The sequence below is a fragment of the Cervus canadensis genome, chromosome 15 (assembly GCF_019320065.1).
Source record: "Cervus canadensis isolate Bull #8, Minnesota chromosome 15, ASM1932006v1, whole genome shotgun sequence".
Lineage (NCBI taxonomy): Eukaryota > Metazoa > Chordata > Mammalia > Artiodactyla > Cervidae > Cervus > Cervus canadensis.
The window spans coordinates 52,517,522-52,805,879 of record NC_057400.1 but is presented as its reverse complement, the minus strand read 5'-3'; the positions used below and the strand labels follow the sequence as shown (position 1 = coordinate 52,805,879).

Genomic DNA, 288,358 nt, shown 5'->3' with positions numbered 1-288,358 from the left:
TGAAAATGAATATATATCTCTATATATAGAGAGATAAGTATAGATAGATAAAAATTAATCACTTGGCTGTACACCAGAAGCTAACATAATGTTGTAAATCAACCATACTTTAATAAAAAATAAATTTAAAAAATAAAATCAAGAGCCATAATGATCAACCACATTGACTTTATGGCACACCTGTGAGTCTCTCTATGGATTGTTTTACTTTTCCTGGCTTTTAAAAAATGTCTTGGGTACAAGATGTACCTCAGTTTCTTTCGGGGTGGTCCTTAAATGACAAAACAGGTCATTCTGAGGAACAATCACAGTAAAGAACTAGGAGAGTTCATTCACAGAAGTCTATCAATGGTATCTATTGATTGAATAATGGCTGCAATGAAAGCTATGAAAGCAACTCAGGCTATGGGGCAGTGCATTTGTCAGTATGTATGAAAAGATCATAAAATACACATTCCACTCTAGGAGTTTATCATGAGAAAACAATGAAGGACTACAAAAATATATAACAAGGAGGTTCTTTGCCACACTGTTAATCATTATCAACACTGAAGGCAACCAAAAGTTCCAGCAATAGGGTACTAAGAAAATAAATCATAGTATGTGGTGATGGTGATAATGATTTAGTCAATAAGTCATGTCTGACTCTGCGACTCCATGGACTGTAGCCTACCTGGCTCCTCTGTCCATGGGATTTCCCAGGCAAGAATACTGGAGCAGGTTGCCATTCCCTTCTCCAGGGGATCTTCCTGACCCAGGGATGGAACCTGGGTCTCCTTCATTAGCAAGCGGATTCTTTACCACTGAGCCACCAGGGAAGCCATAGTATATTTCGACAATAAAATAATCTGCCAGTCATTAAAAATAATGTTGGAAAAACGTCTCTATTGGCAGTTGAGAGTGTTTACAATATATTCTTGGGGAAAAACAGATGCTACAAAGTGGAATAAATAGCCCAATACTATTTTTATTTATATACATATGTGGATTGAAAGTGTATATAAATTAAGGTGTTAAAGTGGTTAACTCTGGGAGGGTAGAAGAATGAATATTTTTATTTCTCTATCTTTCTGAACTTTTTCATAATGAGCATTACTTTTATAATAATGAGGGGTAAACATTTTTAACAGCAAATAATAATAATGATAAGCACCTCAAGAAGCCATTTTTTTTTTAATCTGGGAGATTCACTTGCAGTTAATATTTTTAGAGCTTAACTATACTGGCATTTTTTATTTGCCTCAATGACTGAGGCACCTGTTGGCATTTGGAAAGAGGGGTCAATATGTTGGACCATCCACAAGAGGAAGACTTGTCCCAACAAGTGCTGTTTTTTGATGGGTGTCTATCCACAGGGAATGGGGATGCACACATTGTACATAATACTGTGATATTATGCAGATTCCTTTTGCTATTCACAATGTTCATAAATGCTATTACATATAAAATGTATCTAGATGTGAAGAAATCAATGACATTATATAAATCCCTTTGGAGAAACCTGTGTAAATGATCTGAATTGAAGAAAATAGAGAAAACCTAAATGTGAGAACAGATGATCCAAAGATGAATAAAATACGGCCCTTGCTCTTAAAAAGCTCATGGTCTATGCAGAAGTCTAAAAATATCAGACAGAAAGAAAATAATGCCATAAATGAAATCTGTTGTGTGTATGTGTGTGTGAGAGAGAGAGAGAGAGAGACAGAGAGAGAAAAGACATTGAGATTAAGAAAGCAGTTTGGGGAAAACAAATTTATATCAGTAAGAACAACTCTGCTGAGAGAAAATGCTCAAGGAGAGGGAGTGTGACCATCACTGTATGGGGAATGGGACTCTCAGTCCCTTCCAGAACGTTTGAGGAGGAAAATGAAATCAACACCAGGTCAGGGAAAGCCAAGTCTCTGCTCTATCTTACCAGGGCAAGGTTGGGTATCTCTGTGGACCAGAGTGCTATGCACCATGCAGTGCCGGGTGGGAGCTCCCCAAACTGGCTTCTGTAGCCCCAAAGGAGGCGCTGCCCTCTGCCCTGAGCAAACCAAGGAAGCTCCATCACCAAGTGTCTTGGGCATCATTGAATCAACTCCAAGCTACCCTCTGGTGACTCTAAAGTAGTGCCAAGGGAACATCAATTTCCCCAAACCATCTCAAAACCTCTCCAAAATCCCAGAATTAATTTAGTGCCCAGAGAATCTCTAGATTTTGAAAGTTTGATTAAAGAATTGACATTCAGAGGTATTAATACATATTAAATGGTAGTGGTACTTATCCATCTATCCATTTATTCATTCAATCAACAAACATATACTAAGCAGCAACGTGCCAACTCTGGGGATACAAAAAAGAGAAAGACCCAATGTCTACTCTCCAAATGGGACAAATGGATAAGCCAGTCAGTACGCTAAGGATTACCAGCACCACGAGAGAAGAGAATGAAGAAATGGAGAGTTACCTAGACACAAAAAAGGAAGACAAGTCCTACGGGGAACAGTCAGAAAAAGCTCCAAGGAAGAAGTAAGGCTCTAAAGACAAGTAGGAAGGTTCACCTGAACCCTTTGGGTTTTCCCCAAGTATGACAGTCATACTCCATTGATTCCCAGTGACTGAAATCCAATCCAACTCAGCAAAGGAGAAGAGGAGTGTAATGGCTCGAGTGTCTGAAGGGCAGAAGTGTGGCTGGAGATTCTCAGAGCCAGGGACTCAGCCTAGCCAGACCCTCTTGTCTCTGCCTCCTTCTATAAATCAGCTTCTTTCTCACCTCCCACTGCTTGATTTTCTCCACCAGAACAGATATGCTTGCCACAGTGATGGGCTCACATCTCCCAGCTTTTCCTCAAAAGAAAAAAGTGCTCTGTTCCCAGGTTTAGTTACTGAAACCCCAGCAGAGTTTCTGATTGGTTTCTTGAGTCACCCACCGTGGAAGGGAGGTGACTACTGTGATCACCCCAGCTTGGCCAGGGGCCTACTTTTTGACCAGTCACTACGTACAGGTAAGAGGGATTATGTGAACGTGTGAATTCCCCATCGGATCCAGATGGGGTAGAGAAAACAGCTTCCCCAAAGAATGAGGGTGCTATTCCCAGAAGGCAGGAAGAGAAAGTATCAGGAACACAAAAGAATATTCACCCACCAGGACTCCCCCAAACCAGTTTTAGTCTCCATGTGGGGACAGAGTTCCTGTTCCAGGGTTAATGTGACAGCAGCAAGGCTGAAATCACAAACCAGCTACATGAACTGGCTTCTAACTGGATATGCATGGCGAAAATCCCTCTGGCTGGTTGAGGCACAGCCAGCTGATCAGCATTGGAGCAGGGGAGAGAGCAAAACTGCCAGCAGTGAAGACGTGTTGAGCTTCTGCCAGGGATAAACACCTAGAATGCTGGTATCTTCAGGGCCATCAGCTGTAGCTGACCTGAAGAGGCTGGCTTAGAGAGTTGTGGTGAGTGTTCATGGTCACAGAAGCAAAACGACTCTTGTGAGGCTGGGGATGGAAGTGGGGCTACGTGAGAGGGGAGTGTCAGAGGTGATGGGAGCTGGAATGAGCAGGCAGTTCTTGGGGCAAATATGAACTCCCTAGCCCCTGGTACCCAAGCAGAAGGGAGGCTCCCAGCAGGTTCCTTTCTGGAACCACTCCTCGCAAACCCTCTGTCCTTCCCCATTAAATGCTTTCTGTCAATTACTCATAACTATCCTTCCTACTATGTGTTGTCCTATTTCTGCTGTTTATGCTCTGTGTCCCCTGCTGGACTGTAACCTCCACAAGGACAGGGACTTCTGCCTATTTTGCTTACATCTGAGTCTCCCAAGACAGAGAGCACCTCTTTGTCTAAGACTGTGAGCAGGACTTCCGTTTCAGTGGTTATGATTCTGAGTTTCCACTGCAGGGGACATGGCTTTGATCTCTGGTCAGAAAACTAGGGTCCCACATGCCATGCAGACTGGTAATTTATTTGGTCCCCACTAGATGCTAAACTCCTTGAGAAAAGGACCCTGTCTTAACTGACCTGGTAGCCATGATACTTTGTGCTAAATCTGGCAGATAGGAAGTATGTAATGAATGTCTGAGGACAGAGAAAAGTTGAAGAAGAAGCAACTGGCTGACCACAGGGTCAAGATTAGATAAAGAATCTGAGACGTCCAGGAGGGGACTCATCACTGAATTAAAGAAGACTCATGGTCCAGAGGAAGAAGAAATTGCACTGGAGCCAGCTTACACTAGCTCCCAAGAATAGATTTTGTGTCTTTTCCCAACTCCATGTCAGTGAAATCACATTGTCAGCTTAAAATCATCATCAGTGGGAGTATTTACACCATGGTAATTGGCAAATGTTACATATCAGGGCTTCTTTTTTCTGGAGAGGTGGTTGTTAAAGAGCAAGCCCTGAATATTCAATGGAAGAACTGATGCTGAACCTGAAATTCCAATACTTTGGCCACCTGATGCAAAGAGCTGACTCCTTGGAAAAGACCCTGATGCTGGGAAAGATTGAGGGCAAGAGGAGAAGGAGGTGACAGAGGATGAGATGGTTGGATGGCATCACCGACCCAATGGACATGAGTTTGAGCAAACTCTGGAAGATGGTGAAGGACAGGGAAGCCTGGCATGCTGCACTCCATAGGGTTGCAAGGAGTCACATACAGCTTAGTGACTGAACAACAACAAAGCAATATAACGATGAGTTGGTTGACTTGCCCCTTTCATTCTCTGCTCAATGTCTCCTGACGGACCTCCAAGGCCTGCATGACCCACCTACACTACAAATGGATCCCCATGGAAGACAGCCATGCTGCTGACGTCAGCTCCCACTTTCAAGAAGCAATAGATTTCATTGACTGTGTCAGGGAAAAGGGAGGCAAAGTCCTGGTTTACTGTAAGGCTGGGATCTCCTGCTCGCCCACCATCTGCATGGCTTACCTCATGAAGACTAAGCAGTCCCACCTGAAGGACGCCTCTAATTACATTGAGCAGAGGAGGAGCAAGGTCTTGCCCAACTTCAGCATCATGGGCCAGCTCCTACAGTTTGAGTACAAGATTCTGTCTTCCACACCCACCCACCAGGCTCCCTCATGCCAAGAGGAGGCAGCCGGCCCTTCATTCCCTACCCATTGTCTGACACTGAGCCCTGACGCGCAGGCTTCCTACTGCATGTTCCCTACCTTGGTGCTGGCCCCAGTGCCCACCCACTCGATGGTCTCAGAGCTCAGCTGGGGCCCCCTGACCACAGCTACATCCTGCTAAAACCAGGCTAGGGCCGCCAGCCCAGCCCCAAGAACAGGTGATCTTGTATTTTGACTCATGGACATTTCATACCTGTGCAATACTGAAGACCTTGCCCCATCCTGCTGTCCTGGTGGGACAGTAAAGGGGTCACTAGGTTTGCAGACAAACTTCAGACTGACCTTGGGATGGAAGGAAGGCCAAGCCATTACGACAACATAGTGTGTGCTGACTTCTGCACTTCCCGCCCTTGGGACTGCCCAGTCTTTGCACCTCAAAATTCACCTTTTCATTTCAAGCATAAGGCAATAAATACCTGCAGCATGGGAGAAAGCAGTTGCTAGAACCAGGAGAAAAGGTAGTCATGAAGCCAATTCATTTTGAAGGAAGCACAATTTCCACCTTATTTTTTTTTAACTTTGGCAGTTTCTATATCTGTCTCTGTTGCTTCAGGGCATAAAGATCACCACCTAGTCAGGAAAATAACCCTGCAGGGTTTTAGGGACATGATGTATATGCCAATTTGAACCCTTGGATGCTTTTGAGACTCTATCTTGGGTCAGGTGGAGTCAGCTGGGTGAAGTAGTGAGACGGGAACCCTTCCCGTTTCCTTCTCACTGTGGGTTCTTCCCTGACTTTGGACTTGGGCATGATTCTTATTCATACTTGAACCTTTCTCACTGAACCTTTCTCATTGAACCTCTCCTCAAAGCAACTCTTGCATCATTTGAAAAGAGTTCTTTAGGCCACAGAACAAAAATTACCCCTTTGAGGTGGTGGAAGTGGGTGCCATGAGAGAGAAAGTGTATCCACTTCCTGGGTCAGTGACATTGAAACAACAGTCAACCCAGCTTGCTGTCTGTATATGTGCTTGTCTCATCTCTGGTGACACTTGTGTTCTTCTCTGCCCCTTGGGGTTGTCTTCAAGCTGTTGACTTCTGGGATTTGCAGATTTCTCAATGTGGTACTACTTCTTTTTTGGTCTGTAGGCTATTTCTCTAGGGGAAAAGGCAATAATTTCCTAAAATCCACATGAATGTGAAGAAAAGCAGTATATTACTGGTTGTCATCATATTTTTATAGTGCAAAATAAAAATAATAAAAAGAAAAAATGCAATAAATATTTCCAAGGAAAGTATGAAATGAGATTTTAAAAATTATACCAGAGTTAAATTTGACTGTTTAAAAATATCAGTGCATAGTTATTAAATCATGACATTTAGAGTTGAAAATTTGATTGCACGTCTGTTATTTGATGCCTAAGCAATTTATGGTATGTACAGAATGTATTATAATGCCAAAATAACACACTCAAGTTATAAATTAACATAATCCAATCTACTCAACATTCTCTACCAGAGAATTCTGTTCATTGAATTCCTAAGGAAAATAAGGAATATGTTGAAGAACAATTCATATTTCTGGATTTTAAGAGTACTTTAAGTAAATAAACATTAAATTTTGTTTGACAGATGAAAACTCTAGTTGTGATTGCTGTTGTTTAGTCACTAAGTTGTATCTGACTCTTTGTGACCTTATGGACTGTAGCCCCCCAGGCTCCTCTGTCTATGGGATTTTCCAGGCAAGAAAACTGGAGTGGGTTGCCATTTCCTTCCCCAGGGGATCTTCCTAACCCTGGAATTGAACCCACGTCTCCTACATTAGCAGGTGGATGCTTTATCATTGAACCACCAGGGAAGCCCCAGTTAAGTAATATGACCAGGCTATTTAATAGTCTGGAAAATGTTTAAATGCAATGATGAATTAGTGGTGCCCATCTTTATATTTCTAATCAAATGGTAAATTTTCTTTAAGTGGTAGAGTTTGAAGATTAAATTCAAAGTGGCACAAATTTGACTCTAATTCTACATCTCATGATGTAGTCTAAGAAAATTCTAAAAACAGAAGATGCTTTATGCTCAAACATGTTGGTCCATCATTATCTAAATGTTTTAAATGACTAAAATGTCCAGTGCTATTTGGGGATGTAATCTTGAGTATACCAGTGATATGGGATGATGACATGTGAAAGGTTTTTGCATGACAGTGTCACATAAGCAGGATATATCATGGCCCAGTGTGAAGATCAAGGGATCTGGATCCTGTTGCCAAGGATGCTTAAAAAGGTCAATGTATGGCAAAAACCACTACAATATTATAAAGCAATTAGCCTCCAATTAAAATAAATAAATAATTTTAAAAAATATGTATAGCCAAAAAAAGTCAAAGACAGTGTATGTTTTCTTTTTCTGAGATAGCAAAAGGTAATATTTTGATGTCTACAGCCACCTCTGTGATTGATTCCACTTGTTTTTGAACGTATAATCAAATAGGTCTACATATAGAAGAGAACACCTGCAAATTTTGCCAAAATGTCAGTGTATTATTGAGCTGCCTCTAGCTAACCAGAGAAGAGGTAGTAGCCCGGAAGAGATAATAAATTTCCTGTTCTCAGATGGTTTATGTTCCTGTTAGGCTAGCGCAGTAAAAAAAAATTTTAATGGAGAAAAAATCATTTCAGGATACTTTAAAACAAGGTATAAATGAACCACATGAACACTGAGAGGATGTCGCATAAAGTGGCTAATAGAAGGCAGGCCGTGTAATCCAGGCCCGAGCATCAGGGCCGCGCCCGGGTCAGGACCGCGAAGAGCTCGCTTCGCTGCTGCCGTGTTTTTGTAAAGTTTTCAGGGGCGCGAACAAAGTACAGCCCTGATCCAGCCAGCGGCATATTTGCTCACTTCATAATCTGCTTGCTATATAAGCTGTTACTGAATGGAAAACAAATGGACGGGCAGCAAGTCTGAGAACAGATGGCGCTTCTGGGTGAGGAAGAAAAACTGAGAGCAGAGGGACAGCGAGTTTTAAAAGGTGGCTCTGTCCCCCTCCCCCACGGTCGCCGGGCTTCCTCCTCGACCTCCTCCGGCAGCCGGTCCTTCTCGTCGGCACCTCCCACCTTTGTTAGGATGAAAGCCGTTACAGGTGAGAGAGAGAGAGAAGATGCTACTTAATCCTAAACCGTTTTTGTGCGTTTCGGTCGGGCTCCTGTCTCCCAAAGTGAAATAAAGAGGCCAAGGCAGCTGGAAGATGGGAGCGAGGCGGCGCACAAACAGCGGGCATATGGTCCCTTCCTTCCTCCAGGGCCGCGTGAGCCCCCCTGTTCATGCTGGGGGCTTGTTCGTAAATATCATTTGCACGCTATTGTTTGTCTTGCCTGAGTTGGAGGAAAGAAGAGTCTAACAAGGATTTATGGAAATGCCTGGAAATGTTGCCACAATGTCTGTGTACTAACTGTTGAACTACATCTGAGGCAGCTCCATCTCTATTAGAGGTCTGAAAATGTGTGCGGGCATTCTTGTTATCTTTGGTTCTTCTTGTCTTGTTTTGGATCAGGATTCTATAGCAGCATCGCAGTGAAAGTGGTGTGGTATGAGTTACAATGAGAGTGTTATTCCAGAGTGACAATGACCACACAAATCACATTTTCCAGGATAGTTCCCATTTGGAACATTTTGTTTCTGTGCCTCTATTTGGGGCTCTCCTACTTGACAGACCATATGTTGCCCAGGTTTTTTATTCCAAAAATAGATCACTGTTGGTCCCTTGTTCATTATGAAACAATTATGTATAGGCATGAATAAACATTATGGAAAGGAAGAAAGGAAGATATGAGTGAACGAATGAAAGTACTATACTAGGTGTCAAGAGACTTAACTAGTCGTGTTAACACTTGACTAAGAAAAGTAACCTCTTAAAAAAAAAAAAAAAGAAAGGTAACCTCTTGGCTCTTGGGTTCTTCATCTAAAAAATGTCTAGTCAAACCTAATGTATTTCTGAGATCCATCCAGACTCAAAAATCTATATTCTAATTAAAAAGACTTCATCTAACATATTTAAGTGCTCTTCTTCTTGGTTATTGGGCTGATGACTTAATTGTGACTAATCAGAGTTACCAGTCCTCTACATAAACATAGGCAATGACATTTAAGTTTCTTTATTGTAGGCGGCAAGCCCAAGACTAGAAGTCACTAAAAGAACAATCTATAATTGGGGGAAGGGGGGGTGTATGCAGAAACTAGATGATTTGGGCTTATTGTGTTTCTTTAAGGGGAAAACAACCATTAGCTTTAAGGCAATGGCAATACAAAGTATAGAGGCAAAAATTAAAGGAAACAGACAAGGATTTGAATAGATGATTTAAGAAGTGACTCGAAAGACATAAAAGTGAAATATGAGCAATATGGGGCTTGCATGGGACTATTCTGTAATGAAGATAAGACATCTGAACTTGTAGGCAAGGGAAGAATGCCTTGTAGTTAACTGCATGCCCTCAAAATGTGCTCAACGTTATAAAAGAAAGAATGTTGTAATTCAAATGCAGTAGTTAAGTAAAAGCTGGTAGAGATGTAAAAAATGCACTCTTTCAGAGTCCAGGGCCCCTGAGGGGCTCTCCAAGCTGGGGCAAGGTGAGAAACTCCAGGCAAAAGAACCATCAAGTGCTCCCCTCAACACACGCTTGCCTCCCGCAGGGTCGAGAAAACCCTCTGTCTATGCATGGTCAGAGGAAACACCTCTCAGAGAGGTCCCCCACAATACTAGTATATATGCAGTGGAACACCAGTACTGAGTAGTGTACACTATTTGCTACCTTGAAAGTGAAAGTCACTCAGTTGTGTCTGAGTCTTTGCGAACCGACGGACTAGATAGTCCATGGAATTCTCCAGGCCAGAATACTGGTATGGGTAGCCTATCCCTTCTCCAGCGGATCTTCCCAACCCAGGAATTGAACTGGGGTCTCCTGCATTGCAGGAGGATTCTTTACCAACTGAGCTATCAGGGAAGCCCTTTTGCTACATTAGCAATATAATTAATTTTTTAGTTAACTTACTCTGTTTTTAATTTGACACTTTTTATTGATCAGTTGGCAAGTAGATAGTTTATACAAGAGAATTTTTTTTAGAATTGATAATTTTTTAAAAGAAAGAGAATGAGAAAGAAGAAAGAAGGAAGAAAGAGAAGAAAATGTGCTGCAACCCTTCCATCCTCCTGTGTTAATTGAAAGCTTCATGTTTTCCAAGTCCAGGCTCAGAGTGTGGTTTCTCAGTTAAACCCTAGCCTGTAGCCCTGGTCTGGAGAGTAAACTGCAGGTCACCAGAACATAATTCTGAACTTGTTGTTTAGTATCTGTTGAAGTTCGCAGAGCAGCACCCAGGAACAAAAACAAAACAACTGAGTTTTGGATGTCACTGAAGCAAGGCAAGGAAATAGTCCTCTGCTCCTCTCCACCCTCCACTTCCTTGCATAACGAATGCATAAAAAAAAAAAAGAAATCTTTTTTTAAAACATAAGGTATCCACATGAGCTTCTGCATAATTTTACTAGCTCTGCCATTGATCTGAGTATCTGTTCCATCTAAAATAATAATAGTATCTCTCATGTGTTAAGCACTTAAGATGTGCCAAGTAGTGTTCTAAGTACTTTACATGTATTAATTTATTTAATCCTCATAACAATTCCGATGGGAAGTTAGCAAATACTAGTCCCATTTTGCAGGTGGAGAAATTGAGGTAAATGAGGTGAATGATTTGCCTGGGTCACATGACCAGGATCAACCGCAGGCATTCTGGCTGCACTGTCTCTTTTCTTAATCCTGACACTGCAGGGTTGAAAGCTTTTTGCAGGAAGGAGTTAACCTCCTGTTTTCACTTACCTCCTTCTGGATTAAACCATACCTAATGCTCCATTTCTTCAATGAAGTCTGGAATCAGGTGTGCGTGTGTGTGTGTGTCTGTGTATGTGTATACATAGAATATTTATATATAGAAACCAAGTAGTTCAAAGAAATTCAAGTCAGAAAACTTTGAGAGCACATATTTGTTTACTGTAGAGAACTTTCAGCAAAAAAAAAGCTGGTGCTTTTAGTCTCCCATATGTTTAAAATAAAAGGCTTTTATTAAAGCAGGTCATTCAACTAAGATGCAAATTTTGTTAAAAAGAAGAAAGAAAGTCTCTCATAAAAATGACCCAGAGCCATTGTCTTGGAAGAAAATGATAACTAGGACCACAGATATAAACCGTTTTTAAAATCTCAAGAGTTTGGGGGTTTAGTTTGGATATTTTTTACATCTACCTTTAATCAACAATGATGGTCGTTAGCATTTAGGAGCATTTCCTCCAATAAGCATTAATATTTCTAATTACAACCACATTGCTTACATAATTTAGCTCCTAGATTATGAGTGGTTTGTTTTTGTTTTGGAGGACAGTATTGGAGGATTTTTATGCCTTATAAATAGCCCTCAAAGTTTTGAGAGAAAGCAATGGTATTAATGTGCCAAAAGAAACTACTTATAACACCAAAAAGGCAAAAAGTTCCACCAAGACATTAGTTCTGATTCAACAATAAGTCCACATTTAATATGATTTAGGTTCCACTGTTTCTCATCCAGACTGAACATCTGTAGCACAAGAACAATTTGCCAGGCAAATAGCTAGATTCTAGTTTCTAAAACAAACAAAATCCAATCAAGTAAGAATTTTGAGACCATGAAAATGAAGGAAAGAAATTAACCATTAGAAAAATCCAAGTCTTAAACTTTTACCCCAGTTTTTGACCCTGTGATCAAAGATTCACTTTCATTTAATCATTTCCTTTCTTGAGTTTTCTTGAATGGGTTTGGTACAATACAACTACTACCAGAACACAGACTGATGAACTTATCTAAAGCATCTCAAGATACTTGCTGAATTGGAATAGAAAAAAAAAAAAGAGGTCAATACGGTCTGAAATCTCCCTGTGGAATGCCTAATGTGTGAGGCATTCGTAGAAAAGATTGGTAATTAACTGTGCTTGGGGCATCTGCTTCTCCTTGTCTGTCTCCCAGTATGGATGGCATGATCTTTGTCACCTGTGACCCATGTGATTCAGATAAATGTATGTGACAGTGCGGGGTTGCAACTCTATGAGTGATACGATGTAACCCAATGATTTCTAACCCTGGTTGCTTGTTAGAATAGCTGGGTAGGTTTCTTAAAAATACTGATGACCTGGCTCCAGCCCAGTCCAATTTCTTCAGGATCTCTGGGTGTGGGACAGGGGCAGAGGAAGGTATATTATAACTCCCAGAGGACAGAACTGAAGCACCCAGTTTGGGGTACACTGAGACAGAGAACACACACAGGATTCACTTGGGCCTGCTAGTGCTGGGCAGATATAGAGATGGAATCTGCCCCTCATTAACTGCAAATTTGAATCTTGTTTTCTTGTCTGGAAAAGGGGATGATAAGACCTACTTTATAAAGCCACTGTAACTATTAGATGAGAAGCTATGTGGAAAATGCTTGGTAAGTAGTAGATACTCATTAATGCCAGGTTTCTTCCCAATATAACTTCATATTTTGTCCTACTCTGAAACAAATGCAATTTTGCTCAACTATTTCAAGAAAGTAGTTCACGTAGCCAACATCTTTTCATTCTGTCCCAAGGAACTGACTTTTCAAAGCTGTGGAGTCTTCTCTTGCTCAGAAGCTTGTCTGGTGGTATTGTTCAAGAACAAGCCAAGTGTGGATGCCATGTCCATAGCCAATAAGACTGTCCCATGCCACACCACAGGAGGAACAGAAAGGGCTGCTATTGTCTGTATCTGAGCAGATATAATATGCAGATTCTTCCCCCATTTAGGAACTGACTCCTCAAAGCAGCCTGGAGGCTCCCTGTTGGATGACTTGTTGAATTGTAAGGGTTCTGGTGTCCATTTCTGGAGATACCCTACAAACATGCAGAGCAAAGGGAATCTGACCCAAGGCATATCCTTTAAACCAAAATACGTAGGGACTTCTCTGGTGCTCCAGTGGTTAAGAATCCGCCTTCCAATGCAAATGACATGGGTTCGATCCCTGATCAGGGAGCCAAGATCGCACATGCTGAGGGGCAACTAAGCCAGCATGCCACAACTAGAGAAGCCCGTGCGCTTCAACAGAGATCCACATGATGCAACAAAGATGTTGCATGCTGCAACTAAGACCCAATGCAGCCAAAGAATTAAATAAAGTGAGATACATAATGTGGTCTTCAGACTACAATAGACCACGTCTTGCGGACCTTGAAATGCCCCCTTGAGCTCTGTAAGGAGGCACAGAGGGAGTGAAGGTTTGCAAGAGGGTGCTACTGGATAAGTCTGTGGCTGTCTTTACAGGCTGTGGGCCTGTGGCGGCAGCAGCTTCATTCTCTTGGCAGCCTGACCTAGGGCTGTGTGAGGAGGAAAGAAGTGATGAGCGCTTCTCCTTAGCACTGCTCTTTTTCCATCTTCAAGTCTTCAACAGATGTTGGCCCATTCAACACTCCAGAAAGGACCAGGAATTATGTTGACTTCTGTGTTCACTTCAGAGAGAGAGGAAGAATTATTTCCATTTTTATTATCATATTTCATTGGTCTAAATTAAATACTCTTCCTTGAAAGTCAAAGTGTTCATCACTCAGTCATGTCCAACTCTTTGCGGCCCCATGGACTGCAGCCCACCAGGCTCCTCTGTCCATGGAATTCTCCAGGCAAGAATACTGGAGTGGGTTGCTATTTCCTCCTTCAGGGCATCTTGCCAACCCAGGGACTGAACCTGCATCTCCTGCGTTGCAGGCAGATTCTTTACCACTGAGCCACCAGGGAAGCCCATTTCTTCCTTAGTGTTCATTATTTTGCCATAAAACAGCATACATGTTTGGGGATTGAAGTCTGGATTTTCACCAGTTAGAAAAAGCTCAGAATGTATCCTTGAAGCAAAGACAGGAAACTTCAGCACAGTCATGGCAACTGCATCAAAAGAAGACCACTGGATTCTATTTCAAATAAGTCCGCGTTTCTCATTACATCTGTGGTGCATTGCAGGACTGAAATCTGTAGCTTTTCAACATAATATGTGTCTAGATCCAACAGTATTAAATAATCATTAAAATCTGCTTTGTCCTTCTTGAAGAGCTGCTCATAGCCTCACATCGTGCTATGTGTATTAATGGAACATTGGATATAATATAAAATGTGAATTGCAACTGTCTTGTGTGGTAGACAGTTTACTAAAGTATTATCCAGAACACATGCTATCTGATTTACTAACTTATTATCCATTAAAAAAATCCCTGGGTAAATAAATGTGTAACTAAAAGAATTGTTACTCTGTATAATCAGATGAATAGATACAAACAGGGAAGATTGCTGTCATTATGTTGTATATTGTGCTAAACAGATGCACATGGTTTTTTCAAATAGTGTGCTATATCAAACCACTTCCTTCCGTCTAGGCTTTGCTTTTATCAATAAGAGGTTTCATATTTCAAATCAATCTCTGCTTTCTGAGGAGGCCATTCCTTCCCCCTCCTCCTCCTCTCACCCTCCTGCCTTTCCACCCTGCCCCGGCCAACAGGCTTGGCACAGACAGGAAATGACTGGAAACAGCGGATCTATAATGTGCTGTTAATGTTGGGTCTGCCCTCACCCACAAGGGGCGAATCATGCCCCAGAACATGTCAGACACTCAACACAAATCAGAATGAGTGGAAACCGAGTCCCTGCAAGTTTGCCAGTTGCCCCAGATAACTGCTCTGACAGTAATGAGCTAAGCTGCATCAACACTATCTGTGTTTTGGATTCTTCGGTAGATGACAGTGGTGGAGAGCACATACCTACCCATCCCGTTGCCCTTCTCCCAAGGCACACGTATCTTAGGTGATTGGTAGGATTTGGTAAGGCAGCGATCCTGGGCAGAGACAGTAACTGGCACTTTCCCTCATTCCATCCCATCCATCCATCACATCCATACAAGAAACCTTCTCAGGTACCTAGTGCATCAGGCAACATGCTAGGAGTGGAGGTGAAAGACCCTCAGGGACTTCCTAGCAAGTCTACTTGTACCAAGTAGAATATGGATTAATAAACGAGATGCCCAATTATGAGATGCCTCTGGAGCACCGAGAAGGAGCACTTGACCCAAACTGAGGCCCAACTCCTGTCCTAAGAGTTGGGATCAGAGAAGGAGGGAACCCCTGAACTGAAAGAGGTGGAGATGTCAGGATAAATTCCAGGGCTTGATTTGGCAAAATGGGTAAAGAGTGGTGGGGCCTCCCTGGTGGTTCAGCGGTAAAGAATCTGCCTGTGATGCAGAAGACGCAGGAGACCCAAGTTCAATCCCTGGGTGGGGAAGATCCCCTAGAGGAGGGCATGGCAACCCACTCCAGTATTCCTGCCTGGAGAATCCCATGGACAGAGGAGTTTGGCAGGCTACAGGCCATAGCGTCGCAAGGAGTCAGACATGACTGAAGCGACTGAGCATACACGCATGTAAAGAGCAGTGGCATTTATTAAGGTAAACGATTAAGGAGGATATGGTATCTGCTGTGTTTTCAGCTCTTCCTACAGAAAGCTGTCCTACCAAACACTCTATTTCAAACCACCTTTATTCAGATATAATTCGCTTACCTTGCAGTTTACCCATTTGAAGTGTGCATGTCAAACGATGGCTAGATTTATCATTTTTGAAATGTACAGAAATATTGAATCACTATTTTGTGTACCAGGAACACTATAACATAGTGTTATAGGTAAATTACAATTAAAATACAAACTCTGAGAAAAAGAGATCAGATTTGGCTACCAGAGGAAGAGGATAGGGAGAAGGGTGAATTGGATGAAGGCAGTCAAAATGTACAAACTTCCAGTTATAAGATAAACAAGTAATAAGTATGAGGGATGTAATATACAATATGCTAAATATAATTAACACTGCTGTATGCTATATATAAAAGTCATTGAGTATATCATGAGTTCTCATCATAAGGAAAAAAATTTTTTTCTATTTATATCAACATGAGATGATGAATGTTCACCAAAAAAAAAAAAAAAAAAGACACATGGACTTCCTTGGTGGTCCAGTGGTTAAGAATCTGCCTGCCAATGAAGGGGACACAGGTTCGATCCCTGGTCCAGGAAGATTCCACAGGCTATGGGGCAACTAAGCACATGTGCCAGAACTACTGAAGCTGGGGCTTCCTAGAGCCTGTGCTCCATAATAAGAGAAGCCCACACACCACAACTAGAGAGTAGCCCCCATGCAGCAACCCAGCACAGCCAAAAATAAGTCAATAAAAAATGTTTTAAAAGGATTCATAAACAACTACCATAAAGGTATTAAATGAAATCTTTGAGCTAAAAAGAAGTAATATATATATAAACAAAGTGTACACTTCAATGGCTTTTAGTACATTCACAGAATTTTGTAATCATCACCACAATCTCTTTTAAAACATTTCCATCACCCCAGAAGAAACACCACACCCCTTAGCTGTCATCTTCCCTTTCCCTAACCACCCCCAGCGCTAGGCAAACACTCATCTGCCTTCTGTCTCTACAGATTTGTCTGTTTTTGGACATTGCATATAAGTGCAATCATACAACAGGTGATCCTTTATGACTGCCCTTTTCACTTAGCATAGGAGATTTGGGTTGTAGAAACATACTTGAAGAAAGGCAGCCCAGGAGTCCTACCCTTGACCACAGCTGATGGATCAGACCTGACCCAAGGGTCTCCTGCATTGCAGGCAGATTCTTAACCAGCTGAGCAATCAAAGAAGCCCCATGCATATATGCTGGGACTCTTTATGTGCTTGGCAATCAGATTCTCTCCAACCTGAACTGCAAAAATACTGAGACAATGATTCAGTGGTGGCAACACTCAGGGGGAGGAACTTCCCCGGTGGTCCGTGGTTAAGAATCTGCCTAGCAACGCAGGAGATGCAGGTTTGATATCTGGATGGGAAACTAAGACACCATGCACTGCAAAGACTCCATGCAGCTAAAGATGCAGAATGCACAGTGATTCCATGAGCCAGAACTGGGCCATGAGGGATCAAGGCAAGGTGAGAAAAATGAAAGTGAACACTGTTAATCGTTCAGTCGTATCCAACTCTTTGTGACCCCATGGACTGTAGCCTGCCAGGCTCCTCTGTCCATGAGATTTTCCAGGCAAGAATACAGGAGTGGGTAACCATTCCCTTCTTCAGGCGATCTTCCTGACCCAGGGATCAAACCCGGGTCTCCTGCATTGCAGGCAGATTCTTTACCCTCTGAACCACCAAGGAAACCACAAGGTTGAGAAACTGGAAAGTAAACTGAAGCAGTGAGGTACAAAGAAAAAGATGCACAGCCTGCAGGGTGGACCAGCCACTCAGTAACAAGTACCAAGTCCAAGAGACCCTGAAGGAAAGCTGAGTAAGGTTAGCAATGGGGCCCAGACTAAAAGCATCCCAGCTCCCGCTGTTTACCTCCAAGAGCTGCTCTGGGAGTCTGCTTCTCCTGATCCACTGTGCTTTCTCTTCCCCCCAAGCCTGGCTTTGGCTTTGATTTTTTTTCAGCTTTAACAGGTTCTCTCACATATGTATTTTTTTTTCCAGTAAAACCTTCATTACCTGAAATGATACCAATAAGATTAAAATGAAAAGCAGCTAAGTGGGATGAGGGAATAATTAACTCAGTAGAAGATGTTTGAGGTGTGGGGCTCCAAGCTAAGTAGGTGCTGGGGATATAACCGCCTGCAGGAAGGGAGTCAGAGCTATGAAAGGAGATTGGGAGTTAACAGTGTAGAGGGGATTCTGAGATACAGAATCCTGAAGGTGAACAGAGAAAGAGAAGCCTAAAAAGCAAATAAGGAGCAGCTGGAGAGATCAGTGAAGGACCAGAGATGGTGTTTAGGGAACAAAGTCACAACTCTGGGGTCATTATCCTCCAACACAGATGCCAGCAACCTTTGCAATATAGTTACTTGGGTCTGCGTATATTTCCTCCACTTGCTTAGAAAAGCAAAATGACTTCCTCATTCTTAGCTTTGATTTCCATTTAACTCAATAAACCTTTACTGAGAATCACCTTATACAAAGGACTATACCGCAGGGACCGGGCACATGACAGGTGTGGGTGGGGGTGATTAGGCCCCTAGACTCAAGGGAAAGGAGAGAAAGACCTAGTGCTTATTTTGAGTTTTCTGTGGGTCAGGCTGCCACCATGCAATTTATCAGATTTAAACTTCTCAGCAACCAATGCAGAAACTGATCATGGGCTAAAAACAGACAAAACATTGCTTTTGATCCTAGCAGCATCAGTTAGTGACTGTGAACCCTTGCTCTAAGCTCCACTGTAGAACAGGATAAGAATATATTCGTCAGGAATTCCCTGGTGGTCCAGTGGTTGGGAGTCTGTGCTTTCACTGCCAAGGGGCCAGGTTCAAAAGTCAGGATCCTGCAGGCCCAGGCATGGCCAAAAAACAAACAAAAAAAGAATATATGCTTCTCAAGCTATCATAAGTATTAAATGAATGCTCTAGACTGAATGTTTACTGAAAGTATTAGTTGCTCAGTCATGTCTGACTCTTTGCAACGCCATGGGCTGAAGCTGCCAGGCTTTGTCCATGGAATTCTCCAGGCAAGAATACTGAAGTGGGTTGCCATTCCCTTCTCCTGGGGAATTTCCCAACCCAGTGAAGAAACCAGGTCTCCAGCATTGCAGGCAGATTCTTTACCATCTGAGTCACCAGGGAAGCCTAGACTGAAAGTTTGTTTCCCCTCTAAATTCACATGTTAAACCCTAACTTCCAATATGATGGTATTTGGAAGTGGGGCCTTTGATGGTATTAGGTCATGAGGGTGAAGCCTCATGAATGGGCTTTTTGTTGTTGTCATTAAAATGCTAAGTCGTGTCCGACTCTTGAGAACCCATGGACTATAGCCACCAGGCTCCTCTGACCATGGCATTTCCCATGGACAAGAATACTGGAGTGGGTTGCCGTTTCCTTCTCTAGGGGATCTTACCAACCCACGGATCGAACCTAAGTCTCCTGCACTGGCAGGTGGATTCTTTACCACTGAGCCACCAGGGAAGCCCCATACATGAGATTAGCGCCTTTAAAAGGGATCCCAGACAGCTCCCTTCCCCCTCGTGCCATGTGAGCGCACAGCGAGAAGGCAGCCTTTACGAACCAGGAAACATTCTCTCGCCAGACACAGAATCTGCGAGTGCCTTGATCCTGGACTTCCCAGCCTCCAGAACTGAGGAGTGAACGTTTGTTGTTGACACACCAACCTGGTATTAGCAGAGTGTCAGCAAGTCTCTGGCATTAGCAGCCCAAGCGGACTAAGACAACAGGGGAAATTGTGTACAGCTCACCGCACACAGTGAGCACCGAAGCCCGGGAGCTGCTGTCACCATCATCACTACTGTCCACTTGCATGTGATGGGCAAACTGACTTTCAGTCCCAGGTTTTCAGACTGAATACTTGCCCTCTACCTCTTACTACAGGTTCTGGCGATAAGGGACATACCTGCCAATAACCACAATACAAGGCAAAACACAGGGCAAGGGGGGTCAGAGGGACACGGTTCCAGGCCTGCCACCTCCTCCTCCCTCTTGATGCCAGTCACCTGCCCTCAGCCTCTCTACCACGGCCCTCACTTCACCGGGATGTTCCACAGCTCGACTGACACTGTGCATGGAAGCATTCTGCGGACGCTAAAACCGTGGTGCGTGGACTCTCCTCGAGATCCAGCAGTTAAGACTCTGCCTTCTCAGTGCCGGGGGCCCAGGTTCGATTCCTGGTCTGGGAACTAGATCCCACATGCTGCAACTAAGAATTCTCATCACACCACTGGAAGATCCTGCATGCCACAATGAAGACCTGGAGCAGCCAAATAAAGAAAATAAAATGACGTAAAAATATACAAATAAAACTTTTGTGCAAAAAAAAAAAAAAAACTTTTGTGCAAAGGTTACAAATTGGGATATATGGGAAAGACCAGACATGTTAGGCTTTGTGAAGGACTGCAGGATATTCCAGACCTATTTTTCATGCAAGGACACACTTGGAAGGGAGCCCACTGTAAAGGCTCATCAGCTCCCACCCTAATTAGGCAATAACTTTGCAGCCGGGAACACCTAAATTGCGTTCCAGAATAGCAGGGGGTAGCGGCTCCAGAAGGTGGGCAACGATGCCAGGAGGAGAGCCATGAAAAAGGCAGAGACAAGCACCCACGACCACATCACTAATTTCCTTGAGGATCTCTCTGAAGAGGCCCAGACCCCACAGCTCCACAAATCCTCTTCTGGCCACCTGGGGTGGTGGTGCCATGTGTGGCTTCATCAAACTGACTGAAACCCTCATAATTAGCCACAAACTAGTAAAACAGAAAGCCAGGGAAAAGACCACATCAGTGGAAGTTGCCTTAGGAGAGTGAATTCAGACCACCCAGAAAGGCACTTGATTCTTTGGAGTTCAACAAGTCTTAGTGCACATTATCAACAACCAATAGTGAGAAGCAAACCCCAAATCAGACTCTCTAATTCTGAAACTAACAAAAACCCACTGAAACAAAGACAGTAGACATACCAGATAGTCATGAGCACTAATATACAACATATACCATTGGCTCAAAAACATTCTTTAATACTCTGAGGGGCAGAGACCTGCTGTCTGAAGGATTCCCCAGATTCTGCTGGGATGTGCTGTGATTGGGTGAGTTGTATTTATAGAGGTACCACAGGCAAGGAAAAGAGTGTTAGGGTGTAGCCCCTGCTCTCATGAGGCTTACATCCTACTTAGGAATTCACTGAAAACCACAGCAACAAGGCAGGATATAATAAGCGCCAAGTTGTGTGACCCAACTCTAACAGTTGGGCAACTGGCAGCTATCAGTGAAGGCTGCAAGTATCAGCAAAGTCTCCAGAGAACAGCCTGAACTCGAGCCAGAGCTTAGAAGAGACTTTCCACTTGGTACGAATCAGCGCCTGGCACAGAGTAGGTGCTAAATCAATACCTGCTGGATTTGTTCAACGTTGCTGATTAAGGATTTGTAGATGGGCATGTGCAAGATGGATGTCCAATAACATACCACAAACCCCAAGTTTCCCTACCTTCCTTCTGATACACCTCATCTACATTCCCAAGGAAAGGAATCCAAGCTAATACCATTTCTACTTCTAAGTGGAGAGGCAGGGACTAGGGGAAAGAGTAGAAATGCACTTTTAGCCCAGAGACCCTGATACTCTAACCACTGTTCCTTCCCAGCTCTTTTAGCAAAACCTTCAGTTGTATGTTTTCCAACTTACACTGTTTCACTAACACCAGTCCCTAACCACCATCAGCAGGCATTCAAGTTCTTGCTATTGCTCGGAGGAACCTGTATGTCCTTGCAACCTGTGGAATCCCTGCTAAGATTCCAGATAAATGTCCTAAACAATTAAAATTCATTCATTATGTGAATTAAATCAAAATATAACCCTTGCAGTTTTGCACATGGAAAGTAAAGAGAACAACGCATGCAAGCTATTTCACAGGTTAAGCAAAGCAGATAAACACACAGAAGTAGCCACAGGACTAGTGTGGCTTATAAACCAAATACAAAGAGAAAGGAGTATTGCCTCTTACTGTTGTATGACTTTTGTCAATTTTGTCTGTTCACAGACAAAAAAAGTTCATAACTCTTTCCACATAAACATGTAAACAGTTTCCACAGGTTTTAGGAGCTCTGAATGTATCTGAACGTCTAGGATTCACGTTGCCACCGGGACCATGTGCATGTGTAGAAATGAAGAAATCATCACTTTACAAGACGAAACTGAGACCCAGAGAGGCTAGATGACTCATCGAAAAGCACAACAGGTTCAAAACCAACCTGCAGAAACACACGTTTCTTCACCCCTAGCACGTGGCTCTTTTATCCATACTCAGCATTCCTCAAAGTAGCTCCACAGAACACAAGGGCCTGGGTTATAGGTACTCTCTGGAGCAGGGAAAAAATGGTCAGATCATGGTCAGATCAATTAAGTGGGGCTAAAGAAAATTAAGTGGATTTTTTCACTTGTCCATCTGAACTTGTAACAAACTGTCTTGCCAGGAGAGGTCCTGCAGAGGGGAATGCATGGATGGTGGTACAGCCTTTCTCATATTCATACACAGGCAGAAGATTTTTGCCCCCCTAAGTCCCAGAAACTCCCTAGGGACAGCAGTGTTCCACACCACACCGCTTGGAACAAGGCGCTGGAGTCGGGCTGCTTCTCAGATATTTCCTGGGCTGGAATGGTTTTTATGTTATGTGTCTGCGTTTAGTGGGGCTGCCTTCCTCTCTCTGCAGAACCTTCTACAACAAGCACAGAAGACATGACACCGGGAGACTTTTGCACAGCTGAAGGCTTTTCTGTGTCTTCTGCCTAAAAAAAGCGAGAGCACCAGGGTCCCAGCGGTGACCCAAAGCTGATGGATGGCCTCGAGAAATCCAGTTCACCCCAACCACTGGCAGCCTGCCCAACCCGGAAGACTACACCTGCAAAATGTGTCCTGTCAGACCGCGGTCCTGGCCCCGAGAAACAGTTGTGCCCAGGGGCAGAGGAAGAGAAAGACGTGGGAAGAAGAGGCTTTTTCTCTGCTGTCTTGGGAAGGCTTTGGTCACTTGCTCTTAAAATGCCTGTTTTAGCTCTGTTGCTAGAAAGGCATTAACTGCGTTCCTCATCCAGGGACCATGCGAGGGTAGACCCCTGTTTCTGGTTAAGGGACGTCACCCGCGGGTCTTGTTACCGACCTCTGCGGTCACACAGGCTCAACTCCGAGGAAAGATCTCGGCAGACTCGCTGAGGAGCTGTCCCGGAACACAGACGGGTTTCCGGAGCTAGAGCTCCCCCTGCTGGCAGCCAGGGCGTTTCGTAGCGCCGCTCGGAATTCTTTCATTCCTGAGTGCTGAAGCCCTGATTGAGGGAGCGTTCAGCCAGCCACTTCTCTTCTGTAGGGGCTTTTCCGAAGGACTTGAGCTGACGTTTGTGACTCTTCCTTCCCCTCGGCTATCTCCCTTTTACTGAAAATGCTGCAGTTTGCCCAGCCCGGATCGAATTGGGCTCTTCCGAAATGGGAATTTAGGTTTGGAGAATTTCTCGAATTGAAACAAGGTCCTTGTAGGACACATTTCTCACTAATAAGATTACATTCTCGAATATCAGACGCTTTGCATTGACCATCTAGATGGAAGAAGGAAAGAGAAAGGGAGGGAGGGAGGGAGGCAAGAAAGAAAAAAAACAGGCCTGCTTTACTGTCATGGGGAAAAGACATGTCTCAAAAAAATGTTTCCCTTAATTGGGATCCAGGGGATGAAGGGTGAAAAAAATACCTCAAAAAGTTGCCCTTAGGAGTGAGGTCTACTGTACCAACATTGGGAATCTGGTTTCACTCTGCTCTGATTGCTAAGCCTTTGCTTGCTATAGGACCCCGTGGTTTCTGTCGAGTTAGAAGAATGAACCTTCCCTCATTTCTAACTTCATCTTCAGACATCAGGCTCTCCAGGATCCCTGGTGGCTGAGAAACTTGAGGTCCCTATTTGGGGAATGCATCCTAGATAAAGCTTTCATAGATGCCATCCTATTTTAAATTGAGAACTATTTTTATTTTTCAGATAGAAAGATGAAGGGAAGGAATAGAACTGAGACAGTCTGAAATGGATCTCTGGTTTTATGATGCAGGATAGGGGTAAGGGTTTCTGCTGGCTCTTTTTTTCACTCAGACAATGGCTCATTACGATCCACTGGCACAGAATTTGGGAGGCTCCTTACAACCTAAGAATTAGAGAGGATATATGCTGTTTCCTTCCTCTAAAAGTAGAATGATGCCCATTTGCAAGCTCACTGAAAATAAGAAATGGAAAGACACCAAATGCAAAAATCTAAATAAAGGCATACCTCCTTCAACCCACTGAATAATTATTCAGATTTATAAAAAATGAATAATAAGGGAGCAGATCTTCATTTTACAGAAGGATGCACCATGGAATTTCTTTACATTTCAAGTTCCCCTGATGCATAAAACATATGATTAGATTTACAAAACTTGATTTACACAGTTTTTTAGGAAAACATCTTTGCGGAAAGATTAGGTGTGGTTAGATGCAAGAGCTCTTCTCTCAGGAGGGAAAACAAATGAGCTTAGCTAACAGGAGATGGCAGAGTTAACGACCAAAAACTCTTCATGCCATTTGGGAGGGTTGATTTCAATTCTGTGGCATTCTTAGAGATTTCTTAGGCAACTCCAAATGACTGCTCACAGAGATGAGAAGAGAGCTACTCTACTGGCCTGCCCCACACACTGGGTGGGGCTCACTCTTTTCTGAACTCATGTGTTCTAGAAAAGTCTGAACACGGCAGGTGGGAAATCGTGGTGTGGGGCCCCCTGTGAGGCAAAACACTGTGCGGAAAGAGAGACACAGAGAAACAGACTGAAGACCCATGTGCTCCTGAGAGCATTTGGCTGAAGCGAAAAGAAGAAATGCGTTTTATTCTAAATGAATCGGTTTGTTCCAGGGACGTCCTAGAAGACTCTCAGAGCCTGCAGAATACAGCTGGATTTTCCAGTTTCAATTTCCATTATTTCCAAAGACCTGTCTTCCCACGAAGTTCAGCCATGTACCGGGCACACAGTATGGCCAGATAGTGACGTGCAGGCTAAGGTCTCATCTAGTTTCCTGGATGGTCAGAACTGACTTCATTTTTAGATTCAGGAAAATTGGCCATTCTAACCTCAAAGGGAAACCAAGATTCAATTCACATACTCTCTTTTCTGATAAAGAAATACTACCGTGATCCATGGTGAACCATGGTGAACTATCTAGGAATTTCTGATCTGCCTTTAGCCTTCTGATCTGAGGAGCCATGAGAATCAATATCCGAGTTCCTCTCAACAGCTGCACTTTAGGATGGTTAGGAAAGGGAACATTCTTTCTCTCTTCTCTCTTGGACTCAAAACCAGAATAACACTGAAAACCGGTGCAGACGTCCACTTCGTTAGCTTCCATCATGCTACAGTATTTGCTTATGATTTTATCCCTGTTCTGGTGATGTAGCACATTTACTGCTCATGAATATTTGATACTGAATTAAACCATTTGTCACTCGTTATATAAAGAACACAATTCAGTTCACAGCAAACCATTTGAAAAAGAACTCGTTATTATGATATCACAATTTTATTTTATTTTATTGGAGTGTTTTGATTGTTAAATAGACAATACATGTCTTTCTCTCTCTTTTAATTTTTCTTGTCTAAAAGATGAAACCCTGCCTTTTACTTTGCAAACTACATTGATGATTTCCTTTAAATAGAGAAAAGTCATTTTCTATAATATTAAATTGTTTAATTTAGGGACAAATGGAATAATAATGTTTTGTTACGAGACAGAGTTTCAAAAAAGAGAGGGAACGTTTGCCTCTCCCCACTTTAAAAAAAAAAAAAAAAGGCCATGTTAGTATTTCATAACAATTCAGCTAAAAGAACCAGCAACAGCCTGGTTAGAATGAAGAATTTGTAACTGTGTTCTGTGCACATTGTTTTAATGGTACAGGTTCATTTAGGCGTGCACAGACACATTATAAATCTTGGGTCATTATCAATATGACTGCCACGACAGGATCACTGGCTTGTGCATCTGATCAGGGCACCTACTGGGAGCAATGATGACAACTAGGGGTTTGCTAGGCGAGCCAGACAGGCAGCGAATTCTTGCCTGCCCCACCCTGTTTGGTAGCAGCTTCTCACCAGAGTTCCAGAGCTGACCTAGATGCACGGATGAAAGACTACCTCAGAGGGGACTGACCCTGCATGCCTGTTCCCTCAGGTAGACGTTGCTCCTGAGGGTGACTAGGCAGCCCATTCAACAGTCTGAGAGCCCATCATTGTGAGGGGACAGCATCAGCAATTAGTAAATACACAGAGATACTCAGAGGAAGAGGTCCATAAACACACAGAGATGGGAAATTGTTCATGAAAGTGGCAAAGTGTTTATGTTCTATATGGTCATTGATTTCACTTAACATGGCTATTTTCTTGTTTGATTTTTTTTCTTTTCCCTTTAATTTGACCAAAGCAAACCAGGAAATGGCTCTACAGCTTAAAAAAAATAGCCAATAAAACAAATTAAACTTCATAAGCCACTCTTTGAAATCATAAAGATCTTCTATTTTTAATAATTGATCAAATCTAGCCATGTAAGAAATTTGTTTTAGAGAAACAGGTTTCAATATACCATATCAGTTGCAACAATCCACAAATATTTTCCTTTTTATATTTTCCTCCCTATATTTTTTCAGCTTTTTTTCCCAAAAAGCAAATTGCTTTTTAATGGTCCAGGGTAATTCTACATGCCCAATATTTGCTGATTCAAGTTCTAATATCAAACTTTTCTTTTCATCCAAATGCTTCATTGGGTGTATAATTTAGATAAAACCATAGTCAGATACAACTAGGACAAATAGACCCCTGCATGCTAACTGACTCTTAGCATGACAGTCAGACATGACACCAAAAATATTTAGAATTCCTCTGTTTTTTATTACATTTGATGAGTCTACTGTATGATATTCTTGAAAAACTTCTAAAAACTCACAAGCTACATCTGATATTACTTCTAGAATAGCAAGTTGCTCTCTGTAACTTTCTAAAGATACAGTCAGTCCTCTGTATCCTTGGGTTTCACATCCAGGGATCCAAGCAACAGAAGACTGACAATATTTTGGGGAAAAAATTCCAGAAAGTTCCCAAAAGCAACATTGGAGTTTGCTATATACCAGCAACTATTGAAATGGCACTTACACTGTATTTACAAGTATTTACATAGCATTTACATTGTATTAGCTATTACAAGTAATCTAGAGATGATTTAAAGTATATGGGAGGATGTGCATGGGTTATATGCAAATACTACAGCATTTTATATGAGACTTGTGCATCCAAGGATTTTGGTGTCCATAGGGGTTCTGGAAACGATCCCCTGCGGGTACAGAGCACTGACTATAAAGGAAAGACAATACTAGTCAAATTATGCTCCCCCTTCAATAATCTGTTTTATGTCAAATGTTACTGCACATGTGTTTGTGATGATTTTTCCTCTTGATTAACTTTCTTCAGCAATCTCCTTTGTGCATCTGCATTGATCAGATATAATGCCCAGACCATCACAATTTATGTTTTCATATTAGTTTCCCATTTTTGACCAAAAGGCAGTGAAATCTAGGGTAGATTTTATTTTTTTAAAAGATGAACAACAAAAGCTAAAGTCGTATAGCTGGTTAAATGAAGTGCAATGTTGGCACAATGGATTGCATTTTTCGTTTGGTTGGTTGGTCATCCTTGATTATCTGAGGACCCAGTGTCCTTGGCTGTAAACTGAGGACACTGGATCACATGGTATCTAGATTTCTTAAAATTCTGTTTCAACTTAGGGGCTGGTTTAGAGAACAAAGCTTGGCTTTTTAGGGTAAAATCATTTAGGCTAATTCACGTGCAGTCTCGTCAGCCACCTGGTGTCACGGTCAAATTACCTGGTGTGTACTGCTGACCTTAGAAAACCTGGGGGCAGGACTCCATTCTCTGGGTTTTGATGTTGTTATTGTTGCTTGGTTTTGGTTATTGCCTTTTTTTTTTTGGCAGCAGGGGAGGGATTCACTCAAGTAACTTGATGTATTTCCTTGGCCATAGTATTTGTTCTCTTTCTCTGTTTCTCTAACACACAGTTTCCTTCCAGTTCCCTGATTCTCCTTTCTAGTTTGCTTGCCTCCCTTCTTCTCCCCAGCCCTCACAAGAGTTTCCTTTTCTGACTTTCTGCTTATTCACCATTTCTCTCAACTATTGTTTCTAAATCACTTTAGATCCAGGGCCTCCTGAAAGTTTCCAGCTTTGCCTTGGTACTGCTCGGGGTTAAAGGTCCCCACAACCTGTCATGGGAGCAGAAGGCTGCCTAGGGTAGAAAAGGGAAAGTTAGATTTTATTTTTAAAATGTGGTCATGAAGAGGAAGAAGATCAAGAATAGACAACAAGATTTAGTGGTGATGTGGGTTCTCTAGGGGCTCAGACAGGGCCAAGGGGGGCCTTCACAAGATAAAGATCAACCCAAGGAGAAGGAGTCATTCTATCTCCCACTTGAGTTGAGTTGAGTTACTCACTCGGGTCCGACTCTTTGCAACCCCATAGACTGCAGCACACCAGGCTTCCCTGTCCATCACCAACTCCCGGAGCTTGCTCAAACTCATGTCCATTGAGCTGATGATGCCATCCAACCATCTCCTCCTCTGTTGTCCCCTTCTCCTCCTGCCTTCAATCTTTCTCAGCATCAGGGTCTTTTCCAATGAGTCAATTCTTCCCATCAGGTGGCCAAAGTATTGGAGCTTCAGTTTCAGCATCAGTCCTTCCAATGAACATTTAGGACTGATTTCCTTTAGGATTGACTGGTTTGATCTCCTTGTGGTCCAAGAGACTCTCAAGAGTCTTCTCCAACACCACAGTTCAAAAGCATCAATTCTTCGGCACTCAGTTCTCTAGGCCAGAATACTGGAGTGGGTAGCCTTTCCCTTCTCCAGGGGATCTTCCCAACCCAGGGATCAAACCCAGGTCTCCCACATTGCAGGCGGATTCTTTACCAGCTGAGCCACAAGGGAAGCCCAAGAATACTGAGTGGGTAGCCTATCCCTTCTCCAGTGGATCTTCCCGACTCAGGAATTGAACCAGGGTCTCCTGCATTGCAGGCGGATTCTTTACCAATTGAGATATCAGGGAAGCCCCTCTCTCCCAGAAGTCTCCTAAATGTGGCAAGATGCAGACCTGTATCTGGCCTCCTCTGTGGGCAGGTGAGGGATTTTCCCAATGCTCTCACCAAATTAGTGGTAAGAAGTCACCAAATTAGTGACTGGCATAACCTGAGCACGTCATTCCCACTGACCAACAAAGATGCATCTTATCATTCATTGCAGCCCCTCCAAGCTGTAAGAAAACACACCACCGCAGCCACTCACCCAGTCATTCCTGGAAAGAACAGTTTTCAGTGAAATGTAAACCACTCAGGAACCAAAGGCTAATCACATCAAAATTCAAGTTGCTTTAAGTCTCAGGACAAAGTATGACATTTAAAAAATATAGTGAAGTTGGTTATCAAAGTGAAGTGAAAGTCACTCAGAGTACTGGAGTGGGTAGCCTATCCCTTCTCCAGTGGAACTTCCCGACTCAGGAATCAAACAAGGGTCTCCTGCATTGCAGGCTACCCACTCCAGTACTCTTGGGCTTCCCCTGTGGCTCAGCTGGTAAAGAATCTGCCTGTAATGTGGGAGACCCGGGTTTGATCCCTGGGTTGGGAAGATCCCCTGGAGAAGGAAGTGGGTAGCCTTTCCCTTGGTCATCAAAGGAAGGATATAATAGTAGAGAGCGGTACCCGCAGAGCAGAAGGAAGCTTTTTCCAAAAAAACAGAAAGCTCTCCACTCCCATTGTTATTACTGGTATTTGATATTGACCATGTTTTCTACTCACACCCAAATGTGGACAGAAAGTGCTATTTTCTACCCTGTCAGTGCTTACATGGCTGACAGTGTGCAGAGCCCAGCCTTTCCCTCCACCCCTGGTGGCACCTGGCCTTTCAGAGGCATATAGAAGAGCCTGTCTTGATTCACTGGATAGCCTCTATCATGAACTCCCAAAGCCAGAGCTTACGTATGTAGGAAGCTTGAGTGGGAAAAATCGGTGGCAGAGATCCTTGTGCCAGAGATCCTTCGGTGGCCAGAACACTCTTCTTGAGATTCATGCTAAAAGAAAACTTGCCAGAGCTCTCAGCAACTCTTGATCAAGCAAATGCAGAAAGTATTATTTAAGGACCCACTCCAGTCCCAGACCCTGAGGATACGCAGAGGGACAAGCCTGGCCCAAGCTCAGCTCCTACAGCAAGCCCATGAGATCCAGAACCACCTCCGCTCCCACCTGCCTGGTTTGCCATGAGACGGGAGACTCCCCCAGGAGAACCCTGGGTGCCTTGGAATGTTGCAAGAATGCTGGGTCAGTGAGGAGAAAAGTAACTCTTCCTGCAGGCGCCATGTGGACTTTAGCTGCCTTTCAAGGCATTTTCATCTCCAAGTGCAACTTGTTCATTGAGTAGCAACTCCTGCATATTAGCTTGGGAAGCAGGTCTGCCAAGATGACCGGACAACACTTGAAATCGGTGCCATCCCTGCAATTAATGAGGGGTGGAGCATCTCTAGAGGTCAGTTTCCTATTTGGATACACTCAAGTTCATTCAGTTTGTTTCAGAATCATAATAAAGGCCCTCAGTGAATCCAATATACAAACCTCTGTTCCTGGGGCTATGCCCGATGTAGATTCCACTCTGGGTTTCATAGATGGAGGAGATCTACCTAATTCCTTTTTGCTTCACGGGACACTGTGTCTTCTCATGCAGGCTATCAATGGTCCAGGGCTTCCCTAGTGGTTCAGCTGGTAAAGAATCTGCCCTCAATGAGGGAGACCTGGGTTCGATCCCTGGGTTGGGAGGATCCCCCAGAGAAGGGAACAGCTACCCACTCCAGCATTCTGGCCTGGAGAATTCCCTGGACTGTATAGTCCCTGGGGTAGCAAAGAGTCAGACGCGATTTTCACTTTCACTCTCATCAATGGTCCTAGTGAAGCAACTGGAGAAAACGTACAAAGGGGAAGGCACATAATATTTAAGATTTCTCTTAAGAGTTCTCTTAAAGCTGTTGGCAACACTGGTTAGAGAACTTACGCTAAAATTTTTGCAGACACTTCTGGAGTTCAGACGAGCTCACCTGAAAATAAACAAGCCTCCTCAATTGTGCCAGTTGAGATTTTCTTTGCAATTTAGCTACCATGTGTGTTTTTATGGCAACCTCCCTCCCACCCCCACCCCACCATTTATCACGTCATCTTATCACAGTCTCTTTCTCAGAGACGCAAATAGCACACTAATGTTTCCTTTTGTGAGGGTGAGTTGTCAATCTCTTCAGAAAGGGAACAACTACAGACAGCTCTTTCTTTTGATAATCTTCCTGACACTTGCCTGAGCCCGACTGATCCATCACAGAGAGCCTGGCTCCTTGGAGAGGCGCATGCTGACAGTCAATCAGTATGGATGTCACTTCGTGTCCGTCAAGAAAATATGTAAAGTGAACCATCGTGTACTTTGCGCTAGTAAATAGCCTTTCTTTTCTCCTAAATCTTGTCTGTTTTTCATTGGCTGACAGTATAAATACAACACACAGAACTCTGCCCTTTTTAACATGCAAGTCTGAAAGCCATCCTCTTCATGCAGTTTTCAGCTTAGTGGTGTACTGTTATTTTCCGTGACGAAGGAGGGGGAGCATGAACATGAAGACTCAAAATGCCATACATCGGGCTCAAGAGCACTTTGTTAGAATCAGGAATGCGGGACTTGGTGTGAAATTGCTATTGCATTGCATCACCAACCATAAACCTTCCAGTCACCAGAAACCCTCTCAGAGACCACAGTCGTCAGCTCGTAAATGTAGAGCAATTTAGAGAACTTGTAGGAGGAGGCGAGGAATATGGAACTATAAAAATATTATGCAGTCATTTCTCTGAAGGAGTTTGATACATCAGGTGAAGCCCAAAACTTTCTCTTGGAAACTTTTTTCCCCATCTGATGTGGGGTTGAGGGGCAAAAGGTATAGTGGGAGGAAGGAGTTGGGGAGAGGCTGGGATGGAAAAAGGAAAAATAGGTTTTATATTTACATTGGTGTACTGGGTAGGCAGGTCAGTCACTGGCCATAGGTGGCCCTATTCCTTCCTTTCTGGGAATAAAAATGGATAAAAACCACCACCAGCCGACCGCCAACTGGAACTGGCTAAGATCTGTGGCTAGAATTATAACTGGACCTGTGAGATGTTTAGATTCATTATATACAGTCTTTTAAATAGAAAAATCTGTAGAAACCTAAATGTCCATTGATCAAAAATGATTAAAAAATTATAGGGACTCACACTATGGAATCTTCTACTGCCATTCTAATGAGGTAGATCTTTTTGTTCTGCTATAGAGATGTGTCCAGTATGTGTGGAGTGAAAACAGCATTTTGCATTACGATATGAATAGTGCAATCCCATATTTTGTTTCTAAAGCTTGATACAAATGCCAACAATTAACAATGGCTAATCCTGAGGTAGTGGGACTACGAGAGACCATATTTTATTTTTTACATTTCAGATGTTTGCTTGAATTCTTTTCAAACAAGTGTTTATTTACTTGGCTATTTCTCTTAAGCCTATAAGAAAATTTTACTTTCATTCATACATAATCTCCAAGGCACAAAGGGGTTTAAGAGAGAAATTTCATATGCCCTCATTACCTTGGAGAAAAGGATATCTGTACTTTATATATATGTATTATGTATAAAAGTGTATATTATATGTAAAATATTTATATAGTAAATATTTATATATTTATATTTCACCCTGGGGTAAAAATTAGGATGAAAAATCCATGTTTAGAAAATTCCCAGGCAGACTTTCCTCTCGTTGGCTGAGAAAAATAAGATTTTGGTGTGCTCTGCCAATGCAGTTGAATTGAATTGAATTTGTTTAAAGGAAGAGAAACTGGTTGTTCTAGGCCTCCCACAAAGATCTAGGGATTCCATGACAAAGAAATAATAATCCCTGTGGCTTCTATACTAAAAAGAATTCTGTAGCATCGACATAAACAAACATCCTAATAAAACCCCCTTTAACTTTAAACACGTATCTCTGCAAATTACTTTTCCTTGTCTTTTTGACTGAAAATAAAAGATGTCTTCAAAAATAAATTAAATAACTGACCAGGAAAATGAACCCCTGACTTGAAAATTCAGGGAGCGTGCCAACCCACATCACTGGAATTTTGTACGAGACTGTAACTCCTAATAAAAAACATGAAGTATTACACAAAAACCCTGAGGTGGAAACTGAGAGACCAGGGCAGTGATACTCGTGGATTAGAGCAGAAAGAAATGCACTGTGCGTATTCATGAAGGTGCTTTCTAGTCAAGAGGAAAGGGTGATGTTTCATTAAGGATGGGATCAGAGGACTTGAGTCAGATACCTTTTTTTTTTTGCCCCTGTCAATAGAATAATCTGTAAAGAAATGAAGTGAAATTTGATGAGAATTTTTAAATGACTTTTAAAACCTCATGACATGATGTGTGGATCCAAACACACTTTTTGTCTTCTGCTCCAAGAGTGGGCTAGACTGGGACTACTGCATGAACAATAACAGAATACACATGCACACAGACTCCTTCAGCATGTCCACGCAAGAGAAAGAACAAGAGACGGGTAATATAAAAATGTAGAAGCATTTAAGAAATACTCACACTTCATGGGAAAATAGGATTACAAAACCTCTGGAGTAAGTTTGCTTATAAATGTTAACTTAATGGCAATTCTTAAATGTAATCAAAAGGGAACAATACTATATGTCCATCAGTGGGAACGTTAGTTTACAAATTATGCTACATCTAATAATGGGATGCAGCCATGACAAATGATGGTTTAGTTTTAGATATAATGACAAAGATAGGAAAGTGATAATTATGTAAATTATATATTTGTATATTACATAATGTGATATTTTATTGATATTATATAAAGTGATGCTATATATTTTATTATATACAGAATTTTAAATTTTTTGTTACATAAAATGAGAAGATCTGATTGCAATACCATATGAAGTGGTGGGTTCCTTTTTGTAAAAACACCTGCTATACATAAGCAAAGCATAAAAAGTGTAATACAGAGAAAACAGAGTCTAAAAATGGGATATGTATATATGTATGTCCTCAGGAAGGGACTGTTGGAGGGATATGGACGATGAGAGGACATGATAGTTTGCTATGGTGCAAGGAATGTTTTAACGATATGGATGTATACTATTTAAAAAAAATTTTTTTTGGTGTTGAGTCACACATTTATGATTTGTGTACCTTTCTATGTGTATTTCATATCTCAATGAAAAAAGAACAACATAGGACAAAGGTATTAATGATACGATCTTCGGAAAATATGTTTGATGCTGATTTTTCTTAGTCTATTTTTCTATTACTTAATTCTTTTTACAACAATCCCATATGTCTTTTATAATCTGAAAATAATAATAAGGCACTTATCTCAAAAACAAAGCCACAGAGAGCAGGGACGGTAGGGATTTTTCAGAACCCAGGCAGAGCGTGCCTCAGTCAAGCTCATTTCTTTATTTGTGGAAGATACATATTATCCATATCATGTTTTCCATACATTGTACACATTTTCCCCCCATCCCAACTAAATCGAGTTTTCACTTCGTGGTTAAAAGGTGCAAGTAACATGGAGACCTCATCCTCCTGCCTCATTAGGAAAATATCCAACCAAAAGAGGTCAGCAAGCAGAGCAGTGTCCAGCCCGGGAGGGAAGTGAATGAGAGAGGAGATGAAGGAAGGCCCGTCTCAGATTCCCGCAGCTCTGCCCTACAACTTGAAGGGCTCCGTTGAGGTGTGTGGCTGTGTACGTGCCAGGTTATGTTTATTTCATGTTCTGAATGATTCCTTTTTAACCTACCAAGTATTTATAGCCCATAGAAACTCAGAGATGAAAGTTCTTCCAATGTGCAAAAGCCACAAATGACAAAATCTTGTTAGAGTGGCCGAAGCCAGGAGGGCTCTCAAGCCCGCGTGTGTGTCTGTCCGTCTGAAGCCCCGTTCATTACGACTGAGCTTTTCTGGGCTGGTCCTCAGTGGAGAATGGGTGACCCTAGGAGACCATTGCGACCACTGTGTTGTGAGCTGAAGGAGAGCCATTGAACACAACAAAAAGGATGCTTCAAGGACACACGGCAACACAATCAGAACCATGCCACAGGCTCTGATGGCTAGGAGGTGACAGCAGGAGTGACACAATTAGGGACAGGAGTGGTTCAATTTAGGGGGAAAAAAAAGCCCACAGAAGTACGCTGTTTTCGGGACAAAGAGGCTGAGTTCTAAAGTACCCCCAATAAGCAGCTTCCACAAAGGGCTGACCATGTGCCTGTAGCAGATGGCCCTTTCAGCCACACTCAGACCTGGCGCTCTAAAAAGAGTTCGGGGCAGCAGGCTTGCAGGCGAGGGAGAGCTGAGCTGCGTGAGGATGTGCGGGTGCCCCGGGTACCAGAGACAGGCCGGGCCAAACAAAGCCGCCCCTGGCAGGACTGGTGAGTCTCCAGCCTGTGTCTGTTCTCCTCCTGCCTCTTTCCTGTGCCCCCCTCCTCCCCACAGCTCCCCGCTTTATGCATTTTGAAGCCAGTTGAGGATGCCCACGACTCGTTTGTTCAGCCATTTGGGTTATAAAGCACAGTCAACCCAGCAGTGAACACTTTTCCTCTAGACAAAAATTCTCAGAAAATAAGAGCTTTATCACCTTCTGGATGTCCAGGTTGGAAAAAGCTACATCTTCCCTAGCAGGACTACTAGGATGCATATAATCCCATCAATGACAATAACTCGTTACGAAGAAGTAGGGAAAGACATAGATGAAGAAGACAAAATGAAATAAAATATTTTAACCATATCATTTTCCAGGACTGTCAGGCCCAGGTTAATCCTTTATAAATATCTTTATAACCCAGTCATGAAAAGTGAATCTCAGCCAGTCTTTGATGGGCTCTTGGAATAGGAGCAATGGGGAAACCCCAGCACTTCATCTTTCCCAGGCTACTCTTGAGTCTGGGGACATGGAGTTCAGAAGTGCAAAGATCCAATTCAACATACTCTAAACACTGACATCCTTGACTTCTGGGAGAGCTCCAGGTACATATTTTTCATTTCTCTTGCAGTTCTTACGGGTAAGTTTCCTTCTTCAAATATGACTGTTGTGTATAGTAACATTAGTGTGGGGAGGAATCTGTGCATATTTTAGAAAAGATAAACCCTGAAAATCCTATCAGTTTTAGGAAACAGACTTTCTCTACTAGTAGGCACAAGAGCAGTCTGCCTTGGGAAAAAAACACATGCTTGAAATTGACTACTCTATAGGTACTCAAGAGAATGGCATGTGGGACTCAGGGTTTCTGAGTACAGTTGTGCAGTTTGTACACTGAACAAATAATCTCAAATGATGATGTGCAAGCTCATTTACCATATGTGGAGGCATTGCTTGATGCTAACAAGTAGATGAATGTTTTCTTTGGGATACTGTTGTCCTGTATCAACATAACTACTACTCTCGTGTTCTCCTCTATGCCCTGACTCAGGGATGATGGCAGCACCATGCCTGCACATGCCTTACTTTTGTCTGTCCAACGCCCTGACTGTCCAACCACCATGGAACAAGCACTTGGGTTATCTGCACTCCACCACGTGGCGATAAGCTCACCAACCTGCTCCTCAGTGACGATAATGATTATTTCCACATACTGAATTTCTACTACATGCCAGGACCCGTGCTGGCTGAGGGCTTTCCAGATGATGTTATTTAGGCTCTTTCAAATAACGCAGAGAGGTTGACGGGCCCAAATTCAACCTCAGGTCTGTCTGACCCCGAGGTCATGTTCTTCAAATGGTAACTGTGGGGTCACCTCTTCCCTCCATCCCTCTGACCCTCCGTCAGCTCGCACAGGATGGACGTGATCTCCTGCACAGGAATGCTGCTCCCTGACCCACCATTCCCCTCCTCATGCCTCATCTGTTGAGTTCTCAGCTTCAGAACTGCTTTCTCTAAACAAATTAGGCCTTCCCCCCACCCAGCACTTATAGCCCACAGACAATTCATGTTAGTTTGTACTTATACTTATTCACTGTCTGCACTGCAGACCTCGCCAGGCAGGCCTGTGCCCGGTATCTATACCACTGGGCGCCTGATGCCCAGGGCTGGGCATGCAGGAGGGCTTATGGAACTCTGATGAAGGAATGAATGGCAAAGAAGGGTGTAAGTAAGGCAGATAACACTCCTCTTTAAATTGCTTCTAGTTTAGCCACATGATTCGAATTGTGAGGAAAACTCACAGTTGACACTGACGCCTTCCTTCAATAATCATTTTCTATTGGTGCCTCACTCAGCCTTCCTGAGGAGCCCCCAACTCCCTTCTGCTCGGGTCTCCCCAAATATCCCTCGTCTTGACCCCACGACTCCTCCCTCTCCAAGGAGGGCTCTCGACCTTCCCTGGATGATGAAATTCTGGCCTCACGTCCTGCAGGATAACATCTTTCCTAGGTTCTCTGGTAAGACGCAAGGCTGCTCACCATTTTTAATGCTAACGTGACTCAGTCCCACCACTAACTACAATATTACTCATTAGTTTCGTGTACCATGATCATATTATGGTGATATAATACACCGTGACAATCTTGATACTGTCGTCTGACGAGCCAACAAACCTGACAATCTCATTTTAAGGCATCTGCAATTTAAAGAAAAAAAAGTACGCTCTAATGTCACCGCATCCTCCCCATGAGAGGAGGGGCTGGACCCACTCGGAGGATGACATTCTGAGATGCTGTCAGAATCCTGAAAGTTAAACAAAAATCCTCGTGGTGTTACAAGTGAGAAGACAAAAGCAGCCGCCACCTGAATAGATAGCTGTCACTCCAGACGACAGCCTGCCTGCTATTCAGAGCCATTGCTTTGGAGGGGGATGCTGTGCTGAGGCTTCGGCGGGTGTTTCCGCCAGGTACCTGACTCCAGCAGTTGGTGGTGGGAGGTCCTCACCCGGTATGGGTGTCCCTCATGGTAAGGCCATGGCTCTGTGTCTGGGGAACAAAGGCTATCGTAAGGCCCCAACATAGTAGCCCTGTTGTGAGGTGCAGCAGTATCCACCGTTTATATTAATCCAGAGAACTACAGTTCAAAGCTGTGTCGAACCATACCTCATTCAGGTTTAATGTGCCCATTTAACTCCGTTGCTGTATTTTTTTTTAATTGTACCTGACCTCAGATCAATATGTTTTCTGACTTTTCCATGTATAGATCGCCTATCAAAATTAATGACTTGCATCTTTAAAGAAAAAAAAATTGGCTCCAAATAGAAGAACAAAAATTCTAGGCAGTTCTGAGCCTTCCGAGGAGGGAAGAAACCCCCAGGAGCTTGTAAGAAACTAGCAACTGTGTTTGCTTAGAGCAGAGGCTCAGCGGCTGGTTTTGAAAGTGCCAGGCAGAACCTTTACCTCCGCGGTCAGAGTCGAGCCCCCAGACTTAAAGGGGGCGGTGTGTGTCTGGAATTATTTCCCAGCCTTAATAAGAAACTCTGTCCTTCCCAGGCATCAGATTAGTGCTCCTCTGTGACCCCAGCACGCCAGTAACTCCAAGCCGCTGAGATGATGCTCACCTTTGGGAAAAGAATGCTCTAATCTTCATCGTGTTCCGACGGCTGCAAGAAATCCTCTCCCCTTGCCGCCCCGGCTGCATGTCCTTGGCCTTTTTTCTTGTTTGCTTTTGTGGTCTGGGTACACTGCTCCTCTCCTGCCTGGGTGAGGGAGCAGCACGGAGACTGTGGGGCTCCCCCCCTCATATCCTCATCTGGAGAGCGGGCTTTTTCAACCCCCAGTCCTTCACAGGTAGGAAGCACATCACAACTCATTAGTAATTTACTGCTACAGTAATTTTTATAATTACTGCCAGGAGGCCTCATTAAATTTGATCTAATGAATAAATATTGTATTTTTCAACGTGATTACCAGAACAGCTTAAGCTGAGTGCCATAAACAATTATTTTCCTCACTACTCAGGATGTCGGTGACTATTGATTTTTATTTCATAAAGAATTTACTGTAGTAATACTAATATAAATTTATGACTTCGAGAATAGGCAACATCCCCTGTGTCAATTCACAAGCAACAAACAGTCCCAGAAAACAGCCAAAGCAGGAGGCTGGGAGTCAGAAGGAAAGAATGGAATAGACGTCTGCTGAGTGTGGCTGACTGGGGAAGGACAAGGTAGAAATGGTTTGATGCTGCTGACTTCCGATTGTGAACCGAGATCAAGGAACCCACATGTCATCAATTCCTGACATGTGAGTCTGGAGCTCCCAGGCTGAACAATATTGCCCGCAGCTGATTTTCACATAAGATCGAGTCAATAAATTCTGCTCAGTTATATATTTCCAAAGTAAGACATGAAACCCAGGAAAGATTCACACCAAACCCTTTGTTCACTTATGCTACCTTAGTGCCATTGAATATCTTGTGCTCCCCTCTTTTATTCAGGTTTCTAATGTCATGTAATGGAATTTCACATCTTAACTGGTGAGATGGATATTCCCCTCCATCTTCTGCTTTTTATCCCCCTGGATACCCCAGCCTCTTTGTACCTAAGCTACTGTAAAGCACTTGGATTCTCTGTCAGTTTTATTTCTTTTCCAGTAACGGAAGCACCAGCTAGCTGCCCCAGGGGACCCTCACTTGTCCTGGCTGACTCAATGCTTTGACCAGACCTCTCTTCCACCTCAGAGCGGTCATCCTCAACCCTGGCTGCACATTAGAATCAGAGAGGAACTTTAAAAACATGCTGGTACCCAGGTCTTGCCCCAGAGATTCTGACCGAATTAGTCTGGGGTAGGGCATGGCTATAACTCGTCTTGTTTGAACTCACCAAATGGTTCTAATGCACGGCCAGGTTCTAAAACCACTGCTCTGGAAGGTAAGTAGATGAAGGCGGGGACAGAGTGAGCTAGGAGCCAGAGCTCCTTGCCCTATGGCTTGTTGACATAGGTGAACTGTGTCTTCCCCAAATTCACATGCTGACATTCTAACCCCCAGTACCTCAGAATATGACTGTAATTGAACAGAGGATTTTCAAGAGGTAATTAAGATAAAATGAGGTCATATGTGTGGGTTCTGCCCTTCTAAGAAGGCGAGATTATGACACAAGTGAGCAGAAAGGGGAAGACCATGTGAAGATACAGGGAGAAGATGGCACCTACAAGCCAAGGCAAGAGGCTTCAGAAGGAACCCACGCTGCCAACACCTTGATCTTGGACTCCTAGTCTCCCACATTGTGAGAAAATACACTTCTACTGTTTAAACCACCCAGTCTGTGATGCTTTGTTATGGCAGCCCCAGCCAACTAATACAGCAACCTTCACAGATCAAGGAGCCTAGTGGCTACAGGCAAAGACTCTGGAGGAGAAACGGGTCTCAAACCCAAGGTCTGTCACTTACCAGATGTACAGTGTCTTAATGTTCTGGTTATCTATTGCTGTGTATCAAATGACCTCAAAGCTTAGTGGCATAAACAACTCTCTTCTGTCACATTCACCAACTCTGTGGGTCAGGAATTTAGACGGGCATTAAGGGGCAATTTGTCTCTGTTCTACACCGTCCAGGGCCCCAGCTAGAAGGATGAGAGTGACTCATGGGCTGGAGTCGAGCATCATCTGAGGGCTTGTTTTCTCACATGTCTGGATATAGTGCCAACTCTTGTACTGGCTGGGCCCTTCAGTTGATGCTGTTAGCCGGATAACCTACATGTGGCTTCTTCATGGAGCGTGGGCTTCCTTACAACATCGTGGCAAGAATCCACGGGGATCTGTAGATTGCATTTACAGATCATTTACAAAATGATTTGTTGTAGTCATTTTGGACACGGGGCCGGGGGGAGGGGAGGAGATGGTGAGATGTATGGAAAGAGTAACATGGAAATCTACATTACCATATGTAAAATAGAGAGCCAATGGGAATTTGCTATATGACTCAGGCAAGTCAAACAGGAGCTCTCGGAGGCAAGTTTGGGAGGGAGGGGACAAGGGTGTACCTATGGCTGATTCTTGCTGACGTAAGACAGAAAACCACAAAATACTGTAAAGTAATTATCCTTCAATTTAAAAAAATGAAAGGAAAAAAAAAAAAAGAATCCATAGGGAGAAAGACAGTAAGAAGCATTCTACCTTTATAAAGCCAGGCTTGAAATAAATAAATAAATAAAGCCAGGCTTGTAAGTCATGCAGCAGCAGTGTTTCCACAGCATTCTACTCATTAAGTCAGCCACAGAGGCTTACCCTGGCTTAAGGAGTGAGGAAATACTCCAAGGCAATGGGCAAATGGCAGGGTTCTGGAAAAGCAGGTGGGAACAGAACAGTGACCATGTTTTGGAAAATGCAATCTGCCACACTTGGACAAGATTCTTCCCTCTCTGAATATCTGATTCCTTACCTTTAAACTAGAATGATGTAAACTAACTCATTTGGCTGTGGTAAGGATTAAAATGGCAACATTACAGCAGAGTGCCTGGCACATGTAAGTGCTTACAAAATTCTAGTTGCTTCTAACATCTGGGGCCAATATGCTTATTCTGGTCAGGCCTTGAGGGGTGATGAGGATGTGGGGAAAATGAGGTCAAGAGATCAACAGATAGTGTAACAGGGCACAGAGAAAAGGGCTGGTGAGGACACAGGGGGAAGGCACCTTCTGCCACCCAAGGAGAGAAGCCTCAGACCTTGCTAGCACACTAGCCTTGGACTTCCAGCTTTCAGAACTTCAAGAAATAAGTCTACTGTTTAAGCAAAAAAAAAAAAAAGAGAGAGAAATATCGGGAAAATATTACTTGAAATATGGAGGTTACCCCTAAAAGTTGTAAAAATTGGAGTTAAAATAGTACTGGGGTTCTGGAGAAGTGGAGAAAGATATTGTTGCTTTTCATTAGGAATCCTTCAGAAATATTTGATTTTTTTTAAAATACGCATCTCTAATGCTTTAATTAAAAAAAAAAAAACAGTATGTGTGGAGGTACTTCCCTGGAAGTCCAGTGCTTAAGACTCTGTGCTGCCATTGGAGGGGTCACAGGTTCTATTCCTGGTCAGGGATCTAAGATCCTGCATGCCTTCTGGCATGGCAAAAAAAAAAAAACCATGAAGACATGCCCAAAGTGGTTGTCCCTATTATAAATAAATGTAAAGAAATTATTCTTTTTTATAGTGATTAAATTGATGTTTCCTAACAGTGAGTTGCTAATACAGACTTAAGATTTTTTTTAAATGGAAGGACAAAAATTATATGCAGAGTATGATCTTAGCAACATTAAAAATACTTAAGTTCAACACCCATGTAATCCAATTCTTAACTGTGGTTACCTGTGAGTGGCAGGATGTGGATGATTTAAATTATGAAAATTCAATTTTATATAAAAATAATTTAAAAATAAATTTAAAAATATGATGAATATAAGCTTATTGCCCGTGTCTCCCTTTTTTCTCCACCTCAACATATCAGTCAGCATTTTAAAATGTGTATTATCCATGGTTAACATTTATACAATATTCATTTATTTGGCTGCTCTGGGTCTTAGTTGTGGCACATGGGATCTTTAGATGCAGCAATGTGGGATCTATTTCCCTGACCAGTGATCCACATGAGCCCCCTAATGGGGAGCATGAGTCTTAGCCACTAGACCATAAGGGAAGTCCCTCCATGGTTAATTAAAGAGCAAAACTTCTTGGTAACAAGACAGTATTGAAATTCTTATATCAAGATGGATGAGACTAAGGAGGTATTAATATCCTTCAGCAGGTATTAATATTCTTAGAGGTATTAATATCCTCTAAGTCTTTCTATTCTTAGAAAGACTGCAGGTCTGTTAAACCCAAAGAACAAGCTAAGTTCCAAGGATGCATGGGGGAGAAAAGTTCCCTTAAAAACCATAGTAAGCTTCAATATACAAAATTGAGTTGTATTTCTATATGTAAGTGATAATTTAAATTTCAATAGCATCAAAAAGAATAAATTACTTGGGAATAAATTTAACCAAGGAGATGCAAGACTCAGAAACTATACTAGAAACTACAAAACACTGTGGAAAGAAATTAAAGTATACCTAAATAAATGGAAAGACATCCCATGTTCATGGATTGGAAGACTTAATTTTGTTAACATGGCAATACTCCCTAAATCAGCTTACAGACTCAATGTAATTCTTATAAAAATTCCAACTTCCAATTTTGCAGACATGGATAAACTGATACTAAAACTCACATGAAATTGCAAAGTGTCCAAAATAATCAAAACAATCTTGAAAAAGAAGAAAGTTGGAGGAAAATGTTCCAATTTCACAACTTACAGCAAAACTGTAGTAATTGAACAGTTGTTGTCGTGGCATAAGGACAGACATAAAGATCATGGGAATAGAACTAACAGTCCAGAAATAAACCCATTCATAACTGGTTAACTGATTTTCAACAAGGGTGCTGAAATCATCTAATGGGGAAAATCTGTCTTTTCAACAAGTGGTGCTTGAACAATTGGATATCCATATGCAACAGAATGAAACTGGACCCTTACCTCACACACATACAAAAATTAACTCAAAATGGATCACAGACATAAAAATGTAAAAATTAAAAAACGTCAAACTCCTAGAAGAAAAACATAGCTATAGATCTTTATGATGCTGAATTTAGCAACGGATTCCTTTTTTTAAATTTTATTTTTGGCAGTGGCGGTTTTTGTTGCTATGCAGGCTTTTCTCTAGTTGAAGACAGGGGGCTACTCTCTAGATGCAGTGTGCAGGCTTCTCATTGCAGTGGTTTCTCTTGTTGCAGAACACAGGCTTCAACAGTTGTGGCACACGGGATCTTCCTGGATCAGGGACAGAACCCGTGTCTCCTGCATTGCCAGGCAGATTCTTTACCACTGAGCCATCAGGAAAGCCCAGCAATGGATTCTTAGATATAACAACACAAGCAACAAAAGGAAAAAATCAATACACCGGACCCCTTGAAAATGAGAACTTTAGTGCACCAAAGAGTACAATCAAGCAAGTGAAAAAGATAGTCTGGCAGTTACTTAATCAAAGAATTATTACTCTTACGGCCTAGCAATTCCACTCCTAGGTTGAAATTGAATGTTGAAACAAAATCTTGCAAATGAATGTTCTATGCAGCACTATTCACAAGAGACAAAATTGACACAATCAAAATACTCATCCACTGATGGGGAAAATTGTGGCATAACCATAAAATGGAATATAATTAGGCCACAAAAAGAAATAAAAGTACTGATAACTACTATAAGGATGAGCCTTGAAAATATGCTAAGTGAAAAAAAATTAGACACAAAAAGTCACATATTGTATATTCCCAAATATCCAAAACAGGCAAATCCAGGAGACAGAAAGCAGAGTTCCTAAGGACTGAGGAGGATAGAGAAAAAGGGGAGTGACTGTTTTAGTGATTGGTTTCTTTTGGGGGAGTTGATGAAAACATTCTGGTAATGGTTGTACACCATGAATGTGCTGGAAGCCACAGAATTGTACATTTTTTTAAATTAATTAATCTTATTTTTGGCTATGCAGTGTCTTCCTTGCTGCTTGTGGGCTTTTCCGGTTTCCGCCAAGTGGGGGCTGCTCTCTCGTCGCTATGCGTGGACCCCTGATTACGGTGGTCTCTCTTGTTGCGGAGTACAGGCTCTAGCGCGCACAGGCCTCGGTGGTTATCACACACAGGCTCAGCGGTTGTGCCGCACAGGCTTAGCTGTTCCGTGGCATCTCTGCAGATCAGGGAGGGAGCCCATGTCCCTGCACCAGCTGGTGGATTCTTGACCACTGGACCACCAGGGAAATCCAGAACCGTACATTTTTCAATCTTTTTAAATTAAGGAAAAAAATAACAAAAAGCAAACATGAAGCCTTGAGGGCATGCAGCTCAGACCATCCTCCAGCTTCTAGTCCATTTATCCTGTTTCATTAGTTTTCTAAAACACCAGTTGACTTCCCTTCCCTGCTCTTGAAGAATTACTTGGAGGGAGGTTCGAGGCATGGGGGCTCGGGCGCCAGCTTCTGCAGTCCCCCAAGTCCCGGAGGTTGTCGACCCCAGGCGTAGGGAGGCCACCCACCCCCACCACCATTTCCTCTCCTTTTAGTGATCCCACATTTCAAAACTGGAGATTCTGCCTTTTTGGAAAAAGAAACAAATGGATTCTCACCCGCTGAAAGACACCATGGCCATTTTACTCGGGAAAGCTGAGTTATTTTCTTTTTTTCCAAAGGTGGAACAGTACTTCCTCCCCCATGTCACAGGGTGCAGCCAGGAAGGAGTGGTAAGAACCATTGCTATGAATGGGCAGCCTGGCTTCCAGGCTGTTCCCATGCTGGGGAAAGGGGTCTCAGCATAGTTTCAATGTTAAGATGTGTAAAAAAGACAAAAAAAAAACTCAAATTTTTTTTGAAGTAGGAAGAAAATATCCAAGCTTTTTAATGCCACTATATTAGGCAAACTGATACAGCTCAGAAATTTTCCTTTACAATATCAATGTCAGAATTTTGTATTCTGTTTTGTAAGAATTTCATAAAAGTCATAAAAACTAAAAAAAAATTAAAATGCTAAACACCAGGCAAACTTGACATTAGATTGTTTCCAAAACCTAGTTTTCTGGTAAAGCAAACTAAGTTGAAATCAAACCTCTCTCTTACCAGGGACTGTCTGTCAGCTCTCTCCAATACTTTAGAAATCCCACATGTCACTTTGCTGAAATCAATTAATAGAGTTCTTGGTGTCTGCCCTGATCATCCTTTTCTCCCCCTCCCCAACACTGAAAAAGAAGATAAATAGAATCTATCTCCATAATTTTACTTAGTCATTTAGTTCAGTAGCATCTGTTTATCATGATTTACAAAAATCTGACTGGCAATGAGAATTGCAAGAATCATTTGCATAAAGGAATTTTATTTACATATTTTTCCTCCTAAAGCACTAGGTTACTCAAAATGGTCATGTCTTAAAACTTAGGCAAGCTCCTGGGGTAATTATTACTTTTTAAAAAGCTATACTGGATAGTCTTCAACAAGTGACAAACATTTTTTGTTTAGTTGCTAAGTCAGGTCTGACTCTTTTGCAATCACCTTGCTCCTCTGTCCATGGGATTTCCCAGGCAAGAATATTGGAGTCAGTTGCCATTTCCTTCTCCAGGGTATCTTCTCCATCCAGGGATTGAACCCATGTCTCCTGCATTGGCAGGCGGATTCTTTACTGTCTGAGCCACCAGGGAAACCCCTGAGAAGCATTTACAGCTATTCATTTTAGAAGACAAACTTGAGGACTAATCTATTAAAGAATGTATAATCAAATAAAAATAAAAATGAAATATTGGTTCCTGCTGATATGACTTGCCTACTAAGCTCAATGTGAGAAGAGAGAATTTTAATATCTTAGCACAAGCTCACAGAACAGTATGTCCTTCAATGTTGGAGTAGTAGAGGAAACCACTTTCTGCAACATCTTTTTCTCTGAAACTTTATGGCTTACATTCCATGTTCATCTATGTGAGCATATTTCAGAATTCTCTGTATAATAAAATTAAATTATGACTCTCTCCCATACATATTAAGTAAAAAAGATTTTTTAAAAGTATATAGTGAGTTGGATACTGTAATTTATCTGAGAAAGCAAAAAGAGTACAGATACATATACATATTTGTTTATAGTTCTAAAAATCTGAGTGTAAGTCATAAAAAAGTGTAAGATGTTCATTTGGAGAGGAAGAGAAGGATCAGGGTGGAAGGACAGAAATAAAACCTAGACTTCACTAAAAACATCTTATTTTGTAAGCTTGACTTTGGAAATATGTAACTGTTTTACATCATTAGAAGACAAAATTAAATCCTAATTTTTAAAAAAGCTGTCTTTAAAAACAAAAGCAAAATAACACAAGTAAACTTAATAACCATATGAAGAGTTTAAAATGACTTTAAAAACAGTAGTATGTACCAAAGGACTTACAATAAGGATGAAAAGAGAAAAATCTTTAACTGTTTTCAGTAATAATAGCTAAGTAGTAATATTGGTACTATTGTTCTGAAACCATGTTTATGTATAGTGATGCTAATATATTTACATATAATTGCTATGATTTGTTTATATGTGAGCTCATTTACGTAAGTTGTGTGTATATGTAATATACAGATAGATACAAAAGAAACGTGTTATGAAAACAAAATACAATGGCTGGCTGTAGGTTTGAGGTAGAAAATGTACAGGGTGAGCCTGGAACATTCCATCTTACTAGAAAACAAATGGAATTATAAAGACCCCTGGGGTCACATCACAAGGACGCAGGGGCCTATGTGACAGCTCTCAATGAGCCAAAACTAGGCATCAATAAGAATAACTGCTATGAACTGAAACACATCAAATATTTGAAAACTCCAACAGTTCAAATGATACTTAAACAAGTAAACAAGAAAACCCTTGTTAGGCACCATTAGAAGATACCTGAGAGCTTATTTTTGGTTCTGAAAACTGGTTAAAAAAAAAAATCAAGTCCTTAATACATCTGTTATGTAAAAACTCTACCAAGTATAACTAAACAGTTAAGGGGAAATTCCCAGTTGATTAATGAAGACAGAATTTACAGAAATTTTCGTCAGTGGCTACTAACAGTACAAAAAGGGAGCGAACAGGATAGTAAGTCTTCTGATGTCAGTTCACAAAAGTACTGTTGCTGCATCCGAAGCTGATCAAGCTTCTGGATATAGCAGAGAAGACAGAGGAACACGTTACATGACACCATGGGGTTGCAGTTAGTAAAATGTGGAAACTCTCCAGCAAAAGACGACTTTTATCAACAAATAAACAGCAACGGGAATAAAGGGAGGGAAAACCTAATAATTAAAAGACTTTAAAATAAGCAAGCATTAGGAGTCCTGAATGCAAATAGATCAACTGTATAAATGGAAGGTGAGGCGTGGGATAGTGAAAATTTGAAAACTGATTGGATATTTGACATTAAAGGAACTCTAACTTTATATAGGTGTGATAAATTTTATTATGGCTCTACAAATCTTTTAGAAAAACTTTTAGAAATACTGAAGTATGTATGAATGTCACATGTCTGGGTTTTACTTCACAATAATTCAGTGGACTGGGGGGAGCAAGAGTATAGACGAAACAGGGTGGACCACTGCTGGTTAGTGATGGGCACACACAGTAGGGGAGCGTATTTTCTCTCTTACAGTAAGTTTTTAACTTCCATGAACTCAATTTCTGCCACCCCAAATTCTCCCCAAATGGATACCATTTAGAGCTACTATGTGTAAAATTATCTTTTTGTAGCTCATTAACAGCTCAATACAAATTCTTTAGTTGAATAGCAGTATTTTTTCAAGTTAGTACAATGAACTAAATTGTGTTTTCCCATAGAAAAACACTATTTGAAATGCATGATTTTTAATGAACTGACCACTGTAGCCTCATAGACAGCTAAGCATTCTATCACAAACAAAGGTTACACCTCATAGGGGTTAATGTTGGGATTAACAAATGTTGGGACCTATCCATTATTTCTCCTCCACCATGACTTTAGTTCTTTCTGCTCAAATCTCAGGAACTTTCCTGTCCAGGAACCTCAACTCATCTGATAAATATTTAGTAAGCTTTTCTTTTTCTTGGCTGTGTGGCTTTTGGGATTTCAGTTCCCCGACCAGCAATTGTACCCAGGCCATGGCAGTAAAAACCCAGAATCTTAACCACCAGGGAACTCCCCTTAGTAACCACTTGCTGAATCCAGAGTACATGAGTATTTGGATCAAAGTGGTCTTGCTCCCAATGACTTCATTCTTATGAGAGAAAGTGAAATAAACATGTAACTATGGGTGGCTGGTATTACCTGTTACGATCAATGTATGTAGCCTTATCTATCACATATGTAACCCAGTCTATCAGAAGCCCTCAGAACAGTGTTTGATTCTATTATCTACCTTCTCAGGCTGCAAGAGCAGGCACGGCTCTTGCGTTTTCTTAAGTTACAATACTTAACCTTGCTGAGTCTCATCTCCAAAATGCCTAACACACATCCTGTGCTGAGCGCTGTGTCTGTCACTTAGGAAGTGCTGAACAAACTCTAGTATCCCTTCTTTGGCAAATATTTATAATGTTGGATTGGGCACTGCTGCAATCATGGGTTACCAGCAGGTACTTTCATCTGATAATAAGCACTTCCAACAAACTTTCAAGGCACAGAATTATGTTTCAAAAAGTTTCCTATATGGCCAGCTATGCCCATTTGCAATCCTACAGGCTGCCAGCCCATTTTGGCATCTAACAAAGTAGCTTGCCTCTTCTCTCCCCACCCTTGAGCTACACACCCAAGTTCACCCAGAACTATGTGCTACAGTATAGGTCGACAGACTAGCCCCACACGCTCCAGAATTCTCAATTTCCTAGCTTTCTTTGTCTTTGTAACTTAGGAGGCTGTAGTATGCCAACCCTAATGTGAAGAATGGGGTACTAGGACTTCCCTGGCGGTCCAGTGGTTAAGACTTCTTTCGTACTTCCAATGCAGGAGACCTGGGTTTGACCTCTGGTCGGGGAACTAAGATCCCACATGTCGCTCGGCATGGCCCCCAAAATTTTAATTTTTTAAATTAAAAAATAAAATGGGATATGAGAACTTTTGAACCATGTTTTTTCTGTCTTTTGATTCTCTCAGTCCTAAAACATGCCTCAAGGTACAGGGAGTCTAAAATAAATATCCAGGTATTGTGAAATTGCTGTTGGTTCTTGTGTTGGCAAATGGCCAAGGGAAAGAAAACAACATTGTAAAACGTCATGGGTCCCTACTTTCTATCTGTCAATGTAGCCATCTTAGCCGATTCTAATTCACAGCTATTAATCATACTTGATTCATAGCTATTAGTCACATCACCAAATCATCACCTGTTCAAAAGAGCTAGCCCTTGGTCATCAGAAACTTAAGCCAAAATCGGGGAGGTGGGTCCTGAAAAGGTAGAAACGGTCTTTTGTTTAAATAGCAAAGAAACATTAGGACTCGGTGCAGTAAGATTGAGTATCAAAGATTTTAAAAAAGTAGACAAAACAAAATGTTTTATTATTAAAATACAAAAACTTTGTATAAAAGCATAACAGATCAAAAGCTCTATTTACATTTATTGATTCAAGGTCCAATTATGCACCAAATACTGAACTGAACCAGCACAGCTACAGGCTGCAGATGCAAAGCAAAATGAACACACACACACTTTGACTCTACCTCTACAGAGATTTGATTCATGCCAAAACAGGGCAAGGGAGAGACAACACACAACTCTGCCAAGAAACTAAACTGGCAGAGATGGCAAGTTCGCAAACTGTTAAAAGTCACCCTCCTCCAAAAAAGGCACTTCTCAGTTATAAAAGTGCTTCAAACCTGAACATGAATCCTCTATGCCTGGCTTGTAATTTCTTCAAGAAAGCAAAAACTGCAAAGGATTGTAGCTGAGTTTACGTATCAAATTTCCATGCAAAATAACCAAGAATTTATTTGAAACACCTTATGTTATGAGCTGAAATAAACTTGGCAAATTCAATTATCCTGAGGTTTGATTCCATGAATTCAGAGGCTGGCCTACTCCTGAAGCCTCCCCATCTCAATTTCCTAGGATGGCTTTTCTACAATGATTTCAAGCTTAGTACTCTCCTCGAACCTTCATATTGTGACCAGTGGGCCGGATGCACGTGGCAGAGGAAATCAGCAGCAACTAAGTCTCAACTGTGACAACTTGAATCACAAGCAAAATACACGAAATATTCTCCTCAGAAGCCTCCAAAGTCATATACTCCACTTGCCAACAATCACCTAATTTTTCCACATGGTCTAATGACTTTTGTGCCTTGATTCTGCTAAAAATGTTAACAAACACTACATCAGACCCAATGTTTACAAGTGAGCAAGTTACAGGGATAGTCTCTGAAACTGGGTAGAGGTAGTTAATACTACCACTGTTTTTCTAAGTGCTTGGTTTTATGTGTGGATTCCAGGGCTATTTCAACGCCAATTAAATCCAACATGCTTTCATGAAACTGTAGTTTAAAAAGGATTCCGAATCTAAATGATGGAGGAGAATCACTGGAAGTAGGAGGACAGCACGGGGCGAGGGTGGGCAGAAAAGCAAAGGAGACACTGCAAGAGGGCAGAGGACAGCTGGCACTACACTTCCGGGATGCCCGGACACACGTGCGCATTTAATGACAACAACTTGATCTGCCTATATGGCAGAATGAGCCTCAGAATTCTTAACCCGGGTTTCAATCACATGACAAAACTGGAAACTTTAACAAGGAAGAGTTGCAAAGTGGAAGGCAGGTAGAGGATCTTCCAATTATTATCCTTGCATTTCAAACTCCTGTTTTAGACTGAAAGAGAAGAGGGAACATGTCAGGATATGGTTTTTGGCCTAAGAATTCTCTTATGAAAACTCTTAATTTCAAAGGATACATGCATCCCAATGTTCACAGAAGCACTATTTACAATAGCCAAGACACAGGAACAACCTAAGTGTCCCCTGACAGATGAACGGATAAAGAAAATGTGGTGCATATATACAGTGAAATACTACTCAGTCATTAAAAAAAAAAAAAAGAATGAAATAATGCAATTTGGATGGACCAGTTGGATAGACCTAGAGATTATCATACTAAATTAGACAAAAACAAGTATCATATGACATCACTTATATGTGGAATCAAAAATATGACACAAATAAAAACTTATTGATAAAAAAGAAACAGACTCACAAATCTAGAAAACAAACATGGTTACTAGAGGGGAAGGGAGTTGAGGGGAGGATAAATCAGAAGTTTGGGATTAGCAGTTACAAACTACTATATATAAAATAAATAACCAACAAGGTCCACTGTATAGCACAGCAAACTATAGTCAATAGTTGTAATAAACTGTAATGGAAAAAATATAAAAAAGAATATATTAACATGTAACTGAATCACTTTGCTGTATACATGAAACTAAAACAACGTTGTAAATTAACCATACTTCTATTTTTAAAGTTAAAAAAATACTAATATCTTCTGAGAGCCTAATTCACTCCTTTAAAAATGTTTCTATTGAGTTATAACACGCATCTTAAGTGCACAGCTTAAATTTTACACACGAGGGCCCACAAGGGTCACCACCACCCAGAAGAAGGTTTGCAAGGCTCCCTGACGCCCCACGTGCCCCTCCTGCTTTCCATGTGATTGCTATCCTGACTTCCACCTTCTCTTTATAAAGATAACAAAAATGAATAGGGGCGGGGTGTTTGGGAGAGAACAGACACATGTCTATGTACGGCTTAGTCCCTTCACTGTTCACCTAACACAACCACAACGCTGTTAATCAGCTATACCCCAATACAAAATAGAGTTTAAAGTTTGAGGGAAAAAAAATATGAATAGTGCTTAAAAAAAAGTTTTTCAGATAACTTGAAAAAAAAAAATGAATGTAAGAAAAAAAAAAAAAGCCAAATTAAGATTGGGGTGCAGAAGAGAGAAAAACCAGCCCTACCTTTTCAAGTAAGCATGCACGTTCCCAAAGCCGTGGTACTTGGCTAAGTACACGAGCACCCCAGTCGCACACCGCCCATCTCGCTGCCGACAGAAGCTGCAGTTACAGATCCCGCGACATGGTGGGCAGTGCCAGTTCTGAAGGAGAAGCGTGAGAAGGCACCATTAAGTCAAACCTTACCACCCCTTACTTATCTACTCTTGTTTAACCTCTAAGGTGGGTGTCATCAATTGCATTCAGATCTTCTTTATTACTATTAAAAAAACAAAAACATAATGTGGTTAATGCATCACGTTCCTGTGGGAAATCCCGCAGAAAAGTCACACAACCACTTCAAATAGGAGGACTAGAGAACAGACTTCCCCTGAATGGCCAGGTCCCGAGCACTCTGCAAGTGCTCACAGCTATGCAGTACTGACACTATGAATTCATCTGCCTTTCAACACCAAGAGCTCAATCTCTTTCTGCCCCTATCAGCTCAAGGAACAGCTGACCTTGGAGCCTACAGGACCACCTATTCAAGGCACTTACTGGGTCTAGCAGAGCATCCCTGACTTCTTCACCATAACGGTTTCGAAGGCAGGGACCACAGAATTGGCCTCGAACGCCCCAGCACTCTGGGTTTCTGCAGTTTGTCTTGGTATCGAGAGTTTTCTGGCGGCACTGATGACAAGTTGACCCCTGCAAATAAGAAGAAAAACATAAACACTACTCTTTGTAGAAAAAATCTTAAAAGAATGCCATTCTCTGGGAATCCCCTGGCAGCCTGGTGGTTAGGATTTTGCTTTTACTGCCGAGGACAAGCCTCACAAGCAAGAAAAAAAAAGAAAGATAAATTTGACTACAAAAAAAAAAATTAAAAGAAAAAAAAAAGAATGTCCTTTTTTGTGGGCATTCTGATCTTTTCTCTTTGAATCCTACCTCACATCTATACACACACGTATATACCAGGCCATGAAAAGTATTGAGCAGGGTGATTCCATTCAACTGGCAGATGCAACAGTTAATGTTTTCAAAACTACCTCAAGAAGAGATCTTACGCAAAAGAAAGCTTGCCCAAATCTTGTTTGTCTTTAGCACACCACCACATCCTCAGCACCTATCTATGTAGGCACATGTTAACAGTTACTTATGTTGAATGAAATGAATTTCTAAATTGTGAAAAGATTTAATGCTACTGAAGATTTACCTAAGCAACTACTACTAATGCAAACCTACTAACCAGGCTAAATCCCAAGGATGCTACAAAATTCTCTTTTCTTACATGAACAAAATACCCACCCATGCACACATTCCACATGCTAAGACCATTAGAACATGAGCAAAATGTCTCTCACAGACGGGGACATCTACAGACATTATTTAGAGGTTCTGACCAGTGAACGGTTATAGATCTTCTCTCGGGAGTTGTTGCAGATGTTCTCCAACTCTTCTTCCGTGATTTCATCCACCGGGCGAACCACATGAGGAAGGGTCATGGGTCCGGGGCGACGACTTCGGGGCATGTCATCTTCCTGCATAACGAGAAGCAAGGAACAGAGTCCTTCCTGGCTCGCTTTCCCCAGCTCTGACTCTTAGATCCTCGCTTTGTCACTCCTTCACAGAGAACTCAACCTGGAAATCGTTCTTGGAACTTACGGAGAAAGGGGCTTTATTTACAAAGGATCACAGAACAACATCATTGAAACAACTCCTACAATGAAGAAGAGCCCAAGAAAACTTTTTAATTCTCTTGCCTGCTACCAAGAGCCATCAAAACAAGTTGATGTAACCTTAACCATTGTGGACGGTTTGAGAAGGCCATTTAATACAGATCCTTAGGGACTTCCCTGGTGGTCCAGTGGCTGAGACTCCACGTTCCCAATGCAGGTGTCCCAGGTTCAATCCCTGGTCAGGGAACTAGATCCCACATGCTGCAACTCGGAGTTTGCATGCCACAGCCAAATTAATTAAATTTTTTTTTTAAGTTAAAAATATATATGGATCACTGGTGTTGAGGTTGTGTATGCTCCCATCCTGTGTCCATGATCCCTGGACCCACAGAAGATGACAAACAGAAGAGCAGGCACAAAAGCAGAGAACTCACATTCATGTAACCGACCATGGGCTTCCTCTTCCTCACCAACATGTACTTGTCCTCCTCTTCGTCCTCCTCCTCTGTGGGCAGGGCCCTGAGTGACCCAAGGACCCGGGACCTGGACCTGGTGAGCGGACGAGCTCTCCGCTCAGGGTTTCTCCTGCAGGCGACACCTGGAAACGTGCGCCTCCTGGGTGTCTTTGGACGCTGAAGAAAACACAGAAGACGGATCCACTTACTCCAAATGCCAAGTGGCAGCTTCTCCTGAGACAGGTTTTCCCGTAAGTAAAAGGAATGCTCCACCTGCCATTTTCCTTCGTCCTTTCTGTAATGCATGGGAAATGAGCCCAGAAATAACATAGCCATTGACATTCAGCTTCTCTAACACCAAGCCCAGTTTCTCTTAAACTCAGGGATGACCTATTTATTCTTGACTTGATAAAGATGTAAGAAAAAAATCTAGTTTTCTAAAAAAAACCTTTTCTACAATATCTCTTAAGCTCTGAAACATACTCACTGCCCAAGAGAGAAATATATGTATGGTTTTCCGTGTTCTGTTCTTGCTCAGGCAGAGGTGGGAAAGGAAGTCTTTTTTTTTTGTCCCAGAGCCGATTGGCCAGATCCCGAGTAGCACAGGCTTAGCTCCTCAGAATATAATCACATATATTAGGCCATGACTGGGTTAAGAAATTGTTTTTTCTTTCTTTCTCATTCTCAGATTTTAAAAAGATTGATTACCATGCCAAGTAGAAATGTTCCAAAGGGCTGGAGTTACAGAAAAAAACAACTGTCAATTTTTCTTCCCTATTCCTGAGGGGCTTAGTTTATTTTAAGGGTGGGAGGGAGAGAAATAACCAATCAAAAGGCATTTGAGGAACTACTCTGACAGTTCAGTGCTTAAGACTCCATGTTTCCACTGCAGGAAGTGTGGGTTCAATCCCTTGTGGGAGAACTAGGATCTCACATGACACGCAGCACAGCCAAAAAAAAAAAAAAAAAGAGGGGTGATCTGAGCCCTGTAGGTGCTTGGCATGGGTGGAGGGTCCACACCTGGCCTGGGGTGCAAGGAAGAGGTCCCAGAGATCTTTTAGAAGACTTTCTCTATCACCTCTGTCTATAAAATCACACAAAATAACAATATCGAACTTTAAACTATCACAACACCTCAGACCTAGCCCAAACACCATTCCACGAACAAATATTTGTACTTACCGAATTGGGGCCCGGCAGGGAACGCCTCCCGGGGAAGGAGCCAGGGAAGCTTTCTAATTCTGACATTAGTTTTGCAAGCTAGAAAGGGAGGAAATTAAACAGAAATTATTGGTTTACAGTAACTGCTGTAAGCAAGCAAATTCTAGAAATCACAGCGGCACGACTCACAGTTTGTTTCCCCTGTACATTTCCCAAAACTTTCACAGATTGAAAAAAAGAAAAGTTAGAAAAGGGAAAGAAATACATGCTAAAGCATATGTGACGACGTTCTCAGAGCTACGTGGAAAATAGTTCTTAGGACACGGACATAAGCAACAAGTGGCTTAGAGAAATGCTGGGAAGGGTCATCAGTTTTGACACCTTCAAAGTCAGATACCTACCATTGCTTTGTTTTGCTTTATATTTAAAGCCCTTTTCTCCAAGAAATTCATGCCACTTTCATCTTCCGAGTCAGAATTGGAGTCGGTCACAGAATTCTCCGGGGGCTCAGGGGGCACGGCTCTTTTGCTGGCTGCTCCCCTGGTGCGTCGTGTGGGAAACTTCATGGCCACGCGGAGGGGTCCAGACCGTGTGCCCTGACTGCGGGTCCGACAGCCCTCACGGTCCGCCTGCAGCCTCTGGTCAATCGGAACAAGTGGGGCGTTAATGACTTGCTGACGGTCACACAGTCTGCAAGAGTGTGACGACACAATGCCTTTGGAACAGAAGATACTTGCAAATACATTTGCATTGAACACTTTCATTGTCAAGTTTAACTGACGGCTCTGAGCAACAAAACAGGAATTACTAACAAACACAACAACCGAGGGCCGATTAACTCAGGAGCTCTCCTGGGACACTCCGTAATAAGCCACAGTCACAGCCCCTAGGACAGTGGTTTGCAGTCATTTTTTAAACTATGAAAAATCCCGGCTTCTTTTTTCACTTCCTTAAAAAATAGAATATGTATTTTAAAAGAATTCCCCTAGGGACAAATATATGTTCTCTCATAAACATGATTTCCATACTTATGGTAGTATTAAACTATATTAAAGATGTCTCAATGCTCTAATTTACTTTTTTAAAAACTGTAGCAAAATATACACAACATAAAATCTACCCCTTTAATCATTTGTTTTAATTTTTATTGGAGTATAGTTAATTTATAGTGTTGTTAATTACTCTTCAACCATTCTTAAGCGTCCAGTTGAGTGACATTAAATACATTCAGCGTTTTGCAACTATCACCACCATCCATCTCCAGAAATTTTTCATCTTCATAAACTAAAACTCTATACTCATTAAACAATTACTCCCCATTCACCTCCCCTGGAACTCCTGGCAAGCATCATTCTACTTTCTGTCTCTATGAATCTGACTACCTCTCTTGAAGTCTCAAGGACAGAGAGCCTGGCAGGCTACAGGCCATGGGGTCACAAGAGTCAGACATGACTTAGCAACTAAACAACATTAACAACAACTCTCTAATCCATTTTGTGTAAGCATAAAATTTTTTAAATTTCAGATTCCAAAAGTTAATGTTTCCATCATTTAAAATGTATTAAAGTTGGCCACCGGGGAAAATCAGAATCATGAGCTATCACTTCCCACCTACTAGCAGAGCCAAATAAACAAGTATGGCAGGGATGTGGAAAAATCAGATCCTGCTAACACTGGGAGGAGTGTAAAATGGGGCAGCCACTTTGGAACAGTCTGACAGTTTCTCAAAAGGTTAAACATAGAGACTATATGACTCAACAATTCTACTCTTTCAGGTATATACTCAGGTGTGTATATCCACACAAATACTTGCACATGAATGTTCACAACAGCATCATTCATAACAGCCAAAAGGTGCCAACAACTGAAACATCCATCAACTGATGAACAGATAAACAAAACATGATATAGTCTGAATATTTATAGCTGAGTACTATTCAGCAATAAAAAGATACGAAGTAATGGCACATGAAAGAACCTCGAAAACATATTGCTAAGTGAAAGAAGCCAGTCACAAAAGACCACATATTGTTTGGTTCCATTTATATGAAATGCCTGGAATAGGCAAACCTAGGAGAGAAAATAGACTGGTGTTTGCCAAGAACTGAGGGTGTTGGGAAAGGATGCAAAGTGACTGCTGATGGGAACAGGGTTTCTTTTGGGGGTGATGAAAACATTCTGAAATTGACTGTGGTGATTGTTGAAAACAAACAAAAAAGAGAACAGTAAAAAATACCACCCATAAAGTCCCAAAATGGAAGACCCATTTTTTTTAACATTTCAACAACCTCACTGCTTTTTATAACTTTGATGTTATTTTTAGTGTGCGGATTGAGAGAACATAAAAAGACAAAAAAAACTTTTACACATTCTTAAGCCTTTTAATCGATTGGCATTTTCTCAGTCGCAACAAACAGCATCTACAAAGAACTGAAACACTGCCCAGAAATGATTCAGGCTATAGACAATGTTTGACTCATACCCAGATTCGCAGAGCAATGCTGCCAATAACTCCAATATGCACTGATTCAGATCAACATCACGTCTTAAGAGAAAATATTATACTATCATGAAGTTAGGTCATGATAAAACACTCCCTAGCCAGATGTTCTCACTTATGTCAGCGCCGCGCAACTGTGGTCCCAGGCAGTGGACCCATGGCAGACCACAATGAGCAGGAAAGCATGCACCTGAAACACATTTCCTTTGTCGAGAAAGTGTTGCTAAGAAGAAAACATGTGCAGAAGTAAACAGCATGCTCAGATAAGAGTGGAACTGAGGCGCATCCTTGGCAGCAGTGTCCTGAGCAGGACAATAGAGGTTAAAGGTAAGACAGCAGGCATGAGAAAAGCCAAAGAAGGAGCAACAGTGGAAGCAGGCAGGGCCCTAATTGTCATTACCTGCACTCAGCTCCTGCATGAGTTATCACAGGCTTTCCAGATGCAGGTATAGATCCACTATGGGAATCAACATTTACTGAAGGCCTACTCCATGTCAGGCCCTGGGCTGGGCACTTAAAATGTGACTAGAGCTCATCTTGAGGACATATCTGCTTCCTCTGATTGGGCTTGATTTCTGTGGCCACAGAAATCTGCACACTGGCCAATCGTTTCTTACAAGTTTCTAAGATTTTCAGAGACTACAAAAATCCTCAAACCTTACTATTAGAAATGTATCAGCAAAAAACTGCTTTAAGACATGAAGAAGATACTCTTAAAACTTTCTTAAAAGATCAACAAAACATTCTGGCATGACTAAAATGAAAATCATAAGGAAAAAAGATTTTTAAGCAAGTATGTCATGCCTCTAAATATACCTTGTTGCTTGATATTGGTGAAATTCTCAAACTCACCATTCCATCCTGTATCTCACTCTCTGAGAAACCGCAAAACGATTCATCATCAGAGTCGGCATGAAAAATACTGGCCAGTTCGTTAGTGACATCTGGCCTTGGTTTCTGTAAAAATCCACAATGGTCTAACACATCTTGCACCTCACTTTCTGAAAAGCCGCAGAAAGATTCATTATCAGAGTCCTCATAAAAAACATTTGCCAGTTCTTCACTGATATCTGACCTGAATTTAGGTTTCTGTAAAATAAATAAATAAATGTGGTTGTGCATTTTTTTTTCCTTTTTCAAGAACCAATTTTCCGTAAACCGTGCAGAGAGCAAATCACATTTACAAGTGCACTACAAGAGAATAGCTTTTGTTACAAAGAAAAATGGTTCAGAGGTTTACAAATGATTTCTGAGTTGTTATGGCAAATCATCAGGCATGTTAGGTTAGGCGACATTTCAAAAGGATAGAATAAGTAGCTAATCTACCTCCAACAATTACTACCTAGAACCACAGCAAAAAGTGAAATGAAATTACAGTGCATACTGTATTTTCGTAACAGCTGTATAGAAATGTAGGCAAAAAGCAAGCAGTTTTAATCATGCACAAAGCATTTGGGGCATTTTGAGCACTGCAGACTCCATTCTGTTTATTCTCAGGCAGCACTTACTGTGTTTGCAAAATTATCAGAAGCAAAGCTGTCACAACTGTCATCAGAGGATGACGGGGTTTCCATGGAAATCAACTTCACATATCTGAATTTCTTGAAGTTCTTCTTTGCTCTGCAATCCTTTTGCTGCAAATGGAAATGGCGATACTATTAAATGGGATGCTTGCTGCAGAATCTAAAGGTATCATTTTTGAGTTGAGTGGATTCAAAAAGCGCAGAGGAGGTATGTCCATTTCTTATACCCTACAAAGAAAAAGGAGGGGTTGCAATTGCTACAAAATTTTCCAAAATCAGGTAAAATCCTAAAGAGAGATCCCTTTGCGGGAACATTAGTATCAATTTATTCAAATACCTGTGGAACTACCCTTTAACCCACCTTAAAAACTCCCAAACTCTTAACATTATACTGAGCTCCCAAGGCATTAAATGCTAACCTGCTAAAATCTGCCCTTAAAAAAAAAAAAATTAGACTGTACTTCAAAATTACAAAATGGTAGAGTGATTTCTTTCCCTCAGCCAAAATCAAGCTAATGAGGTCTTTCTAAGTAAGCTTTGGTCTGTACTGGGATGCTAATTTCTCAAACCAGGAAACCTGGGCAGCACCTCTATTTCAAGATGGCAGACTTTCAAACAGGCCTTGTGCCAATCAGGAGGGGAACAGTGATTTCTGCACAAGTCTTTACAAATCAAACATATGAACCCAGTCAACAAATGTACAAGAACCACGTTAAAGGTCAAACAGTCCTCCAAACCCAGGTAGAATGCCCGATTCCACTTCAGGGCACTATTAGGCTGGCCATTCAGCTCTTTCTATAGTTCCACTGCTGCACAAGTCTTAAGTTTTTACAAGTCCTTTTATTAGACACATATGACCTATGGATATGAAAATGTTTCTTTCCTTCATAAACAATGAAAGCCTGGCACCAATCATCAGAATATGCACCTGACATCTACTTCATGTAAAAAAGATAGTAGCTTCTACCATTTCTTCATATTTAATAATAAGAGATTTCTTAAATGTTGCACAGTCACTAAGTCATGTCCAACTCTTTGCAACCCCATCAAATGCAGCACCCCAGGCTTCCCAGTCCTTCACTACCTCCCAGAGTTTGCTCAAACTCATGTCCATTGAGTCAGTGATGCTATCTGCACCCTTCTCCTCCTCTTGCCCTGAATCTTTCCCACCATCAGAGTCTTTTCCAGTGAGTTGGCTCTTTGCACCAAGTGGCCAAAGTACTGGAGCTTCAGTAGCAGTCTTTCAAATGAATATTCATTACTGTTATATTACTTCCTCTATTTTTGATATCTGAAATATGGCCATGGAATAACAGAAGTGACTCCATACACTGAAAATTTTAAGAAGGCAAGTTCTGCTACGTGTCCCACAAAATAATGCCAAGATGTGAGGAGTCGGGGGAATAGAACTTTTTGATCTTCTTTGTACACCTGTTACACATTTCTCTTGCAAATAAAATTATTTTCATGATGGTGGAACCCAACCACCCAGTCAGTGCTTCTCAACAGACTACATTCAATCAATCATCTTAGAAAGTTTTAGTCTTGTCCTTTTAAAAATCATGCAAATGTGATAACAGGTAGAGGTACTACCTACTAAGGAAGTCTCAGAAACTCCCTTCCAGATGAACAAATTAAAAGTACCAGGTAGGTGAAATAAGATTGCCCAAGATCACAGGGCTGGAAGGAGGCTGCAGTCTCCTAAAATAGCTGTGCTCCTCACACTGCTGCAGGAATTACCACCATTTCCGGTGGCTCAGTGGAAAAGAATCCTCCTGCAATGCAGGAGCAGCAGGTGGGGGTTCAATCCCTGGGGCGGAAAGATCTCCTAGAGGAGGGCATGGCAATCCATTCCAGTATTCTTGCCTGGAGAAGCCATGGACAGAGGAGCCTGGTGGACTACAGTCTATAGGGTCGAAGAGTCAGACAGGACTGAAGCGACTTAGCCCTCACGCCTGCAACCATCAATCTACCTGCCTGCAGTCAGAGGCACAAAACTGCCTCAAGAGAGGTATTCTATTGGAAGCTCTCAGGGAAATACTTGCTGGGCGTTAACAAGTCAGCGCATGCGAAGTTAGTTAACAGGCAAATGTATGTTTGGAGGATAAGACAGAAAGAAGCAACACAAATGGTCATGGACTTTCCTGGCAGGTAGGTAATAACAAATACCATTCAACAGTTTTTTTGTGCCAGGCACTAAGCATGCTTTCACACATTCCTTGCAACAAAAGTGGAAACTGAGGCTTAGAGTGGTGAAACATTATTCAAGTCCCATGATGGCTCAAATTTGAACCCAGGGATGTCAGATTCCAGGTCCTGCTACATGTAGTTTTCTTCCTCCTGAAAGCCAACTGTCCATTCGGGAAGAGCTATCTCTGAAACTACGCCCCCAACACGCCCTCCCCAACCAACCCACTCCCGGAGAACCCCAGCCCCCTCACGTGGGCCCCTTACCCCTGCTATTTATTTTAAGCTTGTCACTTTCTTCCTCTTCACCCAACCCCCCACTCTCTAACCTCTCCTGGGGCAGACCCTCCGTTCCGGTTTCCGTTAGAGTAAACAGTAACGTTCCATGTTCCATTCAGGGCTGCGTCCTGTTGCTGCAAGAAAGGCTGGGGGGTAGGGAAGGGAATGGGAAACGAGCAAATGGTCGGCGAACCGATCAGATCATCATTGCACTAATCACCTCCTGTGTAGTGCCCCTTCAAGTGTGCGCAACCCAAGTTCTACAGAGAGCGGTTTTCAAGACCTTTAAACTCCAAACCCATCAACTCTCAGCAGTTAGATGCGCTTGCCGGCACTGCCAAGGCAAAAACAAGCAGGAAGCTAGCGCAAGGGTCCCCAGTGCGCGCGGGAGGGTGCGTGACTAGACACTCATCCTCCCCGGGCTGCGCGCGGGAAAGGGCCAGGAGGCTGCAGGGCAGCACCCTCCTCCACGTCCCCCTCCACTCCGCGCCCCGCGGGCAGGGCTCAGACCAGCAGACACAATGGGGGACTGGTCCGCCCCTGCTGCTCGCAGCACACGTGTGCCTGGGACGCACGTGGCCTTCAGCTCCCCAGGCTGCCAAGCATCCTGCAAACCTCACAACTCTCTGACCGCCCGCGCGCCGGGTGTCACGCCCGCCGGGCACAGTCTCTAAAATACCCGCAAATGCACAAAATCTGGGGCTTGCTAAACGGGTGCCGCCCAGGACTGCCAACCCTCGATAAGGGCACTCCGCCGGCAGAGTTGGAGGGGGGCGGCCCGCCCCCAGCACCCACCGCGCCCATCCCGCGCCTGAGCTCGTCCAGCCTCACCCGCACGCGGCGAGCGTCCATGCTGGCGGCCGGCGCTGGAGCGGGGAGAGCTGAGCAGCCGCGCGCGCCGCCGTCCCTCCACGTAGGAGCCGGAGCCCTTGCCGCGCGGGCCGGCGAGGGGGTGTGCAGAGCCGGGGCCGGAGGGGCGGGGCGCGGCCGACTTTCCCGCGTTGCGGCGCAGGTCCTGCCAGCTTTGGTAACGGCCCACCCGCCTGAGACCCACTCGGCCCTGAGAAAAAAAGCAGCCCTTCCAGATACGGTAAAGTCCAGTAGTAGTCTTGCAGCCCCCTAAGATCCGCCTTGGAAAAGTAGTGCCTTGGAAGCTCCAGGACCTCCCTCTTTACACAGCTGCACGGTCCCGAGAGAATGGCGCGAAAATGGGTCGTATTGCCCTGGGGACAGCAGCCTAATTTGCATGAATTCTGGGGCTGGGAGGGGAAAGCTGGAAATTGGGGGTAATGGAGAGCGGTGCCGGCCTCCGCACTTAGCACTTTCCCTGAGGCTTGCGGTTTACGTTATTTAAAATAAAAATCAGAGACTGGAGATGAACTCCCAACAGACCAGGCACTGTCCCGCGATATATCTAGCACCTCTTATCTGGTAACACCATTATCTAAAGCAATAAAATGAGCTAAATCCCTTATCTTTCTTTCCAGAAAGCACGGGAAGTTCTTTTACATAAGACTTGTGATTTTTAAATAAGAAAGGTCTGATGTTAGTTAAGACTTAACTATGGAATAATAAAGTCTAGAGATTATAGAAGAATAGAAGCTAAAGACTGTAATAATGTGATTTGGGGCTCCTTTCTTCTGTCAAAATTTGTAATCACTTAAGTCAGAAAGAACGCGAGATTTTTCATTGCCCTTTGAATCGAACCTGACATTACGACGGGATCAAGTGTGAAGCTTTAAAACAAATGTTTGCAGAGAGTAGGAAAAAAAGTTGCTTTTAGAAGAAAAAGTTAAATAAATTGGATTGCTTTAAAAGACGCTAATTATAATCTTACATTTTAAAACAAATGCTTGAAATGAAACATCAGTTTTCTCCTTCACAACTTCTCTTGGGAATACTTCTTTGCAGGAAGAGAATGCATGAACATACTGCTTCCTCTCTGGGTGTACTAAAGACAAAAACTTGTGAACAAGCAACACACGAGAATGTGGATTGGAAAAATTGGAGGGGACTTGGTCGGAGTCTTCGAGCCTTTCTAATACACGCCGGCTTCATGGTCACTCTGCCACAGTGCTAGGGACAAAGAACTCCGGGTCTGGAAGGTAGGCGCGCCAGGAGAGGTTGTTGGTCTGTCCTTCGAAATTCCTTGGCAGTAGAGGGCCCTCAATAAATATTTGTTGAGTAAATAAATGACTGCATGAATGGTGAGTGAACTAAAATTGTCCTTACTGCTGTGCCCTTGGAAATGCAATCTTGTGCCACTAAAATTAAACATATGAGAATTTGGAATTGCTAAACTACTAAGAAAGGGGAAGATTAAGTCACTTTGCCTACTGGTTCTGATAAGAAGGGCTTTTCTTGTGGGTTAGTCAGTAAAGAATCCACTTAGTCCTCCTGGGGCACCATAATATAGTTTACATTATCTTTTAAGGTTAACAGCACTGGGCTCTTCTTTTTAGTAATCAGGAAAATGCAAATTAAGACAGATAGTTTCACTCAAACTGGCAAAAAAATTTAAAGCCTGTTAAGACCATGTGTTGGTAAAGATATGAAGAAATCCCTGCAGCGATGTTATTAGTGTAAATGTTTCACTTTGGAGAGCAATTCAGGAATGTTCAGCAAAACCACTTACAGGTATATACTCTAAAACAAAGTTTTTCACACTGTAAATTAGAACCCACTGGCAAATTGTGAAAACAATTTAGTGGGTTGCAACTAGCATATTTTCTTCTTTCTTTTTGAAATAGAATTTAAAAAATAACAGTAGTGTATTGTTTCCTGAAACTCTTGTGCCTGTCTGTGTGTATGCTGTATAAAATGTGTACTTCTTATTGTGCTTCAGCATCAACAAGTTTCCAAGACACTGTCCCAGAGAAGGTGCTCTGAGGCTTGTGCTGGTAACACCAGGCACTAATCTGAGAACTAGGACATAAAGCCCAGGGAGTTTACATTCTAGTGGAGGAGCAGAAGTAAACAATAAGATAATTTCAGACGTGATCACTTCTCAGAAGAAACTGTTAGTTGTTTAGTGGTGTCTGACTCTTTATGACCTCATGGACTATAGCCCACCAGGTTCCTCTGTCCATGGAATTCTCCAGGCAAACCTACTGGAGTGGGTTGCCATTTCCTCCTTTAGGAGATCTTCCCAACCCAGGGATCGAACCCAAGTCTTCTGCATTGCTGGCAGATTCATTACCATCTGAGCCACCAGGGAAGCAAAAAGCAGAATAAAGGGATACGAAATGAAAGAGGTACCAATTTAGAGAATAGAAACAGGAAAGGAGGTGTTATCTGATCAAAAACCCAAATAAAGACAAGGGAGGGGAACTTCCAGTGGCTGAGACTCACTCCACGCTTGCAAAGCAGAGGGCCCGGGTCCAATCCCTGGTCAGGGAACTAGATCACACATACCACAACTAAAGATCCCATATGCCACAACTTAGACTTGGTGCAGCCAAATAAATAAATACATTAAAAAAAAAAAAGAAAAAGGAATCCATAGGAAGATGAAGGAAGTGCTGGCATGAGACAGTGAACAGCTAGTTCACAGGCTCTAAGGCGGTGAGTAGAAGCTCAGTGGCAGACCATACTGGACTACAGAAAGCTAGGGAAAGAGAGGGCATGGGAGAGATCACATGGGGGCTCCCCGGCCATGGAAGAAGCTTGGACTTTACATCAGGTATGAGGGGAAGGATTCGGATGAAGAAAAGACCCAATCAGACTCCATGAGCTGTGTGAACTATAAACTAAACAGGGACGGGGGAGCAAGAGTGAGATACCTAGGAGCCCCTAAAGGAGAAAATGATGTTTTGGACTAGGGTGACTGTGGGACGAGGGAGAAGTGGTCAGATTTCAGGATATATCATTTTGAAGGTAGAGCTAACTGGACCAGAGGAATGGATTGTTCATTTATAGTAGCATCACTCCAAATCTTTGTTGTGTATCATAGTAAGATATTACAAACAATCTAAATGGCCCTCAGAAAGGAAATGGAGACAGGAACAGTGGTATATTCATACAACAGAATTTGAACAGTGTTCAAAGGAATGGCATAGCTTACGTGCATCAGTGTAGGTAAATCTTAATGTTGAATGGAAAAGCAAATTGCAAACATTTTGGTAAAGGATACCCCTTATGCAAATTTTAAAAACACAAAACATACATAAACTGTGAAAGTATATAAAGACATGAGCAATTAGAATAGGTAGAGGTGGAGAAGGCAATGGCACCCGACTCCAGTACTCTTGCCTGGAAAATCCCATGGACTGGGGAGCCTGGTAGGCTGCAGTCCATGGGGTCGTTAAGTGTCGGACATGACTGAGCGACTTCACTTTCACTTTTCACTTTCATGCATTGGAGAAGGAAATGGCAATCCACTCCAGTGTTCTTGCCTGGAGAATCCCAGGAACGGGGGAGCCTGGTGGGCTGCCGTCTATGGGGTTGCACAGAGTCAGACAAAAAAAAAGAAACAAACAAACAAAAAAAAAAAAGAATAGGTAGAGGTTAACTCTACGGAGGGAAAGATGGAGGACAGAGGGGAGGATGAGGTTTTCCACTCTATCACTAATGCTTTCTTTAAAAATAAACGGTATGGGGACTTCCCAGGTGATCCAGTGGCTAAGACTGCGTGCTCAGGGGTTCGATCCTTGGTCACGGAGCTTATTCCATGTGCCACAAGTAAAGATCCCATGTGCCACAACTAAGACCTGGGAAAGCCAAATAATTAAATAAATATATTAAAAAATAATAAATGGTACTAAGAAAAAATGGCAACGTGTTCAGTGTGAGTAGTAGATACATGAGTGTCTTATAATTTCACTTTTTGTGGGCTTTTCTGTGTCTGAAACATGATAAAAAATTTTTTTTAAATTTGAGACAGTTGTCCTGTCAATCAAGACATATATTGTAGTGTTAAATATGCAGTCCTGGGATTTCCTTGATGGTCCAGTAGTTAGGAATCCACCTTCCAAGGCAGAGGACCTGGGGGGAGGGGTGGTTTTGACCCGTTGTGGGGTAGGGGAAACAAAGTTCCCACAGGGTAACTAACCCAATGCACCACAACTGGAGAAGCCTGCCCACAGCAAAGACCCAACACAGCCCAAAATATATGTGTGTATATATATACACGCAGTGTCCTATAAAAGGGAATGCCAGCTAGTGTTGTAATTTTAGCTACTTCATAAAGGTTTTAAGTCACTATGTTAATCATATACTGGTAAAATGTTCATTTTGAATGAAAGACACAAATGAGTAAGAATGGAAATTCAATGAGCAGAGATGACGAGGCCACTGGCCAGAGCAACAGATAGTAGGCACATACCTGACATTGCATAAGCACATGACATATACAGACAGTATCTGATCTAAGGGCTGTAAATACAGCAGGTCCTCAGTAACTGCTTATTACCAACTAGAATGATTGTGGGAGGAATTTTAAATCTGTGAAACATTCTAAAATACCAATCTCCTGTAACAGAGCTTTGAACTCCTCAGGCTGTTATGAACTTTCGGGATGGTTGTATGCTGTCTCATAGCTTTTATTCACTTTGCACAAAGAATTTCATTTCCTATTAAGTTGGGTACTTGACCCTGAGGACCTGAGCACTCAGCACCTGTAGAATAACGAGATGAATTAAGTCAATCTCAACCTTGAGATGCTTGGTTTTAGGACAGAGTGCAAAAATTAATAAGAGGTATCCCTTTTAGATGGATTTCAAAACAAAGCTAATGTCCCAGTAGGCCTGCTGCTCTAGTCCCACCCACCTTTCCTCCTTTCAAGCAAGGTAACTTGAACCCAAGCTGCTCTGTAAATGAGAATCCCTCAATAGCCACCACACACGTGGGGACAAAGGGCTGGGAGAGTTGTCACTGTGTTTGTGGATATAGACAGGTTGCAGTCTGTCAGCTGACAAATCTCTATTTTAAATAACCCCCAATTATTGATTTACTTGCCCAGTGCCTGCTTTCAGGATGCACAAAGGCAAGAAACCAAAAAGCTCTAAAGTTACCCTTCTGTTGCCAGAAAACACTGTGCATGAGGGCCTAGCCCATGACCACCCTGGCTCAGTCAAATTCATAAATCCTACACCTCCAAACTGTATTGGTATGTTTGCTTTTAATCATATGTCAACACCATTTTAAATAGGTCAGTTTACTGACATCTGATGCCTGATGCGAGAATGGAAGATGGAAACGTGAATGCAAATCTCGCCATTTTTCGCAAGAGGAAATATTTTGGTTTTTCATGGATAAGCATTATCTATTGTGAAATACTTGATTGCTAGTGTTAAGGCACCATTAAACACTGAATGAGATAAAGTCAAGTTTTAATTACTGAATCAGTCAGTTTCAACATTACAGAAGCTGAATTATAACTATAACTCTGCCTACATTTTTATGATCCAAACTTCCTTCTAACTTGTTCTCCTTCCAGAACTTTTAAAAAAATGTGTACTTAGCAAGGTTTCTGTTGTTTTTACTCAAGAGTTTTTGGTTTGTTTTTAATTTTGATCATCCCACCACCACCACTGGAGGGCTTCCATGGTGGCTCAGACGGTAAGGAACATGCTTGCAGTGTGTGAGACCAGGGTTCGATTCCTGGTTTGGGAAGATCCCCTGGAGAAAGGAGTGGCTACCTACTCCAATGTTCTTGCCTGGAAAATTCAATGGACAAAGGAGCCTCGTGGGCTGCAGTCCATTGGGTTGCAAAGAGTCAGACACAGCTGAGTGACTAACACTTTAGCACTTTCCCACCACCGGAAACAACTAGGGAGTACCCAAAAAAAAGGCGTGAAAAGTTTCTTTTCTCTGTTCGCTGCATAGACAGCTTATTGTAAACTGTCCTACTTGTGAATTTTCCAGGGCATTGATTTCTTCTTCAGATCGGTTCCTCTTAAGCAACTCTGTGGAAAGAGAATTGTAGAGAGAGGAAGTTTGACTATTAGCTAAAAGGAGACTTGAGGATTGACTATAGATTGGTTCAAAGCTCAAGATACCGGTCAGGACCCCAGGGAAGAGCCTAATCTGCACATTAATCTATACAACTCAAAACCAGTCCACCAGCAGACCTCGAAAAGTTAAACATAGAATTACCACATGATCCATCAATTCCATTCCTAGGTATATGCCCAAAGAATTGAAGCAGGAACTCAAAGATAAACTTGTACACCCACGCTTGCAGCAGTGTTATTAACAATAGCCAGAAGGTGTTAAGCACACAATGTCCATCAACAGATGAATGGATAGAAAAAAAAAATGTGCATATACATACAATGGAATGTTAATTAGCCTTAAAATGAATGAAATTCTGATACATAGATGAACCTAAAAAGCACTGTTAACTGAAATAAGCCAGATACACAAAATGACAAATATTACAAAAAATGTAGAATAGAAAAATTCAGAAAGTAGAATAGAGGTTACCAGGGACTGAAGGGAAGGAGGAAAATGACTCCTTAACACATAGAGTTTCTGTTTGGGACAATGAAAAAGTTCTGGAAATGAATAGTGCTAATGGTCGCGCAACATTTTAAGTGCACTTAACACCACTGAATTGCACACTTTCAAATGGTTAAAATGATAAATTTCATGTACATTTGACCACATTTTTTAAAAATAACAACAACAAACAGCTCACCAAAAATCTGGATTCCATAAGGACTCATGGGGTCAGGTTAAAGGTGTTCGAAGTGAGAAGGAAAACCACATTCCCACCCTATCCTCTCCCAGATTTCTAGAGAAGAAATTACTGCGGAAAATGTGATGGAACTATTAATAATCCAAAAAGTCATTGTAGTTCACAGTTCTTTTTTGCTGTAATATTAATAGATTCGTTTGGGGAAAATTCCCAGGTGGTTCAGTTGTTAGGACTCAGAGCTAACACTGCAGGGGGCACAGGTTCCATTCTTGGTTGGGGAATTAAGATCCTATAGGGTGTGTGACAGTAAAAAAAAGTTGCAATTTTTTAAAATAAAAAGAGTTTTCACGATCATGACTCATAATATCCATAATTCACAAACATGTCCTCCCTTCATGGGCCACCAGGAGTAAACAAGGAAAAAACAATCAGCATTGTCAGTCTGGCTCAGGTATACAGAGATCCAGCCTTGAGAGAACCAGCTTGGTGTGAAAGGAAATGACTGACAGATACTCAAGCTAGGCTGGGAATCTCCTGGACCACTTAGATTTTTGGTTCAAAGAGACGTTTTGGAGTGGGACACAGTAATTCCATTTAATGGTCTTTAAACAGGCTGATGAAACTTGTGCCTCCTGAGGGTGTAACTCAGAATGGACTGCTCCCTTTGACGTTTAATGAAAGAATTTTCTAAAGGGAGGAAGGGGTGTCTTTTCCTGTTTCAGCAAGACCAGCATCTGCAAGTACAAGTGCCATCAAACGTCCACATTAATGACTAAGGGGATGATGAGGTGGTGTTAGTAGGACTAGGAAGGAGCCTTACTACATAGGACTGCCAGGCAATGCAGCAGAAAACAGGTACCAACAGGTGCAATATAGACCATCAACCACAGGAACCCACTGGGCTAGAATTTGGAAAGGCCTAAGGAGTTTAGGTTGTATCCTGAAAGCAATAGAGTTTTGAGCAAAAGAACAAACAAAACAGTAAAATTTGAACTTTAGAAAAATCACTCTGGTTCCAGAATAAAGAATGCACAAGAGGGACTTCCTGGTGGTCCAGTGGCTAAAACTCCACACTCCCAATGCAGGGGACCCCAGTTTGATCCCTGGTTAGGGAACTATATCCCACATGCCACAACTAAGACCCAGCACAGTCAAATAAATAATCAATTAAAATATATGTATAAAAAAATAATGCACAGGAAGGGGGCAAGGAAGCTGGATGCTGGGGAAACAGGAAACTATCCCAGCTATCCAGGACACAAAATGAGGGCTAAATTAATATTGTTCTGGTGAGACAGAGGGAGGGATGAGTATAAAACAGAATGTTAAGAGATATTTAGAAGGTCAGAGAGAACAAGAATGTAACCAGCGGGAGAGAAGCATAAAATGGTAGGATTAAAAAAGAGATTTTGAGTGCTGTCATCAAAAGAGAGTAAATCCCATTGGGGTCCTCAAAAAAAAACAAGTCAATAAGCTACACCCATAATGCTCTGTAAATTTGGAGATATATTTTGAAAGCTACGTAAAAAGTTAAAAACCATGATTATAATACCAGTAATCAAATAGCAGGTAAATGTAAAAGTGCAGGGACTTCTGTGATGGTCCAGTGGCTAAGACTCTGTGCTCCTAATGCAGGGGGCCCAGGTTTGACCTCTGGTCAGGGCACTAGATCCCACATGCCTAACCTTAAGAATTTGCATGCTGAAACTAAGACCCAGTACCACCAAATAAATCATTTTTTTAAAAAGTAAAAATGCAACATTGTTCTCCATTGGAATTACATGGTTCCTAGGCTTATAAAAAAATATAAGAAAGATCACACATTAGCGTCCTCACTCTGTCTATAGGTATCCAGTATGTACCCAGCACTGTACTCATCAGTATTAACTTTAAGGCAGGAAACTGGGGGTCTGGTTTTCTTGGAGCAAGGGTCATGGTTAACTGAACTTGTCTCTGTAGTTACTTTATTTCTTAGAAATCTATTTTTTTAATTTCCTCATTAATTAATAGATATGTATATACTTAATATAATTGCATTAATACATTCATATACTTTAATATGTATGATCAAATTGCCAACATCCATTGGATCATAGAAAAAGCAAGAGAATTCCAGAAAAACATCTACTTCTGCTTCCTTGACAACACTAAAGCCTTTGACTGTGTGAATCACAACGAACTGTGGAAAATTCTTTTTTTTTTGGAAAATTCTTAACAAGATGGGAATACTAGACCACCTTATCTACCTCCTAAGAAATCTGTATGCAGGTCAAGAAGCAATAGTTAGAAATGGACATGGAACAAGAGACTGGTTCCAAATTGGGAAAGGAGTACATCAAGGCTGTATACTGTTACCCTGTTTATTTAACTTATATGCAGAGTACATCATGAGAAATGTCGGGCTGGATGAAGCACAAGCTGGAATCAAGACTGCCGGGAGAAATATCAATAACCTCAGATATGCAGATGACACCACCCTTATGGCAGAAAGCGAGGAAGAACTAAAGAGCCTCTTGATGAAGGTGAAAGAGGAGAGTGAAAAAGCTGGCTTAAAACTCAACATTCAAAAAACTAAGATCATGGTGTCCAGTCCCATCTGCTGCTGCTGCTACTGCAAAGTCACTTCAGAGTGTCCAACTCTGTGCGACCCCATAGATGGCAGCCCACCAGGCTCCTCTATCCCTGGGATTCTCTAGGCAAGAATACTGGTGTGGGTTGCCATTTCCTTCTCCAGTGCATGCATTCATGCTAAGTCGCTTCATGGCTGACTTTGTGCAACCCCATGGAAACAGCCCACTAGGCTCCTCCGTCCACAGGATTCTCTAGGAAAGAACACTGGAGTGGGTTGCCATTTCCTTTTCCAATCCAGTCCCATCACTTCATGGCAAATAGATGGGGAAACAATGGAAACAGTGAAAGACTTTATTTTCTTGGGCTCCAAAATCAATGCAGATGGTGACTACAGCCATGAAATTAAAAGATGCTTGTTCCTGGGAAGAAAAGCTATGACCAACCTAGAGAGCATATCGAAAAGCAGAGACATAACTTTGTTGACAAAGGTCCATCTAGTCAAAACTTTGGTTTTTCCTGTAGTCATGTATGGATGTGAGAGTTGGACTATAAAGAAAGCTGAACGCCGAAGAACTGATGCTTTTGAACTGTGGTGTTGGAGAAGACTCTTGAGAGTCCCTTGGACAGCAAGGAGATCAAACCAGTCAATCCTAAAGGAAATCAGTCCTCAATGTTCATTGGAAGGACTGATGCTGAAGCTGGATCTCCGATACTTTGGTCACCTGATGTGAAGAACTGACTCATAGGAAAATACCCTGATGCTGGGAAAGATTGAAGACAGGAGGAGAAGGGGACGACAGAAGATGAGATGGTTGGATGGCATCACCGACTCAATGGACATGAGTTTGAGCAAGCTCTGGGAGTTAGTGTTGGACAGGGAAGCCTGGCATGCTTCAGTCCATGGGGTCACAAAGAATTGGACTCGATTGAGCAAGTGAACTGAACTGATACTTTAATAAGTAGTTAAATAGGATCTAAATAGTATCAGCGACGCTGATGGTGGTAAAAGGTACCATTCATTCCATGTGCTAATGTGCTACGTGCTCGGTCACTTTGTGGTGTCTGACCCTTTGTGATCCTGTGGATTGTAGCCCACCAGGCTCCTCTGTCCATGGGATTTTTTAAGTCAAGAATACTGGAGTGGATTGCCATGCCCTCCTCCAGGGGATCTTCCTAACCCAGGGTTGAACCTGCGTCTCCTGCGCCTCATGCATTGCAGGCAGATTCTTTACCTTTGAGACACAGGGGGCTGTATTTAATAAAATGGCAGGAAGGGATTGCAGCAGAACTAGAGATAGGATGCTTAGTGCCAGGAGGTTGTGCACGCTTACGACTGAGAAGCAGCTTTGATACTGCCCCATATTTTCTCTAGATACAATAGTTAGGTATGATTTTAGGAGCTTTATTTTAGCAATGGAAATGTGATTTTAACTAGAAAAGTATTATCTGAATCATGTTGGCCTGGGCATCTTTGGAACTATAGAGTGGGAAAAGTTATGCACTTGGCAGGAACTCAGTAATAATAAAGAAAATGTATTGTGCACTGATTATATGCCAGATGTGTACTCATTTAATCCTCACACCAATCCTGTAAGGCAGGCTTGGTTCATTTTCTCTATTTTATAGACAAAATACAAAAACTGAGAGAGATTAACTTGCACAAGGACATAGAATACGTGGAGAGTGGCAGAGCTATTTCAATTTAGACTGAGTTCACACTCTTTCCTGTTGTATTGTACCAAACATCACCTGAATAACCAGCCCCATGTGGCTAAGCACCACATTTGATACCAGGTGATAATGTTCCCCTGCTCCCAATCAGATTAGACACTTGAGATAGGGGCCACTGATCTCTTACTACCTTAGTGGTCCAATGGTCACTTTCTTTCTCTTAACTTAGTCACTCCTTGTTAATACCAGAAGATAACACTGGCTAGTGGTGAAATAGAAAGCAAATAAATGATGCTCTGAATCCAAGGCAGACTAAGGACTACTGTAAGCTAATGTCACAAGGAAGCAGAAGAGACCAAATGGCCAGTAAGAAAACGGGGTTGCAGACTTCCCTCGTGGTCCAATGGTTGAGAATCCACCTGCCATTGCAAGGGGCATGGGTTCGATCCCTGGTCTGGGAGGATTTCACATGCCATGGGGCAACTGAACCCATGTGCCACAGCTACTTCACTTATGCTCTGCAGCAAGAGAAGCCAGCACAATGAGAAGTCTGAGCACCTCAACTGCACAGCAGGCCCCACTTGCCACAACTAGAGAAAGCCTGTGCAGCAAGGAAGACCTACTGTACCCAGAAAATTTAAAAAAAATTTTTTTAATAAAATAAAATTTAAAGAAAAGAAAAGAAGATTGCTTAGGGCAGCATGAAGAATTATCCAAACTTCCAAATTTTAGAAACTATAAAAACTGGCTGCTATTAGTTCAGTCTGCTACAACAAAGATACCATAGACTGGATGACTTTAACAACAAATATTTACTTCTCATAGTTCTGGAGACTGGGAAATGCACAATCAAGGTGCCTGGCAAGAGCATGCTTTCTGATTTGAGATGGACTTCTTCTTGCTATCCTAACAGGGGAGAGCAGAGATAGAGAAGCAATTTCTCTCATTATCTCTTCTTCTAAGGGCACTAAGCCTATTCATGAGGGCTCTACCCCCATGACCTCATTCCTTCCAGAAGGCCCCACCTCCACATACTGTTTCACTGGAGATTGAACATCAACACATGAATTTCCCAACATATGGGACACAAACATTCAGTCCATAACATTGGCTTTATAAGTTCCTAAGTGGAAACTGGTAAAGAATGGTTATTCTAGTTACTGTCTTTGATGAGTCTGAAAGATCTAGTCTAGTTTGTCACCAGAGTTGTAATGGTAGTCTAATCTCTAGGGTAAGAGTTTGGTCAAGCTGTGTCTCTCTGGACTCCTCTTTTTCAGATTAGAGCCTGGAATGCTAGGTATGCTGCTGTATGGTTATCCTGCGGCTGCTGTAAAAAATGATCACAAACTGTGGCTTAAAACAATAGAAATGTATTCTCTCAGCTTTGGAGGCCAGAAGTCTGAAATCAAGGTATCAAGAGGACTGTGCTCCCTCCAGAAGTTCTAGGAGCGAGTCTGTGTTCCTTGCCTCTTGCAGTTTTGGGCTGCTGTCCTCACTCTTTGGCTTACGGTTGCTCACCTCCATCTTTGCATGACCTTCTCCCCTGTGTCTATGACTCCTCCTCTCGTGTCTCTTATAAGGACAGTTGTCATTGGGATCAGGGCCTATTTGGGTAATCCAGGATGGTCTCATCTCAAGATCCTTAATTTAGATTACATCTGTAATTTCCAAATAAGGTAACATTTACAGGGCTTGGGTATCAGGAAAAGGACAGAATTATAGTTGGGAGATTTCAGTGCTCCTCACTCAGTGAGTGATAAAATTAACCAGAAAATCAGCAAGGGTACAGAAGAACTCAACACCACCGACCAACAGAACCTAGTCAACATTCATATAACACTCCATCCAGCAACAGCATGATACACATTCTTTTAAAGTGTCCAGAGAAACCAAACCATATCCTGGGTCATAAAACAAACTTTGAAATGAAAAAGAATGTGAATTATAGAAAGTGTATTATATAACTATGATGGAGTCAAACTAGAAACAAATAACAGAACTCTGGGCTTCGCTGGTGGCTCAGTGGTAAAGAATCTGCCTGCCAATGCAGGAGACGTGGGTTCCATCCCTGATCCGGGAAGATCCCACATGGCCAGCCGCTAAGCCCATGCACCACAACTATCGAGCCTTGGATTCTAGCTGCAACTGCTGAGCCCAAGTGCTGCAACTGCTGAAACACACACGCCCTAGAGCCCAGAGAAGCTACTGCAATGAGAAGCCTGTGCACCACAATAGACAGTAGCCCCTGGAGAAAAGCCCATGCAGCAACAGAGACCCGCAGGGCCAAAAATAAATAAATAAAATTATTTTTTTTTAAAAAGAGTCATAAAGAGGTAGCCTCAAATTCTGCGCGTAAGTTCTGCCCAAGTCTTTGGCTAATTCCTAAACTACATGTGCATGAGAGATCCAAGAAGTTCATCTATGGCTTTAAAAACTAAACTGAGATTTCAGCTGCTACCAACTGCAGGGGAGTCTTGAGTGTGGAGTTTGCAGTAGGCCTAGTTAAGTGAAGTCACTCAGTTGTGTCCAACTCTTTGCGACCCCATGGACTGTATGTAGCCTACCAGGCTTCTCCGTCCATGGGATTTTCCAGGCAAGAATACTGGAGTGGGTTACCATTTCCTTCTCCAGGAGATCTTCCTGACCCAGGGATTGAACCCAGGTCTCCCGCAGTGTAGGCAGACGCTTTACCATCTGAGCCACCAGGGAAGTCCAGACCTAGTTAACCTCCCGTCAAAACAAATAAGACTCTTTGGAAAAACAGAACAGAATCCAGAGTTTCTACAGTGATTATTTATGTTTTGAATAAAACCCCAATCGCTTCTTGGCCTTTTGGCTAAGATCAAATGAATAAAACCCCAAATCACTAGACAAAGGGGGACGCTCTCCTGACTCATACGTAATCAATGCAGACTAACTTCAAGATTCTGCAGATACTGAAGTTAGCAAAGAAAGATTACAAAACAGTTATTAGGACTAAGCTTACTTTCCTTTATGTCCTTAAACAAATAAGAGCTATCAGTAAAGAAAGCAAAAGTATAAAAATAGAACCAAATGGAAGTTCTAGATTTGAAATATAACATAAATAAAATATCTAATGGATAGACTTAAAAGAATATAGGTTATGATGTCATAATAAGTGAACATAAAGAGAGATAATTAGAAATTATCCAGTCTAAAGAACACAGAGGATAAAAGATTGGGGCGGGGGAGAAAAGAACAGAAAAGGGACTTAGTGACTTATGGGAATAATATAAAAAGTTCTAATATATGAGTAATTGGAGTCCTAGAAGGAAAGCACAGAGAATGAGGCAGGAAAAAAAATAGTTGAAGGAATAATAGCTGAAATTTTCCCAAATTTATAGATTCAAGAAGCTCGGCAAATCCTAAGCAGAACAAATACAAAGAAAACCACACCTGTGATATCCTTTGTAAATTTTCAGAAAACCAAAGATGAAGAGAAAAACAGTTAAAAAATATATATTATATACAAGAAAATACAAATGACCACTGACTTCTCTTCAAAAGTATTTGTGTTTCCAAACACAGCATAATTGTGTTTTAGCATAATTCAATTTTAGCACAGTACCAACTAGAAAAGACAGAGTAAAGATGTCCATGACACAAGGCCCTTAACAGAATTATCAGGAATTTTTTCTTCAGTCCATCCTTCAAAGTAGATCAAAGAACCAGTTACTCCACAGTGAAATGACTAAAAGCCTAGTTAAGAAAATAAAATTTTGCCTTCATTGTATAAATACAAATAAGCACTAGGTAGTCATACCAATCCTTAAAAAGCCAGGGTAGAAAACTGGTAGCAGAGTTTAGAAAAAGGAGAGCTGATTAAATTAGATCATCATCCTGACAGCCCCTTTTTCTAATCTCTAATCAATGCTGCCTCCCTGGGGGTTTATTTTCTTCATATTCTTTGGATAACAAAGGTATTACTTTTCAGGTACTATGGACCTGATCTAGGACTAGAGTTAGATGACTTAAAAATGAAAATTTTGTAACTCTCCTCAGGATCAAGATCAACATAGGAAAAAAAAAAAGAAAGGAAATAACAGACATTTCTGAAATTGAAATTTCATCAGAGACATTCAAACAAATCAACTTATAGATGTATTTTAAAACTACCTTCAAAATGTTTGGAAATAGAAAGCAAAAATCAAATAAAAAACTTTTATCAAAAGTGGAATTGAAGAGGTTATACTGATTCTTACAGAATTTAATAACGTATTAGGATAAAAACATCTTAGAGAACCAAAGATAGAACTTCTTAGAATGGCTGTATTCTCAACAAGCTTTTACATTAAAGTTACAAAAACTAGTTCTAACAATGGCACTGGATGAAGGTCTTAAGCCTTTGAATTCTCTAATCTCTATTCCCTGTCCTGACTTCTCTTCCTCACTCTTGATTTACATTCACCACTGTCTCAGGGTCAGAGGAAGTATGTTACTGAAAAGCATCTTTCTAACTTCAATATTCCCAGCACTGTTATTTCATGTTTTGCCATAACTGTATAACCCTGCTACTATTAGTGCTAATTAGTTTTCTTTACATGGACTCACACTTATTTTACTTGTATAGAACTTAAAATTATAGCTATAATTGGAAAAGCAGTATAATTGGCTGTCAATAAAATGATAGATGGATAAAGTATGAAACATGATTACTAAGTTCTAAATAGATTTTATTGTCTCCTAAAGTCTGAGACATGATCTCTTGGACAGAACAAAAAGTGATGTTAAAAACAGTATTAAACTGAGGTGTTCTCATTGATAATAAGAAAGACTTTTAAAGGATTAAGAGAACTGATAGTTATAGTGTTGATAATGGCAGAGTAACCACCACCGGAATAACTCACACTGCTAACAGTTATAAACTGTGGACAAAATGTAATCAACTATTTGAAGATACTGGAGAGGGGCCACAGCAGGCGAAAACTGGAGGGGCCTTCAAGCCTTAAAAAGGAGAACTACATTCACTAGATGAAATATACTCATACAGGATGTTCCCATGTCTAGGCTGCATGGGGCAGCTAGACCTGAAGCAGATATCTGCAGTTTTATTGGCTTGTGGTGTCAGGGCTAAAAAGCTAACAGAGGAACTAAAATTGAATAATAAAAAACATGATCTCCCAAACAGAAGGATAGAAAGGAGAAATAAAGGAATAAAAAATAGTTGAGACACAGAGAAAATAGCAAAAACAGTGGAACTGAATTGAACACACCAGGAATTACAGCAAATGTAAATGAATCTAACAAACCAATTGAAAGACTGGAATTGTCTGACTAAGTAAAAAAAGGAAGACCTAACTACGTGCTATCAACAAGAGATGCAAACTGCCCTGGTGGCACAGTGGATGCAAATCTGCCTGTCAGTGCGGGGGACGTGGGTTCGATCCCTGGTCTGGGAGGATTCCATGTGCTGTGGAGCAACTCGGCCCAAGAGCCACAACAGCCAAGGCTGAGTGCTGCAGCTGCTGAAGCCCATGCATGAAGCCTGTGCTTCAGGAGAGAGGCCACCACAGTGAGCGGCCCCTGCACCACAATGAAAAGTGGGCTGCACACACCACAGCTGGAGGAAGCCCGAGTGCAGGGGTGAAGACCCAGGACACCAAAAATAAACAAGTATCAAAAAAAAAAAGACCCACCTTAATACAGGACAAATTAGATTTCAAAACAACATGTATTACCAAAGATACAGAGGAATATTTTATAATGATAAAGGGATTGTTTCACCAGGAAGACATGTAATTCTGAAATGTATGAACCCTAATAGCAGGACTTCAAAACATTAAAGAAAAATCTGACAGAGCTAAAGAGAGAAATAGAGAAACTCACAATCATAGTCAGAGATTGTAATATCCCCATCTCAGAAATGGATAGAATTAGACCAACACACAACCACACTCAAAAAACTAGGATGTGAAGAATATGAAAAAACATCATCAAGTAACTTCACCTAATTACATAATTAACATTTATAAAACATGTTATCCAGCAACTATGGAGTAGCGGAATACATGTTCTTTTCAAGTGAAAATGGAATGTTTATCACGATACACATTATTTTAGGTCATGAATTCATAATTCCCAATGAACTTCAAAAGAAATTGCCATTTTACCTAATCTATTCCCTGACCACAAATAATTCAGTTAGAAATCAACAACATTGAGATAACTAGAGAAGTCTCAGATATTTGGAAATTGAACTGCGCACATATAAATAATCCATGAGTCAAAGAAATCACAAAGGAAAAAATACTTTGGACAATGATGAAGAAAGTACAATGCTTATTGTACTTATCCCCTTATTGTATTGTTATCCCCTGCTTTTCAAAAGTTTGCTTTATAACCACTTTGCTTTTACCTGTTTATCACACTAGAAAGAAAGCCAAAGAGGATTTTCACTTTTTACCAAAAAAAGATGAAAAATGACAATAACATTCAGCACGTACTTTGCAGCCAGCCACCAACCACCATTATAAAGGTGGCGAGCAACTGGAAGCAGCTAAAGTGACCCTACCCACCTTCTTCCCCGGGAACAACAGTCAGCACCTCAGCAACAAACCGCCAAATTTGAACTCTGTGCTGTATCTCAGCTTATTTTGTGCATCTTAGCAAGATGTGTCCTAAGGTAATTGCTTCTTCACACCATTTCAGGTTGTGAAACATTTCATAGGAATGCTCTACTTTCAGATAGTGAAGGGAAAACCTATATTAGAACAGGTAAAATGAAACAATGGCAATAGAAATTAGAATGAATGGTGATTGCCTGTGAAACGCGGGGATTACCTGAAACATGGCACTCAGGCATGACATGTTCTTAAGTTAGGAAAGGTTTGACTTTATCCGAATGTTTTTCAGGAACAGATCATCTGAGCCCATGGTCAGTAGTGCCATCATCTCCTGTGACTCCCAGTATTATATGGCCAAAACTTTTCCTCTGAACTTGAAACTCGTATGTCATTTTGAATATAACATATCATAATAGATCTCTGATTCCCTCTTCAAAAGCCACTCATCTCCAAATCTTTCCACTTCAGTAAACAGCATCATCTACTCCGTTGCCCAAGCTAAAAATAAAGTGTTATTCCTGATTTCTCTGTATCCCTTATTTCTCACATCTACTGTGTCACCAAATACTGTTGCTTCTACTTCCACACAAACATCACAAGCCCATCCACTTCTATGCACTGCCACTGCGACTGTTTCTTGTCTAAACTCTTGTCTAAAATCCCTCTGGATACTCCAGTGACTTCCTCAATTATATGTCTACATAGAATCAGAGCAGTTTTTTAGAAAATAACTTGGATCATTCTCCAGTTTAAAAATCCTTCCAGGGACTTGCCTGGTGGTTCAGTGGCTAAGATGCTGAGATCCCAAAACAGGGAGTCTGGGCTTGATCCCTGGTAAGGGAAAGTGTTAGTTGCTCAGTCTGACTCTTTGAGTCCACAACTGAGCAACTAACACTTTCCCTGACCAAGGATCAAACCCAGACCCCCTGCACTGGGAGCTCAGAGTCTTGGGGAACTAGATCCCAAATGCCGAAACTAAGAGCTGGTGTTAGCCAAGAAAAAAAGAAAAAGAAAATCCTTCATTAGCTTTCCCTTCCTCCAGTCCTGCCTACCTCCTCCATCTCATCCTAAACCAGTGACCGCTGTGCTCAAACGTGATCCAGCTACAGGAAACTCAGATTCATAACCATCTCAAAGTCTTTGCACAGGCTATTTTGTCTGCTTAAAAGGATCTTTGTACTCTAATTCCTTTTCTGTCTTCAAGTCTAAATTCAAATGTCACCTCCCTTGAGCCTGTATTACATTCAGAGGACTGTCCTCCACCCTATTATATTCTCAGGACCCTTTTGTCTTCACAGCCCCTCTCAGAATCTCAAGTTTTCACGGTTACTTGTTTACAGTCTGTCTCACTCACTGCTCCCAACATACACACGCACGCACTCATGAACACATGCATGTGCCCACCCAAATCCAAAACCTACCTAGAATGTAAAGTCTGGGAGAACAAAGATCCCATCTGTCTTATTCATGGTCCTCATCTTAGTACCATGGCTGGTACAGCGGTTCAGAATGTATCTCCCACTTTGGCAGTTATTTTGAATTAAAGGCACTGGAGAAACAGCCAGTTCAAGAAGGGCACTCTCACCTTCCTTTGTCCCCCTACTAAGCAGGAGATAAATCTCCCATGTGATAAACAACAGGAATGAAATAATGCCATTTGCAGCAACATAGATATACCTAGATCTAGATCATCATACTAAGCGGAGTCAGAAAGAGAAAGACAAATACCAAATATCATTTATATGTGGAATCTAAAATAAGACACAAATGAACATATCTATAAAACGGAAACAGACTCAGACATGGAGAATAGACTTGTGGTTGCCCAAGGGGGTGGGGGAGAGAAGGACTGGGAGCTTGAAATTTGCAGATGCAAACTAGTATAGAGAATGGATAAACAAGAGCCTACAGTATAGAACAGGGAACTATATTTAATATCCTGTGATAAACCAGAATGCAAGAGAATATGAAAAAGAATGTAAATATAACTGAGTCACTTTGCTCTACAGCAGAAATTAAAAAAAAAAAAACTCCCTTGTGAAAGGTGCCCGCAGTGTACCTGGAATAGACATCCTCACCACCAGATACAGGGAATTTAGGGCTGAAAAGCCTGGATAAACAAATCTTGTTACTTCCTCACCATTTATTGCTTCCAGCCCAAACCCCTTTGTCTTATCAATTCTTCACAAATTTATTGTTTCTTTGTCTAAAACTTATAAAAGCATCCTGCTCTGGTCATGTCTTTCTATCTCTTATCTTTGTGGGGCTTTTGTACAGGAATGGAATGAAATTTTCCTCTTGTTAATCTTTTAATTACAGGGGTTGGGAAGACCCCCTGGAGGATTCCAGTATTCGTGGGCTTCCCTGGTGGCTGAGACAGTAAAGGATCCTCCTGCAAGGTGGAAGACCTGGACCTTCCTGGGGCTGGGAAGATCCTGGAGTGAGGGCACGGCAACCCACCCCAGTATTCTTGCCTAGAGAATCCCCTATGGACAGAGGAGCCTGGTGGGCTAGTCCATGAGATTGCAGAAGTTGGACACAACTGAACGACTGACCACAGCACTCATTCAGGAACCTAGAAGGGTAGAGGCAAAATTGTTTTTCCTCCTCTACAGTGACATAAAGTGAATATTGAATGAAATAAGATAATGCCTGGGGATGCCAGGACAGCCAACTGAGAAGTTTCTTGGTTAAAGTACATAGAACATCTCTATTCTGACAGTCTCCTTTTTCTTAACACCTAGCAAGGCTTCTTTTCTTTCAGTGAGAAAGAGGCTACATTTGTCACTTTCATTTCTGACAAGTGTAAAAAAGAAGAATCACCCCACACAGCCTGGGAGGAAAAAATAAGTCTCCGGACTATTTTTTTAGGCTATGTTTAGGCTTTTTTAGGCTCCTATAGATAGGGAGGTGGGCTTCCCAGGTGGCTTAGTGGTAAAGAATGCCAGTGCAGGAGATGCATCCATGGCTTCGATCCCTGGGTTGGGAAGATCCCCTGGAGGAGGAAATGGTAACCCACTCCAGTATTCTTGCTTGGAGAATCCCATGGACAGAGGAGTCTGATGGGCTACCGCCTGTGGAGTGGCAGAGTCGGACACAACTCAGCGACTGAGCACACACATGGCAGATAGGGAGAAGAAAGTAAATGATGAGTACAGAATGAAGGAGACTATGGAGTGGCTGAATCCTCTCCCTGCCTCTTATCCCACTGCCACCAACCCCCCACCCAACGACCCACACAGCTTCTTTCTGGTCAGCGGGTGACTTGAACACACACACACACAGCCATGTCGTTCCCCTACTTGCAATTCCTTAATGGCTTTCAATCTACCACTGAATAAATATTCAAGAATTTCACCCCGACTCAGTTACTGATTGGTTTTTATCTGCTTGTCCTTTCATGTGACAGCCTGTTTTTCACTTCTTAAAACTCCAGCATCCACCATGTACTCTTATCTCTTGGCCCAAGACTGGCTACGGAATGTGGCATATTTCCTAAGGAACCTACATAGCCCCCTTTACAGGCAGTCTTTCTCACTTCCTCTGCCCACACTGAAGATGCCAGTGTTCCTGGGGCTCGTTCGAGGTGCCCCACATACTCTGAGATCACATCCAACAGGCTTGTCTCTTTTCTCTCCTTTCCTCCTCTACTCACCCCTCTTTGGGCCAAGTCTTTAGAGTTATAAGAAAGACTTCCCTGGTGGTCCAGTGGTTAGGACTCTGCAGTCTCAATACAGGGGGACCAGGTTCAATCCCTAGTCAGGGAACTAGATCCCACACGCCACAAAGAACAGTTCTCCTGCTGCAACTAAAGATGCCATGTGCTGCGACTAAGACACAGCACAAAGAAATAAATGCGTTTTTTTAAAGGCAAATCATTTCAGAGGCAGAGTAAAGGTAAATGTCACCTGAGAGCAATGTATTTGTTTATCCCCTTTCTCCCTACAAGCTGGGACACCCTAGAATTGGCCGAGGCTTCTGTCATTGCAGGGCAGCCCAGCTATAAACATCTCCCTCTGCCCCTAGTTTTCTCACTTGGCCCCAAGCTAATTCCTGTTCTCAGAAAGTGTGCCAGAAATAGCAGACAGTGGGAAACAATAGGTACTCTTGGTCTTAAGTGGTTTATTTGCATTTTGAAAAAGCTTCCTTCCTAGGAAATACCTGCCTCAAAGAGCTTTTGTTTTACAAAGAAATATCCTCAGAAAGGTCATTTTCTATCCAGCTTTCTAGACTTTTTTCTGAGCCCCCATCAAGACTCGTTTCATTTCCCACTCCCCTCCCCCCCGAGTCATTAAGATCCTTGAGAATGGGGATTTAGTGTTGCCAATGCCTAGAGTGAGAAAGGCACGGAGTTTCATTTTTTTTGTGCAAACTCTAAAGGGATTGGTAGAGGTTGCCTGGAGCTCAGAGAAGGACCATGATCCTGGGGAGATGGAGAACGTCAGCCCCCTAGTTTCAGAGCCTCCTAAGAATTATTGGGGCCCAGGGTAGGCTGCCCTCAAATGTGCCTCAAAGGCATATTGATGATTTTGGATTAAAGTTGCTTAAGAAATGGCCAACACAAGAGGGACACTCTGACCCTCCTCTCTTTCTCCCTGAAAGCAGGAAATAAATCTCTCCGGTGAAAGGTAGATTTCCTGCATCTGGAGGTAAAACACCCTTACCGCCAAAGATAGGGAATTCAGGCCTAGATGCCTGTTTACACAAACCTTGTTACCTCTTTAAGTTTCTACCCCAAGCCCAAATTCTGTGTTGATTCTTCACTAATTGGGCGCCTAAGTTTCTTTGTCCTGCCAGTTCCTCACAAGTTTGTTTCTTTCTCTAAAAGGTATAAAAGCTGCCCACTTTGGCCACTCCTTAGGTTCCATGAGCACTTCATGCACCTGGATTAAAATATGCTCCTTTTTCTCCTAACCTGTTTTGTGTTAATTTGATTATTAGCCCAGTTATAAGAACCAAGAGGAGTAGAGGGGGAAATTTCCCCCTCCCCACAGAATGAAATGAATTAATGGTCACAATGGTTCCACTAACATCCTTCATCCTGGAGGGGAGATGTCTGGGTTTCTTGGGGACCAACAATCACTCTGTAGACCTCAGGCTTTTCTGGGGGAACTCTCGCTTCCCTCCATCCTCTACAGGAATGACTTAGTGAAGCTCTCAGCTCTCAGGCCTGGCCCCTCATCACGACCACCTGGCCAACTCCGGTGTTGGCAGATGACACCCACCCGCTTCCCACACCCCACCTACCATAATTGAGGAGTTATGTGAATTTTCCTACCTCTCCGTGGCTGATTTCAGCTCATTTGTCTCCAACTTTGATGCAAAAGCCTTTCAGACTCCCCCCACCTCAGCCTTCAATTTTACTGTCCCTTTGGGCTACTTATTTCAACTTCCAGGTGACCCAGGGTTTGCCATTATTCCCAGGAATTTTAACGCCCTTGCAAATGACAGACTTCCTCAATCAAATTCTCCCAATCTCCAAACTCTTCTCACACCTCAGCACAGCTCCATTTGCAGAATGGTCAGCTTTAATAATTTGACTCACCACTCTCCTGTCCTGTCCCATCTTTCCAGCTTTCTCACTTGTTTATTTCCACAAGGCCTACCACATATTTTATCAAGCCTGCCCTCTGGCACATTGGTCACGCAGAGATCTCATCTCTAGCCCAGATCTTCAGTTCATTGCTTTCACTCTTTCACCACTAGTCTCAGCGCTTCACCCCCTGGGGCAGCTGCCCTATACTCTTTAGGCCTCCTCTGGCAGCTGAACAACGTTGTGAAAGATTATAGGATCATGAAGACTATAATTTTAAATGTATGATGTCTAGTTTAAGCTGGGTTTTCAATGCCCTTGTTGTTCAGTCGCTAAGTCGTGTCTGACTCTTTGCAACCCCATAGACTGCGGCACACCAGGCTTCCCTGTCCTCCACTATCAACGCGCTTACGTTAATGCTTTTTTAGGATTCCAAGTCTGTGCCTTCGTTAAATCCCACCATGGCTTAAAGCTGAATCACTCACTCTTCTCATCACACCTTTTGCTCTACACTTACCTTTTTTGGCCAAGGATTCCACCTCCTACTTCAGTCAGAAAAAAGAAGCAGTTTCTTGCCTAGGTCCCACCAACAAACACCTCTGCAGTTTCATCTGTTCTCAATTTACCTCCCTTTCTTCTCTTGTTCAAGATTATTTTTCCCTGTCTCTGGTTTTGATCAGTGTTCTCAGAGTGTGGTTCCCAACCCTTAGCTTTAGCCAAGGTCTGGGAACAAGTTAAAAATGCAAATAATTGTTGGCCCCACCCCAGACTTGCCAAATCATTCACTCTAGGGATGGGCCCAGCAGCCTGTTTTAACCAGCCCTCCAGGCTAGTCTGAGGCAACTGAAGGATCTGCTCTTCCTATTGTTTGCATTCTCTTGTTTGCATTAATATTTCCTCTGGGAATTTATTCTGTTAAAAAAGATGCTACAGGCCCCAAAAGGAGTTGCTTGAGCAAACCAAGACTCGGCAACTAACCTGATAGCAGTTTTAGCTCTCCCAGGAATGTAATCTTTAACCAGTCTAGAATTGCCTGGTCAGCACTAATGGTGTAATCCACCCAGTAGACCCCTACCATCCCCTCTCAGAAGGTAACCTTGCCTGAAACAATGCACTCTTTCTTTATCTCTCTCCCTTTTCTACCCTTTTGTGCAGTCTTCCATTCTGTACAGCCCCTCAGAGCTCCTCTGAGGGAGGATGCTGCCCGATTCATGAACTGTGAAATAAAGCCAATTAGGTCTTTATATTTACTCAGTTGAATTTTGTTTCTTAACAGTTCCAAGGAAATAATCTAAAATCAGGCCATGATTTTATACTCAGAGGTGTTCATTACAGTATTATTTATAACTGGGAAATAGTAGAAACACCCAAAGTCCATGATGGGGGCTTCGCTTGTGGCTCAGCTGGTTAAAAATCTGCCTGCAATGCGGGAGACCTGGGTTTGATCCTTTGGTTGGGAAGATCCCCTGGAGAAGGGAATGGCCAAAGTCCATGATGGAATAGTTATTAAGGAAAGACAATGTCATATAAGCAACAACTAAAGGATATTTATCAAGTTATTTTTTATTATATAGGGAAATAATTATGTTCTAATATTAAATTTAAAAATTTTAAAGGAAATACGAAGTTGTTTAAAGGCTGGTTTACATCCTGACTTCAAATACCAGCAATTAGCCACTTCCCCTTCCCCCCACTCCACTAAACCCACAGTAACAAGGGTTTAAAGTGTTTGGTTGGTTTTTCTTTCTTTTTTTTTTTCTGATTGAAGGATAATTGCTTTACAATGTGGTGTTGGTTTCTGCCATGCAACAATCAGCCAGAAGTATATGTACATTCCCTCCCTCCTGAGCCTCCCTCCTACCCCACCCTCATCCCGCCCCTCTAGGTCACCACAGAGCGCTGGCTGGAGCCCCTGTGTTAGATAGCAGCTTCCCACTCACTATATATTTTACACACAGTGGTGTATATATGTCAATGCTGCTTTCTCAGTTTGTCCCATCTTCCCCTGCTCTGTCCACAAGTCTGTTCTCTATATCTGCATCTTTATTCCTGCCCTGCAAATAGGTTCATCAGTACCATTTTTCTGGATTCCATATATATGCATTAATATATGATACTTGTTTTTCTCTGTCTAACTTACCCATTCTTTATAGCAGGTTCTAGGTTCATCCACCTCAGTTCAACTGATTCACATTCATTCCCTTTTATGACTGAGTAATATTTCATTGTATATTTGTACCACAACTTCTTTATCCATGTCTATCAATGGCATCTAAGTTGCTTCCATGTCCTGGCTATTGTACATAGTGCTGCAATGAACATTGGGATACATGTGTCTTTTTAAATTAAAACAGAAAGCCACAAGATCAAAGAAATTAGGGAGGAAAGAAAAGGGACAACATTTTAGAAGCTGGTAAAGAAAGGGTAGGATGATCTTAAGAAAAGGGTTCCTCTTACAGGGAAGGATTCCCCAAAGACTCAGAAACTGGCAACATTGTAATATCTTCCTGAAAAGCGCTACAAGTGAGCTACAAACAGAAGGAAAGGTTGCAATTCAGTGTAAGAAGCAGTTGAAGCCCCAGGCTCCTCCCCAACTGGTACCCCCAAATGGCTACCTCTCCCCTGAGACAAAGGTTTATCATTTGCAGAGATTAATATAAAGGGCCACTGAAGTAAGGGACTCTACCCTGAAAACTGGTGATTAATAACCATTCACATGTTGAAGATCAAAGCCCCCCACTTCTATCTCAAATTGGTTCCCAGACCAGGTAGTCAGAACATCAAAAGATTACTGTTAATTAAGGAAAACCACTTATCTCAAGGAATTTACTGCTTTTCTGTATATGGGAAAATGCAAAGTCTGGGTTCTTTGGGATTCTTCCTTTGATATGCACCTCAGCTATCTGGGGCAGCATCCTGTATTTTCTCACCCTGAGACTCCACCTGGTGCACTGTGAGGGATGGTTGCAGTGCCTGACTGTTAGGGGGGCATCCTGCCTCCATTCTGAGTTCCCTCAGAGCTTACCTTCCCAGCAGCTGTACTATGATGACTTGATGGCTGCAACATCCTCTGTTTACTGATATGGCAGGCAGTGTTTTTCACTCACAGTCACTTAATACAGACTCATGCATGTAGGCAGTTTCCATTCTGATGGACTGATGGAATTGCAAATGTCCGTGGAGTGTATTTCACGTCTACAGTATTGATCACATATTAATAGCTACTTACTCCATGCCAGGCTCTCACTGTTTAACTTATGGGATAGGATAGGTGTTATTATTCTCTAATTAAACTGTTGAGGAGTCTGAAACACAGTGAGGTTAAGTAGCTTGTCACACAGCTTGAAGACGGTGAGTTGGAATTTGAGCTGAAACAGTCTAATTTGAGAGGCCTCTGGCTTTAGCCTTAAAAGTTTTAGACATACAGACTTAGAAGATAACTGTGTTTTTTTTTTTTTTTTAAAGACTTAGAAGTCTTGAGGAACCTGAAAATGAAAACTACCCAAGAAGTATTTTATCAACTTAATTATTTGGAGAGGGAGAAAATCTTTAGGTGGTTAGATGGTTAATAAATTATAAGAGTAAGCAGAGCAAAAGCTATTCAAGAATTAGCAGTAACATTTATGATTCAGCAGTCACTATAAGCAGCTGAATTAAATACAGATTTTAGATACCTAAATATCTATCTTATGTAAATCATATAGATGTATAAAATAGTATAGTCTTAAGAGGTATTAATACATGCATCTTTATCATTTCAACACCAAAGGAATGCAGGCTGGTTCCCTTTCACTGGTGAGGCTATGTAGAAGGAGCTGCCTTTTGGAGATATTCAAACTTAGGAAAGTGAAAGACTTAGGAGATAGTGGATAGGACAGGGACCATGTGCTGTTTTGTCTACAGAGAATTATAAGAATGGCTTCCAGGTGTTGAATGCTAGCTCTTGCGAGGCACTGTTTGGAATTTTACATTCATTCCTAACCATCGTGATATTCTTGTGAACATAGTGATTCACAAGAACTACATTCTTGTGAAATTATGATCCTTGTATCCATCTTATATATTGGGGATGTGTATCCAACATTGTACAGCTCCTAAACTAAAACTGAGGGCTACCTCTGTTCCAGAGATGGACTCATCAGCTCACATCTGATGGAACAAGGGCCCAGAGACCATCTTCGGTAGCAGTGGAATCAATTTGTACTGTTTTGTTGATTGCCTGTTAAAAATGCTTATCTGGAATTAAGGGTGCAGACAGCAAATTGGTCTCATCATGGATAATTCGTGTGATTCCTTCAGAGCCCAGTGAGATACAGAAAGATCCCACTGGGCTGAGAAGATAGAAAACTCTCTCTGGTAGGCTTATCTAAAGATATTAGATTATTTATTTATTTTTAACCCATATCTTCATTTTTAGAAAGGATTGTATTATTCATTTCTGTTTATTTTTGACTGTGCTGGGTCTCCGCCGCTGCATGTGGGCTTTCTCTAGTTGTGGCAAGTGAGGGCTACTGTCTAGCTGCGGTGCTCAGGCTTCTCATCGAGATGGCTTTTCTTGTCGTAGAGCACAGGCTCCAGGCGCGCAGACTCAGTAGTTGTGGGTCACGGGCCTAGTTGCTCCATAGCCTGGGGATCCTCCTAGACCAGGGATTGAACTTATGTCTCCTGCACTAGCTGGCAGATTCTTAATCACGAGACCACCAAGGAAACCCCATATCTTCCCTTTTTCGATCAATTATTTTTTAAAATTGAAGTATAGTTGATTTACAATGTTGTGTTAGTTTCAGGTGTATGGCAGAGTGATTTAGTTATTTATATATATATATATATATATATACTTCCCATGGGGGGGCTTCCCTGGTGGCTCAGTGGTAAAGAACTCGCTTGCCAACATATACTTCCCAGGTGGTCTGTGTAGTGGTAAAGAACCTGCTTGCCAATGGAGGAAGCATAAGGGACATGGGTTCGATCCCTGAGTCCAGAAGATCCCCTGGAGGAGGGCATGGCAACCCACTCCAGTATTCTTGCCTGGAGAATCCCATGGACAGAGGAGCCTGGCAGGCTACAGCTCATAGTGTCCAACAGAGTTGGACACGACTGAAGCGACTTAGCACATACATATGTATGTGTGTATGTGTATGTGTGTGTGTGTTTTCTTTTTCAGGTTCTTTTTCTGTATGGGTTATTACAAAATATTAAGTACAGTTCCCTGTGCTATACAGTAAGTAGTCCTTCTTCATGTTTTATATTTAGTAATGTGCATATGCTAAAGATACTAGATTATAATAAGTACATTTTCAACTAAAAAAGTACAAGTAATTTTTGAAGTATTGTATAAATAAGCAAAACGAAGATAAAATATAAAGCACCTGCTATTGGGGAGGGAGGTGGGAGGGAGGTTCAGGATGGGGAACACATGTATACCCATGGCTGATTCATGTCCATGTATGGCAGAAACCACTACAATATTGTAAAGTAATTAGCCTCCAATTAAATAAATTAATTTAAAATAAAAAAAGCACCTGCTATCTAAAATCACCCAGTGACAAAGTTAATATTTTATTATATATCATTCCAAACATCTTTTCTCTCTTTTTTTCTCTCTCTGTCTCTCACACACATGTTTGTTTGTTTGTTTTGCACCAGGTCTTAGTTGCTGCATGTAGGACCTACCTCCCTGACCAGGGATCAAATCAGGGCTCCCTGCATTGGAAGAGCAGAGTCTTAGCCACTGCACCACCAGGGAACTCCCATGTGGCTTTTTTTTAGTTGACTTTTTTTAGGTAATAATATCAATTTGGAATATTGGAGATCTATTAAAAATTTATACAGTTTTGTTCAATGTACTGTAGACTAAAAAAAATACACAACCTAAAAGTTAAGAGTTGTGTTTTATTTAGCAGGAATTTTTAGGACTTTAAGCCTGGGAGGCAGCATCTCAAATAACCCTGAGATAATTGCTCCAAGGATGTGAGGGAAGAGCCAGGATATATATAATTTCTGCAACAAAGGGCAGTAGTCTGCACAACAAAAGATTATTGTTAATTTAAAAAACTCAGATATGTGAAGTTAAGTAATTTAGTGCTTTTCTATGTATGGAAAGATTCAAGTCTGGGCTCAGTGAAGTCATCCCTTTGATATGCACCTTAGCTATCTGGGGCCAGTAGACTGTGTATTCATATCCTGAGGTTAAGTAGGGCTCACCTTGGGGAGTTGCTGCAGTCTGATAGCTGTTCAGTTCAGTTCAGTTGCTCAGTCATGTCCAACTCTTTGCGACCCCATGAACCGCAGCACACCAGGCCTCCCTGTCTATCACCAACTCCCAGAGGTTACTCAAACTCATATCCATTGAGTCAGTGATGCCATCTAACCATCTCATCCTCTGTCGTCCCCTTCTCCCGCCTTCAATCTTTCCCAGCATCAGGGTCTTTTCCAATGAGTCAGCTCTTCATATCAGGTGGCCAAAGTATTGAAGTTTCAGCTTCAACATCAGTCCTTCCAATGAATATTCAGGACTGATTTCCTTCAGGATTGACTGGTTTGATCTCCTTGCAGTCCAAGGGACTCTCAAGAGTCTTCTCCAACACCACAGTTCAAAAGCATCAATTCTTCAGTGCTCAGCTTTCTTTTGGAGAAGGAAATGGCAACCCTCTCCAGTATTCTTGCCTAGAGATTCCTGTGGACAGAGGAGCCTGGTGGGTTGCTGTCCATAGGGTTGCACTGAGTTGGACACAACTGAAGCAACTTAGCTTGCATGCATGCATTGGAGAAAGAAATGGCAACCCACTCCAGTATTCTTGCCTGGAGAATCCCAGGGACAGAGGAGCCTGATGGGCTGCTGTCTATGGCACGTTGCACAGAGTCGGACACGCCGGAAGTGACTTAGCAGCAGCAGCAGCAGCTTTCTTTATAATCCAACTCTCACATCCATACACGACTACTGGAAAAACCATAGCCTTGACTAGACGTACCTTTGTTAGCAAAGTAACGTCTCTGCTTTTTAATATGCTATCTAGGTTGCTCACAGCTTTTCTTCCAAGGAGCACGCGTCATTTAATTTGTTGGCTGCAGTCACCATCTGCAGTGACTTTGGAGCCCAAGAAAATAAAGTCTGTCACTGTTTCCATTGTTTCGCCATCTATTTGCCATGAAGGGATGGGACTGGATGCTAGCTGTTAGCTGGCAGGTATTCTTTCCTTCCTGAGTCCCCTCAGGACTCACCCATTCACCATTGACTGTAGCTGCAACCTCTGAAAAATGGAGACATCCTTTGTTTACTGATATGGCAGGCAATATTCCATTTACCAGTACTAAGACATCGTGGTATGCAGTATCTCTGAACATGAAAACTTGTGCAACCCAATCACAGCTATATAGCCCTTTTAAAATAACCAAGGCCTGGAGGCAGTAAGTATGTTTATTTTGAGGGGGAAGCTCACTAGATTATAAAATTTTAAGGAATTGAAAAATTGGTCCACTATTAACCCAGTCTCCTTAAAGCAACGTAAAAATAAAACACAGAAAAAGGCTAGGGAGAGTTATTTATACAAAGACAATTAACAGAAAGAGTAAACCAAGGATGTAAGCACTTACCTGGGAAGTAGCTGGAATATATTAATACTTTCAGTGCTTCTTTCTCAGACCTGGGCATCTTAATTTGAGTATTAAGATATAATGCAATACTAATAACAACAATGGTAATAGTTATAATCTATTGAGCCCATGGCAGGAGTCATCTATGAAGTGAGCACTTTACGTACAGGCTGTTTTATGTTTTAAAATCTTACTCTTATTGTGGAGTAATCTAGTGAAATAAGGGCTAAGCATTCTGCTTTCTGAAGTAATGTAGGGGAGGTAAAATAATTTCCCCTCTATTCTTCCAAGTTCTTGGCTAAGACCGCTCACCCTCATAATAAAGACAGGTTAACAGGAGAAAAATAAAACAATTTTAATTACATGCATTCATACTGGAGCCTGGGCTTTCCCAGGTGGCACTAGTGGTAAAGAACCTAGCAGGAAGCCAATGCAGGAGACATTGGGATGCGGATTCAATTCCTGAGTCAGGAAGATCCCCTGGAGGAGGGCATGGCAATCCACTCCAGTATTCTTGTCTGGAGAATCTCATGGACAGAAGAACCTGGCAGGCTACAGTCCACGGGGCTGCAAAGAGTCAGACATGACTGGGCGACTGAGCAGCTGCGGCAGCATACTGGAGCCTGAGACTTGAGACTCAAAAGGGAGCCAGACATGGACTTCCCTGGCGGTTCCCTGGTAGCTTAGATGGTAAAGAATTTGCCGGCAGTGTGGGAGAGCAGGGCTCCATCCCTGGGTTTGGAAGGTCCCCCAGAGAAGGGCATGGCAACCCACTCCAGTATTCTCGTCTGGAGAATTCCATGGACAGAGGAGCTTGGTGGGCTACAGTCTATGGGGTTACAAAGAGTCGGACGTGACTGAATGACTACATTTTAACTTTTGTGCACTTCCGATGCAGTGGGTGCGGGTTCAATCCCTGGTGGGAGAACTAAGATCCCACATTCCTTGCAGTGTAATTTAAAAAAAAAAGAGGCAGCCAGACAGTTGAGACTTAAGTACCACCCCAATCTAAGGACAGAGATGGGGGCTGGGATTTCAGAGGGGTAAGCCATTTAGAGGTAGGTGAAAAGAGGAATATTTGGTAAACTAAGGTTGCCAGCCACTGCAGGTGAGTCCCTCCAGTGAAAAAGTTAAAAAGTTATTTCCAGTACAGGCTCCTTTCTAATGTAAATTTCTTTATAAACATAGATTTCCTTTACCAAAGGGTAACTGCTGTTGTTTTCAGAGCCTCTTTTGCACCTGCAGTTTCTTAAAAATAATCCCCTCAAAATAATTCTTATACCAAAGAGACATATTTTAGGGTGGCACATTGACCAACCCTTCAGGAAGGAGAAGAAAAAATATTCCAGAATGACCTCTTAAACAAAATCAGGGATCTTCATTTTGTTTGGTTTCAGTCTACAGTTCAATTTACTTTCCTAAATGAGCCAGTACTTTCAGTGGTGGATCCAACAACCAGCTGAGCTAAGGTGAACAAATGTGAATGTGAAAGTCTCTCAGTCATGTTGTAACGGGAGGGAAAGGGGCAGTGCATAACTTTTGAAAGAAAGACATAGCCCAAGGACACAACATAAACTGATTAGAATCAAATGGGACAAAGACGTCAGACAAGACTAGACCTTGATCCTCAATCAGCAAGTGAAATGACACACCCAGAAGCGCCATGACAGTTCCAAGGCACTGTCAAAAGACCAAGGAGTGGGCCGTGGCCCACTTCCTGGAAATTTCCATCCCCTTCTCCAGAATAGATGGAATAATCCTCCCACTCATTAGCATATGAAACTACCCAGGCTATAAACACTAACCACACATTTCACTCTGCACTCACCCTCTGCGCTGGCCCATACTCTGCGTGTGGAGAGTGCCTCTCTCTGAATCTGAATAAATCCACAAGTTACCTATCACTTTGTCTCTCACTGAATTATTTCTGTGATGAGACGTGAAGAACCTGAGCTTCATTAGGTCCTGAAACCAGCTACGGTAGGTTTTGGCTGGATTCTAGTCCCAGCCATGTGGGTTCGAGTCCCAAGCAGGGCTTTGACTGGGTTTGAGTCCCAGCCACATGGGTTCAAGTCCCAAGTGGGTTTTGGCTGGGTTCAAGTCCCAGCCACGTGGGTTCAAGTTCCAATCTGAGGTAAATGATTTCAGTGTCTGACTCTTTGTGACCCCATGGACTGGGGCTTGCCAGGCTCCTCTATTCATGGAATTCTCCAGGCAAGAATACTGGAGTGGGTAGCTGTTCTCTCCTCCAGGGGATCTTCCCAACCTAGGGATTGAACCAAGGCTATCCCCCTGGCTAAGTTGGGCTTAGCTAAACCCCTAGCAGAGGAACCAGAGATCAAATTGCCAACATCTGCTGGATCATTGAAAAATCAAGAGAGTTCCAGAAAAACATCTATTCCTGCTTTATTGACTACACCAAAGCCTTTGACTGTGTGGATCACAATAAACTATGGAAAATTCTGAAAGAGATGGGAATACCAGACCACTTGACCTGCCTCTTGAGAAACCTATATGCAGGTCAGGAAGCAACAGTTAGAATTGGACATGGAACAACAGACTGGTTCCAAATAGGAAAAGGAGTATGTCAAGCCTGTATATTGTCACTTTGCTTATTTAACTTATATGCAGAGTACAGCATGAGAAACACTGGGCTGGAAGAAGCACAAGCTGGAATCAAGATTGCAGGGAGAAATATCAATAACCTCAGATATGCAGATGACACCACCCTTATGGCAGAAAGTGAAGAGGAACTAAAAAGTCTCTTGATGAAAGTCAAAGAGGAGAGTGAAAAAGTTGGCTTAAAGCTCAATATTCAGAAAACTAAGATTATGGCATCTGGTCCCATCACTTCATGGCAAATAGATGGGGAAACAGTGGAAATAGTGTCAGACTTTATTTTTCTGGGCTCCAAAATCACTGCAGATGGTGATTGCAGCCATGAAATTAAAAGACGCTTACTCCTTAGAAGGAAAGTTATGACCAACCTAGATAGCATATTAAAAAGCAGAGACATTACTTTGCCAACAAAGGTCTGTCTAGTCAAGGCTATGGTTTTTCCAGTGGTCATGTATGGATGTGAGAGTTGATCTGTGAAGAAAGCTGAGCGCCGAAAAATTGATGCTTTTGAACTGTGGTGTTGGAGAAGACTCCTGAGAGTCCCTTGGACAGCAAGGAGTTCCAACCAGTCCATCCGAAAGGATATCAGTCCTGGGTGTTCATTGGAAGGACTGATGCTGAAGCTGAAACTCCAGTACTTTGGCCACCTGATGTGAAGAGCTGACTCATTGGTAAAGACCCTGATGCTGGGAGGGATTGGGGGCAGGAGGGGAAGGGCACGACAGAGGATGAGATGGCTGGATGGCATTACCGACTTGATGGACATGAGTTTGGGTAGACTCTGGGAGTTGGTGATGGACAGGGAGGCCTGGGGTGCTGCGATTCATGGGGTTGCAAAGAGTCGGACACGACTGAGCAACTGAATTGAACTGAAACCCCTAGCTAAGTTGGGCTCCTCCTTAACCTCAATCCAGTTTGACTGCGGCAAATTTACAAGTTTGCCCAAATGTTTTTTTTTTTTTTTTCTGGGTTGCGCCTGATTTTTATTTTTTTCTTTTTTATTGTAGTGGTTTTTGCCATACATTTACATGAATCAGCCAAGTTTGCCCAAATGTTAAACGTCAAATCCTGGAAATGCAGAAAGTGATGGAATCTATTCTCCTGTTCATGGTCATGGTTTTGGTTACCAGTTTTGGTTTTCAGATGTTGGAATTATCAAATTCAGGAATGATGATTTGGAAAAGAGTGTATTGATAATCATTGCTTTATTTTTTATGTTTTTGTGTTCTTAAATCATTTGTTTTTTCACTAGAATCATTGTAAAGTCACTCTTCAGTCTTGATATAACATCAGTGCTAAGGAGCTACGGAACAAATATATATTTTAGATATGCTTAGATTTTTTTTTTTTTTTTAGTAAAATAACTTGTTAACCAATTTTGAGATATCCATCCCATGTTGTTATATGCGTGATCAACAGGTGGATGTGGGAGAAACAGCTCTCTTCTGAGAAATTCTCTCGAGATATGCATAAAATTAAAGACGGGGCTTGCCATTATTATGAACTGCTTTTCTCCTGTTAATTTGTATTTATTGGTTTAATTTTCAGACCCATCCAGGGACCCTACGAGGGTCCAGGGAAGTTTTTTCCTCTCCTGCAGTGCTCATTCTTTTTGTCCTGTAGTTATGATGGCAATCAGTCTTGCAATGATAGTGTTGTGAATGGGAGGAACCACAGTGATCTGAGGTAAAGACTAAACTTAAGGTCTTCTGCATTCTAATTTGGACAGCACTCTAGATTTTTCTAATTTCTAGGGAAATGTTTTCACTTTGTATGACAGAGATAAGGGTGTTTATTAGCACAGTGGTTTCACCAACTCTGGGGCGGGTATTTGTGGCTTGGCTGTGAAGCATTGCATAAAGTCAAGTCATTGTTACATTAGATACTTTTCCTGCCTGTGTTTGAGAAACTTGTCTATGTAAAAATGATGGATTGAGAAGGGGAAGAGAAAGGGTGTTTTCTTTTAAGGAATCTAAGGAAGGCAGCTCATGGCAGAATAATCTAAAATACAAAGGTTTCCACCAGCATGGAAGCTGTCTTTTATTGAGAACCATATGACCAAAATCATATCTCAAGCCAGATGAACTGTTCCTCTTTAAGGACAACAAAAAGCTCTCAAGAAAATTACTGGATAAGTGTCATTAATTCATGATTCCCTTACTAGGCACAGTAGCCTGATTGAGGTTGAAAGCAGTCACCTTTCAGGAACACTCAGCAGACTTTCACCCTGAAAAGCTTCCCAGCTAAAGAAACTTATACAAGAAGAAGACATGGAAGAACAAAATGGTAAACGAAACAAAACTAAAGACAACTCCAGATTTGAGGAGTGTAATCAAACATGGAAGAAGATAATATTTGTTAAGCACTGTGCACATACCAAGCTATAGTTAAATTGTGGTTATAATTATTGCTACTACTGAGAACATGAGAGAGAAAAAAAAACAGGAAAAAGACGTTGGGAAACTAAGGAAAACAATATGGAGGTTTCTCAAAACATTAGTAATAGCCCCACCATGTAATCTAGCATATAACCCATATAATCTATTGAGTATATACCCAGAAGAAATGGAAACAGGCTATTGAAGAGATACACGCATTCCCATGTTTATCACTGCACTATTCTCATAACGTGGCTGATAGGGGTAGAGTAAAGGGACAAAGTAGATGATTAAATAGTAATCCCACTAGGGGATTATAAATAGAAAAAATATGGGAGACCCCTGTAAATTAATGATTACCAAGAGAGCCGGTTTACGTAATCACAAAATCAAGCAGGCTCGCTTAGCAACAAAACCATGCAATAGAAGCATGCGACATGTCCCAAAACAATGAAACAATGGTGGAATGAGACCCACGTCCTGCACAGTGAGGTCAGCAAGTTAATGATCCCTAGGACATGCTCTCTGCACGCATGAAAAACCAATAATCTGTGGACATAACTTGACCAGGTAGGGACAAGAAAACTCCCCTGCTCAATCTGGAGGAGAAACTGATGATGGAAGCATGACATCTAGTCAAGAAAGCTAAAGACGTTCTTCTCCCTTGCCTCACTTTTCCTTTGATGATAAGCCTGTAGCCTAGTAAGTCCTCAGGGTGCAACACGCCCCTTGCTCGCTGACTTGTAAGCCTCACATGCATCCTATTCTAATAAATCATTTCTTATGTATCACTGTGCCTCTTGCTGAATTCTTTTCTGTGCTGAGACACAAAGGACTAGAAATGACACCCAGTTTCACAGCTATGGACACAACCCAAGTGTCCATCAACAGATGAAAGGATAAAGAAGCTGTGGTATATATACGTGTATATACACACACACAGAGACATTGGGATATTATTCAGACATGAGGAAGGAGGAAATGCTGCCATTTGCAATGACCTTGGATGGACCTTAAGGACATCATGCTAAGTGAGGTTAAGTCAGACAGAGAAAGACAAATGTTGTATATCCCTTATACGTGGATTCTAAAGAGCCAAATTTGTAAAAACAAAAAATAAAATAGTAGTTATCATGGGCTGAGGGATGGGGAGATAGGAGAGATGTTGTTTTAAGCATATAAACTTGTAACAAGTAGTCAATAAGTCTTACAGATCTAATGCACAGTACAGTGAATATAGACAACAATAATTCTACTCTGTTCTAGCTTACTAAGAAACTAGATCTCAATTACTTCAACTACTAAGGAGAAATGATAATTATGTAGCATGATAAAGGTACTAATTATTATCACAATGGCAATCATATGATAATATATAAATGTATCAAATCAACATGTTAGACACCTTACATCTACAGTGTTATGTATCAGATATATTTCAGTTAAAAAAAGAAAGTCACAGTTGGGTGATCCACTTAAGCAAGGAACTAAAAGCCTCCGAGGGTGGGGAATGGGAAAGAATACAAGTGTAAAAACCTTGTCCTGGCTCTGTCACCAACTTGCTCTGGTCTTTTTTTTTTTTTCTTTTTTTTAAATTCAGTTACAAGTAACTAGGGATCTAAGTTCTGTGCCCTTGGGATAAATAAGTCACTTCCTGTCTTAAGTAGCTCACAGGTTTCTTTATATTTCAGGACCTTATACCTACCATCTGAAAATTAGGTTGATCTAAATCAGTTTACCTCAATACATACATGAGTAATGTATGGTATCCTTTTAAACAAAAAGAATTATTAAATTCTGCCAGTACCACTAAATTATTTAGGTTATAATGTTACTTAAAAATAAACACTACCAAAAACAAACTCCTTACCTCATAGTTGTCATTCAACTAACTGTACAGCCCAAATTTGCAAACTAAATATAAATAAAATCAAGATCCACAGACTTAGGAAACAATCTTAGGGTTACCAAAGGGGAAAGGTCAGTGGAAGGGACAAATTAGGAGGTTGCAATTAACCTACACATGCACTATATATGAAATAGATAACTACTAAGGACCTACTGTGGATCACAGGGAACGCTACTCAATACTCTGTAATGACCTATGTGGGAAAAGAACCTAAAAAAGAGCAGATATACATATGTGTATAACCGAGTCACTTTGCTCTACACCTGAAACTAATACAACATTGTAAAGCAACTATACTCCAATATAAACAAAAACTTAAAAAAAAAAAAAGACATTGTGGTGAATTCCCTGGTAGTCCAGTAGTTGGGATGCTACACTTTAATGCCAAGGACACAGATTTGATTCCTGGTTGAGGAACTAAGATCCTGCAAGCCACACAGAGCAGCCAAAGTAAACAACAACAAAAAAAGACATCCTATAAAAATAAATAAACAAAATCAAACTTGGGAACATTTAGTTAGATATGAAGAATAATGGTTTTTGTTTTTGGCCACATGGCTTATGGGATGTTAGTTCTCCAACCGGGCATCAAACCTGTGCCCTTGGCAGTGAAAGCATGAAGTCCTAACCACTGGACCACCAGTGAATTCCCAAGAATGATGTTTTATTAAAGTGACGCTTCTGTCTCCCTCACAAGTGCAGTGCCCTCAGCTACACAAATTCTGTCATTCTCCTTCTCTGCTCAAACCACACTGCTAGGGGAACCACTGACTGAAACTACCTGCCTTAGCCAGGAAAGATATTAATAGTAGCCAACTGCATGAGTTATCTTACAACAGGAGGACACTTGCTCCTTGGAAGAAAGGCTATGACGGGCCTAGACAGCCTATTAGGAAGCAAAGACATTACCTTGCTGACAAAGGTCTGTTTAGTCAAAGCTATGGTTTTTCCAGTAATCATGTACAGATGTGAAGAGTTGGACCATAAAGAAAGATGAGCGCTGAAGAATTGATGCTTTTGAACTGTGGTGTTGGAGAAGACTCTTGAGAGTCCCTTGGACTGCAAGGAGATCAAACCAGTCAATCCTAAGGGAAATCAGTCCTGAATATTTATTGGGAGGACTGATGCTGAAGCTGAAGCTCCAATACTTTGGCCACCTGATGCAAAGAACTGACTCATTGGAAAAGACCGTGATGCTGAGAAAGATTGAAGGCAGGAGAAGGGGATGACAGAGGATGAGATGGTTGGATGGTATCACCAACTTGATGGACATGAGTTTGAGCAAGCTCTGGGAGTTGGTGATGGACAGGGAAGCCTGGTGTGCTGCAGTCCATGGGGTGGCAAAGAGTTGGACATGACTAAACTGAAGTGAACTGAACTGAACCTGGAAACTAACCCCATTACCATAAAATCCAAGACTATGAGCCAAATGGCAGAGCAGAAAGACAAAGTCAAGATTGGAAGGTTTGGTATTTTCAGCCCCATCACAGATTCTCCAGAGGGGAGAAGGGCTGGAAAAGGAGTTAATATAATAATTGATCATGTCTGTGTGATGAAGTCTCCATAAAAATCCTGATAATATGGAATTTGGAGAACTTCTGTGTTGATGAACCCATGGAGGTGCTGGGAGAGTGGCACTCCATGAAAGGACATGGAAGCTCAGAGCCCCTTCCCACATACCACATACATCTCTCCCACCTGGATGTTCATCTGTGTCACTTGTCATATCTTTTTGTAGTTAACTGGTAAACAATGAGTAGACTGTTTTCCTGAGTTCTGTGAGCCACTCTAGCAAATGAATCAAGGCCTGGGAGAGGGTCATGGGCACCTCTGATATACAGCCCATTGGTCAGAAGCACAGGTGACAACCTGGACTTGAAATTGCCATTCAAAGTTGAGGAGTGTGTAGCAGTCTCATGAGACTGAACCCTTCACCAGGTGTCTGATACAATCTCCAGGCAGATAGTGTCAGAATCGAGTTAAATTGTAGGGCACCCCGGCTGGTGTGGCAGGATTGCATGGTGTGGAGGGAGAAAGCCTACCTATGTCATGTCAGAAGTGTTATGGATGTGATAGTGATGTGAGAACAAAGGAGAAACACTGGAGTCGTGTAGGTTTCCTACTCACTAGCCCATCTTTTTAATTTTGTATAATTTTCTTGGTACAGTTCTTACAAATGACACATTAAAAAATGTATTAAATTCAGCCAATTTGTTTGACTGTGCCCTTCTAGCAAACAGTGTAGATTGGACATTAGGGGATAAAAACGTGCTGGAAGAGTGTGCCTATCTCTGTTCTGAGAGATACGATGGCAGCTATAGGGCCTTGCAGCCTAGATGGCTGTGTTTTCTGTTACTTGCCATCCTTGTATTTCTCTCTCCCCAGGTGGTGGGAGGGTGCCCGTCCAACCTGGGGTCAGCTGAGCCACCTGGGCTTTCTCGTCTGTCTCAAAAATATGAGCTAGGCCAAGGCAATTCTCTGTCTTTTGGGACTTTGAGACAAGGAACAGAGAAGGATTTAGGGTTGGGAAGATCCTTTGGAGTAGGAAATGGCAACCCACTCCAGTATTCTTGCCTGGAAAATTCCATGGACAGAGGAGCCTGGTGGGCTACAGTCCATGGGGTTACAAGAGTTGGACATGACTGAGCACACACGCTTACTTAACAGTTACAGGTAGGGGGACTTCCCTGGTGGTCCAGTGGTTAAGACTTCACCATCCAAGGCAGGGGATGCGGGTTCTATCCCTGGTCCGGGAACTAAATCCCACCTGCCGAGGGACAGCTCAACCCGTGTGCTACAATTAGAGAAGCTCTTCACACGCCACAAATAGAGAAAGCTCGTGCACCACAAAGACGACCCAGGACAGACACCCTCCCTTCCAAAATAAAGATAAATAAATAAATAACAATTCCAGGCAGGATTTGCAGCTAAAGTTCATGAAGCAGCATGGCGACTGGGAGTCCAGTCTGAAATGTGGAAGAAGATCAGACATCAGATGCTGGTGACTAGGACAGCAGATACTGTATGGGGGCAGCTGATGGGGGAGGGTGAGGCAAGGACCCAGCAACACCACCCAGGCCCTTAGAGGCACTCCCCCTTCAGCACCAGTCTTTGTGGGGTCCTACACAATGCCACCTCTTCAGTTACCTTAATCAAATAACTAACTTCTATGTCCCAGTTTTCTCAACTGTAAAATGGACATGGACATAGTAACAGAATCAACCTCATTGGAAGTGGGAAGGACTTACAACAGGGCTTGGTACATCACGATCTGTCCATAATTAACTCTAATCAAAATTTACTTCTTCTGTGACATATTTTATATTACATTATATCCAATTTGTATTTGAATCGGCTAGCATGGGACTGTTTCCTTATAGTTAAAACTCAGCAAAACAAGCAGGTGGTGTTGTTATCCTTTGAGTCTCCTTGGAACTTCCTCTGTGTGGGTAAGAAGTAGGGGATTTCTGAAAATTGACCATTTAGCATTGGCTCTCTCATTTTCAGTAAGCTCATTTTGATTCTTTGATAAAGTAAGACAGTGATTTACAATAATGGCTCGAATTTAAGGAATGGTCATTGTTGAGTGTGTTACATCACATGGAGGAACCAGTAGTTTTTAGACTCTTTTTAGACAAAGATAAATAATTGGGTAGGCTGAGTCCTGAGAAATTCAAGTTCAAAGTCATGGGTTCCTCAGGCAAGGATGAAATGCATACAGTCAGAGGAAAGTGTGGTATGCAGTAGGAGCCAAGAGAACTGACAAAGGAGAGGGAAAAGAATTATTCCTGTCTCACAAAAGAATTGTTTCTCTTTTTCTACTTTATGTTTTTAGCTCTTCTTTCCAAGTTTTAAATTTAGTCAATAGGGAAATAATGCCCCCTGCCTTTGAGACTTGTTTCTGAATTGCCAGAGAAAATGAGAGAGAATGCAGGGTCAGTGCCTAACACACAAGGACCCCAGCAAACATTTGCCTGACCAAACTAAGCATTCAAATGTACTCTGCAACTTTATTAGACATACTTATTCCATAAAACAAATACTCTCTCTAAACTACCACAAAATCTAGAGGAAATCAACAGAGGACTGATGAAAGAAAGAGAAAATGTTAATTGCCGGAATGTTTTGTTTTTAGAAGCATTTAGTCACACCTACTAAACCACAGTGACTCTCCCTGTCTCTACAGAGACCAGAGAGGTTCAGCTACACCAAAATAAAATAAGTGTTAATTTTACAGCTGCTGGACCTCACAAACACCAGTTTCATACGTGATGAACCATTTCACAAAGCACGGCTTCCATGAGAACAGGGTAGGGAAGAGCCTGGGGGGGGGGGGGGGGGGGGGCGTGCTGCCCTGCCTATAACTGGCTAAGTGACAGAGCAGGAACTTCAGTTCCAAGCTTTGGGTTCTTCATCTGTGCAGTGAGGACACTGAACTTTGGGAGATGGTCTTCAAGATGCCTTCTGGCTCTGACACTCCATTGAAGTCTGCTCAGGTTCAAATTTTAGATTGTGAGAAAATATTAAGCAGGCAGAAAAGGCAAAGCTCAGAAGAGACATCCGTTTCCAATAGCGGGGGTACAGAGATTTTGGTGATGTCTGAGGTAGCCAGCCTCGCAGGCAGCCCTGTGATCTCACCTTCTGGTATTTGCACCCTTGTGTCATTCCTCCCGTATGGAATAGGGCTGACCTGTATAAACAACAGGATGTTATGGGATGTGCTAGACTTCTTTTTCATTTTTATTTTTTAGTATTTATTTACTCATTTGGCTGTGCTGGGTCTTAGTTGTGGCATGCAGGATCTTTAGTTGTGGCATGTAGGATCTAGCTCCCTGACTAGGGATTGAACGTGGACCCGCTGCATTGGGGGTGTGGCGTCTCAGCCACTGGACCACCAAGGAAGTCTTGGGTGTGACTTCAGAAAAGACACTATGGCTTTCACCATACTCTCTTGGATCTCTCTCAGCGGGGGAATCCAAGCATCACGTCATAAAGATACCTAAGCATACAGAGAGGTCCACATGAGGAGCAACTGGGGTCCCATGCCAGCAACCCGCTCTATGTGGGAGAACTGTCTTGGAAGCAGAACCTCCAGCCACAGTCAAGCCTTCAGATAAATGCAGCTCCTGTGACCATCTTGACAGAAACTTCATCAGAAATCCATGCCAGAACCAGTCAGCTAAGCTATTCCTAAATTCCTGAACTACAGGAATTAACATGAGATAATGAATGTTTATTCTTATTTTTAGCCACTACGTTTTGGGGTGATTTATTTTATGTGCTGTGCTGTGCTTAGTCACATCTGACTCTTTGCAACCCCATGGACTGCAGCATGCCAGGCTTCTCTGTCCCTGGGATTCTCTAGGCAAGGGTACTAGAGTGGGTTGCCCATGCCCTCCTCCAGGGGATCTTCCAGACCCAGGGATCAAACCCAGGTGTCCCACATTGCAGGTGGATTCTTTAACCAGTTGAGCTACCAGGGAAGCCCAATTTGTTAAATAGCAATACACAACTATTAGAACATCTGTAAGAAAATTAGTTGTTCTTATAGAGTATTTGTATAACATGTAGTGGTTATGTACATCTCATCTTTATTCCTTAACTTATTCACTTATCAGAAAATTTATCCAGATCTTACTCTCTGCCAGACACTGTGCCAGGTGGTAGAAATTCAGGAAAAAAATGAAGTTTCCTATCTTCAAGAAGCTCATAATCTGAAAAGCTGGGGTGGCGGGGGATAGTGGCAAATCATAAATGCGTGTAACAGATGCCACTTTGATTTCTCTGCTTTATTATCACATTTTCTGTTTCTGCCAGAGTTTCGAGTACATAAACTTTGGCTGTGACTTCAGCGGTCGAAGAGAATGCTCATCAGTTACTGCTGCGTGATTGTTTTTGGTTTTAATAAGAGTGATCAATACCATCAGCTCCCCCTTTAAATGCTAATGAATCTTTAAACACAGCAGATGTAGACATACAGTACACTGCAGATTAAAATTAGGCACAAAATTAAATTGCTTACACATAGCGAAGGAGCCGGTTTGGACATCTTGATAATCAGCCACAACCAGCTGACAAATCTTGAATTGTCCCTGCACCGAGGCTAAGCCGTCCCCTGTCTCAGCCGGAACAGGCACCATCAGGCATCAGGAGCGCACGTGGTGCCCATGGCTGAGAGAAAGGAAAACTGCCAGGTCAGACTTTCAGGAAAACTTTATACAGAAGGAGAGTAGAGAGCACCATTAAAACAAAAAGAACTTTGGGAGGAGTTCCCTGGTGGTCTAGTGGTTAGGATTTGGCGCTTTCATTGCCCTGGCCTGAGGTTCAATCCCCGGTTGGGGAACTGAGATCCTACAAAGCTCGAAGCACAGGCAAAACAAAAATACAACAACACACTTTGGGTCTCTGCAAAGAAAAGACATATAATGAGATTCTATCAATGTCTAAAAGGACAATGTCTCTGTGTGAAATTCTTGAACATACATGATATTTTTATTCTTTTTCTATTCCTGTGACAAGCATTTCTTGAGAATCCGGTGTTTATTGTGCTATGCAAGATACAAAAACTCAAAATGGAAAATGAGCATAGTTCGCTATGATATAAGGGGTTGCTTCTTGGGAAAAACAGGTTGGCCTTTCCTTGGGGGCCTTGGCACACCCAGAATCTACTCTCACTGACCAGCACCCCCCCCATTCCCCTTTTTGTTTTTTGGCAGCACCACACTGCTTGCAGGATCTTAGTTCCCCAATCTGGGACTGAACCTGGGCCACAGCAGTGAAACTGCTGAGTCCTAACCACTGGATCACCAAGGAATTCTCAATAAGCCCCCAAATCTAGTCAATGCCTCAGAGTTGTTCTCAGGGGCCAATTCACATTGGCAAAACTCATGAGACACTGATGTATAAAATCAGAATGGTAATTTTTTTTTTCAATACTAGAAATGTAACTCTAAAGTGAATTGGAGAATCCTGTTAAAGTCACTTAATGAGCAAGAGATTAGAACAAGAATTTAGATGATTTGATGGTTTATTAGTCTGATCAATATATTTGCTAATTAATTATGCATTCAGTAAACAGATTGAGTACCAACTGTGTGTTGGAAATAACACTGATGATCTATCTATGGAGTACAGAGGAGCAGATTTGGGGATGATTTTAACAAAGGGAGATACATCTGATTAACCACAAGGTCCTGTGTGAACACATGAGGATGAGCCTGACCTAGGCCTGGGGATCAGAGAGGGCTTCCTGGAGGAAGCAAGGTCTTAGCAGAGAGCTAAAGGCTGACTCAGCCAGACAGTGCAGAGGAAGCAGGATGGAGGGAGTTTTGAAGACAAGGGCGAACATAGCAGCGTTTTAGTTTGATTGCTGTGGGGAGAGGCAGACAGTGATGCAGAAAAAAGTAAGCAGGAGCCCGATCAAATGACCATCTCTGCCGGGAGCCGTTATGGGAGGTCCCGCCCGTGATGAGGTCATGAAGAAAATACCGGGCAGGCAAGGCCGTCCGGGACCGCATCCATGACGAGGTCACGAGGAAAAAACCTGACAGGCAAGGCCGTCTAGGATAAGGGACCCTCCAGGTTGGCCTCAGCCTCTACCCCACCCTGTATCCTCCCCACTTTTCTGCTGTTGTTCTTGTTTGCCCTGCTGTGGATTCTTGTGTTGCCTGCCGAGAGCTCTCCTGCTCCTCTTTCACTGAATGAGGACCAACTTAAAACCCTAATTAATAAATCTCCTGGATGCTGGTACCCTATGAAGGGGCCAGGGATGAAGGAAATGCTTCAATTCAAACCCTTTTGCTGGCATTCTGGCTTGTTTGATAAATGTGTGCTCTCATTGCACAAAATGCTCATGATTGTTCTAAACATCCTAAGCACAGTACGCTAACAAAAGAAACTATTAAGCATAGGCCCCTTCACGGGGTGAGAAAAGCTTCTCAAATATGATAGCCACAAATGTGCCTAATAGAAAATAGTTTAGATAGAGATTAGCTGGTGACTTCTTGCAGGTAATTAACTTTTGGACTAAGAGCCTGTTTTGTGCCATATCTGCTGTTTTTGCAATCCTTTACATTCCTGTTCTGTGAAAATGTAATCCTATCTAATTCCCTTGGAGATGACACCTAATAGAAAGAAAATAGATTAACCACAAAAAAGACAGGGTCGGCTACTGAAGTTGCTTAAAGTTGCACCAGGTGCAAACCATAAATTGTCAACAGGCCTGAAAGCCAAAAGATATTATACATAGAGATTAACCATTAAAAAAGACCCTAATAGGCACAGAGCCCTTTGGGGGGTGAGAAAACCCTATTAGAAAATACAAAAGCATTGTTTTAAAAGTGGTTATTAGATCAACATTTGATTGATGTTAATGTGCTGAGGTTGTGCAGTGGACACTATTGTTAATATAGTTAAAGATCTAGTAAAATAAGAGTTTAGCCCTAGTGTAAAAACAATAAGATAATTGTTAATTTTAACCAGGAGTGCTAAACAGGGGCTGCCTCACCAGAGCCACAGAGTCTTTGTGTGTTAAACTTTTTGATAAATTTAGCTGAGAATTTCTGCAAAAAGACTGACTTTCATGTTAACAGGATTGTATTTCTATTATGTTACAACTTGCTGTACCATGAGACTGCCGGTTTTCTGTTTTCTGCTAACCTCAAGGCCAGAAGATAATGTACAAAAAATCTATGGGAAAAGACTCTCATAAACAAAAAATATACAGAGCACACCTGGTTTCGTGAAGGACAAGCTGATATAATGTTAAACTAAGTCTGTGTGCTTATCTGCCCCTTAGAAATGTACCAACTTAGGGTATAAAGGCTACGGTGAAAAATAAAGCAACTGCCAGACTCTGCTGCACACTCTGGTCTGGTCTCTCTCTCTCTCTCTCTCTCTCTCATTCGCCGACGCCGTTCATCCTGAGGGTTCCCCTGGATCCTGCTGGGGCTGGACCCTGGCACATCTCCATAAAAGATTTATATTTCCCTAACCAAGTAGACTCTCACATCAGTCTGGGAAAGGCTCTGCTGGACAGTGTTGTGATGCTTACTGGTCTCTAGGAGTGATTGGGCACATTACGCCCTGTGTGAAGGCCTGGAGTGGATAGTATGGCTAACCCTTTCCTTTGTGGACTGCCTTATTCTGGGCTTCTAAGGCTGACCACCTCTCTCTGTCCCCAAACCCACCTCCTAACCCTTCCACCACCTCTAGAAGACTCATCATTTCATGTCTCTGGTCTGATATATATGCATGTTTTTCAGGCCTGGGAGGTATTGTGGTGTTTGTGGTCACTCCATTGATGAATCCTTGGTGGTTAGTTGTATTTCCCTGTTGCCAAGTTCTTGGGCATCATTGTATTGTCCTCCCAGAGCACCTTCAGAGGAGTGGGAACATAGGCTTAAGCAATGGTGCAAGGGACTAAGTGATAAGGTGCCCCCAAGAGGAGCTCAGAATGGGCAAAGTGACTAGAACTGTGGACAGAGGCCTTCCAGGATGACAGTTGGCACTTGAGGGCTGAGTGAGACTCACCTAGGTGGTAGGGAAGCAATTTCTTTGGGACAGTTGAGTAAATAGAACATTGATTATGGAGGATAAACTTTTATTTTAGTTTTGAATGAGCTTCTGCTGCTGCTGCTAAGTCACTTCAGTCGTGTCCAACTCTATGTGACCCCATAGACGGCAGCCCACCAGGCTCCCCCGTCCCTGGGATTCTCCAGGCAAGAACACTGGAGTGAGTTGCCATTTCCTTCTCCAATGCATGAAAGTGGACAGTGAAAGTGAAGTTGCTCAGTCGTGTCCTACTCTTAGCGACCCCATGGACTGCAGCCTACCAGGCTCCTCCATCCATGAAATTTTCCAGGCAAGAGTACTGGAGTGGGTTGCCATTGCCTCCTCCATTGAATGAGCTACAAGGTCACAAGTCCACTTCATTTTTTCACTCTCTTAATTTGCTCATGCATTGCTTGACCAGCCAGCAAGTCAAAGGGAAAGTCAATAGAGTGAAGAGTCACTGGTGCCTGCTACCCTAAAGCCTTGACAAGGTTGACCACAGATCTAGTGCTTTTTTCCACCTCCACAATCTCATATACTAGTTCCAGGAGTAGCCGATAGAGCTGGGTCCAGGTCTTATGGTCTGACTTCCCCAGGCCATCCTGGCTTAACTGCAGCTTCTCAAACCTGAGTGATGGCAAGAGATTTTATAAGCCTCCTCACTACAGTGTCTCTAATTTAGAGTTTCCATAAGTTTGCACAACCGAATCACAACATCTTATAGCTGAGCCAGAGTTTCAGAAGCATGCCATGTCTGTACCAACGTGTTGTGGTGAAATGATAAATTATAAGGAGACTTGGGAGACATAAAATATTTGGTATTTCTCAACTGGAACAGTTGCAATTGAGTCAGAATGCTCTGAGCTGTGTGCAGGCTGTTCCATTTTGAACCACTGGACATTCTGACCTTGATGTGTTGACCCTTGGACTTTTATTTTTTTTTTCTTTTTTTTTTTTTTCCTCCCCCCCCGACCCTTGGACTTTTAAACACTTATTTATGGATAAAAGGTGATCAGAACTATATATAAATACTGAGAAATGTTTGTGTCAAGGAAGAATGTCATTATGCCAATTTAGTTCCCTGATATTCCATCTAATGCTTTCCTGGTGAAGAATCCACTTACCAATGCAGGAGACTGAGGTTTGATCCCTGATTTGGGAAGACCCCCTTGAGAAGGAAATGGCAACCTGCTCCAGTATTCTTGCTTGGAAAATCCCATGGACAGAGGAGCCAGGTGGGCTGCAGTCCATGGGGTCGCAAAGAGTTGGACACGACTGAGCAACTGAGCACACACGCATGCATTCTATCCAGCATAATAAAATTATTTCCCATTTTTATATTAATTTTTATTGTACTGATTTCCCCCATGGGATTAGTTCTTTTCAATGTAAGTTTTACAATGAAGATTTTATATATCATTTTTTCTGTTGTTAATACCAAGTTTTACCCATTATCACTTCTGCCACTGTGAGTCTTCTTTTGTGTCTTCATCCAGTTATCCCAGATTTTACTGTTTTAAATTTTACTGTGAATTTGTTTTTACTGTGAATATTTTTAAATATTGCAGTTTAATTTTTATGAACAATATTCAGGAATTGGTTGAAAACAATGACCAGGTTATATTTATTTCAAATGTATCTTTGCTAAGTAATCTCCAGTTCTCCTGTACATATGTGGAATTATTCAATTATTCAGGTCAGTGCTGTAGAATTGCTATCTAGTGACTATGCAGAGAGCAAAACATCATGCTTTGCCTGGGCAATGCCTGGAGTAATGCCTGCCTCTTTGGTAGCAACCAGGACAGGTTCAGGTGTTTCAGACTTGATCTGAAGCTTACTGAAGGTCTGCCACACCCCCACACTTACAGGTGCCTAACTCAAGATATAGTTTCTTAATTTGTTCCTACTATGATTTTTTCCTCTTAAAATATCCCTGGTGGTTTTTCGTTGTTGTTGTGTTTTGTTTTTTTTTGCTGTTGATTGTTGTTGCTATTAACGTCAGCCTCTTGCAACTGATTTAACTTGATGGGGAAAAAAATCCTCTTAATCCTTGTTCTGTTCTTCACTTACATTCATCTTGCAACATGGCAAGCAATTTTTGATGAATAAGCATCATTAGGAAAAAAATAACATCCACCCTTATTATTTCTTTAATAATAAGAATAATTTCTTTCAACCAAGAAGCAGACCACAGATGTTCTTATTTTGGTTTTGACCAGGAGCATTGAGGTGACAGGAGTTTTTTCATGAGATCTTTTGAGGCGGTCAGTTTTGTAGTGTTGGAATAACCTCTTTGTGATCAGCTACTGCACTAACTAGGAATGAGGTCATTGAGTCATTTTACTATCAGGTTGGATTCTCCAATGAATAGCCCAAGAAAGCAAGAAGGGAAAAAGCATGAAACAAGCAATTATTGCCATAACACCTTTTAAACTAGAGTCTTAAATTATTCCCCAGAATGAACCTTTTGTTTAATAATTAAATCCATACTCCATGTTCCATCAGAGTGACCCAGTTAAGACTGCATTTAGCTACTTATCCAAAAATCCTAATCAAAGAAAGTTATTTTATTGCTTATTTGGAAGTAGCATGCTATGAAGATAGCATACTTTGAATTAGCCCTCTTAAAAAAATTAAACATGAACAAAGGACAAAGGGAAAAATAATTGAAAACAGATGTGGTTGATTTAAGCTTCATGAGAAAGGATCACAGTGGAACTTAAATCCTTGGAGAAGTTGGTCATCCACAGTGGAAAAGAGGACCTCAGTGCCTAATGTCACTATTTCCCATCACTTTTGCTTGTAAATGCAGGTGTTAAACAATAAGAGTTATACAGTTGAGTTGTTGGATTGATGATTAGGTCACAACTTTACACACAAGTAAAGTTGTTTCCTATAACCTAGATTTTGTGGTGTTGGTGGTTTAGTTGCTAAGTTGTGTCCAACTCTTGCGACCCCATGGACTGTAACCTGCCAGGCTCCTCTATCCATGGGATTCTTTAATGCTGCCCAAACCAACCCCAGGCCCCAAGGACCATATTAGAGCAGGGCAGTTACTCTGGGAATATATGCATGTACTTGATGGCTGGTTTCTATTAAAAGAGAACCACCCCCAACACTGGCAATTCCCCAGAATCGGATTTAGGCAGAGCACTGAGAATTCTATGCATGGCAAAGAACGGTTGATATTCAGAGCTAGTGAATGTTGAGCAGAAACCCAGAATGTACTGAAAGTAACATTTATTCATTTGACATATAATACGTTTGTTGCCACCAGGCTTTTTTGATTTGTAAAAATATGAAGGATTTCCCAAGCCAGATCCCACAATGCCTGTCCTAAACTGTAGTCAGCTTCCTCCCACCCATACCACTCACCTCTTTACCCCCAGCTGCTTACAGCTTTCTTGCTTCAAGGATGGTATTTACTGTCTTGCTCTAACAAGGATCATAGTAATTTTAAATTTCTCTGACTTTTAGCTTGTGATGTTATCATCCTGTTCTGTGTCTGTTTTCTTTTAGATTTTAAAGTTCTGACATCCCAAGAGGACTTTACAGACCTCTGTTTTCCCCTCTTGGCTCCTCCTTTGGCAAAATGTAGAAAATAATATTTGATTGCAGTCCCTGGGAGATTTGGGAAAGAAATAACCACAAATCTCCTAAGCAGTTTAGATTTCTGGTTTCTGATGAGTCTCATGGAATAATATGTGGCAATATGATCAACATTAAATCCAGTAACCTTTTTTATTGCCTAAAAATGACAAGCCAAGTCAATTCAGCTCTGACTAAGATAAAAACCCAAATGTCTTACTAAAATAAATACTAACCGGCTGTGTGGAGATTGGGTAAGGCAAGTGAGGTACTTGCCTTGGGCACACAATTTAAGGAAGCATTAAAGAAGCCCCACCTGAGTAATCAAAATAAATGATATTTTAATGCAATATTTTTGAAAGAGAAAATTAATGCAAAGAATACATGATGAACAAAATATTAATATAAGATTTTTAAATAAAGACAGGATCAGTAACAGTGTTTTGCCAAGCCATACTGGAGCCTTAGACAAAAGGAAAAACACAGTAATACTGATCTGTCTTTCTCCAGAATCTCGATTTTTTTATCACAATTTTTTGCATTAATTTTCACTTATTTAAATATGGCACTAGAATATTATTTAAATATTGCACTAGAATATTATTAATCTTGATTATTGAGCTTTTCGATTCCTCCTTAAATTTTCACCCAAGATGAGTGCCCTATTTAAGCTAAGTTTCTGCATTTAAGTTCACCCTAGTCCAGGCCCTGCTAACCAAAAAAGCAGCGGCTAGGGTAATACAGTGGTATATTCCCTTCTCTAAAGATGTTAATTCAGGGGAATAAAATACATATAGTTATGTTTTAAGTCCAGTTACTTACAATGGACAACCAACATCCACAATTTTGGCCTTGTTTTGGTTATAGGCTCTCTTAGAAGGTATTTTCTAAACCCCCAGAAGGGAAACATTGTCTTTTGTTAATTTTATCTGAAGGCAGCACATTATCAAAATCCATTACATTAAAAAAAAAAAATACTAAGAAAAGCTCAACTAGTTCAATTCATCAAAAGTTTCTCCTTCCTCGGAAGTTTCCTCTGGGTCTTTCTCTGTTGGTCTTGGCAGGGGAGGGCCTGTGGGGTTTCTTGCGGTATTCCACCTTTGTCCATCCCCCTTCACTGACTTTGCTCTCCTCCTCATTGGCTCGTGAGTCCGTGTCAGTGCACAAAGGCATCCCTGGGATGGTCCTGGGTTGATGGGAGGCATCTGGGCTTCTCTTGAAGTCAGGTGACTGGTGAGCATTGAGTGCTGACTGAGAAACCCTGTAGAATTTTCCAGAATATCTTTCTCTTGAAGGAGTGGAATGCTGACTTTTCCCACTGTGTCTTCCTCTCGGAGAAGAATTGAGTGAGTGGCTAACTCGATCATATTTGTTCCTGCTTCTACCAGAGTATCGCCCCCTCTCTAAAGAGCTGTCGGTATTAACACTGGAAAAGCCACTATCCCTGGAGTTAAGATGCAGAGAAGAGAAGTTTTTGGTCAATCCGTACTGAGTAGGAGAGGAGCTTCTGGACTGGTTTATAGGTGTAATCTGTTGATACTTCATGGGCACCTGGGTCCGCCTCACCGCAGCTGCATAGGAGTCCTGGTCATTGAAATAGGGGAAGAACTGGGACCCCAGGATGGGGTTGCTCTGGGAGCGCTGTAGGGAAGTGCTGGATGCAATCTGCCGCATCCTCAGAGTATCCAGCCACTGGCAATCAGCGCCTGTGGAAGAAATGGAAATGGGCATCTTTTAAGCCACAGTAAAGCTGCATGCCTAATTCATAAGCTGTCTCACAAAATTTCAAACCTCTTTGGGAACCTCTAAGCCTTACCATTCATAATTCTAGGCTAGGTATCAGAACATTTCCTTTATTATAAATATTTATTAAAAAAAATAAGGGCATTTATACTTACCAAATGTATGCTATATGCTGGCACTGTTCCAAAGGCTTTTCTTATAATATATCACTTAACCTCCCTGGCATCTTCTTAGAAACCGTGATCAGACACTCAATCGTGTCTGACTCTTTGTGACCCCATGGACTGTGGCCTGCCAAACTCCCCAGTCCATGGGATTCTCCAGGCAAGACTACTGGAAGCGGGTTGCCATTTCCTCCTCCAAGGGATCTTCCCCACGCAGGGATCGAACTCGAGTCTCCTGCGGCTCCTGCATTGGCAGGCAGATTCTTTACCACTGAGCCATCTTCTCAGGTCAATACTAATAACATCATTCTATAATGGAGGAGACTGACACTTGAGAGGTGAAATCACCAGACCCATGGTCACTCAGCTAATACTCCTGTGTCTAAATTCTATCTTCTCCCCATCTTAGCCATGTTGTCACTTCTAGAAATGACTGTTTAAGTGTCTTTGGATGGCAGGGTCATGTTTAGTCAACAAAAGGCTTTTTGCTAACCAGCACTTTTAAATCCTCAAGAACCCTAAATGCAGATAAAGGAGATTAGGTTCTAATGGTTGAGACAGTTAGAGATTGGAAGAAAGTTTATATCTCCGGAGGAGAGATTCCTGAGGTTCAGGAATAAGAAATGTTTTCTGCCTGAAAAATGAAGCTTTGTGGCAAACAGGAAGAAGTTACAGTAAAAGAAAATGCTTAATTAACAGCCACTTAGTAAACTATATTTCAGTGAATAAGCAAGTTCCTTCCACCTTGGATCTTCTCTGTCTTCCCTGGGGCCTGCATTGCCCACATCCCTGAGTTCCCTGGTATCCTCCCTGAGCTACTCTGGCCCTGCTTGTGTCAGTGGGGCTCCTGGAGAGGAACAGAGCATGCCCACTCCCTCTGCCAGCACGATGCCTCACGCCTCTCAGGTGAGGGATGCATCCAGACACAGGCAACCTCCTGTGTTCAGGCTCACAGGCTTCAGTCAGCCATCACATGCTTCTTTCGCTTCACTCGGACCTTCCCGAAATCTTAGCTTCCAACAGAATGCTAATTTTGCTCAGTGTCCAGCCCCCTACATGGAGCCATGAGCACTGGGGAAGCTGATCACATCCAGCTCTAAGGCAGACTTTGATTAGTCCAAGCCAGACACATGATGCCATGGTTAAGAATGAACAAGGTGCTCAGCTCTGGCCAAAAAGGTGACCTGAAAGGTAGTCTGCAAAGGGGTCTCTAAGCAAGTCTTCCTCCCAAGCATGAGAATGAGAATAGGGAAGGGATTGACCTCTTATTTCCTGTGGGCGTTACCATATCTTTATGTGATGACTGTGAATATGAGAGGAGCTAGGCCGAGGACCAAGGCAACCTGTTAAGGATGACAGAGTAGAAAGCAGGCAAGGCTCATTGAGCTCCTTATCTTACTGTACCTGGAGCCCGGCCTACCTCTGGACTTCTTGTGATGGGAGATGGTAAATTTTAGTACAGTTAAAACCCATGGTTTAAGAACTTTAGAATGAGAAAGAAAAATAACCCAATCAACCATGCTGACAAAGCAAGGCAGGTCTAGCATGCTGTGACAGAATTTGTTGCTGGGTTTAGAATACCATCCAGGATCCTGGGGCCCCCGGCCCGTGAGCATTTAAAACACCTGATGTGCTTGGTAAGCCAGTCCTCACCGTGGAGGACACACTCATAACTCAGTGACAGTAGCCATCAGGGCGCTTTGTTTCCATGCCACCAAAGAACCTTCTGTTATGACTTCTCAGGGATATTTTCTTTTCTTTTTTTTTAAAGAGTTTATTTCTATTACAGTGTAGCAAGTGAGGGATTTAAACTGCTGTGTTGGTTGGATCATGGAAGCACACGCATTTGAACCCTGATTAATTGTTGTTTAGTTGCTAAATCGAGTCGGACTCTTTTGCAACCCCATGGTCCATAGCCGACTAGGCCCCTCTGTTCATGGGATTTCCTAGGCAAGAACACTGGAGTGGGTTGCCATCTCCTTCTCCATCAAAGGTATTTTCTTATTGGGAAAAAGAGGCATTGGTCAGAAAACAGGTGTTGTTTGGTTTGTTGGTTTGGTTGGTTGTTGGTATGTTTCTCATGGCAAAAGGTGATTTGCACAGGGGTTTATGTATCCAGCTCCTGAGTGTTTGTTAGCCTGAGTCTGGGTTCTATTAGAATTTCTGGGTCTGCCAAGGTGAAGGTCAGAACTTTTCCCCTGAAGCTAGCAAATAATGACCAGTTCATCAGCAAGGCAGCCTGTCTTACTCTAAGTCATGTCTAAATGGCTTCTTTATAGCATCTGTAATTATTATCATCACTACCCAGCATATGTATTTCATGTTTCTCTTTCTCCATCCTCCTTTCCTTCCTCCCTCCCTTACTTTTATCACCCCCCCCTCCCATGCCCAGCCCTCTCTCTTGCCTGCCCTGTCATTCTTTTGCTTTGATGGATCTATGGTGTTAAGGATGCAAGAGGTTGCCCCAGTGACAGCAGTAACTTCATAGGAATGTGTGCTGGACATGGAAGAGGATTCTTATCTTTATCTACAGTCTTGGAAACTAAATATATATGTGTATAAATATACATACGTATTTTTCAATAGGACTTAATCATTGATTTGTATCTTCTATGATAGTTACTTGAATATGGAACTTTATTATAATACGTTCTTATTTCCAAGCCCATAATTTCTACCTTCCATATAATCTGTGTATAAAGCCAATATTCTAAAAGTAGGAGGAAGTATGATATTAGAGGGCTTCCCCAGTGGCTCAGTGGTAAAGAATCTGCCTGTAATGCAGGACCTGCAGGAGACACAGGTTCGATCCCTGGGTCAAGAAGATACCCTGAAGGAGGGCATGGCAGCCCACTCCAGTACTCTTGCCTGGAGAATTGCATGGACAGAGCAGCCTGGCAGGCTGTATATAGTCCATAAAGTCACAAAGAATCGGGCACAGCTGAATTGACTTTGCATGCATGCATGCATGATATTAGAAATCTCTATGGGGGGAACTTCCCTGGTGGTCCAGTGGCTAAGACTCTGTTCCCAATGCAGGGTGCTCAGGTTTGATCCCTGGCCGGAAAGCTAGATCTCACATGCTGCAACTAGGACTTCAAATGCCTGAACTAAAAGATCCCACATGCCATAACTAAGACCCAACACAGCTAAATAAGTAAATAAGGATTCCCTAACCCAGTGGTTAGGATTCTACTCTTCCACAGTAGGGGACATAGGTTTGATCCCTGGTTGGGGAACTAAGATCCTGCAAGCTGTACACACAGCAAAAAAAAAAAAAAGAAAGAAAGAAATCTATATGAACTTACAGACTGGTCCTTATTCCTGATGTGAGACTTTTGACATTTCCATTTTGGAACCTGTCTAGAGCACAGCTAACTTACTTGAGTCAGACCTGCTTCCAGGGGTGCCCTCTGAGTTGGGGAATGACGTCTGAATGGCAAGCTGGACAGCCTTCACTTCATCCTGAGGTTTCGTTCTACTCCATTGAATCAAATGGATGTGTTTAGTGCTTTTTGGAGCTCTAACATCGCTCTGTGAAAAAAAAAATAGGGAGAGAAACCCACAACCGGATATATGCATGCTTATAAAACAGGAAAGAAAATCAGGTTCTCATTATCCGTTCAAGGTAACTCTTTAGAACACTATCATAATGCACCGGGTAAAATATTTGCACTGTTTGCGTCAATATGGTAATATGGTTAAAATAAAAAAATTTAACCACTTTATTCCTTAGTGGACTACAGTAATTTAAAAAGGTGGTTGTCTTCTCTGAGAATCTGTTGGTAAATCTCAACTTACCTCTTTGTTTAATGAGTAATGAAAAACAATGTCTTTCATTTATAGTAGTTGAAAACAGATATTTTGCTGAATAAATAAAATCTGACCACTATTTTGCTCAGGACTGCCTGTGGTCATCTGGGTAACTGTATGGGTAGGTTGGTGGGACCAATTACCCCTTCATCACCAGGTGCCACAAATCAGACTGGATTGAAGAACCGCTCAGGATGTGATAAGGTTATGAAAATACATATTTTTTAAAAAGCCCTGAAGTGACTGTTACTGACACAATTATCACATCATCCTAGAGTCTGAGAAGGAGAGGAGGAGGAGGCAGGGGAAAGAGAAAGAGAAGAGAATAATTTGGTGAGGCGTGTCTCCAGAGCTAAGGTAGGCAGAGATGAAAACTGGCTGTTATTATTGTCCAGTTACTAAAAAGAGGGCTTTTCCTTGGTACTGGAGACTGGTCAACAGGCTATAGAATAGTCCAGATTCCCAGTTTCTCAAGACCAGTTGACTTTTATTTAGGTCTGTGCCCTGTAAGCCACACTTTGACAATTAAGGCTATTTCTCAGGTGCCTCATTCCTACAGGCAGTGTACCCTGGCTGGGGAGGATAAATCATTGCTGTCATCCTAATTGGCTTCCAATATCGGGTCACCCTGAATAAGTGGACTGGCCAGACTTTGGACTTTTTATGTTAAAACGCTAATCCGTGGCAGCTCAGAAAACCATCCCTATGCAGCAGCATATAAAGTCCTTTCAAGGCTGATTTCCCTCATCTTACTGTTGGGAAGGGAATGGCTACAACAGCCAAGGACGGCTGGAAACTGTATTCACACTCGGAGGAACTTGGTGACCCCATGGATTCTCATTGACCACCCCAGACTTTGGGACCACCTTTCATCTCTCTGAGCCGGTTTTCCCTAGCTGCCATGAAGGTAGTGCTCCTTACCTTTGAGTATTTGTACAAGGTTACTGAAATAACACAGGTTTAAGTTCCTCTTACAGTATCTGCTGCTGCTGCTGCTGCTAAGTCGTTTCAGTCGTGTCCGACTCTGTGCAACCCCATAGACGGCAGCTCACCAGACTTCCCCGTCCCTGGGATTCTCCAGGCAAGAACACTGGAGTGGGTTGCCATTTCCTTCTCCAATGCATGAAAGTGAAAAGTGAAAGTGAAGTCGCTCAGTCGTGTCTGACTCTTTGCGACCCGATGGACTGCAGCCTACCAGCCTCCTCCATTCATGGGAGTTTCCAGGCAAGAGTACTGGAGTGGGGTGCCATTGCCTTCTCCGCTTACAGTATCTAGGTCATGGTAAAAGGTGAAGGTGAAGTCACTCAATCGTGTCCGACTCTTCGTGACCCCATGGACTGTAGCCCACCAGGCTCTTCAGTCCATGGGATTTTCCAGGCAAGAGTACTGGAGTGGGTTGCCATTTCCTTCTCCAGGGGATCTTCCTGACCCTGGGACTGAACCCAGGTCTCCCGCATTGCGGACAGACGCTTTACTGTCTGAGCCCGTAAATCCTTGCTAAATGTTTCTTAGATGAATAAGAGAGTGAATGAATGAAAGGCATGTCCTATTGAGGGTAGCTGCATACTAACTACATGCTATATACATACTGCTGAGGGTAGCCGCATACTAACTACATACTACATATATGCTACTAACGGTAGCTGGATACTAACTACATTCATACTAACCACATCTCCATATGTGCCTAGACTGCTATAACTATTTCCCTCTATCCCATCCCCAGGTAGAGAAAACCAGGGTTTCTCTACCTTGTGAAGCAGATTGTTCTACCACGTGAAGATCTTGCTCTTTTCAAAAACATGATTAGATCATTTAAAGCAGCAGAATCCTTAAAACAGCCACGTGGTGTTACAGTGAATCCAAACTCCTCACCTCGGCCCCAGGAGGCTCTGTGCTCGGCTCCGCCCGCCTCTCTAGTCTTCTCATGTCCTCTGTGCTCCAGACTTGTGCTTGCCCTTCCTCTGCTGTTCCTTGCTGCCTCACACTGAGAAGAAGGGTTTTCCCTGACCACTGAATCTAATGCCCCGAGTCTCACTGTTTTCTGGTTCTCACTTATCACTCTGACATTACTAATTTATTTATCTATTTATTATCTATCACCCTCCACTGGAGTATATATAAACCTTCAGAAAGTACAGGTTTAGATTTATTCTACCCTAATCACAGAATGGGCTTCCCTGGTGGCTCAGAGGGTAAAGCGTCTGCCTGCAATGCAGGAGACCCAGGTTCGATCCCTTGGTCAGGAAGATTCCCTGGAGAAGGAAATGGCAACCCACTCCAGTATTCTTGCCTGGAGGATCCCATGAACAGAGGAGCCTGGTAGGCTACAGTCCAAGGGGTTGCAAAGAATCGGACATGACTGAGCGACTTCACTTAATCACAGAATGATAGCATTACCTATTCAATGGACATGAATTTGAGCAAACTCTGTGAGACAGTAGAGGACAGAGGAGCCTGGTGTGCTGCAGTCCATGGGGTCACAAAGAGTCAGACATGATTTGGCGACTGAACAAACAAATCACAGAATGGTACCTGTTGGTAGGTAATGCTAAATATATGAATTTTAGTTTTAATAGCACCTATTTCTAAAATATTTGTTTATCTAAAACAAATATATTGTTTATCTAAAACAAATATATTGTTTTTCTAAACATTTTTCAATTTTTTTCATATACTAAATATATGGAATCTGGTTTTGATGGTAGTAGTAGAAGTTGTACCCTGTCCTTGTGAAGAATCACTCACTGAGCTACCCTCACCCTTCAACTCGAAGCACCAAGAAGGCAGAGCTTTTTTTAGGTCACTGTTCCATATCCCCAGTATGTCACACATGCATACATTTGTATTCAGAAGGTGCTTAATCATTAACTGATGAATGAATTACTACTTCAATCTCTAGGTAAGTACCCTGTATTCATTCCTTTCATTACTTTGTTAGAATAATTATATTGATCTTCCTATATTCGTGTTGGTTAAATAGCTTCTCTTCCAATAAACGCTAAACACCCTGAGGCAGCAAATCAACCCCTTTGGAGAAACTGATGGTGAAGCCAACAGCCTTGCCCCCTCTCCCCTGCCCTTTACCCAGGCTTACCTCATATGTGACGGTGCATTCTACAGTCTGATTTTCCGTTATTCCTACGATCCACTTCTCCATTACAAACGGGGGCTGAAAAATAGAAAGGTGCTGTAGTGTGGGTTTCCCTGATGGCGCAGCAGTAAAGAATCAGCCTGCAGTGCAGGAGACACAGGTTCAACCCCCGGGTCAGGAAGATCCCCTGGAGAAGGGAATGGCTCCTCACTCCAGTCTTCTTGCCTAGGAAATCCCGTGGACAGAGGAGCCTGGCGGGCTACCGTCATGGGGTCACAGAGGTCAGACATGTCTTAGAGACTAAACAGCAACAACTGCCTTAATACAGCCTGCCCTGCTACCGTGTAGGTTTCTTGGAGGCCAGTCGGGCAGTACACAATTGGCAAATAGGGTGTGATGTCAGGCTGTCATGAACGCCATGATGTCAGATTATTAGAAAAGCCCTGTTGGTTCCCATGTGATTACTCACAACATGCTAATGTCTGATCTTTGGGCGTTTGGTTTTCATGAGACATCCTTTTATATGTTTGTAAACAGCTAATCTTGTCTCCCACAATCTTCTCTTTTCTCATGCATCTCTCAGTTGTATCATTAGATCATTAACTCATGCTAATATCTGGAAGACTTCTCAGAAAGCTTTTCGCAATTAAGAGAAATCCTTAACAATCTAAGAAGATCCTAAAGTGCTTTTTCTGAGTGCAAGCAGTGGCTGGTTTAGAGGTTTCATAACCACTCTGCTTTCTGGTTATATCAGGATACCCAGCAACATTGTGGGTGCAAATGAAACTGGGGTTGGGTGGGTCATTTCCCTGCTACATTAAGATAAATGAGTAATGAACAAGCCTATGCTTTGGGTCCTATTTTAAGTGAGATGAAAGTGGTCTTTATTAGAGGTGAATCTCCACTCTCTTCCCACCCCCCAGCCTGTCATTCCAGATTTAAGGTTGCAAATGACTGGCTGATCCTGAGATGGGTACAAAGCAAATTTGGTAGAGATTTAACTGAGCTTTTTTTTTTTTTTTAAAACATGAGAAAACAAAGAGAAGTTTATTAGCATTTATATCTCCTGTATACACGGGAGATACCCAGGGGAAGATGAGTAATTCCAAGAATTCAGGATTAAATGCCATGTTTACAGAGGAAAGGGAAGAGGGAGACATAGGCCTCTTGGGGGAGAGAAATTGATTTTTAGGAAAGACTATGGGCCCTTAGAGGTACAGATGGGAGGCAGGAGAGTTAGTGACCAAGTTTGTCTAGGTGTGGAGCCAACCTCTAGTCTCTCCTGGGACAAGAATCAATCTTGGTATTTTTTTCTTTCCTTAATTAGGACTTTTTATTGTTTCTGTTGATGTTGAAAAGTCCTGCAGATTTTGAATGGTCCAGCCCAGTCCTATTTTTTCCCATAAGCCTTGTTAATGTTGGTGCGTGATTTTGCGGAAGATATGGTTCCTCTGGAATGTATATATTAGCCTTAGAGCAGAAACACCTATGTTCAGTTTTATAACTCCACCCTGCTATTTTTGCTTTGAGTGACTTCCTTCCGTTAGCAGGCAGTGACTTCTTCTCAGCGACACTGAAGCCACAAACTGGTGGCAACCAGAGACAGAACAGGTGGGGAGGAAAGAGAAAGTATGTGTGTGTCCAGGCTCCCAGACACCAAAACACAGTCTGTCCCAACAGAATAAGGGAAAGGCAAAAGCAGATCATAACCTTTACAGATAAATAACATAACTTCCAGTACACAGGGGCAATCCAACAAGGAATATCACGTCAATCTACTTGATGCATATGCTTGTAAATTAAAAGTGAAAGTCTTAGTTGCTCAGTCATGTTTGACTCTTTTGCCACTCCATGGATTATAGCCTGCCAGGCTCCTCTATTCATGGAATTCTTCAGGCAAGGATACTGGAGTGGGTTGCCATTTCCTTCTCCAGGGGATCTTCCCGACCCGGGGATTGAACCCTGGTCTCCTTCATTGCAGGTGGATTCTTTACACTTGGGTGGTTAGCAGTCTCGTGCCTGGGAAGGGAACACATTTGCAAGTCTAATGCTGGGGATTTGAAGGCTCTTTTCACTTCCTCACTTGTGTCTGCACCCTGGCTTGTTGCTGCCAGCCTCATTTTCTTCACTGAAACCAAATATGCAGTCGATCATGTAGTAGAGTTCATGCCTTTTGTGACATTTAGGGTAACTGTCCTGTTGACATTGTGGCTATTTACCTGAGTGGTTGACCTTCTACAATTGAAGTCTTATATGTATGTTTTCAGTATGATTATTTTGAAGAGAAGCTAACCATTTCTTTAGGTCTGTCTTCAGCGTTTTAATGGTTGTGCTTCTACTATTGACCCCAGAGTAGTAAGATACTGTCTGGTCACTCCAGGAATTCACAGGGGTGAATTCAAGAAAACCATGAAGACTGCAATATGTGCCTTTTGGATAATCTCATCCCAGTTCTTCCAGAAATTCAAGAAATCTTTCTCCTGACAAGTTTTTGAAAGTTTAAAATGACCCAAAATTCAAGGTAAATATTTTCATCATTAGCATTTTCTTTTCTTTAATAAATGACAGAATATGCCTAAAGAAATGTAGAAGAAAGTTAAAAAAAATTAAACAGCACTTTTCTGTAGTACTTTTTAGTTCACACAGCATAAGTGAAATTTTAACAAAAAACTATTATGATCTCAATCTGCTAAATAAAATGTGCCTTTCAACAGCCAGCTTGAAGCTGAGCTGGTATGAACATCATGAGCACAAAAGCACACCACTGGGGTATTTTAATGTCTTTGTTTGATATCTGTGAATTCAAAAAAGCTTTTAAGCTGTAAATAGAACCCTACCTTTGTCATCTTTAAAATCTCTGCATCAGGTAGGTTAGTGTTGAATGTCACATCTTTGATGTAGGTTATTGCAATTTCATCCCCATCCATCTCCATATACATTTTCCACTTACAGTCCTGGAATTAAAAGAAAAATTATAGAATTTGAGAAAGTAAAGCAATTTTTTTTTATATGTTTTATATATATAAAACTTTTTTATATATATAAAAAAGGACTTTTCAACATCAACAGAAACAATAAAAAGTCCTAATTAAGGAAAGAAAAAAATACCAAGATTGATTCTTGTCCCAGGAGAGACTAGAGGTTGGCTCCACACCTAGACAAACTTGGTCACTAACTCTCCTGCCTCCCATCTGTACCTCTAAGGGCCCATAGTCTTTCCTAAAAATCAATGTTTTATAACACATGAAGTATTCTCAATGAAGTATTATTGTAATTTTTTTTTCCCTTTATCAATAAGAGGACATGAAATTAGATCTCTTTCTATATCTAAATAACCCCCAGGCGGGGCAGTCTTGAGACACCATTTATCAATCTAAGTGTTCTATAATAGAAGTTGCAAACTCCACACCTTAAAGGGGCCAGGCAGATAAAAATGAGTAAAGGCAGGCAGTTAAGAGCTTTAAATTGTAACCTTTCAAAATAGACCCATTTAATTTACATGTTGAACATTGTAGGGATATTTCCCCATTGACACAAAGAAATGTGGTCTTCCCACTATTTTGAAATATAAGACTCTCTTGATCTACCTTTCACTTTCCCAGTATTAATAATGACACAGATTCAAGAAATAGCTTCATTTCTTCTTAACAGGAAATGTGAGGCTATATGGCAATGGATAACTGGCCCAACCATTGGGGGAGGCATCAGGGAAGGGTTAGATTCTCTGGGGACCTAAAGGGCAACTGCCCTAAAGGGGCAGCCACTACTCATCTTCTGTTGATTGTTCCCATGTGGGAATATGAGCCTAGTCTTGCTAGGTCCTTAAGCGTTTCATAAAAAGCTGGATATCTGGTTCTTATAAGAAACCTCTTCGTTTTTTAAATGATAGTACGTTAATTAAATTTTCAGTAAAACGATAATGTAATGAAAAAGTGCTCTACAACATTAGTCATCAGGGGAATGTAAATTAAAATCACAATGAAATCCCACTATACACCTGCTACTGCTACTGCTGCTAAGTCACTTCAGTCATGTCTGACTCTGTGCGACCCCATCCCTGGGATTCTCCAGGCAAGAACCCTGGAGTGGGTTGCCATTTCCTTCTCCAATGCATAAAAGTGAAAAGTGAAAGTGAAGTCGTTCAGTCATGTCTGCCTCTTCGTGACCCCCTGGACTGCAGCCTACCAGGCTCCTCTGTCCATGGGATTTTCCAGGCAAGAGTACTGGAGTGGGGTGCCACTGCCTTCTCCACACTATACACCTACCAGGTGGCTAAGACTGAGAACATCAAATGTTGATTGTGAGTTGGAGCTATTGGATTGTCGGTGGGAGTAAATGGTAAAATCACTATTGGAAAAGTTTTGGCAATTTATTACAAAACTAACCATATATGTACTCTATGACCCACAAATTCTACTCCTAAGTATTTACCCAAGTGAAATGAAAAAAGATATGTATGGTATTGTTCTGAGCAGCTTTATCATAATAGCTAAAGAAAACTGGAAACAGGCCAAGTGTTGATCAATTGGAGAATGGATGGACTGTGATATTTTTATAGAGTGGGATATTACTTAGCGATGTAAAGGAATGAATTATTGATACATGCAACAACATGGATAAATCGCAAAAGCATTACAGTGAGTGAAATCTTGTACAAGAAAAAGAACAAACTAAGGCTTCAATTTACATGAATTTCTAGAATAGACAAAACCAACCTACAGTGGAAAATATTCAGAAAAGTGGCTGCTTCTGCAGATGGCAACTGACTTGGAAGACACATGAAGGGAATTTCCGAGGATGCTAATGCTCTACTGATAGAAGTTTGGATTATATTGTCGCTGTTGTTTAGTCGCTAAGTTGTGTCCTACTCTTTGTGACCCCATGGTCTGTAGCCCACCAGGCTCCTCTGTCCATGGGATTTCCCAGACAAGAATACTAGAGTGGGTTGCCATTTCCTTCTCCAGGGGATCTTCATGACCCAGGCTTAGAACCCACATCTCCTGCATTAGCAGGCGAATTCTTTACCACTGAGCCACCAGGGAAGCTGAGCTGGGTTATAAAGGTGTATGCATTTGTTAAAATTTAAGTGTGTATACTTAACATGTGTGCATTTCTTATCAAATTCTAGCCTACTGAAGTATTTAGGAGAAAGTATCCTGATATCTCCATACTACTTTAAAATGCATCAAAAAATAAGGATTGATAGATGGCTAAAAGGATAGAGAGATGTAACAAGTAGAATTAAATACTTCTGTTTTAATCTAGGAGGTGAGTATGCAAGAATTGCTATAACATTTTTTCAACTTTGCTCTTAGAAAAACGCATCAATAAAAATGTTTGGGGGTAAACACTGTGTATGCAATTAAAAAGAAAAAGAAGCCCATGTCTGTGCACCAAATTTGACCCCTGGATCATAAATTCATTTTCTGTCTTATATTATTAGATAATAAAGGATTCTGAGAGATTAAGGATAATGCACTAAGTACCTTACACCCCGAAACCAAAACATGCTTTCACACCAGCAGACTTGGAATGTTCCTTGAGCAAGCTCAGACACAATTATTAACGGAAGAACAGGAACAAAGAGACTGTTGAAAGCCTGTTGGCTTCAGCAGGAAGCTGGAGGGGCCCTACGTTTTAGGAAAGCTTCTAGGGGAATGGCAGAACCAAGAAGGGCCCAGGCCTGAGGCGATGGTCCCTCTTTGCCCGGCCACGTTCACAAGGTGGAGAGGCAATTAGTGAAGGAAAAGTTCTATTCAATAACATGAAAACCTTGCTCTTGGCTAACACAAGTCAAATTAGTCGCTCAGAATTGACAAATCTCTCAGTATTTCTTTATTTTGGAGCCACTGCTACCCTTGGCAACGTGAGCCCTGAGATAACTGGGCAGGATAATGACTCTTTGGTGTCATGATTGCTCTTCTCTGAAATAGCAAGAGCCTCCTCAAGGCAGTGGCTAGAATAAAAAGCCTTAGAAAAGACGAGTTTACTTAGTTCTGTTTTTTCTGCCTTCCAAGTTTTGAAATGAAGTTAGTCAAAAGCACAGTTAAAAGACCTTGAATTGTGGTGCAAATGCCTGACACCCTCTGTTTCACCTCTGTGACCGCAGGTCCCTGCCAATCAGAGGCCGAGGGGAGCTCTGCATAGAGAAGGGGCTTCAGAGGGAGCCCAGGCTGGGGGTGCTTACTATGCTCTCGGCATCTTGCTGGGTACTGACACTGTGCTGTTTTATTTGATACCTATAATGACCCTGCAAGTTAGCTTTATTTTCCCGTCAGGCAAGTGAGAAAAATGAGGCTTAGACAGATTAAGGAATTTTTCTGGGGGAGCTGCCTGGGTCTGAAGTTGAAGGAGAAAGCAATAGGGAGGGCAACTGGGAGGTATAGGATGGACTCACTGGCTGGTTGTCAGAGCTCCAGAGTGGGACCAGCTATTGACCACAGGCCAGAAGGAGCAGGGCCAGTGAAGACTTTGCCAATACAACCAAAATAACAAGTGGTCACAGGTCCTCCCCTGCAGCCCCAGCTTCTTGTTCCCCAAAATCCAATGTGGAGAAACAGGATCAACATGTAGGGTTACAGACCTTTAATTTTTTAATTTCTTTTTCTCTTATCTTAAAGCAAGCCTTTTACCTGAACCATAAAAGAAGATAGCGAGAGAAGTAATAAAACTATAATCAGAGAAGTTATAAGACAAGAGGGGCATTATCCATTCATTAAAAAGTAGGTACTGGTGGTTACAAAGCTGGGAGAGAAAGAAAGGAAATATGAAGTGTGCACCCAAATGATTAACTTAATGTGTCAAGGTAGTGGTGGTTTAGTTGCTAAGTCGTGTCCAATTCCTATAACTCCATGGACTGCAGCCCACAAGGCTCCTCTGCCCATGGGATTTCCCAGGCAAGGATACTGGAGTGGCTTGGCATTTCCTTCTCCAGAGGATCTTCCCAACCCAGGGATCGAACCTACGTCTCCTGCACTGGTAGAAGGGTTCTTTACCACTGAGCCACCTGATATAAGCCCTAGGTATCTTCAGGGTATCTATGATTTCATTGTTCCTTAGTTAAGAAAAGTAATCTACAAATGAAGTAATGAAATTCTTTAAATTTTACTCAGTTTTAAATTACCCATTTTAATTTTTAAAAATGAAAATCTACTGATTTTAAATTTTAAAAATGAAGGTATTCCTGGCATTTTTGTCATTTGGTGAGCCAGAGGTGTCCAAGAGCATTCTCCACGACTCCCAGGATTTAAACAAATTATTGATTTCCACAGGACCCAACCATGGACGGAATGCTGGGGAAGAAGTTGTCTTAACTAATAGATCACTGGAAAGGACCTCATATGAATGAGGTGAATTAAATCACCAACAGTATCACTAAAAATAAAAATTCTACATATTTATGAGCCTAACATAGAATTTTAAAGGCCCAGTTGCTAGCTTTTCAGTTTCTTGCTAGTGATAGGAACCAGATAGTGGGAATATTGGCTCTGATTTAAAAACCACTCAATTTGCTAGGGAGAGCTATTGATTTTGGTTTGATGTGAATGACAGAAATGTGGGTATTGATATTTGAATCGGAAACATTCAAGAGTCATTTTGGATGTCCGTGAACAACTCTCCATCCCAACAGGCAGAAATCAAAAGCAGACAACTCTATTCTCTGAGAGCCCATGGGGGCCTTGAAGGACTCCTTTTTGAAACTCATTTCACCCCTGGCAGTCTGCAATGGTTCTATTATTCACTCATCTGGTTTAAGGTGTTGAGGATTCCTATTAAAATGGAAACAACATAGAAAAGGGTCATACATTGAGCCATCACTAGGGGAGATGAAAGATCACAAGTTTAAAGTCCAACTACCTGAGCTGTCAGCCAAATTATGTAACCTGTCTGGATCTTAGTGTTCTTTTAACTACAAGTGGGTTGTTGTATTTTGACTAAATGAGATAATGTAAACAAAGTACTCAGCACTGTGCCAGAGCCAAATTAGGAGTTCCCAAAGACGTAATTACTTGCGGAAGGGATGGATTGGGAATTTTGGATTAGCAGATGCAAAGTACTATATATAGATTGGATAAACAGGGTCAGCCATATAGCACAGAGAACTATATTCAATATCCTATAATAAACCATAATGGAAAAATATGAAAAAGAATATATATGCATATATATAGGACTTTACAGGAGGCACTAGTGGTAAAGAACCCACTTGCCAATGCAGGAGACGTAAGAGGTGTGGATTGCAGGTTCGATCCCTGGGTTGGGAAGACTCCCTGAAGGAGGGCATGGCAACCCACTCCAGTATTCTTTCCTGGAGAATCCCAGGGACAGAAGAGCCTGGCGGGCTATAGTCCATAGGGTTGCACAGAGACAGACACTACTGAAGTGTCTGAACACACAGACACATATATATTTCCTGTATGGTAGAAATTAATACAACATTATAAATCAACTATACTTCAATAAAATAAAAAAATTCAATATAAAAAAAGAAATAATTACTATTGTTGCCAATATTGGTCACCAACAGAGCTCCAATTTGTTATTACATTAGCCAACCTGTCATCTAGCAGCCATCTAAGGGAGCGGGCCAGAAGGTGAGTGAGGCAGGAAGGTCTAAAGAGCGTCTAGAATAGAAACCTGGCCAGAATGGACAGGCTGTGTCAAAGCAGCTTCCTTGGGCAGGAGTTTGGCCCAGAGGACACTGACTAACTCTGTTGCCAGGGACTTTGTTGGAAAAAAGAAGGTGCAGCCAAGTGGCAACATAACCACAACTGCTTTTATAAAGTAAATAGAAGTAAAAAAAACTCACATCTTCTTACATAGATGGATTAGACAGCACCAATTCTGCCCTTTCCAGTTTCAACAGATCTGATGTGGCCCTCCAAACAGAAACCAGCAGATTACTGGAGGGACAATGGCTATGAAATCTGATGGGCAGCCGGAGAGCCTTATCTTGGATGAGGAAGCTGAAGTACAGGAGGATAAGTTAACTCGACCAAGATCACACAGAGAGCATGTAGTGGAGTTCAGAACTAAACCAAGGAGACCTATTGTGCTATGAAGAGTAGCTTTCCCCTCAGACTTTTCTGAATCCTGAGCTTGCCTTGTTATGGGTTAACAAAAGTAAGAATTACAGTCCAGAGGAGTTCCACCTTCCAAAGTCAACAAGTAGTCCAAATTATCTTGCGAGTTCTTTTGTGGGACTCCCTGGCAGAGACGGAAATACTGAGTCTCCAATAAGTCCAACAGAGCCAGTTTCCCTCTCCTTTGTTGAAAAAGACCATTGTTAAACGTGAATATGGTGCCATTTCACTGTCTGTAAGCTCCTTTTCTTGACTGATTAGGCCAGAATCTGGAATCACAAACACTTCCCTCCAGCCCTGGCTTAGGCTTCAAGACTGGGGAGGCCTGCCACTTTCCAAATCAGAAACAGCCTTCTCCCTTCTGTTTGCAAAATCACGGGGCAGGTCCTGACTACCACAGAGTTTCTTTTCACAACTAGACCCCCACCCGAGAGGATCCCCAGTGTTCAGATTTGTACCCTGCACATCTCTGCTGCTGTCACTTCAGTCGTGTCCGACTCTGTGAGACCCCATAGACGGCAGCCCACCAGGGTGCCCGGTCCCTGGGACTCTCCAGGCAAGAACACTGGAGTGGGTTGCCATTGCCTTCTCCAATGCATGAAAGTGAAAAGTGAAAGTGAAGTCACTCAGTCATGTCCGACTCTTCACGACCCCATGAACTGTGCAGCCCACCAGGCTCCTCCGTTCATGGGATTTTCCAGGCAAGAGTATTGGAGTGGGGTGCCATTGCCTTCTCCACTGCACATCTCTAGGGAGTGCTAATTACTAGTCCATAGGGGAAAGGCAGTGGACCAGGAGCAGAAGCCCTGGGAAGTTCTTCACTGGGGCTGAATTGCAAAACCTTTCTACTAGCTAGATAATCTGCCCCTCAGGGCAAACCTACAAGACGTGGGTGAGATTCTGTTGGGGAGAGGGGAGTTTTTGCATTGGAAACTGATGAAAAAACTAATTCTGTTGAGCGCCCAGGATATGTACCACTTATCTTGGCAGCTGCTGAAATACCTGGATAATTTTGGAGCAAGTATGTGGTTAATGGAGGATGAGAAAGCATTCCATTTGAACTGCTTTTGCATTGCCAATTATATGAAAAATTTTTCTGAATTAAGATTACTGGCCAAGTAAAACAGAAACTCTTACACTGGGAAGATAACATTCTAAACAACACTCAGTTAATGCTAAATTAAGTATCTCTTTGTGAGAAATCACTATTACATTCTCTGCAAGCTGTTTAAAATTCTTTGGAGTCCTAGGCTAATACATGTGATTCTAAACATAGACATCCCTTCTCCCTCTCACAAAAAAAAAAAAAAAAAGGAAAGAAAGAAGGAAGGAAAGAAAAAGAACTCATCAGGATAGAGGTAAAGTTTCTAAATAGAAAAAGTGATTGAAGTTAGCACAAAAGTTATACTTAAATATTATATTAAGTTCTGGGCAATTCAGAAACAACAATCTATTTTTTTTTCCTACCAAAATCTTATCGCAAACATGAACATTACAGGTAAATCTTTAAAAATCTAGGAGCAAGATTATTCAGGCCATTTGAGGAGGAAATAGACCTCCACATTGAGCTTTCAGGCTCCTATAGATGATCTTTATCTGAAGGTTACAGACATAAAAAAAAATTTTAATGTATTTTTTATTGAGGTATCAGAGGATGAGATGGTTGGATGGCATCACCGATGCAATGGACATGACCTTGGGCAAACTTCGGGAGATGGTGAGGGACAGAGAGGCCTGGTGTGCTGCAGTCCATGGGGTAGCAAAGAGTCCAACACAACTGGGTGACTGAACAACATAATTTGCATACAGTAAAATGTACAGGTTTTTAAGTGTATAGTTCAATGAATTTTAACAACTGTATACACCCATGTAATTACGCAAATGGGCTTCCCAAGTGACTCAGTGGTAAAGAATCTGCCTGCCAATGCAGGAGACTTGGATTCCATTCCTGGGTTGGGAAGATCCCCTGGAGAAGGAAATGGCAACCCAATCCAGTATTCTTGCCTCAGAAATCCCATGGGCAGAGGAGCCTGGCGGGCTACAGTCCATGGGGTTGCAAGAGCCGGACATGATTTAGAGACTAAACGACAACAAATTACTTAAACAGGTAAGATATTCCACTGCCATAGAAAATTCCCTCATGCTCTTTCCCAGTTGACATCTCCATAACCAGAGGCACCCAGTGTCCTGATTTCTACCACCATAGATTAATTTTGCCTGCTACAGAACTTCACAAAATTGGGATTTTATAGTGTGGTGATTTGTAGCAAGTTCACTTAGCTACACCTGGCATGCCCAGTCAAATGGAAGAGATACAGGTTTTTAAAATCCCCATCTCTACCCTGCCCCCTTCTCCATGACCAGAGAAAAAGTAAAATCCCACTGGAGAATGCCCAAGATTCTAGCAAAGAGGCCCTTCCACCTTAAAAAAAAAAAAAGGCCTCTACTGAGGACATATTTTAAAATCTAAGATACAGAGGTCGAAATAAACTTTTTAAGATTCAAGAGGGGGGAAAAAGGGAAAGAGTCTCATAGCAGGCGACTGACTATTTTGAAATGTAAGAAGTCATACAAGATGAAATAAAAACATGATAGAAATGTTGGTCATGCTGGTATTAAAAGTAGTAAGATGTTGATGATTTAGGCCTCCGAAGGCTCCTTTACATGCATTGCTATTATCTCGCTCAGCTGCTGGAACCTGCTGTTCTAAAGGCAGGAGAGAGGAACATCCCATGATAGCACCTGGGTTATTTATCATTATGTATAACCCTGCTACACTCTATTTTATTATGCTGCCTTTAAAAGGAAGATAATGCAAGTATGGTTAATTTGCCTCTCTTCTTTATCTGTACGGTGTCATGACCCATCACAGCTTTGTCCCACGAGATTTGTTTTTCAACCCCAAAGAAATCCACAAGAAACTCTCCCTAAAAATTCCATTAATAACCTCTTTCAGCGCATATAGGTTGCAGGGTCTGGAACTAAGAATGTTTTAATCTCTCCAGCAAAACAATGTCTCATAATGATGTACAGGACTATTGCTGTACTGATGAAGAATCATACATAATTCAGCACCTTTCACTTGGCACCACTGTGATGTCCTCATTAGCCGTGGCTCACAGTGTCTGTCAGATGGTGTCCATGCGAACGCAGGCATTATATTGTCTTTGAGATGTGCAGCTGCTTCCATGACACTGCCAGTATATAAAAACATGACGCCAGTTTGTTTTATTTAGTGCTAAACCTTCCAGTTTGTAAAAACAAGGCTGACACAGAGCCTGACATGAGGCAGTGAAAATAATTAGCTCTCATTTTCTCAGCCTCCTATTTCCTTCTCCCTGCTGTGTTCTCTTTCCACTAAACCACCACATGTCAGTCGAAATGGGAGGCAATTAGTGGGCTCATTTCAGTCCCCACAACTGTGCTGAAAAGAAAGTATTTATGATGGCACAATGAACAGCTGAAAGATTAAATAACATTTGCCTTTTGAAAAGAAAATGACTTCTAGCTAAATGGGCAATTTTTGATTATTCTCAAACAAGCTTAGAGTAGTTGGTTTTTAAAATACAAGAAAGGAAAATGAGTCATTTTTAGGTGAAAGAATCAAATAAAACTTGACACAGTAATGCAAATAACTGATGTTTTATTGCAAAATATGTAAATGCGTTATACCCTTAACAATGGCTTGTGTCTAAGGTCAGGGCAGACCGGTGCCAACTAGACACCACTGGAGATAAGGTTGTTCTGTTGCCTTTTGGGGGGTTTTTATTTGAGTTATGGATGGAAAAAAGACTTTAGGGATGGTGCTAAAATAAAGTGAGAAGTCAAGTGAGGTATACTTTCATATGATGCATTATATACTTGACTACCTAAAATGGCTCAGATGTTAGTTGACATATTTGGAAAAGGCTTTTTTATTTACTTATTTTTAAACTGTATTTGAAATTGGAAGGTACTAAGAATTCATCCTAGAGAAAAAGAATGGTAAATCTTCTTATTGATTTTTTAATAATTAAGAATCTATTCTGTCTCCAACTAGGTTTCTTAACCAATACAGAAAGTGGTCTGGCTTACCTAATTACTGCTTAAACTGTTAATACTACAGAATGGGCTGCAAATAAACTTTTACCCAGGACTTTTACTCAAAATACAAAAGTATTTTACTCAAAATACAAAAACAGCTCTTTTACCTACTTACTTCTCCTGCCTCCTCCCATGTCTCTAGAGATGACTCCAAGAAATACATTTTTTTCTTTTTTCTTTTAGAATACAATTTTTTGAAAAAAGAAATAACAAGATTGTCCCAGTTAGTAGGCATCACTTATTCTCAGTTCACATCTTAATGTTGATGTGGTTGTCATATATCTTTGCTTTTCCAACATAGTGCTTTTAATTTTAGTTCAAATAATCTGTCCTTTTACAGTTGATTATTTCCAAGATCTAAATTTTGGTTCAGGAAACACAAATCACTGTGAGTTATGGAGGCCTTCTCTCTGCAGATCCACAGAGACTTTTCCAAACCTGCTTCTAAAAGCAAAGATCTCTGTTATTATCAACAACTGTGCCTGTCATCATGGAGTTGCCAACGGTGGCTGTTAGAGGCATTTTAAAAGACAGTCACAAATTTAAGTTTTGTTTCTTTGTTTCTATAATTACATTCTTACTTTTTACAAACTCAAATCCTAAGGTATGATTCACACACTATGGGCAGTGTAGCTATACGAGCCAACAGCCATCCGAGGGGATCTAAGCCAACAGTGGGTTCCTGGGGAGCTTGGAGCTCTCTGAGCTAACTACACATTTTAATATAGCTGGAAACCAGCAATAACACGTTTGTGATTTATTTAAGCCTATGTTTCATCATGCATGCTTCCTTGCTACTCATGATTTTGAAAGGACCACATAATCTTGATCAAGAAGACTAAGAGTGATTCAGTCTGTGCTGGGGCCAGCCCTCATGAGCTGATTACTTTCGTCTCTTTCCAACTTCGAGTTCGGTGATGTCAGACTGGCAATTTGAAATTGGCCATAGAAGGAGTACTGACACCATGGAAAACTGCAGACACTACAAGTCAGGGATGTTTTCCCTGTTTACTAGACATATTCTGGCACACCATTTCTACACATGACTATCTGTCCATCAGCAATGATGTACTGGACACCTCTCCAGTTTTATTTTAGTTCTATAGGAGGCTGTCTGGCCTGTTTGACAAAGCATATAACCAATGCTAATTAGAAATCAGCAGCAAGTCATGTGGTCAAATTCTGAACTGTACTTGTTCCTTTGCTGTCCATTAAAACTTGTATTTCTTACAGAACCCTACCACTGCAAGCTTATATACTGAGGAGTACAAACACGTACTTGTGTATATGTATCTTTATCCTCAAAAATAGTTGGTCATGGAAAATCAACTTTCCTACACTGAATTTTTCGTAAATGCTAGACATATCAAAGTAAGGCAAAGCACCGCCTTTCAGTTCTGAAATTACAAAAGGTGTTGGCTTTTTACTTCCTCACAAAATCCTTTCCTTTGTGCTCTGTTTTATTCATGTTTATCTATCCATTTATAAAAACTATATAAAAGGGGGGAAAAAAGCCCTATTTGACAGTTTTTGATATTTATAGTGCTTTGAGAAAGGGCCTGGAGATTCAATTAAGTTTATTAAATGCCACATTTTATAAGCAATCTAATAAAGATGTAAAAGCACGATAGTGAGTGGGAAGTATTTGTAAAAAGCAGCATTTTTAACCTATAGATGAAACAACCAGAGAAGCAAAACTATTGACTGAATTTCCTGGGTTGGGGAGTGGGAGAAAGGGGCGGGTTGCTTACAGGGACGGGTGGAAGGAGGGAGGGGGAGGGGACACAAATGTCTTCTACTCTGAAGCGGGCAGTTGGTCCCGCTTCCACCTTTTCCAAATGTCCCTCTTGTTTTCTCTTTCTGGTTTGCTTGCCTCTTCAAATGCTGCTGGAAGCCTGTCTAATTAAGGGTCCACTGGAGCCAAGGTGTCCTTCCCCAGGCTTCTCCCCTAAGCCCATCTCTTCTCTACTGCAGGGATCCACTTAGACTCATGGAATCCCAGCTTCAATCAGGTTTCCTTGCCCCATGGGGGAGAAAACGGACTAAGGACTCAGGAGCGAAGTCTACAACTGTCCAGCACTCACAAGGAATGGATGGCTCCTCGGAGACTCCCCTCCTAACTCTGCTTTTGAATTTTTATGACACAGAGTCTCAAAAGGAGCTTGGTGAGAAAACTGCTGGGTAATTTGATAGTTTATTCCTTGGCAATTTGAGAATCAATGCTCCTGACTGTCGAGTTGATAAGAGATATAATAAGAAATTCTATGCACCTGAATATTCCAATAAAACGGGTGGTTGCCACCCTGGGGAGTGCATGAAGCTGCCTGAGATTCTGTAAGCCACTTTCCTTCTGTAGCAAGTCAAAGGCCTTAGGTTACAAAACACAAGGCACCTTCTACATGAAACAAAAATAGTGGTGGTTTAGTATTAAATGTCCAAAAAAGTGTTTGCCTTTTTACTGCCAATGCACCTATTTTGGGGACTGAATCTGATATTTTTCAAGGGCTTTCCTGGTGCCTCAGTGGTAAAGAATCTGCCTGCAGTGCAGGACCTGCAGGAGATCAGGGTTCAATACCTTAGTCGGGAAGATCCCCTGGAGGGGGGCGTGGCACCCCACTCCAGTATTCTTGCCTGGAGCATTCCATGGACAAAGGAGCCTGGTGGGTTGCAGTCCATGGGGTCGCAAAGAGTTGGACATGACTAAAGTGACTTAGCACGCATGCACGCATGATACTTCTCAAAAAGAAGCAGTATGACATGGTGCCTGAGGCCTTGGGCTGGACCTGCCCCTAACTAGGTAGGGACTCTGGGGGAGGAGCTCTTCCTCTCCCCTCCTTGGTTTCCTCCTGGTCTAATACAGGGATACTGCTTCCTGTGAGGGTGAGCTATAATGATCACACCAGAAAAATGTTTGCAGAGTACTTGCCACAGTGTCTGGGTGAGGTATGAAATAATAATAATTATCATAAGCATTTTAAGCACTCGCCCAGGAAACCTGAGCTGAGAAAGACCCAATTTCTGCCAATACCACTGTCAACTTCGAGGCTGCCTCAATGCACAATGTTCTTTAAATTGATAATTAATTTTACTCTGTAGAAATGGGTAAATGGGTGAAACTCATTCTCAACTTCTTATTAATTTAAATTGTCAGGAAAGCCTTTGGTCCACTTATTTCCCCTGCCAGGTTGTCTCAGAAAAGGAAAGGGAAAAGGATGTTGGTTTCACTGGTGGACAAATTCTTAAATCACTCACGGTGCTAGAGTCTGATGAGGGCCTGGTCATCTTGAGAGGTGGGGTCACAGTCAGGGGCTGTGATCACAAAGACTGAGATCACAGTCAGGGGCTGACCACTGGAGCTGGTAGAGGCTCCCAGACGTGAAAGGCTTTCCTTGGTTTGGCCTCACTTATTATACCATAATCCATCTGGTTGTAAAATGAAGCTTAAAAAAAGGAATTTAGCCTGAGTTCTTTGACCATAAAAGTTGACAGGTCTTACAAGGAAAGCCTTTGTTTTCTACATATATTTGTATATTTGTGGATAAGGCCATATTTCCATTGTTTCCTCTCAGTAGGCCAGTTACTGCACAACAAACCAGTTTTAAGTGGTAGCTAGCTGGTGGTCCTTTTCAGAGGCAGTGGGGAAACACAGCTACTATTTTCATGATAAAGTCATTGTCATACATTATTTCCAATAGCTGCCTTTAGAACACATCTTTCATTTTAATTGTTTGGAGAGAAGTTCCAAAGCCTCAATGTTCTCATTTAACTTATTCCAGTCATGAAGATGGGGGTAAAGGCTGCACCTTTTCCATAAAGATGGGCTTATGGGAACTCAGTTAATTGGAATTTTGAGGATGTCTTTTTCTCTTGGGTTCCACCTTGAAGGGTCAATGTAACAAGGTTTTCATGTGGGGAATTGAAATCGCAATTTAAAGCACATTTGTGAGAAGATATTTCATAATGTTAGGATATAGCCTAGCACATAATTGGGTAATTTAGATCTGGACACTAATTTACTCGAGGATTATTTTGTGAACGTCTCCAGATGGCTTAAATATCTTGGCCAGGAATGACAGCAAGTACATGTTTAATATAAAGGTTATGATGAAGATGTAATTTCTGGTCTCAGCTCTATCCTCTCCTCACCCTAGGCTGGTAACACACTTTCTCTAATCAAAAATGACAATACCATGTGCCTTATGCATCTCACAGAAATGCCAAGGAGGGTAAATGAGGTGACAAGGATGAAATAACTTGAGCTCTTTGGAAAGAAGGACTCTCTAAGCCTAAGTTTTAAACATTATATTCAGAAAATTATTTGCAAAGGACCATGAGCCTCTTCGAGCTCATATTCAAAACATCCCTTCCAAAAAAGCTTTTCCTGGAAATTCCCTGGAGGTCAGGACTCCACGCTTTCATTACTGATTGAACCCCTGGTCGGGGACCTAAGATCCTGCAAGCCACAGGTACAGCCGAAAAATTGGGGGTGGGGGGGAGCTTTTCTTTTCTTAATTAACCTCACCCATTCCAGTTACTTCTTTATACTTTTAGCGCCTTGGTGTTACATTTGCACTGTATATTTCACTTTTCATCTATTGCATTATGATGTCATCTAGCCAGTCGCTCACCCTAGAAACCTGGGCAGCATCCTGGCTCCTCCCTCAGACCCCAGCTCCAGCTAGAGATGTGGTCTCATCAGTTCTTTGGATGCAGGCACTTCCATGGCACTGTCACAGCCTCAGCTCCTGGCCGTTTTCACCTGGTTGTCTCTCTGCCATACACAGGCCTTTCTCACCCTGTCCTGAGTGCTTTACAATTCATCCAGCTCACCTGTGCTTTTCAGAGATCATTTAAAAACATAAATAGCATCCTCTCTTGCTGTTCAGTTGCAAAGTCATGTCCAACTCTTTTGTGACCCCATGGATGATTTCCCAGGCAAGAATTACTGGAGTGGGTTGCCATTTCCTTCTCCAGGGGATTTTCCTGACCCAGGGATTGAACCTGCGTCTCCTACATTGCAGGATCCTTTACCACTGAGCCACCAGGGAAGCTTCTATACGCCATGCTTAGAACTCTTCAAACTCCTTAGCTTAGCACACAAGACAGCTCTTTTTCTGGTCTCCGGTCACCCTTGTGGCCTAAACTCTCACCGTTCTATTCCACCTACGCTATGCTAAGTTGCTCCAGAGGCAGCGAGGTTTGAGTTGTGAGGTCTCATAGAAATTAGCCCAAAGAAGAGCTGCCTGTGTTTTCCTAGCTTCTGAACTTTTGTATATGCTGGCTAGATGACATCATAATGCTGTCCCTTTTGCCTTCAATGTCTTCTCCCTAACCTAACAGTTTTTGATAGTTTTGAAATTTTAGTTCAAGCATCACCTCTACCATGAAGACGTCAAGATCCTCCTTTGACTCCTTTCTGCACCCCTTTCAGTGCTCATCCACTGTGCTTTCACTGAATGATGTGCATGATATTGTAAAAATGCATCATTCTGTATTAAAACCATTCATTGATCTTGTCTATTTCTTCCCATAGACTGTGGGCTTCTTGCAAGGCAGTGCTATACCTTTAAACTTTATATTCTGAGCATCTAGCAGAAAGCCAGGCACACAGTAGGTCCTTGGTAAATTTCTGCTGAGTTGATGGATGAAATTATTATTCTGCATGGGTGACCAAGGATCAGCAAATAATTAAAAGTTCCAGTGACTTGAGGCCTTGTGGGTAAGCAATGACTCAAGAAGTCTATATACTATCATGGTCAAAACCAGACTACTGTATTTGGTCTCCAATATTATTTATAGCTTCTGATTTTTACTGTGTATTAACAAGTCATTTCTTTGTGAATTGAAAATAATTTTCTTGGCTGAAACTACTCTTGACAAGTCTTTTTCAAGAAAATTCTTGCCCCTTCTTTTACCTCCTACAAGCCATAAAAATGTTTAAACACAGAATACTCATAAATTAAGTTCCATAGAGCATTCCATAGATGCCAAAGAAGGCAAATTACAATGTGCAACTTATTTATCACCAGATGGACCTGGGGTATCCCCAGGCACAGACTCTCAGGATTGGAAGGGCCCTTGGTTATTGTTGGAGAGGAGCTTACTCTCCTATGCCCCCTTCTATAGCTGCTTCTATCCACAGGAATGATAGACAGGGATCCAATCACAGAGGAAGAAGAAAAGCGATCCTACACCAGACACCTGGAGTCAGAGCAGCTTTCACTCATCCAAGTTCTGTGGCCCAAACAAGGAGCCTAAGATTTCCATTCAGCGAGAGCATCAATATACCTGCAGTGGTACAGGTAAAACACTCTGTGAGGTGTCTAGAAAGAGCATCTTTTGAAGCCCCAGGTAAAACTAACCCCTTGCAACAATTTCCTATCATTCCCAAGCGCTGGTTCCAGGAATGGCCTGGGGTAAGCAAGGTTTAATTAGTGAGGGCTAGTGGGCCAGCTGAGCCCCACCAGCTCTCCCAAAGCAACGGGCTCAGGTAGTGAGGAGTTGTATTTACAAGGTCTCTCTGCGGCATCAAAGCAAAGGTACCAATAGTGCAGTAGTTAAGAGCTTGGTTCTGGGGTCAGAGAGGCTTGCATTCAGATCCTTCTTCTGCTACTTGCTAGTCATGTAACCCTTGGACAAATTATTTAGCTTTTCAGAGCCTTAGTCTCCTTATGTGTAAAACGAGGAGAAATAGCACTACACCTGAGTCCCGCATGCCTGGAACACAAAGAGTGGCCCCTATTAGTAGACGTGATCACTATTACTAGCTATTTATAGTCATCCAAAGTAACACAAACCTATTATGATTCCAATTCACATGCCATCTAGCCCACACCATTTGCCCAGATTCTAAAAATAACATCGAGTAGCACTCCAACTGGATGAGAATTGGTCAAAAGTCCTGCCACCCCATTTACAGCTAATAATTTGGGTTTCCATTTTGCCTACAGTTCCATTCTCAGTATTCTTCTACTCTCAATATTATAAAATGTGATTTTCCTTAAAAGACAAAGAAACTGGCAGGACTTTCCTGGCAGTCCAGTGGTGAAGACTCCATGATTGAAAGGCAGTGGCCCCGGGTTTGACCCTGGTCAGGGAGCTAAGACCTCACATGTCATGAGGCATGGCCAAAAAATTAAACAACAACAAAGACCCAAAGAAAATGGAATCAGGAAGCTGTGATACCAGGAAGCATAAACGATTACTCTAGTGTCTGTGCCCCCAACCTTAACCCCCTCCCCTCATCCTCCATGGTTTGCAGTGAGTTTCCTTGAGGGTTTGGGTGGCCTCACACAGGACTCTTCAGCTAGATGAGAAAGATTCCTAGATTGGCTTACAGAGGCAGTTGGCAGCCTTTCAACTAAATTCTATTTTATAAAGTCTATAAATGTTACCAGCTGGTAGGGGGTATATAAAATCACTGAATTACAGGAGAGAAAAAGAGTAAATTAGACTGAAATTTATCCAAAGGACTTAAAATGTGATTTACCTGTAGGCCAGTCCCTGGTTTCAAGTGAAAACCAAAAACGAGTTCAAGATTCACTATTTTTTCCTCATTTTCTTCTGGTTCACCTGCTGAGCCCTGAAACAGAAAACCAAGCACTGTTTATTTCATATAGTGTTTTTACTTTTACTTCTCATGTAAAGGAGATGATTTCCCAGCACTTCTTTTCTCATTCTAATCTACTGTTTAACTTCTTATTTTTTTTTTATTATGCCACACATTCCAATTGCTTAAAGCAAGAGAAACGACATATTAAGCCTTTGGAAACTTTATCAAATGATTTGTCTCATGCACTACAAACTGAATGCCACCATCTTACATTTTTCACAATGCATCTTGTGTTGTGCAGTTTTTCCCTAGAAATGTATCTTTGTCCCTTCACCTTGAAAGTTTCACAACACTCGAGATATTTACACCCTATTCCCAAAGAAGAATGCAGTTCCTAGAGTATCTGCAGATGGAGGGCCAAGCAGAGGAACAAAATGAACATCTGAGGGCTCAGAGATGGAAAACTAGAATGGTTAGTGAATGAGAAGAATTCTGTGTACTTCCTGCAAGTATCTATTAGTTTTATAACAAACTATGCCAATACCTTTAGACTATATTTAAATATGGGGCTTCCCAGGTGATGCTAGTGGTAAAGAACCCGCCTACTAACGCAGGAGACATAAGAGATGCAGGTTCGATCCCTGGGTTGGGAAGATCCCCTGGAGAAGGGCACGGCAACCCACTCCAGTATTCTTGTCTGGAGAATCCCAAGGACAGAGGAGCCTGGTGGGTTACAGTCCATGGGGTCGCAAAGAGTCAGACACAACTGAAGTGACTTAGCACACATGCATGTTAAATATATTATTTAACATATGTTATTTAATGTTATTTGTTATTCAAACAATAAAACTCCTACCCCTCAATGCAAGAAGTCATCCAGGGCTTAGTGTGTGAATTCCTTTAGCAGCTTCCATGTTGGACAAAGTTCTGCAGAGCCAGGTGGGAGGCCAGAAGTCCTCACCTGCAATGTTAGCCCTTATGTCCCCAAGCTACTAAGGTGACATGTGTTGTTCTTATCATGACTGTGATGTTAATATTTCAACTTGCAAGGAACAAGGGTATTCAATATATGCACATCCTAAGGTTTGCTCAAAGGGCCTTTTGTTGGACAGATATGATTGAATTTCACTTCAAACAACAGTTCCCGACATTGGCAAATTTAGGTGTGGATGTGGCAGGTGCATATGTCAATAAAAGGTGCATATTCTCAGCAAGAAAAAACCTTACTTACCTTAATCAGTGGTGGGAAGTGAAACAAATTTAGGTAATCGTGGGTTAATTTCTCAATGGCTGACTGTAAAAAAAAAAAAAAAATTATTAATGACCTGATAATGCCAAGAAAGGATTAAAATTATTGTGCACATATAAAGGCATTCTTTATTTATGTATTCCACAAAATGTCTTGGGGATGTTACTATCCAACGTCTATTGAGAATAAACCTGATTGTTCAAAGTATTATAGGTAGTTTTATAATTATTGAATGGAACAGGAAGATATTTTAAAGATGTTACATCTCAGAGTAAAAAAAAAAAAGTAAAAGTTTTCTTCAAACTCTGGTAGAGTACAGTAGTAACAAGTTAATATTCTAGGGTAGAGAATGCAGTCATCACCTCGAGTAACTGTGGGAAAAACAACAAAGAACACGAATATATCACCAGACGCTCCCATTAGGGCTGAAACCTCAATGAAGGGTTTACTGCACTGTGTGGGCTTCCCCAAGGATTTGTGTCCAAATCTGTCCCCCAGTGGAGCACAAAGAACTCTTAAAGGAAAGGAGGACAATTTAAACTATGATTCTTTTTCATGCTCATCAGGTATAATCCAGCTTTTCTGCGAACCAAACATATTGCATAGAGAGTAAAAAAAGTACCAATGTGAGAAAAATGAGATGCATTTGTTTAAAAAGTGAAGTGAAAGCCATTGACACCTGACAATGTAATCAGCCCTTATTGGATATTTGGCTTTATTCTTCTGACATGGGCTTCCAGGCTCAACAAGGCGGGAGCCAAGACAGGCTGAACAGGATAGTCAAATAGCAAAAGGGGAGGTGGGCAGACCGTCCACTTTCCAATATTATGACCTACCATCTGTGGGCTGAGAGGCTCACTCACCTAGAAGTTTTACAAAAATGCCCTGCCTGCCTCAGTGGGAAAGCAGAGCATGGAGGGCACTTTCTCACCCTCAGGATTGGAGGGGTGGTGTGTGTGTGTGTGTGTGTGTAGACCACTCTGACAAGGACCAGGTGTGTGTGTGTGTGTGTGTGTGACCCTCAGGATTGGAGGGGTGGTGTGTGTGTGTGTGTGTGTGTGTGTGTAGACCACTCTGACAAGGACCAGGTGTGTGTGTGTGTGTGTGTGTGTGTGTGTGTAGACCACTCTGACAGGACCAGGTGTGTGTGTGTGTGTGTGTGTGTGTGTGTGTGTGTGTGACCACTCTGACAAGGACCAGGTGTGTTGTGTGTGTGTGGTGTACCACGTTGACTGACTCGGTAGTGTGTGTGTGTGTGTGTGTGTGTGTGTTGTGTGTGTGTGTAGACCACTCTGACAAGGACCAGGCTGTGTGTGTGTGGTTGTGTGTGTGTGGTGTGTGTTGTAGACCTCTGACAAGGACCCAGGTGTTGTGTGTGTGTTGTGTGTGTAGACCACTCTGACAAGGACCAGGTGTGTGTGTGTGTGTGTGTGTGTGTGTGTAGACGACTCTGACAAGGACCAGGTGTGTGTGTGTGTGTAGACCACTCTGACAAGGACCAGATGTGTGTGTGTGTGTGTGTGTGTAGACCACTCTGACAAGGACCAGGTGTGTGTGTGTGTGTGTGTGTGTGTGTGTGTGTGTGTGTGTGTAGACCACTCTGACAAGGACCAGGTGTGTGTGTGTGTGTGTGTGTGTGTGTGTGTGTAGACCACTCTGACAAGGACCAGGTGTGTGTGTGTGTGTGTGTGTGTAGACCACTCTGACAAGGACCAGGTGGGCTCCTCCAGGCTGGAGGTCCCTTTGTGGTGTCCCATTCCGAATGGCCCAGCTTGAAGGATCCTTTCTTTATCTTCATTGCCTTAAGAGTATATGCAATATATCCCTTTCTGCATTGGCTTGGCCAAAAAGTTCATTCAGTTTTAAGTAAAACTAAAAGACATATTTCATTTTCACCAAGACTTTATTGAACAATGTATTCACTAACCAAACGAACTTTTTGGCCAAGCCAACATATGTGGAATCTAAAATATGACACCAACGAACCTATCTATGAAAACAGAAACAGAATCATGGACATAGGGAACAGACAGGTGGTTGCCAAGGGGGTGGAGGTTGGGTGTGAGGTTGGAGTTAGCAGATATATGCTATTGTACATAGAATGGATAAACAATAAGGTCTGACTGTATAGCACAGAGAACTATATTCAATATCCTATGATAAGCCGTAACGGAAAAGAATCTTTCCTTTTTTTTTTTTTTAAAGAATATATGCAGGATGCTCCCAGACCTCCCATGGAAAGGTCTGTTTCCATGATCCTTTCCCCTTATTCTTTCCCTCTCATATATGTTTATTTGTCAGAAGTGCCTGGGACCCTAGCTGAGATTAAGAGAGTGTCACCTGTGGGCTGAGCACCCCCAACCCTTCCCCACCCCTGGGACAGCCACTGTTAACATGGCCCTGGCTTTGGCAGAGGTGGAGGGTCTGCAAAGCTGACTTTTGAGACCCCCACCTCTGGGGACTCACTGTCTTTCTGTGCACAAGCAGACTCTTCCAGGAGCTTGAGGGGTGTCTCCAGTCCCCGCAGATGCTGGTCACACCCTTCCTTTGAAACTCAGGACAGCCACTCTATTCCCAACTGCCAAGACTTTGAATTAAGAGAAGCTGTATGTACGTTTTATCTCTTTTCTGGGATGTAAATTCCTTAAGGGCAGGATTCTTTGTTTATTCACAGGCCCAGGACTCTGATTAGCAGGTATCCACTGTATTTGTTGAACAATAATTAGTAAGTCTGGACATTGCTTGCTTTAATGATACCAACCAGCATGGAGAGAAACTTAAGACTGTCCTAGGCTGGGTCTGGGAATATTGAAATCACTGTGACTGTGGGAGAGGCGAAGGGGAGTTGGGAGCTTCTTTTTGGCATCTGCTAAATAGGACATGATTTACCAGATCTTTCTTTGAATCCTGAAACTCCTCTCTCTGTACCAGAGAAAAGAATATTTCCTACTGTGGGCCATCTAAGCCAACATTGCTTTTCAAGATGGATTTGCCCACAGTCATAGGTTGAGATTAAATTATTTACCAGCATTTGAGGTGTATGTGTGTGCATGAGTTTTCCTGTCCATCTTCTGAGAGGGAGCAGATGATAGGTTAAGGCTAAGCCATCAGCCAAAGGGTGCTGAGGGGTTGTAAGGATGTCTTTGTACGGATCCAGGGCCCACAGAATAGGAGTGGATGTGTTCTCTCTGAACCTCAGGGAAGATTTCCCTGGAAAGCCTGGTATCAGTAGCCCCAACTGAGGAAAAGGGAACAGTTATTGGCATGTTGGTAGAACCTTTGTCACAATGTGGATCTGGATAAGAAGTTGCTTTTTCTACATTTCCTTCTTTATTCTATCTTTCTTCTTTCTAACTCATGCCTACCCCTCCATCCACTGACACTGGGGTTGAGGTGGTTTAGAGAGCAAATTTGATTTTCTCATAAGATTGCTCTTGAAACACACCTCTGATTAATAACAAGGTGCACACAGATGCAAGCAAGTGCGGTTTGGTTTGAGTAACTAAAAAGCAAAACATAACAAAGAAACAAAATATCAGATCTGGTGGTTAAACTACAAAAAAAAAAAGAAAGCAACAACAAGAACAGAGGTTTAGCCTTGAAAGGGTTCAAGACTGAAGTTTTGGGGGGAAATGTTAGGATTTCCCGAGAAGATGAGGGATAAGAATATACATATAGTGGTGTCTGTCTGGGTCAAAATTTGGAAGATCGCAGACTGAACTCACAATTCCTATGGCTTTAGATGCTGTGGTGGTTCAAGCTTCAGTCAGTCTACAGACGTGCTCTGGCATTGTTGGGGTCCCTAATGGATATCCAGTCTGGCCTCAAAGGAAGTCACCTCCTACTATTGCCTGGGGGCTGGCAGCTCTGCATGCACATGCAGCCTTAGCGTACAGGACGCTTTCTTTCACTCCGAGGCCTCTCCACAGGTGGTGCCTTGTTCCCAGGACACCTCCTCCCCGTGTCCTTCACCTGCTCCTGGTTCTTCAGCTCTCAATTCCTTCCTAACCCCTTCACATAAGCCATTCCTCCGCCCAACCTCACCTCTCCTTTGTGGCCTTTCTTAAAGCTGTTGTGTTAATCATTTTTGCATGATCAATACCTGTCTTCTCCACTACACCAGAGACATCCTGAGGACACGGGGTGCTATGCAGGTGTATCCAGGTGACTTCTGCTGGACCCAAAGGCCAACTCTTTCGTTTGGGGATTATGTGGAGGAAGTAGGCATCCCATGGGGGTAGCAGCTAATGCGCAACTGGTATGAAGTATGGCACTATGACCATCAGCTCAGCCTCTAACATGACACATGACCCACTCCATAGTAAGCGCTCAACAGACATCTGCTGATGGAATGGTCTCCCTTTCTGAGGTACCTTTAAATGGATGATGTGCCCCTTGGAGATGATGCCCATGTCTTTCAAGTCTTCTTCCTCGAGAAGAAGCAGTCGCTTTCCAGTAATATTGTTTTCCTTAAACAAGCTTGCATACACACTCATCTCTGCTGAAGAGTCACCTGAAGGGAGAGATTAGAAGGCAGAATAAAATTAGACTCAGTCACATCCCAAGCAAAGTTAATTCCATGAATTAAGAAGGTAAGTTGTTCCACTTGCCTTTTCTGACGAGCTGCTGAACCCAAAAATACTGTGGAAGAGAGGACACACATGGTTTTGAAGATTCATTCATGGTCAGTGGCCAGACTTAACAGTAAGACACATAGTTGTTCAATGGGTAAAATATGTTTAATTCTTGCTCAACCACAAAGGGAAAACTGAAGATTTTCTCTTCATTGTTTTAAAGCTTCAAGTTTTCAAATTGGAGATACCCCTCCCTTTGGGGATCTTGGGCCCTTAGAGGACTACTGGTTTTACTTCTTATTTGAAACACATTTAAAAATCCTCTTGAGAAGATTCTTACTTATAATGCCTTTTCCATTCATGTGCCAGTGGTCCGCTGGGGTGTTCAAGGGCACTGGTTTACCCAGGAATTATAGAAAAACAGGGACCACAGGGCAGTGGGCAGAAAAATGGATAATATGCATCCTCTGTTCTAGGCCTGGTCGTGACGTAGCTCTGTGGCCCAAGACAAGTTAAAGCATGGAGCTTTCTACACAGAATGAGGTTGGGCCTAGCGACCTCTATCCTTGACTCACTTGGCACGTGTTTACCGTAGCCCCTCACACTACCCAGGCAAAGGGAGACAGAATGGTGGGGCCAGACCCAGTTCTCTAGGGAGCCCTTGACCCTGGAATTTTATTTAAATGGTTTGAAAACCACTCAGCCTCAGAGCAAAGACTAAAAATAGCTGTTGGAGTTCAGTGCCTTTGAAAATATTTCTTCTCAAATGAAACAGGCCAACTTTGCAGCAGGGGATGAAGGCATTATATCCAGGTCTGTGAACAGAGAAGATCCTAAGTCCTCTCTCCTTGTTAAGCAGGGCTGGCAGGAAATTTAGAATCCCTGGGGGCTCAGGGAATGGGAAGTAGAGGCAGCGGGTGCCAGTGTCCTCCCCCCATGGAAGCCACAGAGATGTCATCTGAAAGCAGCATCACTTCAGCAGAAGACCAAGGGCAGGAAGGGATGTGCCCCGGTCCAAAAACCAGACCAAGTCTGGTAAACCTTCCAGAGACCTTCCCAAGAGTTTCTAGTAACAAGTTGGATCTTGGGGTACCAAGTCTGTTTCCTGGGGTGTGGGCCTGCTAAGGTTGGCATACAAGCTTTTCCCCCACTTTTCATTTAACAAAACCCTGAACTTATTTTTTTTTTTTTGAAACCCTGAACTTGTAAGTTGGACCTGGACAGACATAAACCCCTGAGGTCTCTGATCAAGAATTCTTAGCCCTGTTTTTCACCAAGGAAACAAGCTGCAGAGATACAACAGGCTAAGGAGGCTTGTTCCTCAGGGTGTCTACCCAGAGTGTAGGGTGTGGGATTTCCTTTGGATTTAAACATTCTCTTCACATTCTCCACCAAACACTGGGCTTGCTGGCTCCAGCTGTGGAGAAATGTCTGGGAACTCAGGTCTCTTCCTTCTTGGGAAGGTCAGAGTAAAGATGGCAAAATGAACAGGGCTAAGGCACTACCTTTACCAAATCTTTCCCCACCGTGGTTCAAGTTCAACCCTGATCTTCTGGGAAAACTTAAGATCACTTTTTTCCCTGGTATGTTCATTTGGTATCCTGGGAAGTCCCTTTAACTGGGATTCATTGCTGCATTCTGGAATACATTTCAGAGCAAATAGGGAGGTAGAATCCTCTTGTCAGATTTGATGAAATACTTGCTTTGCTCAAGGCCTTACTTTAAATCATTACTGCCTTAAAAATAGAAAAACATGGAATTTGTCAACTTCTCCTACTTAGACTTTCCTAAGGCCCAGACCCGCCTACCTGCATTTTTAACTTGCAGACCTAGTTATAAACTCCCTGCCCAGGTTGAAGGAGGCATTAACAGAAGCAGCTTACCACATCATCTTCTGTCCAAGCACCAATCTCAAAGGAAGGCAGCAGCTGCATGGGAAATATGAATGAAATGGAAAAAAAAAAAGAGGAATATTATCATTGTCTTTTTAGCTTATCCCCTCTTTTCAATATTTTAGCTCTGGGCCGATGTTCTGGCTTGGTTCTTTCTGCAGGTTATGTTGAATGGAAACCAATTTTCCTGCCTGTTAAGAGGAATTTCTCAGATTTCTAAGGATGGTGCCCACAGAAGCCAATCGAGTGTATCAACCTCTCAGTAACAAGTCACTGCACCTGGTGAACTGTTGCAGTGGGACTGCACATCGTGGGATTTTCCTCTCTTGGTAGTTGGCACATTGAGAGTAGTTTTATCTCCCACAAGAAGGCCTTGGAAGTCGAGGAATTTCTGACATTTGTCAGACACCAGAGCCTTCTTCGGGATTCTGTCAACATGGAGATCATTTGATTTTATTAATGAAAATTCCAAAGCAACCACTTGGTAACTAGATATTGTAGATGCTTATTTTTAGAGGGGAATTTCCAAGTTTTAACTAAATGTCTTACTTGCACTATATTTTTAAAACCAAATATTAGAAGGACATGTGAAATCGGAGCTGCCTGAAGGAACTCAGGTGGCGGAATTGCTCTAACTAAAATTAAAGTAACCACCCTCCGTGGCAAGTGTACAAACACAAAAGACAACTTTTCAGGAGGACTCTTACCTGGCCGTTTTCAGAGTCAAAGGGCTACTTGCTTCAATATATGTTCCATGGCCACAGATTAAGTAATAAATATTGAGGTGGCCAAAAAGTTTGTTTGGGTTTTTCCATAACTTCTTACGAGTATTTTGACTAACCCAATACCTACATAATGGGGGGGTGGGGGTGGGGAGAAAATCTGTGTCTTGTGACCTGAATTAGTTTCCTTTAGCCATTATCATCCCTGGTGGCTCAGTGGTAAAGAATCCACCTGCCAGTGGAGGAGATATGGATTAAATCTCTGGGTTGGGAAGATCCCTGGAGAAGGAAGTGGCAACTCACTCCAGTATTCTTGCCTGGTAAATCCCATGGACAGAGAAGCCTGGCAGGCCATAATCCATGGGGTCAGAGAAGAGTCGGACACAACCTAGCAACTGAACAACAACAGCCATTACTTGTAACTAACTCTAACTTGCCAGAATGGTTGGACTGCTCATGAGATAATGTGGCAAAGTGTCTTTCAACCCCTGTTACAAATAATATATTTTCTGGGTGTGGGTGAGTTGAAAAAAAAAGTTGGATTTGGTTACTTTTATGAATTTGTAAAAATCAGAGGGTGGGTGACTAACGCTTCTAATCTGCAGGTGTTTTTAATTCACATGCTCAAAACCTTGCTGGGGAAGTCATACCCCTACTTTCAGGGAGCTTTTAATTTAAGGGGGTGAAGCAGGCATGGATTTTACTTTTGGAGGAATCCACCTTCATCTTAGTTTCCTCAGTGCCCAGCAGAATGCCTGGCACATAATACCTGGTAAATCTTTGTTGAACAATTTGTTGAATGAGTAAAATTGGAGGCTGCATTTACTACAAAGCTAAATTCTCTGGTATAGACTTCAGCGTCTATGGCTATACCATGGAAAAAGGATGTTTCACAGACTAACACGGGGATGGAAGGGACAGTGGCTTGAGCTGGCACAGCAGGGTAAGGAGAAGAGAGGTGATTCCTGGATAGGAGAAGCAACAAGGCAGGAAACTGACAGTGGGGAGGAAGAAGAAGGAAGGATAGGCATGTCACATTTGCTGACTGGAGCTCCAGGTACAGTGTATGCATGTCTCAAGATAAAGGGGAAATGTAGCCAACTCTAGCAGGCTACACAGAATTATTTTAAAAGCCCACTAGTTACAGTGAATCTGAATGCATAGAGTTATAGATGTAGAGATAAGTTGCAAGGGTACAAACTGCTACCACTGCATATATATTCCACTACCCCTATGTGCTTCCTACAGGGCTGCCCCTTCCTCCTCTGAAATACTTAGTGTTTGTAGTCACAGGCGCTCATCTGCTTGAATAATGCAGGAAGGAGAGTGACTTGAGAAATAGGATCAAAAACAGAACTTGATCAAAGAAAACACATGACAAGTTTTATTTCTTCATGGGGCAGTTGTATATAGCTGCAGAAACATGTCATTCCGCTTTCCCATCACGGGATCAAATGTGAAAAACGGAAATTATTTGATTAGTTCAAGAAACAACAGACTGCATCTCAGAGATGCTCCCTGTGTCAAGGCTGGCCTTACAAGGAGTGGGTATGTATGCAATGTTTTAATTTTTTATACAATCCCCAAATGTTGCACTCAACAAAACTGATAAATATTTCTTGAGTAAAGGTTGTAAGTGATACAAGTAATCAAAACCAACATCTCTGGTTTTCATGTCAGAAGGAGAGGGGAAGACTTCTCTTGAGCTCTGAGACAGGCTTATCAAGATGACGCCAAGGGAAGGCACTGAATGCAGGGTGAGCCCTCACTCTGGTAGGATTCTTGCACGCTGCTTGCAAAGATCAGTGAGAGGAAGGCTGTGGAGCCAGGCACAGCTTCAAGATGGTTTGAGTTTGGCAGGATAGGGAAGAAGAGTTAATGATCTCCAGCCACAGAGTGGCTTTCCCTTTCCTTTATGTCTGCTGTAGCTTGTTAACATATCAGTGTTTCTGCTGGAGGGTGAGTTCTAAGTCTTTCTGTCTCTCTTTGGGGATTGGAAAAAAAAAAACAAAACCATTTACCTCGTGACTGCCCCATCACTTTACAGTTTCATTATTTACACTCCAATTGATTTCGGGAGAGAAGAGCTCACACTCATGGGCATGTGTGTGACAATGATTCCTTCAAAGTATGTTGGGAATCCAATCTAACAAGTCTCTGATATACACAGCCACACATAACAAAGGGATTTACTGTCAAAACGTTTATTGCAAAATGGAGTCTTGAAACAAAGGAAAGCAAAGAAAAGTTCACATCAAAATGAAATGTATGACACCAACTTGGATTTCTGAATACATAGTGGGCTTTCTGTTGGAATATCAAATTCCAACAATGAACTCAGTAACTGAGTAGTCTTACCACACAAGAGTAAAATTTAATCTTCCATACAAACATGATACAAGATTTTGGCGTACGACTTGCTCAGAATAACATTGCGATAGAATATTTGAGAAAAACGTTTTGTTTAAAAAAAAAAAACAATAAAGTGATCATACCATCTATTCAAAGCTCACACTCAAAGAATATAAATATTTTCTATCATTTAGTACAAAAATTTTAAAACAGTGCAAAAGCAATATGTGCAGTGTATTGTATCTGACATTAAAAGATCTATTATTCTGCACACCATATAAGACAGTCAATGTAGGTGCCTGAAATTCTAATTCTGAAGTAAATAATCACATGCCAGAAAGCTCCTCACAGGCAGTGAATGGAGCGCCAACTAAGCTGGAGTCCGAGGAAACATAGCTAGTTGCCCAGATGTCCTGAAAGCCTCATCAGAGAGGCTGCAGTTAGAGCTATCAGGCTGTGCTACAATCAAAAGAACAGAACAGATTCTTCTCTCTGGCAATGCCTAAAATCTAAACAGGAAAACAGTCTTATCCCAAAGCAGCAAAAGGTACCTGATTATAGAAAAAGCATGCTCTATTATGTATACGGAATAGTAGATTCTGCTAGTCTCAAGAGGCAGAGTGTCAAAAGTCTAGTATATCCAAAAACAAAAAAAACAAAAAAACACAAAAAGGATCAAGGTTTAACTCAAATAAGTTTTAAAATGATCTTTCATGAAATTCTTATCACTCCAATGAAACCTCTGGAAAACAAAGTTGTGTTCTTCATAGTGCCATGAGAAATCATTTTAGATCTCTCCCAAACCTTCCCCCCACCCCCAATTCCTTGATTTTCATGGGGATCAAGTTTGAATTCCCCAGCTGGTGTTAAAGTCTAACAAATCTACTGCGTATTAAAAATCACTGGCTATAAAATGGCCCTCAACATTTCCAGAGCATCAAAAACAAGTGTATCTTCAACCTCTTCCCATTGGTTATTTATGTAAAATATTAAAATGTGATTTCTCTTTAAAAAAAGAAGACTGTTAAAGAAACATGTCCTTTTAAGTTAACCTGACTACTTTGCAGAACTGTAGCTACCTCAGTGATATTTTTCTTTTTTATTTATTGTGAAAACAGTGTAACAGGAGACTGACACCTTGCCCCTCTCTCTTAGTAAATTTAGCTGTTTCATAAACTTTCTACCAGCATTCTTAAGGGGAAAGAAATGATTCCCACAAGTAAGGATTTAAGGTAAATGACATGAATCGACAAAATTAGATTGTATAAGTAGTTGTAATTCTGAAAATGCATCTTTTGACTTGGATAATTACGTTTATGGGGAAAAAAATGAGATGTGGAACTCTACAACCGCCAGGTTTAGCTAAGTTTCTCGGTGAAGGAAGGGACAATGCCATGGGCTTTCTGTATTTAATTGTTTTATTGGGTGGGACTGGCACATAAGATTTGGGGCATTGGGCACTAAATATACTCTCAGACAACCAAAAATATGCCCCGGCATCACCAAACACCATTTGGTGACAGTGCTATCGTGGTTGAGAACCACTGAGAGGGTTTCATCAAATTCTGCATGATCAGCTTTATGAGTAAAGGAAAAAAGATAAAACAGTAGTTTATATTTTCAGTTGTATGGCTCTGATAATTATTACCACAATTTGGAGTTTCAACTGTAATTGTGAGTCTTCATATTTCTCTTTTTTTTTCTAGTTGATTTTTATTGGAGTACAGTTGATTTACAATGTGTTAGTTTCTGCTGTACAGTAAAGTGAATCAGTTATACATGTAGCCATTCTTTTTCTAGAGTCTTTCCTTGTATAGAGGTCATTACAGAGTGTTGAGCAGAGTTCCCTGTGCTATACAGTAGGTTTTTATTAGTTACCTATTTTATATTCTGTTTCTTTAACTCAGATTCTCTTTATAAATGTACATTTTTGTAAGTCAGGTATTTGGAAATAATTCTAACACCAATAATTTACCATTTAAAAAACTGATCCGAAAGGTAAATTAAAAGCTGTATAATTAACATCTTCATTCGAAATGAAGATGACTAATGACTAATAAACATTTCTTTTTAAAATTAATAGGGCCAATAATAGAGTCTAAAGTCTTCTAAATCATCTTCATAGATTGGATGAGACCACTTTAAGATTCTGTTTATATGATACAGATTGAAGGAATGTTCAAAACCCTAGAAAGGACACTGATTTGGAACAAAAGTAAAATAGCCAGTGCCATACAGTAATTATCTATAGCTCAATGTTAGGTTAGAAGATTTCAAGCTTATCACCGAGGTTATCAATTCTGCTATATCTGGAATCTTTGTAGTTTCTTGATGGTAGATTATTGAGCTTTGACCATCTCTGGAATATTGGTCAGGAAAATGGCACAGTTGAAGAGATTAGAGAAATATTACCTGATTGATGGTAAACCTATGGCTGTGTGATTACCCTTCTCTTTTGGCCCTATTTGGCTGCTTTTATTAATGCAAGAAAATCTTATGTAAAATCACAATACATCTAATTGCTATAAATTTTAAAAAATGTAAATTTAAAAACCATCCCATTCATTTCATACATTCTAAATTTGTTGCTGGTTAGTCTCAAATGAGAAGCAAGGTTTACATTCCTACAGAGGTACACAGATCCCCAAATCCGCCCACAGAGATTCCATGATCAGTGAGGCCCTTCCTGACCACACTGGCAAGTCCACAAAACTCTCCTATGAGCCACCTCCTCCTTCTCTCCTGTGTGTCCCAGTGCCCACTTAAATGTTTACTATACGATGCATTTGTTCTGTTTGTTGTCAATCTCCACTCACTAGCATGTGAGCTGTGTGAGGGCAAAGATTTTCATCAAGCCGTTCCCTAGAATGGCATGGGGCACAGAGGAGGGGGCTCGAGAACATTGGTGGGATGCATGCCTTTACCTTGGCCTGGAAGACGTGCAACGAGAGGCTTTGAACTACCTGGTCTCTGGCCCTCCTTCAGATTACAGGGTCACAGAGCCCCAGGGCATGCTGGGAAGGCAAGAGCTGAAAACCATCCCCTCTGCTCCACTCCAAGATCTGCCTGAGTGGCTTGGCTTGAATCAGGGAGGACTCCTGTATGTCTGAATGCAGACAGGACGCCTATTTATGTTTGCACCTGTTTGTCACCAGCACTGTATTGTGCTCTTATGGGTATATGGGTCTAAGTTTGCATAGACACAGGAAGTGCATTAGATTGGCTATGTGGGGAGCCCATCTTCTAGAGAAAACATTTATGGCTTCTTTCTGTGTTTGCCTGGTCTATGGGTGGTACAGGGCCTGCAAACACCTCAGACGAGGCACACCTTGCCACGTGCATGGTCTTCAAAGGGCGTCAGTGGATCACTCACATAGCTTACATTCTAAAGATGTTTGCTTTATCTTTCCTGAAAGTTGTTCACTTTAACTTTCATCTTATCCTACTCAACAAACACTACTTGAAATTGAGAGTTTCATTTTCCAGGTTAAAGAGACCACTTATTTTTCAGTGTCTTTTCACTGACACAGTTAACAGTAGCTAACATTAACTGACCACTTACCATGGGCTTGGTATTGTGTTAAATGCTTTATGTCTATCATTTCATTTAACCCTCACAACAATCCTTTGAAGTAGGTACTATTATCATTCTCATGTTAAAGATGAGCAAACAGACACACAAGTTAAATAATTTGCCCAAGATTGCACAGCAATTTTTGAATCACAAGCTGATTCCAGATCCTTCTCTTTATCACTGTTCTGTACTGAGTGGTCTACATTTCATACCCAGAACATTTCATTAGTAATTCTTCTCCAAGTAAAGCAAACATAGCACATTGATCATTTTATGATATTTTCCTACCCTCAATGGGGATTAGAAACATGTCATGCTTCAAATTCCAGGAGGCTTTTTATGATCAAATATACTTAGAAACAGTGTTAGATAATATCTATGATAATATCCTTAAATCTCCTATAAAAAGAACCACGCAAAGTTCCTTGGGTTGATAGTCAAATGAATGTCACTACTTTCAAACTTAGACTGAAGAAAAGTCTTTGTTCTTTTGCCTTTCTGTATATATATGTATAACTACAAATTTTTTTAGTTTTTTTTAAGTGTTTCATAGTTTAAACAAGCTTTGACAAATCTGTGACAACATTTTGAAAATATCTCTCTGGCTAGCTAGGTTTTCAGAGCAGCATCAACATTTACTTCTCTTTAACACCAGCATAGCCGAGTCAGGGTTTTTTGTTTTTTTTTTTTTAAAGACAAATCTGGAAAGTTTTATCTGCTATAAAAGGATCCTTCATTCTGCACTTTTGCCTAAGTAAGGACAGCTTTTTATAATATTTAGTTCCCTCTTTAAAATATCTCTACATGCATTTAGAATCCAGGATTCTCATACCCTTCTGGAAAACAGACACAGGTATACACCCCTATGGCACCATATTAACACTCACACTGTCTGGAAGTATCCCTTATCCTCTCTTTCTCTTTGTATAAAATACTTTGTATAAAGTGTAAGCTAAGCCTTAGATGACAGTGTGCTGTTAAGAAGCTTCTAGGGTGAGTACTGGCATGAAAGTACCGCATCTGATGCTGGTTTCAAACTAGAGTATTTCTCCTGCAAACATACTATTGAGAGCATCTCTTGGGTCTCACTCTCAGTATTCTTAGCACTTAGGTATTTCTGTAGAAGTATTTGTTACAATTTCCTTTCATCTCAATTTTTTTACTGTTGGATTTTGCAATCACTATCAATTATTTCTGACGGTACTGTATATTTACATAAGGGAAAAAAATGTAGTATGTTACAAGAAAGTCAAGTGTCAGAGAAGAATTAGGAGTTAAGAGTGATTGTCCAAAATGTAAGTTTTTTGAAGCAATTGGATAAATCAAATCAAATTATAAAGTATTCATTAAAAAAAAGCCAGAATGTCATTAGTTAAAAAAAATGCTATATTGCATATAAAATCACAAGTTTCTATAATCAGGCACCACATATGCTGATTCATTGAACAGACCTTTTTGGCTTAATTCCGCACCCCCTTTTCCTGTAAGCAAAGACAAATCAAAAGTAAAATTGTAAAGAAATGACAGTTATCTAAATGTGATTGGCCTAAAAATGCAGTGCTCGGTTTTCTACCTCATCACTGGTTTTTGTACAGACTGAGATAACAAGCTTCTTTTGTTTTCCCGGACATTTTCCATTTTATTACTTTGCTTTCTGCTTTCATTCACTATTATTATCCATGTCATTATCCTCCTCATCACCGTCATCGTCATCATCATCGTCACCTTCTGATAAGTCAAAATCACTGAACCCCAGGGCCATGTTGACCTTCTTCCCCCTTCTCTTAGATGTGGTTTTGGAAGAATTCTGCTTGGCTTGCATGTTTATCTGCATCCCAGAATGCAGCACAGCTCCTGCTTTGTTCATTGAGAAGATATCCCCAAAGCCCATCAGCATCATGGCCTGCAGACTTTGGTTCATGCCATGGCCCTCCCCGTTACTTGTTGCTGTGATCTGACATGACATCTCTGCACTGTTTGACTCCTCTGTCTTAGATTCAAAGTAAGACTCCTCAGACATTCTTGCAGCAAGAGGCAAGAGAAGCTATCATGAGGGAAGAAAGGACAGAAGTAAAAAGAGAAATTAGGACCAATTTATATCAAGGGAACAGATACCACAAAATTAATGGGTGCTGCATGGAAAGTAAATGATTAGTGAAATGAATGTAGAGGATTTTATGTGAGAATTTATTAATGGCAGGTTTGGCTCCAGCGTGTTTATCATGATTTATAAATGACAGAGTAGATCACATCAAAGTTTGCAAAGCACTACAGCAAGCCAAATTTTCAAATAGGAAGGAACTTGTAAGTTTTAAACCCTCATTTTGCAAAAACAAAGTAGTTTTTAGAATTTCTCAATTTTCCCCAAATTCATATGGAAAAAGTTAACTATTATATTAATGAAGACATTAAGTAGAGATTAATCTTAAGTAATAAAAAACAAAACAAACAAGAAACCCTGTACCAAAGAAGAAAAGCTTAGAGGAAGCATAAAAACAGTTCAGTAGTCAACATAGTTCTAGGGAGATTTGGGTCGTTACCTATCTTTTTAGCTAGATTAAGTATCTGACTACTAAAAAGGAGTCTAGAATTCACTTGTGTCTATTATTTAATACAGGCAGATATATAATACTAGTTATCCAATTCATGAAGTAATTCACTTATAAACAAATTTTAGATCATCTCTGACATCTAAGTATAAACAAGTATGTAAATATCTGAAAATTGGGAGGACAGGAAACTAGTATTAATTTAGATGGTCACCTTGGTCTCTATCTCTACAAGTTTCCTTCTTTTTTTTCAGAATTTTTTTCTAGGAATTCTTCTCATAATGGATACAGATATTTTCAATCTTACATAATTATTTTAAACAGCCAACATATTTCCATAAATGTTGTTCATACACATTTCAGTGGTAGAACTGTTAGGCTCGGAAAGAGTGATGGCCTCTTCTTTTGAGAAAGAAGCAAATTAAGACATATTTTTGATGCTGTGTAAATAAGGGTAAATTTATGATAAAGTACAAATAATATAACTCTGGGATGATCTTAACATTCTGTAAGTAAAGGTATTTTTTAGGGTCAATTTCCTAATTTTTAAATTAAAGTTGGAATTGAATTCTATTAAAAAATCATCTTAACTTCATTAGGAAAAGACCTCTATAGTTATTAGTTCAATAAGAACTTCACATAATTCAGCTAAAAATCAGCAGCTACATAGAAGAAACTGTTTTAAATCCTTTAAGACCAGAAACAAGCTATTCCTTTCCTTGCAGTCAAATTTCCCAGCCTCTCAAAGTTTTTTTCAATTGTTACACACTCTCAGGATCTCTCTGTTGCTTATCTACTTTATTATTTCATAGGTCTTTCCTCACATTATGTTAAGATCTCAAAAAATGCCTCTCAAATAAGCTTTATTTTTAAAAGAAGTAAAATTTCTATATCAAGCTACAAGAATTGTTAAAAATAAACATTGTTCATATTTGTATATGGAGAATCCATCTTCCCAAATATCTTTAACTAGTGTTTTAATTTCAGGAAAGAAAACACTGTTCTTCCTTGAAATAAATATAATAGTACATTTTTTTATGATGTTACTTAAATATCAAGTTATAAGATGAGGCTACACAGTCTCAGCTACTGAGTCTCCAGCCACTTTCTTTTAAAAAGGTTTATTTTATCCATCTCTCAGAAACCTCATTTAAAGTCAACTAGAAACTGACGTGAGGATAAAAGAAAAAACCTACTTATAAAATACCTGAGCACAAACCTTCTTTCCTTCAGAAATATCAGCTCTAAGCAAAAGAGATGTTAAAAGCAAGTACTGTACAGAAAGAAAACTTAGCCTCATAGGTTAAAAAAAAAAAAGGAAGAAAATCTCATTGAGATTGTGCTGCATGCTGTCCATTGTTAGACGGTAGCCCTCAGAGCAGCTCCTTCACAGAAAGTTTTCTGCAGCTAAAACACAAGCATAACACCTACCGTGCACTCAGCTTTTCATGATTTATTACACAGCTGCGTTACTAATAGCAATAATGTGTGCAAGGCAGCCCATAATTTCTTAGCAAAACTGATGCCGGTAAACCAAAGAAAGGTTCTAAAGCATACTTTAATGGGTCCTTTAAAGTTTTTTTTTTTTCTTACAACGCTACATTTAGAAAGAGTCAAGCCATGCAGTGCTTTATAGCTTAAGATTTCAATGTACTTAAAAGCCCCCACAACTCTCTTCAGAAGGTGGCCATATTTTTGCTTCTCATCAGTTCTGGGAGAAGCAATGTTCCCTTGCAGATCCTTAGCGTAATGCTTTCTGAGTCTGCCAGTTCAACCATAACAGGAAGCTTTCCTTAAATTTCTTTCTTGAAAGCCAAGATACAACTCACAGAATTTACAAAATGTGGTACTGTTTTAATACCACAAGACAGTCTTATGCATAACAAGTAAGTTTACTTGTTACTCAGTTCCTTACTTTGGGATTCCTTGGATAACCAAAGTCATTTTTTAAAAAGTTAAATCTGATAATAAACATTTAATTTCACTGTAGTTTCCTTTTTTGGATATCAGGTTCTTTCTCCACATAAATCAGAAAAAGAGGCAAACTATTTTATTCTTTCGACACTGTTAAATACTTAGTAGTTGGGCACTGGCTGCTTAATGGAGATTAAGACTTTTAAAAATAGGAAAGTTTTTTGAAGATCACAAATTAAAGAACATTTAAGTATTTGGGAGGTACAATCACCAAAGTAACTATCAAACATGAATTTAAAATATATAACAAGTGTACTTTTAATCATTATTTCTTGTGCATCTTAAGGTGGGTATATATCACCCATTTAAAACCCTGGAAAAGCCAATGATAAATTTATACTTAATTCTTTAAATAATAAATTATTTAAAATAGGGAAGAATGTTCTCCTTGTTTTCTAGAGTAACTTTTCTTATGTTTATTAGTTATTTGTACCTCTTCTTTTGTGAATTATGTACCTATAGTCTTTCCCCATGCTTCTGTTGGTGTCCTAGTTTTTTTTTAAGTTATTTCTGTGAGCTCTCTATATTTCTGTCTTAAGTATTTAATTTTATGAATTTGTAGTTTGTTTTTATTTGAATGTCATATTTTTTCAATATAGAATTTTTATTTTTCAGTAGTGAAAAAAACAGGAAAGAATGGTGAAATTTGACTAGACTTTAATATATCATGTCAACATATAAGCTCGAGTTAAGTGTATAAACAATGAAGTTTTTAAGAAGAATTTTTATCTTAATCCAAATACAAGATTTGGAGAAAACCAAGATATTTCTTGGCAGAGTAAATACTTGAAGCTTGTCCTGAGAGAACTATTTTCCCACTTTTTTGCTGCCCATGATCATGACCCTACATTGAGTAAGGAATATTAATACTCGTCATTTATAGATCATTAAGTTAGCTTTTAGAAGGAAAACTGGTTACGTTCTGACACATCAATGACTCTCAGACAGCTAACTGCCTTGGTGTAGTGTTTATGAATTACTGATAGACTCACTCTAAAGAGTTCATCTGCCTCAAGGCACAGGCTCTGGGGACCTGATGGTGCAAAGTACACTGCAGATGGTGCAAAAATACACTGAATTTTATTTTTGTAATTCTAACATACACACACACTGACAGAGTAACAGTTCTCAGGGACAGAGCCAGAAACAGGATAAGCTTTTCTTCTAAATTTCTGGAAGTTTGTTAATCGAAAAGAGATAGGAAGCGCTGCTCAAGTATAAACGCAGGTCCTCTCATCACAGCGCCAGGCGGCAAATGAGGCGGCGGCAGGGGAGGAGGCGCCATGCTGCCATGCTCAGCCAGTCTCCCGAGTGGGGGTCAGCGAGCCCCGCGGGGAGCACTCACCGGGGTGTTGGACTGCTCTGTCAGCTTTTGCTCCCACATCTTTAGCCGTCTTTCTCGTTCTTTGAGCTCCTGCTCTTTAAAGCTGAGGTCACGTTCTAGTTTCTTCAGTCTCTCAAGAGTTGCTTCAATTTCACACCTGCAGGAGGACATAACTGGCTTAAATCGCAACTTTGCTCAAGAGGTGTTATGTGCTGAGGGGTCCATCATGATGCTTAATCAAAGGAAAAGGCTAAAACCTGTGCTTTGAAACCAAACAGTAAACAGCGAGGGGAGCAAACCAGTCCATCCTAAAGGAAATCAACCCTGAATATTCACGGGAAGGACTGATGCTGAAGCTGAGTTCCAATACTTGGTCCACCTGATGCAAAAAGCCGACTCATTGGAAAAGACCCTGATGCTGGGAAAGACTGAGGGCAAGAGGAGAACGGGACGACAGAGGATGAGATGGTTGGATGGCATGACTGACTAAATGCACATGAGTTTGAGCAAACTTTGGGAGATAGTGAAGGACAGGGAAGCCTGGAGTGCTACGGTTCATGGGGTCACAAAGAGTAGGACACGACTTAGTGACTAAAAAACAACAACAACAACAAACTAGCAAAGAACAGGACATCTTTCATATCCTTCAAAATCAACATATAAACTAGCTTGGAAACAAGTTTGGAATACTTTCTCAAAGCAGTGAAGAACCACTGTCTAGGGCCTGAGCCATGGAACTGGTGTCCTGGTTTAGTCATTTAATAAATGCTCATAGTCCTCTGGCTCTATTGTATATCAGCTTATCTTATATTCATTACAGTCCCAAGAAACAGGTATTGATCTTGCATAGAGAGAGATGGGAAAATGACACTCTGGTTAGATGATTACTGTCCCTCCACTCAGAAATTCACCTTAGCCTATTCACTGGCTGAGTAACTCCAGCAATCTACGGATTAACCTGACTCAGTTTTGTCAGCTGTATGGGGTGGTGGTTACCTTTTATCGGGACCCTGCAAACTGCCTGATCCTAATAATTGTCTGGGCAAAACATACCACACAACATAGATTCCTAAGACCCTTCCTCCGAGCTCATGATTGAGTAGGGCTGGGTAGGGCCTAGGAATTTCCATTATTTGATATGAGTTTGTTTTTACAATCAGGCAAGTGTGAGAAACCCTGGATCAGATGAACTCTAAGGTTCATTTTAACTCTAATAATTTTAAAAGCAAGTTAGTTCCTTCCCAGACTCTATGCGCTGACCCGCCTCACCACCTGGAACAATATGTCCAGTTACAGAAACCTGTCCTTGACGGAAATTAAAGCTGGTAAGATGGCTCAGTGTAAGTTTTTTTCTCCTTCAGGGCTACTGTTAATGCTTAGGTCTAAACTTATGCTCCGAGAGTTGGAAGTTCTTTCCCGTGAGTTTCTGCAGACCTTCTGAGGAAAGCAACAGTAATGAGACTGCGAGCAAGGAGAGACAGGGAAGAAGAGAGGATGGGGGAGAGGAGGACGCAGAAGGAGGAAGGGACTGGGGAGACGGGAGCTGCTGAGCCAAAAGCTGCTTCCAGGTGCCCTGAGACACACCTACCTACATGTCAGACTGTGCGATTCGGTTCGAGGTCTTGACTACGGAAGTTTGAAGCCCCCAGATCTAAGTTAATAGATGTATGCAGCCCAAGTCTGCCTTTTTTAGGGAAAATCAGAATAGATGGTAAGTAAATACATGAAAACAAAAAGGTGTGGGTATCACTTGACCAAATCCAACTCAGGGAACAGCTGCTGAGGTGGATCTGGACTTGGGTCACACATTTTACTTCCCAGGCTGTCTGCAGAGCAAGGGAGGCCAGGAAAGTAAGTGTAAAAGCATCTGTTGTCAACCCTCTGTCCCATTGAGTGGTGCCATTTGAAAGTTACAAAACCATGTAAGTCATACTAGAGTCCTTAAAGAAAGGCAGCAAATTGATCATCTTTTAGAATTATGACTGTATCATAAAATCCAAATTTTATATTTCAGACATAATATTATGCCCATTCACAAATAAGTGTTTTTATTTTTCAAATGGAGGACTGAGGGGAAAAAAGAAAAACTCAGTGTAGATCTTAGGTTAAACTTAAGCAACAGAAAGGAAAGAAAGAATGAGTCATCTTCAGTAAATAAGAGGGTGAGAAAGGAGGCGCAGAGCTGGGCACACGGGGCTCTGGGAGGTGGCAGGGGCCTGGCTGCTGTCAAGCCCTGTCCCAACTCTCCTGCCAGGGGGGCTGAGCTCACTGATGTCCTTTCTGATCAGGGTAAAATGGCCAGCACATTTGATTTCACTTGTAATTTAAGCCTAGGATTCATCTCGAGTTACAGCTCTGGGGGTGCACTCTGATTCTGAGCCCTTCTGGAAAACAGATCAACAGTTAAGTAAGCTAGGTAAGCTGAGAGCTGCTGCAGAAAAACACCGAATGAGCAGGCTTCCTCAGTCTGTGTCTTCAGGGTCAGCTCCCATACACGACTTTCCCAGAAGCCCTAGGATCCTGACAGCAACGATCTTATGCCGTAAGAGATGTAACCCCAATCCGGCTGCTGCTGCTGCTGCTAAGTCACTTCAGTCGTGTCTGACTCTGTGCGACCCCACAGATGGCAGCCCACCAGGCTCCTCCATCCCTGGGATTCTCCAGGCAAGAACAGTGGAGTGGGTTGCCATTGCCTTCTCCTACCCCAATCCAGAGGGCAACACAAAACAGCTGCTCCTCTGGCTGTCCCCTCTGTTTTTCTTGATGCATTTTTTGCATCAAATGCATTGGTTGATGCACTTATGTAATCTTCCTGTTCTGAAAATAAAGTTTGTATGTTTTCAGTTGATAGAAATTATGGTTTTTCTCTTAAACCAAATCCACTAAGATTGACTTCAACCAGTATCAGTTTTCCCTGTCAGAAACAGGCAATGAACTATAATTATCTTCTTTTAATAGAAACTTACTTTGAAATAAAAGATCAATTCATAAAAGCAGCCATATTATATACACTACAAGATAAATAGATAATATATTATGATATTACACTTAGTGTTATATATTTATTAAATGACTTGTGCTAAATCCAACTCTCAAAGATTAATTTTTAAAAAATCTTTATGTTTTTTAAGAAAATATTTGGCTGTGCCAGATCTTAGCTGGGGCATGTGGGATCTAGTTCCCTCACCAGGGATGGAACCCAGGCCCCCTGCATTGGGAGCTCGGAGTCTTAGCAATGGGACCGCCAAGGAAGTCCGTGTATTTTGTTTTTAAGAAGGTGTGCTAGAGTGAGTATTTTGATCACCGAGGAAGAGTGCAACCAGCAGAGTGTTTTGCCAAGAGACAGGGACCTGGACAGTCTCCACAGTACCACGGAGCTCATTCAGTGCAGGTGACCACAGGCCTGCAGACAGTCACATGGGGCAATGAGAGCTGAAAACGTGACCAAGAGGACCACACTTTCTGTTCTTAATGTTCGTGGCCACTATTGCTAATCATAGGAAGAGAAATAAGATGAACATGTGATGAACAGGAAAGGCTCACTAGACACTAGTAGATTTCTTTCCTGTCATTTATTAGGTTAAAGGAAAGGGCATAGTTGATGTGGTTTTTAATAATCTAGTCTTAAAAAGAATTTTCAGAATAGTCATTTAATTTTCTAAGACTAGATGCTTCATCTGGTTTACGTGTAGAGGAAGCTCCATCAGCAAACAAGCATTTGCCAGAAATGCCAGAGCAGGACAGGAGTCCAACTTCACTGAGACTTGTAACTTCCTACACATACTTTGGACCCTAGAAGCACGGTTTCAGGCACCAAATAAAAGTCAGCGGAAGGAGAGGAGCAGTCTGTTGAAATGTCCAGGTGACCTGAAAAAACATTTTCCTCTTTTCAACCGTTGGCACACAGAGTGGGGTCATTGTTTTCCCTAAGTCATCACCTAAAACCATCACGCCCTGTGATGCTTCTCGTTGTTACACGGGAATCAATCGAGTCAAGTGAACACTGCACGCTAATGAGCAGGTGGCCTGACAATGGCCACAAGGGCAAGGGCAGCACCACCAGTGTGTACCATGGCGGGCCCCCGGGGTCAGGCCCCCTGGTTTCCGGCACTGGTTCTGTCTCACAGGTATGATCTCAGGCAGGTTGTCCAACCTGTCACTGTCCTGGGTCTTGTACCTGTGATGTAAGTTAGGGTTGCTGTGTGGATTTAAAAAGATAATCCAAATAAAGTACAAGCATCTGGTTAAGAATGTAATAACAATAGCTGTGTTCATTATTGTTACTCATTAGTATTATTATTCCCCACAGTTTTAATCAATTGCCAAATTCAATGAAAACAGCTCTGCTGCCTCTTAAAGTATAGTTTAGTGTTTCTGGTAAAGATACATATCCTTTCTCCAACTCTCAGGATTAACTAGCTCCTGAAACAGAGTCAATGAGGAAGCACTCTGGGCAACTGTTTGCCTTTTATTAAAATACATTAATGTATTACCAATTTTATTTCTCTCATCTTTTTAGCTTGAAGCATTAAAAAATATTTGTTATTCAACTAATCCAAGGTTATTGTAGAAAAAAAGATAATATTGAACTTTTTCTACTTTTTTCTATGTGCACATATATGTACATGTAAATATGTTTTTTATTTTAGAACAAATGAAATCATTCTGAACATACTGGACTGTAGCATTGATTTTAAAACCATTTATCAGATCTGTATATAAGACTCAACACTGTTTTGTGTATGGAGCTATCATAATTTTTTAAGTCATAAAAACCACACACACAAAAAACCAAATCAATCTTGTTTCACTTGAAGCTCACTTCCAGTTTTATAGTTCTAAAGGTTGTGATAAACAAATGTCCATACATTCTCACACAACATTCTCATTTATTTTCTTAGGGATGAAATGGCAGTGGGAGAGGTGTCTGATCTATACAGTCAAACTCCTCCAGAAAGGTATTTCTCCCCCAGAAAAGTGTGAGGAAGTTTACAACACTAGATATTTTCCTGATATAAATTTGTGCCAATCTGATGAATAAATTGTGTTCCCTTTTATTTGGCTGCTACATGAGGTTGAATACTTTTCACATGTTTATTGACCCTTTGACTTCTTTTTTTGTGAAATACCATTTCAGGTCCTTTAGTATGACATTTTAATTGTTACTTTAAAGACAGAAGTGGTAGTTTTCCAAGTGTAATCTGGGGGCTTATGAGAGCTTTTCAAAAGTTAGACTGGTTTTCAGAATAACATTAAGGCATGATTTACCTTTCTACTCTCATTCTCACAAGTATTGACTTTTCCACATGCTTCCTGACATGGGACAGCACCACAAGCTGAATGCAGAAGCAGGATTAATTATTGTTTTTCAAATGAATCAATAAGTACCTATTTAAACTTTTTTCTCAGTTCTGATTTTGAATGTAGTAAATACTGACAGATGTAACTCATTTAAACAAAAGCCCTTTGGAGTCCTCAATGATTTTTTCAGAGTGTAATGGAGTCCTGAGACTAGAAACTTTCAGAAGAACTGACACATCAACTAGGAAAAAAGCTGTAACAATATGGCATTTGTCTAGGAAATTTATTGATGGTGGGTATTGCTTTTGGTCTTATGGAGGTTTTGCATCTTAATACAGAAAACTTAGCAACTTCCCCCTATTTTCTGGTTGTATTGACATACTTTGAAGGCTCCCTAGCTCATTGATATTAATAGTAGTATTAAAATCCTACTAATCCTTTGGCTAACAGATCAAACAGCAGTTCCTCAGGGAATCCCTTTATTAAGCCCTCAGACTAGATTAGATTTCACGGTTTTATAGTCTCAGACCTCCAGCACTGTCCTGTCATAATACTTATCAAAATAGTCATGAAAAAGTTATTTGTATATTTGTATTTAGTAATCTAATATTAAACTCCAAGTGCACTGTTACTGTTCTGTTCATCACCAGAGCCCATACCTAAAGAACATCTTTTCCCAGCAAAGGTTTAATGAATATCTGAATGAATGAATATAAGAAGCACATCTATTAAAGCAAACAAGTCAACTTACATGTTTCTATCCTCTTGTGTAATATGGCGATGTCTTTTAAGATTATTACTACTATGGTATTTCCTTCTCCAAGTATTTGTTGAGCAACCACAGTGTTCAAGACATGTTCTAGATACTGCAGTTACAGTGATGAACAGAAGAGATGATCTGACCCTCTTGCATGTTAGCTAGCAAGACACGCCGTTATTAAACAACAGACTGCAGAACAACTTATTAATTTCAATAGAGGGTATGAAGGAGATGCTCTCAGGGCACATAAACTGGAACTTCAGTGGGTCTGGGGTCAGGACACACTTGCTTGAAGGAGAGCTGTTTTCAGCCACTATCTGAAGTAATATGAATCAGAGCCAAGTTGGGTTTGGGCATCACGGCTGGTATGCTGCTGAAATTGGATGAATTTTATACAGAAGAAACTGCATTTGAAAGGATTCTGTATGAGGGAGAAATAGACACATGTTGAAGGACCAAAGCCAAAAATTAAGGGGTAGAATGATACTCAAGATAAAGTAAGAGCACAGAGGGTGTCGTGAATCTTGTTTTTTGGCCTTTGTCCTTGGGTTATGGGAGCTCCTTATACTGATTTAAGGGAAGTGATCTGATTAGATGTGTGCTGATCTCTTACTGTAGGAAACAAATATTACTAACATGTTTTGTTAATTTTTTGAGCCCAGAACAAAGTCCTTCATACCTAGACTCTAGCAAACAGTATTACTTTTGTATTACTAAGTAAAAATTCATTTTAACTCACTGGTCCTAGAGATTCTCCAAGAATAAAAAATAAAGAAGGTTAGTGTAAAACACCAAACAGAAAGCCCAAAAAAACGTGCAACAGGACTAAACAACTCCGTCATTTTTAACTGCCTGTAGTATTCATTTGCTATCGGCAGGTGGCGTGAGGCGTCATGTTACTACCCATAGCTATCAAGAGCGGGGTGAGTTACTTAAATCTCTGCTGAGTCAGGGAGAAATAATGTCAGAGCCCAAACATGCTATTTATATTCGTACATCACGTGACCTGGCTCAAATGTCTCATCTCTGGCTTACTTCTTCCCGTCACACAATACAATTCTCTCATTACTAAGTTTGTTTACATTTGACAAAATGTAATAGGATTTATAACATTGAAAGTTTTATTTTAAAAGTGTTTTTACAGTCTCCCTACCTCTCCCATCAACAGAAAAAGTGCTCTGCCTATTTCCAAGCAGACAGTATTTTTATTTCTCACGGGACAGAGGCCAAAGTTTCCTAACAGGGAGTGTATACAGAAGGAATGTCTGGTAACTGCCTTTTGTTTCAGAAGATACTGTTTCAATATTCTTCCTAAATACTTAGATATATGATAAACCAACAAGCTTAGAGGAACACTGTTTGCTTACATATGAGATGGAGAGCTTATTCAATCTCCAAAATTTTTTAACATAAAAAACACACAAAAAAGCCCCAATTTCTAAGAAATTGGGACTGTCATCAAGTTCCCAGGTTCTCTTCCTGTCCGAAGCTAGTCACCCACAATCCCGTGCAGCCAGATGACGTAAACTGGGGTGAGAGGCACCTACCTCCATTCTGCTTTGTTGTGCAGGAATGAGTTACACTGGTCAGAAAGCTTCGAATCGAGTGACATGGACTCCAGGATTGAAATGATTTGCTTGAAAGAAGGCCGTTTCTGAAGAAGAAAAAAATAATCACTTGTTGGGACTTAGGAAAGTAGATCTTTAAGAGAAAATCCACAAGCATAGTAATAAGGTCAAATCACCATAACAAAATAAGATATGATGTAATATCCTGATTTTGTTCTTTCACAACTGTCAGACTGCATAGGAACCATACTTATTTTCAATCAATTATTCATAATAGGCTCAGATGTAATTTTTCTATTGTGTTATCTAAGGTTGGAATGCTTACAGTATTTTTCCAGGTAAGGAAAGTACTAATTAGTTCTCTTTGGGGTATGATTAAAGACTCCTGAAAGGAAAGAGTTAAGTCTTTTAGAAATCTATCTATGTGATAAAGCAAGCATAGTAAAAGTTAACAGTAGGGTCTGGGTGATAGGGGTCTTCCTAGCGGTGCTAGTGGTAAAGAACATGTCTGCCAATGCAGGAGACATAGAGACATGGGTTGATCCCTGGGTCAGGAAGATCCCCTGGAGGAGGGCATGGCAGCCCACTCCAGTATTCTTGCCTGGAGAATCCCATGGACAGAGGAGCCTGGTGGCCTATAGTCCATAGGGATGCAAAGAGTCGGACAAGAATGAAACGACTTAGCATGCACTCATGCCAACACTGGGTGATAGGTATACCAGTCCTCACTGAAAAATTCTTTCAACTTTTTTATAATAAACTGTTGGAGGAAAATTACTTATCAATCTATCAGAATTTATACAATTTCCTAAACCAGTTGCTCAGAGAAAAAATTCCCCAATTTTAAAGCCATCATAACTTCACTGTTCTCAATGTTTATTCCACAATATAACTAGCTTTGGTGCTAGGAAACTCTCAGGTACTGTTTACCAGAAATTGAAAAAGCAGTGGTTAGGTGTATTTCTTTAGCTAGCAAAAACTACCCTAGTCTATCTCTTTAGACTCTAGCCAAGGTGGAGACAAAAGGTTAAAACAAAAACGGAGAAAGATAATAAAAGGGTGATGCACATTCTCTCTTCATCACGCCTCATAATTATACCATTTCTGAACAAATTACAGTTGCAGCAATTAAAACACGCATTTTAATTTAGGAGCACAAAAACAAGAAGAAAGAATGTTGAGGTGGCTTGCTCTCAGGACTTGAGTGTTTCCTACATTAACAAAGGTAATTTTTTCTTAGGAATATAAAACTGGAATATTTATTCTGAGTTCTGCCATTATTGTCCTCTTTCAAGGGGTGTGTGTGTGTGTGTGTGTGTGTGTGTGTTTAAAAAAAGGGCGTAGGTAGTTAAATGTCACTGATGGTACATTAAATCTTGTAATAAGCAAAAAGTGCCTTAAGTTGGAAATTTGAAAAAATTATATTTGTCTTTGAATGTATTCCCATTTTAATTTCTCCATCAATGTGTTAGGTAGCAACAGGAAAAATGTTTTGTTTGTATAGGAGCTAATTATATAATACATATAGGATTTTCATTTTTCATGGAAAAGAAGCAGGAGGAGCTGACAAATTTTCAAAGAGTAATATTTTTCCCTACACTTAATCATTCTTGAGATAAGGTAAAACTTTTTTTGTAATTGGATGGCAAGTATCCCTGGAAAAATCTTTATTTCATATTTAGAATATGCTCCCAGATGGAAATTATCAAAGTGAACATTCAGAACATAGCAGCAATGTAGAATCATATGTTAATATTTCATGAGTATTTTGATCACAGAATACAACATGTGGTCTAGGATCTTCCTCCAAAGGGGCTTAGCTTCCTTTTATGTATTATGTAGGCTCTGCCTACTTAAAAAGGCACAACCAGAACCATTTATTAAGCATCTGTATACATTATTTGTTATCTTCATATTATAGGTAAGGAAGATCAGTCTGAGAAAAATATGAATTGCCCGTTATCACACAGGTAGCAAGTTACAGAACCAGGGTCTATTCTCTTAAATCCTTCAAAATATTTTATCACATAAGGGTAAGATATTACTTCCTATCAAACTTGGAGCTTTAACTATTGCTTTGTCCTTTTTTAGAAATGTCATTTTAGAACTTGAACTAATACCCACCTTTACTTCCTTCTTTTCTTAAAAAAAAAAAAAAAAAAGGTTTTCTTTTGAGTACCTGATCAAACCCATTGGAATGACCCAACATTTATCTAATAGCAGTTTTTTCTCTTGTACACATTTCTACCTCCTCGTTGCAAAAGAACATATTTCTACAGGTGAGCTGAACATTTTAATCTATGTGTTAATACTCTATAGACTCTAAGGACTGAAAATTAAAATAATTAAAATATGTTTTAACCAACTACTGCTGTATCTATGTGCATAGGGCTGGCACCAACTTCTGTTTGAACTGCTATATACTTCTAGCCAGAGAAGAACGCCCTGGTGGCTCAGATGGTAGAGTCTGCCTGCAGTGCAGGAGACCTGAGATAAATCCCTGGGTTGGGAAGATCTCCTGGAAAAGGAAATGGCAACCCACTCCAGTATTCTTGCCTGGAGAATCCCATGGACAGAAAAGCCTGGCAAGCCCGAGTCCATGGGGTCGCAAAGAGTCAGACACGATTGAATGACTAATCCTTCCTTCCTTCTAGCCAGAAAACTAAAACATGCCTCTCAGGAAATAAACCTTGGTCTGGCCACTTTAGTCAACAACAAATTGTACATCTACTTGCTAAATTTACAGAAGATGCTATAGGCAAACAAAGAAAAACTAACTCTCTTCCCTCATGGAGCCTGTAATCCATTTAGGAAGAAAAGATATTTTAAAAATTGCAACAGCACAAAATGAGGCAGTAGCCCAGATTGTGGTTCAGGAAAAGGAGTACTGAGTACGGGCAGGGGAGACAGGATAACTGGGGAAGGCTTGATGAGGTCATCAGGAGGGGAAAGCAAAGAAGGAAAAGAACATCTTTCTGGAATAAAGAAGGTGTGTAAGGTATGTCTAGAGGAGAGAGCAATGACTTAGAAATGTGAGCTGGAGGCATAATCAAATTGAATATAAAAGGGCATAATTAGTTGTATTAGAATAAAATGCCATGAATTTAGGAGACAAAAAAAACTGATCTAAACTTTCTTCATACTTCACAGTGCTAGAAGACAAGATTTCTCTGGTATTAAAGAAGCATCAGCTTACTACCTGTTAAAAAGATATGCCAGCTTCATGGCATCAGCTCTGGATCTAATGTCCTTATTGTGTAGGTGTTTACACTATCATTTAATTAATATACCATAAATGTATATTCTTAGAATTTTAATTAATGTAGTACAGAGTTACAGATTAAGAAATTAAAAACCTGCTTTGCATACTGAAATATAATTACAATTACAGTGATCTAGTTGCATTCATCTAATTTAGCACTAATAATTTCAGGTGAAATTTCTATTTGAGTATCAGAGAGAAAGGGCTTCCCTGATAGCTCAGCTGCTAAAGAATCCACCTGCAATGCAGGAGACCCCAGTTTGATTCCTGGGTCAGGAAGATTCCCTGGAGAAGAGATAAGCTACCCACTCCAGTATTCTTGGGCTTCCCTGGTGGCTCAGCTGGTAAAGAATCCACCTGCAATGCAGGAGACCTGTGTTTGGTCCCTGGGTTGGGAAGATCCCCTGGAGAAGGAAAAGGCTACCCACTCCAGTATTCTGGCCTGGAGAATTCCATGGACTATGTAGTCCATGGGGTTGCAAAGAGTCAGATACAACTGATCGACTTCCACTTTCACATCAGAGAGAAAAATACTACCCAAATGACCAAATATGCCACAATGGATATATAAGTGGTAGCATATGAAAAGACTGTATTTTAATCGTATAAAATAAATATTCTACAGAAAGCTTGCAAATAGCCACTTATAATTTCCACCGGATTAGTTGCAAAGTGCAGGCATTTCTCTTCATGCTTAAGAAGCCCCAGATTCTGCCAAATCACACATGAAAGTAGGGCCCACAGAGGGGCAAGACAGACCATTCAAAACCTATCAACTTTGTCAAAAAAATTCATAAAACAATAGTAATCCTAAACAAAAATACTAAACAATTTAAAAATTGTTAAATTCTTTAATAAAAAAAAATAGTAAATGCAGGACTCTAAAAAGGGTGAAGGTCGTTTGACGAACAGGAGTGAGAGCGGATTGAGCCTGCTGGTTTATTGGGGCCAGGGTGAAACGCACAAGGCTGGGGAGAGGCGGTGTCTTGGTTCTGTGTCCGTTGCTGCACTACTGGCCACAATGATGTGCTTGGAGTTCAGCTGTTCTCACTTGTGGAATGGAACAGTGTGCTTTACTTACGATTCACCCTGAATTGTGTGATATTAACACGATTCCCATACTCACCAAGTGTTTCTGAGTTACTTCGTCTAGACAAACCACAGCTTTCTGTATCCATGGATTCAACCAACCAGAGTTCAAGTTGGCTGTTGAATGCGAGGAAGTGTAACCCCAGTTAGGGTGAAGGGAAGGGTCGTGACTGAATCACCCCATTATATATAAGGGACTTGAGCATCCATGGATTCTACTGGGGTCCGGAGACCTCCCCTGAGGCGATGAAGGGAATGGCTGTGTGCGTTATTACCATTCATTCTTCTTGAAGGTCATATAGGGACTGGGTTTAAATTAAGGAGGAAATTCCATTCTCAAGTCTTTTTTTTTTTTTCTTTCTTTCTTTCTAGATCTATCTTTTAAAAGGTCAGTTTGTGATACACTTATTTCCATGAAAGACTGCAGAAATTTGAACTTTAAAATTTTAGTTCTTTTCTTGAGTCTATCTCTCTTATTCTAATATTTCATCTGTGAAGACCCTTTTTATTTTTAAACTTTTTATTACAGCAAATTCCAAACATACCCCAAAGTAGAGAGAACACCCTCCATATAGTTATCACTCCAAAAATCATCACGGCCCATCCTACTTAATCTATACCATTGTTCATTTCCCTTCACTGTATTTTGAAGCAAATCCAAGACTCGCCTATCATTTTATCTATAAACACTTCTGTACGTATGTGACAGTCTTTTAAACCAATCTTTGCAGGGAAGGGAAATGGGCCATTTATGCTTGAATGTGATAACCACATGAGAGCCTCAATTTTGGAATTTTTCCAACTCTATTGTGATAGCTTAAAAAACATCACCGAAACTCCACAGGGAGTGCATATCGAGCTTCTCTAGAGTGCTACTTTTGCATGGTCTTTGGTTAGAAAGGCAATGTGGTGGTCGGGCTCTGTAGCGCAATGGATAGCGCATTGGACTTCTGGTGTAGAGAGGCAATGTGGGGTGGAGGGTTAAGTGCAGGGACTCACGTCACTCAGCTTGGGTTCCACCTCCAGCTCCACCACTTACAAGCTGCGTGGCCTTGACCTCACTACTTAACCGTGCCTTGGTTCTTCACGTGTAAAATGAGGATACTAACAATACCCAGTTCATAGAGATATTCTGAGAAATAAAGGAGTTGATATACTTAAAGTGTTCAGAACAGTGCCTGGTTTATAATAAGCATGGTCTGCTAGTATTTATATAATGTGAATGTGCAAGAGTTATTATTGAAGATTAAAAACAAGGAACAAAATTCTTTTTTACTGACTCAAGAATGCCAGAGTGCTGTAAGAAAGAGCCAGTAATGAGATTGTAGGTCTAATGCCAAGCAAATGTCAGCAGAAAGCCTTCACAGTCAATCTGGGGCTCAAAGGAGCAGCAACCCTGTTTTGCTCTGTAATGAATTTGATTAACCCACATTTTAAAAACTCAAAGCCAGACAATCAAGTGAGATTTCAGAACAACAACAACAACAAATATATATATATATATATATATATACCTTGGCATCAGCTTCCCAACACTGATGTAACAGTTCAGCAAAACTCCTGGGGCAACTGCTTGGAATGGTTAATCTCTATAAGAGAGAAAGAAAAAATAAGCCAAAACAAAACAAAATACAGGCATTTTCTCATTAAAGGAAGGAAATACTAATTGGAAGATATGAAAGAACTAATTTAGTAGCATACACAAGACATGAAATTTAAAACATCCTTTGATTAATATGTGACTGGAGAGAATTTATGTTTAGATTCATAGTGTCTAATCTCTAATGACACTTTACCTTTTCCTCCAAAGAGGAATCATAGTGGATGAAGAAATCAGGTTCAGAACAACAAATGCAACAAAATATAGAATCTGGTCAAAAGAAACTACAGTAGGAGAGGGGCAAGTTAGAACTTACATAAATCTAAACCATGAACCTATCACTGTATTTTTATAGGTAACTATGAAAATTGCAAATAGGCCAGGTAACTAGGAAACCAGTTAAACTTTGGCAATAGGTGTACAACTTCTGAAAACATCTTGAGCACACAGATAATTTACAGAAGTATTTTCTCAGTGGCAAATGAGACATTTTGAATGGATGACTCATCATGGCTTAGTTTTAGCCAAACCCATAAAACATAAGGACTTGATAGAACAAAGAATATAATGTGAAGACTAGTCTTGTTCTAACATTCTAGAGCAGTGCTTCTCATAGAACATGTAATTCTCCCAGAGGCAGTTTACAAATCTACAGAGACATTTTTGTTTTAAAGTCTGGAGGGTTGTACCTAGAGCAGGTCAAGAATGCTGACCATCTTTCAATATATCATAAAGCCTGATTAAAAATTCTCCTGCATTCCACCACATTTCAAATGCCCCATATGCATTCATGTAAGTAAGACAAGAAAACAATGAGCTTTATACTTTTCTGAACCTAGACTCTAACTTTGATTTATAAGTAGAGTATTTTTTGAATATTTTAAAAATACTCTGAACTTTCTATGAATGCAAATACTAAATGAAATAAATCAAGGGTATATTGATTTTTGCATTATTCATAACCTTACCATAATATTGGGAAAATCTTGCCTACAATATAGTGTTGCTCATGGTACTGGAATCATTAATACTCACAATAAACCATCTTTATTCTGCATTTGTAGCTGTTGAATTCTATTTATTTATGTGTAAGCATCTAAAAATGTTCCATTATCATCTCTACTGTCATCATGCCTGAGCATTTATACAGTGCAATACATATTTATTTCTTCCTTATATTACATTTAAAGCATGATGTTGACTTAAAATACAATGTGTGTAGTAGGCTGTATTACCACTGAATTTCCTTTCAGGGAAAAAGAGGGAGCATTAAATAGTTGTTATAAACAGAGTATTGAGTATGAAGGGGACTTCTCAGATCACTCAGTGGTAAAGAATCTGCCTGCCAATGCAGGAGACATGGGAGACTGGGGTTCGATCCCTGGGTCGGGAAGAACCCCTGGAGGAAATGGCAACCCACTCCAGTATTCTTGCTTGGAGAATCCATGGATGGTGGAGCCTGGTGGGCTACAGTCATGGGCTCACAAAGCGTTGAACACGACTAAGCGACTGAGCAGGCACTCACAGGTGTGACAGAGCTGAGAACCTCTGTAGTAGGAAGATCTTTTCTACAATGTTATTTGCCAAGGCGTTTTGCAGATAAAAAACTTAAAACAATTTCACTGGATTTGGAGGAGGCTACATATAAAACTAGAAAAATAGTTGTCTTGGCAAGATAACAGACAATCTGTATTTGGAATTAAAATCAGAAAACCAAAATAAATAAAACTTTAAAGCAAAGCTAAAAAAAAAAAAAAAGGCAACTCTGCAAGTTAGAGACTACACTAAACATTTTTAAACCTCTGGTTTGGTGATTTCATAGACTACAGTAGGATGTAGTAAAGGGCACTATTATTTTACTGTAATGAGAACTGGAAACCTTTTCATGAGAGTAAAGAAAATCAAGAGTTTACTAAAAAAAAAAGTAAGATCGTTTGGGGTGGCAACTAATATAAACAGTGACTGCAATTATGTGACTGAACACACATCATGTGTATTGAAAGACAAGTTTTCCTAACTGGTAACATTTTCAATGTAACTTCAGCACATTTTCAAAGAACTGAAATGTGAACTGGCTGAATATAGGTGTGGATCTTTTCATACTGACAAACTTTTTAGATACCACAAGTGAGACATTAAAAAGGAGACATAATTATTTTAAATTATCTGACATGTTCAAATATCAGTTAAATCGAGACTCAGACACTATGTAAGGGATTATTTTGTTGCACTAAAAAGTACGTTAAAAGAGAATCTAAAATATTTAAGTGTGATTATATAACTGTGGGTATTCTATTAAAACATTGTGAAACAATCAGATATTAGCACCAGGTTTGCAACACTACTTAAAACTTAAATATTTAAAAATAAAAGTTTCAAATTGAAAATTAAAATAATTCCCAATCACTAAATTAGGCATGACATTTTTTTTAAAGATTATATCCTTTTTTTTGCACTATTTTCTACATAAGATGCAATAATTATTTTTTAAGTCAAGTTTATTATCTTTTTCTAAAGTGTAGTCAAGAAAAATGGATTAAGTTCTTGAGGATTTCCATGTTAGTAAAGAATAGTTGTTTTGCTACTTAGAATAAAACACATTTATGTACTTGAAAAGATGGAGTTATACTGCCAGGACATTCTGAATGACTACTAATTGAGTTTTATGGAAAGTCCAATGGCATACAGACATACCTGTAAGATTTAAAAATTAGTAATACTCTCTTAACTTCCTGTCTTCTATAATGGTTCATTGTTTGCTTTGTAAAGTTTAACAGCATTTTGTGGATTATAGCTTCAATAGAATTTAATAATAGAAAAAGTTATTGTTTGAAGACCTTATTTCATTATTAGGGGTTTGGAATCAAAGGCCTTCAGATATAATTTTTAGAAAGTATTGATCTTCCTATAGATGCAAAAAGCAATCCTAAATGGTGAAAACAAATAAGCTCTAGAGTCTAGTTAAGAGTAATGTATCAGTGTCAAGTTTCTGGTTCTGATATTTTATATATATATATATATATATATATGTCTCACGAGTGGGGGAAGCAGAGCAAAGGGTACACAGAATTCTTTGTAATATTTTTGCAACTTCCAATGAGTCTAGGATGACTAGCTCACATTTAAAATATCTCCCTGAAAGTTTAAACATGTCATTCTTTATTTAAATGAGGCCTTTGAAAAACAGTTACAGCTTTCTCTTTTCAACTCAATAGCCCAAGCTATTCCAGAGCAAAAATAAATAAAATAAAATAATTACAAGTTGAAGGGATTTTTATAAATTATATTTAAGTCAAAGTCTCAATTTTATTATAAAATAAATCCTTGGGAATTATTTTAATGCTATCTCAACAGAATTTGTTTTGATAATAAGGGCCACTATTTATGAGGTGAAATGAAGACATCTTCTTGAATGATGACAATGGAAACTACATTTGAACTTAATTTCCATATTTCTGATAAATGAAACAAATGTGCAGAATGAGAATGGATAAATACCCTTGTAGCACCCAATCTGCATTTGGTTCACTAGAAAGTTGAGAAAATATATTTCACCATGTGGGTTTCTTTCAACTGACTATTATATTTAATAAATACAATAGGGGAGGCATTTGAATAGTCTCCATCTGTTATTAGCTGATTATCAGATCACCCCATGGATAAAACAGTACACTCCAGGGGATTCCCTAGAGAGAAACAGGGAGATGGCCTCCTCATGCACCCATTGAGGAGGTCCTGAAGGCTATTTATGGGGGATTCTCAAGCCTCAAGTCAACTACTCAAAGGCAGCTTCTAAATTCATTTTTTTCTTCAGCTTTAAAAGTCCTTGATGGATGCTCCAATATTTTCAAAGTGCTTTAGATTCACAGCTATTCTGCCCTCCTTTAGATGAAATATTATTTAAAAATATTAATTACTCTGTCTTATACATATTTGGAGAGTTCAGTCAGCTTTAAAATAAAATTTCCTCCTACTTTATTCTGAAATGATACAGAGGAAAAAAATGACATTGAATATTCTGCTCCAAAGTCAACAGAAGGTCAATAACCTTCTTTACTCTATTTGTCAACCCAGAACTAAATGTCTAATCATCTCACTGGCAAAAGAAACTGAACAGAAACAAGTGGGTTCTCATACCATGAAAATAATCAGTTACACTGTGTGTGAGGTCTGATTGAATAGCACACTAGGAAAAACCACCACATTTAATTAAAACAGAACAGCCTCTGTGAAACAATGAGTAATACACATTCTTAAATATTACCCCTTTTCATTTTTCTTTAAATTGGCAGCTCTCTCCCATCAACTTCAGCTATCATGAACACTTCGTCCAATCTCAATGGCTCAGGAGGACAAATTAATAAGGTAACTGTGGATTATGTGATATAAATATGAAAACTTGGCTTCTCTCAGTCAATAGCAGCTTTTTGATTGATCTAGTTTGTTCCTGCACTCACCATGGAGAGCAGATCAATCTAATTCTTTTAAGGCATTAAAAAGGGAATATTACTACATATTCACCTTTTTGCAAATTATTTTATCCTAAGGCTGCACCCTTCCCTTTTGTGGCGGGCACAGATAAGATGTGGAAATGAAGTTTTGTGAAATAAAGTTGTTTTGCAGTGTTGCAAAGACAACTGCGTGCTTCCATCACTTGATCTAAGTTCTCATAATACCTTGATATTGGATGCTTCATCTTTATGCTGAGAATTTCCATGGCTGTGCGTTTCAGTCACAATTTTAAACCTTTCAAAATGTAGTTGCTCTCTTTGATATGAATGTACCATGTTCTCTGATGTAGGCTCATAGGTCCAACTAACTGAAAGCCTCAATTTGTGGGAAGAAGAAAAGCGAGGCTGGGGACACAGCACAAACGCTGTTTACGCCACTGAAGTTCTTTTGAAATGGAAAGGCTCTGCATGAAGAAGGGAACAGTTATGCCACTGCCTCGCCAATTCCAGTGAGGAGCTCATCTTCAATGTAGTGTTCAACGTAGGTGGCAAAACTGTAATTTTTCCCTTTTTTGAAACTATTTTTTCTTCTTTTATTTTTGAAATTCTCATCTAAGCGACAGTTTCTTGTACTATAGTGACTCCTGCTGGGAGAGGTAAGTTGAAGTAGCTGAAGGTCTCTTACAGATATATCAACTCCCGGACAGTAAAAAAGATGTCCTAAACGCAGGAGATGGAGTTAAACTGTTCCCCTACCTTGGACGCAATGGCTTCTTTCATCACTAAGAACAAACCCCTAGGTTTTACAATTGAGACTGAGAAACTAGTACAGTACTTGTACAATTTTTGATCTACAGCATCACGACGTGAAGCTGCAACAATTAGATGTAAAGGGTCCATTCATGAGGAATAACATCACTTTGACCCTTTGTGTTAGCTCCTACTGCTAATCTTTCCATAAGCGTGAACTTACTTTCAATTTGAAGAAGATGAAAAAGTCTTTTGCAAAACCCCAATACTGTTTTCTGATCTATGTACCTGAATGGGGAATCGTAGTCTTACCTCGTTTTTTTCCACTACAAGCCAAGCTACTTGTAATCCTTCCAAACCTTTAAAGGGGACCTCCCTTGTTAGCATCTCCCAGAGAACCTGGAACAAAAAGGAAATGGAATTTTATTCTTGTACTTTATATTTTTGGTATATTACTGAAACTTTAACATTTAACTGTATCCAATTACCAGACACAGCCAACTCCATCTATAGAAACTTGGGCAAAACATATATATTCATGCATAGGGCTTCTTCCATATATTTCATACATGTACATATATTTTGTTGTTGCTGCTGTTCTTTTTTATTTTAAAAAATCCACTTTAGGAAGTAGAATATATAGATCCGGGCTTAAAATTTTATGAAACCGATGTGCTTAAGTGATTTAACTGTATTTTGTAAATTAACAGAATTCTCATGGATCACCATAAACTAGATTTTACACTTTGTTAGTCAAAACTCTTTGCACCTTCAATCTCTGATAAATTTCTCTATAAGAAAATAACTGGAAAAAAAAAAAAAAAAAGAAAATAACTGGGAATTCAAACATATTTTCAAAGCTTCAATAACAGTCTCATTAAAAAGAAAATTGAGCCCCAAATGCAAATCACTGGCTAAACCACTTAGTCCACAATGGTAGATACTTGCAAAACTAACATTTAGATTTTGTGTTTTGGAGAAATCTTTCTCAAAATGAGTCAGTCTAAGGGATTTATTTTCATCCACCTATGATATAATTTATTATATTATATTCTAAAATGTAATAAACACCTATGTACATATATAGGCTGTATGCATGTGCATGTGTGTGCAAATGTATGTATATGTTATCTCTGCAATCCTTGAGATTAGCATGATTAATAAATTCCCACTGGAATGCTGAAACAAAGCAAATTGATGTGGGAAATGCTGAAAAAAGCCAATGATTTTGTATTCTCTTTAAACTCTGAGTCATGGAGATTTTTGCTGCCAAGGTAGGTCAATGGTAAAGAATCTGCCTGTCAATGCAGGAGACATGGGTTCAATCCCCGGGTTGGGAAGATCCCCTGCAGCAGAAAATGGCAACCCATTCCAGTATTCTTTTCTGGAAAAACCCATGGACAGAGAAGCCTGTCCAGCTATAGTCCATGGGGTCAAAGAGTCAGACACAAGTTAGCAAGTAAACAACAACCACAATGGAGATTATTACATTCTGTCACTTTATTTATACAAATGAGTATCCAGATTTGAGTCTACGGATACTTTTGTGAAGTGCAAAAACAATTACAATTTTATCAATAATAGCATAATAATAACAGCCACTATCATTTATTGAGTGATTCTATTCCAGGTACTCTGTTAAGCCTTTAGGTATGCTATCATGATGAATCTCAGTCCCATCAGATAGATATCTTTCTCATTGTATAGATGAGGAAACTAAAGCTTAAGGAAGTTAAATAAACTTGCCCTAAGGCATTCAGTTATCAGGTGACAGAGCTAGAATATGAACTTGCTGTCTTACCCTGAAAGTCAAGGCCGCAACAATAGATAACTATAGAGATGGAAGAAACAAGAGTGCAACAGGCCCTAGTTGAGGTAGGTTTGGAGCCAAGGCAGAAGCAAAGACACACGGCACCTATGCTTGACATTTCTGTTGTTCTGAAAACAAAAACTCATTTCTAAATAAGAATGCAGACTGAGAATATACACTCCACTCACGCCAATCCGATATCCACTCTTTCCTCACCCAGTGCTCAGTCTTACTCGAGCCATAACATGTTAAATGAGTTCTGGCTAATATACTAAGATAATTAGCAGGAAAATCAGGGAAATTGGCAGATGCTGCTCAAGCAGGAGAAAAATAATTCCCTGAAGCTTCTTTGGGCTTTTAATCAAGTGTGTAAGGTACTTCTTTAGAAGAGCTACTGCATAATTCTGTTCGAGTCACAGAAGTGATTAGGAAAAGGTAAGGGGCACCCCAGAAGGGGCTGATTCGCGCAAATGCTGGAAGTACATACAGGAAAGGTGGGAGCCAGAGCTGGTACGTGGTCGCCTGACACGGGGCAGTGGGTGGGGATGGTGGTGGTGGAGATAGGCAGGAACAAGAGGGCTGAGCAGGAAATGAAGCCCCTCGATGTACTGCCGTCACTACTTCCTGGTGTTGGGGTTGGGAGGGGCAGGGGTACAAAGAGCAAGAAAATGAAGGGGGTTGGCATTCTCTGGAAAGAATGACTCTGCCTCAAATGCCCAGGACACCAAAATGTTTAGATGAGCAGCCTGGTGCCTCTCCTTTCAGAGTCTGGCCTTCTGACCTGTCTGCACAATACACCCCTCCCCAACCCCCCCGCCAACACACACACAAAAGCTGCTTGGGTTTTTTGTGGGGCAAGATGCAGAACTAAGAGCCTGGGGAATGACACCAGAGAAAGATTTATGCCATTCTTTATCCCAAAATATTCCACTGGGAAGTGTCCAAAAATCTAATAGGATCAGAGTTATATTTCTCCAAGGGTTCCAACCCTGGAAAAAATAAGATGGTTTCAATCTATTCCCTCCTGTGTCTCTAAAGACCTACCCCAGGGAGTAGCCACCTAATGGATGTGAAACTGGCAAGAGTGGCGTCCTGAACTGCTGGATCCTGAAGCCCAAATGAGATCTTGAGTTGAATTCCAGGGTCAGCGCATCTCATGATTCCCTATTATTTATTTGCCAGCTTCAGAAATGTATCAAAAAGTAGGTAATGTGAGATAGGGCAACAGCTTTTCTTACTGAGCAAAATCACATTTGGCACAAAAAAAGTAACTTAGTTGAGGAAATCACTTAGAGGTCTAAAAATATATTAAACTATGCCTGAAAATATCAGTTATGGGGATGCAGGCCAAACATTATTGTGATCTTTCACCTTAAAAATATTTTCCAACTCATGTTATATTGAGACATCCCTACATTTAAACTGGGCTTGCAAGGAAAATTTCTATTTTCAGCTTACAGAAGAGAAACTTGGACAAGGCTGTGTACTTTTCCTGCCTTTTCTTTTACAAACAATGGAAAGCCATTACCTGAGCTGGGTGGTTCTGGAACAGGGCTCACAGACAAGCGAAGCCGTGATGCTCACTCTGAAGCTGCTCTATTTTCAAAACTGGTTTTGGCTGAGAAGCTTTGGAGCAGGTAATCCTTTCTGCATTGCCATTGGGAAAGCTTTGTTTTTAAAGAGTGGTTAGGCCTTGGGTTCTCAGAACGCTTATTCTTCAATGATTCTGGCTTTCCTGAACTCTTCTTTTTTGTGGATAATATCCTAAACACTCCTTCAAGAGAAGTCATCAGAAGAGGACAGAAAAAAATCTACTTCCTTATAAAATACAAACAATGGCCTGCCTAGTGAAGTTTACCAGTGTAGAAGCAAGGATCACAAGATCCATTTCTGGCATTTCACCAGCATGTTTATTTTAAGGCTGTACAAGGCTGGCTAGTCTCACAATGTGTTAAGAAGAGCCAAAGGTTAATTAAGCTGCAGAGGGCCAGGGACTTTAAGTCTATGAAGGGGTAAATTCTTACAGCAAGTCTGAGAAAGAAAAATAAAAAGCAAAAATACATTGGGGTTTTATGGGTGGGTTTCAAAAATGACAACTGTTTTTTATGGTCTTATTCATCTGCATGTGACTGCTATGTGAGTAGGGGGGCTCAATGAATGGAACTGACTTCTAATGAACTATGGGATGTCTTATGCAACCAAATATACCTATTGACAAAGAAGTCCTGCTTACTCACCTGTTTTGAAAGGACACGAAAAACTCTCAATATCTGCATTGCTTCCTTAGATAGATATCATTTTCAAAGTTTATGGACTATAAACTTCTAAAACTAACATGGTCCCTACCTTAACAACTATCCTCTCCTGGACTACTACCTCGGGCATGGGATGCTTTCTTGATTTAAAAAAAATTGTGGTTGTTTAAACAAACAGGATCCATAAAGCACGCTCTGTACTTTTCCTTTCACTAATGTTGTTGAGAGTAAAACGGGAAGGAGTCATGATTAAATAAAATCCTGATTTGTTTTTTATAGCTAAATTAGCATATGTGTACTTTTCTGAATGGAATTCGGCTGATGCAGCCACGGGGTAAGAATAACCAGCATTCTGAGTAAACCTCTCTCTTTCAGACAGTGAAAGAGCAGCCGCTATTTTAAAACTAACCGATTTACTGAAAAGGCTTACCCTCCCCCGCCCCACCCAGTTAAAAGAAGACTCTAACAGGAATACAGAATTAATATTCAAAAGCATGTGACTGAAGCAAACAAGTTCTGAAGAGCAACACAGATCTGTAAATATAGAGCAACCCTGGAAAGGTTCAGTGACTGGCTCTAAGGTTTGCTGTAAGATTGATTACTTGATAGAAAGAGCTGTTAAGCGTTTGATAATCTCTCAAGGCTTCCCTGGTAGCTCAGACAGTAACAAATCAGCCTGCAATGCAAGAGACCTGGGTTTGATCCCTGGATCAGGAAGATCCCCTGGACAAGGAAATGGCAACCCACTCCAGCCTTCTGGCCTGGAGAATCCCATGGACAGAGGAGCCTGATGGGGTCACAAAGAGTCAGATACGAATGAGCAAATAACACTTTCACTTTTCAATCTCTCAAAACAAAAGTAGAATCAGTAAATATTGAAAACCTAATTCATAAAGAGAAAAGTTCAAGGCCCATCTACTGAGTAGTGGTGAGCAGTTCGTTGAAGGGAAAGCTTTTTAATAAAATAAGCTGAACATTTGCAGGTTCAGAAGTCTTGATTTAAACTACATTTAATATGGTGGGGGGTGTTTAATGAGTGAAATGAGTGGAATGAGTGAAATGGATTATAGAAAGATACAGCAAAGACCAAAAGCTCCACAAAGTCATTTCTTCATATCTTTTGTAATTTCTATGTGGAAGGGAATTTGTTCCTCGTCACTGGAACCAAAACTCCATTTCAGCTAAGGAAAAGCAGGTGGGTACATTTAAACAAAGTCCTGGGCAATTGTAAAGCTTTGGGAAAAGGCAGTGTGAACTGAGCTTTCATAAATGAGATAATACTGAACCCCAAAATTCACTCTATACAGAACTCACAGTTGTGTCCTTCCAGTCAAAGATTTCAGAGGCAGGGAAATTCCAAGATGTGGGGAGACTTTTAAAAGTAAAAACACTGCCTGAGAACTTGTAGAGTGCTAAAATGAGCCTTAAAAGTCTTCTAAATCACATAAATGTGCAATGGAACTTAAAAACACTAACCATCTAAATATATTTATACATGTTTACATCCATAGGCAAGGGGAAAGAGTGAGAACTATGGTCCCTACAGATAGCTGAGTGCCTTTAACAGTTTTTAATGGTTGTATAAAACAAAAGAATATACAATAGAGACACTGTAAGTGGCCCTTACTATCTGGTCCTTTACAGAAAAAGTTTGCTGGCTCCTGATTCCACAGGATAAAATGAAACGCTGGACCCAAGAAGCAGGCAAAGTCAAATTTAAATTGCCCTAAGTTGGTGTCTAGCACAGTGCCTGACACAATAAATAAGTTTTTACTTTAAAATGAAGGAACATAACTTCATTAGGAGGAAATAATCTCATAAAAAGTCTTAAATTGCAACAAATTTCTCCATTTTCATACTTCCCAGCAGTTGATTTGCAGGATGGTTAGAATGTAGTAATTTAAAAAGTATATTTATTTATTTATTTTTGGCTGAGCTGGGTCTTTTTTGCTGCACACAGACTTCTCTTGTTGTAGAGCCTGGACTCTAGGTGCTCAGGCTTCAGTAGTTGCTGTGTGTGGGCTCAGTAGTTGTGATCTGTGAGCTTAGGTCCCCATAGAATTAGTTGTATGTGGAATCTTCCCAGAGCAGGGATTGAACCTGTGTCCCCTGCACTGAACGAACCACCAGGGAAGCCCAGAATGTAGTAACTTCTGACATACGGGATCAGCTTTAGAATATATTTCTTCACGAACTTCCGGGCTTTTCCCCTTCTTTTGATAAGAACTATTTGATTACTGTCTAAAATAGGTTATAACTATATCCCAGTATAAAATAATAATAATTTAAAATGAAAAGGATGTTAATTTTTTAAAGAAGTGATAGCCTTCATTCTTAGAAACACACAGAATTAAGGAAAATTAGGTATTTAGTCTGATGCTACTACTGTCTTCCAAGCTTTACAATTCCAGCCTTTCACCAAAAACATGTATTTCATTTATGATATGATTTTTTTCAATAGCAATAAAATTGATATTATATACATCTGGTATTCATAAGATGTAGTATGACAGAAAAAGCTAGCGAACTGAAACCAGCCCAGAACTTACTGAGGCCAGCAGAAAGTACCTAGAGTCCGACTGACTCTAAAGAAACAGGAATGGGTTTGACAATGTTGGAATGCTCCTGTACCATCAGCTATCACCTTAGTTGAAAACACAGAAAGTCAGGAGGAAGAGGCATGTTGGTCTGATCTAAAGTTAGACAGCTTTCTCCCCCATTACTGTGAAAATGTCCTTCAAAGAAGTAACAATATAGAGAGGCAGTATGATCGAGAGATGAGAGGTGAAGACTGGGGTTCCAAATACTATTTTCTTTTTTTTTTTTAAGCCTTGCTGGCTGTGAGAGGCATGTGGGCTCTTAGTTCCATGACCAGGGATGGAAGCTGTGCCCCTTGCATTGCGAGTGCAGAATCTTAACCACTGAACTGCCTGGGAATTCCCTCCAAATGCTATTTTGGGCTTTTTGTAAAGGATATATATATATACACACACATATATACACACACATCGGTTTTAGGGATAAAAATCTTATCCTCAAAAAAAGGCTCCAATGAATTCCTTCCTCCACAAAGAGCTGCCCTGCCCACTCTTCCCTCCCACCCCTCCACTCCCCTGTTGCCCCACTTCTTCCTCTCTGCTAACTCAGATACAACTTATTCCTCAAGAATGATTGGTCTCAAAACTCCTCCTCTAGCAACTCCTCCTTCTGCTTCTTCACTGATTGGCTCCTGTGGTCTCTATTCCTTGAGCTTCCCACCCCCAATGCCCACAGTATTCTATTCTTATAACTAAGTTGCTGGGCCAGTCTTCTTCTGTGAAACCTTAGATTCAGGTTTCAGACAGCCACGCTATGAGACCTGCAGCAGACATGGGCAAGGCCATGCACCAAATAAGTACATTTTCTTCTGCACTCTCTGGAAACTCACTCATCACTTTAATGGCTGACACTCAAAAATTTCCTGTTAATTAACTCATTTAGTGTATCTATGGGTGGTTTTTGAGCAATACACTACAGTGAAGTCCCATTCTAAAGGATTTACATTTCCACTGACTTATAGAGATATTCTATAGTCATATGTCCACCCAGGAAAGCAGAAGGGCATCAGATCTAATACTGTTTGAGGATCCATCTAATTTGCTTCTTGCAAATGGCACTGGTTTCTTCTCAACACTGGACAAAATAACTCAAAAATGATCAGAGTAAACCTTCTAATAAAAAATATTCTCTCTGTTGCCACCACTCTGGATATTCTACCAGGAACAGTATCATTGCTTTAAAACCATGTTAAACTGTTACACACTGCTTCTGTACATTGTTTGCTTTTTAATGCCCTTTAGTAACAAAAAATGACAAATGAACTCACCACACCATAGGAATATGTGTCACAAGTTTCAGACACAGGGAGACTTTGGATAACTTCAGGAGCCATCCACGGGAAAGTTCCAACCAAGGACATATGTGTTGTATGGTTGTGGAACCGTGAGGCACCAAAATCGCAGATCTGAGAAAAGAGAAAGGAGTATCAACTTTCTTTTTACTGACTAATAAAACAATCATCAATCATAAAACCTACATCTGAAATTAACCAAATTTCTTCAAATTAAAAAAATTAATAGTCCTACCTTCAACACCCCATCAGCTGCTATAACAACTAAAAGGGAAAAAAAGATAAATTACGAAAATCATCCAGTTTGAGTTATACTGAAAAAAATCATAAACTTCTATTTTTATCCTCCATGTGGCATTCTGAACGGTAAAATCAAAGTATTTACCACACTGAAGATTTTACAAAAAGGAGCTGACATTAAAATAAAAATACAAAACTAATTCTATGAGGTGCTGATTAAAAGGGCTTTAAGACCCTGTTTTAAATTAAATGTAGCATTGTCTAGTAAAAAAGGCATAGATCAGCTGCAGTCAAGGGAACCAAATTTTCACTTGGATTCTGACGCCAGACTGTCAACATTCTACTGAGCAAGTCATTAGCATTATTGCTTCATGGTAAATATGGTTTTTCCCTCTGGTTTAAGAGTAATTTTTTTGAAGGCGCAGATAATGCTCATCTATTTACATTATACATTCATTCACTTAACAGATATTTGTTGAGTATACGCTGTGGGCAAAGCCATTTACTATGTTCTAGCAGAGGAAGGTGAGCAAGACTGGCATTGTCTGTGCTCTGGTGGAGCTTACAGTCTAATGGTAAACAGAGTTAAGCAGACACCTATAATAAAGTGGGATAAGTTCTGTGATGAGAGGTATGGAGATTGCCATAGGACCAAACAGCAGTCTAAGAAGTCAAATTGTAAGGAGGTCGAAGTTCCCTGGAAGAAATGATGCTATGCTGAGACCTGAAGAACAAATTAGAGCTAACCAGAAGGAGAAGTGGGGGAGGAAAGCAGTTTTCCACGCAGAAGAGTGAGCTTGTGAAAAAGGTCAGGAGCAGAGGAAGAGGTATGCAGTTTTGGAAAGTAGGGGCCAGGTCTGGAAGAGCCTTCGATAGAAATGGAAAGCCAGCGAACAATTTTAAGCAGAGGAACGGAATGGTCAAATGTGCACAGAGGAACAGAACATGAGGAAGGAGATCACTGTGCAGGCAGGGTTGTATGTAGCCCAAGAGATGTGATGATGCCTGCACTAAGTCTCGGAAAAGGACAGGAGAGAAGTGGACCAAGTCAAGAAACAGGTTGGAAGCAGAATCAACTGGGCTTGGATAACTGGCTATGGGGGAGGAAGAGGACTCAAAGAGGAAATAAAACACAGGCAATATGGCATAATGGTTATAACAGGAACTCAGCAATCAAACTGTAACTCCTTTTTAAAAATCTGATTATGGATTAGGCAATTGGTATTGTCACTCACTGAGACAGGGAATGCAGGAATAATTTGTTAGGGGATAGGGAGAAGATGAAAAGATCAACTTGGACACCACACATTTTAGGGTCATACAAAGTACCTATGTGAATATGTTCAATAAGCAGAGACATAGTTTTGAAGTTGAGATCTATTTGACAGCGCGAAGATCAATTAGGGCTTTTATGGGAGTGGGTGAATAAAATGTAAGAAGGGAGAAGGTCAAGGACAGAATCCTAAAGGAATGTTTCTAGCATTTCCTTTGTAAGCCACACAGTGCCTTGAACACGGTATATTATCAGTACTTATTAGGTATTAGTTGACCTTGACAAGTGGGGAAAATAATCTTTTCATGATCCAATACACAGAAATAGCCTAAGGTTAAATCTAATACTATATATAATAAGCTATACATTTTTCAAATATTGTTAATATTATATTCAGTTATTTTAAAAATACTTCTATCTTTTCATAAGATCAGTGTTTATTTAAAAATCTAAGATCATAAAACTATATAACTTAGAAAATGAAAAAAAAAAAAAACTTAGAAAATGAAAGTCCTACTGTTCTCTCTTCCCTCCCCAAATTGTTAAAAGTTAGCTCTATATTGTTTCAATGTGTGTGTGTTTTACCATCAAGTAACTACACAACTATAATTTCTAAAAAACACAAACATTCTCCACTGTTAGTTTCATAAAGACAGTTTGAATAATTTAACCATTATCTCATGGGATATTTAAGATATACTGATAAACTATATTAAAAGGAGAGACATTGAACACTTATTTAGATTGAAATTCTGAGCAAGAATTGAAAATATAAAGTCATAAACTCTGATACTTTCTACTAGATTCTAGATTATTTCCCAAAGACTTCCTGTTGTGCATGCGTGCTCAGTGACTCAGTTGTATCTGACTCTTTGCAATCCCATGGATTGTAGCCCACCAGGCTCCTCTGTCCATGGGATTATCCAGGCAAAAATACTACAGTGGGTTGCCATTTCCTCCTCCAGGGGAACTTCCCAACCTAGGGATCAAGCCCATGTCTCCTGTGTCTCCTGTAATGGCAGGCAGATTTTTTTTTTTTATCACTGAGCCACCTGGGAAGCCCAACGACTTCTGTTAACCCATGTATGTATATTAAAAGTTTTTAGCTCTAAGAAACTTACATCTAAGGAAAGCTAAAGGATAAGTGATAAAACCTAGAAAAGGGCAAGAACAGTGAGCCAGAGTCAACTTCAGGGTTGGGGTGGTGGTCCAACCTGAACTGCTGAGGCGTGGCAGCTGCCAACAACTCCCCCGTCTCCACCCCTACAAACGTCACGGTCCTGGGCAGCTGGTCAAACTCCTGAGTTCTCTTTCTCTACTGACCATGACTACCCATTCCAAGGATCACACTATTAGTATGTACCCATTTTAACTGCAATGATTTAAAGATTTTCTAAAAAGAAATTGTTTTTAGAAGAATCACTTAGAAAACAAGTAAATAATTAAAGCATGCAAATGAATCGATATCAAGATTTTTTTTCTTTTTTTTAAGTAGCAAACTCTGATGCAAGCCCTCAGTGCTGGCTAGTTAAATAACACCACTGCTTTTCTCCATTAATTTTCAAGTGACGTAATGGAAGAAGCATTCAATTACCACTCCTACTTGAAGGTAACATCTAATCCTGCAAGTCATTTAAAAATGTTCAGTCTACAAATTATAAAATACAGGATCATAAATAAACTTTAAGAAGCAGAGAAGAAGAGAAAGAAGAAAAAGAAAGCTTTTACTTTCCAAACCCCGCTGATCATTTTTGGGCACTCCTCCAGGTAATATGAGTGACATAAAAAATTTACACCAAATAATTCAGGAGTAACAAGAACAAAACTCAAACCTGCTAGTACAGGGAGTCATCTAAAAATAGAAGTTAGAAATACACGACCACTATGTGCTTGGATCCAGCAATACCTCTTTTAGAAAATGATTCTAGATAAATAATTAGGGATGTGTTGAAAATTTTTGCTGAAAACTATTAAGCTTAACTTTTTTTTTTAATCATAGAAAAAAAATGTAAACCCAAATGTCCATATTCTGTGCTATTTATATATTGGAATATTATGCAGCCCCTTGAAATAATGGGGAGGATTTTTAATTTATTAATAATGGAAAGATTTTCATGGTATTAGGTGTGAGTCAAACAGCAGGTTACAAAAGATATGGGAAGCATGATGCTTATTTCTATACAAAGGTGCATGTATTTTATAATAAAATAGGTGAGATAAAAACATATGATTACGTTACCGTTTCTTGACTTGAGATCTCTGTGAATCACTTTGACAGGAGCCTCCATATGTAAATAGTGCATTCCTTTTCATACAAAAAGAAATATAATTAATATAGTTATATTATATTATAATAGAAATATAGTTAATATAATTTTCCACATTACATCAGTATTACCTATCTATTTTAAACATCAGTATTACTTTCCATATTTTCACAAAGGATTTAATAGCAAAAACTAAATCCATGTGCTCTATTCTCCCATGATAGATAAAATAGGGACAGGACATGCCTACACTAGGAAAATTTAAATACTATGGAAAGTGTATGTGCTTTAATGTCATATAAGTTTTAATTTGTGGATAAAGCTAGCTTCTCACAGTATCCAATAGGACACCTTGATTTTCTGGAGTCTGCACAAAATGGCCCTCTCACCTCAATCAAAACCATTCCTTTGGCTAATGAACTATCTGCTGAACACAGTTTAATAATGAGGCCTTGGTTCTTTTTTCAGTATATAGAAAATTTCAGTTTTATAAGGGCAAATTTTAAAAAATCTATTATTTTCTACTTTCTAGTTATTATATATTGAAGAATCATGAAAGAAAAAAAAATTTCAAAAAACTTAAACTCTTGCCATTTAAAGTTATTACTGAAGAGTCAACAAAAGTATTAGCAATTCAAATATCTTAAATAAAATGTAACTGGAATAAAGGAAATCTTTCTTCTAATATTAAGTTCTACATATTCCAAGCTGTGAAAATTCAATAGCTACAACTTGGGTAACTTTTAATAATTTTTATGACAGAATTTCATAGTTATTTCTCTCTTGCTTTAAGAATCCAATTCCTGAATAATTTTTCAGGTAGAAACTGTTTAATTACTATTAGAGGTAGAGCTCATTTCTACATTTGCTGACAATAAAGAATTTAAAAAAACACTCAAGCACAAAAGCTTTTAATACAGGGACTTTTCTTCTTCACTGCAGATATTATGAGAAGTATCATATTGTATTGAGCAAGCTGGTATCTGTGTATAACATATAGTATACATTTATAGAATATTTAGTGTACATAAACAGTTGTAATCACAATCATATAAAATTCTATTTAGTGTGTTTTGATAGTGCTATCTACAATTCTGCCATATTTTTGTTGCAAGAAAACAGGAGGCCTGAAAAATATCTCCATCAATTTTAAAATTCAGGGTTTCCTAAAAAAGACTTCACAGGTGTCATTTTGGGGAGATTTGGAATCAATGATGACCCTTCGGAGACTGGATCCAGGTTTGTTAGCTTTAATTGTTCCTTTTACCCATTGCTGGCTGACTTGCAGCAATTTCAGATATACTGGTCTGCCCTCCTTCCCTCTTCCCACCCAGAAAGAAGAGAGTCTGTTTTGCCTTTGAGAAGGTTTTCTCTTTCCAGTGATGTTAAGCAATGCCTATTTCAAAACTGCATGAATCAACTCTTATTTGAAATGAATTATTCATCCTCTGATTTCTCAACATCTTGTTGCTTCAGTGGCTTCAATCATGGTCAAACTGAAGGGCACAGCTGAATTCAAAACTGAATCAACAAAATCAAGGCTTCCTATGTCATCTCCAAGTTCCACACATAGCTTTATCAGAGAGGGTGGAAGTCATTCTGAAAGCATTGATTTCTTTTTCCTTTTGTAGGCCATTTTAACTATTAAGAACTACCTGTATAATTGTAAACAACTGTCTTCTCTGCTTCACACTTCTCACCTGAGGCTGAACACATTAGAACTTGCCTTTCAAATTAATTCATCAGCCACCAAAAAGTAATTTCTATTACTGTGTAGTTTTGGACACTCCCATCTTCTTCATCCCAGTTTTTCACCTCTAGTTCCAGTTTGCTGTTTAGTCCTACTCCTTCTCTTCCTTTCTTTCTGATACCGCCAGGACTCTTGAGAAACCCCAGGAATGACGGAGCTGATGTGGAGCCAAAGGACTTGCCCCACAGACAGGGACTGTTGCAGCGGAAGGGATCAGGAGGGATGAGGTTTACAGGCGAGGGGCCAGGGAAGCCAGACAGTGCGCACAGCAAGGCGCCGAGTGACACTGTTTGCTATCCATCTTAAGTGTCATTAAGTAACAAGATGGGTGTAATTGACTGAGCACCCTAAAGGCAAATGTCTGTAAGGTGAAGTGCTTTAAGTCAAGGACTGCTTGTATATGTATTTACATTTCTCTAAGAGTATTTCCACAATGCTTCAGGCAGTTTCCAATAACAGCACATTACCCAGCTTACAAACAGGTGGCCCCTGATATGCAGAGAAGTGGCTATGATGTTCCATGAAAATGTCTTGAAGAATGAGAAATTTTAAGACTGATTTGAGATGTCTCATGCATGAATACACAATTAAGTTAATTAACACAGCCAAAGCCTTAAGTACATCATCCTAAACATAGAGCTTATTATTCTTATAAGGTAATGAAGTATCACTCAAGCTGCAGCATTTTGCATGAAACTTTTTTTTTTTAAATTTCCACTTTCTCTATTTGAAGAATTTGGCAGGTGTTGATGAAACTTAAAACAGACAGGATGATTCCCCAAAGGAAAGACTATTACTTTTGGAAGTCTCTGTGTAACTTTCCAGTGAAAGCGAAGTATGAGTTGCTTTCCTTATTGAGCACTAAATATCCTTTTATTTGCTTTGTGAAGAAATACTTGTAGAGATTGGAGCAGCAGAATGCAAAGGAGCTAATTGCCCCGGTAAAATTTGGACACACTTGCTTTCCAGGGGTTGCTAGAATACAAATGTAACCATCAGCATTCATTATTTAGATTAAGTTGTTTCCAAAGCAACTTTGACAGTTATAAATAAAACTCAGAAACATTCAGTTAGGAAAATGGAAAAAAGATAAAAATAAATGGAGTTTAAATTGCTTTAGAGAGCATTTGTCTATGAAGGAATTTATGAGGGAAAAAGAACTAGGCACCTTGTTTAGGGATTTTGTGTATTAAAAAATATTCCATTTCCAAGGGTGATTTTCAAGTTTACATTAAATATAAAATAAAATCTGAATTGCTTTTGCATTGAAGGCCAAATAAAACTTTTTTGCAAGTGGTTTCTATTTTTAGCATATTATTATGTATACAAAAGAAGTAGAACTAATCCTATAATAAGTCACGTTTCTGGATACTGCAGTCTGAGACTTACAGAACAATAACAGAAATATGATCTTTCCATTTAATGTACTGAGCAAGCTGGTCAATTACAGTGTCACAAAATGGGGCAAAAATATCTGCCTTGGAGCCACTGATTTTGTTGAAACTTGGTTTGTGGTAAAGAAGTAAAGAAAAGAAAGGAAAGAGAAAAAAGGAATGCAGCAGTGGAAAGGCAATGGCCTAAAATATTATGTGCACAGTAAGCTGCAGAATTCTTGCTACTTTTGGTCTGAAAAAAGAACATCTTAAGACAGAATAAGAAATCTTCCGACTTAAGTCACCATGTCCAGATCTCTCCAACTATGCTGTAAGAATACACGAAACATTACCTTTGGCTACATCGGTGGCCCAGGTCATAATGTGATCCATGTCCATTTCTTCACTTCTGTTACTGTTAATGTAATCATAGAGTGATCCCAGAGAAGCGTATTCTGTTTCAAAGGAAAGATTAAGCATAGAATTAAAACCAAGGCACAAATCACAAATAAGACTGCATGGTTTCATTGAGAAAATGTGTTAAAGAATTTAACAAAAATACATTAAAACATTAAAAAAAAAAACTGTTCTATGCTGTGGTTTCTCAAAATTAATATCATCCTGGAAAGAAATCTGTCAAAGACGAGACCACTAACAGAATGGATAATAAAACTTCAGCTGGTGATGAAATCAAAAGCCATTTGGACAGAATTCAGAAACACAAAGGTGTTGCAAGAATGCATTTGAAACAAAGGCAGGCATGTATATAGGTATTTCAAAAAATTGTTATTCTTAGGAGATAAATAAGGTTAAACACATAAGTCAGAGGGTTTATGTGACCATGTAAACAAATCAATATTTGTTGCATCAGGATTTAGATGAGTCCTCAAATTTTAAGCTTTACAAAAGGTCAAGAAAGTGAGAAAACTCCTTTTAAAATGGTTTTGAGATATGAATTACATATCATAAAATTCACCCACCATATGTGTACAATTTGATTTTTAGGAAACTTACAGAGTTGTGCAATAACCACTACAATCCAGTTTTAGAACCTTTCCACGGTCCCAAACAAGTCCCTTCTGCCCACTTACAGTTAATCACCACTGTCAGCCCCAGTCCTGTGACTTATCTTTTCTCACTCTCAAGAGTGCCTTTTCTAGACATTTCACATAATGGAATGAAACAATATATGGCCTTTATGTCTGACTGCTTTCTCTTCATATAATGTTTGCAAGACTCTTTTGTGTGTGGCATGTGTCAGTACTTCATTCCTTTTTATTCCTGAATAGTATTTCACTGTATTGATCTATCACATTCACCTTTTTCATTCACTGGGTTGATAGACATTTGCATGGTTCCTTTTCTAGATGTTATTTATCAAGTGCAGAAAATTTCCTTCTATTTTTAGCCTGTTGAGATTTCTTATTATAAATGGGTGTTGTAGTATGTCAAGTTGGTTTTTGTCTTTTATTCTGTTACGGTGTTTTACATTAATTGATTTCAGATGTTAAATCAACCTTGCATTTCTGGGATAGATCCCATTTGGTTGTAATGTATAATCCTTTTTATTGGTGGATGGATTCAGTTTGCTAATATGTAGTGAAGGATTTTTTTTTTTTTTAGTCAAGGATTTTTGCATCTATATTCAGGAGAGATGGTGGTCTGCAGTTTTCTTATTATGGTTCTGTCTGGTTTTGCTATGAGGATAATGCTGGCTGTATAGAATGAACTGGATGTGTTCCTTCTATTTTCAGAAACAGTATGGGAAGGACTGGTGTTATATTTCCTATAGAACTCGTCAGTGAAATCGCCTGGTTTTGGAAATTCATTATGGAAATATTTTAAATTATGAATTCAAATTTCTTTATAGTTTTGGTCAGATTTTTTGTTTCTTCTTGAGTCAGTTTTGAAAATTTTTATATTTTTAGGGATTTTTTTCATTGCATCTAAATTGTCTAATTTGTTGCCATAAGGTTGATCATAATATTCCCTTATAATCCTTTTAAATTTCTGTAGGGACCATAATGCTATCTTCTCCTTCATTTCTGATTTTGCTAATTTGTATTTTCTTTTTTGTTGGTCAGTCCAGCTAAAGGTTTGTCAGTTTTACTGAGCTTTACAAGGACCAAAATTTTAGTTTCATGGATTGTCTCTAGTATTTTTCTGTTTTCTACGTTATTCTATTCTGCTCTAATCCTTATTATTTCCCTTCATTACCTTGCTTTGGGCTTATTTTGTTCTTTTTGTAGTTTGTTAAGGTTAAAGCTTAATGACCAATTTCAGACCTTCTTTTTAAATGAAACATAGATGTGTTGTTGGTCAGTTGCTCAGTTGTGTCCAACTCTTTGCAACTCCATGGACTATAGCACGCCAGGCTTCCCTGGCCTTCATCGTTTCCCAGAGTTTGCTCAAACTCCTGTCCATTGAGTTGATGATGCCATCCAACCATCTCGTTCTCTGTCGTCCCCTTTTCCTCCTGCTCTCAATCTTCTTCAGCATCAGGGTCTTTTCTAGTGAGTCAGCTCTTCGCATCTGGCAGCCAAAGTATTGGAGGCTCAGCTTCAGCATCATTCTTTCCAAAGAATATTTAGGGTTGATTTCCTTTAGGGTACTGGTTTGATCTTGTTGTCCGAGGGACTCTCAAGAGTCTTCTCCAACACCACAGTTCAAGAGCATCAATTCTTCGGCGCTCAGTCTTCCTTATGGTCAAACTCTCACATCTGTATGTGACTGCTGGAAAAACCATAGCTTTGACTATACAGACCTTTGTAGGCAAAGTGATGTCTCTGCTTTTTAATGTGCTTATAAATTCCCTCCTAAGTATTACTTTGTCTTCCACCTATAATATTGATATGCTGCACTTTCATTTCCTCTCTGTCGAAAATATTTAAAAATCCATTGTGGTTTCTTGACTCACTGACTGTTTAGAAATGTGTCGTGTAATTTCCAAACATTTGGGAATTTTCCGGGTTTCTTTCTTGCACTGATTTTTTAATTCTATTGTGATTAAAGAACTCTTCAATCCTTTATTTTAATTGGAGGATAACTACTTTACAATATTGTGATGGCTTTTGCCATACGCTAAAATGAATCGGCCATAGGTATACATGTGTCCCCCCCATCCTGAACCTGTCTCCCACCTCCCTCCCCACCCCATCCCTCCAGGTTGTCACAGAGCACTGGCATTGGGTGCCCTGCTTCATGCATTAAACTTGAACTGGTCTTCTGTTTTATTCACTTCTTTTTGACGTAATAAGATTTACTTCATGATTTAACTTACCATGCATGCTAAAGAATATGCCCTTGAGAAGAACATGCATTCTTTGTTGGGTGGTGTGTAGAGCTGGTTGAGAGTGTTTGTCAAGTCTTCTATATCCTTACTGATTTTCTATCTAGTTGTTCTATCAATTACTGAAAATGGGGATACTGAAACCCCTTTGTTGAACTGACTGATTCTCCTTTACAGTCAGTTTTTGCTTCATGTACTTTGAGGACCTATTGTTAACTGTGTATATATTTACAATTGCTATATCTTCCTGATCTATTGATCCTTTTTATCATTATGAATGACCCAATTTATTTCTAGTAATATTTCTTAAGTTTATTTTGTTTGAAATTACTATAGTTACTCCAGTTCATGCTTACTGCTTGATCGGTAGTACAGAATGAAGACATTTCCAAAAATCAAAGAAAAGATGATTCTCTATTGTACCTTTTCTTTTGACTTTGGAGATTCTAGTCATCCCATTATTTTGCAGATCTGGGAAAAAGATGTTCACGTCCCTTCCAAGGGAAATAAAATGGCAGCTACCTCTTAGACTCTGTTCTAAGTCTTATAAGCAGGTTTTAGAAAATCGTCTCTGTGATGAGAAGTTTCGGCAAACACACATGCATGGGTGCACGTATACACACCCTTACCCAGAAATAATCAATTCTGGTCCCTTCACTCACAAAGAGAAAACTGAGACAGATCATCAGGGACCCATCCATGGAGCTTTGGCAGAATCAAGACAAGATTTCATCGCTCAGTTCCTATTCCAGTGTCCATTCCATTCCATCACTCTGATAAGTTATTCTTTCAAGTCCTCAGTATGAGTGACAACAGCTGCCTGATGCAACAACCTTTTTTATTAACAAGTACACTCAAGATGGAATAGATTCAAGCTATTCAAGGTTTCCCCGCCAGGGCTCCAACATATGAGAAAGACAATGAGGTTCCAAAGAGAGGGAGCTCGCTGGGTTGGGTGATCAAGGTTTTTGTGCCTGCCTGTGTCTCTCTCTACCTTACTTACTTACAAGTCTGCCATACTAGTGTTCATTTCAAGAAGCAAGGCAAGTGCTATCATTCCCAACCCATTTGATCTTCCACACTTGACTCATACGTTCTATCATCCCTCAGTTATCTGTGGGGGGGTTGGTTGAGGATACTCAAGTCTCTTACATAAAACGGAGCAGTACATTCAGTCTTCCACATCTATTGGATCTAAAGTATGCTCATAGCCTTCCAGAACCTAGCTTACATATAAGAAGAGAAGATTCTGTATAAAATCAATTGAGAAATTTATACCACTGTGGTTCTACCATTAGTTGGGTAAGCTTGAAAAAGTACTTAAGTTAGAGTTTCAGTTTCTTACGTGAAATAGGTTATTCTAAGTATTAGATAACATAATTTATAAGGAAGTACCTAATCCAGTCCTTTTTATTGAGGGTATTTTGTTATTTTAAGACAATATATAAAGACAATCCAAGTTCTTACCACTACAATAGAAGAAAAGAGGGCTGGCTGATTTTTTAAGGTTTTCTTGTTTGTTTTATTTTGGTCAAAGAACTGCCATGATAAAGAACTTGGTCAAAGTTATGTATTGTAAAATTGAACACTATATTTATCATAGACCTGAAGCTGTTAATTGGATTATACAACTATGAGTATAAAGTAATATAAATAGGTGCCTTTCTGTATTTTCATATGGCAAAATTTTCTGTGTGCTCCATTTTGGAAAGGGTATTTCCATCAGTTATAAATTGCTGTTCTATATTATGCTGTAATTTAGATCAAGGTCATTACCAACTCAGATGACCAAACCTGAAAAATATTATTCTCACGTCAGAGACCTTGAAGAAAGAATGCTGTAATGGGATTAAAACGCCTTGCAAAGAATTACAACACGAGTAGCTCAAGAGATCTTAATTTGTAAAAGGTCACAGAGTTACAAAGAACATCGCTCATTTCAACTAATTAAATGAAATTTTAGTTAAACGGCACCTTTAAATATTGGTGTTGCAGCTGCGAGTGCATTTAAATAGCATTTACACAGATATAATTAGCACAATTAAACATGGGTAGAAGTGGAAACACCATTCTTAATTATATTGATATAATCAGTTTTATTAATGCTTTATAGCAACAAAAGTGACATCTGACAGTAGCACACAATTCATGACAGAACCTAATATTAAGCATTTGAGCATATTAAGGAATCTAAAGCTAGGTAAATGGGGAAAGAAAAAAGTCAAATAGAGTTCCTACCTGTGACAATACCATAGTTGGGAGGTTCGAGAATTACTCCATAAAACTGGATGATGTTTCTGTGACTGAGGACGCTGAGTATTTCTGCCTATACAAAAATCAAATACAAAATTGCATAAAATTTCACATTTATAAAAGTCTCATAAACTAGCTTTTGTGTTCAATTTTCTTTTACATACTTTAGAAAGATGTGTATGTGCTCAATAAGCATGTGATACTAATAAAACAGTGTCTTTGGCAGTTTTCTTGATAGATTAAGAATTTATACTGAAGGTTTCTGAAAAATTTTAAAAAGAAATGGGGTTGAACTGGCAGCAGCAGAAGTGCTTACTAGCAAGTCAGCATGACTGACAGTAGAGGGGTATGATTAAAGAGGGGAGATGCCATATTTATTTAAGTAAAAGCCTTCTTTCTTAAAGTCAAACAGATTTTTTTTTTTCTGAATAATATCCCCTTCTGGCAGACTTCAACATGACTAAATTTCTATCAGTTGGATGAACAGTTATGACAAAATTGGCTCAGACAGTAAAGAGTCTGCTTGCAATTCAGGAGACCTGGGTTCGATCCCTAGGCCAGGAAGATCCCCTGGAAAAAGGAATGACTACCCATTCCAGTATTCTTACCCCTCTGTCCATGGGATTCCTCAGGCAAGAATACTGGACTTGGTTGCCATGCCCTCCTCCAGGGGATCTTCCCAACACAGGAATTGAACCCATGTCTTTTATGTCTCCCGCACTGGCAGACAGGTTCTTTACTACTAGCACCACCTGGGACACCCCAGTAGGATATGATTTTTCATTAAAAACATGTGAAACTTGCTTTGAAGGTGGTTTGACTAGACAGAAAACAGAGGTTATGGGTTGACATGGGGTCAATGTGGGAACAGGAGAAAGGAGCATTGTTAGTGATTGGATGAGACATTCATTTTATCAAGGTTGATTTGACAATTTGTTTTAGTAAGTGTTGAAGTGGGCTATAGAAATAATTCCTTAACAATCACTGAGTGTTCACTGTGTATAGAGGTTCTGTATTCATCAAACAACCTTCCCATAATTTAGTTTTCCAAGTGGAAAGAAAAGACACTAATTGGACAATAAATACAATTATTCATCCATATGGCAACTCTCTTTCTAAATCAGCATAAAAAACCTTTGTTGTAAAAATACAGTTCATGTGAAGTTTGGAAATCATAAGGCCTCTGTTTTTCAGTGGCAGATCAACTCTTTGTGAGTAAAGCATGAGAGTTCAATGTGAGGACGCATTAATGTTGGAACCAGTATTGGTCAAAATCAAGGAGTGTTATTCTTTGGCACATTTTGATATATTCTTCAGAATACCTAAATCTCGAAGCCATTAAAGATGTTTTCATCAATAAAAAATAAATACAAGAATATTCTGAATCCTTGGACAATGATTTTATAATTCAGCATGACATGGAGTTTTCAGTGTTTCAGCTAGCTTTCATGCTTACATTTAAGATACTGACAAATTATATCGTGGAGATAGAATTTATCTTTTCAGGTATTGGTAAGCATGTCTAGATGGCCTTGAGTAGGTATATGCTAATGACAGAACAACTATTATCTTGTGTTCCTTTGTTGTGCTCATTTTAATTTCTTACAGTTATGAAAAACTCTGGCAGTATGATTTGCAAACAAAAGATATTTTTATGGAATAAGGCTTTATGTTCCAATTTAATAAACTAAGAATTTGATTTAACATCTCAAAAATAACATGCTACTTTAGAATGTTGTAAGAGTTTCATGGAAATGGGCTAATAATAAGTAGAGATAGATTAAATAAATAAGTGATATTTGCAATAAATGGAAATCATGATACCTGTTAGCAATTCAAACAAGCTCCAACAGAAAAACGCTGGGATTAATTGAATTATTAAAACCTGTGCTTATAGTAGCCAGCACCTGAATACAAGTGGATGTATTATAGAAATTTGCCTCTATGGACACCTGCTTGTCAATAGTTCATCAATGGAAATTGCTGAAGTATGCAGCAAATAATTTTTCCTTCAGTTGTTGTTTTCCCATTGTTTTCCAGATTTAAATTCTGGGATACTCTATCAAATGGCTTACACATCAAAATAATGGATTAGTGGCTTGAAAAAGTTCAGTTTTATGTTAAAAAGGAAACATAATAACAATGAAGGCTAAAATAATACTCTATTGTGCCAAAAAAATTTAAATATTTTTAATACTATTAAAACTAAGATGATTTGGTACATATCTACAATGGAATATTACTCAGCCATAAAAAGAACAAAATATTGTCATTTGCAGAAACATGGATGTACTTAGAGAATACTGAAAGTATTAGTCACTCAGTCATGTCTGACCCTTTGCGACTCTATGGACTATGTAGCCGGCCAGGCTCCTCTGTCCATGGGATTCTCCAGGCAAGAATACTGGAGTGGGCAGCCATTCCCCAATAGTTTAAAGGGGAATAGTCATTCCCCCAAACTTAAGAAGATAAGAGCCGACTTTAAAAAAAAAAAATTAAAATTACACATAAAAGAAAGGAGATGGGGAGGAAATAAAATATATTATTTGTGTTTATCTCTAGGTAGCAAAGGGCTTCCCAGGTGGTTCAATGGGTAAAGAATCTGCCTGCAATGCAGGAGACGTGGGTTCAGTCCCTGGGTGGGGAAGATCCCCTGCAGAGGGGCATGGCAACCCACTCCAGTATTCTTGCCTAGAGAATTCCATGGACAGAGGAGCCTGGTGGGCTACAGTCCATATGGTTGCAAAGAATCAGACATGACTGAAGAAATTGAGCATGGACTAGGTAGTAAAAAGAATCATAACTGATTTAAAATTTCCACTATTTCCCAAATTCTTTACAATAGCCTCTATAATTTTTAATCAGAAAAAACAGTACAAGCATGTTATCCATAATATGTATGACTAGAGCATATAAACATAACATTTAAAATATTGATTTGCATGGAAATTTTGATTTTCCCTAGGACTGGATCAGAAAGAGGTAAAATTCTTTCCTTACCTCCCCAGAACTACTCTAGGTATATAAGGACTAGTTTAGTTAATCTCTGAGCTATGAGTTTCTCCAGACATGCATCCAGAACAGACATCTCCTGGGTTATTCCTGAAGAAGTCCATAAACTCTGAGAGGCCGTGAGGCATAAGTCTGGACACTGAGCACACCTACTCAGACTCAGGTTCAGTGTTTTATTAAATGGTCTTCCTCTCCCTTCTGACATTTGTTCTCGTAGCCCACTGCTCTTCAAAGAAGCCTTACTTGTCTTGCACCATGCCTAGTATAAAACCACATGAGGGAGAAAGGTCATATGCTTTATACAGCCGAAGCTCAATAATATTTGAAGGGTGGATGAACAAATAGTATTTGACAATAATGATATTAAGTGTGTTTAAATAACTGCCACGGTAAGAGTTCATGTAAGGTAAATGTTTACTCTGAAGAGGCAGTGAGAAGAGTAAAATGCCTGTGGGTGTGGATTTGCTTCACTATTCATTCTGTTCTTTTACATGCATAAGGGTTACTTCAGCCTATTATTTCGTAAGAATGCCAGTCAATCAATTATACAACTACAGTAGAAGCTACATTGAAATTTGTGTTCATGAGCCCTTTGTTGATTTGAACTTTCAGGATAAAGTTGGACAGCTACAAGTTGCCTCTTGCAGTCCATGACAATCAAATAAGCAAAATTTCTTGAGTGCTCTTCCTTGCTTGGCTATTCTCCAAGCAGGCCCTCATTGAACTTTTTCAGATATAGAATGGAGAAGCTTGCTTAATCTTAAACCTTCTGCTTCCAGTTTTCTACCCAATGCATTGTACCATTTATATTTCCAAAATCACCTCTGCAAGTAAGCCATCTTCTTATGAAGTCCACACCTTCCCCACACCATACCCACTATAGCAGACCTCCTGAATAATGGAGCCCTGCTTCTCAGTAGGGGGGCTACATTTCACACACGATTTCTGCATAGGCTGAATGTGTTCCCCTAAAATCCATATGTTGAAACCTGACCCCCAAAGTGATGGTATAAGGAGGTGGGACCTGTAAAAGGTGATGAGGGTAGAGCCTCATGAATGGAATCAGCGCCCTTATAAAGGAGCTCCCTCACCCCTTCCTTCTGCCACGTGAGGACACCACATGAAGATGGCCAACTGTGAACCAGGAAGTAGGTTCTCACCAGAAATCAACTCTGCTAACAACTGGGTCTCGGACTTCCCAACCTCCAGAACTTATGAGTGTGTTTGTTGTTTATAAGTCATCCCATCTTCAGTATTCTGTTACAGCATCCTGAACGGACTAAGGCAGCTCTCTTCCTAGGCTTGGGCCAACATCACAAAACTCTACAACTGAACCAGGCTTCTAAAGAACAGGATGGGTTCGAAAAGACAATGCCCTTGGTCTTCTCAGTACAGCATACTTCTTATCATTATCCCCACAGAGCCCAGAGCTATTGTACTTAGCAGCAGAATGTAAGGCACGAGGGGAAATACTTGATTTAAAAACTCCAAAAACAGGGACTTCTCTGGTGGACCAGTGAGTGGTTAAGAAATCTCCAGCCAATGCAGGGGACCTGGGTTCGATCCCTGCTCTGGGAAGATCCCACAAGCCGTGAAGCAACTAAGTCTGTGAGCCACAATTACTGAACTGAGCTCTAAATAAAGCTTGTGCTCTGCAACAAGAAAAACCACCACAGCAAGAAGCCCCCACACCACAACTGGAGAAAGCCCATGGCACAAGGAAGACTCAGTGCAGCCAAAAAAACAAACAAACCCTAAAACAGTAGGGTATAAAGTCAAAACATCCTGCTTTTTCAGGCAAGAAGTAGGCAGACATTCTCTTCTGTTTCAGGCTCTGATTATAAAGATAATTGAGGCAGAATGCACTCTCTAAGTAATCAGAAGATTTACATGTGTCAGATCACAAGAACCAGTGTCAAAAACAAAAACAAAAAGTTGTTTACTTCATTGCATTTTTACTCCAAGAATACTATTTTAGGGTCATTTTCCTAAAGTAAAAACTTGATTTCTCGTAAAATGGAAAACCAACTCCCACTTCTAAAAACTCAGTGCTATAGAACAACATTAAAAATAGGCTAGGATGATTTTCAATTCTGTATTTAATCACCAGAGTCATACCCAGGTCATGCTCTGAATCACTTTTAGGCTTAATGAGACCCATTCAATAACACAGGCACACGACAAGCAGCAAATCTCTCAGTTCTGTAGGTTCTCTTTCAAATGCTGCCCTTTAGGCATTCAGGGAAATAAAGGATAAACAAACTGAATTCAGGTTCCATAATATAATACAGCCTATATTCCTCAGTGTCATGAAGATGTTTCTTTGGAAGAAAAATGGCTAGAAATACTAAGAAGGAAAAATAAACTAGTCATTCTGCTCACTCTTCGTGAACAGCCGAGATGGAGTCATGCGGAACAAATGTCACTGGTGCTGGGAAGTCTTTATTGCTCAGTGGTCTTCCTGGTGGGTTGCAGGAGACTTACCACGTGCAGCTACTGGGACAGCTGCCTGGGCTCCGTTCCAGGGATCAGGCTGCTCTCCAGTTAAGTATATACCCAACTAAGGACAGACTAACCTGGCAGGATGGAAGGCTGACTAAAACTGAATGAAATAAATACTGAAGATTTAAGGACAGGAATGTAAGAGATATCCCAAGGTATAAAAGACTGAAAGATTTTAGATTCTTCATGCTCAACAACAAAGATCACTGTGATGACATGAAAAAGTCAGATATATTGTAAACTTGTATTCAGTCTGGATAACAAAAGCACATTCAAGCACTCAACTTTCCACTAAACAACTTATGTAACTTGGTCAAAGAGATCACTTGGGGCTAAACTTACACAGAAAACCTCCCCAAAGAAAGCCGTTGAATAAGACTTGAAGTATGAATTAATGAAGGATTAGGCTTTTAAAAAAATAATAAAACACAATATAATGTAATCAAAACTAGGTCAGTGGAAATTTAAATTCTAATTCCAAAATGGATGGCCCTGGAGCCACCTGGTTACTCTGAACCTTGTTTCTTCCTAGAAAATTATTTTGCTGGACAAAATTATCTTCCAGATTCCTTCATGCTTTAAATTTCTATTAAAAAAAAAAAAACCTAACTTGATGTATTTCTAACAGTTGCTTTATTCAGAGTGGGTCCTCGATAGATATGTGGTACACGGAACTGAGGTCATTAACTCTGGTGTATTAAGATACCCTCTGGAGTCAAACAGGCTCGAGGCAGGAATCTTGGCTGTGCCTCCTATAAGCTGGGTGACTTAGGGAAAGCCTCTCTAGGCTCCAATCTCCTTAAGGGAGAACAGAAATCCTACCCTAGTGTCTAGAAATTCCAGGTATTTAACCAATGATAATTCCTTTCTCTGAAGGTCTTCCCTTTCCTTTTTAACCGGTTTATCATTCAGAGTCAAGTCAAGCTTACGAGCAAAGATGAGCTTTCTCCCACACTGGATCCCACTTCCATAATTGGCGTGTATTAGTCAGCTTCATGTATTTACCATATTTGACTTCCCATGTTTATGTGTGCTGTGTTGTGCTCAGTTGTGTCTGACTTTTTGTGCAACCCTATGGACTGTACGCCCCCAGGCTCTTCTGTCCATGGGATTCTCCAGGCAAGAATGCTGGATCTCCCGCACCCAGGTATGGAACCCACATCTCCTGCATTTCCTGTATTGTAGATGGAGTCTTTACCCACCCCCTTTAAAAAAAATACAATAAAAATGAGTCCTTTCATCTAAATATTTATCAAAAGCTGCCTTTGCTCAAAGAGATTCCAGTTTGCAGACTTCTGTACAAAAACAGCTTGTATGCACTGTCTACTGTGCCAAGCAATTCATATAGACAGCTTTTAAAAATAATATTTTATATTAGTCTTATAATATTTTATATTATTTTATACAAATATTTTGTTTATTTGGCTGCTCCCGGTCTTAGTTGTGGCATGTGGGGACCTCATTCCCTGACCAGGGGTCAAAATTGGGCCCTCTGCACTGGGAATCTTAGCCACTCAACCACTACAGAAGCTCCTCTGTTTTTTCTTTTTGTTTTTTTGGCTGTACTGGGTCTTCATTGCTGTGTGTGGGCTTCTCCATTGCGGTGAACAGCGGCTACTCCTTAGTTGTGCTGCACGGACTTTCCATTGGCGCTTCTCTTGTTGCGGAGCACAGGCTCTAGGCTCATGGGGTCACTAGTTGTGGCTCATGGGCTTAGCTGCTCTGCGGCATGTGGGATTCTTCCTGGACCAGGGATCAAACCCATGTCCCCTGCACTGGCAGGAGAATTCCTAATCTCTGGACCAACAGGGAAGTCACCATCCACTTGTTTTTATTTCAGTTTGTGATCTTGCTCTTTTATTCTGAAGTGTTTTATATTTGCTGTGAATACATTTGCTAATGTTATTTAATGGCTTAGATTAATCCAAGCCCACCAGGCTCTTCGGTCCATGGAATTCTCCAGGCCAGAATACTGGGGTCGGTTGCCATGCCCTCCTCCAGAGGATCTTCCCAATCCAGGGATCAAACCCAGGTCTCCCGCATTGTAGGCGAATTCTTTATTGTCTGAACCACCAGGGAAGCCCAGATTAATCCAGAGAACCAAAACATTATATAAATATATTTCTAAACCATTTGCATGCTTTTTTTGAGCAGAGGTATTTATTTATCTGTATTTTAAATATATGTGGTATGAAGAAATTAAAGGAAGAAATGGAAGGGGTAGTTAAAGAACCTGATAAAAATAATCAAATTTCAGAAAGGAGAGTAATGCAAACATTATTCTGTCTGGTGATGATATATGCAATTGGTAGACTGACCTTTTAAAGCCTCAAAGCAAATCACCAGTGAGGGCCTTCTACTATCGCAGAGAAATTTAAAAACTTGCCTAAGGGCACAAAAAACGGCAAAGCCAATGTTTTTAACACAGACTGTCTTATGTCAAAGCTCTGTTTATAATCACTAAACCCTCCCGCTTTACTTTACAAACCTAACTTGAATACAGAATGGGATGTTAGTTTATAGAACATCTGAAAATTATAATAGACCTAAAAAAATGCCAAAACTCTCTAGTTAGTTACAGACATGTGAGAAACAACTCTTCATCAACTCCCCTTAGGGCCTCAGCCACTGCCTCCACTGTAAGATTTCCAAGCCTTCCTGACACTTAACTGGGCAAGATCAAGTCAAGAACCAAGATGTAATTCTCACTAGGCCATCAGGCCAGCGAGCAATGACCAAATTTATAGTTAATAAAACCAGTTAATTGCACAGCATGAAGCACCCTCTCTCTATGCAAAAATTACATGGTTAGGAATTTTGAGCAACTCTCACAATCTGATTAGTTAAGTGCTTTATAATATTACTCTACAGTGCAACAGAGTTTGATTATTTATATCCCATAAGAGAAATGTTTGCTACATTTATTATGGAAATCTGCAAAATCATTTAGAAGAATTCAGGCAAATTTAATTTTTTTTTTTTTCAGGCAAATTTAATTTTTAAATAGTCTGAAAAGTCCTTTCACATCTTATAGACTCCAATTAGACAGCATCTTGAATACCTGGATTCTTCCATTTAATGATTTCACTATTTCTGGGTTCTGTCAGCATACTCAAACAATAACTAATGACAAAGGCACATATGTGATATCTGCCAGACTACAGAGTGACAAAAAAGTGCCAAACTTCAACAAGTATATGGTAAAAAATAACCTCGAATCATAGACTCTTAAGATGATTTCTCCCCTAAAGATTTAAAGAAGAGATAGCCTCCATTTAAGTAAACTCTCCCATATTAATAACCATCACCACCACCACCACCACAATCTTTCTTTTCACTAACCTTCATGCTGAAATCTAAGTCCTTCTTTGTGTTCAGCAGAGATAGTAAGTAAAAGATAACATCTGAAGGCTAATTTTCATATTACACTACATTATAGGTTTTTCTAAGCCTAGACTCCGGCAGTTGGTGATGGACAGAGAGGCCTGGCATGCTGCAGTTCATGGGGTCACAAAGAGTCAGACATGACTGAGCAACTGAACTGAACTGAACTGAAGCCTAAAGCTGGATGAATCACAAGCTGGAATCAAGACTGCCAGGAGAAATATCAACAGCCTCAGACATGCAGATGATACCATTCTAATAGCAAAAAGTGAAGAACTAAAGAGCCTCTTGATGGTGAAAAAAGAAAATGAAAAGGCTGGCTTAAAATGCAACATTCAGAAAACGAAGATCATGGCATCTGGTCTCATCACTTCATTGTAAACAGAAGGGGGAAAAGTGGAAGAAGTGACAGATTTTATTTTTCTTGGGCTCCAAAATCACCACAGATGGGACTGTGGCCATGAAACTAAAATACCCTTGATCCTTGGAAGGAAAGCAATGACAAACTAGACAGCATATTAAAAAGCAGAGACATCACTTTGCCAACAAGGGTCCCTATAGTCAAAGCTATGGTTTTGCCAGTAGTCATGTACAGATGCAAGTGTTGGACCATCAAAAAGGCTGAGTGCGGAAGAATTGATGCCTTTGAACTGTGTTGGTGGAGAAGACTCTGGACAGCTGGACAGTTCCTTGGACAGCAAGGAGATCAAACCAGTCAATCCTAAAGGAAATCAATCCTGAATATTCATTCTAAGGACTCATGCTGAAGCTGAAGCTCCAATACTGTGGCCCTGATGCAAAGAGCTGACTCACTGGAAAAGACCCTGATGCTGGGGAAAAATTGAAGGCAAAGGCAGAAGAGGGTGGCAGAGCATGAGATGGTTAGATAGCATCACCAACTCAATGGACATGAATTAGAAAAAACTCTGGGAGATAGTGGAGGACAGAGGAGACTGGCATGCTGCAGTCCATGGGGTTGCAAAGAGTTGGATATGACTTAGCAACTAAACAAGTCTAAAAATTCTGCTGCTGCTGCTAAGTCACTTCAGTCATGTCCGACTCTGTGCAACCCCATAGACGTCAGCCCACCAGCCTCCCCTGTTCCTGGGATTCTTCAGGCAAGAACACTGGAGTGGGTTGCCATTTCCTTCGCCATTTTCACTAAAACTCTAATTCTTACCAATTTTCTTGACATGTCTTATTTTTCAATTTTTAGGGGTTATTTTACCTAAATTTATGCAAAAGTATCAATCATTCTAAAAATATATTCAAGTAACTGGTAGAGCCACCTGACTGAATGTATTCACTTTTCAGCCCAATATTGGGGTATGGTGTAAACTTGGTTACTATGGCTCTCCTCAAGACCATCTTTATATTCCTCTGATCCAAAAGAAAATTTTTTATGTTTTTAGGTTCAATCATATAAAGTTATAATTTAAGTATAATCATCTTCAGTTCAGTTAAGTCACTCAGTTGTGTCTGACTCTTTGCGACCCCATGGACTGCAGCACTCCAGGCTTCCTTGTCTATCTCCAACTCCCAGAGCTTGCTCAAATTCATGTCAATCAGGTCGGTGATGCCATCCAACCATCTCATCCTCTGTTGTCCCCTTCTCCCACCTTCAATCTTTCCCAGCATCAGGGTCTTTTCTAATGAGTCAGCCCTTAGCATCAGGTGGCCAAAGTATTAAAGCTTCAGCATCAGCATCAGTCCTTCCAATGGATATTCAGGATTGATTTCCTTCAGGATTGACTGACTTGATCTCCTTGCAGTCCAAGAGACTCTCAAGAGTCTTCTCCAACACCACAGTTCAAAAGCATCAATTCTTCAGCACTCAGTTTTCTTTATGGTCCAGCTCTCACATCCATACATGACTACTAGAAAAACCATAGCTTTGACTAGACAGACCTTTGTTGGCAAAGTAACATCTCTGCTTTCTAATATGCTGTCTAGGTTGGTCATAGCTTTCCTTCCAAGGAACAAGCGTCTTTTAATTTCATGGCTGCTGTCACCATCTGCAGTGATTTTGGAGCCCAAGAAAATAAAGTGTCTCACTGTTTCCATTGTTTCCCCATCTATTTGCCATGAAGTGATGGGACCAGATGCCATGACCTTCGTTTTTTGAACGTTGAGTTTTAAGCCAGTTTTTTTCACTGTCCTCTTTCACTTTCATCAGGAGGCTCTTTAGTTCCTCTTTGCTTTCTGCCATAAGGGTGGTGTTATCTCCATATCTGAGGTTACTGATATTTCTCCCGGCAATCTTGATTCCAGCTAGGGCTTCATCCAGCCCAGCATTTTGCATGATGTACTTTGCATATAAGTTAAATAAGCAGGGTGATGATATACAGCCTTGACGTACTCCTTTCCCAATTTGGAACCAGTCTGTTGAAGCCTGGCTTGGAGAATTTTGAGCATTACTTTGCTAGCGTCTGAGATGACTGCAATTGTGCAATAGTTTGAGCACTCTTTGGCATTGCCTTTCTTAGGGATTGGAATGAAAACTGACCTTTTCCAGTCCTGTGGCCACTGCTGAGTTTTCCAAATTTGCTTGCATGTTGAGTGCAGCACTTTCACAGCATCATCTTTGAGGATTTGAAATAGCTCAACTGGGACTCCATCACTTTCACTAGTTTTGTCTGTAGTGATGCTTCCTAAGGCCCAGTTGACTTTACATTCCAGGATGTCTGTCTCTAGGTGAGTAATCACACCATCATGGTTATCTGGGTCATGAAGATCTTTTTTGTATAGTTCTTCTGTGTATTCTTGCCACCTCTTCTTAATTTCTTCTGCTTCTGTTAGGTCCATACCATTTCTGTCGTTTATTGTGCCCATCTTTGCATGAAATGTTCCCTCGGTATCTCTAATTTTCTTGAAGAGATCTCTAGTCTTTCCCATTCTATTGTTTTCCTCTGTTTCTTTGCATTGATCACTGAGGAAGACTTTCTTATCTCTCCTTGCTATTCTTTGGAACTCTGCATTCAGATGGGTATATCTTTCCTTTTCTCCTTTGCCTTTCATGTCTCTTCTTTTCTCAGCTATTTGTAAGGCCTCCTCAGATGACCATTTTGTCTTTTTGCATTTCATTTTCTTGGGGATGATTCTGACTACCACCTCCTGTACAATGTTATGAACCTCCATCCATAGTTCTTCAGGCACTCTATCAGATATAATCCCTTGAATCTATCTGGTCTTAGTAAAAGGAATATTTGTGATTTTCCTGAACTGGTTGGTTTTTAATTCCCATTGCTCAACAACCTCTCATGTTACATTTTTCAAGTTGATTGCTAGAAAGCTTAGCCACAAATTTGTTGCCTATATCTAGAAAGAATAAAGAACCTCATGAGTGTGTTTTTATCATACTATTTTCATTTCTGTCCATTTTGTCTTTTTACCATATTTTCCCTTTGCCCCATTTTCCGATTTTAATTTTTAAATCTCACAATTTGTATTTTTATTAGCTACCTTAAATCATTTTAACAATGAAGCCATACAATAAAATAGTATTTTGTATTGTATCTCAAGTTGGACTCTTCAAGATAAGACTCCAGGGTCCACAGATAGACCCCTGGTGGCCCACCAGAAAACTCAAAGAAACACTGGTCTATTAGAAGGGTTACCTCTTGGTTACTTCTCTGTGCACAAAGATACTCTCTCCTTCACTTTTTCTCCTCCAGCAGTCTTCACTAGCATTCTGCTTTAGCAATTTATGACCATCCCTTAGATCTTTCTATTACCCACCCATCTCAAACTTAGAAGGCCCTTTTTTACCTTAACCTTTTAGCCTATTTCCCTTAAACCTGCTCTTAAGTTGATCTTATTGAGGTCTCTAGTCCCTTAATTCCTTTCAGTTTTCCCTCTCTAATCAACTGGTTCTATGGAAAGAAAGTGAAAGTTGCTCAGTCACGTTCGACTCTTTGTGACCCCATGGACTATACAGTCCGTGGACTTCTCCAGGCCAGAATACTGGAATGGGTGGCCTTTCCCTTCTCCAGGGGCTCTTCCCAACCCAGGGATGGAACCCAGGTCTCCTACATTGTAGGTGGATTCTTTACCAGCTGAGCCACAAGAGAAGCCCCATTGTGGCTTCTTTCTATTGAAAGAAACAGAGATCCAAAATAACAGTAGTTAAACAAGTAGCTCACATTGTCTCAGAACATGAAGGCTGCGGGGAGCCCAGCATGGCAGCTCCACAATGATTGGTCCCGTCTGCCTCACCGTCCTTCACACTAGTTTCCATCCTCAAGGTTACCAGATGGCCACAACACAACGCCTGAGGTTCTAAGCCTTATATTCACACTGGAGGCAGGAGGAAAGAGGAAAGGGTATAAGGGCATTCTCTTAGGTCAGCTTTCTTTAAAGAGCGCTCTCAGCAATCTTATCCAAAGAGTTCTGTTTACATCTCCATTTACTGAACACTAGAAGGCTGTAGCAGTAATTTCGAGTATCTCCGATTTCCTCCCTTCTTCATTCTCTGTTCACTCAACAAATATTTACTGAGTATTTATGTGCCAGGCACTATTTTTTCAGGGCTGAGGATAGTGATGGACAAGATAGCAAAGCCCTTGCCTTCACAGAGCTTACAATTTAGAGAGGAAGACAGACAATGATGATATCAAGTAATAAACAAGATAATCTTTATGAGTTATCTACAATAAACCTTGACTCTACTCATGGCCTTTAGCTACTCTTGCCTTTTTGTCTCAGATCACTATGGATGCTCTACACCCGAGAAACAGGCATAACTGCCCTCAGTATTCCTTCCTTACAGTTCCTGCCTTTCTGTCTCCGAGAAAAAGGTATCCTTCCTTCCCAGATCTCACACAGACGCCCGTGCTCTTTCTTTTTTTTTCCCACCTGTGCTTTTTATATCTCCCCTTTTCACTCAGGACATATAATCCATCAATTATATCCTTTCTGGAACAATCTCTTTCTAGTTCTATCCTCTAGGCCTAAAAAATGCTTGAGTTTCACCTCTCCAAGAAACAAACAACTTTTCTTGACCCTCTTCTCAAACTACTTTTCTAAACATCAAAAAGTCTTGAAATAATACTTTTCACTGAGTTCTGTTTCTTTGCTTTTTATTTATTTCTTAATTCCATTATACTTGGCTGGATTTTTATTCTATTGTTAAAGTTTCCCTAGCTAATTCTGAATTCTGATCTTTTCTATTAAATGCCCTTTATAGGTTCTATTCTGAGTTTTTCAGTTAAATATAACCTCCCCTGAACATTCTGATAAAGTCCCTTAGATCTATACCTGTGCTATTTCCTGGTATGAATGAAATCAAGCAAGAGACACAGGCATCCTAAGTTATATAAAAATAAAATAAACCCCTACTATCAAGGCTCACACAATAGCAGGGGAAAAATAAAAGTGCATAATAACAATATGCAACACAATGATTATAAGAAATAGAAAGTGTTGTGGAGGACCCATATAGAGATTAGGTGAAGCTGGGGGTAATGGAAAGCTTCAATTAGGCAATGGAAAATGAACTAGGCTTTAATTTATAGCTAGAGAAGGCTTGGCATTCCAAGAAAGGGAATAGCAAGAACTTGGGTAGAGACAGCATGGGGCAGCATGTTTGAGAGACAGTAGCACTTCTGTTTGCTTGGAAAGTGCAGTATACATAGGAGAACACAGACAGGTAAAGGAATTACAAGCCTAGCTAAGAAGCAGTGAAGGCAAGATTCAAACCAGGTAGCCTGGTTGTAAAGCCTATGATTTCCACCATGACATAGAACAGCCTCTCTCACAAATGAATGTCAATTTTCAAAATCACATAGATGTACATGTTCTATACATGCACACAGATGTACATGCACACACATTTCTGTATGTTACAAAAGGATAAACAAACTCACCTGTGACTATATATATACATAACAGAGTAAATACTTTTACATATTTATTTGATCTGAGTATAGAAAGAACTCTAGAATCAGAATCAAGAGACCTAATTTAGCCTTGGTTCTGACACTCAAAGGCTATGTGATTCACGGCCTCAGCTCACCTACTGATAAAATCTCAAAATTTGGAGGTAAAAAGGACCAAATGAATGATCTGCTGCTGCTGCTGCTGCTAAGTCACTTAAATCGTGTCCGACTCTGTGCGACCCCATAGACGGCAGCCCACCAGGCTCCCTCATCCCTGGGATTCTCCAGGTAAGAACACTGGAGTGGGTTGCCATTTCCTCCTCCAATGCATGAAAGTGAAAAGTGAAAGTGAAGTTGTTCAGTCGTGTCCAACTCGTAGCGACCCCATGGACTGCAGCCCACCAGGCTCCTCCGTCCATGGGATTTTCCAGGCAAGAGTACTGGAGTGGGGTGCCATTGTCTTCTCCGAAATGAATGATCTAAAGTCCCTTAAATTCTAGCTTCCTGACTTAAACCAGACTAAATTGATACGGGGTGGGCCCCAGGCACAGGTGTGCCTTAGAAGCTTCCCCGGTGAGTCTAATGTGCACTGGCCTCGACAGTGGTTCTGTGGCAGCTAAACTGTGGCCTCATTACTTAGGAGCTGGAAACACTGGGGCTGAATTTCAACTTTATCATGTCTAAACTGTGTGGCCTTGCAAGTCCCTCAATATCACCGAACTTGCTGTCATCTCTAAAATAAGAAAATCAGTATCTATTTAAGCAGCTGTGAGGGCCAAATATACCTGGAAAGTACATGCTGGGCACCTGGTTTACCTCAATAAATCATTCCTAGAGTGAACAAAGAAAAGTTGTTTAGAAGATACACAGAACTGACCACGGACACAGAGAACACCTGCTAGAACTATGAACTTCTGGAAAACAGATCCAAAGATTGACAGCGAGAGCACAGTGAAACTCACAAAGGAGACAAGAGGCCAAAACACAGGTCTGGGCAGAACAGTGACCGAAGACCAGAGAGAGTCTAGTGAATACCGCACTGGGAGACAGTGACGGCATCTGTCATCCTACAAACTCAGGTAACACCACAGCTGCCGGAAGACTCTAAATCCAAAGACCAAAATATACCAAAGATGACCACAAGTTGTTAAGCCTGGTTCTTCTCATCTCTAAACAAATCTTACAGTTCCCTACTCTTTTAAAAATAAAGTGCCAAGCTGAAAGAAAGTGAACATTACTTCTTTTTTCCACACTCAGGGTAAGGAATCCAGCTTAACCATCATCAGCCTCACAATCACCACGTTTGCAGAAAGAATGAGAACTTGGTGGGGCTGTTCTTGTGTTTCTATTTCCTGCCCATGCTCAGATCTCCGGGTCAGGGTCACAGAGGAGCACGCTACACCATTATTCTTTTTCAGAACAGCTGCCTCTGGCCCTGGCTGTCATTCATCGTAATGAGATTTCTGTTGTGTTAGTGTAATCAAATGAGCCCAATGTATGTATGAGACCCTCCATTCAAATATGGAAGGACTACTGGCTCAAAGTCAATCAGAAAAATATCTCTGAGTTATTTTTCCAGGAGTGAACATCCATCACAATGATCCATCATCTGTAAAGTAAGGGTATTACCTCCCAGCACTAAAGACTGTTGGGAGAATAGTGGCATGGAGCCAAATACAGGCATGGGCGGCACCAGAAAGGCAAGGACTAGGGTTTTAGGTTCTGGTTTTCCACTAACTCCCCTATGTGCCACTCAGCAAGTCACTTGGCCTTTCAAACACTAGGAATCTGTGGAATTGGGGATAATAAAAACTTTCAAAATTTTTATTTTGGAATAATTTTTAGATTCAGAGAAAAGCTGTTTAGAGTATTTAGAGTCACAGAAAAAAATAGAGGCCTTGTAGAGCCCTAGTCCAGTTAATATAACATCTTATATTACTGTAGTACATCACTATTAACCAAACTCCAGACTTTGTTTGGATTTCACCTGTTGCTCCGTGAATGTCCTCTTTGTGGTCTAGGACCCTCTCCAGAGGGTTCATATCACATTTAGTTGTTATACCTCCCTAGTCTTCTCTAGTTTCATATCACAGGGTTTTAATACAAGTCAAATAAATGTGAAAACACTTTGTAAAATGAAAAGGAATATTAGAATATGATTTACTATTGTTAGGCATTAATTGAGTCCAGGCATATAAAGCACCAAGAAAACTGGACTTTATTAAGCCCCCAATATAGGTTATTAGCATTATTATTATAAATTTTTATACCCATTTCCTTCTCCAGGGGATCTTCCTGACCCAGGGATAGAATCTGTGTCTCCTGCATTGGCAGGTGGATTCTTTACCACAGAGCCAGCTGGGAAGTAGGAAGAGTACTAGTACTGTTATAAATGCAGAGGGGAAAAAAATCAATCTGTTAAGTCATTCATAAGCTGAGGTTTTTTTATAAAATAAGATTGTAGGGAGGAGAAATTTTTTGCTTTTTTACTTTTTACACAGTATAATGTTTGATTTTTTAAAAATAAACATTTATCACCTTTTTAATATAAAAAGTAAAATATAGAAAATAAATATAACATGGAAATGTCTGGTTTTTAAGTATAGCAGGGTCATAGTGAGCAAGTGGACAAAAGTATAAACATTAAAAAGAGGTATGATACTGAAGTGTATAGAATATAATATCTAGGGCTCTATTTTTCTATTATTAGTATATTATATCCAATTGGGTTCTTCACTTAAGTAAGAACTAGTCACTTTAAAACTAGGATGAGATTCCAAAAATGAAGAAAAAACTTTAAAAAACTGACAGACAACTAAAAAACTACAATAAATGACACTCTATTACTTATAATTACAAGTTAGGGGACAATTAAATGCTTAATAAATGCCATTTGGTAGGAGTTTTCTGATGAGTATAATTTTAATGATGTTTTAAAAAAATCACATTCTTATATAGTGTTACTTTATTCTTTTTATGACTGACCAAAGATGTACTGTTAGCATGTGGTACAGAATCAGAAAAACTCAGAGAAGAACTCTGTGATGGTCACAGTTTTCCAAAGGTGAAGGTTCCAGGAGCATTGAGAATGTTCCGGTGAGTTCTCTAGCAGTGATAATCAGAATTCAAACAGATGCCCAATGCCCATCTGTGGCAGGAATTTTGCAGAGGAGATCCAGGCATCTAGAATATTGTCAATTAAGGTCTTTTCCAAAGCTGAGATTCTATGTCTGGTAAAGAGTACTGGATCCAGAGCCAAAAACCCTAAGATTCAGCTCTGGATTCTAAGGTATAATTTTGGGAATCATACTGAACCTGTTTCATCACTTTGTATACGGAATGACATAATCAACAGTGCTGCATAAATGGTGAAAGCGCTGTCTGAATAATATTATTTATAATCATTTGAGGATAATGCAAGGGATCTAAGATAAAACCTTAACAGAAGTTATTTAAGCCAGCCATGAAGCTGACTTCTGAATGGTAAGGATTACAGAACCCGTTTTCCAGAGAGGCTGCAGAATTTTACATAACATATACAATTCTCAGTCTCCGGGATGGCATAGATACAGTCTTGATCATGAACAAGAAGTTGAATTGTGATTAATGTGGTACTATTTCTTAGTTGATAGAAATACTATGAAGAAGAAAACCAAAATGACCTTTTACCACTAATGTTAAAGTGTTATCACATGCCTATCATTTAAGCATGTTTAACCTCCTCTTTTGTAACAAGCATAGGGTAGGCAATTTAACGTCATTCAAAAAGAATAACAGAAGCAGTAGGAACTTGACGGTGTGCTCCTGACAAGAGCTCCAAACTGGCAAACCAAAGGCCTGGACCCTGCAACTGAATTTACTGCTACCCAATGTAACAGTTCTGAACTTCAAATTACTGATTTTTAAAATGGGGGTTTAGGATTGTTGGACTGAAATAGCTATTAAACTTTCAGTTTGAGTATTATAGTAGATTTCTCAGATAACAGACCTTTTCACAATTATGTGCAAACCTACCTATTAAGCAAAATACCTCCCACAGTATCAATCCTTCATCACCTTTCAAATCTCCTTTCTCTTATTATATTGATGAGACTATGTACAAAATAGCCAAATCTTTATCCACCCATAATTAGGAGTTCACAACACACCACAGTTCATAGTCATGCACACTTCTGGATTTTAAATATTCTAAGATGACAAATCCTTATCAACCTATGTATCTTTTCAAATAAGCTATTTCTCTGAAATAAATGAGGACTGTTAAAGTACAAAGAAACTGCTATGTAATTGTTTAAATAGATTTTTATAGGTTGGTTCGTTGAAGAGCACTCTTATTTTCTTTTACTTAAATCTCACTGCCCAAGAGCCAACAGTCCTAGTGTTAGGATATTTTATGTGGATTACAATTTAGTCAGTACTTTAAAATAAAATTTCCTGCTGTTTCTGTTCCTGGATTCCCATTTCGTTCTTCGGACCCACAAATTTTCAACAGAATATAAGATACAATAGTAAAATACTTATTCATTGGAAGAAAGAAAAGAAAGGCAAAAGGAAACACACATATGCCTTTTTTTATTGTTACTTAAACTTACTAGACAATTTCCCTTATATATAAAATTACTTCTCCAGGGGGAAAAAAAAATCTTCTGAAGTTGATATTTTAATTAAGATGGATGCTTCTGTCTTCTGGTGGCTTCAAACTGATACCCACCTTCTCAAACAAGAGAACTCAGGATATCTGTAATTCTCTTCTCTACACACCTGCACCATCCTACATGCCTTGATAACAAAGTGACTGGCAAAATACAAAAGATTTAATACCACCATAATTGCTATTATTCTTCAGGCCAAGTGTTTTGGCAGATTCCTAGTCTAGATTCTGAGAGTACATGGGGGAAATCTGCATGTAAATTTTATGGTAAATGATTATATTTAAAATATTAAAATCTACTGAAGAGCTTAATAAAATCTAACACTTGAACACAACCCAGCGACCAACCCAGGAAATCATGTTTTCCCATGCAAAGTTCACAAACATAGCTATGGATCCATTTCAGGTTGAGAGAGAAAATGGGAAGACGAATCTTCTGAATATTTTCATAGCTACTGCTCCTGAAGAGTGGTGCTCCTTGCAAGAAAAGGATAGAACAAAGATCTTAATGTTGCAGGTCTGAGAGACAGCTACATGAAAACCAGGTATAGTGGTCCCAACCCGAGCAGCTGGCGAACTGCAGGATGGATGTGGGCACTCTTCTGCCTAATAAAATCTGAATCAAACACTTTGCATCTCATTCTCCATGTGAGCTTTTTATGCAAACTTCTAAAGTGCAAGGAATCCTGGGGTGGAAGAGCTATTCTGAGAGATTTCACATAGTTCATGTAATTAGGGAAACCACTTCCTTTGATTGTAAGTGTTCAAAACAGCTGAATTTCTCCTATCAAAGGCACTCTGTGATTTGGGTCACCTCTTTTACTTTCTCTTTCATGTGTCTCAGGATGAGAGGTGAAGCTGGAGAGCACATTATTTAGCGGAAAAAAAGATCGTGCTTTTTGTTTTAGGGATTGAACTTACACTATTCAAAAGACTGTCATTTAGACTCTCCCTTTCTTCCTCACCCTCTGTCTCTTTCCTTCTCTAGCCAGGCTCTTCCGTAGCTACAGAGAACACAAGAAAAATGTCAGTGTAGGGCTGGCGGGAAACTGTCATATTATATGTGAAAGGATTCTAATGCTCATGTTTGGCTTTAAAAGATAATTAGAAAGAACTGCAATCTGCAGGCTCTTGATCTTCATATTATGAATTTTTGTTGTTATAACAGTTGAGAGAGGAAGAGGATGCAGAAAAGGAGTCTCTTACCGCCTCCCAAAAAAGCACAAGCCACCAGCAGCAAAGAGTGTAAAAGAAACTATCAATCTGTTCTTTCCATATATTCCTGCAGTATCCTTTTCCACTAAAAGTAGAACACAAGCTTTTCAACAAGGTAGTTTATACTGCTTTTGCTATAGCTAACCTTAGCGCTGGATGCTCTCGAGGTTTTCACTTATTCTAAAATACCTCCGTCACTTTAATGCACAGTTAGGTTTGCCAGTGAATATACAAACTAAAAGAGGTAAAAAATAATTCGCCATTCACTAACTACTTTAATGTCCATATTTCTACTGAAGGTAAAGCAAAATGAACAATAATGTCTATGCCACAATCTCTAAGATTTCAGTTAAATTTCAGCTAATTAAAATTCCAGATGTTTAATAAAACTACTAATATTATCAGTCATATCAAGGAAAAGGGGTTTTGAATCATATGAATAGAATGTGACAAAATTCTCTATAGTGACAACAATCTCACTTATATTCATTATAATTGATCTTTATAATTCAAAGTAAATATGACTAAGCAGGAATTATCCCTATTTTATAGGTGAAAAAACTTTGTTTCAGTGATGTTAGCTGACTTGCCTGACCTCCCAATCAGTAAGAAAAAGGTAAGAACAGATCTAGGACTTTAAAGAGAGCAGGGCACAATCTTTAATCATTCAGGATCCTAAATTTTTCTTATCATGGCTTGAAAAAAATCACATTAACTTTTCTGGCAGATATGTCACATATTAACTCATAATAAACCAAATCTAAAACATCCTTCCCTTAAGCTGTATCTTCCCCATCTTCTACCGACACTTAGCTTTCCAGGGGGGTCAAGGTATAAAATGTTTCATTTCCATCTACTGGCTCAATTTGCTCATTGATTGAAATCTTTTCAGGTTCTTATTCTTACCAAGTCTTTTAACACATCAACTACTTTTCCTATTACTATATTAACTGAATTAGATGCCACCTAAATTATTAAAGTAAGTGCTAAGAAGGACATGAGTAAATATATTTAATTTAATTTCACAAGGATTAAGTGGGTTTTATGTACTTGGGAAAGCATGTACAAATTCACCTAACTTGTACATGGAAACTTTATTTCAATATTTTTATTTCAGGGACTTCCTTGGTAGCCCAGAGGCTAAGATTCCATGCTCCCAATGTTGGGTTCGATCCCTGGTCAGGGAACTAGATCCCACACACTGAAACTAAGCCTGGCACAGCCATGTAAATACCTAAATAAATAAAATATTTATAAATATATATTTCAGTACCATATAAACTTTGCCTTCCAATTCATAATACATCTTCTTTGCTCTTAGCTTATATTTTTAGCCAAAATGTAGTGAACACTTACTGTATGCCAAGCATTGTACTGAAAACCTCTAATTCCCTCAAAAGTACTCTGCAGTAGGTCATATTAGTATTCTCATCCCATTAATAGAAATGAGGAATCAGGGTACAAAGAGCTTGCAGAAAGAGGAAGCTAGTCAAGTGGCTGAGCTAGGGATCCCACACAGATCTGACTACAGAGCCCACACTTTACACTACTGCCTCTGTACTGAAGGCATTTATTTACAAGTTCATCTCCTTCCAGTTCACCTGTAAGATCCCCATGGGTTCTTCAACTTGCAACACAGTTCTGGCATCTACTAAGACCTTTATATATAGTGACATGGCTTCTGAATTAAGTTGCAACACTAAGGATAGACAGGGTTCTACATCCTAAATAAAAGAAGGTTTTAAAAGGCATCATATGTATGACAAAACCCACTGCAATGTTGCGAGGTAATTAGCCTCCAACTAATAAAAATAATTGAAAAAAATAAATAAATAAAATAAAAGGCATCATAACTGTCTCCAAATATCTGAAGGCTGCAGTGGAGGCAATGCTAAACAATTTATATGGCTCCAGCAGACAGTACTAGAACCAATGGGCAGAGTTAAAAGGTAGCAAATTCTAACTAAAACCAATGAAGGCCTATAAAAGAGAGCAATGCAAAAGAAGAAAGGGTGTCTTTTATAAATTCCAATCACCATAGGTATTCAAAGTGTCCAGATAACCAGAGGATGAAGAAAATCATCTTGTAATGAGAATCTCTGATTAGGGGAGATGAAGGCTCCCTAAATGCCAGTGTCAGTCTACTGATATGCTACATCAGGGGATAAATATTTGAATACACACACACACACACCTAGATTCTAATCTGGAACTACTAAATCAGAATCCTTGGAAGTAGGGTCAAGCTATATGGATTCTGATTTAGTAGTTCCAGATTAGAATCTAGGTGTGTGTGTGTGTGTATTCAAATATTTATATATATATATAAATATTAACTAGAGATGTATTACTACATCTTCTGTTACCTGAAAAGTTATTGACTGCAAATGTTTTAGTATTCACTTACATAACAAATCGCTGGCCACAGGCATTAGTTTTTGCAAAAATCCCCCAGTCAGTAATGCCCACCAGGTCATTCTGATATGCAGCCAAAATTAGGAAAATTGGGCTTGTGAGATCTTTGTCAACTTTTAAATTTCTGTAACTTTACGAAGGTATGCTCTCAACTGTCTCTTAATTTTATCACACGACTAAGCACAGCACAGCACAAGGGCTCCATAGAGGTGTAAACAGTCTTCTAGGAAAACAGAGGGACATTTTAACTCCCCTGGGAGGAGTGGAGGCAGGGAAGAAGAGCGTTTATGGTGGGGTATTTTAAGGACAAGAGGCTTCTGATAGCCTGGGAGCAGGTAGAGATGCATTTCAGCTGGAGGCAGGAAAGCACATTGCCCATTTGGAGAACATCCTGTCCTCTTATGAAGCTGATATACAGTTTGCGTGAATGGAAAGCAGAAGAGGTTAAAGAGCTTTATTGAGGGTGAACTTTCTTAGAGGGGGCTATTGTATTTTTTTTTTTTAATGTGCACTAAAAAAAACCCCTTATTTCTTGTATTCTTTACTTTTTGTAAATTTACTTATTTATGTAGACCGAGGGGCTTGTGAGGGCTTAGTTTCCCACCAGGGATGGAACCTGGGCCCCCTGCAGTGGAAGTGCAGAGTTCTTATCTCTAGACCACCCATCAGGGAATTCTCTGATGTCATATCAAGGAGTTAGAATTTACTCTGTAAGTAAGAGGAACCATCAAAAGTGTCTGGAGCAGAAAGGACATCATCTGATCTGGTGGGGTTTTTGTTTGTTTGCTTTGGTATCCACGTGGCCAGTGTATCAGAAAGGGAAAACAAATACTGGAAGGTGAGAGAAGAATGACTTGTATTAAGGGAAGCAGAGATGGAATAAGGAAACATCAATTCCAAAAAAATCTTCCTGTTTTCAACAAAATGTACACGGTTGAGAACACATCTAGATGAACACCGGAGCCCTGTCTTTCCATTCCAGGGAACTTGTTTGGGAATCTGCTTGATTAGAGATGAGAATTCCTCTGGGTAATGTTGGGACAAGTCATGGATACCTCCAGGAAATCCAAGAACTGGAATCAGTCCTGCTTGCAAACTGCTCTTAGATACGGGGAGGACATGAAATCATATCACACTAGTTAGCTGCCTTCCTTACTACCTCTTCTGTTGTATCTTATTAATTCTTAAAACTTGTTCCTTTTCCAAATCTTTGCTTTGTAATCAATCCAAAGGTTACCTGAGGGTTCACAGTACTGAGTGCATCTGAGCAAACCCTTGGAGAACTTACTTCCTACTAGCCTCCTGCCATTTCTGTAATGCTACTCTTGATTTTTTTTGTTTGTTTTATTCATCTTTGATTAAAATATGTTCTCTTATCTATATGCCACATAGTTTCCTCGCTGAAATGAAGAATTCTGCCCAGCCTTTTGGCTTACAAAACAACAGACAATAAAAATTAAGTCATTAATTGATACTCATTTTGAAAGACTGATGATTTTGAAAAGAGCTATTTGTATATAACAACTACTTTAATGGTTCCTATCTCTAAACAGTTTATTTTTTCACTTCACCTCAAAATGAAATCACTGAATTCCTAAGCAACTCTTTCCCCACCTCCATCACACTGGGTATCCATGGCAACACGTCCGGAAGAACTGGTACACTGTGACATTTCATTGTTTAATGGAGCACCTAATGTCAATTACCATACATGCAACTTTATATGTGTATGCATTATTCAATCTCCTTTAGACTATGTAAGATATATAAGATAGTCTCTGAATTCCCTGGAGAAAATGCATTATCCCCTCTAGTGGGTAAAAGCCAGGCTAGAAAAACAAAATGAGTGTATGCACAAAGAATATTTAAGACCTCTGGGCTGCCGCTGGTTCTGCTGTTTCCACCAAGTTAGGATACACAGCCAATGGTTTGATTGAGGCAGACAAAAACTCTGCACAAATGCCACTACATGTAGAGTAACTATCATCCCTAAGAAATTGCTTTTTGTTTTTGAGGTGCTCACAGATAAGTCAAATTCTGTCTCTGAAAGTATCTTAGTTATTTTAGTCATAGCCACATGTTTCAGCAGAGTATTGATAGGTTCTAAAATCTTGTCAAACTCTGAATCCTAGTTTTTGTTTAACTCTGATGTGATGATCCTCCAGTAGCAGTAACAATCACCAGCCTGACTTTCCCTCTCTCTTATTGATGATTTCATTTTATCTCCTAGATAGCAGCAGTGAAAAGAAATGCAAAGCCCATTCCACAAGGGCACTTGCCTAGCAAGGCACTTGGTACCTTGCTGAACCACTGAACTTGGTAACTCAGTTAACTAGCATGCTCTGGATGAAGTCCAACACATGCTTGTGTCATATTTAAATCTGCTCTTTAGTGAATGTGTATTTAAGTTTTAGAACTAGAAAGATTCTAATCATTCTATTTTTTTTAACCTCCTCTTTTACAGAGGAGGGAATCAGAAAGGTGAGGCACTCATTTCAGAGTCAGGGATAAAAATGTGAATTCCACTCTCTCCTCGACAGCATAAAAGTACTGATATAGTCTCATAACCGCCTCCCCCCGTTTTGGTAATAGTGATGGAAATTCAGTGGATATCATCTCCTTAAGCAAATATATATTGTCTATAAGCTGCTTTACTTTTCCATGTCAGTAATTATGGATCAAGATCATTGTTTTCCAAAGCAGTTTAATTTTCATTGAATGGGAATACTAGAATTCGTGTACCCAGTTCTCTATTGTTGAACATTCAAGTTGTTTCTAGTTTTTCATGATTATAAAAAAAAAAATCACTGTATACTCATCAGATGCACTTCTTTTATTTTCTTTTTAAATTATTTTATTTATTTATTTGGCAGCACCAGGTCCAGTACTTGGCATTTTGAATCTTCACAGCAGCATGAGAACTCTCAGTTGCAGCATATGGGATCTACTTCCCTGACCAGGGATCGAACCAGGACCCCCTGCATTGGGAACATGGAGTCTAAGCCACTGGACCACAGGGAAGTCCTCAGATACACTTCTTTGCCCATGAACTCAGCTTATATTCTTAGCTGGGAAATGCCTGGGTCAAAAAGTATGCCTGTTTTGATACAGAATACACAGATGCACTTTAGAAGTATGTCAGCTCAAGCTCCTTCCTATAATTTAAGAGAGTATCCATTTTCCCAGCCTTCACAGAAGTGAAAATTTGCATATATTTTTATCAGTATCCACAATAGCCTATTTTTGGTGAAATGTCTCTTGGTGTCCTTTTTATGTCAGTGTGTTTGGTCCTGCGTTAGTTCTTTACCATGTTAGGTAAGTGGGTTCCAATTCTAATATCTCAATATGTGAAATTTTGAAAAGGCAGTTTCAACTTAATTTTAATAAGTCAAATATAGATAAATCATGCAGTTAAGTTTCTCTTCTAAATACTCCCAGATCAAAAGCATTTGTGAGAGCATAAGTGTTAACAGCTTGAACACAAAACATAGTCAGAGCCCTGGGCTGATCTCAGCAGACTATCTGGTCTTAACAAGTTATTTGATTCTCTTAGTTTCCTCATATGTGAAACTGATAATAACGTTGTATTTCATGGTTTCTAAGATGTACGTTTATTTCTTCAAGTATCACTGCAATCAAGGTTGTGTTACAACTGTTATCATCTTAGGATTTTCATCAGTAGCATTTTTTTTCTTTCATTGTTGTTTAGTCTGATTCTTTTGCAATCCCATGGACTGTAGCCTGCTAGGCTCCTCTGTCCCTGGGATTTTCCAGGCAAGAATACTGGAGTGGGTTGCCATTTCCTTCTCCGGGGGATCTTCCCTCCCAACCCAGGGATCGAGTGGTGCATAAAACAATGACTTCTTTTAAACTGAAGGCATCTTAGATTTGATGAGATATGGTAGTACCTACCTTACAGAGTTGTGTTGAGAATGAAAGGAGCTTACCCTCCCTGGCAAACCCTGTAGGAATGTTACTAATTATTGATACAGTGTTACATATTTCTATAACCTTGTTTTCAATGTTTAAGACTTCTAAAATTGAGTTGAAGAATGTTTATAGTACCCTGAAGCATATTTTATTACAAAACAGTTGAAAATCTTTCATTTGAAAATTATCACAGATAAAACAGACTCTTGTTTAATGGAATTTAAAGGAAATTCTATTTGAGCAGAAAATGATCTATCATTTTGCACTTTCAGGAAAGAATCAGCTCACTAACATCCTAAAATCATGATCTTAAAGTCTCCAAATAGCTGTAGGAGAAATAATGCAAAGAACAGCACAGAAACTTTTAATTAAAGTCAATGTGGCCATAATGTTTTCCATCTGTTACCCTGTCAAAAGATCGTTTGCAGATGCATAAACCCAAACCAAGCTGCTTCTTGGGAGTTGCAATTAGAAAACTACCATGAGAAACACTGGAGACGCCATCAAGGTGGCATGTGAGACAAACCCAGTGTTAGAGAAAAAAATAAAACTTTCTTTCTCTTGTTATTTCAATAGTTTTCATAAATTTTTTGCCTCTAAATTAATTCATTGTATTCCTCTTGCTAAGGTCAAAAAGAAATTTACGACTAGGTGTGAGAGGTCTTCAACTAGGTATGCTTTAGTTAAAAGAGGTACAGTTGAAAGAATGGTATGGTGGGAGCCAGGAAGGTCTGGATTCAAATTCTAGTTCTACCACTTACTATGTGTCTTTGGGCATATAAATCCACTTCTCTCTATTGCTTCGCCTGTGTATTGGTAGTAACTCCTAACTCATAGGGGTGTTACTTATGCACACAGAGTGTAGATATAAGGGAAGAGTTCAATAAGGGATTGCATATGTTATTTTTAGTTGATCTATACAAATTATGGGGCCTCTGACTTCATCTCTTAATGCCTTTGCCCTAATCTAAGATAAATTTTACTAGCATTATATTCCAAACTAACATATACATTTCTGTATCCCTGTCTCCATACTCATCTCATTTAGAAATTAGGCAATTGTTTTTTAAAGCTTCCCCAAGAAAGAAGGTTTGGTCTGTTTACTAAAGATGAATTACATTTTAGCTTATTCTCATATTTATACCAGTTCCCATCATCTTTCTTCCTTACCAGTCTCTAAAATGTAAACATGCTTTTTTTTTTTTTTGCAGAGATTCTTGATTTGAAAGATGCTGCTAATTCTTTTTTACAGGTGATCTTTTTAACAGAATCCTCAGAAAAGCAAAATTTCTGTTTCTAAATAAATCAGTTATCAAAGTATCTTTCCACCATTGTGAAGAGCAGAGCAAGTCTAAAGAAAAGGAGTGAGAGTAGTAAGTCATTATTAGACTTATTTAAATAGGAACAAATTGTTTAAATGAGGTAGAAACTGAAATGAGGAAAAGGGAATCCAACTTCCTGCAAGTTTACCATCAATGTAGATTGATCCATCCATCCATCTTTTCTTTCTTAGGCTCGCTGAGGTAATTAGAAGGAAATGACCACTGGGTGGTCCTCTGCAGTGGAAATTTGCTTTCTCGTTTCATTCATTTTGTGATCAAAATACTGATGTTTACTGAGTGATCTGACTGCTAATCCCTACTTCCTGTTGCATGTCCCAAGAAAACCACAAAACCAGCCCAAGTAGGATTGCGGTTTGATGAGAAAACAAACGTCCATTCCGAAACCACAGGGCTGCCACATAAGCGAACAACACTTGCAGGCTCTATTTCATTTTCTAAAATCCAGAAAACACAAACCTCCTGCTTGTTGCAGTGGCCACCACAAGAATTGAACATGTGGATGCTGCCTATCTGAATATTTATCATATTTTTCTAAGCAAACCTTACTGCCCAAAATAGTCTGTGAGTTTCTGCAGTCTGAGCATTTCTCACTCTCCTTCCTTCTGGACTGACAGTGAGAAGAGGAAATGAATACTCTCTTTGTATAGAAGCTTGCTTTGTCACTTTGGACACCACCCTCCCCTCCATATCACTACTGGAATATTACATCATCTCTTTTTTGCCCATGATGGTCATTTTTTTCCTTGCCCCAACGATAAACTATGAAAACCTGAATTTGATACCCTAATTTATATAAACCCTATGTAAGTGCCACAGGCAAGAGCATCACACAAAACACTTTTGAACAATATATATTTAGAGACAATGCCTCATTCTTTGAATTAAACATATTAAAGTTCTATAAGGAAATGTAATTATATTGCTTCCCAAGCACTTATTTTAATTATTCTTCAACGTATAATTTTCTGTTCATTTATAATGTACAGATGACTGCAAAACAAAAGTGGCAAGCATACATCCCTCAATCTAGAAAATTAAAAGGAAATAAAGAAAAGAAAGTTTTCTGAGAAAACTCCTGTCTGGAATGAAATGCATCTTCTCTTCCACTCCCCAGTGGACTGACATTTTTAGTGTTAGGCAAGAAATACTAGTATGTAAGATAAAGCTCTGTTTCCAAAGACCATGTCTGAAATTTAACTTTGTTCTCTATCTTCAAACAATAAGGTAAAGGCTTCTAAGCAGAAGAACACAAGTGAGTGAGGCTGCATGTGTAAGTCACTTCAGTCGTGCCCGACTCTGTGACCCTATGGACTGTAGCCCGCCAGGCTCCTCTGTCCATGGGGATTCTCCAGGCAAGAACACTGGAGTGAGTTGCCATGCCCTCCTCTAGGGGATCTTCCTGACCCAGGGATCGAACCCGCGTCTCTGGTCTCCTGCATTGGCAGGCAGGTTCTTTACCACGAGCGCCACCTGGGAAGCCATGTAAGTGAGGTTGCTATAAAAATAATCTGAAAAAAAAAAAAAAAAAGATAATCTGAGATTCTTGTATTGCTGTAATGAGAGCTCTCATCAAGCTAAAACGTCACAAAATAATATACGTTCTTTAGTTGTGGTCTCAGGACTCATGCGTGGAAAGTTGACATACACAGGCAATAAATTATTGCACTGAGAACATTCTTTGTTGTTGTTTAGTCACTAAGTTGTGTGAGACTCTTTGCGACCCCATGAACTGCAGCATGCCAGGCTTCCCTGTCCTTCACTATCTCTCTGAGTTTGCTCAAACTCATGTCCATTGAGTCAGTAATGCCATCAAACCATCTCATTCTCTGTCACTCCCTTCTCTTCCTGCCCTCAATCTTTCACAGCATCAGGGTCTTTTCCAAAGAAGTGGTTAGGAGGTAATATATGAGAGATTCTGGGGCTTCCCAGGTGGTGCTAGTGGTAAAGAACCTGCCTGCCAGTGCAGGAGATGCAAGTTCAGTCCCTAGGTGGGGAAGATCTCCTGGAGGAAGGCATGGCAACCCACTCCAGTATTCTTGCCTAGAGAATCCCATGGACAGAGAAGCCTGGAGGGCTACAGTCCATAGGGTCGCAGAGTTGAACATGACTGAAGCAACTCAGCACGCATGCATACAATTTTGCAGGGGATACAATCAAATGTGGATTAAAATGCACATCTTCCACAAAACATGTCAACTAATGACTAGGCAGTTGATTTTCAGTATAGGAAGGAAAAAAATGGTATATTCATTTCTTCTTCTTATCGCCTAGTACTTATTTTTTAAAATATTTATTTGGGTGCACTGGGTCTTAGTTGTAGCATGTGAGCTCTTAGTTGTGGCAGGTGGGATCTAGTTCCCTAACCAAGGATCAAACCTGGACCCCCTGCACTGGAAGCAGAGTCTTAGTCACTGGAGCACCAAGGAAGTCCCGTCTCAGTACTTTAAAAATAGGTGCCAGTTACCAGTTAATTGCCTCTCAAGAGCTGCACCCCACTTTGCTCTCCTTTGTAATGTTAATACTTGAGCTGGCTCCCATAACCACTTCTCCTTAGTTAGTGGGTGTGGTTTCAGGCCTTGTGAATAGAGACACTGGAGGGTCAGCCCAGGCACAGTAGAGGAAGCGGTGTCTCTCCCTTGCTCCTCGGTGTCTCCCTCTTAGAGCATGACTCCAGGGCGCTTACCCTTCAGCAGGTCTCTCTGGCGCCAGAGGAGCTGGCTTCTTGTAACAAGCTCTGGATGCCACACCCTAATGGGCAGCTTTCTGCCTGCCAGTTCTGGCCCACTGGTACCCAAGTAGGTGGCTTTATGTTCCCCAGCTCTTGCCCACATGTAACCCACAGCAGGGATGTGTGTGGAACCACTCCAACCTAGGGCACTATATGCAACATTACCAGCATCCTCAAAAGTGGCTTCTGGTGAACCAACCCTGGGCCATGGGAATGGCACCAAACTCCTGTGTTACCCATTCACAGCTACAGCCTCTGCAACGGGTCTCAACTAAACAGTGTGGGCAATGGGCCCTCTTCCAAGTTTGTTCCTTCCTTGCATATGCTCCCTCAGCTCCAGGGCTAGTGGCTGCTCCTTGTATTTGTTATTTCTGTACTCCTGAGTCTCTTTTATTCAGTTTGGAGGTTAACTACCTTTTACTAGTTAATAATTCTCTACATTAATTTTTATGTCTGATACAGAGCTGGTACTGGGTGTGGTCCTAGGTTACAAGCCCTGAAAAATAAGATTTTAGGGTTAGTTTGGTCAAGAACTGCAGTACAGTGGTAAATTCCCCCATAAGGGGAAAGAGGATGTTATAACCCATGGCAATAAAGAGGCAGCAACATGAATCATTTTGTCATCGGTCGTTAATTGAGGTGAAGCCCCAAGTGAAACAAGGCCTGGAAGCCAAAGCGGCTGCTGTCCTTGACCATCATGGCAGAGATGATGAATGTAAGGACAGAAGGGCAGGATGGGTTCTTTTCAGTGCAGTGAGGTAGTTACCAAGAGAAAATGATGAGTCAGGTCCTTTAAACCCCAGCCCAAGCTCTAAGAACAAAAAAGCTTCAACAGCAGCTCTAAAAGGCTTTTTTTTTCCCCCGCAGTAGCCACAGGACTACTTCTTCCAGAAGTTGAAACCTAAGTTTATTCTGTGTGTTGCTGAATTACAACATCAGTTGATTTCCTAACCTCATCAAGCTCCGCTTGTGCAGTTAGTGCACAGATTGGGATAGAACGGGACCTGAAGCCTGGAAACGGGTATTGGATTCGATTCAGGATGCCTCAAACCCCAAAGTGTCTCGGAGGCTCCCTTGCCTGTGGAAGTATCTTGCCCTCCTGTCTTAAGAGACAAGCCTTCTTTTGCTGGAAAACTTTCCCTGGAGAGCCTCATCTACGTACATGACTTGCAAGGGGATGCTCATTGTTCTCAAGATTGGCCATAACCACTCACTGTCCCCAAATTCAAAAAGCTTCAGGGGGTCAGGTACATGGTATAATCCTGAAGTAAATACATGTTATAGGCCATAAAGATTAAAAAAAATGCAAGATTGTGTTTATATTGGAAAAAACTCAGGTAATATGTGTAGGAATAAATATCAAAGGTATTAGACCAAGGAGGGTGGCAGATCAGGCTGATTACAGAGATATGGATGCACTTACCAGATTCCAGATTTAATGTGTTAGCCCACGAAGCCGGAAGTGTCTCTAATAGCTTATTTGATTGACTGACTAAAACATGAACCCAATGGCAGCCGACATGCAATGAATGAGGCTGAGATGCTAGAAGTTCCCTGGTACGATATGGAGGAAGGAACGAAGGGCTCAAGAAGAAAAGAATATTGGAGTGGAGTTATGATGGGCAAAGTGCAAATACAGCCACCCAACTACATCTCCTGAGGAGGACCAGACACACTCCCTTCACTAATACATTGCCAAAGGCATTAGAGAGAAGAGCGCTGTATCTCTGAAAAACTCTGTGGCTCTTCTCCTTTATAGACCAGGTATCACCAAAAAGGATGCCACTATTGGGACAGGCTTTCTGATTTCCCTGGGGATGAAGAAATACAGGAGTAGCAGAGGCCAAGGAGCAGTATTTTTTTTTTTTTAAGTGAAGATCTTTTTAATGTTTTTAGACACAGGTTACTTAAGATGGGGGGCAGGGGGTTGGGGGAGAACAGTACTTAAAATTTCAAGGAACTAAGGTTAAGCAGAGACCACAACCAAATACTTAACAGGGACACCCTATACTGATGCTGTTTTTCTGAGTTAGGAAAACATCCAAAGACAGGCAATTCATCCCAGCTTGCTTCCTTGATGATCACTGCTGCTGCTGCTAAGTCGCTTCAGTTGTGTCCGACTCTGTGCCACCCCATCGACGGCAGCCCACCAGGCTCCCCTGTCCCTGGGATTCTCCAGGCAAGAACGCTGGAGTGGGTTGCCATGTCCTTCTCCTTTTTTTTTTTTAAGATGAGACTTATTCTGACTAGCGAGGGCATTGTCCACCTGGGCATTATTTATGTATTTATTAAAAAAACATTCTATTTCTTTATTTGTGCCATGTCTTGGTTGCAACATGTGGGATCTTCGATGCAGTGTGCAGGCTTCTCTAGGTTGCTGTGTGCGGGCTTCTCTCTAGTTGCAGCATGTGGACTCCAGAGAGAACAGGCTCAGTAGCCCTGTGGCATGTGCTCTTAGTTCCCTGACTGGGGGGGTGGGGTGGTCAAACCCACATCCCTGGTATTGGAAGGCAGATTCTTAACCACTGGACCACCAGGAGAGTCCCTAAGCAGCAGCACTTAATGTCAAAGACAAGACTGGTGCATTTACCATAAAAGACAGCAGGGATGTATTGATAACCAAAATGCTAAGGGATATTATGTGTCCTTAGGGATGAAATCAGTGTGGAATCTACTAGAATATGATATCATCTATTAAACAGAAAAATCTCTAGTTCTGGCAGCCACTAAGTCACCACCGGGGAGTCAAACATCACACCCGTTTTCTTGATCCAGGCCAGTTTACAGACCAGAGTCCTTTGATTGGAGGGAAGGCCAGGTATCTTTGAGGAAGGGCCCTGCTGTATTGTCACAGGCACAGAAAATCCTACTCTGAGCATTCGGCAAAGGACCCGCTATTAATTACTGGATGGACAGGGTACTGGGGAGAAGGAAATGCCCAGTAGTTTTAGGAGTTATGAAACACTAGCTCTGAATCAATACTAAGTTCCCTGTATAACAGGCTCACTGAGAAAGAAAATGTGTGCGTGTGCGTGTGTTTGCACATGCATGCATGCTCACTCAGTTGTGTCCAACTCTTTGCAACCCCATAGACCATTAGCCCGCCAGGCTCTTCTGTCCATGAAATTTTCCAAGAGAAAGAAAATACATGAACTCAATTTATAAATGATACGTTAGTACCAACTAAAAGTAGACATCTGCAGCCCCAAGCAGGGGTCACACCCAAGGAACAGCCTTTTAAGAAAAAAATTTATTTGTGGGTTGCTCTGGGTCTTTGTTGCAGCATGAGGGGCTCTCTTGTTGCAGAGCACAGGCTCTAGAGAGGGTGGGCTCAGTAGCTGTGGCATGCAGGCTTGGCTGCCCTGTGGTATATAGGATCTTAGTTCCCTGACCAAGGATGGAACCCACGTCCCTGGCATGGGAAGGTAGATTCTCAACCACTGAACTACCAAGGAAGCCCCTGAAACAGCTTTTAGGGAAAATCCTCCCAGTGGGCAGAACCTGGGTAGCACATCTAGTGACCCACTTTGTCTGGAATGAGAGATGGCCTGAGGTAGTATGTATTTATACTAACTCACAGGTTATTACTTACAATTTTTCTGAATGATCAAGGATTTGAACAGGATTAGAAGACAGATGATGAAGAATCTGGGGGAAGAGGTACGTGGATAAACGTCTAAGATCGGGCATAGACTGTGTCCCATGTGAACGCTCACTAAAGAGCATCCACCACAGATGAGGTACTCAATAATCAGATGAACAGATTATATATTCTGTAGACATCGTTCAGCCTCTTTCCCAGCCACTGCAATGCTAACTTGATGGGTCCATGAGCCAAGTGACGATGGTGGTGGGGGTGGAGACTTAGCCACACGGACTTCTGCTTATCAAGGCGGAGCAGTCTGTTGCTCCTGCAAGGAACAGTGATGACTGTAATGTTTCTGCCAGCATCTCCATCAGCTGCCTCACGGCACACCTTATTCACCACGATTTCATTCCCCTTACTACATCGCACTGCTTCTGATGAAGGAAACCACAGCAAAGGAAGTGCAGCAATGGGCTCATCCCCATGGCATTAACTAGTCTCACCACATACCCCTTCTCTCAGAAGCAGCGATTCCAACCGGAAGGTGGAATGACTTACTGAAGTCTCAGCAATGTCACCAGTTGAGAGACAATATCCTAAAAGCATTTCTGACTTACAGGATGAAGTATACGTTTTGAATCAGAGACTACTGTCTCCCATATAATAGGATACACAGACCTGGAATAGAGAGAGAGAAGTAGGAGCGACTCCTGTCACTATTATACCTAATAATCCCCTCAGAGGATTTTTTTTTTTTATTACATGTTTTTATTTATTTTTCTCCATGCCCAGAAGCATGTGGCCTCTTAGTTCCCTGACCAGGGGGCAAACGGGCACCTCCTACATTGGAAGTGCAGAGCCTTAACCACTGGACTACCAGGGAAGTCCCCACTCAGAGAGTTTGTGCTCCCCATCCCAAATTTGAGCTCTGCTGGTTTGGAAGTCTTAGTCCCAGAGGATGAAATATTCCCACTAGGGGGCACATAATAAAGGTTCTACTGAATTGGCTATTTGCCACTTCGCTATTTTAGGTTTTTTTAATGCCACTGAATCAACAAGTATAGAAACAGGTTCCTCTGCTGATGGGAGTAATTGATCCCAATTACCAAAAAAAGATTTAGGTTGTTGCTAAACAGTAGGAGCAAAGAACTCTGTTTAAAACTCAGGGGTTTCTATGAGATGACTCCTAACACTTCCATGCTCAAAAATAAAAGTTAATGAAACATCATGACAGCCAATAACAGGTAGGACTACTGAGGACACAAAACCTTCAGAAATGAAAGTTCAGGTCACCCCACCACGTGAAGACCTCTGACCAGCTGAGGTTTTGGCTGAGGGAAAAAGGAAATACGGAATGAGCAGTGGAAAAAGGAAAATGGAAATCATGACTAGTTACAGAAATGAGGACTATAAATGAGGATAGGAGCTTTGTGTATTTTCCCCTTTGTTTGATATCTATATATTTATATCTGTATAATATACGTACACTTACTTGTGTATATTAACCATTTCTTTTTTTCTTTATTTTTCCCTAGCTTTATGGAGGTGTGATTGACAAATAAAAATTGCATATATTTAAGGTGTACAACATTTTTTGATTTATGTATACATTATAAAATGATTACCACAATCACGCTAATTAATACATTTAACAACTCATGTAGTTACCTTTTTGTGTTGTTTGATGAGAACACTTGAGATCTACTCTCTTAGCAAATTTTACAGTATTATTAATGTCACCATGTGTTACTTTAGGTCTCCAGGACTTAATTCATCTTATGACTAAAAGTATGTACCTTACACACAACTTCTTTATCCACTCATCCATCAATTGACACTTGGGTTGCTTCTATATCTTAGCTACTATAAATAATGCTGCAATGAACATGTGAGTGCATATATCTCTTCAAGACAGTGATTTTCTTTCTTTTGGATATATATCCAGAGGTGGGATTGCTGGATCATATGGTAGTTCTGTTTTTAATCTTTTGAGGATCCCTCCCCCATAACTGTTTTCCATAGAGGTTGCACCCATTTACATTCTCACCATCAGTGTACGAGGGTTCCCTTTTCTCCACATCCTTGTCAGCACTTGTTATCTTTTGACTTTTTGATTTCAGCCATCCTAACAGGTGTGAGATGATATCTCACTGTGGTTTTGATTTGGATTTCCCTGAGGATTAGTGATGGTGAGCATCTTTTCATATACCTGCTGGGTATTTGTATGTCTTCTTAGAAAAATGTCTATTTCCCCCATGTTTTATATACAAGTTGTTAGGGGTTAAGCTTATGATTTTGTTTTTTGGTAAAAGAGTATTCAGAGAGATTACAATGGAATCTAAGGAGAAATTAATAGTCAGCAATGGATGACTTTGGGGATGATATGTCTCCTTATTTTGGGGAAAGGGTGAAAACTTCTTCATTTGTAAAAAGGACACATGTTCTTGAATGGTAAAAGCATAGCTGTTTCATTATTATGAAAAAAGTGAAAGTGAAAGTCGCTCAGTCGTGTCCAACTCTTTGTGACCCCATGGACTATACAATCCAAGGAATTCTCCAGGCCAGAATACTGGAGTGAGTAGCTATTCCCTTCTCCAGGGGATCTTTCCAACCCAGGGATCGAACCCAGGTCTCCCACATTGCAGGTGGATTCTCTACCAGCTAAGCCACAAGGGAAGCCCATGAATCTTGGAGTGGGTAGCCTATTGCTTCTCCAGCAGATCTTCCCGACCCAGGGATCGAATTGGGGTTTCCTGCATTGCAGGCGGATTCTTTACTAACTGAATTATATAGAAGTTAAAATGTGCATGGAGGGTGTACATAAAAGCTGAGTAGCCAAAGGGGCAAACTGTGCCAGTTACTGATCAGGTGCCTCTCAGAACCATATCTGTTGCTTTGTCCTGCCTTAGGATGCTGGAGATTGACCCTATAAACATTTTTATTTTGCCAGCTGGCAGAGTGCTAGGCAGTCAGTAAAGGGCACTAGAGCTAGGACACTGTAAGTCATGGCAGAGGAGAGGACTCCCCTTCCTCTTCACTGTGTGATTTTTTTCCCCCAGGGCTACCGTTGCCAGCAGTATATGTGACACCCAATGTTACTCACCCTCAAGGGCTTTATTGGCACCTCAGTGGACCAGCTTCAACCTGCCACTCCCAAGCAGGTGGCTTCTGACATGCTAGCCATGGTACTCCTGAGAACCTCACTGGAACCCCAGCAAATGGCTTCCTGTGAACCAGCTCCAGACTGCGGCACCGTAGCAAACCCTCCACCAGCCACATGCAGCTACACGCTCTCCACTGAGGTCTACATTTCTCTCCCAAGCCTGTTCCTTCCTTTGGTATTCTCCTTAGGTTCAGAGGGGACGGCTGCTCCCTACCTTGGCTACTCCCATATTCTTTAGAGACTTTTACTAGTTAATAGTGTTGACCTTGCTAGTTAGTAATTTTAACGTTGAGTCTTCACTGTTCAAATTACTGGTGTGGTTTTTGTTTCCTGGTTGGACCCTGACTGATAATCTACTATTTTGTACTGAGGCATCTCTTATATCATGGTATTACTCATTGGGCAGGACTTACTAACCTTACAAATGGTATGCTTTTCAAACTTAATTACCATTATTTTGATAATATTTTAAGTAAATAACAGGAAGCAGTTGGCAATTTCTTGAATTAAAGAAGAGTTTGAAATCAAGCCTTATATACATGATGATGTATATGCAAAAAATGATGGTGAATGGACACAACTACTACCAACTTCTCAGTCAAGCCTTGCCATTAAGGACTTCCTCCCCTTTAAAGATTCTGGTCTCTGTCAAATACAATCTTCATTCCTTGCTTTATACTGTAAAATCACTGATTTCACAAGAACAAGGTCTTGTGAAAACTAAGGGGGAAAGTGTGTGGGTGTATTTGTGTGTATGTGTATATGCTTATGGCTCCTACGTATTCACAGAGATCAGAATAATACAGTCAAGCCAAGGAACCAACACATACAATATTTATAGGTTACTTTTTTCCTTTCTGCTTTTCTAATTTGCTTCCCTGCCACAAACTCATAACATGGAGCCAAGAATCTGGAAATAATTTCAAAAAATTAACAAGTCCATAAAACTCTGTGGTCTCCCCCAACCAGATTTGATAATGTTACTGACTAATATCAGATCTTACTCTTTTGGGCACATGTATTTAAAGAAAGATTTTTATCTCCTTAAACACAAATAATACGATTAACTAAGAAATATTATGACTTGATTAGAAGAAAATGGAGTTATAAGAAAAAAGAGATGAAATATAATTAATCTTAAGGTCAAATACATGGCTAGATTTCTCCATTTGTAAAACAATGGGAACAAAAATAGTTGGCTTCAGATAATATGCTTTCAGGTCCGAAATTTTCTGAGTCTAACTGTAGAAGCACAGAAAACCCCTTGGGGTGGGTCCCCTGCCGTACCAGAGATTGAGATAGCATACTCTTGTCACATCTTTCCACTGACCACTCCCCCAAGCACCTGCCACCCCCTTCTCACCCTCTTAACCTTGACAAATGGTAGGTATTTTGCTCTAACTGAACAGAGAAGGCCTTTATATACAACTTAGATGTTTTTCTAATATACCTCAGGGGAGAGGGTCTCTGGACGATAAAGGAGATTGACAAAAATTCCCATAGCCAAAAGTGATTTATGTCTGTTTGTTTCACTCAAAGGCATTTCCTAGAAGAGCACTCCTTCAAGCTATCCTAACATTTGTTCTATCCTGTATTGTGTAACCTTGGAAATTACTAACCAGTTCTTGTGCAATTAAGGATTGTGAGGCTACACTGCCATCTGTAAAAGAGACAGCTAGTGGGAAGCTGCTGTGTATCACAGGGGGCTCAGCTCGGTGCGCTGTGATGCCCTGGGGGTGGGATGGGGGGAGGTGGGACGGCAGGGAGCTCAGGAGGGAGCGGATATGAGTGTGTGTATATAGCTGATTCACTGCCACACAGCAGAAATTAACACAACATTGTAAAGCAATTAGACTCCAATCAAGAAAAGGATACTGAAGTTATCACTTCATTGTAAAAAATAAAATTTTGTTAAGTAAAAACTTTATTAAGAAAATAAATAGCAAAATAGTTCAAGCATATAAGAACCCTGGTATTATTTTCATTTATGGGTAAATCATCAAGGAGCCAATTCATATAAAATTTTATCTTTTTATTGTTACAAACCATCATTTTTTAAAAACTTTCTTATCAATCAAACAAAAAAATTAAATACATCAATGCATTCAACACTTCTTATATTTTGGGGGAAACTTCCAAAAGACATGGGAGAAGCCTTTAAATGGAATGGAAATGTCTGCAAATATAATATGTTTGTTACGTGTTTTATTTCTTTTGTTATCATAAAAGCAAAGAAGTAAAAACAAGAGGAGTATGCACTGTCTGATTGTTCCAGAATCTCCAAAGGAAAAAAAAAATTTTTTTTCAGAGTAGTCTTAGAGACACAGAGACAATTGAGGACAAGAGAGAGAACTTCATGTGGAAAAACAAAATGGAAAAGAAACAGAGAGTGATCTTTTCATTATCACTGTTCTTGGGTTGTCTCATTCTTTTAGTGCCACATAGGACAGAAACAAAAGAGCCATTCCATTAACACTTTGTCACATTAAAATAATCATCTATGTCTATAGTTCAGGTAAATGAATGGAGTTAAGGAAATATTGCTATCAAGTCAGAAATAATTCAGGAAATATGATATTTGTACTTTGCAAAGCTACTTCTTGCTTAAACATATATTTTAGCTCATGTCTTTTACATTTTGTGGTTCTTAAAAAAGGATTTATTTTTACTTATTTATTTGGCTGCACCTGGTCTCAGCTGCAGGGTGTGGAAACTTGAGACACTTCTTTGGGGTATGTGGGATCTTTAGTTGCAGGATGTGGAATCTAGATCCCTGACCAGGGATTGAATCTGAGCCCCCCCTTCACTGGGAACCCAGAGTCTTAGTTGCTGGACCACTAGGGAAGTTCCTACATTTTGCGTTTCTGTATTGGTGCTTTCCATTTCTGTGTTAAAAGTCCATTCCAAGAACACAGTTCAGTATGTTTTATTAGGAAAAAAATCAATGAGGAAGTTTAAAAATTTACGAGAACATATCCCTTCTCCGTAAGAGGAACTCTTTGCATTCTTAAGAGATTCAGCTTAACATTCCTTAGTCCTTCAAGATACACTTCACAGGGACTTCCTTCCCTGATGGCCCAGTGGCTGGGACTCCATGCTCCCAATGCCGAGGGGCCCAGGTTCAATCCCTGTCAGGGAACTAGATCCCAGATGCCACAACTAAAGATCCTATGAGCTGCAACTAAATAAATAAATAAGTATTAAATAAAAAAAAAAGAGATACACTTCACAGATAAATTTTTTAAAAGACCAATTCCTTATTTTATTGATTGCATTGTTAAATACTATTGAAAATTGCACCTTACTGAATGAGACATAATTATAAAATTATAATACTGATCTTTACTAAATCTTCTAGAATTAGTACTCCCATATGAACCTTGCCATCATCAAGGAAGTCATCAGTGTCACGACTCAACAACAGGGACCCAGCTTGCTTCTTTTTCAAGGAAGCTAAAATCTGGATTTTCACATAAAATCAATTAAGTTTTAAATGTTGACAATAAACTTTTTAAAATTAAAGTACTGTGTGTATCAAACACAGAATATCTGCAGCACAGAAACAGCCATGAACTACCAGTTGGTAACACGTTTAATAATGATAACCCTGATGGACGAGCACACAGCTGTACACAGTGGAGCCACCCTCTCCACCTCCCTAGCTCCTTCCACTTCCTACTGTGTGATGCCTGGCTCACTTCCCTCCTTCAAATTAGATTACCATATGCAGATTCTGCAGTTTGCAGCCCTGATTTAAAACTACAGGCCTTCCTTGCAATTCCCATTACTTGGGTTCCTCCATGTTGTAAACATTCGTCCCCTGATGGAAGGTTTAATTTTTGACACAGTCAAATTATTAAAACTAAACCTGCAAATACATATGTTAATATCATTTGCCCATTAAGGAAATAGTGAGCACAGAGCAAGGTGATGCACAGATGCACAAAGCCATTGTCTTGAAGGAATAGGTCAAGGAGATAAGAACAAAGGGATTTAACAGGATTAAAGAGGTGAACACTGAAATAAATGCAATGGGAAACCTGCAGGCCAGGAGGCAAACGAATCCAAAGCGGGGTGCTGAGTTTGGAGAATAAAGGCTAGATGCCGTGATAAGGATGAAGAAAAGCAGAGCAGCTGGAAGACTGGGTTAAATAAATTATGGGCAGAGAAGGGAAACTCAGGCTTGCTGTTTTGAAGGTAGAGAAGTTCTTAGCTATGAGGTTTTACCCATAAGTAGCTGAAGGGAAGTAGAGCTAAAAGTCATGTAAGTGGTAGTGACAGAAGTCTGCAGTTGGCTCAGGGGTCCTTAAAGTGGATGTCAAATTCACTCAGGATGGTTGACGGTCGAAGTCAGGACAGAAAACAGTAAGTGAGGCAGGCACTGAAATCAAGGAAGACAGGGATGTGTGCAAGATGAAGTGGCTTAAGTAAGTTGTATGGAGAGCGAGTCAGTGACGGTGGTGATAGCAAACGCAAAAGCAGGCTGATTTTCTTACATGGCTTAGAGACCAATTCAGTCAGAGAGGACACCACTTACTTTGATTTATAAGTTGTATAAAAAAAGGACTTTGTTTCTTTTTAAAGTTAAAAGGTTATTAATTTCCTTCTCATGCCTTACTTATTACTGAATCAAACTAATATCTTAAAAGGAAGCAGATTACCAAACATTCCTTTAGAGGAGACAAATATATCACATCACACCCCACCCCACCTATCTCCATGACTATATTTCCTAATACAAGAGGATAAGAGAGATATTTACCAGATCAAATGACTAAAACTGAAAGGTAGTTTTCATTAAGGAAAAAAATTCTAAAGTGTGCTTCTGAAAATATATTATAGAAGCATCTTATGAGCACAGACTATTCCTAGGTGCGTTGAAAGAACTGTACGGATGGACCTGAAAAGAGAGGAAAGGTTTTTGTCTGTAGACACCAACAGCGGCACGCTCCCCACACGTCTGGCTCTGAGTGCCCTTATCTGAGGCTGACAGGGTCACAGGATAGTCTGTCTCTAAACTCTTCTCTGAATGGAAGAGTTAATGGAGAATCAGCCTCCCTTCCTTGCAGGCCCTGCTAAGATAAACAGGTGTGAAATGTTTTTCTCTGTTTATATACAGTTCTTAAAAAGGAAAATTTCATCCTCACTCATTCTGACAAATGGCTGTGGGTAAACATTCCAGAACCTTTATGCGTTTGCTAAAACTTTAAAAAAAATAAAATAAAACACCGTAATAAAGGAAAAGACACATTGCAAATGCCACCCAAGTACTGGTTCTGTGTTCTTTACACGCTTTTACCTACAGAACTCATACAGATTTCTTCCCCTTATAATTACCAACTCTGGAGCAAGCTAGAAACAAAGGAAAAATTCTAAAGCCCTATTGGTTAGTAACCACGTGTTCTATTTGTCTTCCTAAAGAATACTAAAAGATTAAGATGGCAAGTCCAGATAAACGTACATTTAACTTAAAATGTCTGCAGTGTTTCTTCGTCTACCAACTAAGAGCTGGAGAGACTTTTAAGTAGAATTCATGTTTAGTTTATACCACGTGCATGCAGAACTTCATGACAGCAAAGAAATCAAGGGAAAAAGGTTAATATAAACAGAAAGATTAAAATTGGGGGCCATCGGGAATTCCCTGGCAGTCCAGGGATTAAGACTCTGTGGTTTCACTGCCAAGGGCCTAGTTTGATCCCTGGTCTGGGAACAAAGGGGGCTTCCCAGGTGGCACAATGTTAAAGAACCCTCCTGCCAAAGCAGGAGAAGCAAGATACACAGGTTCAATCCCTGGGTCGGGAAGATCCGCTGGAGAAGGGAATGGCAACCTGCTCTAGTATTCCTGCCTGACCAATCCTATGGACAGGGAAGCTTGGCAGGCTACAGTTCATGGGGTCACAAAGAGTTGGACACAACTGGGCATCTGAGCCCAGCACAGGACAACACTGGGAGCTAAGATCCCACAAACCATGGAGCACAGGAGAAAAACCTTCCATGTACCATCAGTGATACTCTAGGGGAGCTGAAGCGGAAAACATCAAAAGTATATGAGTATACTTTCAAGGTACTCCACATGATCTAAAACTAAACAGCGGGTGAATCACCCATGTGTACAAAGCTGCCAAATCACAGAGATGTTTTCCCTGTCTCCATGCTTTTAGTTAGCTCTGTTTGTTTGGGTTTTTTTTCTGATTATAAAAGTAGCATATCCTCACTGTTTCCCATTTTTTGTGGCCATATACAATGTTAACACATATGGTCATAGTTTAGTTGCTAAGTCATGTCTGACTCTTGCCCAATGGACTGTAGCTCACCAGCCTCCTCTGTCCATGGAATTCTCCAGGCAAGAATACTGGAGTGGTTGCTATTTTCTTCTCCAGGGGATTTTCCTGACCCAGGGGTCAAACTCTGGTCTCCTGCATTGTAGGTGGTCTCTTGCATTGCAGGCCAATTCTTTACCAAAGCCCTTAACATGTGCCCTTTTCCAATCATTTCCTTAGAACAAATTCTTAAAAGTGATGGATCAAATGGCATTTTATTTGAAGCCCTTAACACATATGCATGTGCCCTTTTCCAACCATTTCTTTAGAACAAATTCTTAAAAGAGATAGATCAAATGGCATTTCATTTAAAGACTTTTGTCAGTCTCCTAAACTGCCCTCCAGCAGGTGATGCCATCTCAGACTTCCATGGAAAGTCGAAGCTTCCCTTAACTCTCCCTCACCTTCTGACAGGAGCTGGCTCTCTTCTGCATCCCTCCCCATGGTAGCTAGTCTGTCTCATTCAGCACTTGCTCCTTGGGGCCTGGAGGGGAGCAAGGCGTCCTCCCGGCTTCTCATGACTGCTTCCAGACAGCTCTCCCTCCCATCCCTAAAAGCTGAATCTGTCATTAGATTGCATCATCCATTATCCTTTACAGTTGTCAGCATACACTAACTCCAGACAGTGCCCCTTCATTGCCTGATGATTTCAGCTCCTAGCTCACTGCCATTTTCTCCAATTACAATTCCTGTCTCATACTGTAGGAATGCTTACACGCACATAAACGAGCCTCGGACACTTGTCCTCTCAAGTCCTTGAACTCAGCTGCAACAATCTAATCCTTCATCACACCTCAGTGGTGCATTCCTTTGGTCACACCCTAGACCCTGCATGACCAGTAACTTCATCCTCCGTAATCTGATATCGACCCATCCCACTCTTAGATTTCCCTCTCCTTCTTTCCAGTAGCTGGACTCCAACAATCTCCTGGCCTATACCTTTTCATGCCACTCCCTTCCCAGAGGGGCTTCCCAGGTGGCACAAGTGGTAAAGAACCCATCTCCCGATGCCGGAGACACAAGAGATGTGCGTTTGAACCCTGGGTTGGGAAGATCCCCTGGAGGAGGGCATGGCAACCCACTCCAGTATTCTCGCCTGGAAAATCCTGTGGACAAAGGAGCCTGGCGGGCTGCAGTCCATAGGGTTGCAAAGAGTCAGATATGACTGAAGCGACTTAGCACGCATGCCCTTGCCAGAAGTCTTCCTTCTTCTCTTCCCCTCACTTAAAAGACAATTCACAGAATCCTTCCCTTAAATCCATCCTCAACTCCTCTATCCTGTTTTCACTTCACTGTACTCAGGGAAACTGCAACCCTGAATAATTCCCATGCTTTATCTACTCCACTCCTGTACCTGCAGAGCTGAATATGGCTGCAGAAAACACACATCCTTATCGCTGCTCAGTAACCAACAATATTTCTCCAGTTTAGTGGTTCTCAAATTTTGGGCATAGAGACACTTAACTGTTCCAGCACCATCTATTGAAAATATGATCCTTTCATCTTCTCATCCTCATCTGAATTGCCTTGGGACCTCTGTCAAAAAGCCACTGACCAAATATGTATGGGTCCATGTCTAGACTCTCTGTTCTGCCTTGATGATCCATCCATACATCTTGACACCATATAATGTGGCTAACTGTAGCCTTATAATAAGTACTGACATAAAGAAGTAGTATAAGTCCTCCAACACTGTCCTCTTTTCCAAAATTGTTTTGGCTCTTCCAGGCCCTTCACATTTCCATATATGTTTTACAAGCTGCTTATCAATTTCTAAAAAAAGCTGGTTGGTGTTATGATTGGGGTTGTACTGAATATACAAATCAATTTCAGGAGAACTGACATCTTATAACATATATTCTAACCTATAAACATAGCATATCTCTCCATTTATTACATCTTCTCTCATTCTTCTCAGCAATGTTTTATCGTTTTCAGCATAAAGACACTGCACAATTCTTTTGTTAAATGTATCCCTTAGCATTTCATTTATTTTTTTATAAATAAAACTTCGTATTTTAGTTGGGGTACATAATATAAAACTTACTATTTTAATCATTTTAAGTGTATGATGCATTAAGTGCATTCACACTGTTGTGCAATCATCACCATTAATCAATCTCCAGAATTTATTATCGTCCTAAATAGAAACTCTGTATCAATTAAACAATTCCCCATTCTCCACAGCTGCTATTAACAGTAACCGCTATTCTACTTTCTGTATCTGAGTTTGCCTAGTTTAAGTATCTCATGTAAGTAAAAATCACACAATATCTGTCCTTTTGTGTTTGGCTTATTTCACTTAGCATACTGTTTTCACAGTTCATCCATGTTGTAGCATGTATCAGACTCACACTCCTCTTAAAGGAATGAGGAGTGTAATTTCAGTTAATTATACACCGTATTTTGTTTACCTAGTCACCTGTCAATGGACATTTGGGTTATTTCCAACTGTTTCATATTTTTGTTGCATTGTAAATGGTAGTTTTTAGATGGTTAATTCCTTCCCTAGTTCACTGCCTGTATCAAAAAGGTTCTCTTGATCTGCTCTCACAAACCTGCTCCACCCATGATCTTGCCCATCTCCCAAGATGGCAAATACATCTTTCCATCACCTCGGTGCAAAACCTGTGAGACTTCCTTGAGTCTGCTTTCACATAGCATGTCCAATGAGTGAGCAAATCTGGCTAGAACTACCTTTAAAATACCCCACAAATGCAACTTCTTTCTGCCTCCAATGCAACCTTCCTGGGCCCAGCCACAAACATCTCTTGTCTGTATTATAATCCCAACTGGTCCTTCTGTCCCTGCCTCTGCCCCCTGTAGTCTTATCTCAACAAAGTATCCAGAGTGGTCATATCAAAACATGAGTCATTTCACTTCTCTACTCCAAAGCACTGGTTGCTCACCAATTCCTCCTAATTGGATCAGAAGCTCTTACAGTTGCCTGCAGGCCCTATCTTGTTTGGCCTTTTTACCTCTCTGGCCCCATTTCCTGTTTCTTCCCTCTCACTCACTCCACTCCAGGCACCGTGGCCTCCCTGCTATCCCCCAACACACCAGGCACGCTCCCACCTGGCATCTGCGTGTTCCCTCTGCCCGGACTGTTTTACTTCCATGTAAGTATATGGCTCCCCTTCTTACTTCAAGCGTTTACTCAAAGACCACCTTCCCAAGTAGGCCTACCCAGATCAGCCCCTATAAACTGGCAACACTGGCCCCCTGCTGGCCCTCCTGAGTCCCCTTAGTCTGCTCTATGTTATTCTTTACTTTTTTGATATAAATTTTTTACTTTGGAACAATTTTAGATTTATAGGAAACTTAAGAAGATAATGCAGATCATTCTTCTCACCCTGTCTCCCCTAATTTCAACATGCTGGATTACCAGGGAACATTAATCAGAACTAAGAAACCATTACTGTATTAAGTTACTATTAACTAAACTCCAGACTTCATCTGGATTTCACCATTTTTTACACTGATGTCTTTTTTTCTTTCCTGTTCTAGAATCCATTTCAGGATATAACATCATGTTTGGTCATCATGCCTCAATCTCTTTTGGACTGTGACAGTTTCACGGTCTTTGTTTCTCAAGATCTTAGTAACGTTGAAGAGTAATGGCCAGGTATTTTATAGAATGTCCATCAATTTGGGTTTATCTGTTATTTCCCTCATGACTAGACTGGGGTTATGGGTTTGAAGGGACGAGGAGCAGAGAGATGAAGTGGTTTTCTCATCATATCTTTTTGGAGACAGGTTACCATGTGACTTAACACTAGTGCTATTAACCCTGATCACATGGCTAAGGTGATGTTTTCAAGATTTGTCCATTATAAAGTTACTGACTTTTCTTTTTCTATACTCTAGTCTTTGGAAGTGAGTCACCAAGTTCAGCCCATATTTAAGAAAGATAAAGATCTTTATAATGTTTTAATATACTCTTTAGTTGGGGCTTCCCAGGTGGTGCTAGTAAAGAACCTGCCTGCCAAGGCAGGAGACGAAATAGACACAGGTTCGATCCCTGGGTCAGGAAGATCCCCTGGAGGAGGGCAGGGCAACCCATTCCAGTATTCTTACCTGGAGAATCCGATGGACAGAAGAGACTGGTGGGCTACAGTCCACGGGGTCACAAACAGTCAGGCACAACTGAAGCGACTAACCATGCACATACATCCTAAGACAGACTCTACAACTATAGTTAGAATAACAAAAGCAATTGTTTCCCCACTAAAGGAAGCACTGTTCTATACGTTTTTAAAATACAGCAAGTTAAACTGATTTTATTCATTAATTGCTTAATATAATCTGTCTTCCAAAGCAGACCGGCTGTGTAGTCCCCTTCTTGAGCAGAGCCTACAAAACACTCACCAGACATTTCCATCCTTATCAGTGTAACTGCTGTCATGTAGCTAATTTTACCAAGCGCTATTCTCCTGAAGAATAGTATCAGGGATAGGAGTCATACTGTCAAGTAACGCTTAAGATTCCGATGGCCTCATTTCATTTAGGACACCTTGATTTTTCTCAGGTCATGAATCATGAACATCTGATATTAACACAGCTAAGAAAAAGCATCTTGGATTCCTTTCTTGGAAAACATGTTAAAAACAACAAACCAGATAAGAACCATGGCCAGGAAAATCCTGCCTAACTGCCACAGAGCAGAACCTTTCATTCAAAGACAAACTAATTCATTAAGAACTCAAAAAATCAGCCAAACATGGAGAAGAAGAGGCAAGGGATGAAGTAGAGGAGGAATGCAGGCTGTTCTTTTCTGTAGATTCAGGAAGAGCAAAACTTTTCTGAAAATCTTGCACAAGAAGAGAAAGCTGAGATGTGATCACAAGGTTTATTTCTTTATTTATTCCCTAAGCATGTCTTAATTATTTATGGTGGGCTGGGTACAATGCAGAGTTTAAAAAAAAAAATCAATCAGATACAGATCCTGTGCTCAAGAATTAGACACATGAAAGGAAGAGGGTAAGATTTGTTCTGTATGGCCCCAGAGAAAGAGACCACTATCTATGGCTGGAAGTTACATTAGAAAGAATAAGAATTAAACTGCTCCAAAATTGAAAAGCCTGCATCGCACATGTCATCAGTGGCAGCAATCAGACAGAAACCAGTTGTCCTAACGAGGAGCAGGAATCAAGCATAAATGAAAAAAAGCTGATATGATGATCTCTGTCTTAGGGACTTTCCTGTGAGTGACTTCTCGCCTTCACTAGAAAGCAGAGAAGAAAATTCTAGGCATCTTTCTAACACCCAAGTGCTACAATTCTATTCTGAAGACTCAGATCCAATCATATTGGTTTAAAAACTATCTGAAATAGTCACAAGTATTTCAGATAGTTTTGTAAATATTTGTGAATATTCACTTGTGAATATTTCAGATAGTTTTAAAATCTCCAATTTTTCAGTTTTTAAATTGTTCTCTCTATATTAGGCTTTGTGTTTCTCAAAAATTAAATTTGTTCTTCATACTCTTTTTCTTCTAGCAGCAAGGGCCAAGGTTTGTATAGCACTAGTCAGTCAGGATCTAACAGCTTTACTGGAACACATTCACTGGTTTGATTTCAGCTCAATACTTAGAACATGGCTGGAGAAAAATTATTAACTGAAATGTTTATTGCCTAGTATGCTGAGATCAACAATAACTTTAAGGAAAAGCCGAAATAACTGTTATAACAATGATACATATGGCAAATCAAAAATAACCTCCACGTGCAAGTAAATATGTAATCTGACAAAATTCTGAAAGCATTTTTAAAAATTTAAATGACTCAGAAGCAAAAAGAAAAAGAATGGGGGCTTTTGATTGCAAAAAGACTTTTATAGTCAAATCAATGATCTGAAATATCATAGAGTGATGTCTGTCTTAATGTAACTGCATTTCACATAACACAGTAAGAAAGTCATTTGTAATTCAGGTAACTTTCTAAAGTCCTCTTGGTCCCAGGAGAAGCCATTCTTGTAGCTTTTCCTCACTGTAAGTTTACCTCTCCAAAAGGTTTGTGTTAGGTTGTGACATATCAGTAGTGCCATGCTTACTCATTTAAGTTACATATTTGTTCAACATGTGTCCAATTTTCTGTATCTCTTCATAGTGAGAGTTGGACTGTGAAGAAAGCTGAGCGCCGAAAAATTGATGCTTTTGAACTATGGTGTTGGAGAAGACTCTCAAGAGTACCTTAGACTGCAAGGAGATCCAACCAGTCCATCCTAAAGGAGATCAGTCCTGGGTGTTCATTGGAAGGACTGATGCTGAAGCTGAAACTCCAATATTTTGGCCACCTCATGCGAAGAGTTGACTCGTTGGAAAAGACCCTGATGCTGGGAGGGATTGGGGCCAGGAGGAGAAGGGGATGACAGAGGATGAGATGGCTAGATGGCGTCACAGCCTCAATGGGCATGAGTTTGAGTAAACTCCAGGAGTTTGTGATAGACAGGGAGGCCTGGCGTGCCGCGATTCATAGGGTCGCAAAGAGTCGGACATGACTGAGCGACTGAACTGAACTGAATAGCAGTTCACTTTGGGGTGTCTTATATTATAAGCTCCCACTAACAGAAACATCTCATAGAAAACAGCTGAGTGATGGATAGTTGTTTTATATATACCTCTGGAGTGGTGATTGCATAATGATCAAATACAGTAATTCATTATTCCATTATTTAAAATTGCTTATTCTTTAATTCAAAGTGATGACTTATGTATGTAGTACAAAGTCAAAGCATGGCACAGTGAAATGTTTAAAATTCCCTGAGCGAAAATGGCATGCATGCCAGTCTAAAAAAGGTACCAAAGCAAAGGCATTTATAAAAACAAGCTAATAGCTAAGAGTACTGTTACTATGTAGCTAAATGAGAGTGGTACAGTTGATACAGTGAAAACAGATGTGCTCTATCTTCTTCACAGCTCAAGGAGTAAAGGAGGAAAATGTAGACATATCCATACAGGATGAATGAGAGGGATGTCTACAGTGATATGATTTGATCCCAATACAAAGGAACAGATGCTTGGCTCTGAGCAAGGCACAGTGCCAGGTGCTGTGAGACAGGCAAGGGTGCTGTCTATATTAGCCAGGTTACTCAACCTCTCTGAGTCTTGATTTCTGATCCATCAAATGGAGGTTATAATCTTGTAATGCAACTGTGCAGAGAAGAGGGAGTGATGGAAAGCCCCTAAGCAAGTCACCACTCGCAGTGGTAGCTGTACTTGGTACAGTGATGATGAGCAGGTTGGTGGCAGCATCAGTGACAAAGGCAATGGTTTTTCTTGCCCTCAGAGAGTTCCCACCAGAGATGCTGAATACACAGCATATACACGCTGGCCGTTCTGCATCCACGCTAAACCTTGGCATGGCTCTTTCCTGCAGACTGTGAATGCGGCCTCTGACCCTTTCTCAACAGAAGTTCTAGGAACCAACAAAGTTGAAGTTTTTACAAAACAGGACACGTGTCTGCTATTCTGACTTCACAGCATGGTTGTAAAGCTACAACAGACAGTGAACAGTGACCCAAGTCTTCCTTGGTGTCAGGCACTCTTCTAGATATATTAAGTCAACTAATCCTCTCGACAACCCTGGGATGGACGTACGGTCTTGGTCCCACTTTTCAGATGAGAAGACATGTTCATGTGAAAAGTTAAGTGGCAGTCCCTTACAGTAATTCTAGAGTCACAAGGCAGTTTTATTTACATGTTGGATTAGCACATGAGCGTTAATTGGTATAAATTCAAAAGAAAAAGAGAAAAACTATGATTGTAGGACCTGAGAATGTTTCACAGAGAAGGAAGAAATGAAAGCTGAAGAATGAGTAGGACCTGCTCAGGCAGAGAAGACAAAGGCATTAGAGGTGAGGGAAAGAATGCAGATGAGGTTACAGAAGTGGAAAAGCAGGACAGAAGAACAGTTGGATGGTGGGGTAGAGGTGGTTTCAGGTCAGAAAATTAAAGACAAGGCTTGAAGGTCAGAGGAGGACCCAAGTGGAAAAGGTTTGGAATCTGAAGGTGTTTGCCTGAGGTTCACATCTGTTTGATGTTCCTAAGACTGCCTTGAGCTCATCATGTCCAATGACATTGCCGAGCAGGGCCTGTGCACAGGTGGTTCACCTGAGCATGGTGAATTAAGGGTCTCAAAAGCCTCCAACAACAATCTCTCCATCACGAGTTGCACAAGGTGCCTAAAATTCCAAACTGGAGTTAACATACTGATGGCCTGCACCTGACATGATTGGCCAGGTACAACCTAAAGTTCCAACAGCATCAGAAACATGTGGGAAGCCCGTTAGAGCACAGATTGCCAGGCCCCAGGCCCCCATGACTCAGTAGGGGCCTGACTTGCCTTTTCATGAAGATGGCGCTGAAGGCGAGGAAGGAAGCCCCTGCCCCTCCTAAAGCTGAAGCCAAGGCAAAGGCTTTGAAGGCCAAGAAAGCAGTGTTGAAAGGTGTCCACAGTCACAAGAAAAAGAAGATCCAGATGTCACCCACTTTCCGGCAGCCCAAAACATTGCGGCTCAGGAGGCAGCCCAAATATCCTCGGAAGAGCGCCCCTAGAAGAAACAAACTTGACCACTATGCCATCATCAAACTCCCCCTCACCACCGAGCCAGCCATAAAGAAAATAGAAGACAACAACACCCTGGTATTCATTGTGGATGTCAAGGCCAACAAGCACCAAATTAAACAGGCTGTGAAGAAGCTCTGTGACATTGATGTGGCTAAGGTCAATACTCTGATCAGGCCTGATGTTCGACTGGCTCCTGACTATGATGCTTTGGATGTTGCCAACAAAATTGGGATCATCTAAACTGAGTCCAGCTGGCTAATTCCAAATATAAAAGTTTTCACTATGTGAAGAAAAAAAAAAAAGTCCAAGAATTTGCATCTGTAACAAATATCCAAGTGATGCTTGATGTTACTGGTCCAGGGGCCACACTTGGAGAACCAATGACCTAAAAGAATAGACCGCAGAATGGGTAAATTCTGATTGGAGACAGAAAAATCCTGGGTGGGGTTATCTTAAATAATAACTCACAAAAGGACTTCTGAATGAAAAGGAAGAGACTAGTTATATGAAGATACTGTAACAGATAAGTAAGGCACCAAGAATTTGGGCATTTGAAAATAGCAACTTAAAATGGTAACTCTGGCATCTTTAAGTCCACCCTCTTGATGTTTAAAAATACCAAGTGGCACCATTCTTGAGCACCATTTTGGACAAATTATCACAGAAATGACACCATAACTCAAGGGCAGTTTATCAAGTATCCAAGATGTTTAATTTTTGTTTGTATTGGTCCCACCAATACACTGACATACTGAGAGGATTTATGAAGAAAGTAAATAGTGTTATTCTTCTTTATTGTGCTCAGGGATGGGGGAAAATAGTAAAACAGCATTCCTACAATTAAGTAAATCCAAATAATTCTTTCACTAAAAAGTCAGCTGAAATGAATGAAATGAAATGAAAGTCACTCAGTTGTGTCTGACTCTTACAACTCCATGGACTGTAGTCCACCAGGCTCCTCTGTCCATCGGATTCTCCAGGCAAGAATACTGGAGTGGGTTGCCATTTCCTTCTCCAGGGGATCTTCTTGACCCAGGTATCTAACTTGAGTCTCCTGCATTGCAGGCAGATTCTTTACCGACTGAGCTATGAGAGAAGCCCAAAAAGTCAGCTACAGAGCTGCAAAGAAGAGGAAAAAGGGTCTCTCAAGAGTTAATAAGATGGCAACAACATTAGCTAGCCTTCTATGAATCACTAAATGCTTTCATGTTGATAAAAATCTATATAATCAAAGCTCTTATTTTTACTAAAGTTCCATCTGAGTTCTGTGTCAATTTCTACTGCATTTTCTATCTCACACCAGTATTTCCCCCTTTATATAAAAAGTTATTGAGAGTTCCTGTTCTTATGAGCAGTTTTGATATTTTGATCTTTTCTCTCTACCTATAAATACTTATACTGTGGGAAAGTTTTGAATCTTGAATTTATCTGGCTTTCAATATTTCTACAACAGTAAAGGGGCTTCCCAGGTGGTTGAGTGGTAAAGAATCTGCCTGCCAGTGCCGGAGAAGCAGATTCGATCTCTGAGTCGGGAAGATCCCCTGGAGGAGGAAAGAGCAAACTACTCCAGTATTCTTGTGGAGATAATCCCATGGCCAGAGAATACTGGCAGGCTACTGTCTATGAGTTTGCAAAGAGTTGGACACAACTCAAGTGACTGAGCATGCACGCACACAGAATAGTCAAGTAGGAAAAAAATTTTTTTAATAAAGGAAGTGGGGTTTTATAAAAGGCAAGGCAATTGAAGAAAGGGTCTCATATTTCAGCTTTTGAGGATTCTGCTTCCTTTTTATTCTTTTGGGGAAGAATGTTTCCTTCAAATCTTATACTTAAATCTGGTTCCCTACTTTGGTTAAATATCAATAGATTACAAATGCTTGCAGGCTTCATCTCTCAGACAGGAAAAAAGTGCCAGGTACAGACTTGTCTGGTTCACACTGTGAAGATGATGAACCGCTAATGTAGAGGCTGCTCTCCTCTGGGTCGGGGGTTGGAAAGAGGACACTGGGATCCATGGTGCCTTCCTCTGTCCTCTCCACTCCTTGCTTCAATTTCTGCCTAAGCAGTTTGGTTTGATCTCAGCTCATTGGGAATTTACCAAAAAGATACAGTAATGACTTCTTTTCTTACCTTTGGCATATGAGCTTAAGATCATACTATTTTTTCCTATTGAAAAGTTTTTTAACAAAAATAAACAGCACTCTATAAGTAAATCTGCAACTAATAAAAACAAACTAAATTACCACTGAAAATCCTATAGCACTGCTATGAGACAGCAAGGAGAAGTGAACATTAAACATTTAAAAAGCACATATGGAGACTGGAAAATTTGTGAGTCATGACGGACTAAAGTGGCTTATAAAAAACTTAATTCACTTGAACATCCTTAGAAAGTGACAAAGGTTGTCAGAACTATGACTTTTTTTGAGTTTTTTTTTCTGTAAAAATCGGGGTTACACTGTGTTTACATTTGTCAAGACATAGTGATATGTGTATTTCAGTGTATGCAAATTTTATCTCAAAAGAAAACAAGCCTGCAAACACATAATAACTCTGGTAATAATATACACACTAAAATATTTAAAGCAAACGATTGACACCTGCAACTCATCTTGAAATGCATCAAAATGGACTGATGGGTGGAAGAATACACAGACACACATATGATAAAGCAAGTTGTTTACGCTAATAACAGATCCTACAGGGTAGACATAGATGTTCAATTTCACCCTTTTAACTTTTCTTTATGTTTGAAAATTTTCATAATAAAATGTTGGGGGGAAAAAGAAATATGAAATCAGCATAGAAAAATATGAAAAACAAAGGAAAGTATAATAAAAATACCACAGAGACACCAAGAAGACACCTGGATGATAGTATATATGTTGTTACTTGTTTTTACCAGTTAGCAATATATTATGAGTGTTTTCCTACCTTTTTAAGTAGTCTTCCAAATGCAATGGAATTTCACTATACAGATGTAGCATAATTTTCTTCATATTTATGTATAATTGACAAGTAGAACTATAATATCTTTAAAGTATACAACATGATGATTTCAATATACGTTATGTACTGTATAGTGTGATATGACTTCCATGATCATGTTAATTAACACAATCATCACCTTTCACATTTTGGGGGGAGGAAGGGTAAGAATGTAGGATAATTTAAAAGATAATTTGTTGGAAACACTTGAATTGTTTCCAATTCTTTATTATTTATTTGAGATAAGCAACTTATTAGATCCTTCTTCCTGCATATCTCAAATTATTTCCTCAGGATAAAGTCCTCAAAGTAAAATTTCTGGCTCAAAGGAAGGAAACATTTTAAGATTTTTTATTTGCTAAACTTTTCTCCAAAACATATATCAATTTACACTTCTAATAGGAGTGTATCACAGCTCATAACTATCCAGATGTATGATATTTAAGTTGTAATTAAATGCTTCCATAAATAAAAGTTATCTATGACCATTTGTTCTCCTAAAAGGACAAAGGCTCCTTTTTAAACAGTCTACAATAAGCAAACCTGTTAGCCAAATCTAGGTTTCTGAATATCATACTCCCAAATCAGGTACCCTGAATCAGGGCTTCCTGAAGAAATGGCTGACTCCAGGAATGGAACTAACTGAGCCTGGAGCATCTTTTCATGCCAGGGAGTAAGGAAAGACTAAAAAAATGATGGAGACACATCAGAAGGACATAGGAGCCAAATTGAAGGGACTCTTACTTGCTAAATCGGGAACAGTTTAAGCATGAAAGTGAATAACAACAGTAGTTAACTGTAACATTCCGAATTCGAAAAAGAATCCTTAAGTCTATAATGAAACAATAAAAAAATGGATCAATAAACAATAAATAAATAAATGAATCAATAAACAAGTGAAGAAAGGCTCTCATTTATGCTAGAACTTTTGCTTTCTACACTGTAACTGTCATAATAATATTTGATTCAAACAAGAGTCACCAATGGATGCTAAAGACATTGGGTAATATTTGTTGAGGGAAGATATTTACATAACCTCAAAGTATCTACCAATATCTTAATTATTAATTATGAAGAGAAAACAGGTATTTTTACCGGGGAGAAATTGGGTGAGCCTCTCTTAATAAAGGATTCATAATTAATGTCACCAAAAATGGGACAAACTGACATAATAGGTCTTCCATTAAGATATGCCAAGGACACATGTCGTTATATAGCATTCCTACCAAAACTACATAACCTTAAACTAGGCGAGAGGGAAGGGAAATCAGATCAACCCCAAATGATGGATATTCTACAAAAACCTCCCAGTACTCTTCAAAAATGTCAAAGTTTAAAAAACAAAGAAAGGCAGAGAAACTGTTGCAGATTAAAGCAGACTAAATAGATATATCACTAAATGCAGTATGTGATTCTGGATTGGGAAAAAAAAAATGCCATAAAAAGCCACTATTGGGACAATAGGAAAAATCTGAAAATAGACTTGTATAATAGGTACTATTGAATCAATGTTAAATTTCCAATAGTTGCATTATAGTTGTGTTCTTCAGAGAAGCTAAAGTATTTAGAGATAAAGGTACATAGCATCTGCAATTTACCCTTATGTTCACTAGAAACTATGTACGAACACACCTAAATCAATAATATGTAGAGAGAAAGGAAATGTTGCAAAATGTTACTTAGCTGTGATTCTAGGGGAAGGATATGCTACAGTTCATGGTACCTCCTTGGAGTTTTTCACTACCTGTAAAGGTTTTTCAAAAATGAAGTTTTACAAGATATGGAAGCAACCTAAGTGTCCATCAATAGATGAATGGATAAAGAAGATGTGGTGTATATTATATATACAATGGAACACTACTTAGTCATAGAAAAGAATGAAATTTTTCCATTTGCAACAACATGGATGGGCCGAGAGGTACTATGCTTAGTGAAATGGGTTATACAGACAGTCAAATACTACTGCTATCACTTATAGCTGGAATCTAAAAAATAAAACAAATGGATGAATATTTTAAAAAACTAAGTTGTAAAGAACTACCAAAATTTTAAGTAAATGCCATTTTTCTTTTTTTTCTAAATCAGAAAAGTAATATATACTCATTAAACTAGAGGTCTACAAATAAAAGTGAAAATAAACAGCATTCCTCTATATGCCCACATACGCAGAATTAAAGAGTTATATATAAACTTTTTCTACCTTTCACAAAACATATAGGTCATTCTTAAAGAGTTCCATGAGTGAGCTACAAATATATTATTAAATGTTCCATTGTTTCTAAAATTCATTCACAAAGATGACCAAGTGACACAGGACTGAATCTATAAATTGGAAAAAATCCAGAGCTTATAACCTTTATCTTATCACTGAGAAAACATCTAGCCACCAAGCCAACACATAGTTCATAAAGTATAACAAACATTTACATAAGAAATGCATATCTCCTTTCTAATAACTGCCAACCCCTAGTCAAAATTATTTACATCTTGAACACACATTAAGTCGGTAAGTGTGGAGACGCTTTGCAATAACTTAGTGTACCTCTGTATCACTCACAGTCACTGACTAAACCGAGCCCCAAAGCTGAAACTGAGTTTCTGTTTTTCCTACTTAGAAGTTTATGAGGCGTGCTCCTGTGGTTTACTGTAATCAGCTCCAATTCTGAATGATATGCACTCAAGTTAAATATCTACACAAGAGCAGGATCTGGCGGTTTCCAGGTCCTGCTTTTACTCCTGTGCATCCCTGTGTCATTTTCCTGGTTCTCTCTCAGACAGTAAAAAATGGTCCTGGGTATGGATGGGGGTGGAGTGAACGGGCTGCAATTACTGTCTTCCTATCAAAATTTGTTTCCCGTCTCAAAGTCTTTCTCATATCCAACAATCACGTAAGACCATGTTCACTGTATTGAAGTTATATGATGCTTAAAAATATTAGCATACTTATATACTTCTTTGAATATAAATATGATGGAACCGGTTTATTATCTGTTCTTACCTGGTCAAACTAGAGGTTTCAGAATTAAAAACTAGAGAATAGGGGGTCCAATCTGGATTTCATCCACCCCTATTGGGGCAACTGTACATATTTCGCAAAGCTCTATTTCCCAACCTACAGAATGGGTACAACAATGCCTGCCTATAAAGGGCTCAAGAGTTCACCAGATTTAAAAAAAAAAAAGGTAGGTTCAACTCCAGAGTAAGAAATAATTTTATTATTTGGCTACTATTTAAAAATTTGTTAAAAAAAAAAAAAATTTGTTGATCAACACATGACTGGGGGAAAACTTTTTCTGCATAGTGCCTTTTGGTTTGGAGCACACAATAGCTTCAAAAGCGATCACTTCTTAATGCTTTCTACAACCTACAGATACCCCAAGGCAGAGGTATCTCAGTCCTTCTGGCTTGGGTTCACAAATCAGAAACACGACTGCTGGTCACACAGTGACAAAGCAGTGCTGGGAGGAAACGACACAAACTGCTTTCTGTTTGGGCCATTTCGGTTTCCTTTCTGAATCAACTGCTGTGGTTCACTGGCAGCAGTTAATGAAAAAAATGAAATCATTCAGGGAGATTAAAGGATATTTATGGAAAAGTTCACTTTGAGGGAGGTGGGAGGGGGGATCGGGACGGGGAATACATGTAAATCCATGGCTGATTCATGTCAATGTATGACAAAAACCACTACAATATTGTAAGGTAATTAGCCTCCAACTAATAAAAATAAATGGGGAAAAAAAATGAAAAAAAAAAGTTCACTTTAAAAACGTACTGAAAAGAACAATAATTAGCCAAAACATGACATAAATAGAACTGACCAAAGCAAACTCCTGAGGGTAGCTATTTAAAGTTACTGACACCCTGAGCTCCTCCAAGTCATCTCTGCAGCCAGCTTTACTGTGGGGTTTGGGTACCAAACTGAATGTGGGGACGATGCTGTGTCACTTTCCTAAGATGAAGGGCCTGTGTACGAGTTTTGAGCTTGACTAGGACCAGCACCAATTCCAGACTCTCAAAGTCAAAATGTTTTTTTCCAATTTTACAAGTAGGGCAGCTCTCTGTGTAGCACTTTTATTAAACAAAGTCCATCACTCTGCACTTCAAGTAGAGGTGAAATCCAAGAAGCTGGTACTGCTTCTATTTCAGTAGAGAAATAATGCTTTTTGTTTTTCAAAAAGACAAGTCCTGGGGACCACAAATTCACCAGAAAGTTGAAAGGGGATGAAAACTTTACACACTACTCTTTACTGACCCCTCTTGGCTGACCCAGGGCAAAGCCTAAAGTCTGGGAAGACCTGAGCGCTCACCTCCCCAGGACAAGAGCTCAGAGAACATTCGGTCTTGCACGCCATGGAAAGAAATCCTCTCAGTTCAGATGACCCCTAGTAAAACTCAGCCCTACAGCACACGCGGCACCGACTGCTATTTATGGGGCTCCCAGAATGGAAATTTGGGAAACAGCCTCATGGATCAGCCCTGAAGGCTCTGCTAGGGCCCTGGCAGCCTGTGACCTCTGACTTAGGTTGAAAAGCTTACATAAGTGCTATCGTGACCACTTCTGATAGCAGGAAAAGACCTTACCTCTTTCTCTATCTTGAGTAGCTTCTTTACAGCCACCTCCTTGTCCTGTGATATCCATTTGGCTCGATAGACACTCCCAAAACTCCCTCCACCGCAGTTTTCAAAAAACTGCAAGTCATCAAATTTAATTTGCACAAAGGAGGTACCGAGAGACGACATCTCATAATGACAAAGTATTATACTTCCACAAAATCTGCAGAGGGAAAGAAAAAAAAAAAAAGCTGGATTAGAAACATATTAGAATGAAACCTCTGAATTCCACTTTAGCTAATGTATACCAAGTCCTGTGGCGCTTCCACAAAGAGCCTTGATGACTTAGGAGGAAGAAAAGCAGAAGTATAAACAAATCAACATGAAAATACTTACCCTGGTAGCCCGAGCAAAATTCAACAGCAACCTGTCCAGACTCTGAAACACAGCTGTCCCCAGAGAAATGGCTCAGATTTCCCCCCCGGACAAAGCCTGCAACAGCACTTTCTGCACATCCCCAGCAGCTCTGCCTAAAGGCTACCGGGTAACCAGGTCTCTCTCTCTCCCCCAAGACAAGCGGGAAGCGTGCTCGCAGCAGGAGGCTTGCACAGCTCTCCTGGCATCTGAGGCATGCCATCACTCTGCGTTGTACTCACTTAACATAAAATATACATAACCTAAGCATCTGAGCATGCTGGCACAGGATGGCCCAAACACTGCAAACAGAACGCACACTTGGGGCTGGGATTCCAAAAGCAAGTGGTCAGCTTTGGGATGAGAGAACTGGCCAAGTGTTTTCCAGAAGTGGCTCCCTGGACTGTGTCCTGTAGCAGAACTTAATTAAAGAGCAGAAAATTTGCCCTTGATTACAATATATTAAGTCATCCAGTGATCTCTGCCAAGAATGTTTAAAAAAAAATATTATGCTTGTTTCCAGAGGAACAGATTACCTCTCACAGAGATTACAGTGATATTTTCTGCAGTCTAAGGAGTTTCACTATTCTCCAGGTAAGGGGTAATTCTTCACACCCTATGCCTAACCACAGATTAGCAGGAAAAACAAAACAAAAACCTACAACCAAGAACACGAAGGTCTAAAATTTTGAACCCGCAAAAAAAGCAGATGGATAAAGAAGTTTTTAGACATGTTCTTCCCAAACTGTAAATCAGAATCTTAAACTGAGGGAGCAAAAAGATGAACCCATAGGTACAGGACATTCTACAAAACAACTCCCCTGGTCTCTTCATAACAGTAAAGTCATGAAAGATTTTTTTAAAAGGCAGAGAAACTTCTAGTACATGGAGGACTTCAAGAAATATGACTAAATGCAATGCATGATCACTGACTAGATTTTGGATCCCCCCCAAAGTGCAGAAGTTATTATGTGGATTTTAGGGAAATTTGAATATTAATTATATATTTGATAATACTATTTTCTGCATGGCAAATAATGGTATTTTGGTTTTGTAGAAGGATGTCCTTGTTCTTGGAAGATATACTGGGTGATGTATCAAAGTATGATATTTCCAATTTAATTTAAAATAGTTGAACTCCCCTTCACCCTCCAAAAAAAAAGTGAATGGGTATAGAAAGGAAGGAGGCAAATGCAGCACAATGTTAAGAACAGGTGACTCTAAGTGACAAGTATGTGGGCGTTTTACTACTTTTCTGTGGAATCTGATTATTTTCAGAAGAAAAGGGAGGAGGGGCAATTTATATCTATTACACATGATAGTACAAATTCGTATCTATTATAGATCTTAATGTGCTGCTGATCAGCCAGTCCATTTTAGGAGCATCAGGTCACTGAAGAATGCTGATTTCTTAAGTGAAGTCAAACTTGACTCTACTTTGGGATGAAGGCAAGAGAGAAGACTGTTTATCCTCTGAAGTTTAAAAGATAGCTTTAGAATCTACATAAATAAACATAGTATCAAAATACAGTCAGTACATATTTGAGTCAAAAATTTTACCTTACTAACTTTTGCTTCGATTCAGATTTTATTAATTAGAGAAAAAAAAAGCCCCCCCCAAAACACAAAATTTAAGACCATGCCCAAAGGTAGGTACATAGAACATGCAAGTTTGTTCTTATCTGCAAAATGTTTGTTCAACAAAATGCAAAACACTGCTTGTAAGAGTCCCTCGGTGTTATAAATACTGTATCTATATTTTTATTATTTTTACTTTTATCAAAAAAATGAAAAATAGAACTCCCCTGTCCTACCCCTCCTCACACCCAATTCTCTCTTCAGGGGGAACTAATTTCAACTCACTTAGGATTTTATTCTGATATTTATATTTCATATGATATTTTTATATCTATTAGTATATTTCTAAAAGTGTGTTTATATAGCTAGTTCCTGGTTATTCCATTTTAGTTATTACCTATTCACTTCTCCCTGTGGAAGAAAAAGATTTAGTTCTCATCCCCCATCCTTTATCTCCTTACATCAAACATGTCACACATGCCCTATCTTCCCAGCACCCAGCTCTACAGTAACATTCGGTTAAGTCAATATTCACTGTTTACAGCCGTCTGGCAAGGTAAACATTATTCCCGAGAGTGCTGAGCAGGACTCAATGACTTTTCCTTTCTTGGATAATTTTTCTTTTCTCCCCGAGTTATTAGTTGTTCGATTTGGTTTTTGCTGTTTGTTTAGTCACTGGTAAAGAATCCACCTGCAGGTGGGATGCATGAGACAAGTGCTCGGGCCTGGTGCACTGGGAAGACCCAGAGGAATCGGGTGGAGAGGGAGGTGGGAGGGGGGATCGGGATGGGGAATACGTGTAACTCTATGGCTGATTCATATCAATGTATGACAAAACCCACTGAAATGTTGTGAAGTAATTAGCCTCCTAATAAAAAAAAAAAAAAAAAAAAGAATCCACCTGCAGTGCGGGAGACCTGGGTTCAATCCCTGGGTTGGGAAGATGCCCTGGAGAAGAGAAAGGCCACCCACTCCAGTATTCTGGCCTGGAGAATTCCATGGACTGTATAGTACATGGGGTCACAAAGAGTCAGACACGACTGAGCGACTTTCACTTCACTTAGCTTTGTATACATCTAAAACGTATTCACCTCATCAAACTCTCTGAACTGCAAAACTCCTCTCAGTAAAGTAAAAACATCAGGTAACGGGGGAGGAGGGTCTCTTTTTCTCTAGGAGACACCTCTCCTATACCCTTCACCCTGAGCAGTCTGGCTGACGCGGTGGCTTTCCAGGCCTGACTGCACTGGCTTGTCCATCGTCCTCAGCATCCTTCACCTTTTCCTCTGTGTGAACTCCTGGTTTCCCTTTCTTGGTTTAGTCTCTTACTTTAACAGAGCACATCTCCCACTAGCTACCTGAGCAGAGTGCCCAGAACGCAATTTTGAGGGGAGAATCTGTATGTCTTCAAATGTCTTGATTGGTAGTATGCAATTTCAGGTAGGAAATTATTTCCTAATAATTTCAAAAGTATTACCTCATACTCATCTAGTTTCTAATGTGTCTGTAGAGCAAGTCTGAAGTTACTCTGGTTCCCAATTCTGCTTGCATTATTCTTTCCTTTCTGAAATCACTTAGGACCTGGCATTTGTCCCCAGAATCCTGAAATTTATAGGATATGCTTAGAAGCGAGTCTTTTTCATTCATTGGTGGCATATTCAGTATACTCTCCATCTGTGACTCATGTCTTTTAATTCTGGAAAATTTCCTTGTGATCTTCCTTCACCACTTATAGCCATTCTTATTTCTTATTTCCTCCTCCAGGCCCCTAGACACACAGGAGGACAGATTTGCAGTTCCCAGAGCATGCTTTCCCATCTTCACACCTCTGCCCAGGCTAGGGTCTCTGTTTTGAATGCCTTTCCCTGCCCAGTGATGTCTCTGACCATCTCCTCTGAGCCTCATGAGCACAGTTAATTCTCCTTTTTCTGTGCCACAGCCCCTTTCTTTATCCTTTTATCTTTCCCACTTACTTCCCACCAGACTATCAATTCTTTAAAAGCGAAACACATTTCTATTTTCATATGAATCTTCAGTAGCCACTAGGCAGCCAGCACATCACACCTATTCCATTCAAAAATATGTGCTGAATGAATGAATCAAAAACCAAACAAATAATTTCTGGTTATTCCTGTTATACCATTTGCAGCTGGAAAGATAACAATCAGATTAAGTAAAATCTGAGAACTGTAGTTTTTATAAGTGCCCTCCAAAGGATTCTGAAGCAAATCCTGATCTGGAAACAGCTGCCTAGGTTTTTTGGTAGACTAAGAAGACTATATTTGGGATCTCTAGGGTTAGGTGTCTCTGAGACTGGAGGAAGAGAAGGGTGGGGAGAGGAAGAGGAAGGTGGAGGAGGAGGGAGGAAATCCTTCCAGAACAAATAAAGAGATCTGAACCAGGATGAGACAAATATAAATAAATCCAAACCCTCTGGTACAGAGCAAGTCCAGGGTAAACTGAGGCAGGATCAGTCCCATTTGAAACAGACCCAGAGGTACCAGAGAGAGGCAGACCTCTGAGAAGCATAGTTCTCAGGATCTTCACTCGGAGATGAGGCAACCAGTCAGCTCTTCCCAGAATCACTGTTACTCACTTTGTGATACATCCTGCCTTTTGGAAACTGACTGTGTATGAATGGAACTATATAATTACTTGAGTGTTTTATTGAGACCATAAAAAATTAAGTACCATCTGATTACCGAAGAGACTAACAATTCTGGGGTGTATGAATACAGGTTTTCACTCCAGTAAGCTTGACAAAGCGCCATGGACTTAGCTGAAGAACCTGAGATTCCCACTGCCATCTACGTGACTGTCTGACCACATATTTACTTTTCCCTTTGAGCTTTCCCTCCTTGAAAATCATTATTCTAAGGGGATCAATTTATAATCAGAGAAAGGATAATCTGAGTTGCAGATTAATTATACTTAGAGCATCTTGGGGAAGATCATTACCTGATCAAATTATGTTCTAAAGTTTTAGGTGTATTCTCCAGTGAAGACACTAGAATTTAATAAAAGTCATCCATATAAATGTATTTATACAGTACACCCAGTCAAATGATGCTGTCATTCTACAATGTTAAAACAATTTGCTTTTACACAAGAAAGACAACTTTCCTCCATGCAATAATTCCCAGTCCTAATTCTGTAGCATCCTAACTTTGGTTTCATAAACTCTCAAAGCTGTTTTAAATGCTAATGATAAGTATTTACCACAGAGCACTGAAGAGTAAGTTAGAACAGGGATATGACAAAAATGAAAGCATAAGAGAGTGTTACAACTCTGAAAATATTGAAAATCACTAACTCAGTGGTTGAATCAAATCACTGGAGTCCTCAAGTAGTAAGACTTTAGTAACTACTTCAGTAGTAGTTAACTACTACTTTAGTAGTGGTAACATTTTTTTAATGTTTAAAAATTTCCCTAGGGAATTCCCTGGTCATCCAGTGGTTGGGACTCTGCAATTTCACTGCCTGAAGCCCAGGTTCAATCCCTGGCTAGGGAACTAAGATCCTGCAAGCCACAGGGTGCAACCAAAAATTTTTTTGTTTTCCTTAAATTAAAATTTAAATATATTTTTAAACTATTAATTGCTGAAAGCATAAATAGTACCATCAGCTTATTATCAAAAATGGAACTATAGGAAGAAAACCTTCAAAGGGAAAGTTATTTTACTTTTCAAAGTTTTTAGCCTTCCAGTCTCAAAAAAAAAAAAAAAATGGACTTTTGTCCTGGATTTTTGAAAAAGAGGAAAAAAAGAAACTCATAAAGTTTAGAATTAGATAGATGTGAGTTAGAATTCTGCCTCTAGGGAATCCCCTGGCAGTTCAATGGTTAGGACTCTGCATTTCCACTGCAGAGGACACGGATTCAGGATTCAGGGAACTAAGATCCCACAAACTGCCCAGCACAGCCAAAAAAAAAAAATAAAAACTCTGCCTCTACCTCTCAGTAACCATGAATCAATCACTTTTCTCAAGACCATGGTATTTCCAGACCCAATAAATGAAATATCTGTTCTGTTACCAAACATCTAAAAACTGATGGTCCAAAAGTTACATGTTTGCATAGTATTATTTGACTTCTTAAGCCTTATTTCCAAGTAACAGGTATTTGAACACAACATAGCTTTGATCCAAGAGAAAGACCCAGTTAGCTCTAGTAGCAAATCTGCACTGACCAGCTGTTAGGCCTTGGGCAGGACACTGAGCCTCTCTGAGCGGTTTTCTCCCTGGCAGTAATACCCATTCCATGTAGTTGTTGTAAAGTGGGAGACGCTGTGAAAGGCCTTGCCCAAGGCCCTGCACACAGTACATAATACTCAATAAATGGAAACTGTGGTTACCTAATTATTTTAAGAAAGCTTGATATCATATTTAACCATCTATTTTTTCAGCCCTTGTAGTTAGGATTGTTTTCCTCAATAGTTTTCCTTTCCTTGTTTTCATAATTGTTCTATATTATATCTCCATTAGTTTTGCAGAGCAAAAATAGATTACTGTATCATTGATTCCCTAAATCCTTATTACAGTATCTAAATTCCCTTGTGTATGTTTTATATTTTTTCTCAATCCTCTCTTTGCAACTGCATGCACTGCAGCATGCCAGGCCTCCCTGTCCATTACCAACTCCCGGAGTTTACTCAAACTCATATCCATTGAGTCGGTGATGCCATCCAACCATCTCATCCTCTGTCATTCCCTTCTCCTCTTGCCTTCAATCTTTCCCAGCATCAGGGTCTTTTCAAATGAGTCAGTTCTTCACATCAGGTGGCCAAAGTATTGGAGTTTCAGCTTCAGTATCAGTCCTTCCAATGAATATTCAGGACTGATTTCCTTTAGGATAGACTGGTTAATTTTAAAAAATTAAATCTACTTATAAAAGGCTTAACTTTATTAGAAAATAGACTCTTTTTCTGGATTTTTTTATCTTTTAGGTTTATACAGGCCTATTATTTCTCAATTCAGATCCTTTCTCTATCCTTTACTTATACTACTCTATTTCCTCTCTTCACAAAAGTAAAGTTAAAAGTTTTCTGATACAATATAGAAAAAAATTCATTTGTTTTGTCATGATCTGAATATGAACAAAAAAATCAAACCCCAACCCTCAACAAATTCCTTTGCCAAGCTTGCTGCCCTAGTATTTATTTATGCTAGCATTATTTCAGCCTCCTTAATGAAGATTAGTGAATAAACTAATAAATATGTGCTTTATCATATCATGTGTATAAAAACAATACCACTTGGATTACAGTTCTGTAATTCCTTTTTTTTTTTCTGCAAGTCCTTTTCAAAAAGGAGGAAAACTCTGGGTTTGATATATTTGTTTATAACATCAAGATCAAAGATACAGAGATTCTGTTCCTGAACAGGACTGCTATTCTGCTATGATAGATAAGTTATGTAAGACTAGCTAGAGACGAGGTATGAATAGAACTAACCGTACTGTGTCTACCCGAGCTGTTGCCTTCCTTCCTCCAAGGCTGCCACTAGAAAGCAGACTGTCTTGTCTAGAATAGGCTGTACAGCACCATGAAGAGGATCTGGGTATCTAAGAGAAGCCAACTTTAAAAGTCTAAAACCTAGAACAGCTATTGTTCCACTTCTTTTCCCCTCTCTCCTTTATCACATAAATAACATAAATCTCATAAATAACATAAACATAATATAAACATAAATAAAAGATCATGGCATCCGGTCCCATCACTTCATGGCAAATAGATGGAGAAACAGTGGAAATGGTGGCAGACTTTATTTTTGGGGGCTCCAAAATCACTGCAGATGGTGACTGCAGTCATGAAAGATGTTTGCTCCTTGGAAGGAAAGTTAAGACCAACCTAGACAGCATATTAAAAAGCAGACACATTACTTTGCCAACAAAGGTCCATCTAGTCAAGGCTATGGTTTTTCCAGTAGTCATGTATGGATATGAGAGTTGGACTATAAAGAAAGCTGAGCACCAAAGAATTGATGCTTTTGAACTGTGGTGTTGGAGAAGATTCTTGACAGTCCCTTGAACTGCAAGGAGATCCAACCAGTCCATCCTAAAGGAGATCAGTCCTGGGTGTTCATTGGAAGGACTGATGTTGAAGCTGAAACTCCAATACTTTGGCCACCTGATGCAAAGAGCTGACTCATTTGAAAAGGCCGTGATGCTGGCAAAGATTGAAGGCAGGAGGAGAAGGGGACGAGAGAGGATGAGATGGTTGGATGGCATCACTGATTCAACGGACATGAGTTTGAATAAACTCTGGGAGTTGGTGATGGACAGGGAGGCCTGGCGTGCTGCGATTCATGGGGTTGCAAAGAGTCAGACACGACTGAGCAACTGAATTGAACTGAAATGAACATAAATCTCTACTTGAGCCACAGGGTAAATACTTCAGTTAACAAAGAGACTTCTATGACATATTTTCTTGCCAGAAATGTTGTTACTAGAAGCAAAATACATGAGGAACAGAAATGTAGGGAGAAGGGGTACTGATGCCCAAAAATGCCCTGTGGATGTGTCCCTGCTCAAACAGAAGCCTAGCTAGGAGACTCCCGGTAGGTACAACCCAGGACATGGATCAGTGCAGGTGTTTCTCGTGTCAAACAATTACAAGTTTTGAGCATTGAGTGATTGGAGGCCTGAGGAAGAGAACGAGGTCAGAGTCTGACTACAGCAAAAAAGCATGGAGTGGGCATATTTCTATGGGTTGGCTAGAAGAGGAATTCACAGGTGTTGGGGGTGCGGGTTGGGGTGGAGGAGAAAGCAGTTGCTAATAAGTAAGAAAGATTTACTCGGTAAATAAGCCCACCCACTCAAGATTCTGCTTCTGCTCAGCTCTTGTTTCTATTCTTATTTCTACTTTTGTCAAATAGAAAGTATCTCACCTTCCTAAGTGTAAATAAGTGCAGTCGCTCAGTTGTGTCCGACTCTTTGCGACCCTGTGGACTATAGTCCACCAGGCTCCTCTATCCATGGGATTCTCCAGGCAAGAACACTGGAGTGGGTTGCCATTAATTTTGGACAAACCTAGAATAAAGGTTCCCGAAGAAGGGGAAATATGAGAGTTAAAACTTGGTAACCTTGAAGTAACAAGAAAACAAACAAAACCCGGGGCATTAGCATTAGATAAGACCAAAGGAAGACTCTACAGTATGTATCACAGAGCCAGAGGCCGGGCTATCTGTAGACAAGTTACAGATGGAATTCAGGGTTATCAGAGCTGCCTAACAAGAAAATATGCCACCCTGTTAGGTAGTGAGTTCCTTATCACTGAGCGTGTTCAAGGGGAGTGGGGGAGGAGACCAGGAGAGGAATGAAGAGTTTCGTAAAGATTCACTCCAACCCTGTGAGGACGCCATGACTAACCAACCTCTCCCTTCCCTTCTGAGGGATACAGTCATGAACCTGACACACACAGAGCCCTCCCTTGTGGAGGAGCCCGGTGTCAATGTCAATGGCGGGAATAATGGAGATGACTGGGCTGTCCTCCTAAATTTCCCCTCCTCAACTGGCTGAGAAGGTGAAACTATACTTCACATTCCTATCCCACAACTATCTCCCCCTCTTCTTGACTTCCAAAGCAAAGAGCTTTTCTGACCTTGAAAGCCCCAGTGTGACCACAGAAAATAAAAACTCTTTGGATGACAATCTACACTATTCTTTTCTCAGCATAATGGAACTGCATTACCCCATGCATCAGGCTGGGCTGTGAAGCTCAATGGTGCAGTACCATTTACCAGAAACAGGTCCAAGCTCCTCAAACATGGGTGCTCCCTCAGGGGGAGTACCCAGCTCTGTGAAGAAGGTATATGAACAACACACATCTTACAGCATTGATTTTCCTTTAAGATTTGGGGGAAGAAAGATGCTTGGCATTTGTTTGTAGCGGTTTGTTCAACAAGTCAAACAGTACAGAAAAGAATGCCAAGGTCACCTGAATTTTTAAGATTAAATGCAGGATCTGAGAGAAAGTGCTTGCTTACACCGGAAATATTTATGGTTATACCTACAGATCCCTGAAGGAATGCATTCTTCCCCTAAATAGGACATTTTGGTAGAAAAGTTCAATCAGCAAAGATTTACTCCATGATCTTCAGGCAGCAACTCTTGCCTTCTCTTTTTTATTTTCTTCTTTGGAGGTCCAGAGATGAGTCCATAAAGAACGTTGGTCCCTGAAGGTAATCTGTGCTCAAAATTAGCTGTAAGAATGGTTTCAATATTGGTCTTCTAGGTCATAATCAACCACTATTCCTATAGCTCTGAAATTCTTCAAATTCAAATGTACTAATTTTCAGATTCTCCTCCCCCTCCCCAAGAATATTACAAAGCTGTGTATAAATCGTGCATAAACCCAGAGGTATGCACAAAGTTGCTTTAGAAATCCTTATATGCAAAGCAGGAAAATAGCTATGAAAATCTGCTAGCCCTCCATGTACACATAAGTATAATCTGGAAACAGGGCAGGCTACCAAGGGCAAGCCTTAGCTGGGAACAGGTGAGACAGGCAGCTTTCTCTCAGTAACTCGGGAATGTGGAAAACCCCTTCTCCACCACTCAGTGATGGTGGCTGAAGTTTCATGTGCTGGCTGAAGCATTTCCATGGGCTGTCTCATATCCTTCTGCTTAGGAAGCAGGGATTACTGTCCCCAATTTGCATGTGAGGAAATTGAGGATCAAGCATGTAAAAGTTGCCTAACTTAAAAGTGACACAACTGAGATTCATATTCAGGTCTGACTTCAAAGTCACAACATTTTTTCCACCATATTTTCCCCATGCTATCATTCTGCCTTCTCTTTCTAACTTGTCTTTTTTTCCCCTCCCTTTAAACAAACCCTTTTCTTATTCTAGTAATTATTAGATTGCTTACCATTTACCTAAAGTTCAACATGAGGCTTTAATTTCCCAGAAGCCATTGTGACGCTGGGATTAGGATGTCAAATGCCTGGCTTCTTTGTTCTCACAGCATCTTCTACTGTGTTGGGATTATTTAACTGCTATTAGAGCATAATCGATGGTTCAGCTGTCCAGAGGAGGGTCTGACACAAAAGCACCCACATATCAGTCAGACCAATCTAAGCTCGAGCATTTATAGCTCTCTTTCCTTCCCAGGTACAGTTTCCTGGTCACAGCTGGAACTCTGCTTATTTGTGTGTAGTGGGACAAGGTTAATAGCCACACAAGAAGGAGCCTAAATGATCCCTGCAGTACACCAAAAGGTGCCTGAGCTGTTTCTATTGCATTCAGAGAGACAGGACATCCGCTCCCTGTCATTCTGTCCTGGGTCAAATAAAATGGAAAGCAAATGATGCAAATTAATTTTGACTTCCAACATCTCTGGATACAGATATAAGGCTATCTTATTCCAAGAAGGATTATATCACCACAAACACTCTTCTCTGTTTTTTTTTTTTTAATCACTGATTCTCTTTCTTTCCTCTGAATCTAACAATTTCTAAAATCAACTATCCACTTTTCTCTTTCACCCCACACTAATAGTTTCACTCCATGTCTGACTCCTTTTCATGAAACATCACTGTAATTTCTCCAGTGTTTTCTCTGATGACTAGATTATTCACTCCATGCCCCTCTTAACTCCTGTTTATAATTTTGAAGCCCTATCAAAGTCAGTTTCACTGCTCTTTCCAGATAGGCATTCAGCCAATATATTGCCAATAACACTCACTCTTGTGCTAACTTAAAATACACAGTGTAGCCTGCCAAGTATCCTTATTTGGCAAGAAGGTCCCTTAGTTCCCAAGATCTTTGACCATCCATTTTTAGATCCAAATCCTCAGTGCTTAATATTTGGATATTTCTCTCTCTCTTTTTAATTTGTCCTTATGTGTTCCCTGAAAGAATAAGGAAAAGAGATCAATCATCTGTTTGCTTTCCTAGACAAGAAAAAAATGTCCTTGCCATTATGGTCATTTACTCTGGAATTATTACCACTAAAACTTTTGATATAAACAAAAATATTTTCCAGTTTAAAAAAACTCCCAAAATAATCCCCAGAAAGTTATAATAAAAATTAAATTGTGAAAGATTAAACAGTACACACTGCTCTAAAAGACCATGTTTCTTTATCTTAATTCCCTCTTTCCAAACAAACTAAATTCGCATTCATTTACAATCTCCCAAATCTCTCACTATTGTAGAGGAACAGAAAACAAAGGCTCCACAAATGACTAAAACTATAATTAAAATGAAGCCATTCTATATTTTTTGAAAGTCAAAAAACGACATGATATTTCATTGTGGAGATGGGCCTACTACAAAGAAGACATTAACTGTCTTGGATCACTTGTTTACATTTTGTCTAAATGTGTCTGTCGGTTTGATTCCACGGAATCCTAGCTGTTCATTTCAACGGAGGTCAAGAGAGCAACGTTTCTCATGAAACAGCTTTAAGGTTAAAATATGAATATACTTGAACAACCACCTTAGCTCAAAAATCATCGAATTAATTCTGTAAGTCGATTCTAATTCACTATCATTCATGAGAAGCTGCTTATTGTAATATCACTGGAATAGGACACTAAATGGTGTTGCTTTCATTATTAAAGAAAGTAACAAAAATAGTAATTAAGTTTCCCCATAAACAGTGCTTGTGCAAGACCCAGAGGCACATCAGAAACGAACATTTTCAGCACTCTAACAACGACTGCCCATTCAGTAAGCAACTCGATGTCCTCTGGTCAGTTTTCTATTAAAGTTTGTCTGCAAGCTGTCAGGAGCCAAGGCGGCTTGGCGGCCGCCTCAGCCTTTACCTCCAGGCCTGGTGCACTTCCCCGAGCCCAGGAATCCGGGACGCCAGCGGGTCGGCAAAGGGGCCACCCTGGCGCCCGCGGAAGGCCCGGGGGCCCCTCGAGGTGCGGGAGGGCGCGGGCTCCCCTTTCACGGCGCAGGGCTGGCGCGGTCGCCCTTGGCGGGAGGCGAGCTCCTGGGCCGGCCGGCAGGAAAGCAAAAGTTAGTGGGCTCTCCTCGCCCGCAAGCACCTCTGCCGGGAAGCGGCCTGCACCCTGCGCTGATTTGGGAGACTCGCGCCTCGCCTCGCGAGAGACGCCCGGGTAATCCCCGGCGAGGCCGGCGCTCCGGCGTCCGGAGAAGGAAAGCGGCGACCCGGAGGCGCCGCACGCCTGGCCGAGACGGCCGGAGACGCCCCCGCTGCGCCCCACTCTTCCGGGCGCCAACTTCTGCATCGGATCCGCGCGAACTTCCCGAGCCGCTCCCGGCCGCGCAAGGCCGCGGGAGCCCGGGACGCCGGCTCCGCATCGGGCGGGGGTGCCTGCCGTGGGGGCCCGGACCGCGGCAGGGCCTGGGCCCGCGACGCCGGGACGAGTCGCGATCGCGATGGGCCTGCCCCCCACCCTCTTCCCCGCGGCCTCCGGCCTGGCCCCTTACCTGGCTCCCAGGCCGGGCGCGAGCAAGAGCCGGGGGCGCCGAGGCCCCGCGCGCGGCGAGGGCAGGGACGGCTACTGGAGTTCGAGGGGACGGCTGCCGGCGGCGCGGCTCCCACGCTTCCGCCCGACTCAGGAGTTGAACATTCCGCCTCTCCGCCCCGCGCCAATGAGGAAGACAGTCACGGCAACAGCACCACCTACCTCCGAGCGCGGAACCGCGGGGCCTCCCTGCAGGCGTCCCGCACGGCCGCCCGGCTGGTCGCAGCGCAGACGCGCCAGCCAGCCAGGCGGGGGAGGGCGCTCCGGCTCCCCGGCTGCACCCCTAGGGCACCTTGCGCCCCGCGCCCCGGAACCCTGCCAGGCCGCCGCAGGCTTCACACGGCACCCCATACTGGGGGGCGCGGGGAGAGGGGGTATGTCTCTGCGCCTTTTTGTGCCTTCACATCTTTGCACTCAACTCATCCTTATCCATAAACGTTTACTAGGAAAAAAGCGCTGGGATACAAAGACAAGGGAGGTTGCTTCGTGCCGGACAGGAGTTAATTATCTACTTGGGAAGAGGACCGACGTGTCCAGATATTTCTAGGGAGATAGGGCTGAAAGCTGCTTCAGAGGAATGATCAGTAGATACCTGCGTAATTTTGAGGAGGGGTCCTGGTCTGTTTCCCTGGTTGCTGACGTAAGCGAAGCCGATTTCAGATGAAACTAGAAGGCATTCCAGGGGTGAGCAAAGGGTGGAAACCAGTACCGGGGAAACAAATTACGATCAGTGAGGAGGACGGTTCCATGAAGCAAACAAACAGGAGATGAGGTTCCAAAGATGTGGGCAGCACGATCCAGGGCTCACTGAGTTTGAATCTTATCTTCTATGGACACAGGGGGACTGTGGAAAGTTAGACTCAAAGGAATGAAATAGCTTTTGTGGGTTTTTTTTTGTTGTTGTTTGTTTGTTTTGTTTTTTTAATGGTGATTTCGAGAGAGCAGTCCACAGTGGATGCAGGATGGGTTGCTAGGGCAAAACCGGGAAGCAGCATATGGTGACCACATGGTTATGCGCTTATCAGGACTTGGTGAATACAAAGTAGAATTAGGAAACAAGAAATGGACTTGAGAGACATGTTTCAGGAAGAAGCCACAGGAACTGGTGATCCACTAGAAGTGAAAAGGAAGACGAAAAAGTCTGAGATGATGCCAAGATTTCAGACCTGTGTGACTGGAAGCATGATGGTGTCATTGACAAAAATAGAGATAAGCAGACTAGGAGCTGGCTTTCTGTTGAGTTTGAGGTCAAGGGAGGGAAAACCGGTAGAGATGCCACAGTTGAGACGTGAAACCGATTCAGAGAAGTGGTCGGGAGGGAAATATAAAATTTTGAAACCATTCATATAGTTAAAAATATCAAAGTGGAGAAATGAGTGGGAAAAAACCCACTTTCTAGTCTGTGATTCAGATTAATTATTTGAATTTTCCCTCTGATTAAAAACTGGAAATTTTAGCATTGATAGATTCTATTTGGAGAACTGAAAATTTGGATTAGTGAAAACTGTCATGCTAAAAATGAAAAATAAAACTCTGGTATAGGTAATCAAAGAATTACATAAACCATCTAACCATTCAAGGGAAAACTAAGGCTCTTTAGCACAAACCTAGGTATAGAGTGACTCCAGTTATTTACCCCACCTTCAAAGGCACTAGATTGTAATGGAAAGGACACTAGGATGGGAACAGAGAACGTGAGTTCTGGTTTTAGGCCTGCCAATTATCAGCTGGGGTATTTTGCTAGACAGGCCTCAGTTTTCTTCCCTGCAAAACAATATCACCCATCAAATGTTAGCTGAAGTTTCCGGCTTTAAATTTCTTAATAATACTGCTTTAAATTTAGAGCATATGTCATAATATTTTTAGCCACAATCCCCTTCCTTTCCACCTATTCTTTTCTTCATTTTATTTTTCCTCAGATAATTAGGCTAAGATAATAACCAGCAGGAATGGTGAATACTAAAAGGGAGTCTCATAGATATGCCGAAAGGATAACCCTGTAGGCATTCTCTTGTCTTCCCAACTAGGTTGCAAGGTCCTTGAAGTCATAGATTCTATTGTATCTGTTTATAGCTGAAAGAAATATATAATTGTGTAATAAACTGATTTCTTCAAGTCTGATTTTTCTGGGTCAACTTGCCTGTTTCCTTATGGCTATACTGAGCTCTTGAGGTCCCAAACTTAATCAGTATACTCTAGTGTTTATTCCTATGGTCAATTTTTATTCTCAGGGTCAACTCTGCTTTTTCAGACTTGCAAATCTTTTTGAAAGCATATTGGTTAATTCTCACCAGACAGAGTATAAGTTTACAAATGTAAATAGCAATAACAAAAGAGAGCTAGTTAAACCTCTCTTATCAAGCTTTCCTATTCCTTTATTTCACATGTCTCTGTACTAAAAATAGATGTACTTTCAGCAGTGGGGTGAGTTAGAAGTCCTTAGCACCCTCTTATATCCAAGAATACCCTCCAAAATAAATATGCAATGTCAGTAAAAAAAATCAGTATTTGCTATGCAAATATAGCTTAAAAGTCTCCTAGCCCCTTATTCAATCAGATTGTCACTAAGTTCCTCTAAAATAGAAATTCTGGAGCTGCTATCAATGGATCAGAGAAGTGCAGGCAGACCTTTCATTAAGAATGGAAGGAAAGGCAACTTGAAAGGAAGAAAGCATTCTGAGTATTCTTCACTCTTCTTGTAGTGATAAGAGCTGTCATGCTTGTACATTGGAACATTTTTTTCTAGCCATCTCAGGTCTCCATCTTAGATTGTGACTGATTTGTGTTTGAATCATAACTAAGAATTGACCAACTTTTACACAAAAGTTGATGTTTTACCTCCTGCGCAATTTTGGATCCCTAGGGAAAAAGGCATACAATCAAACATCTTTTAAGATAAGTAGCCTTTACCTTAAACTCACAGATGAACCCCAGGTCATTTTTTGAGCTTAGATTTCACATCAAATTTGAGGACTAAAGGACTCACAAGAGTATTTCGGGTACCAAATTTGCTTAGGTTTTCCAGGACATCAAAGGAGCGGTAGGTCAAGAATAGAAATTGGAGACTTTTACAAAATTAATTCAACAAGCATTTACTGAAAGGCAGGCACTGTGCTGAGCTTTTTGATTGTAGCAGTGACCGAAATAATGTCCCTACTTTCACAGTTTTCAGAGTGCCATGTAAAAGCCAGTAAAGATACAAGCAGTGTGCTAAGTGGGCAAATATGCGGACCTACAGCACGGCACCTGACGCAGTTTCAGGAAGTCAATAAAGGCGTCCAAGAAAAAGAAGCCCTGAGTCCATATGAGAATGATGTTGAGAATTTGCTGGACAGAAAGGTAGGAAAGCTATTCTAGGTGAAGGAAACGACAAGTACAAAAGCCCGAGAACATTTAACAAGTTCAAAGACTAAATCCCCTAGTAGCTGAGTAAAAGACATTGCCAAGAGGGAATAATAATCCTCATAGTGGTTGCAATAGTAGTAGCCATAGCAATAATAATAACAGTGATGGCTAATATTTTCTGAGACCTCATGTGCCCTGCACCAAACTAAGAGTTGTACACAAGCTCATTCCACCTAATCTTCAAAATACCCCGACAAAGCAGTTGAAATCATCATCCTATGCTGTAGGGCAGGAAGAAGTCTTGGAAATCTTAGGCAACTTGTCTTCCCTCATGGAACAGGACATACACTTTAGAGCTTGTTCTTTTAGATTAAGGAGTTCTCCAACTTTTTGGTCTCGGGATTTCTTTACATCCTTAAAAATCCTTGAGATAAAATAAATAAGCCATGGGGTGTAATATATAGCATAAGGTATATGGTCAATAATAGTGTACGGGTAATACACTAGTAATAGTAATAGTGTATGGTCAGTAATAGTGTAACTTTGTATGGGGACAGACTTATTGCAATGATCATTCCGTATTGTATGCACATGTCAAATCACTTTATTACATGAAAATAACATAACATTGCACATCAACTGTATTTCAAAATAAATTTTAAAACACATTTATATAAGTAAATAAGTCCTTGAGGATGTCAAATAACTTTTGTTCATGTGAGTTATACCTGTCAATATTTATCATATAAGAAATTAAAACTGAAATCTTTTAATTCACTTAAAAACATAAAGCCATAGATTACTGTGAATAACATATTTTAGTGAAAAATAGCTATTATCCAAAATAAAAAAGCTAGTGAGAGAAGTGTCATTGTTTCAGATTTTTGCAAATCTCTTTACTATCTGGCCTAATAGAACAGCTGGATGCTCATATCTGCTTCTGCATTAAATCTATTCCAGGATCACATTACATTTACCCTATGGAAGATTCTGCTGTACACTCGGAAGGAGGACAGTGAAAATAACGTCTTAGTATTTTTAGGAGAAGAGCTTCGACCTTACAGACACCCTGAAAGGGTCTGGGCTGCATTTTGAGAATTTTTATCTTGGAGTTTAAAGATACTCTTTGGGAGAGTTCATTGCTCTGTGCTTTGCCTTAAGATGCAGCATCATGGGACGGCTGCATCGAGCAGGATGCTAGACATTAGAAATTCTGGAATGTGGTGCCAATCCTGTCCCTAAGCAGCTGTGACTTAGCTGGGACAATGCTGCTTGAAGGTTATGTAGGATGATAAAGGCCTACGTACTGAATCTTGGGTCCTATTCACTGTTCACTCTTGCTATTGTTTGCTGTGCTCATCTTTAAAAATCCTAGATCTAAGGCATTGAGCCTGCCATTTTTCTTGTTTGCCCTTAGCCCTACTTTATTGCAAGAAACTCATGTGCTCCTTCCCCAAAGAAATGACAGTTGGTTTTATTTTCTGGCAAGATTCTAGAGTTATTATTAAATGGTACTATTAAATGAAAGGCTGGTAGTCACTTTGAAAGTGAACATTAGGAACCAGCATGGACTCATTGAAGTTAAGATATATATGAGACAAACCTAGTTTCCTCTATTAGTATCATCGAGGACTGTGAGGACTTCTGCCAGTGAAACATGTCAAAATGACGTCAAAATAAAGTCAAAATGACGTCAAAATAAAGTCAAAATGATGACTTTATAAGTCAGAAGAGGATTTTAGCTGATGACAGTATAATATAATAAATTGCTGTTAGCAACTATACCCCAAAAGTGCTGATGTCACTGAGGCTGCAGCGTTCTCTTAAGAAGGATTGTTAAGACTTCCCTGGTGGTACGGTGGATAAGAATTCGCCAGTGCAGGGGACACGGGTTTGATCCCTGGTCTGGAAAGATTCCAGACCAGGAGCAACTGGTCATGCCATGGAGCAACTAAGCCCATGTGCCTCAACTACTGAGCCCACGTGCTGCACCTGCTGAAGCCTGTGTGCCGAGAATCTGCGCTCTGCAGTAAGAGAAGCCACTGTGATGAGAAGCCCGTGCACCGCGGCGAAGAGTAGCACCTGTTCACCGCAACTATAGAAAGCCTGATCACAGCAACAAAGGCCCAGAGTAATCAAAAATTAATTAACTAATTTAAAAAAAGAAGAAGAGATGTTGCTACGTTCTCTCTAGCCTGCCCAGAAATCTACAACTTGGGTGAAGATGTAGGTGGCATGCCTATCTAGTTAGAGAATAACATGCATTTTGAAGGAATAATTAGCATGTTATGTAAAAGAATCATATCAAAACTCAAAAAACTTTACTCACAAATCTTTATTGACACCTCACTGCCTACTAAATAAAGTCCAAGATCCTTAAGGCGAATTCAAAACCGTCTATTAGCTCACCCAAGTTTTCCTCCCCAGCATTATCTCCTATCTCCATGGGCTTCATGTTGCTCCTCTCCCACCAGCACCTTCCCTTCCTCCTTGAAACTTTTCTCCATCAGCTCTCACTCTCATCATCACATCTGTCCACGAAGAATACTCTGTTCTTCCTCCATCACAGATGCGGCACTGGCAGGTTCTATTCAAAGATTATGTTACTGAAATCTGAAGGAAACATAAAATGTTACAATAGTCTGTTTTCTGAAACTGAGATTTCTGTCTTAACAGATCCAATAGAGATAGGTTTTCATCCCCAGATAACTGTATCTTAGAGCCAGATGAGTTGGTAAAACATTATACATTATTTGGTTTCTTAGTCCCCAGAGCTTCCAGGAGACATGTGGTGCTATTTTTCTGGATAAACCAAATTCTCAGACCAAAGCATCCAGACCTTCTAGGAAGACCAATAGTATCCCATGTGATATTCAAAATATCACCAGTTTCTTGGATTTAGGCACATGTGATTAGGAAGGAGGACTCTTCTATTTTTGCTATCTGGAAAAGCTAGAATTGTATTCCATAAGGTAATTATTAGTTGCAGTTAATAATGGCTCAAACCATCAAGTGACAGCAACCATTTTTTAGATAAAATTTTCAGTTATCTATAGATTTTAAACTTTTTATTTATTTATTTATGACTGTGGCGGGTCTTTGTTGCTGTGTGAGGGCTTTCTCTAGTTGTGCCAATCAAGGCCTACTCTCTAGTTGTGGTGCACGGGCTGCTCACTGCAGTGGCTTCTGCGGAGAAGAGTCTAGAGTGCAGGCTTCAGTAGTTGTGGCGCTCCAGCTTAGCTTCCCTGCAGCATATGGACTCTTCCCAAAGCAGGAGTAGAACCCATGCACCCTGCATTGGCAGACAGATTCTCAACCACTGGACCACCAGGCAAGTCCAGATATCTGTTTATAGATTTTTCATGGCCCCTCTTAATTGTAAATAGCGTTAGATGATGCCAATAATCTAGTGTTTTCACTTGCCATTTTTTCTCTTCAATATGCAATTTTTAAATAACTGATATGTCTGGTCTCTATTTTCTTCATTTTGCTTGCCTACGAAATGTCTACAACCAGGCGATATAGTTTTTCTGGTCTACCTAGAAAGAGGCTAGAGGAAGGAATAAGGGAATGACTACTTTCCAGTAGCTGGCCCAGGACCTCTCAAGAGTGGATTAGTTAGTTTATCATAATCAGAAAATCCTGATCAAATGTCAAAGTCACATTTTTTATATTATTATTTTGAAGTTAAAATTCTAGCAAATATTTTTATAAGTTCTACTTGTTTTTTTGGTCACCATTTTCTCTAACTTTTCAATGTCCACTTGTATTAAGTCCCTGTCCTCGTTGTTTGTAACACCTTCCAATTTAGTATTATCTGCAAATTTCATTAACATGCTATTTACTCCCTCTTCCAGATCATTAATACATGCTATTTTCTTATGTATTAAATTTTGCGGTCGAATAGATTTAATTTGCTGTTGTAATTTCAGTGCATGTTTTCTAAAGATACAATGCAGTTAAGAATGGTCTTAACATAGGCTTAAATCCATACCTAGTTTATAGTTATTTTACTATTATGAAATTCATTTGTGTTCTCTAATCAGCACTGTTGTGAGCTCCATTGAAGCAATAATCTATTGATTTTCTCTTCCTTCTTTTTCAGTACAGTCATCATCTTGGCTTTAGATACGCAGCAATAGCAGAGTTATCACTATTGTGTAGTTGTAATCCACCACTATTTATAAAAGGAAATTAAGTCTTTTATTCTCAGTGGATATTTTTCCACTGTTGAAGAAATATTCTAACATTAAAAATTATTTTATAACCATAATATTTTATTTTCTTAAGCATAGTATCAATTTTCTACAAAGAAATAGGTTCTAGAATTTTAAAGCAAGTAAATGTAATGTATATTACATTTATATATATACAACAGATATTTTATATAAATAATATATTCTATATAGAGAGATACATTAGAAGTGTGTGCTATACGTTTTCTTTTATAATAAATCAGTTCACTGACTCCCTGACTCCTATGGCTCTGGGGTGACTTTGTTCTTTATAATGGACTCAGACATGCCACCTTCAAATCAGAGAATGAGATTCATTAAGTCTTTTTTTCACTTTGTGTCACACATCATCCTCCTTATTAGAGCCAGTTTTCATTTTCAATGAGATGAGGCTTCTCACATGCCACTTATTTCTACTTAATGTTCACATATTGCAATTTTAATTCATTGTTTTCAGGAGCTTAGCCTTCATGTTTCTACATAATATTTCCAGGAAATATTTTCTCTTCCCTCACTGTCAGTCTCTCTCTCTCTATTCCCCCTTATAAAGTTAACTGAGTATAAACCCACAGTAATCTTTTCTTTTCCATGCTGAGAAATTTATTTAATCTCTACATCTCAGTTTCCCCATCTGTGAATTTGTAACGGAGCAGGATCCTACGCGACCTTCTTGGGACAGACCTCCCCCCCCCCCCAAATTCTGTGCTTTAACTCCTCTCTGAAGTACCTAGATAATCGTATCTGATGCACATTTCCTGAGAAGTTTTACAGATGCTAAAACCACCACCAAGTGGAAGAAATTAACTACTTGATGATCATGAGCATGTACCAGACCTGCTGGTATCTGAGGATGGATAATGGTAAAACCTGCGACACCGCCCTGTAACCTCACCATCAGCCAGTCAGAGAATCATGCACAAGCTGATCTCAAACCCTCAAGTCCCCTCCCTCACCTCGCCTTTAAAATGTGTTGACTGGAAAAAAAAAAAAAAGCACACCATGAGAGTTGTGAGTTAAGTTTTATTTGGGGTAGAATAAGGACTACAGCCCAGGAGACAGCATTTCAGAGAGCTCTGAGAGACTGTTTCAAAGAGGTGGGGAGAGGGTCAGTATGTATGTGATTTTGGTGAAAGCGGAGTATATTCAATCAAGCACATATCTTTTGCAGCTGGTTGCCGCTATTCTCTTGAAAGTTACTGCTAGGTCATGAGGAGCAGACCTCATCATGAAGGTTTTTTTTTTTTTTCTTCTTCTTTTGGTTGCACCAGGCTGCATGTGGGATCTTAGTTCCCCGATTAGGGATTGAACCCATGCCCGTTGCACTGGAAACACAGTTTTTAATCACTGGACTGCCAGGGAAGTCCCACCATGAAGGATTTTTATGATCTTCTAGATATGAGGAGATGCAGGAATTGGGCTCGTAAATTCTTCTGAAAATATCCGTCTGAAGGCCTATTCCGCTAGTTTTTCCCAGAGCACAGTGCCCTGATCTCCACCCCGAATTTCTTTCAGGGGACATTGAAGGTTGGCTTCCCTGGTGGCTCAGTGGTAAAGAATCCACCTGTCAATACAGGAGACACGGGTTCAATTTTTGGATCAGGAAGATCTCCTGGAGGAGGAAATGGCAACCATTCTAGTATTCTTGCCTGGGAAACCCCATGGACTGTAACCCCATGGACAGAGGAGCCTGGCAGGCTACAGTCCATGGGGTCTCATAAGAGTAGGACACAACTTACTGACTAAACAACCACAACTGAAGGTCATCAGCTGCAGCAGTTCATGATTTAGTTCTGCAGAGATAGATGGCAAGTATCGATTTGTAGTTGTCAAATGCTTTCCTGAAATCCATAGGGAGTTTTGGCCTTTTTGAACTCTAGCTGTCCCGAACTCCTTGTTTGGCACCCTGCAATAAATGCTGCACTTTTCTTCCCCACAACCCGATGTCAGTAGACCGGCTTTACTGTGTGAGGGCGAGGGACCCATTTGGTTTGATAACAAGTTGTCCCCTCATGGGCTTCCCTGGTGCTCAAATGGTAAAGAATCCACCTGCAGTGCAGGAGACCTGGGTTCGATTCCTGGGTTGCGAAGATCCCCTGGAGAAGGGAACAGCTACCCACTCCAGTATTCTTGCCTGGAGAATTCCATGGACAGAGAAGCTTGGCAGGCTAGTCCATGGGGTCGCAAAGTGTCCGACAGGACTAAGTGACTTTCATTTTTACTTTCTGTCCCCTCATAACTGGCCTATTCATCTCAGAGTGTTGTTGTCAAGTTCAAATGAGATAATTCATGCAAACATGTTTTATAAGTGATATACAAGCAAATTAATGGTATTACGTTTTACTGAAATATAATAAAGGCAAATACAAGATATTATTTTCATTGATAAATTAAAGCTGTATTTCCACAGATTTTGTTGAACTTTCAGTAAATGTCTATTTTTATGGCAGAATACATGTTATCCTTTCATAATTGGCCCTAATCCTAATTTCAGTGCAATTGAGTACTAAGATTTGAAGAGAAAAATGTCTGCATTTTAGATAACTAAACAACATGCAATTTTACATTCCAGGTTCCTAAATAGTTTCACAGTAGGCCTGTAAGTTAGAAAAGACATAACAAAGTAAATTCTGTTTTCCCATGGGAAATTTTTTATTCTTTTTTCTTAATTTTGAAGCCTTAAAGAGTTGAATTTCAGCTGAAAACATTGAGCTAAAATTTAATTTTCTATCTAGAGCAATTATTCTTAGGTAATATTTGAGATTCTATGAAATTCTCTCTCTTTTTTTTTTTCCTTGCAAAAAACTTTATTTCCCTCTGCTCCAAGCCTTGGGAGAGGGCTCCAGGGTGGTTAAAAAGCTGAGTAGTGGCTACAGTGGTAAAGAATCCTCCTGCCAATTCAGAACATGCAAGAGACGCAGGTTTGATCCCTGGTCAGGAAGATCCTCTGGAGAAGGAAGTGGCACCCCAGGCCAGTATTCTTGCCTGGGAAATCCCAGGGACAGAAAAGCCTGGCAGCTGCAGTCCACAGGGGTTGCAAAAGAGTCAGAGATGACTTAGCAACTAAAAAACCAAAAAGTTGCAAAGAGACTTCATGCAGAAGTGCTGACATCTGAGAAGCTCCTCAAAGGCTACTAAGAGACAAGCTGGAACCTCGGGCCTTTACTGGAGTGCTTGCCCCGAACAAATGTCTCCTTCAGCAACAGAATGCAAAGTAACGATAAGGCATTAAAAATAACTGTACCCACGCACAGTTGGGGGCAAATTATGAACAAGAAGATACAAAAAGGCCAAAACCCACTGCCACTTCGGAGGTTCAGGGAGCAAAAGCAGAGTACCATGCATGGTCCCTGCAAACAGCACCGTCAAGGGGGTGGGCAGACCACCTGAGCCGGCCCTCCTGCCCCACCCTCCAATCTACCCCTATCCTCACGCCATTTGAGAGAGTAGCTCACCCTCCCTCCCGAGGAGTGAGCAAGGGCACATGTTACTTGTTTTCGTTCTCTCTTGCTATAGCAGGAATCCCAGCAAAGCCTTGCCCAAGTTTCCCGTCTGGCCTCTAATCAATTTCTGTTGATTAAAGAGTCCAAGGCCCCCGGGCTGGGCTCCAGAAGCCCCTAGTCCTGCTAGAGGGTGAGTGTTTGGAGGGGAACTCGCCCCGCCCGGCCTGGGGACCAGCCAGCCTGCTGAGGGGAGTCACATGCTCGCCATCTTCTTGGTGTGTTTCACCTGCTCCCGCAGGACGCAGCTCTCCCCCAGGGCAGAGCCCAGGGCATGCAGAGCCAACAAGGCCTGGTTCCGGTTCTTCTTCAAGAGAATGGCAACTCCCATAGCGTTCTGGATTTTACCCCACTCTTTTTGGGGCAGCTTCCACCCGTCCTGGAAGACAGCACGGCTGCTGCCTCGCTGGTTTTGTATTTTCAAGGGACCGCTGGGTGCCCTCACGCATCTCTTTGGCTGATTCGTGGGAAAAGTGGCCCCTGCCCTCCAGAGCTATATCATCTCAGTGGAAATAGAAGCCCAGAGAGAGGTAGGTGTTAGGGGACTGCGGAGGCAGGTTGACCGGGTGGTGGACTGCGGCCTCCACCTCTGTGGAATAGTTCTCAAGAATCTGGGAGCTCTTGGATAATTGGTTAATAAGGAGAAACTGAAAAAATGGTGTTGGCTGGTCCTGGTAGCTGAGGATAGTTGAGTGGTTGGTTCTGAAAGTTGTGACTGGGAAGAGGTTGGAGGGTGGTCGAGGTGTTGATGAAAGTAATAAACAATCCATAATAAGACTAGAAAAGTTTAATTTGAGCCAAGTTGAGGACTAGCCCAGAATTTTGCTTCCAAGATTACTCTGAGAAACTTGCTCTGGAGAAGCAGGGTTTTCAACATAGTTTTATATCTTGTCAAAACAAAGAACATTGAACAAGTCAGGGTTACATTTCTTCAATGTTTCCAAAAAAAAAAAGAAAACAACAGGGAATTCCCTGGTGGTTCAGTGGTTAGGACTTC

The 288,358-nt window shown here is 40.6% G+C and overlaps 4 protein-coding genes and 1 pseudogene across 10 annotated transcripts; 1 reads left to right on the top strand and 4 right to left on the bottom strand.

Annotated features, from left to right (window-relative positions):
* Positions 1 to 49,822: 49,822 nt before the first annotated feature.
* On the bottom strand, positions 49,823 to 86,742 carry CDCA7 (cell division cycle associated 7). Of its 5 annotated transcripts, XM_043488211.1 has the most exons (11): positions 62,858 to 63,152; positions 62,113 to 62,208; positions 59,582 to 59,707; positions 58,926 to 59,162; positions 55,975 to 56,211; positions 55,595 to 55,672; positions 54,392 to 54,589; positions 53,682 to 53,819; positions 52,837 to 52,986; positions 52,306 to 52,442; positions 49,823 to 51,158 (listed from the first exon to the last, which is right to left on the bottom strand). In XM_043488211.1, exons 1-11 carry the CDS (start codon positions 62,912 to 62,914, stop codon positions 51,128 to 51,130), a joined length of 1,485 nt encoding a protein of 494 aa, XP_043344146.1. In that variant the 5' UTR covers positions 62,915 to 63,152; the 3' UTR covers positions 49,823 to 51,127. The 5 variants fall into 5 exon arrangements, with proteins under 5 accessions (XP_043344146.1, XP_043344148.1, XP_043344147.1 ...); XM_043488213.1 differs by lacking the exons at positions 62,113 to 62,208; positions 62,858 to 63,152 and adding an exon at positions 86,578 to 86,742; XM_043488212.1 differs by lacking the exon at positions 62,113 to 62,208 and having other exon boundaries at positions 62,894 to 63,143.
* A 26,591-nt stretch (positions 86,743 to 113,333) lies between these two features.
* On the bottom strand, positions 113,334 to 276,406 carry MAP3K20 (mitogen-activated protein kinase kinase kinase 20). Of its 3 annotated transcripts, none has more exons than XM_043488368.1 (20): positions 276,247 to 276,406; positions 262,883 to 263,075; positions 202,607 to 202,694; positions 197,433 to 197,534; positions 193,929 to 193,994; positions 190,412 to 190,440; positions 190,153 to 190,290; positions 182,535 to 182,621; positions 176,936 to 177,010; positions 171,050 to 171,156; positions 163,463 to 163,598; positions 150,938 to 150,982; positions 149,091 to 149,121; positions 148,854 to 148,993; positions 144,463 to 144,525; positions 143,169 to 143,261; positions 125,351 to 125,467; positions 122,517 to 122,591; positions 118,990 to 119,140; positions 113,334 to 115,405 (listed from the first exon to the last, which is right to left on the bottom strand). In XM_043488368.1, exons 2-20 carry the CDS (start codon positions 263,039 to 263,041, stop codon positions 114,705 to 114,707), a joined length of 2,403 nt encoding a protein of 800 aa, XP_043344303.1. In that variant the 5' UTR covers positions 263,042 to 263,075; positions 276,247 to 276,406; the 3' UTR covers positions 113,334 to 114,704. The 3 variants fall into 3 exon arrangements, with proteins under 3 accessions (XP_043344303.1, XP_043344304.1, XP_043344305.1); XM_043488369.1 differs by lacking the exon at positions 276,247 to 276,406 and adding an exon at positions 263,249 to 263,618; XM_043488370.1 differs by lacking the exons at positions 113,334 to 115,405; positions 118,990 to 119,140; positions 122,517 to 122,591; ... (4 more) ...; positions 149,091 to 149,121; positions 150,938 to 150,982 and adding an exon at positions 153,857 to 159,638 and having other exon boundaries at positions 276,247 to 276,400.
* LOC122453996 (60S ribosomal protein L23a-like) lies at positions 255,095 to 255,599 on the top strand. Its single transcript, XM_043488371.1, has one exon. It carries the CDS (start codon positions 255,095 to 255,097, stop codon positions 255,551 to 255,553), a length of 459 nt encoding a protein of 152 aa, XP_043344306.1. The 3' UTR covers positions 255,554 to 255,599.
* Positions 271,187 to 276,635, bottom strand: LOC122453669 (collagen alpha-1(III) chain-like). The gene is made up of 3 exons (XM_043487762.1): positions 276,447 to 276,635; positions 275,613 to 276,215; positions 271,187 to 274,694 (listed from the first exon to the last, which is right to left on the bottom strand). Exons 1-3 carry the CDS (start codon positions 276,633 to 276,635, stop codon positions 274,644 to 274,646), a joined length of 843 nt encoding a protein of 280 aa, XP_043343697.1. The 3' UTR covers positions 271,187 to 274,643.
* A 10,803-nt stretch (positions 276,636 to 287,438) lies between these two features.
* On the bottom strand, positions 287,439 to 288,131 carry LOC122453668 (annotated as a pseudogene).
* Between the last annotated feature and the right edge of the window lie 227 nt (positions 288,132 to 288,358).

Excerpts from the sequence above, each read along its gene's own strand:
- CDCA7 (XM_043488211.1), bottom strand. The coding sequence starts at position 62,914 with ATGGACGCTCGCCGCGTGCGGGTGAGGCTGGACGAGCTCAGGCGCGGG. Across the intron at positions 59,708-62,112 it reads GAGGGTCTGCCCCAGGAGAG|CAAAAGGATTGCAGAGCAAA; the intron begins GTTAGAGAGTGG and ends TTCCATTTGCAG. Across the intron at positions 53,820-54,391 it reads CCATGGTCGGTTACATGAAT|GAAGATGACATGCCCCGAAG; the intron begins GTGAGTTCTCTG and ends CTCGTTATGCAG.
- LOC122453996 (XM_043488371.1), top strand. The coding sequence starts at position 255,095 with ATGAAGATGGCGCTGAAGGCGAGGAAGGAAGCCCCTGCCCCTCCTAAA.
- MAP3K20 (XM_043488368.1), bottom strand. The coding sequence starts at position 263,041 with ATGTCGTCTCTCGGTACCTCCTTTGTGCAAATTAAATTTGATGACTTG. Across the intron at positions 190,291-190,411 it reads CAGCTGATGGGGTGTTGAAG|ATCTGCGATTTTGGTGCCTC; the intron begins GTAGGACTATTA and ends CTCTTTTCTCAG. Across the intron at positions 143,262-144,462 it reads ACTTCCCACCACTGATTAAG|GGCTCAGCAGGTGAACCAGA; the intron begins GTAAGTAAGGTT and ends TTTCTGTTTCAG.
- LOC122453669 (XM_043487762.1), bottom strand. The coding sequence starts at position 276,635 with ATGGGGTGCCGTGTGAAGCCTGCGGCGGCCTGGCAGGGTTCCGGGGCG. Across the intron at positions 276,216-276,446 it reads CCGCGGTTCCGCGCTCGGAG|AGGGTGGGGGGCAGGCCCAT; the intron begins GTAGGTGGTGCT and ends GCCGCGGGGAAG. Across the intron at positions 274,695-275,612 it reads GAAGTGCACCAGGCCTGGAG|GGAACACATAAGGACAAATT; the intron begins GTAAAGGCTGAG and ends TTATTCTTTCAG.